At 47.5% G+C, this 262,848-nt stretch overlaps 1 long non-coding RNA gene and 1 pseudogene across 1 annotated transcript; one reads left to right on the plus strand and one right to left on the minus strand.

Annotated features, from left to right (window-relative positions):
* The first annotated feature begins 21,096 nt into the window (after window positions 1–21,096).
* LOC119381057 (uncharacterized) lies at window positions 21,097–22,385 on the plus strand (annotated as a pseudogene).
* Window positions 22,386–97,260: 74,875 nt separating this feature from the next.
* On the minus strand, window positions 97,261–231,520 carry LOC125757108 (uncharacterized). Its single transcript, XR_007415054.1, has 3 exons — window positions 231,226–231,520; window positions 132,705–132,768; window positions 97,261–97,628 (listed from the first exon to the last, which is right to left on the minus strand). It is a non-coding gene; the product is annotated as an uncharacterized LOC125757108 (long non-coding RNA).
* Window positions 231,521–262,848: the final 31,328 nt, after the last annotated feature.

Below are 262,848 nucleotides of genomic sequence, written 5' to 3' on the forward strand. Positions count from 1 at the left end.
AGCATAACAAGACATAACACTGCCGCAGAAAGAAAGCTGCGCCCACGCGACCCAACAACGGCCGGGGCGCCTGGCGCCACCTCCTCTGCCGGCGCAGCCGCCGGGCCGCCGCGCGTGCGCAGCGCGCGGAACAGCTCTATCACCACGTGACCTAAGCAACGCGCTCAGACACGCCGCCGGACTCCATCGTTTTCTGCGTGTGTTGTGCATCGCCTCCCGATCGGTCGAGTTTTGCAATCGGTGTGTTTCGGTTGTTTGAAGTGTGCGTGCGCTGTGTGCTCGTCCTTTACCTTCTGCCAGTGCTGCTTATTACGAAGATGCACTATACTCAAAGGGAGACCTGCAGCTTCATATCGTGGAGCACTCGAGCTGAAACGGTATGTACCACTATCACGTTGCTACGGCCAGCGCTTTGTTAACTCCGAGAGCGCGATCTAATGCCGTTAACTAAGCTTTTTCTTAACTGGTTGACGATCGGTGAGCATTTGTTAACATAGCGAGCATATGTGAGTGTATTGTTTCATCGGGATGAAGGCAAAGTTGTGTGACATTAGGCGCAGGCAAGCTTTGCTTTGTTTGGTGTTAAAGCAGTGTGCGCATGCGCGGCTGTGATTCGGTGGGGGATTTGAACGCAGTTGTGGCGGTGCCCTCCTGTCGGCGGTAAAGTCCCTGTCGGCGGTGGTGTTGGAAGCAACGTTACTAGAACAAACTCAGTTTAAAAGCTCCGCCGGAGAGGCGGTCCGCGTGGCGGTCGTGAGAACTAGTGGCGCTGCAGTCACGTCTAGCTCCCGCGGCTGGCGCTTGTTGTGATCGGCGCCGGCGATGTACGAGCGCACGTGGGTTACAGCGTCGTCTGCGCTTTGTTAGCTCGTCATTTTTGCGACTGTTCTTGACCGGGCTTAGCGTCTTGTACGAAGTGATGTACGAAGCGTAACGAGGGCGAACAGATTCACAGTGCGGTATGCCGACTTGCTTTGCGCCGGGCTGCAAGAGCGGCTACCGCAACGACGACTCCGCTTTATGACACTTCTTCGGACCTCCAAAAGACCCTACGCCATTCAAGCTTCGCATCGCAAAGATAGAAAGCTTACTGCGAAATGCAGGGTCTGTGACGTTCATTTTGAGAGTGACGACATTGTAAAGCACTATCGTCGTGTCGTTGCGAGACAAGAGGTTTTGATCCTACGTGGAAAGTGGGAACTCGCGCCCGGTGCCGTGCCGCGCTTGTTCCCAGCACTTCCGCCCCACATTTCAAAGCAAAAATGTTCGGGGTTTTGGCGCAAATCCTCCCCAAAACGTACGGCGTCCCGCGAAAGCCCCGTGCCCAGTTTGGAGGAGCCGCCAGAAATAGAACAACAAAACGAAAGGCAGGCGATTACCTATATACGCTACCGAGACTGAGAGTTGCATCACACTGACATTCGATCAGTTGTCAGCTGTCGCCATGCCTTCAAAGCAGTGGATTTTCGAGAGATTTTACGACGAGGTATCCAACAAGATGTGCGGAATATTTTACACTCGCCGGCTCGGGAACGGGCTGCTCAGCGCAAAGATTTGACACGGTACACATAGAAAAGACGAGGACCAGCGCTGGTTCTCGTCTTTTCTAGCTGTGCCGTGTCAAATCTTTGCGCTGAGCAGTTTAATAATGTAATACCAACTAGCCCAATCCCACACTTTGCTTCGGGAACGGAGACTTACTTGTGCAAAAGATAATTGTAGTTGACGAGCAGTTTAACTGCGTAGTGAACGGCTACAGCACGAAACGCAAACGGCTGTCGTACAGTGTAAGTGCTGCGGGCATGGAACATCTGCTCGGTGAAGTTGAAAAACTGAAGTTGAATACTGACGACTGTGACAGAGTACGCGCGAATAACTGCTCGGTGCTCACATCACGGCCGAGCTGTTCGAATTGTGTAAGGCACCGTAGAAGGATGCGACGTAGAAAGATGAGACACCGAAAATACAACTATCGCTGAAAAAATTGCTCAGAGACGACATCTATTCGATGTAATCGCACACTGAGATTTCATTTACGGAGTTCTCGTAAAATTTTCCGATTTTGGGTCAGTATCCCTTTAACCGTCGCGAAAACGTGTCTTGTAAACATTGCAGAGCATTGGCAATATTTTTCGAAAACAATTTTTTCAATAAATTGTAGAAACACGAGTACTGTTTTTCTAGAACGTTTTTGTATCTCGAGTAAGTACGCTTCTTTGTACACTATAAAGGCTTTTACAAACGTGTTGGGTTGTTCTTGGTCTAGATAAGACGGCAGTGGCTAAAATTGTGGTGTTAGTTGTAAAAATTACGCTGAAAACCCTCATTCACTTAGAAACTCTTATGCCTGGAAGTTAAGCGCAATGTAGACAGCTCAAATATTGTCACAGGGTCGTGACGTCGACGAAGGCAGCAGTCAGCAGGTCCGAGTTGAAACTCGTTATTCGGCCGAACTTGTGGCCGAGAAACTCAAAGTCAAACTACAGCAATACACTGAAAGCGGCGAACAGAGCGTCGACCGTCGATCAACTAACAAGCGGTCAAGCGCGTCGGATTTTATACAGGCGCTATCGAACTTTCCAGCGATATCGCTGGTGGCGGCGTTATCTCTCGACAAAGCTGGAACATTCGCGTGCAGCGCGCAATCTTACCAAAACGATCTACGATCGCAAAGCTTCTCGAACACTGCTTCGCGGACAGCGTCGGGCGCTGATAACCGTCCTTGCTGGTCAAACCCGAATACATCAAAATAAAACAAGAAGTGGGCGTGGCAATATAGACCGAACATCGATTCTTAGCCAATCAATGAACAACGCACGCGGGCCAATGCATACAGACGACCTTATGCATATCCACCTAAGCATCCACCTAACTAATACAATAAGAAAGTTGCCGCGCAGTTGCCGCGAGCAACTGCGTGGTGCACCGCAGCGTTATGCCGTGGCAGCAGACGACGCGCCGATAGTGGAGCAAGACGGAACTGCAGCGCCGCTAGTTCTCGCGACCGCCGTTCGGACCACCCTCCTCCGCTGGCGGAGATACGGAGCTTTGAAACTGAGTTTGTTCTAGTAACGTTGGTTGGAAGGGGGCCCCGCTCTCGATGAACCACTATTTTGATTTAAGAATAGTTGGGTTGTGACGGCGCCTGTTACCTCTAAGCGTCAAGCATGTCTAAGGCGCGTATGCTTCGGCCTGTTGGTAATTCAAGTGCATTTTTTTCGCACAAGAAAAACAAACAGGACAGAAAACAACGACGTGGTGTCCCCGTCGTTCTTTTCCGTCCGTGTTCGTTTTGTGCGCTAAAACTACCGTGATGCTCGGGTTGATGCGTGTGGGCCATTTTAACGCAGCATGTTGCTTCGTTTTAGGTACGCCGCGCGAAGCTCGCCTAAGTGCTAATACATTCCGTTTCGTTAAATTCGTACCGACGTTTTAATTCATCCGTAACATAGGTTTCCTGATAATGCCGGCACCCGTGCACGGGGAGCCGTTCGTTAAACTTGACTTGTGTTCGAATGAATTTTTCATGTCTGTGTGTGGCCGAATCGCCTTAACTACCGAACTGTGCAAGCGCTAGTTCGAGCATCAGTGTGCACTTAGACGTGCGCAGGGTTCCCCATCAGGGGGGAGGGAAGTAGGAAGGTTAATCGCTGCCCCCCTCCCCCCGCCTTACTACAAAGTCAAAGTAGGGGGCAGACTTTGCGCCTCCCCCCCTCTGTCTGAAATGACTAGGGTGGTGCCCCCCCCCCCCCCCCCTTCGTGCGTACGCCTGAGTGCCCGCGTTCGAGCACAATTTATTTTATTCTACTTGTTTCCATTATGTCTAGCTTTCATTATTTTGTTGTGGTTATTAAGAGTTATATGCGCCTCGCCTCGCTTTGGCGTTGTAACTTCGCTAAATACTTTTACATGTACAAACATTAAAAAACGCAGTTTGTACGACCACCTCCAATGATATTATTTGGTAAAAGACAAGCCTAATGATTTATAAGACATTTGATTATAAGATTTATAAGACATTCAAGGCTGCAACTTGCAGCCTTGAAGAGAAGTCCTTGTGCAGAGTTTTGTTTTATATGCTTTTTATCGCTGTGCAGGAATCCTTCATGCCACTAAAGAATGCTCCTTTTTCTTTAAAAATGCGGATGATATTTGACAAATAGTACTTTCTCTTTCCCAAACAAGCTAATTGCACGTAGAAAAGCTGTTAATTCTCTCCAGTTCCATATGGGCCATGTTATGAGCTTCATTTTTGGATGGTACTATCGTGAACAATATGAGCTCGAACACGCGAGCGCGTGGCGAACAGCCTTGAACCTTACTTCGGCTGATTCGCAGCGGCTAGAGTCACTGTATATGCTACCTTTAGGTAGCAGAGTTGCGCATAGGTCCGGCTAGCAACCAACGCTATGCGGTGAAGTCGCACTCCGTTTGTGCAGGCGACATGCCTACCGTGTCGGCGATTAACATGTCTCGCGTGTCGAAGATCGGCGATAAACATTGGCTGTCGATGAATAGTGTTAATTCATTTCGCTGCAGCGGCGGCGTCGAGAAATACAAAAATTGGCCCGAGCGCCAGCTTCTCCGCAATGCGTGGTTGCTAGCGGCGTTTGGAAGACAGATGCGCAACTCTGCTACCTACAGGTAGCATATACAGTAACTCTAGCAGCGGCGGCTGTCGGAAACAAAGCAGAAAGGGCGCCGCGCTTCCACTAGCTGTTGACCCTCCCGCTTCGATATTGTTGATGCGAAACGGCATCTTAGAGAGTGTCAGTGGCCGCTAGCGGTGATATGAATTCCCATCAACGCGAACAGCCACATCAGACTAGGTAGCTGCGAGATATCGGCTGTGACGTACCCTGCCACGATGCGCAGGCCATGCTTGCGCATCGGTATCTCGGTGGTGTCGGCTGAGGATTTTGCTGCGCCTCATTTATTTATTTTGTTATCATTGCTAGCGGTCATTGGCACGCAATCAGTCGACATCTCGCAGCAACGCTAGCGAGGCGGGAGTACCAACAGTCAGCGGAACAGCGCCCCCCCTCTCCCCTCCAGTTTCGGCAGCGCCATCCACGTATCACCCTATCTCAGTTTTAAGGCTATTTTCCACGTGCTCTCATGTTCGAGGTCATATTACTCACGATAGTACACGGTACAGAAACTGTTATTTACTGAAACAAATAATTGAAGTCTGCGTAGCGCTTTCCAGACAATGATCTTTTTATTTTTTATCATGCAGGGAGCGAGCGTTCCAATAACACCTTGCATTGTGTACGATGGCCCCGATCTTCCCTATGCAAGCAAGCTTTTCCTCCATGTGGACAAAGAACTGCTCTTCAGTGGGTCCAATGCCGAAGAATGTGTAGCTGCACTCATGGCAGCACATTGGCTGTTAAATATCGACTGCCATCACAAGGCGTTCAACGTTCTCGTCGCTGTTGAATGGCTCCTTCTTGGCCAGTGGGTAATGACTCCGAGGACACAAGTAGTAAAGCTCCTGAACATTTTCAAGAAAGCCTAGAAAATAGGCCTTAGCTTCTGCTTAAAGTATGTCGCCACCTGTGATTAACTCGAGCTTAAGCCATAAAGTTATATTTTCATATGGTAACGAGTAGTTATTTGTTCTACATTATACAGAAACGAATACTATGGCGGTACTAGTATTTCATTTCAATTTCTTGCTCATTTTCTTGTGACATTTTAATACAAGCCATATTGTCTCTGCCGATTTCAACATGTTCTCACAGGTCATTCCACTTTGTGGGTTATTGGCTTAGTTTTTATATTCAAAGGAGTTTGTGACTTTTTTGCAGTAGTTTTAATAATTGAGATCTTTTGCTATTGAAATTTTTGCTTAACAAAACTGCCAGTACTTGTCAGTGAAATCATTGCATCGAATATTGTTTTAAAATTTATTTTTGAGCTATATGACAAGCTTTAAGTTTTGTCAATATTTTCAAAGGAAATAAATACTCGTTTTATTCAATTACCAATGATTCTGTTGTCTTTGCTTGGAAAGGGATAATCTTTAAATTTCTCTGAACAAGCCCGTGTAAAATTTGATTGAACTGTTGTTATGTAGGTAATGCTTCTGCAGGGCTGTCGTGGTCATAACGTCTCTATTCCCATGCATTTCCTGCATATTACCGCATTCAGCATGCGCTGCAACGTGCGCGTCATGGCCCGATTGCTCACTTTTTTTGTTGGAGCCACAATCCATTGCTTTTGAGAAAGTGGGAAAGATTTCATAATTCCAGCAATGTGCACAGTTTTCTACTTCAGTCATGTACTTTCCCAGAAAAGAGATAATATGGAGGCCTGCTGTGGAAAACGACATTCTGAGTCCTTAAAATGTTGCGTGAGTTGTCACGGAGCATTGATACCCTGCTCGTGTATCAGCTACAGCTGTGTGATGACAGTGTTTACCCTACTAAGAAAGTCGACAACAGGCACAATGGTGTGGGCACTGCTGGAATTTTGAAACTTTATCAATCCACCTTCTCATCAAGGAATTGCACATTTCTGAACTATCTCTTTAACAGGAGAATGACCAGACCGTACCTTGTGTGTTCCTGTTGATTTCAAACACATACACTGATGTTATGCAGCCCATTTAAGACGATGACACCTTATTTTATCAACTGCATAAGTGCAGGTATAAGAAGTGGCACCAATATTTCCCTTCTTAGGAAGGGCAACTATAGCGGGAAAATTCATGCTGGGGTGCGCCCGAAGGGACCAGGTGTCTGTAGTGCCCCAAGGGGGCTGACAGGGAAGAAGGTTCATTTGTGCTTCTCCCTGTAACTGCTACCTTTTCGAGGACGGTTTCATCTATTACACCCCACTCGCACGGGTGTAGCTTGTTCTAAGACCCATACTGCACTATACGCCTGTGTTACAATGAAGCATGTTAAATTGAATTCCTCATTATGAAGTGGAAATAACGCCCTTGCTTCATATTTTGACACAAACGCCTTGATCATTTGTGCTCCATGTCATTTGTGCTCCTTGTTTGGCGTCATACGCGATGCCGCTCCGCACACTTGAGAAAGGTCATTGAATACCGTAGAATTTGTCTGGGATGTACGAGCTTTGTGTTTATAAAAGCTTGGCTTTATTTTGTACTATTGAATAACTGTGTGAACATCTTGCAATGTGTGTCAACACATTTTAGGTAATGACTTTGTATTCAGTCACGATTGCACTGTATATGTAAGGGCCATATATGCCGTGCTTCATATGCACCATAAAATCAGTGCTGCTGCCAGCATTTTCCTTCTGTGGAGGAGCCACTATAATAGGCCATGCGCCCTTGAAAGGACTGGCTAAAGGGTAAGCTTTCTAGCGTTTCAATGGGAGCCAACTTGGAGGGGGGAACCACTCGAATTATGGAAATTTTTGCCTGGGTGTTTGGGTGTAATTGTGCATAAACACCCTAACGCCCTTTTTCTCGTTTGGGTGTAATGTGCTTTTACACCCTACACCCTTTTTTCCTTTGGGTGTAATATGCTTTTACACCCAACCACACCCATTAGGTGAAAGTTTGAAATTACACCCATTGTATAGGTGTAATCCTGCTTGGTACACCTATTTCTTGGGGTGTAGGGGTGTGAGTTATAGACACCAAGTTACACCCATACGGGTGTAAAGTGGTTTACAGTGTACGTAGAGTCGCGGACAACTTTTCTTGGCAATGAAGGGGAAGCTGCGGGGGCGGAGCTTCGGCACGTGTGCTCCTAGGCGAAGTAGTTCGGTATGGCGCACGTTTCACACCGCCGTTAAAAGTGATGGCTGCTCGCCACCAGCGTTTCATGTCGACGCAAACGCCGCTTAGCGTTGAGGTGCACGTAAAAGGCGTGACTTTCTCAAGCGTGCAAAAACTCAAAAGGGACAACGTATAAAGTAGAACAAATACAAGTATCTCACTGGTGTGAGCTGCGGCCTCTCTCAAAGAGCTACATGTAGAAAATAAAGGAGTAGTTTTTATATCTCACGTAGAAAATGCGGACGCAACTGTGGGACTACATTCATGAGCGGTAGGATACGCGCTATTTGGCTCCGTGGCCTTCGGTTAATTGCAAAGAAAAGTTGTGTATAGGCACACTGCGCTTGCATAGGCGGCTCCACCAACGCGGCGTTCAGCGCCAACGCGGCCGTTTCCGCTTCCCTGGTGTGACAGCGTCCCCCCCCCCCCTAGACCACACGCGCGGCTGCTTCTGCAAGCATGGTGTCGTCTGCGTGCGTTCCTCTGCAACTGCTGTCTGGTTTGCAAACCATCGAAGGTTTGTATAAACTTTTCAGGGGAGTAAACAGTGATAAAGCCAAGCTTCTGTACGAGGCAGGTCATGAACATAATATTAAAAAAAGACGGAAGCGTGGTGACAGGTCATTGTTTGTCGTAAACGCGCATCAACGTTCCGTCGAAGACCATGAAGTTGACAGTAAGTAAGCATTTGTATTCAATGATCTCGTTTTATTTCATTATGTTTTCTTGTTTTCAAGTTCTCTCGAAACAGATACTGGCGCGACCTGCGACTGCAGCGCAGGCATAGCCAGCTAGGGCAAGCACGCTGCGGCAGTGACCGTGTACCTGCAGAGATATAGAAAACTGATTTTAGAACGAAGTTTCTTGTTATTTAAAGCTAACAAAAATAACATACGAGCATGGTAAGCGTTCAACAGGTATACCAGCCCTAAATATATTACCTGTCCACCGAATGCGTCTAGGACGAAAGGAATATTTACGGCTGTCGAGCCTAAACAACATGCAAAACACGCATAAATGTCACCGCACCTTTCGTAACGTTCACATGAGCGAACTATTCCAGCTCATTGTGAGGTGACGGAAAAATCGTTGGGAGGTAGGCTGGGTGCTCCTGTTCACTGGCCTTAGCATTGCCCACAAAATGCCTACTGCAAATTCTATTTTCTGTGGGCGCCCAGTATGTTCCATCAACGCTGCGCATGAAATAAGAACTAGAATTAAACTATGTCTTTGCCCTACCTATTCAGCGTAAAAAAATACATCGCCATTTGGAGACCATGCTTAATGGGTGTATCGCAGTTAAGGCAGGTCTGAAACAATTTTTCATTCCACGGGTGTCTCTCCCGTGGAACAAACGTAACGTTCTGCACCGAATAAAATCACAAAAAGTCTCATTTGTCACGGCGAACAAGTTCTATCCAACGTTGGCGTCTCTCCTTCTGCCCATGAGCCTTCGGGAAGCGCTGAATCTTCGTTCCAGGTGAATTGTTGCAGGTATTGTGACAGCCACAACACAACAAACCTTGTTGTTGCAACGTTGAGCCATGGAACGACCGCCAAAGGAGAAACGCTTCGCAGAACTGCGGAAAAGCACGAAGGAACTGGGATGAACACTGCTACCGGCCGCGCCGTTCGAAAGCTTCTATCACCCCACGGACGCGTGCGCCGCCGCTAGAGGCGTTCCCGTCAGCGGAGAGTTAGAAGCACAGTGTGTCCTACAGCGCGTCAGGAACGTGAACGGCAGAGCCTCGTAGCTTGAGCCGTGAACGCGCGAAGGCGTCGCGCTTCACGCTGGCGTCTGTCTCGCTCCACCAAGGCGTGACATTCGCCATTCGACATCGCTGCCTTTCTGCGGCGCTTATTGCAGCAGTTTTGTTAGTCGGTGCTATCGCACTCGAAGCAGTAGGCGGCGGAGGAACACCGTTGGTGCATGTGAAAGCTGCAATACTCCGACCACAAGCCGTCACACGCTAACACGAAACGAAAGGTAAAGACCGTAAGCGCGTCCTCGTTGCTGGCACGGCCAGCGTTCCTTGCTGGCATCGAGGCATGATGCGCGCTTTCTCGCGCACGCATCGAGGCACACTAACTGCGTCTTCACCCAATTATTCCCTATCGGCGCTCGTTATGACATGACGCACTACTTGACATTCACCGCTTGTAGCAACGCCGAAGTTGCTTTAGGTGACGTTGCTTGCAAACAGCGGCACCGACCCGCCCCTACAACCAAGGACATCGTGCGTGAGAGAATGTGTGAGGGATACAAGTTTTGAAGCCTGGTGCATGTGCGTCGGTAGCGCAACAGACTGAGCGCCGGCCACCTATAGTCGCGGACCGAGAGAATGTGGGTTCGATATATAGGCCCGTATATATAGGCACTGGATTTTGACCTCCAAGGTAGGGTAGTAGCCTGTGTGAGATTTCTTCTTTGTGTGATTAAACAATAAAAATCACAGCGTACATGTAAAATTAAAGTGAGCTGCAAGTCGCCATGACTCATCGACCCTTTAGTATAAACGCGCCCGATCTCACGTCGTTGATGATGTACTGGGCAGAATTCACGGAAGATTCACATATGGCGCGTGTCATTCGTGGATGGCAATCGTTAGATTTAGTGCGGCGACGTACGCTAGGGGGACCGTTGTAATAAAATCCGCTCGCTGTTGGCGCGCTTTCACTTTCGCTCGGAGTATTCACGGTTTACCGATGATTCCCTCCGGAGCTTCGCCCCACACATCATCATTCACCGCGTGGATATGCTGTGGATTTTTTTCTAGTGTTTTTTTTTTGTCACCCGTTAGTATGTTTTTACCAACGTTATATCCGTGACTGAAATACGTTAGTCAAGTCTTGGTGGACCTTGGCGTAAAACACTTTGGTGTTAAAAACGAATAAGCTAACTGCGGCCGCCGCAGACAGACCGAAGGCCACACGCCTTTCTTGCACAGTGGTGCACCACGGAAAAAATATTCGCGGAGTGACGAGTTATTACTTCCTGAAAAACGTACATGCAAATAATAGCGGAGCCAGTCAACGGGGCAGGATAGCTAGACAAGCGCCGCATCCATCAGCCGCATTCCACGGCTCTCCTGGAAACCGCCATAAGTGGAAGCATTCTACGAGCGAAAATATTGACGTGTCGATCTCGGCTCGCGTTGCCTCCTCGCCTGGGCACACACGCTGCTCTCTCCGAGCGCGCAAAACACGGGCCGCCCGACCAGCTGTGCCGGTCGTGGTCGGACACGGCATGGAAACGGCGTCCAAACAGCCGGCGGCCACAAACGAGACCTCTCGAAACCTGCCGCGTGCGTTGGGTTTGGCCACGCAGAGTGGACCGCGAGCAAGTTGGGCTTGCTCCCATCTCGTCCCTGCATAGAATCATTGAAAGCGCGGGCAGCAAGAACTCTGTTTATTCGAAAGATATTGCTTTCCAGCTCGTGATGAACGGGCGGACGCTCGTCGAGGCTGGAATCATGTTGGGCGCCGGACGAGAGGAAGCCCTCGTATTCGAACGGTACTCCCGTCGCAGGCCAGGGATAGAAGGAAGGATGATGCTAGAAAAAAAAATGAAGAAAGAATGAAAAAAGAGAGCAATATATTGCTAGATAGACAGAAAAAAAATCACAGTTTCGCCCTAAGGGCGAAGCAATGAATGCGATAGAAACAAATCGGAATGTCTCACGAAGAACGACAAGCAATTCGAAACTTGCTGGGCGCTGCTCAAACACAAAGGACGCACGAATAGAACACACACAAGACGAGCGTGACCTAACAACTGCCACAGCTCGACACTTGCAACGCGCTCCTCAACTGTGACGCGAAAAAGGATGAACGAAAAGAACGCACAGGTATACACAGGATGAGCGCGAACTGTCAGAATTGTTACTTCAACTAGCCCTTACTTTGGCTCTTCTAGCTCACTCATTTCGACAACGCGGCCGCTGCAGCGAGCGATGTGAATTTCGTGTGGTGTATAGCTGCAACGCACACTTTTGCGGTGAAAGCACAAGACGTACAATCCTCCCCACTCAAGAGATAAGCGCGCAAGCACAGGCAACCACGCCCTGTATGTCAAAGTACAAGTAAAAGGCGCGCATCTTAACTCCGGCGCTACGACCTTTAAAGGGACCGACAACCGATTTTTCTCCACTCGGTTTTTTACGGCGCAATAGAAAGCTCATCCTTTGTAGTGTTTGTAGCTGCAGCGGTTAATCCCCAAAGCGCGTGGTTATTTTATTAGCAGTATTTTTCGATCTGAAAATCCCCTGAACTGTACGTACACGCCCTCCAGCAACGCTGCGATAGCGATGCCGACAGCCCTACTCGCATTATGCTCAAGGGTTTGCTGTCACAGGAGTGGGTGAAACTGTGGTTAACCCCCTTCATATTGGCATTTTAGACCATTTTGGAATATAAAAAGCAGCTAGAATAAGTTTTCCGAACGCTCGTCGTCACGTGAGATCTCTTTGCCGCCTCGCGAGCTAGGCGCTCGTAGCCTCCGCGACTAGTTCCGGCAAAGCGTCGCTGGAAGTAATCTCGGAGGCCGCGAGGCGCTTTTTGTACTTTGCCAACACGTCGGCAAGTGCCGCTAGGTCCTCAACTAACAACGTTCATGCTGCCGCTCATGAGCATCGGGTCATACGTTAAGCGAAGGCGGCGCCACTGTTCTGCTCAATGCAAACGAATGCACATCTGCACATTTTACGTTAGTAAAGATTATATTAAAAAAGTGTGCTGTATTTCAAGGCTAACAGAAACAATTCATAGCGTACACCAGTAAAAGGTCACGTGATAGGTACATGTACACGTTCACTTTTTTGCCGCCAGAGGCGACAAAAGTAATACTGAGGGAAGAAATAAAAATATAAATCCACGTTCAATGAGAAAAGCAGGGTTCTTTTTAGACAATACAACGGACAATCCTTCTATTAGTGGGGTTCTCTCAATTCGTGTTCTGAGCGGTTGTCGGTCCCTTTAAAGCGCGCCCTTCGCGCCATCTGGCGCGTGCTAGTCATCACGCTGAAGCACCTCTGAGCTCTGCGTAAATAAATTCCGCAAAAAATAAAATGCGTAAATAAAATTCCTTCACAAACGGTGTATATAAAGAGCTCGCCGTTAGTATGGTGGATGACGTATGATACGTGGCGAAGGTCTTTAACGCTGCGTGCAGCGGAGCGAGGGGTCGCAAGTTCGTATCCCCGGGCGCGCGCTTCGGAATATATATCTGAGTAATTTTTCTGTATGGCTTATATATATATATATATATATATATATATATATATATATATATATATATATATATATATAATACGGAACATGACGGCGACGGCAAAAGCCCGCCGAGAGTGTCCACATAGTTGCTATCGCAATAAAAACTTGGAGGACGCATGAGCTTCGCCTTCAAGAACAGAACGCCATAGCGTAATCGGGCCCCGTGTGTATCGCCTTCAACCATGCCGCAAGGCAAGAAACGTTTCTGAGCGTAACATTGACCGTTACAAACGACCCTAAAATACCTACGGCAACTGCAGCTGCGAAGTGCCCACTGCGCCAAAATTCTTCCTTTTGCAAACTAGTGAAGTACCCTCTACGCGTCTGTAAAGTGCCACGCGCACCTGTGCAGCGGCAGACTTTGTAATGAGTGGGCAGCTTTAAATCACCCACTCCTTGCGCGATTCATATGTTTTGACGCCTGGTGCGATTCTACGCTTCTTCCATGCAATGTTACATGCGTTAAGGAGACTCTTCCCAATAGATGGCATTCTTACAGAGTTCTTTTACAAAGCAGTTTCAATTAGAGCACTGCACGGGCCGTGATTATCGGCCCGGGCCCGGCCCGGGCCCGGAACTCGCTCAAGTTTACCCGCCCGAGCCCGGCCCGGTGATTCAATGCGCGGCCCGGGCCCGGCCCGCACCCGAGAAAAAATTTCGTCTACCCGGCCCGGCCCGGCCCGACGGCAGATCAGGCCCGACCGAGGCCCGATCCAATAATATAGGTGGTGTTGCCAGAACATAGAATCTACAGCAAAGTGTTTAGCAAATACCTACGCTTTGATGGCGAATGTTTCGCTAACAAATATACTTTAACCTACGGTAATAAGGGGCTCACGTTGGAAACAGTTGAGTGGACATACAGGGTACAATGAATGTTTGCTCGGCAATGGTATACTATAACTGTTTTTTTTTTTTTTTTTGCAATGCAATAGGGATCATCAAGAACGTTTTGTAGCAGATATTGCAGCGAGGAAAGTGATTTGTAGCATGAGTTCAGTTTCGATAGGAAGTGAATAAAAACAGAGGAGACAGAGAACAGAACGCCCTCTTCAATTTGTTTTCATTGCGCTCTTTCATGAAACTTAAAACATGCTCCAACGATAAATGCAATCGTGCACCCGGCTTCTGGGTATGTAACACCTGTCTTCAGGATTGTAGCACCTTGCCACAGCAAGATACAGGAAGAAAGCCAGGTTTATTACTTTGTTGTAAATACACTAATCTAGATAAAAATTATAACGAACCGCGTGCCCCACGTGTACTTTCAGAAATACGTATAGGCAGCCGAAAGGACGAAAATAAAGGTATTTGTGGTAGAATTCTTTTCATGTATCACACCACTGCTACTATATACAGTCCATAAGTCTTTTGTGGCTTATTTTAAAGTTTATTTCTTCACGTGTTATTGTGCAAAAAATCAAATTATCTAGAAATTCCGGCTTTAAGCACGCCATCCACCGTTGCATCACATATCCTGCCACGCTAAAATTTCTCGCACTGCATGCGCTTGCCAAAGGGGCGCACATCTGCCCTGCGAATTTAGGACGTCTTTGTGGACCTTTATCTTGCAAATTTAGGACGTCTTTGGGGACCTCTGCAGAATGAACGTAGCTGTGCAGCTGATCCCTTCATTTCTAGCGTTCCCGAACGTCGTGGCATTATTCAGTACCACCTATAAAGTTCCTCTTTGAGGGCTTCTCCTGGCAGTCTTCAGCAGTGTATGTTATGCACGGCTTGCACCGCGCTCTTTTTTGCCATGTCATAATGCTCTATGCCTTCCTAACGATGTTGTACTGGTAGAAGGTGATCACTGGAATCCGCGAGTAGGATTGGAAAGAGGTGGACGACGCGATTTCGATCTATTTTCGGTGTTCGTTACAGTTTGGTAATAAAGGCTTGAATAAGCTTCTCGACGCTTTCTCATTGAATGCATATGTTTCGATGTAAAGGGACATCACCCGGCACGGAATTCGTAATTGCCTTACTTCAAGCCTGATATTTCGTCAAGCGAATATATTTTGCCTGACGCCTTATGCTCTTTGAACCTATGCTATTCCTGCACATTCCAACGGTGTTGCGGCAGTATCATGTAGCTCTGCACACTGTACCTGTATAGGCCTCGACAGCTGGTATGGTGGCGCTGCGGCGCTAGGACAGTCAGCGCCGCGAGTAGCGGCCGCGCGCGTGATCCCGTCGTGCCATGTTGCGAATGCCGCTCTGTGTGGGCAGAGCAATAGCATTGCGCAACGAGCAGCGCGCGTGATTATGTGGATTGCGCGGAACTGAATACGTAGAAAGATATTTAAAATAAAAGCAGTCTTCTTCACGGCAGTGATCTTTACGCCGCTACTATCATGCTTGCGGCGTCAGGGAGCAAACTGTGTCAGCAAAGGGGCCCTTCGAAGTCAGTTGCAAGTGTGCGAAGAGCGTCGACTAGGACGTCCGCCTTCAGGTTATCAAAGTTTTATCAAGGTCTATTATTTACATTAAATTAAAAGCATTGTGACGAAGATGCGCCTCCATCCAGCAACATCGCCAACGCTCGGCACGCTCGACTCGTGCTTTTTCTTCCCTCATCTATTACGCGAAGAGCTACCTTTGACTTTTCCATCCGTTCTCGCTATTCAGCAGGGCATCTCGCTATTAATCAGTCTGCGTGTTTTAGTTGGTGTTCGGGCTAAGCAAGAGAAAAAACGTTCGTTCCTTTCGCTTTTTTTTTTCGCTGGCTCGTTCCCTTCGGACTTTTCGATGATTTTTGCACATTTTCCCAGCTGTCTATAGAACCAATTGCACATTGTGGGAGCAAGGTGCACATGCAAGGGTGGACGCTGAAGATGGTGTAAGCTCGTCGCCGCCTTGTATATGTTTGTCAACAAGTGCGAGCACACATACTGCACAGACCTATCATGCGCCTGGCTCTGGCCATCGCCGCGTCCCCTTACGAAGATGTTTAACGCTTCGTCGCAGGGTCACGCTGTCCCCTTTCCCATAGCACGCAGGAAAACGTGTCGCAAGACACAGGCAGAATGCAGGGCTTTCGAGCTTCTCTCACCATTGCGCAAGAAGTGGGCACTGCATATGCGGTTTCGGTGCTTCACAAGCTGCCTAAGACCTCCATCGGGGCTAAAAGAAGGCAGAGTTTATGACCACAACGAGGAAATATGCGCAGAAATAGCAAAGAAAGCATTAAAAAATTAAGAGCGTCTGTTTATCTCGCACGTCGCACTGCCCTTTTCCGACGCTGTCATCGCTCGTTCTCGTGGCCCTTCCATATAAATCCATATAGTTTTATTTTTGGCGCTTAACGACAGTGTTTCTGTATCTGTTGCGACAGCGATACACGCCACAATACATAGTTACACACCTGTTTGACCGCGATTCAGCTTCGTCCTTTCAAGTTGCTATGGTTCCGCCCGTACGCACCCGCTCTCAGCAGCGACTGACTAGGAACGCGCCGCGCCGCGGGTGGCGCCACTTGTTCAGTCAAAACTGCAGCGCACTAGGCCTATAGCGCAGGGGACCCAAACACGCGGCCCGTGAGCCTCTCCCTAGAGGCCCGCGGCCCGCACATGACTGTCTTCGTCCCATTTTTTTCATTTTCTTGATAAGTATGTTTTTAAAGGGGTATTGACACGAATATTTTAAGTTGTCGTTGTTTTTGCGTCAAATGGAAGATCAAGCCCTCAAGAGCCTAGAAAAGGTAGTGCTAAGCGCGAGTGCGCCCTGGAAAATTAATTACAGTATGTTTTTAAAAGCTAATTTCGGTTCCTACTGTACCCTGACGTCACAACACGGTATGAGCTTCTCGTCACGTGTTCGCACAATATATGCCCTATTGAAAATCGTGGGTTGGTGGATGCTGGAATTCTTGGTGGACAAGGTGGAAACAATAGTGGATGTGGTGGAAACTGCGGTGGTCATAATGGCTGATGATGGCGAGAGTGGAAAAAATGGTGGCAGATGGTGATGGTGGTGGCGAGCTTCTTTTGGTGTTAAGTGGAAAATGCTGGCTGATGGTGGCGAGAGTGGAAAAATGGTGGCAGATGGTGGTGGTGGTGGCGAGCTTTTTTTGGTGTTAAGTGGAAAATGCTGGCTGATGGTGGCGAGCAAAACGTGTTTTGGTGGATGGCTTGGTGAAAAAGCTGGATGACGGTGGCATGATGTGAAATCACTGTCACTTCTAATGTTTCGCTGTTCAATGTGTAGAAAAATATGTTTACAGTTCAAAGAAGCCAACGCCGATCATTAAGCTTTCCAGCACGCTTTTTTTTTATTCATGCGGCGTAACCGCCTCAAGATTTGTGGAGCACAGCAGCCGTGAATGTTTACATTTTACGCACGTACTTATCAGGTTTAAATCCGCGATGTGCTGCTCCATTGTGATGCTTACAAGTCTAGAAGTGTCGGTGTGAACAGCGACAGTATCTGTGTTACATCGGCGCGCAGTTGCCGAGAAGTAAATGAGCCCTTCCAGCGGGTAGACCAGAAAACAGCCGCCGCTTGATACCGTCACGCTAGAAACGCAACTCTGGCAATTCTTGCACACTCACTTACCTCAGCGGCACTTTAAGGTAACAGTGAAAATGCGTGCGAAGCTAAAATGCACAAACTTTTACCTTCGGCCTGCGTCGAGAAAAGCCCGACCAAGTATCATTTCCACCCTCATATTCTACCACCATGATTGCCACCAAAGGTTAGGCATAGCTTACCGACCGAGTCCGTCTACGTGTTATATCGGCACTTCTGGGTTTCAGGATACACGATTCCGATGAGTACGAATGACTTTACAGCACAGGTGTGGCATCGGCTAACCTAAATGAAGCATTTTTTCTTGTGTACGGTGTCCGCACAAGAAGCGATCAGCATAGATGCGACGCGCTCCCAGCAAACGACTCCGCTCACCAACCGCCGCCCGTCGCACTTGCCGGCGCTTCTCTGACACGTATGCGAGAACATAGACTTGTCAATTCGAACGCCTTACTGAACCAATATGATGGCATATTTTTCCCGCGCACTGCACTTGCGTTTGGCCGAGCTGTTCTGCAGTTGTAGCTAATGATACAGCGTCAGATCAGTGCGCTGGCACGGCTGCGCTGTAGGTTGCGCGAAAAAAGCATCACAATACTCAATCAACTGTACGCGCGTATTTATCGAATGAGATTTGAGTCGACATAAAGCCTCTGCACATGTCGCCCTTTAGAAAAAGCGAGAAACGGCAATTAAACTTAGCTGTAACATTCGGTTCACTATACCCGCTCCTCGGTCCCCTTGACACTTTTTTTGGAGTTACGTTGTGAATTCTGCAAGAAAGTTAGCGCTGTTGCCATTATCGACGTGCCATTCGTTACCGGCAGCAGTTTTTTCGCGTTTAATAACTATGCAAGTTTAGTAGGATGTGAAGATCGCGTCTGTGTTCAATATGAAACATACAAAGCTGAAGCCAAACGGTGTATTCGCATGTTGAGTAGTCATTTTGCAGAACTCAAAGCAACTGTCAGCGTGGCGTAGTGTTCCGGTCTTTACCTCTGTATGTACTGTTTATGCACTGTAATATTATTGTATGAGGTGCAAAAGTAAGTAATAAAGAAAAAAAAAAAGTCAGCGTGGCGTAGTGGTAGAGTACTCGGCTGGAGATCCGAAGGTCGCACGTTCGACTCTCAATGGCGGCAGTTTTTTTTTTTTTGCATACGGCTTTTTTCTTCTTTTTTTGTACTAATGCTTTCTACATCGCCTTCTATACAATTATTTATGTGTAACAGCTAATCACGATGGTCCCGACGCTGTAGAGCCGATTTACGCTCCGCTATTCCCAGCATCCATCATACGCCAGCATCCAGCATACACCATGTGCCACCATCTTCCAGCACCATAATCCACCATAATGGTGGATGGTGGAATCCACCATCCCACATGGTGGATAAATTTTCAATAGGGTGGTGACGTTTCCAGTGCCGCTCCGCACCGTAGCTCCGTTGGTGACGCACAAGCGGCAATTTTGGAAGTTTTGATGACGCACAAGCGGCCATCTTGGAAATTTGGTACCTAACGTAATCACAACTAGCCAGACTGCTGCGTGAAGTTACCAGAATTTGTACTGTAGCCTGACGTCGAGCTATTGTCGATGTGAGTAGGTGCGCCATGGAAAAATTGACTTTAATATTAAAATAAAACATCTTATCAGCATTTGCTGAGCTTCACACTTGCTCAGAGCCGTCTCTGCATACAGTAGATTTGTATGGCAGAGTAAACTCGCCCTCGAAAAATGGTGTCAGTACCCCTTTAAGTTGCACAGGCATGACAGGTCTAAAGATTTGCTGTCGTGAGGCATCCCCTGCGGCTACCATGTGTTGATACCTAACCGTGAAACAAAACTCTAGATTTCAAAATCGGCGTCCAGATTTTAGTCATGTTGAAGATAGGTATCGATATGTTGTTGGAATCCTGCCTCCAAATGCCCTTCAGAAACGACTCATATGTGATATATCGGAAAGCTCTTCTTTTAAATGGCAAGGTTAACTGACATTTGATACGACCTAGCCCCTCCCCCCATTAGCATTTTGGATATAAAATGATAACAAATGCAAATAAAACACAGAATAACGGCATGCTAACTATATAAGCACCTGGTATACCTACTTTTAGCTCACCCGTTTAAGATAAATCAAGCAGCCCCATATGCAAGGGGCAAAACAAGTTCAGCACTTTTTCCTAATAAAATTTCTCGAAATAGCTTGCCCCACATAAAAAAAGCGTTTTTTTTTAGAGGAAATGTGAAACATATATGTATGCGCAACGTATGTAGAACAAGGGGCACTAGAAAGAAAAACAATTTTTCTGTTATCAGTAAATTACTATTGTGCAGTTTCTAAACCACCACGCTCGCCGGGACAAGACTCTTGGTAAGCGAGAAAACGCGCAAAAAAAATAAATGCGTGTGGCGACGCCCCCCCAAAATTCGCGCAGCAGACGCCGTGACATCTTAGATTCTGACGGCTTCTAATGAGGCCTACGTAGTTTCTAATCACTAGAAATGAAGTACATTGACCTTTGAGGGGGCCATTGACTTAACACACCTAGTGTCAGGAAATTTTGTACAGCCAATATCCCCCAAATACGACAAATACAGTTTGAAATCCGTGACGTCGCGCTCGGAGTTTCGGCGCGAAATTAAAAAAGAATGAAATTTTGACCTTCATTTTCTCGTCTGATAAAGATATGACGGCAAAATTAATGACATATTCGAGTTCTTAGAGTACACTTTATCAGTCTAAAACGATTCAGTGCTTCACTACAGTGTCCATTTGAGAACCGAACAAAGTCCAAGCCCGGCCCGACCCGAGCCCGCCACCTCAAACCCGGGCCCGGCCCTAAGCCCGGAGCTTCAGGCCCGAGCCCGGCCCGGGCCCGCCGTGAAAGCTACGTTACCCGGCCCGGCCCGGCCCACGGGCCGGGCCGGGCCCGGGTTTTCGGGTAGGCCCGAGCCCGTGCAGTGCTCTAGGCAGTACTCTTCTTGCGCAGCATGTTCCGGGCATAACTGTTTCATTAATAATAATATACAAGGGCTTTGGCTGTGCTTCTTGCATGACGCGTTACAGTGATACGAAGTACGTTAGGCGTGTACTTCGCAAACTCTGAATTATTGTAGCCATTACCTACTGGTAATCGTAATAACCTACATAACCGCGATGACCTAAAGCAACATGGCAGCCCCCATACAGTCCAGACCATCCGCATCCATCCGAATTCATGCTTTTTACTGGCTCTCTACCCAGGCAGCAAAACTTAGGTGGTATAACCTGTCATCGCTTAGTCTCATCTAACGCTGCAGGGGGCAAGGCATCAGGTATATTTTGTTGCTATCTTTTAGATCGCTCCTTTGTTTACATGCTGCTAGGACTACCAAGGTGGTGCCGAACCGTAAAATTGGTTTGAAGTAAACATAGCAGATGGCGCCACAACATTAGCGCTGGTGATCCGTCCACGATGACATACGCCCCGAATGCGTAAAATTGTTTGCTGGGCCGATAATTTGCTCTTCCGCTCAAGACCAGTGCGCGATGTTGGCCGCTGAAGGTGCGTCAAATGAATCTGCAGAGCGCTACAGGACAAAGATAAACTATTTTTCAAAAGAAGCAAGGTTAGTGGTGCTTATGTGTTTGGTGTGGTGAAAAAAGAACTTGGTGAAAGCGCAAGTATGAACGCTGTCATAAAAACACCGCGTTCCTCACAAGCGCCAGCGAACAAATGGGTCTACAAATGGGTTTCTGAACATCGAAGAAACGGCGAGGTGGCATCCCCGAAGAGGTTCTTGCGTGGCGGCAGAGGACACGAACGGAGAAAAAAAACTCGGCAATTTTGACTTGAGCGTGCTGCGACAAGTAGTGCATGATCACTTCAAGAGGAATGAAATCCCCACGGTGGAAAAGCTTTCCTCTCACTTCGACGAGGATGAAACTCTGCCTTCACTTTCACCCGCAACAATTCATCGCATGCTGAGGAAGATAGGTTTTCGGTTTAAGAAGCGGTCCCTCAACGCCCTCTTTATTGAGGCAACTCACATAGTTCAGTGCCGATGCAAGTACTTACGGCAAATAGCAGAATTGGGGCGGCAAGGCTGGCCTATTTTCTACACTGAGGAAACATGGGTTAACGTAAGGCACACGACAGATAAGGTGCGGGTCGACGAGAGTGTCAAAACTGCGGAACAAGCAAAAAAGGCCGGACTATCAGTTGGCCTGCAGAACCCGAGCGACAAGGGAGCCCGATTAATCGCGACGCACTGAGGAAACGAGAATGGCTTTGGGCAAGGTGACGGAGAAATATTTCAAGCGAAAAAAGGCACAGGAGACTATCACGAAGAGATGGACGGCCCCACTATGAAAAATGGTTCGAAAAATCTCTACTACCAAGCGTTCCTCCGAACAGCGTGATTGTCCTCGACAACGCGCCGTATCACTCCGTTAGGCAAGAAAAGGTCCTCCGCATAGGTAGCCTCAAAAGGGAAATGCAGGCGTGGCTTTCAGAAAAGGCGGTTCCGTGGAGTGACGATATGGTAAAGGCGGAGCTGATGAAGCTCATTCAGACTGTGAAAGGAGATAGCAACTCATATCGTCTTGACTGTATTGCTGCTGCAGCCGGACACCTCGTTTTAAGGCTACCGCCGTATCACTGCCAGCTCAATCCCATAGACCGGGTGTGGAGCGACATGAAGCATTTTGTGGCTTCTGCAAACCGAGCATTTAAAATGGAAGAGCTGAAGAAACATGTTGCAGAGGCCGTAGCACAAGTAAATCCGCAGAAGTGGAAGAACTATGTTAACATGTGGTTGAGGAAGAAGAGAAGATGAAGCGAATGGACCACATCATTGACGACGTAGTAGACAACCAACAAGCAGTCGTAGTCACTTTAGGGGAGGACACAACTTCTGACGAGGAGAACAGTATGGACGATGAATACTTTGAATGGCAATGACTTCTAAAATTTGAAAACACTTTCCCATAACATTTTCTTGACTAGTTACGCAATAAACATTGCAACATGATTTTACGCCGAAAAGCATGTTTTGTTTGTTCATTTATTGCTCAATTGAGGGCACGCACAGTACGTTACACATTAAGGCACCCACAAACTGTAACGGGAATTGAATATTGAGCTGTCGGGTCGTCAGTATCAAGCTACTTTCAGCAGTACCATAACTGAGCCTTAGTGACCTTAGTTGTAACATATAATGATACACGCTTCGCGAATGCTGTAATATACGTAACGTTAAAATAGTCACAATACGTGTAGATGGGGGCGGGGCGGGGGGAGCAATTAGCCTTATTTATTTATTTACATTTTCAGGCGTGAAAACAACCTATGTCAACTGCGGAGAGCAAGTACCGGAAAAGCAGGCGAGCCGACGCCAAAGAGACGCTCAGCAGACGACGAGCAGACGACGCGACGCGGATGAATACATCTTGAGGGGCTTTCGCTTTTCCCATTGGCTAAGAAGCCCTGCAGTTTCTACAGTGCTGCAACGTACTTCTGAGATGGACGCCGACAGCGAAATTCCTGCGAAACGAGCTCCTAAACGCTATCGCGTTATAATTAGGAGCCCTTCCCCTATTGGGAAAATGGGGGCATGCGACGTTTGGCGTGTGAGTGCCCGACCTACTACTTTTCTTTCCTCCTCCTTTCTTTTTTTATCGCATTTTCCTGCTCCAGGAATTGCTCCAAATTCTAAACTGGCTGGACCACCACTGGAGGTATCTTCATAAATTCCATCGCTCGCAAAAAAAAAAAAAAAATCACGCAGTACAAGTTATACCGTTCTAACAGTTGTCCAAAATTATTGGAACTTGAAAAATTCTTTTGAGGCGTCCGTCTCGGTGGTACAGTGGTTACGGTGTTCGGTTGCTGACACCAAAGTCGCGGATTAGATGCCGGCAGCGGCGGTTGCATTTCGATGTAGGCGGAATGCTAGAGGCCTGCGTACAGTGCGTTGTCAGTACACGTTAAAGAACACCAGATGGTCGAAATCTCGGGAGCCCTCCACTACTGCGTGCCTCATAATCATATCGTGGTTTGAGCAGGTAATGGCACATATATTATCATAAGATATGCAGGCTTTTCTAGGCCAGCTGACACACACTCTTGATGAATTCTTATCCTAACCCTTTCAGACGCCACCTATGAAGAACTATCCGTAAATAGTGAAATCGATACGTTATTTCAAGGCACACGATATTCCATTGAAACAAAACATCATAATACGCTAATTCATGAATGTTATAGTAAATAATTCTAACCAAACTTTAATTAAACATCTATTTATTCTGAACTCCTTCATGCTCTGTTCTTGCATAAATACAAGGGTTTTCAAATGAAAAGGTATGAAACGTCGTAACAACGTAACCGTTAACATAGATGCGTATGCCGATATGGGAGAATGCAGCCAGACATCTAAGGTTGCGATTGCACTCTCCGCCGTGGATCGGAGCGTGCAGGGGCGCCCGCATGCGCAGGAGAGAGCAGAGACTCTTATAAAGAGCGCCGTCCAATTGACGCGGCAGTGCGCGTGAGGACAGGATGGCGTTCACATTGCAAACGTCGACGATTGAGGGGCCGCGAGGCGTTATTCGATTTCTGACGGAGTAAGGTGTTAAACCGACCACCTTTCATCACCGGATGGTGAACGTATACGGGGAAGACTGTGTGTCCGAAAAGTCCATGAGGTAATGGGAAGCGCTTCAACTTGGACGACGAACTCAAGGGCGCTGTGAAGCACTGGGTTTCGTCGCGACCACAGGAATTCTGGGAACGAGGAATCCTCCAGCACGTTCATCAAATGGATCGTTGTGATCAGGCCTATGGTGCATACTTTGAATAAAGTCTTCATTTATACCCACAGTGTCGTTTCGTACCTTTTCATTTGAACATCCCTTGTAGCATAAAATCTAAGGCTAGGAATGAATGCAAATTTGTTTTCGGTTATGTCCATTTGAGCAAACAAAAATTATGCTTTTGACGTGACTTGTGGGAAGTGGAACGTCGAACGACTCGCCTAACATGGTAGTGCATTCAGCAAAGTGACCATAAGCACAGTACAGATGCAAATTGAAGTTAAATTACGACAAATTTATTATGCAGGAGGTTCAATTCATCCAAAGCTCAATATAAGTTGCTCTTTTGCAGCCCCTAGTCCATACAACTAGCAAAAACAAGCTGTGTACACAATTGTGTACATAGATGACAAGAGTATAAAGGTGGGCATGTTGGTGATGCATAACTGATCACGTCGCGCAAAATTTGACACTGGACAAGAGAAGGAACGAAGACGAAAAATATTTCACCATCTCCCACTAAAGGGATCCATGTGGGGATGCGAAGCAGCGCATGGGTCGACTTAAAGTTCCGTTCATCACGGGCACCTTGCCCGATGTTAACGCGTCCTTGCAAGTAGGAGCACACCATGAATTCACTGTATATTCTATAGTTGCTGCTGCTGTTACTCGTCCCAAACTCTTGTTGGAGCACGCCACGCGGGTTCATCGCGCGTGTACAGAATCTCGTTCCCCGACGCCATCACGTGATTGCCGAACTACGGACAAAGCGCTGCCCAAAAGCTGCTTCGCATCTAATAAACCTTGTTGGAAGTAAGCGCTCGTGTTCATCCCTTCTCTTGTCCATTGTCAAATTTTGCGCTACGTGATCAGTGTACATAGAGTCTCAAAGGGCTAATGCTACATAACAGAGGTTATTAGCGTCTCCCTATACTTTTCACGTTACCGAATCTGCGCATGCGAGCACGTTTACGGCATGTAGACTGGCTTTCACGAAACGTAAACTACTCGTCGGATTCGTTTGACGTTGACAACCATCTCTCACGAATTCCCTTTCGTTCGTGGCTACTCGCGATGGCCGCTGTACGTAGACTCCAGCCGGTGAGACAAAATAAGCTAAAGTACGAGCGTCCATTGCCACCACGTTGTTTGAGTCGGAACACCGAATCCAGAGTGACCTAGAAAACCTAAGCCGTAAACGTGAGAGGCCGGATAAGTGGTGCCATCTCGCAGGACCGAGATGAACCAGGCAAGCACAAAGTTGCTTTTGCAGAAACATGGGGCATTCTATTTCTGGTGTAAATTCCTTGCAGTGGCATAATTGCGAATGAGTTGACTTTTTAATCGTTTTTTCCCTCAAGAACACTAGGCGAAAGCAAACGTGTCTATGACTGTGGTTGCTCGAAGCGTCAAAGATGTCGATACCACCGACGGGTAACCCGATATTCCTACACCCATTTGCATAAGTCGTGTCAACGCTCACAAACATTCCCTTTTTCCGTCGGCTATCTCCCTCTGGAATAACTTACCTCATGATATTGTGTGTTGTAACACCAGTGACTCATTCATGAACCTCATACAGTATATAGAATTCGCACCATGAATTTTTGACAATGTACGTTTTTTTTTCATGTATCCATGTACCCACTCCTGCATCGGCCGTGAAAGGCCTGCAGTATATACAAATAAAAAAAAATATACCGGAATACTGTGAACGCTAAAAACATCCATTACGATTTTGCCGCAGCGGGGATTGCATCTTATCTAAATTAAATATAGTTTAAATGCAGTTATCATAATCACTGAGTAGTAAACGTATATGTTTACGTACGGACGTAAACGTTTACGTATGGGAAGCTAAAACTTTGCTAAAACATGCGTTCCGGTAACACGATAAACACAATACGGTATTTCGCTAACCCGGTGACGTTAGAAAGTATACGGACATACTAAAAACCTCTAATACTTCTTTATTAAAGAATAAGTGACACCAGTCGCAAGCTTGATTAAGGAGGTCAGTCAGCTTTTCTTGCATCTGGAGTACAGCTCTGCTAGAGAGCATAATGACTGGCAGAGAAGCTTCTCTTCATGCCCGACTTGCCTGGGGTATTGCTATCGCAGTCTATGCAGTGTTAAGCGAGATTGGCATGTTCTGTTACAGACGGCAGGGTACATTTTAGCAAAGGTTTGCCGAGCGTTCTATAGAACTTAAGTGCATCTACATTCATCATGTTTTTTTTATTTACACATACTGTTGGCCTGTCGGCCGTTACAAAGTGGGTCAGAAGCAGCACTTCTACAATTAGTACATTACACGAGGAAAGAAAAAAAAAACTCGACAAAAGCTACATACCTGAGCATAAGTGAGCAAAAAATTTAGACATCTTAGCACTATAGTGATGCCAAGCCAGAAAAGAACGCGGAGCCGGGTAGTCTTCTTTGTTTCTCTATGGCTGTCTCTTTCTTTCCTCCGTTTTTTCTTTCTTTTTCTCTTTTTTAGTTTTCTTGTGTCTTTCTTTTCTCTCTTAAAAAAAATCACAACTGACCTCTTTGAGAAGGCTACTTTCACACTTCCGCGTTTTTGGTAAATCACTTACGTTTAAGCACAATTATGGAGTGAAAGGGAGCGCGATAAAACTAGGCAATTATTTTTAAAAAAGAGCGCAGATATCAAAGTTAATATGGACCGATTTTTATTATCCTCAGTTCAATTTGTTGGCAGAAATAAATTCCTGAAATACAGGTATTTTGTGCAATTTTCCATGTTTGTAATTTTTTGTTGAATAGTGCTTCGACCAGGTAAAGGCAATAATAGACTCATAAGATTGTATTTCACTTGTTCTTTGAGGGGAATAAATATTGTAACTTAGAAGTGCAACGTTTTTTCCCTAGGTGCGCTCAAAATTCAGAAATCACGAAATTGGCGGAAAAGTGTTTTTTTTTTTTATTGCGGCCAACGTTTATATATACATTTTCAGAAAAGCAAATTTTTTTTTCACATACCTAACTTCGAAACCATTGTTCTGGGTCTAATGCCTAGGCCTACAGTAAATTTCACCAAAATCGGGAATGGTGACCGGGACCTCGTGTTCGATCTTATCTGGACACACCCACCTGAGGTAGTTGGAAAGTGCCGTTTTTCCATTTCCGAATTTTCGCGAAATAGAATTGAACAGCAGAGCTGCTTTTCGTTGCGCCGGGTAGCGCGAACGGAAATGATCGTCACCGCTTCGTGCTCTTCTTCTGCTTCGCACCCACAAAACATGCGCCTATTTGTCCGGCTTAGAATGCAACAACTCTGATGGGCGAGTCTGGTACGGGTCTAAAAATCACGTAACATCACGCAACAGCTAGTCGCGTGACTAAAATCTCTAAACATTACGTAACTAGTCCCGTGACTGAAATCACGTAACATCACGTAACCTCGAGTCACGTGTCTAAAATTCGCGTAACAACTAGTCACGTGACTAAAATCAGTAACATCACGGAGAGAGAGAAACAACTTTATTGATGGCACAGCGAGGTCGTTGAATTTAGCTTAGTAACTTTTAGTAACTCGCCACGACCTCTTCGGCCCATTTAATAACTTCTGTCTGAATACGTTGGTCATTTGATGACAGGAACAACTAGCCATGTGACTAAAAGCAAGTAACACCACATACAACCAGTCACGTCGCTAAAGTCACGTAACATCACGTAACAGCTGGTCACGTGACATGTTCCCGCCAAAACCACGTAACACCTGCGTAGTGTGGGGAACCGACTGAAACCGGAGAGGAATAGCCAAGCCTAGCCATACTTAGTGCTACTAGCAAGAACTTAGCATCTCTAGCAAAAGCTTGGGCTTACTAGCAAAACCTTAGAAGAAGCTAGGAAGAACACTAGCTCCGCTGCTGGTTCTATCCTTGTACCATTAGTGCAAGCTGTGCACATTCTTTTTTGTGCTCATGGTGCGTAAGCCGCGTTTAGTCATAAAATCTATGTAGGGTGTGAAAATGAGCTTGGAAGGAAGAACGACTATTAAATGAGTAACTTTCATAGAAACGGAATTAATTTACATGACATGCGCCTGACGCCGTTCACGCCGTTTCGCTGTTCGTATTGCGCATACCAGTCAACGAGGGGCATTCGTCTTGTAGCAGTAGACTGCAGCTACGAATATTTATACAATCACAATAAACGACGCCTCTTTGACACGCCTCGTATTAACGTGAAAGCGTGAAGGGGTCCGTGTTGCAGAATGTGGTTGCGGACGCGCCCGTTCTGAAGTTATGTCAGTGATTTTCAAATGGGGGTCCACGAAGCCATTTTTTTAGCCTCCTCGAAAACCATCCTCTAAAAATTGGCCGCGTATCTGCTTGCTTCGCTGCAAATGTCGTCTAAAGACGATAGAAGAGGCACTGCGTGAGATATGGACGCCATCTGGCAATACGTCGGGAAACATGAGTGCTGTGTTGCGGGCTGGTAGTCCCGGCGCAGCGGCAGGCGAAGACCGGCGGTGACCAACGCGACCGGTGGGGACGCCGGCCAGCCCGAACACGCTGTTTGGCGCGATGCGCCGAAGGAGAAGAAACGTCCGCACTCAACGAGTACTCTCCACAAACTCTCTTACTTACACGTCGCCTGGGTAAAACAGGAATGCCAGAGCGGCGCCCCCTGTCATACAATGCAATCGTACAATGTCGTACAATGCAATACTGAACCGAAACCGAAACACAACATGAGCTTGTGCAAAGGGCACGGAGGAAGAGAAGTTTCAGCGCAGTCGCATTTTCAGTGCGCCTTAAGAAACTAGGGTTGTAACATTGTAAGCGAGTAGGGCCAGAAGGACCGTCACGACGAAAGCCTGCCTCCTCAGTCGTATTCGCCTGGAACGTTGGTGTGGCTTCGCGTTCCCTCCTCCGCTCCTGGCCTTTCCACAAAGCTACTGCCTAAGTACGAAGGCCCCTACCGCGTCCTACGTCAAGCATCCCCAGTTAACTATATGATTGAGCCTGTTCAATCATCTACGGACCGCCGTCGTCGCGGCCGCGAGACTGTTCACGTCGATCCACTGAAGCCGCATTATGACCCACCAGTTGTACCTGTTCCTTAGGTCGCCAGGATGGCTCCTTTTCCGCGGGGGAGTGATTTGTAACATGGTAGGGCGCAGACAAGAACGCCTGCGAAAGAAGAAGACGAAGACGGTTGTTGTTGGCGCTCGCGCTTGCTCGGCTTGGACCGCTGATCGCTTCAGCTGTGGCAATCTTTTAATAAACGCGTTACTGTCCCAACGTTAAACGCATACCATCAAGGTCTTTAAAATTGCGTATCTATGTATTTTCTATTAAAGGAACACACCGCCTAATGCTTACCTAAAGATGTTGCGCCTCAGATATGCGTAATTACTTTTTGATCGACAACGTTCGCAAGTATGAACAGCCGTACCAGTTCAAGATGGGTGGGCGGTAAGCAAGTGGTTCAACTTTGGCCGGTTGGTTGAATCGGGTGACGTGCCGACAAACAGAAAGAAAGACAGACAGACAGACAGACAGACAGACAGACAGACAGACAGACAGAAAGACAGACCAAAATTTCTGCATTTAAGTTCCCCAAGAAAGACTATCGTCTTTAAAAACAAAAAGAAAAAAGTCGCCCGCATCTTCCCACGGGGGGAACTCGCGTAAATGCGTCGCAGAGTGGTGGGGGTATCGCGTGAATGTTGCGTAATTGGGTATGGTTTGGGAATGCTTAATTGTTACACGATGCGCACCAAGTACGACTTGAACGGCTCCAGCGTGCACGTAGTTCCGGGTCCGCAGCTCGCTTCAAACGCTTGCGTTCAGCGTCGTATGCTGGTCTCTTCGCAGCCTTGTCTTCTGCGTTGCTTACTGTTGTTGACGCCGACGACGGTGTGGGGGGGTGGGGGGGTGTAACGTTGCCGTCAACGAGTGGTGGGACGCTGATTGAAGGTACTGTTGCTTCCATCGCATCTACTCGAGTCAAGCAAAGCGTCAAGTCAAGCGAAAGTCAAGTAAAGACGCCCTTGACTGAATTTCGAACGCGCGCTCCGCCGCTTATATACACACCGCCCGCGTTCGATCTAGAGGAGGGAGGTACGTGTGGACGGCGCCGCCGACGCCGCAGGTGCGACTAAGAAATGCTGCGCATTTTAAAGAAACGTGTTTTTGGAGGCACACTATATCCGGTGACAGCGGCCCCTTCTGATTGTTGGCGTGCTTCACCGCATAACACATTAGTATTGCGGCGGAGCGGATTAATGCTTCCCCCTTCTCCATGAGATGGCTGTAAAGCTTTTGTCGCAGTTTTCTACGACAGATGCACGCGAGCATACTTTTCCTAGGCTTGCATATTTCAAAAGCAAACATAGCTATAAACAGGATGAATGTGGCTGTAGACCGCACAACTTATTGACAAGCTGTTGAGATCGAATTGGCGTGGCACATTAGTTTGACTATTCTTTCTCAGGAAGAAATAAACGGCACCTATTTCACGCTGCATATTGTGTTAACCCCCCCCCCCCCTCCTTTTTTTATGTCACTGTAAAGGGCCCTCATCAATGCCACCGGCCCATAAGGGGTCCCTGAAACATCCGTGGCTGAGAGCCACTGCTTTAATTTACGGCGAAGGGGTACAGATTGCCTCTAGCCTCCCCCCTTGTGATGCCAGGAAATGTCGGCGTGATCTGATGATGCTACCCTGCCGCAAAGAAAAGGAAACTAAGAAAGAAGATAAATACGTTCGTGCACTCTTTCATACCTAGAGCGCGATCAACGCAAATCTTTTTGGAGGTACAAAATTGTGTAATTTTGTGCGTTCTGTGAAAATAATGTTCCAGCCAGCCCATCAGCCTGCCCTTTTGAGGTAAACAGGAGTAATGGTATTGGATGACCACGGAATTATCATTGGGTTTGTTTGTACTGCATGCCGTGGTCGGACATATTTGTTTGGCGTCCGGCCTTCATCATAATCCGGTTGCCGTGGTCAGCCACGTACTTGCGGCTATCTTCTCAGCATCTCAGCGTAGTGGCCGCGAGTTTGTGCATGCTCACCGCGGCCATTACATTCAGCTGTTGATAAAAAAAAGCGCCTGGATGAGGATGAGATGATTGCTCTTGTCGATGCTGTGTACTCTAGAAATGTGAGAAAGGAGGTGATACTACCGCCTTGCAACTTGTATCGGGATGCCTTGAGAGGCTCGAGAACGACAATTGCGCTGTGCACGTGGGGTGATGTCACGCCTTCATTCTGATGTCGTCCTTCTATTCGCGAGCTAAGCTAAGTTTCTGATTGGAGTGCTGTTGCAGAACGATGATGGCCGCCTTCGAACCTCACTCGACGAAGGAGCGGACGCGTGCTTGGAAAGAGAGATTTCGAGGAAATGCAGGGGAAAGGTATAGCGGGCGCCTCTATTACGGCGGCGAGAAAAGCCGCGAGTGGAGATAGGCTTGCAGGAAACGCCGCCCGGTGATTAATCAAGATGGATTGGCTCCGCTAGGTAGACACCAAGACGAATGAGAGGCAGGGCTCTGCTGCTGCGGCTGCTTCGGTACGAGTCGACGATACTCTGGCTGGAACAAGCTTGTGGTAGTCGAGCTGTTCTACTGGAGGAGAGAACAGAGCGTCTCTCTATGGATTGTTGGCCAGAATTCCAAAGGCTATCCCTTCTGCAATGCTTCAGATAAAGCGAGTGAATTCAAAAGGCATTGTGCCCAGCATTTCCGCCAACATTTAATGTCTTTGACAGCCGTAAAGTTTGCTGGAAGGCTTTTCGGTTGGGATACTGCTGGAGCACCGTCGGCTCACAAGGCAGTTAAAAGCACTTCTGCGCTTTTTAAGTATTACGGGCCTTTGTGAACGCCTGTGATAAATGCACAGTCGCAACCTTTTTGGGAGTTCGCACGGGAGCGCGTGTCTTTCCGAGCTCCCAGCGCAGTTAAGCGGCGGCAGCGAGAAGCATTGCTCATGCGCAATGCGTCCGGCATGCGAGCTTTGTGCCGTCGCGCATTGCGTCAGGCAAGGAAGCGCGTGTCGTCTGCTGCACGCGTAGTGCAGTAGTCAAGCCGTGTGCTTCAAAGTGGTAGCAATGTTGAACTTTTAGTTGCGTTCCACACTATTTACGAATAAACTTGAAAATATGTTATCTTTTGCTGGCGTTTTCAAGATCGTCGTTTATCTGTGGCTGGGCTCTTTACCCGGCGCACACATTGTGTTCCAGCATGACCTGGCGCCGGTGCGCTCAGCAAAAGTTGTGAACGAGCACATAGAAAATGATAGGATCACTGTGCTCTTCTGGTTGACGTGAGCATTGGGGAAAATATATCGGAATATATATAAAAGTAGCCATGGTGCAACAGCCTGTTTACGCAACTACTGCGGATGATCTCTAGGTAACCGTTAATAATAATAATATCTGGGGTTTTACGTCCCAAAACCAAGATATGATTATGAGAGACGCCGTAGTGGAGGGCTCCGGAAATTTCGACCATCTGGTGTTCTTTAACGTGCACCTAAATCTAAGTACACGGGCCTCTACCATTTCGCCCCCATCGAAATGCGACCGCCGCGGCTGGGATCTCTAGGTAACCGTTCCCCAAGAGTAGCAGAATCTTCGAGTGCATCATAATTTTGTGACAGCGCTGTACCCGTGACTACCCTCCAGAATGACAGAAGTGTTTTTGTTTTTTTTGCCAATATGGACATGACAAAGTACTAATAGAACATCAAACAAAATTATTCATGTTTGCTGATCCTTAAACGTGTAAATATTTTGTGCCATATAACAGTTCCGATGTTTGTGTTTCTTTGCCTGTTCGTTGATCTACAAGAACACAGGAGGAAGAAACAACACGAAAACTAGTTTACACGCTAAGCATAAGAGGCACACCGTTTGAATAGAAAGCATCCAAATTTTAGTGGCCGTCATAATAAGATCACCACCGAGGCCGATAGCAGACGACGCACGAGCACTGCGGTGACGTGATGCGCGCGAAGAGAAGCTGCCCTGCTCGCGCGTGCGCGCAGATCCTGTGACGTGTCGCCTAAAGGCGCTAGTAGTACCACGCGCTCCTGCGTTCACTCCGAAAAACGACTGTACAGTGCCACCGCCACATGTGTGTCACCGCATTTATTGATCATTCCCTTCCTTTTCTTTTTCGCTTCTCTCTCTGTCATCTTTCCTCTACCCTTTCCCTTTCCCCATGCGTAGGGCAGCCAACTGGACTGGTTGGTTGGTTCCTCAGTACTTTGGCTCAACCCACTGCGGGGGATAGGCCATGAAGCGGACGGTGCTTTGCTTGGGAAACTAATTCACTTAGTGAAGGAAAAAGCTGAAATGAAATGTTTAGCCTTGACATATAAACTCGCAAGATTTAAAGAAGAGAAAAAAAGAAAGAAAAAAAAACGCCTATATGGAAACAACAACAAGAACAATAAAAAATATATATACAGTTGCATATAAGACAACTGAGGCTACACTCAACATTCAATTCTTTTGGATTCTCGTAAAAAATTAGAGACAGCGTTGAAAACGCTCCTTTGGCTAAAACCAAATATGGTTGCCCCAAATGAAAGAATCACCGTAAGTGACAAATTCAAGCCCAATTTCCGCAGGGGTTCTTCTAGTAGTCTTTTTCTTTGTGTTTTAAATCTTCGGCACGTCAAAAAGAAGTGCTCCAGAGATTCCCTCTCATTACAGTGGAGGCATAACGGTGACTGAGCCAGACCCGACCTGTGAAGGTAAAAGTTCAGTGGTGGGACTCGACAGCGTAGCCTTGTAATTAGTATTTCTTCCTTCCTAGATGAACACCATCTGCTCTTCCAAGGAAACTTTAGCTGTGGGAAATCTGATGAAAACAAAGGAGATTTATCGAAGTTATTGGCCGTGGTACGCTTTTCAAATCTCGCTGCTGTGACATACGCTGACTGGACTGGTGTCTAGTTAACCGACCCTGCCTTCTCTGTTTTGTCTTCTTCCTTCCTTCCATGGTTCATAGGTATAACAGCGCAGAAAAGTAGCAAGAAAACTGTAAAGACACGGGACTGTCCCGTGTCTTCGGAGTTTTCTTCTTACGTGTTCGTGCTGTTTTAGCTATGAAATTTTACGGCAACCATAAACGCTCCAGTGAAATGAATAAATAATTTGTAAAGTGCATTTTTGCTTCATCAGCACAAGGTTATATCGTGCCTTCCATCTCCAAGCTACCTTCCACAGAAAAATCACATAAGATAGGTACTCGTACTGCGAAATAAAACTGAATGGCCGTTTCTGACTGAAAAAAGATTGCAAGTCAAATAAATGGACCTGCATTGCATAATTCTTAAGTGATTCACGTAAACGATTAGATATACTTGATTCCAAAACGAAACTAGGCGAACGTTAGAGTTTGTACCAGTGAGCGCTACAGCAACAGTGAAAGTGATAAGCAAAACCCGCCGTGGTGGTCAAGTTGTTATGGTGCTCGACTGCTGGCCCGTAGGCCGCGGGATCGAGTGCCGGCCGCGGCGGCCGCATTTTCAACGGGGGCGGAAAGGCCTGAGCCCCGTGTACTTAGATTGAGGTGCACGTTAAAGAACCCCAGGTGGTCGAAATTTCCGGAGCCCTCCATTACGGCGTCTCTCATAATCATATCTTGGTATTGGGACGTTAAACCGCAGCAATTATTACTGAGCATGGGGAGTGCAAGTTGCACATGGTCGACGATAATCTAAGCTTTCAAAAGCTTGGCAACGACGTTTCTTACACTTGCGCTTGCCCTTGTTCCGGCTCTGCTGCGGAATTTCGTACATTTAAAGGCCCCCTGAACCACCACTCGTGCTTCGTGAAAAAAAAAAAAAGAACAGAAAAAAACAAACAGATACAGCTGGAAGCAGACGCTACTGTGAACAGCTCAGCCAAACCTTGCAGGCGCAGCGTGACAAGGAGAGTTACAATCCGAGGGCGAAGTTGCCACTTTCACAAGCAAACTTCTCTTCATACAGACGTCCGTCCGGACTATCTTCGGAGGGCCGGCGCCAGCTCTATTTCACCTTAGAGCAGATTGCAGTTTTTGGCCTATAGATGACATAAACCAAGAACGGCGCCTGTATCAGATGCACTTCTTGCTACGGGGTGCGCCGCAATCTATGCAAAAATTGCACAGTAGCAACACTAGCGCGCACGGGAATCACGCCAGGGGAGTCATCGCGTTTCATGGCGCGCGCTCCAGTTCATGACGCAGCTTCTTGCACCTTTTGCGTCCGTCATTTGAGAAAGGACACCACGTGACATTTCAGTGATTGCGAAGTCACTGCGGCGTGATAGGCAACGAACATGCCGATGCTGCTGCTCGGTCAGCTCTGCAAGCCGACAAAAAAGAGGCTATACCCATTTCAAGGTCCGATGCTGCCAAGCTTCGAACGATCGCACAAGACATTACGCTCTCCCCATTGAATGCAGCAAGCAGCCAAAATTATCGGCAACACCACCTGAACGCATTGCTGCGCTTTCAAATGCCAAGTGGATTCCACCGAAGAGAGGCCACTCTGCCATGCCGAATATATAGCTAAAAGTGGCTTTCACAAGGTGATTTTCTTTTCGTATAGGAAAGGCCGACAACACTCTCTGCGATGTCTGCGGTATCGAAGAGACTTTGCAGCACATCTTCTGCGACTGTCCTCGCGACGCTGTGCAGAAACGATCGGTCGCAGTCGCTCTCACTCGCCTTGACCGCAGATCAATGTCGCTAGGAACTATCCTCGAATGTCATCCTGAAAAGTCATCGAGAATTAGGGCAACGAAGGCAGTGCTAAGCATTTTACAGAGCCCCTAAACAGCCTCTGAAAATAAGAAAAAAAAAAAAACGCGCGCGTTATTATCTCCTTGCGTTTCTCGTCTCTTCGGCGCACTTCGTGACAACTGAAGGGTGATTCAAGTGACGTAATTAAGGTACAAACTGCCGATTGGTCAATATACGAGGAATGTCACTTGCCTTCTACCCTGCTGTGCGATGCAGTCGCCCACTCGTACTTCCTTGTCTGGCATTACTATCGTGCGCGACCAACTGATATCACTTCGTATAACAGCGTGTAGGCGACAATCCCGATAGGCTCCACGCTTAGTGCTGACATTGTACACGTGCTTTATGAAGAAATAAGTGGCGAGGAGGTGATATCGCCTGTAGGAAGGGTAGGGAAGGCGCGAAAGAAACCACTCTCTCGTCTTTGAACGCAGGGCAGCTTAAGGGCCCTTTAAAGGCAACAGACTTTCACGAGCGGCTGTATACACTGATAGCGATGCCGTATACTGCACAAGACTGCCGGATTGGGACGTTTTGTGTCTGTGCTCTCTCTCTCTCTCTACTCTTCCCACATTCAATCCCCCCCATCCCTTTCCCCTGTGCAGGGTAGCATATCGGTGATTATAAACTGGCTAACGTCCCGGCCTCTCCTCCCTCTCCTGTTGTCCTTCCTGAATACGTTCATTGCCTCAGCCGACAGTTTCCAATAGGAGCTGAAGTGACTGCATCCGAGTTCTCTGAACTCCCTATTTTTGTTAAGCAACAGCAGAGCGCCAGTTTAAACGGAACGCCTCACCGAACGACTGTTGTCACGTTCCACCAGGGACAAACGCAGGGACCACTTCCGAACAGGCGAACCACGGTCGTGCATGAAAACGCGTCGCTCACGGTCCTCCCATTACGAATGTCCCAGCTTTATGTTTCCCCACACAAATAGTGCCGTTGTCACGGAATTTTGGGCATCGCTTATACGCAGCCCTCGAATGAGTTATGTACGAAGAGTACTCCTCACACAACCTGCAGTGGCAGCCTTTCAATGTCCACCGCTCGTGCGTCGCGAATGCGCGGCACCGACAGTGCGAGTGCGGACCTTTTCTCGAAACGACTCCGATTCGCACGTACATGCCTAAACGGCTTCTGACAGCTCTCCCTCCCTTCCCAGCGTTGACCGATAACGAGGCATTGTCGTTCGCGATGAATGACCGGACGTCGGAACGTCGTGCAAACTGCTTCACTGCAGCGCTCTTCAGCACTGCCTTTTTCTTTCTTTCTTTCTTTCTTTCTTTCTTTCTTTCTTTCTTTCTTTCTTTCTTTCTTTCTTTCTTTCTTTCTTTCTTTCTTTCTTTCTTTCTTTCTTTCTTTCTTTCTTTCTTTCTTTCTTTCTTTCTTTCTTTCTTTCTTTCTTAATGGCAACGAACGAGGGATCGCGCGAACGGAAGGGAAAGATACAGTGGTTGGGCACACCAGGCTGAAACGTCATGCAGAACTTCGGTTTACTCCCCTATTGCGTTCACTTCCCGCCTTCTTTTTCTCGCCCAAGGGAGCCCTGTGTTTGCGCAAGCAGCATCAGCGCATTTTTTTTTGTCCGCTGTACACGGCACTGAATTAATTGTGCGATTAAAAAAAAATCAAAGTTTCGCCGCAGGGGCGCAGCAATGAAAGTGATAGCCAGAAATTGTAATGTCAGACGAAGTAAGGCTAGCAGCTAACTCTTTTCGATCCGATCTCGCGCAACTCTACAATTTATGTCTGACCTTTACTGACTTAAAAGGGCACTATAAAGTGAAACAATAAATTATTTGAGATTGATTAATCACACTCGGAATTCACTCTCGCGTCGTTTATTTCACCACCACAGGTTTATTAATACATAAAAAAATCAATGTGAAATGTTACATTTTTAATTTCCTGCCAAACCTCCGATGATGACGTCAAGGATTTCAATGTGGTTTTCTTGTATTTTGGCCACATTGGCCTAATTCTGAAACTTCGTATGTTAAGTGTCTGGCTCCCTCAGTTTACGGTGTACTTCACTTTTGCCGAATAGAAACTATGACTTCACGGAGACTCGTGTGGAAACTTCAACGTAGTGTCACCACCCGCATTTTCTTTTTGCGCGTTGTATCGCTTGCCAAGCGTCTTCTCGCAGCAAGCGTGGTGTTTTTGGTGAAAGAGTAATTTACTAATGCGCGAAAAATGAGTTTTCTCTTCAGTGTCCCTTTAACGTCGTAAAGGCCAATGTACAGCTGAGCTGAGGGGAAGCCTCAGCGATAAGATGCAGAGCGACGCAAAGCTAGGCGAACGTGGGTGTGATTTAGCACTGAAGCAACCTCCTCTCCGCTTGACCACCTGCACGTCTCCAACCTCCAACTCGTTGTACCATACAAGGCCATGTCACGGTTTACCCTACTACCCGCGCCGCTGCCCGTCATCTCCGCTCACCACATCCTCTTCTCCACTTGACCACCTGCATGTCTCCAGCCTCCAACTCGCGTCCCTCATTCACTCGCCTCTGCTTTACAATGCTGTCCTTTCCCTCCGCCTCACTTCCTTTTCCCACCCCTTCTTATACTATATACTATACGTGGCTATTCTATGCTTTGCCCTCTCCTCTCCTTCTTTCCATCCTGCTCACGCTGACATCACTGCACCTACACTTCCCTCTCCTACCCCTCGCTATACTGTACAGTACATGGCTACGCTATTATGCCTCTGCCCTCACCCTCGGATCACTCCTCCTCGTCCTTACTTCTCTTTCCCACCCCCTTGCTATACTATGCTATACATGGCTATGCTATGTACACGTGGCCTTTTTTTTTCCTTTTCTTTTTCGCAAAAAGAGCCAAATGCAGAAACGGAAAAGTGCTAAATTTCACGGGAGCGTAAAGCGTGCCTAAGTATCTTTAACTTCTAAAACAGTTGGAATCAGAGTGGGGTCATTCCTGATTGTAACGTGAACTGAAAAAGGCAGTTTCTAATAAAAAATGAGCCAAATGCTGCATCTGTGTCAATCAAACTGAGCCACGTTCATTAAACCAGCGCTGCGCCAACAATCGGGACCAAAACAACCAACATGGTCTCATCCAATCTGTTTCATATGTGTCCTCGCTGCTTTGCTATTGTGTTTACGTCGCACAATTACTTTTTCTACGGCCAGTTCGCACTTACTGAATGACATGATGATGTAAGGCAAAACTCTAATGTAAAGAGTAAGAGGCCGACTTTCCTACTTCTTTTTGCCTCTTAGTGTTTCTTTTCGAGTTTATCGCTACAGTATCATGTCCTTCTTTCGCTCCAAGACGGCATATTTGAAATCAAATACACATGAAATGAAGATATTGGGCACCCATCTATTATGCCGAGCCGAAACGGCTCGGCATAAAACGAGCTTCGAAGAAGAAGAGCTGGAGCACTTTTCAAGGCCTTCAATAGATGCCAAGAACAGGAAAACGCTGCCGACCATCCAGAATAGTGCGCGTTTTGCAAGGAAGGACCACTCGCTTTTTAAGTTTAGTCATCGTCATTACGCGCATGCGACGGAGGACGGCACCTACGGAAGCTCAAGGGTGATGTTCAATTTATCGCAAAATATTGCTATACCGTACATTCGAATCATTTTAGACTTCTTTTACGAGCTTAATCAAGCCCAAATGAAATGTTCCAATCTATAAGAGCCAAATACAATTTTTACTCCTGAATACCTACGATAGTGGGCTATATAGATTTTAGCCGCAATATAGATTTGAGGTATTTAGGGGACAGGAGCACACTGGCCAAAAATTGTTGGAGCAGGCCGGACCATATTGGCAGTAGCAAAAAAGTTCGTTTTTCTCAGTTTTAGTTAAAGTGCATTTGGCTCTTTTAGAAAAAAGAAAACAAAACAAAGAAAACGCCACATATGTGGGACGATATGCTTCACTCTCTTCCCGTCTCCTCCTCACAACCCTTTTCGAGGTTGCTCACGATACAGTGCCCATTTGAGCAGCTCGGCTTTAACAACTCCGCGGTAAAACGCTGGTGCAAGGGAATACGGCCGCTTCAGGCAGAGAAGTGGTTTCGTGCGGTTGTCGCAACGCGGAGCGGCAAGAGCACAGCACGTAGAAGGGTACACAAGCCGTTTGGCGATGTCTGCCGAGATAGCGCGGCGCGCCAGCTTCGCGACTGCGCCCTTGTGATCAAATTTCGCACTTGTTGCTCGAGCGACGCAATATATTACAGTAAAACCTCGGTCATACGATCACGGCTCGTACAAATTTCGGGGTGATATGAATTTTTCTGTGGTCCCGGCCAAGGCCCATTAGCCTGCAGTGTACAGTAAAACCTCGGTGATACGACCACGGCTTGTACGAATTTCGGGGTGATACGAATTTTTCTGTGGTCCCGGCCAGGGCCCATTAGCCTGCATTGTATTCGAGTACGGTTGTTGCGAACCGATTTTCACCCGGTGATGTTTGATACGAACGTACGCTAGAGCACAGGTACGAACAGGGGCTGCCCGCGCTGTCGCGAAAGACGCGGCAGTCGCGGCGGGTGCGGGCATGCGCGCTGCGCGACCGTCAACGGTGCGTCGTTGCCTCAGAGATTGTGCGCGCGAATCTTGGAGGCCTTTATGCGCGTTCGCGTTTAGATTACAGATTCCATTGACGCCGCGTTTGTTTTCTTTTTTTTTCCACCGCGTTGACGCGTTCTGCCGTGCTCGAGGCAGCAGAGTCCTCGTACTGTGTTAACACGTACCTGTCACGTCGATGCAAGCCATGTCCTCGCAATCAGACGTTCTATGAAACAAGACTGAAACTTAGGCTGCGGGTTCATCATGAAGTCCCATGAAAGGTGCACGAAGACCCCAAGAGACGAAGCGGACGGTCTTGGCGAAGGAGCTAGGCCTCGCAACATACGCGCACACATGCCAACTCTCCGATTTGCACGGGAGACTTCCGGATTTTGAGCAAACCTCCCGATTGTGCGAGCACGGCTGTAAATCTCTCGAAAAGCACACCGAACACCACCGCGATAAGAAGGTAACAGCAACAAAGGACAGCGATCCTAAAATTTTCTGGCCTTCATCTATCGCGTGCAAAGCGCTTCTTAAGGTCACTTTCGCCGCAGTACTTTTGTGTCATGCAGAAAAGCGTAGTAACATTAGGAAGGGACTACTACCGGTCACGGGGCACAACACATGGGGTTCATTAATTACACACGCGCGCATGCACCGTACATTTACGAGTACAAGTATGATCGTTGACGTCGAAAAACTTTACTGGCCATCATTCAGGGCTGTTTATGACGTCGCTGCGGCCCTGAGAAACACTGAATCAAAACGTATGCCAACTTTCTTTTGTCGCATACTAATTTTCCATGTTTTCTGGTGATACGAATTTCGGATGATACGAATATTTTTGATAACACCGCGAGCTTCGTATCACCGAGGTTTTATTTTATCTTGAAACCGAGAGAAGGAGCCAAATGCGCAATACGAGGTGAGTTCGGAAGGCGGAAAGAAAATCTGGTGACGAGTCATACACAGCTTTGAAGTTATCAAAAGCATGTCGAGGATACTCAAATCTGTCTGAAGGAAATTGGAAGCAACGACTGAGAGCTGCCCAGCTTGTATGTGCATGACGCTTCAGCCTGGAATTCATCGGACCTTGATCGTTAACATTAACAACGATAACGTCGAAGACGCACAAATGTCAGCAAGAAGACATTGGACTGAGGAAGGTGCTCCTACAAGGTTTGTCCTCTCGTTTCAGTTCGATCACACGTTAATGCTACGAAGCCGTAGGTGTTTTCTCTCAAAAATCACGTAAAGGCGTCGGTGCAAAAGATTGATCTTGCATGGCGTCGTCTATATGAGGTCTATATGAATGGGATAGAGCACGGCGTCAGTTTGGGCATTTGGCTCTTTTGGAAACGTAAAGGCGTCGGTGCAAAAAATGGATCTTCCATGACGTTGTCTATATGAGGTCTATATAAATGGGATGAGCACGGCGTCAGTTTGAAAACTACTCCACCTGGATTTTGTATTTAAGCGACGACGTCCTTCAGCGAGTCCATTTTCGTCGTAGGCAAGGCGTTCGGATGTAGCGGCGTAGAATGGAAGCGTTTTTTTTTTCACCCGCCCAGCGCATTTGCCAGGGTTCTCTGACAGCGCCGCAAGTGCTTCCTGATCTTGCGAGCCCTTTTAGCTCATTTCCCTGAGGGGCGAACACGCTCTCGTCGGCGAATCTTCGTAGTTCCCGCTTTTCTTGTCCCGCGTTCATCGCTGGCTCTCCAGTTTGCTTCGCTCCCAACGGTTGCTCCGTACGGGGAGTGCGAAGGGCTCTCTCTAATGCCGCCATTTGTTTATGACTCGCGGACCGATGTTCGGGGTTCGATCTTCTTTGTCCGACTCCCATGGCTGCTGCGTGCGAAGGCGGCCGTTGCTCGGGGAGAAGAGGATGCTCGAGCAAGTGTGCCCTTTCCTCGCCCACAGAGCGCCGTCCTTAAAGAACAATGCTACTCTGTCGTCCGTGCCCGCTGCTTTCGCTGAACGTAGCCCGTAATTTGTCTCATGGATCCATCCATGTGTCTTGCGCTTGCCTGTTATGTGACTTGATTGCTTCCCCTGGGTCATTTGTTTTGAGAATTGGAAGAACTGCGACCAGTGTTTGAGGGCTCAATTGATGGCAGGAGTATGCTGATTTCTCGTACTATTTAGCGTCATTTCTTTCTTCCCTGTAGATGCTAAGTACAACATAAAAATTGAAACAGAAACATCATGGTCAAAGGGAGACTTAAGAAAAAACGGATTTTTCTTGTATTAGTAAATTAATCTTTCACTGTACCAAAATCACCACGCTTTCCGCGAGTAGACGCTTGGTAAGTGAGAAAACGCGCAAAAGGGAAACGCCGGTGGCGACGCCAACTTGAAGTTTCCGCGCCACTCTTCATGACGTCATAGATTTTGATGGCATCTTCTAGGACCTAATTCTTCCCTAATCGATAAAAATAAATACATTGTCCACTGAGGAGCCAGACACTTAACATACCATATTTCAGGAAATTTCGTTGGGCCTATGTCGCTAAAATATGAAAATTGCACTTGGAAATCTGTGACGCCACGCACGGAGATGTCGGCACGAAATTAAAAATGAGACTTTGAGCTTGATCTTCTCCTCTATTAATGAAGCTATGATGGCGAAATTAACGACATTGCAGGTTTCAGAGTAAAATCTAGACTGATTCATTGCTTCACTTTATTGTCCCTTTAACGGGAGTATACACAAATACGCAGCGCAACCAAACTTGTCTATTATATTTTCCCGTTGGGGCCCTGTCTGAACTTCGCCTTTCTGTCTCGTATTTAGCGAAGCTATTAAGCGCGATAAGAAACCTAAATAAACTTTGTGACGAGTGTTTTGGACAAGAAGCCATGAAGTATTGTATTTTGAAATCTGTTAATTATCAAGTTGCAGCTCGAATCCCCGTGGTCTTCAATCGCACACTGACACGAGATGACGTGCATATAAGGCGGTGCAATGTTGCTTAGTGCAATTTGTCCTTGTAATTTATTCTCGGGACTAAAATCATATGAAAATAGTTAAAGAACACGCCTTGAATAAATACCTATACTGCAGCTAGCGTGTATGCCAGGTAATTGTTTATATATCTTGTAAAAACTCGCGTTCATTCCACCTAGTCCCAGTGCCTACCCAAGTCTCAAGGTGCCCACAACCTTTTGTGCTTTACTAACAGGGATACAAAATGGTCGAATACTTTATGTTGCGTCGTCGAACTGCTGCACAGAAGACGAACCTGGTTCGAAATTTGCAGATTCTTTTACATAGTAAGAAAACAACTTTTTGTAGCATAAAAATATCCCTTCGTTTTCAGTCTATATCCTCGTGACATTGGTATTGAGTTTTACTTAAGCTCTTGCGCTAAGACGAACACAATGCCCCATGCCTGTGGCTCGTTTCGTCGGGAATTTACCAAGTGTTAAGCGTTCTTCACCAGCTCTCGGAACAGGCCCGAGCTATAAACCTGTGTCCATAAGTTCGAGCTCTTTCTTCTCACCCAGTTATCAGACAGCTTTAGTTGGGCGTCCGCAACAGCTCCGCGGACGCAGGCTGCCATTCATGGCAGCCTGTATCCGCGAAGCTCCTGCGGACGCCCAACTAAAACTATCCAATGTCGTATTTAAATGTACCACGTGTTATTATTTCTTGTGTTATCAATGAACACATGTCTGCGCGTAATAATTGCGCATTTTTCATTAAGTCATTTTTTAAAATAATAATCTTTTGTTCTATTGCAGTCACCTTCAACTTATGCTTTAAAATTATTCCCGCTCTTTAATGGGAAAAGCTTCTCTTTGTTTGCCTAAATGTTTTTTTAAAATCATTTGCATTCTTTCTCACGACTTCTTTCTCATAACCTACATGAACTTCAAGTTGAAATGCATCTGTTGACGTGGCGCACTCATGAGCCTATGGGTGACATTTTCGTATGCAGAAATGGTGTGTACGTTCTTTTTGAACGTCTTACATGGGTATATCGTCATTTTGCGCCCGAAAGAGCACTGACACCAAATGACACACTTCCGAATCCGAGTTGTCTTGAACTTTTTTCGCCGCAGTAGTGTCCTTGCATGTCACCAAGGAGCAAGAAAAGGCCCATAAAATTAACGATCGTATGTGGGCGAGAGCTTCGACTTCTGGCGCTGCATCTGCTTACGTGAACCTATGAACGTAGCGGACGCTACAGAGAGTCGTCATGTTTGCGTACGCAAACACCCACGTACGTGCAACTAAAGCTACGCGAACCACAGAAGTAACGTAAGAAGCATGCACAGTGACACCGCTCTATCCTTGCGTCCGTAATGCGTTTACGTTTGGTTGTAAGTGCTTTTTCTGAAGTGTCCGTTACGCCATGTACATTCAACTTGACTTTTACGTTCAGCTCGCAACAATAGCTCAGCCCGACATTTGCCTCAGCGCTCGCTCGCAAGCCTGACGTGAGAAATGGCCGGGATGACATCGAAAAAGACGACGGTGCTGGCGAGATCGCAATGAATAACTTAAGGTCGCAAACACGTCATCCTGTCTGCAAGCAGCCTCCTTACACCCTCTCTCCTTTTCTGGCGATGTTGTAGCCGACCATTTACCGTTCGCGCGTGCATTGGATCAGCGTGGACGAGGGCTCGTGACCCGGCAAAATTCCAGACGAGAGGCCAGATTTAGAAATATGCCTGACGTGTCGAAAAGTTTGCGCAACAAACATATGGCCACACGCAAGCACCGTTTGGCGAGCACGTATGTTTTCGATGTTGCTTAAGTATCGCTATGGCGTTTCATTTATAGCTTCCTGAATCGGTAAACGGGCATGACAGGAGTTCCATTGCTTATTGACGAAATAGAATGACGGCAGGAGGAAGGGTCCACAGAAAATGAGAAATTATTTGCTCGTATTGCCTGGCCCTGTCGAGTTTTCTGCGCTTATGTTTCTTCCGTCAGGAAACCTGGCCCTTCATAAATAAAAATGAACTTTATTTTTTGCCAGGTTGTCCCTGCGTTTGATAACGTCAACGCAAAATGAAGGTGACAGACTTGTTCAAGTGAATTGAACAGCACACGTGACCTGCTATAACGTCCATTAAATATCATGGTTGGCGCCGGGTATATTAAGCAGGCATTCGGCTTCGTAAAAACCCGATCTAAAAAATGCAACCGCTGATATTTCCCTTTTTGTCGAAGTATCAGAAACTTTTTCGACGACTCTGTAATGCAAATTACAAATAAATTGCCAGCTTGTTAGGTACTTCGCCTATTTCTGCGATAGTCGTTTGCAGTGGTCCGACCCACGTGTGGAAGACCATCTTCCGGCCTATGCGGACAGCCGCTCTCCCTTTGCCCCCCTCACTTCCCATTCAGAGCGCATATTTTGTGCATTGCCAATCGATTTTCCCTTACCTGATAAGAAAACATACCGAGCGTGGCAATCCATTTTCAAGTCTACGTAAGCCTCTTCGGTCGTCTTTTACTCAGTTTTATTTTATCCTCCGCTTTCCTCCGATCCCGGATATTCACTCTCGTCCTTACATGCTCTTACTTCTCAATGCGCTGTTCGTCAGCTCTCTTGTTGACCACTTGCCTCGTTTGCGTGTCGTTTCCCGGACTGATCCGATTTCGGCGGCCGCTGCTCACGCTAATGGCCTCCTATTTGGTCAGCTTTCGTGGCCGGCTTTCTTGTTCTCCAGCTCACCTCTTCAGCTTTTCGCGCTTTCAAACGGCTCTGCTCGATGGAGTAAATATAAGAAAAAAAAAGCTTTTCTTTGCCGGCACTCAACTCGCCTTTTAGCAGCACTCGCGCACCCACAACGTACTGCACTCGATTTTTTCGAGGGATATAACGCGGGTCTTATGTCAAGCTTATTTTGTTTTTCATAGGTAGCTTTTCCATATGCGATCAAATTTCTCTTTCAGTCTTGCCACCAGCTTCACGTATGAGCTGCCTGCAAGTGGGCGGTCTCTCCTTTTGATTGTTGTTGAATGTCACGAAAACCATCGGCATGCTTAAGACTGCATGCTTAAGTGCTGGCTTTGTGTTTATGGTGAGCGTCTGTTGTACGTTGGAGGCAAACTTTTCCCACTCAGCCTGACTCCCTTTTTAACCGTCCTGAGACTCGAGCAGAAGCAGTGACCACCATTTGAGCCAGTGCAAGTGTCGCAGGTTACGTGCCTGGTGATTCTCTCATATGTTTGCACAATGAATTTTCAAAAATCCTCCCTGGTGGCTTAGCAGACTGTGGTGTTTCGCTGCTATGCTCGAGATGCCGGGTTCGACTCTCGGCCACGGCGGCCGCATATTGATGGGGGCGCAGTAATGTTATGTTAGGTGCATGCTACAGCACACCAGGTCAATCCGCAGCCCTCCACTACCGCGTGCCTCATAATCACATCGTGCACCGCCAGAAACTATCATTCCGAGCGGTAGTTTCAAAAGCAGTGTCATTCCGAGCAGTTTCTGCGCATGGCAGAAAAAGCCGTTTTTCTTTGAGATTATACCGCACAGTCCAATCCGACTATATCGAACTTAGTTATATTGAATTATTCTTTACATGGAACTATTTTCAATCACGACAATACGTGAACTTCAATGCATTGGCAAATTACGGGTACATCGAACAAAAACAGCCGGAACACTCGATATATCGAACATCGGGCAGCGGCAAACGCCTCAAGAAGTTGGCTTTCCCTGAAAAACTTTAGGCTTTCCCTCGCAGAAGGGGCCTTTGCCGCATGCATTTGGGAGACCGAGCGGTGTGAAGAGGAGGGAGTAAAAAATACCGCTTGCCGTGCTTCTCTCCATATTTCTCGTCGCATCTCCGCTAGCTTTGTTCACGCGATGGATGCCGCAAAACAGAACCCACCGCTGTTCTCCGCAGACGCCCGACGGGTACGTATAGATGCGCATCTTAGAGCGTTATTTGCGCCGATACCGTATTTTCTTGCGTATATCCTCCCCCCCCCCCCCTGCATATGACCCCGCATCCCAACTACAAACCGCGGAAAAATACAAAATTAAAAACGAAAACAATGAGCGTATTGTTGTGAAGGCGTGTTTATCGTAGAAAAGTGCCGCGAAGCCAACTTGCACACCGACATTCGTGTCGAAAATACAACGTTTTCGTTAAAGGTATCGAATCATCCAATATATCGAACTAATGCTGCTTTTCCTTTTTTTTTGTGAGTTCGATGTATGCGGGTTCAACTGTATCACGATTTTTTGCTCACAACCAAAGACGCCGACACCGACTCCGGCATCGACGCTGGCACCGGAATTTCTGTGACATGGGCCACCTTTAACGCTATCACATTGACATGGGGGAGTGTTCTGCAACCTATAAAGCAACCTTTCGAAGCTTCGCACCAGAACTGACACGTGTTAATTATGAGCAAATGATCTCAAGCCTCATAAAAAACCATGGTCGCGTTTTAATAACTGGATGTCGTGCTATATTGCAGTGGCTGCCTTGTGATTGCTACCTTTGCGAAACCATGTTGCTGTTTACGCTGCCCAACGAAGGGTAGCCAACCGGACGTCCGTCTATGTAACTTACCTCCCTTTACTATAACGCTTGCGTACCGTGCCTATAAAATAACACAGAGCCGGAAACTAAAGTGGCCACCACGGCTCGCCGTGCAGCTTTGGGGTGTGAAATTTCCTTAAGGTCATTTGCGCTCATCCCATGTTTTACGTCTTGGTGGGAAGCTTTGTACCATCTGGTGACAAAACACTGAAAAGGCCCTCCCTGCAGAGATGTCTTTGTTACGATACTGAGAAATTCGAAATATCGCTGTACAGTTCGACTGCATCTTCTATCACGATTAGCGCTCAGGATTTTAATCGTGCCGCGGCGTAATCGGGAGCGGTCGAGTGTGCAAGAACATAAGCGTGCACGCGTTGTTTCCGATTGGCTGTTTTGGCGGGTGTTTTTCTTTCACCGGCAAATCCACGCTCTTCGCAGCTCTGTCCACTTTTATTTTTCTTTGCCTCGTTCTTTTTCTGTCGCAACGACGCGCAAGCAACCACTGGCGGGCTGGAGCAGTCTTTCCCTCAGCAGTACGCTAATGTTTTCTATGCGCCTGTGCGAGCCAGCGTGCTTGCCCACTTTTGCTTTGGCGATATGTTTCGCAGATTTTTCGTGTTGTCAGCCAAGCGCTACTGTGGCCCCTTCCCGCTGTTTGTTTTCTCCATGGCGCGGCGTCCTTTCCTCGAAAATAATTAGATTGCGACGGCATCGCTGTTTCAGAGCCACAGTGCGCTGTGCCGCTCAAGAGACGGCCACGCGCGCGGCAGAAGTAATTACTCGCGCAAACATGGATCCCGTTTACCTGGTCAATTCTCTCTTCGCATTTGCTGCCTACCTTCTCGCCGTCCGTGTGTTCTTTCTCTTCCACATTTTGCGAGAGTGCTTACACAACGAAAACGGCCCGAAATAATTTTGCTCCCACCTGGCGCGTCTCGCCATGTTTCGTTCCCCTTCCGCTTCGCTACCGGCTGCTTGCAAAGTCGCCGAGGCCTTATATCTTGCTTGTTTGTATAGAGGCGCCCATAGTCGTGAAGTTTCACTGGCCTACGAAGCGAATGCTTTCTTTAACGGTCTTTCATTTCTCAATACTTTACGGCTTAAATTCAGGGGTGCTTTTCCCTGCTCGTTTTCCGTGCCAGTGTTTATGGCTTTCCCTAGCTTTCTGAATAACACCACATTCTCCTACTTTATGTTCTTTTTTCTTTAATTTGCATAAAATGCATGTGTGTAAATGTATTTACATTTACTTACATAAACTGTATGCATGTATATATGTATCTATGTAAAATGCATGCATGTGTAAGGGCACAGTTAAGTAAGCAAAGCTACTTGTGATATTAGAGCAGGGACCATAAACATGCAGCCCGCGGACCTTTTGCTAGCGGCCCGGCCTGCGCATGACTGTCTTCGTCCCATCCTATTTTTTTCTTTTTTTAATACGTATGTTTATGTGCTACAAAGGCATCTCTGGCCTCAAACATTGTTCTCCAGAGGCACCCCATATGGTCACCATGTGTTGAAACATAACCGTGAAACAAAAACTATTTCAGAATCGACGTCGAGAGTTTAAACAGTCTAGAGATTGGTATTGATTCTAATCCTTAAGCCAAACCCCCTTCAAAAATGACCCATATGTTAGATAGCTGCCTTTCAAGTGGCAACGTTAGCTGACATATTGTACAAACTAAAGCCCCGCTTTTACGATCTTCACTGTCCCGGCCCTAGCGGGACTAAATTTCGTGAATGCGGCCCACTAGCCGAGGTGAATTTGAGACCCCTGTATTAGAGAGAAAGCACGACAACGCCATGTCTCCCAAGGTCATTCATCGCGTCGCCATGACCTTGAGCCGCCGGAGCGCGAGTGTAGCAGGCGTGACGTCACGCCAAGTGATCCACTGTGGAGAGGCGTCGCAATTGCGCTCGCTCGAAGCCTCGTCGCTGCGGTACCAATAGTTGTGGCATTGCAGTTTTGAACGAGAGTACAGCGAAGGCTAGCAGGGTTAGACGCATTCGATTATCGAAACGCGACCCTCCCTTGTTTCGCTGTTTCCTTCGCTACGCTTTGTTCATCGGCTCGCCTCTCCACCTCTCCGACCACTCCTTTTCGACGACAAATAGCAAGGAGCGCACGCACCTGCTGGAAGCCAAACATGTTCGCCCACTCGACAGCGTCCATAGAGTTAATATACTAACTCTAGAGGAAAAGCTCCCCATAGGGTCCATGCATTGAAACATATAACCGCATGGGTTCCGCCATGATGGAACAAAATGAACGTTGCCAGACCCTGAAACGCTCGCTATATTTTACGGTAGTAGCCAGTTTTAATCTACCAACCTAAGCCAGCTACGCGCTGTTCAGGGAACATCAGCTGTGTTTAGATGCGCGAAGCCGCGTGTTAGTGTAGCGTTGTCTGTGCAGCTGGCCCGAATGATACAGTTAACATTTCCACCTGTTTGTGCATGGTTTTTACTAGGCACGCACTACCAATAATGCATAACGAATAAAGTTTCTCCGTTCGCTGGCACAAGGGTCACTCGACAGATTCGCAGCTCGAAGCAAAGTGCGTAGGCCGTGGTCGCGCGGTGCTACGACTTGCAATGACGAGACACCTGTATCCACGTTTTCAGCTCATTGCTGCCGTACTTCAGCGCTGAGTGGCATAAAGCAGAACAATGTCGATTGCAGCATGCAGCGGCGAATGTGAGTGAGACGTCACCCGAAAGCTTCAATCAAAACGATATATGTTATAGTTCACTATAATTAAAACTAAAGATACATAACACACGAAATTTTATCGCCGTTAAAAAGACTAAAAAAACATGGCTGATCCCTCCGTCATAGGAATCGGTATAACACGAAAGTGAAACGTGTCTTCAAAAAAGTAGTGCTTATTGTGTAGTGATATATGAGAGCTTGTACAATGTCTATTTGGCAGCTATAGCACTGTTTGACGTGGATGCACCCATGTTGACAGCATGTCTCTATCGCGACGACTAACGCCCATGATCATGATTAAACTGTTGTGGTAGCTGACGGTGTGAACATCTATTTGGACACAGCGAATCGTGAATCCCGCGTAAGGATGATATCAACAAGCTCATAATCAACACTGGTACCCGGTATGCACTTCTTCAAAGCGTCGTCAATTAAGGAGAGAAACGGCACGGTGTGCGCTTTCTAGTAATGGGTAGCCGACGCCTGTGCTCATGCATACATAACACACACTGCGCTTCAGCAACACGGGAGATTGAGGTTCGTAGCCTGAGCCGCAAACGCGTGCGTCCCGCTGGCCTCTACCTCTCAGGCGCGGCTCTCGCTCCACCAAGGCACAACATTCGCCCGTCGAAATCGCGTCCTTTCTGCAACGCATATTGCAGCAGTTTTCTTAGTCGGTGCTCGCGCCATTGAAGCAGTCGGCGGCGGAGAAATCCCGTTGGTGCACGTGGAAGCTGCACTACTCCGATGAGCCGACGCACGCTAACACGAAGCCAAATGCAAAGAACGTAACTGCGTCAAGGGTGCCTCGGCGACGCCAGCGCGGCCAGTCTACCTCTCTGGTACCGAGACGCTTTAACAATGACCTCCGATATCGCGGGCAATCTCGGAGTAAGCGCTAGTAAGTGTCGATCGTGAAGCATTACTTCTTTTCACATCTCACAGACGGCGGCACCGACCCGCTCCGCCCGCCGCGAAAGAGAATGTGCAAAAGATATAGGGCGCGTTGGCGCCGTGTCTTGCATCTCCCGAGTTAGCTTAGTCGGTAGGGCGTCGGGCGCTTGCCGTCGCGGCCGCAACGTGGTGGGTTCGATTCCCAGTGGGGCATCTTTTTCTTGGTTTTTTTTTCTTTCTCACCCGTTGGCGTCCATTTTATCAACGTCATATCCGTGACGGATGTACTTGGTGGACCCCGGCATACTTCCAGTGCTTGTCTCATCTTCTTCTTTGCCGTCCGTCCTGGTTTGCACTGAAGTTTTCAGCTTGAAAGAAAAAAGGCCTGTCACATGAAGTCGAGTGGCACGTGGCAACACAAAACGCGCACAACGGGACACTATGACAGCTACGATATACACGACGTAAACAAAGTTTCAGGGGCGAAGTTTCAGGCCGCGCAAACCGGCGCAATCGGCCGCGAGCGCACTCTGAAGTGTCGGTGTTGATATAGTGGCGCCATCCAGTAAATTAGCCTGCAAACGCTCCTTTCCGCGCACAGTAAATTGCATAAATAGCCGTCGTATTCTTTCGTAAAAGCATTCGAAATAAACACAAAACAATATCCGCGCGTTTCTAATTGTGAGAATGCTTCTTTAGGATTGATATGTGATGGCAAGAGTGACAACGTTCCAAGATGTCAGCGTTCTTGTGGTTAGCGGTCTCGCGGCCTAGATAGATAGATAAACATTTTAATGAAGCTGGAGATGTTTGCCTGGCTGTTCGCCTGACATGCTACTCCATGTGCTGGGTGACGATTATGATATATACAGTGATAACCACATAACACATACAGTCACACAAGTTTACAAAGTTTGGTTCAGGCTCGTGGCCCGCAAGAAATTCAACAGCGCTTTCGTGGCACGTAGCGCACAGGTGCTGCTTTGCCATGGGCCCAGAACATGTCGCAACTCTAAGCACGATCCCCGTTGAAGATGCAAGGCTGCCTTCAGAGACTGTCTCTCTGATGCGTATCGCTTGCATTCACAAAGAACATGATGTAAATCTTCTTGGACGTTGCATTGGACGCACATTGGTGAGTCCGACAGCTTAATCTTGCTCCTGAAGTAGTTGGTGTATGCGACGTTCAGTCGGATGCGGTGCAAGCATGTTTCATCTTGCCTGTTTAGGTCTCGCGGCATATCAAAGTTACACGATGGGTCAATCTTGTAAAGTGGTCCATACTGGTGATTAGCATCTGTCCAGAGGGATCGCTGGAGCCGCCAAGCGTGTGCCGATACGATTGTCGCGGCATCTTTTCTCGAGAAAGGTATCTTGATGATTTCTCTCGAGGCGTCATGTCCAGCTTTGGCAGCGTCATCAGCATGGACGTTGCCTTGTATTCCACAGTGGGCAGGTATCCACTGCAGAGCAATGCGGTGATGGAGGTCACAGGCTTTGTTGCATAGATATTTGATGTCCATGACGAGTTGGTCTTGCGTGCGTGGAGACTTCAGAGACTGCAGCGCCGCTCTTGAGTCGGTGAAGATGACCCAAGACTCAGCTGTCTGATCTACAATGTAATTAAAAGCAGCCCGTAGTGCAGCCAGTTCAGTCGCTGTAGATGAAGTGCGGTGACTAAGAGTGGCAGAGATGGTGACATTGGCAGATGGAATCCAGACACCAATTGCAGACGATGTAGGTGTAACAGAGCCATCAGTGTAAATATGACGGTGAGCCCTGTAATTATTTTCCACGTGCTGTAGGGTGAAATATGTTAGTGCTGGTCCGGGTGTACGTCTCTTGTTCTTGAACCCAGGCACAGAAGTGATTATTGACCACGAAGGAATTTTCCACGATGGCTCTGTAGGCATTGATGCGCTTTGATAATGCAGCGGAAGCAAGCTCCGCACCACAAGACTGCTGTCTGAAGCAAGCGGATGACCCGGCATTCTGGTGGCATAACGCAAGTGAACTCGAAGAAACTCCTGCTGCAGAAGCACTGCAGCTGATAGGCGTCTGCTTTCGGCAAGGGTTCCAATACTTGATGTGTTTTTTGGTAGGCCAAGGCACACTCTCAGGGCTTTCGCTTGAGCTCCAGTCAGCGCTTGTATGTTGGTTTGTGAAATGCCATGTAACGCAGGAAGGCTGTATCTTAGAAGACCTTCACAGAGAGCCGTATACATTCGCAGCAGGGCACTTACGGAGCAGCCCCCGGCGTTGCTTGATAACATGCGGAAGATGCTCGCATATGATGCAACTTTTTCCTTTAGTATTCGAACTTGGGGCGTCCATGTCATTAGCCTGTCGATTGTCACTCCCAGAAACTTATGACTTTGCACATACCGAATGGGAGAATTCGCTACCTTTAACGTATAGCGCGAAACATCACGCCTCGTAAAAGCAACGGCGGCGCATTTTTCTGGTGACATCATTAGACCTCGCCCGAGTAAGAATTTTTCGATTGAATTGAGAGCTTTTTGTAGTCTTGCTCGTAGGACACGTCTGTTGCGACCACTGCTCCATATACAAATGTCATCTGCATAGAGAGAGATGTCGACCGATGCAGGGATACACTTCTCCAGTCCAATGAGAGAGATGTTGAATAAGGTTGGACTTAGAACACCGCCCTGGGGAACTCCTCGATGCACTGTGTGCGGGGCTGTGTCACCTTCTCTTGTGGACATGTAGACTGACCGATCAGTGAGGTAGTCCAAGATCCAGCGGTACATACGACCGCCAACTCCGACAGACTTCAGGGCGTATAGGATGGACTCGTGAGTCACGTTATCGAACGCTCCCTTGATGTCGAGCAATACGCCGATAGTGATGTTGCCCGTAGCTTTGTTGAGTTTTACGCAGTTAATGAGACGAATCACATTGTCGATGCTACTGCGGCCCTTTCGAAACCCTGACATTTGTGGAGGGTATGCATTCATGTTCATCGGCAACCAGTCCAGGCGCATCAATACCATCTTCTCCATAAGCTTTCCTACGCAACTGAGAAGAGCAATGGGACGATAGGAGTTAAGGTCCGTTGGAGACTTGCCAGGCTTGAGAATAGGAATGACACGAGCTCGTTTCCAGCAAGGTTCAAGACGCCCACTCTCCCAGCTGGCATTGAATATGGCAAGAAGGTGCATCTTCGCCTTGTCGCATAAATGCGTTAACTCAGCGTAGCTAACGCAGTCAGGTCCGGGAGATGACGCCTTGTTCACCAGTGCCAATGCTCCAAGCAGTTCCATGATCGAAAAAGGTTCATCCGCCTCTGTGGTGCTCGTCATCGCTAAAACCTCTTGTGCTACACGAGGCAAGGTTGCTTGCGCCACTACTGCAGTTATCTTAGAGCAGAAAGCCTCCGCCACGTCCAACTCGCTGCTGTTACGAGATAAAGCAACTGAACTGAAGGGATGCAGTTGAGTCGGTGTGGTTTTTAGGCTGCGGACGATACCCCATATTCTTGACAGCGGCTTTCTTGGGTCCAGTTTAGAACAGAAGGCCCGCCATTGCCTCCTATCTAGCTTATCCAGGTGACGTTGTATTTGTTTTTGCATTCGCCTGGCATCGCGAATATCATCTGCAGACAATGTCCTACGAGCACGTCTTTCAGATCGGCGGCGAATGGCCCGGAGCCTCTCATACTCAACGTCAACCGTTGAATGAGTTCGAGGTGGTTCTAGGCGTTTGGTGCTACTTTGTTTTGCTTGATTGAGCACAGCCACAAACTCCTCATACGTCATTCCAGATGGGTCTGAATCTTCGATTGTAGCGTTGTATAACTCCCAGTTAGTGCAACGAACCACCCTCCGTTGCGTGTACTGCTTAGGACAGCCCAAGGAGATGTAGGTTGGCACGTGGTCACTACCATGACTTTCGATGTCAGCAAACCAGGTTGCCGTGGACATGAGGTGCGCGGAGATCATGGTGACATCTAGGGCGCTGCACCGGTCATTCTTGAAGAAGGTTGGCTGTCCATCGTTAAGAATCGCCAGGTTGTTTCGATGTGCGATATCAAAAAGGCGTCTACCACGGACTGAAGTCTTTCGACCGCCCCAGGCAGGGTGATGCGCGTTGAAGTCCCCGGTTAGTATGTGAGGTCCAGGTGTGCCATCTATTATGTCCTGCAGCCTGTCCACATCGAATGTAGCACGAGGTGGTATGTATGCCGCAATCACCGTAAAGGCCAAAGTGTCCCACTTCACTGTCACTGCAGCGTATTCATTGGATGCATCTGCTGATATGTGGTGAACATTGAAAGTTAAATCATTACGAACAGCCAAGAGAACTCTGCTGGTATCCATTCCCGTCGAAGAAACTGTGATGGTGTATCCTGAAAGACGAATGCCGGTGCGCACTCGGGACTCTGAGATGGCGATCACCGGAAAGCGGTGCTTATATACAAACTGTCTGAAGTCGGAGAGACGACAGCGGAGGCTGCAGGCATTCCATTGAAATACTGTTGCCTGTTTCCTAATGTTCTTGAAACTGGTCGGCTGAGCTGTTAACGCCATTGTGCCAGAACAGGAGAGAGAAAATCAAGCAGCGTCAGTATAGACTTAGCCACCGGGGAGGACATTGGAGTGAGGAAGCTGCGTACAGCGTCGACAAGAGCAGATAGCAACGAGTATATATTTCCATGGTCTTGTCGAGCGCCGCACTCGCGTGATCCACGCCACGACGTTGGGGCCCGTGACTCTTTCGACAGGCCGGATGAGCGCTCCTGAGCACCTCGTGTGTGAGGAGTTGGAGCTGATGGGCAAGTCGGTAGAGACGGGAACTCATTTGTGTCGTCAATTCGTGGCGGATTTGACGGCATTCCTTTGTCAACTGGGGGCATCACTGCTTGGCCACCACCTCGAGGTTTTTGTTTCTGGCGTACCGCATCCTTTGCCAATTGGTACCCAACGTTGTTTTCCACCTTGTAATTGTGTATCCGCTTCTCTTTACGCAAAATGGGGCAGTGAGTTGACGTAGACTCATGTTTTTTCCTGCAGTTAGGGCACTGTGGCTCTTCATTTCCACATGCAGATCGGTCGTGGTTGCCCCCGCAGCGTGAGCATCGTGCTTGTAACCTGCAGGCACCAGCAACATGGCCGAAACGCTGACACTTGGTGCACTGCCTCGGAGCCTCAATGTACTTGTACACTCGGTAACGTGTGTAGCCCAGGATGACGTACTCAGGAGCACTTTCGGTAACAAACACAATGCGGACGTTTTCTGACGTTCCCAGTCGCCTTACAGATCTGACGGGAGCTCTTTGAAGAAGAGCAGCGAGAATGTCTGCTTGATCAAGGTCTACAGGAACTCCCTCTATGACGCCTACTCCGCAGTTGCTCGGTCGTGGCTCGTAAGCTTGTACAAGTACTCCAGCAATGCTTGAGATTTTCAGTAGACGTTCAGAAGCGTCTGCATTACGAGTATCGACAGCCAGGAGATTCAAACGTTCATTCGGTCGTACTTGTAGCACGCCATCTGGAGCTGTCTCTTCAAAGGCTGTCTTAAGTGCTAGTGGATTGAAGCGTGTGATAACTTGCTCAGCGTTTCTTGGCTTGAATATGATGGTCAAGTTTGGCTTAGGTGTGTTTTCTGCGGGCACAGAGTTAGGTAGCATAAGCGACCTCTTCGATCCGCGGCAGCGTTTGACGGGCGGTGCATCAATGTGTTTTTCCGAGCCGTCGGAAGAAAGCGCAGTAGTATCCATGTATGTAACAGTTGCAGAGGATTCTGACATGTCAGAAAAGTCATCGTCCTGACCTACAGGCAGATTGACGTCGAGACAGGAAATGGTCTCCATGGGAGGACCTTGGCCAGGTGGTAGCGAGTTATTCGCAGAAGATGGAGTATAGTTCTGACCTGTAGCCATTGGAAGCTGCAATCCAGCGCCAGAAATAGCCCCGGTGCTGGCTGCCGCCGCTTGCATCTGCTGTGCTTGGTGTGGCGTGGTACCGGGTTGAAGCTCAGGAGGCTTCGTTGGGTGCGGTCCCGGGGGCGCCGCACCCCTTGCTGGGATCATGTCCGAAGCTCAGAAGATCAGTGTGGAAGAGGATGCGCAATGAGGCACATAGAATAGGAAAAACTTCACGAAGACGAGCGAAGCTTGCTTGCTTGATCCTAGAGGAATGGCACAACCCACCACGGGGGATCGGCCACGAATCGTGCGGCAGTAGGATGTGTGAGTGAAAAAAAAAGGGGGGGGGGAAGAAAGAAAGAAAAAAAAAGGATAATTCTAAAGAGATAATTTTAGGTAAGCGAAAATGTTATTTGTGTTCGCGGTTTCCCAATTGAATGCTAAAGAGATAGAAAAAAATGGAAGAGAAAGAGTTAGTTAAATAAAAGCATTAAATAAATTATGAACGATAAATGAAATAAATAAATCACCGGTGTGTACTAGAAATATTAGCATGGTAGTCTTTTTGATTCGTTTATATAGTTAATTACTGCCTCACATATGTCCCTGTTGCAGTGACCCAGTGCCGACGCCCCCAGGGAGAGTAATGTCGTTACGGAAAGCTCAAGCCCAAGTTTTCGGAAAGGAGGTTCAAGAAATCTTTGCCTTAGATGTTGATATCTGCGACATTCTGTGAAAAAATGCTCTATGGTTTCTGCTTGCGAACAATAACAACATTGAGGGGAAGGAACAAAACCAGGCCTGTGTAAGTAAAAATTTAAAGAGGGAATTCTGCATCGCAATCTAGTTAACGTAACTTCTAATTGTCTTGTGCCACACCATGAACTATGCCATGGAAACCTAAGGTGCTGAAAGTCTGCCCCGTTTAGAACGGAAGATCGTGTGTGTTCCTCTCGAATACAAAAATATCGAAATCGTGCGAGCGAAGCAGCACAGCCACTCCGCCACTTCTTCTTCCTTCCAAAACCTCGCGGCCTAGGTTTTCCTCTAGAGTCAGTATATTAACTCTACGACAGCGTCTATTGCTCGCAACGTCACCTAGTCGAATGTCACGGCGGCCACTGGCGGATAGGAGCCAATGGCTCTTGAATGAAACACTGTGTCCTTGAACAAAACCAAGCCACAGGTACATTTCGCTCGAGTTAAACCGCAGCCAATTTTTTTCACCACCGTCACAATCTATTATATCATAGTATCCTCCGTTGTACCTTTAAGGTCTATGGCACACATCAATAGTCATTTCCGTAGTTTTACTACTGCTAGCATGTATTGTGTACATCTTCGTCATATGTATATTATAATCATCATCATATGTTTGTTTATTCTCATCGTTGCCTGTTATGGATCTGAGCTTTCAGGCCGACTAACGTCGTTCAAACTGTGACGTCATGCATAAATGGAGATTACTCTTCGATGCTCGGTATTCCATCCATCAGGTCTACTCCCTGGAACTTCGTTCAGGCCACCCCTCGCGCCAACTGTACGCCAACAATTCGCAGGACAAGTAGCCCGGTGCCCCTACCGGCACCATATCGACAACGCAAGCCACACCTTATTGTATCATAAACACCCACCAGCTTGACGCAATCTCATTGCTTGTCTTTGTCAAGAAGATGTGGCCCGCGATTTCTGAAGTTCTTATCGTGCACTAAAATATGCATAACGGTTAACTTGATGGCGCATGTGCATATATGCAATTAATGATAATTTATACAATATGTTATGCAGAGTAGCTCATTCGGAGTTTTCAAGTGTAGAGTTCTTATTCGAAAGCAAATGTTCATACTGCTGGCAAGCCAGCTTGTTTAGACTGAAATGATTTAATGTTAGCATTTTTAGGGGCGAAGCTCCTTATAGCGGCACCCGTTCGTCCCCGTCGTAGTAGTGTGTAACCAGTCTTAAAAACGGAGGGGGCGTGCACACATGAAGGCTCCCTAAAGACAATGCACTGCGACAGTACGTGATATGTATCGCCCTCTCCTCTCCTACGCTTCCCCCTCTTTCTCCTAATATAAACATAAACAGGAGACCAGTGCCTATATTTCAGTGGAGCGCAAACTCAGATTATCGTGTAACTAGGCGTTGCAACAAGTAGTGATGTAATGTTGCTTTTAATGTTTGATGCAGCATTCTGGTCTGTTTGTGTCTCTGTTAGCTTAGACACATTAAAGCGTGCCAGTTCTTAGGATGCAATGCTCCTCAATAGGGGTAAGATTAATATCGGTCATGGCATTTACTTTACTACTTGTTCCCCCTCGTGTACCTGAACCATACAATGCCCTGCTGTAGTCCTGCATGCGTGCAATAACGGTATGTCTATGCACAATTGGCCTTTTCCATCACTCTGAGATGCAGGTGGCGTACGCTGGTTCGAAGAATGCGCTCAAAACATAACTGCCAATTGTTTAGAATGACAGAAAGTTGAGGTAGTTGACAAGGATTCGTCATAAAAAAGGCAACGCGTGCAAACACGGACACAAGAGAAAAGAACACGGCAGTTGCGTTCTCTTGTGTTCGTGTTTGCACACCTAACTTTCTTTTCACAAAAGCCTCAGAAAGTAAGGGTGGATGCTCAGCCTTGCTGATGTATGAATTTAAATTTACACTGAAAAACTGCCGAGATGGACAGGAAGGACGCAAGTACTCGCGCAATCTGCCTCTGTGGTTTTGTGCGATATGGATGTAGATAAATCTATAAAATCTTGACAGAAATGTGTGGTACGGGTTACATTATCATCTTATACCGAAACTTAATTGGTGGCCATGTAGTTATGTAGTTTGGGAAGCTTGCAGGGCCACTAAATAGTTGATGCAAACGGTCTATGATGGGAATGTCCCGTTTGCTTTGAATTAATTCGCACAGTACGTGTGAATGTTATTAGATGTGAAGCATCTTATAGCGGAGTTCAATCCGGTGGTGGTGGTGGTGGTTGTGGTGGTGGTGTGCGGCGTGACCACCCTTACTGCGCATGCGCAAACCTTCTCCCCTTCCCCTCTCCACTCCCCTCTCCCCTCCCCCTCTCCACATCGCCTCTCCCCTTCCCTCTCCCCCTTTCCTTCCCCCTCCCCTTCCGTTTCCCACCTCCTCTCCGCTCCCCTCTCTCCTTCCCTCCCCTTCCCCCTGTCCCCTTCCCTTTCCCTCTCCCCTCTCCACTTCCCCTCTCCCCTTTCCTCCTCACCTCTCCACCTCTGAAACGCGGGCTCTACATGCCGAAACACTGCTTCGCATCGCCTCATGGTCCCCTTTAGCGGGAGATGGTGTGATTTTCTATCATGCTGGAACTGAGTGTCTATAGACCTGGCTGCGTCCAACCAAGAGGAATGTTCTCTGACCTGCGGAATATTGCGGAAAAACTATTTTACCAAGAAACACATAAACAGAACCAAATAGACCATAGTCCATTTATCGGACGTATTATGAGATGCACGTTAAAATAGGTTCAGTGAAAAAGAAAAGTTTTTCTTTTTTCCGAGCTTGGTGGCGTAGAGGCCACCGCCCCGTCATAAAAGGGACGCTCATCCATCCATCCAAAGTTCCATGCGGAGCAAATTTCCGAAATTGCTTAACCCTGTAATGCCCAGAAGGCGTTCTGCCTTGAGAAAAATTATGAGAAAACACTCACCATATATACTCTTCGTGTAGAGTTCATTTTAAGAAAAAAAAGGGTGAAATTTTATTTCGAGCATAACTTAATTACTCTTAATTAAAACTAATTAATTATTTGATTAAATGAGTAACTCAGTGTACTTTAATTATAACACATTAAACATCCAATAACGGCTTTTCTATGAAGCTTTGACGGGTTTTTTACCTCTTTTGAGGCATTATATTTAATGTATCAAATATGATACACTGGGCATTACAGGGTTAAGGAGCGCCTATTTAGCATAGGTGAGGAAGGATTCACTAAGAAGCGAGTAAAGTTGTACGATGACAGCTCTGAGGTGCAAGGTGTGGGAGCGGGCTAGTTGGCATTCCATAATGCTAAAACTTTAGCGCAAACCGAGCACAGCGGACAAAGAAACGACGAGGACAAGCGCTTGTCCTCGTCGTTTTTTGTCCGCTGTGCTCGGTTTGCGCAAAGGTTTTAGCACTCTGAGGTGCAGCTGTTGCTTAACTTCCGCTGCAAGTTGTGTGCGCAACAACAAAATAGTGTGGTGGAGATGCGAACAGCCCCGTCTTTATGAAGCCAAAGATTCTGCACAAGTGGCACCGCTCTTCGTACAACATCAATGCCAAATTAGTCAAGGAATATCTAAATGCGCAAAGCCTATCAACTCCCATAGCGGATTTGATCGGCGCCTTGCTGGTCCTGGCCTTTTGAGGTTTTGATAAGTGTTTGCCAAGTTTTGCGAGGTTATGCCAGGTGTTGCTAAGTTTTGCGAGATCATGATAAGTTTTGCGAAGTACTGCGAGGCTATGCTAAGTTTTACTAAATCTTGCTAGGCATTGCTGAGTTCTTGCTTAGTGTTGCCAAGTGTTGCGAGGTGATGCCCACACTCGCCAAGTCCCACTCTATCACTCTAAGCCAGCCTTAGGTGTCGGCAGGTGCCCCCGCATCAGAGACGAGTGCAGCGTTGCTGGGTGGTAGGCAGTAGTGCTCAACTTCGGGACAGGACCAGCTATAGGTGCCGGTCAGCTCCTCTGTTTCTGTAGCCTTGTGCCACTAGTGCAAGCTACGCCCAGCTTTCTTTGAGCCAAGTAGCCGGCCTTGCCACACAAGGGCTAGATAGCGGGACAGCGAGCGCAAAGCTATGGACAGAGGCGCCAAGGGTTGCTAGGCAACGTGACGTGACGTCATCACTCCGCGAGGCTTTTTATCCATGACGGACGGACTAACGCTCGGCTTAAACTCCCCTGTTAAAACTTGCGCTCAATTCATAAGAAACCTGAGTTGTGTCATGTGTGTCGGAAGTCAGCAGCTGTCTTGACGCGACGCAAAGCTTCTAGTTCTAAATAATTGGCTTGCTCACGGAATCTAACTTGTGGCTAACCATGATTATTCAGACGGGCAGTGTTATGTACTAATACATCACTGTCCAGTCATTTGAACGGCTTTCTGTTACGCTATAGCAGGGCATTTGCACCTCGATCAGTTCTGCGGGCGGCGTGTAAAATTTGAGATGATCCACTCGTGATGTTCCGTTCCCTGACGGCGGCAAGTTATCTTTTGGTCCACTTTACTTTCTTCCATTTATATCGCAATTATTACAAATAACATCTCCTATACTTTCCTTGGAATTATTGTCTGTTAATATCGCGATGTTCGGTGTTATGGACGATAGAAAAATCTCAGGGCTGCAGGGTTCTTACTGGGTATTACGCGTGAGAGGCTGTACGAAACACCAATTGTGTCTTAACAGTAGGCGGTGCTGGTGCAGCAGGCGGGGTTAGCCTGGCCTCTATAGCCGGCAATTGTTCCGCCTGAATTGTAGGGGTCTGTCACCACGCGTTAAATGGATGCAGTGTCTCGCAGCAACGCAATAAAAATTCGTTGCACGCTCCTCCTCGTAGCCTCGGGATAGGTGCTCCAAAAGTAAGCGCTCCCAAAACTTATATGAACAACAAAGATATAATCCACAATCGCTTCAGGATGATCTCGAAGATTCTACATCAAGCGTGTGTCATCCCCAGACTTTATCGGGAACAAGCGACGCTGCGGTACCGCATCAGAACCGAGTCCGCATACACCCCCGGCTTGGTTAGACAAGACTGGGCGGTACGCTTCCCCGCTCTGTGCCTTCTGCGGTGACATAGTCGACATTGACCATTTTATTTGGCTTTGTTCGCAGTTTGCCTTAACAGCAGGACAGGCGTGAACCCCAGAGTTTAGCGAGTTGCTCGCGCAAAAACTGGGAATATTGGCCCTCAGTTTATCAACAACGTAACTGCTCTCACTGCAGGGCATATGCCTCTCATGTTTCGCCAGTCAACCCGGTCGTGTGCTTGCTGCCGCCACGTCGTCCCCGCAAACTTCTTGATCTCATCTGCTGACCTAGCTTTCGGCCTCCCCCTCACGCGCTTGCTTTCTATTGAAATGCAGTTTGTTACTCTTATTGACTAGCAGTTAACTTGACTACGCGTCACATGCATTGCCCATGCCCATGTCTTTTTTTTTTTCGTCTTTTTTTTCAATTTATCAGTAGAAATCAAATAATGCACATGGTCACAGTGTTCTGAATTGGGGGAACTAGTGAGAAGAAGGGGACCCGGCCTTCTTTATGGGCACAATGTCTAAGAAGAAGCAGTAACATCACTCGGTGGACGATAGTCGACACACCAAAGCGCTTTTTTGCTGGAGGACAGGCTGGAACATACCCTTTATTAAGGAATACATTTCATGACATTTTGAAACAGTTTCGCTAGACGTTTCAATTAATAGCCGCGTTAAGGGTACTATTAAGCTTCCCTTTACTGCGTTCATTATGAGCTGGAGGCACTGTAGAATTTAAAAGAAGCAGGACTATCGGCGAACGCCATTGACTACGAATTTCGGCTACCACTTTGCACTGCGGCTGAACGTCGAATAAAAGAAAGGTTGCAGGAATGATAGAATACGACAATAAATATTGAGCACACCTGTACGCTAGGTGTTAAGCGCAGCCAGAATTAACGCGGAACAATCACCGTCCCTTTGTTCTTGGTATTTCGGCGTGCACCGGCAGATAGGGGAGCGCATCCATCCGGTTGCCCAGGGATTAGGAGCACCGGAGAGGTCGCACACAAAGGGATCCCGCTGATGGGTCTGGTGGGGCAGCGACAAGCAGACGAGTGGGCTGCCCCAAGGGAGAGGGCCGCAGTCTAGAGACGAGTGACATCGTAAACCCCGTCCGCGACAGCCATCAAATCGCACGAAGGGCCCGTGTAAAAGAAGCACCCACGAAGCAAGAACCGCTTTCAGACAAAAGGAACCGCTGCTTGTCGCGGTCGTTTGTACTTATATACATCTGCACAAACACGACCTCCCGTAACAGAAACGTCGTCTTCAAATCAAGCGAGCAGAGAAACTCTCTATTCCGAGAGGCTCCTGCTCTTTTGATTCTTGCTTTAGGAGTGGAGCTCTGTAGAGGAGGCAACGAGCAGCGTGCTGCGCCGGACAGCGGCTTGGCTGTGACATGAACCTTTTTTTTACAAGCCTAGTTTGCCGCGCTTCGGGTTCGCTCGACTTGATCCGCGAAGATCCACTTTAGAGGATGCCAGTACAGTGGACAAGGTGGCCCCTCGAGGAAGAGTGCGAAAACAGCATCCAGTATTGCAGGCTTTTGTCAATTTTTTTACTGCCTGCTGCTGAGATAGTATTGTTATGTGGTGCGCTTTTATTTGTCTGATGCGTGAGGGCGAAGCTTTTGTTGAAAGCTGACTCCTGATACATGCGACGTGACTGGGCGCTGCCTTGTTCTTTTTGTTCTCTTTTTGGTGGCGTTTTAGCGATCGCTGTCACCGTAATCTTTGGCTAAGGAAATTTCCAGAGTTGATATTTTTGCAATTTGGGCATGTCACAACCTTTGGCAGTAGTTGCCGTGCTTTTCTTGCTTAAACGCTGCACGAAACCTTTTATGCGATGCGAAAAGTATTTTCTACGATAAGATGCGCAGATTTCACGTATTGATTTGTTTTGTGATCCATGCTCAATTGCTTTTGACATCATTATCCTTGGTCTCCGCAATTTTTTTCCCTTTTTTACACTTCCTTGAGAAGGTCAGTACACGCTAAAGAAGGTTTGTGACTATCGTTTTTATTGTTTTTTTGTTCGCTCTTCAAGCAGGCTTTATTGGCACAGCAAGAATGTAGCAACGAATTTTTTTTTTTTACACGACGTCAACACATTTCGCCAATATACCTGAAGCTGCATGGTAGCTCTCAAGGAGCTGTTACTGAGCGATGCTTCTTTGCAGGGTTCTCGCACTATACATTTTGCGTGCGGTCAATTTATGTGTATCCCTTTACTTTGGTTTTCCTGGATGTAGCGCTATCTTGTTCGAAGCACTTTTACGTGTGGTGGTTCCTCAATGGTAATTTGACGTGTGTTCTTGACTAAATGTGTAGGTGCGCTCAAGGAGCAGAAAGCCGGATTTGTAGGTTGTAGAGGCTATTGGCTGGTAGTACGCAGATGAGCAAACTCCAGATGAGGGTTGCTAAGCATGGGGTCGTTCCGTGTTTGCGTAGTCTTTCCTGCCGTTTGAAAAAAGAAAGAAGGTTGATCCCTCCGTCATAGGAATCGGTATAACACGAAACCAGACCGTATCTTTACAAGAGTAGTTGACTGTGTATTGCAAATTGTTGTATGAGAGCTTCCACAATGTCTGTTGGTGTTTGGCAGCTATAGCACCGTTGTACGTGGATGTACTGACGTTGACATCTAGTGGCAAGTCTCCATCCCGATGACTAACGTTCATGATCTTGACAACTCTTATGGTAGCTGAAGCAGTTAACGTACACCTGGGTACAGTACAGGGTGACTCCGGCGCAAAGATGGCATTGTTACGGTCGGCCCCTGCGCCGAAGAGGAAGCGGCGTTCCCGGTTCTTCGAACAAGGCGCCGAAGGGCTGCTTGCCTGCTGACGGCCGTTCACACACTTGAACTGTCCTCCCGAGACGGTAAGCGAGGCGCCATGCAGTCCGACATACCAAGGTTCGACGAGTCGACCGTAATGGTTTCCGTTCGCGACATCTTCCTTGAAGAGACAGCGGCGTCAGCGCGGATGACAACCAGTCCCGCTAATTGAGCGATGAGGTACTTCGAAGCGGCGGACCTTTTGATGCGCCCGGTTGTCCGAGCGTGTGACCCATCGCCCTACGGACTTCGCATGGCAAGGAAGGTGCCGCAGGTGCAGTGTGGTGGCCACGCCCTATTCGAGGACGTTGACCTGGGCGGGTGTAGGCGGCACCCTCATTAGTGCTGCGTGTGACGTGATTGGGCCATCCCAACCTAAAGCAATTCCCCGATCTAGGGATCTGGGGAAAAGAGACCCTTTAAAATGAGTCTCCGCGGGCTCATTCGACAGGAAATCATCATGTAGCACGAAATCTTCATCATGTAGAACCGAAATCGTCGTCATGTAGAAACGAGATCTTCGTCATGTAACAAGATGTTCGTCATGTAAGACGACATGGTCGTAATGTAAGGAAATGCTCGCCATGTAAATAAACCACGTTAAGTATCCCTTCAGTCACTTCATGCTGCCTCTGCATCTTCCTCCCGAGTCTCCGGTGCCTGAAAAGGCCGGTCGCAACAGCATCAACTACCACATAATGAACACTGGTACTGATTTGAACAGTCTTATATATGATGAGACAAACGCCAAGGCGTGCGCTCCCAAGTAATAGGGCAACCTACGGCTGTGCATATACCAAACAGCGCTTCAGGAACGAGAGAGGCAGAGCTCGTAGCTTGAGCCGTGGACACCGGAAGGCGTTCCGCTAATCTCTGGCGTCTCTCGATACACTCACTGCACGACATTCGCTCAAAGCACTCACAGCACGACATTCGCCCGTCGACATCATTGCATTTGTGCGCCGCTTATTAAAGCAGTTTTATTAACCGGTGCTATCGCACTCGAAGGAGTAGGCGGCGAAGAAGCGCCGTTGGTGCATGTGGAAGCTGCCCTATTCTGTAGACGAGTAGTCGCGCTAACACGACGCGAAAGGCAAAGCACGTACTGCGTCATCACCAAACCGAATCATCGCGTACGGCGCGTTGCACCGACCGTAGTGTTTCGTACAATAATGCATTGCAAGCCTCCGTTGCGCTGAAACTACCGAAGAGCTCCCTGTCGGCACTCGTTATTGCCGTCATGCAGTACTTCATTTCGCCGCTTCTAGACGGAGACACCAGCCTGCCAGCGAAGATCACTGTGAGAGGAAGGTGTGAGACAGGGTTCTTACTGTAATACCTAGAGGGGAATCTGGCGCTAGTGTCTATGCGGACTCCTTCAGCGGCGCTTGAGCCACCAGAGGAATGATGGGAAGTACAGGCTTCGGATCTTTCTTGAGATTCGCGATGCTTGTTTGCCGAGCGTAAAACAAAGTGGTATGAAGTTATTTCCAATTTAAACTTGCTTCATTCTCTTGCACGTAAAACTTATTCCAAAAGGTTTGCGTGACCGTGAGATGGAAGTGAAACCTGGACAAATTCAACCACCAGGGTATGCATTGCTCTGTCATTGTGTTCTAGATGTGGCATCCACGATATAAGGAATTATTTTTGAGAACACCTAAAGCAAACACGCTTGTTTTTCCCTTGAAAGTACGCATTTTCTATTTGAGGAGATAACAGTACCATATTCAGTGAGAAATACTTAGCGTATCGTCTGCTGCGATGCCAGGTGCGTCTGTCGAAGTGGTCTGCCTCCAACGCATCTCTCGTTTTGTTGTGAAGTCGAATCAGAGGAGCGTGACGGTGCGTCTACTTAGCTTTGCCGTCGTTTTGACAGAACAGCAAGAGTGAACGGAGGGAGAGAAAGTGAATGAGGCATGAGACGAGGTCCGTTCATGTAACGCAGGTGGCATATGCTGCGCGGTATTCTCTAATGGTTCCCCATATATTGGGCACACAGCGGGGGGGGGGGGGGGGGGTAAATGCTCGCCTGGGGGAATATCGAGGTTCCTTAAAAGGCACGCCTTGCACGCACTTTTCAGTGCACTGCAGATGATTGCAGTGACTGTGCGGCGGTTCCTAAAGCAACGCGAATTATGTTTGCGCTGCACGTTCAACAAGCGATGACGTACCAAAGCGTGGTAATCTCCGTTTGCATTTGCAGCCAATCTTCGCAAGGCGCCCATTCCTTCCCCGTCATATTTTACGTTCGGATAAACTCTCTTACCAGAGCAGGTGACGTTGCTGAAGGTAATGAGCGCAGTGACATCACGTCATTTTATGCACGATTATGCAGAAAAGGCTTGTCTCCTTTACTGTCGCCCAATTACAAACATGTCCTTCTGTTTACCCAAGTGCAGAATTGTCGTGCAGTGCACCTTTGTGTTTATTTCCTCCCGTCCTGGTAGCTTAGCACGTAGGGTGTCGTGCTGCTAAGCTCGAGGGCGGGGGTTCGATTCCGGGCCGCGGCGGCAGCATTTCGATAGGGGCGAAATGCTCAGAACACACACGTGCCCAGATTTAGGTGCACTTTAAAGAACCCCGGGCGGTTAAAATTAATCCCCAGTCACCACTACGGCGTGCCTCATAATCATATCGTGGTTTTGGCACGTAAAACCTTAGAAATTATTATCCTTTTCTCACTGTTATGTATAGCCAAGCGTCAAGTTATCGAAACATCCCTATGAATCTTGAAGCGTGTTCGTCACATTTGATTTTCACTGTACTGTGCGCATTCGCCTCACAAATTGCTAGCCGAGAAAATTGGTAGAAATTTTGCAAGAGCGCGGCTTCTTCAGGCCTGACATCGCTCGACAGCCTTTGTCTGCTGTATGCGACATTGTATAACCAGGGCTGTGTACGCGCCGTTGAACAGGCTTCATTGGAATAGTGCACAACTATAGAGGGCGCGCTGGCAAATTCCCTTTAGGCACCGCGCCCCACTGGATAACGAGCTTGATCCCCGTGTTGTGGTCACTTCCCAACAGGGCTGCCATTTTATTCTCTAATGAGCTCAGACTACACAGGGCCTGACCCAAAACGCGCGTGTGCGCGAAGCTTGTCCAACAGTTTCCAGTGAGCTGGGCGACCGTGGATTTACAAGTACCTGAAGGCGCAGAGAGTGTTGGTCGCGTTTAGCCGGTTATGGAGACCCGTCGCCGTTCATACTTCGTGTTCAACCGCTGATCAGGTCGCGTAAAAAATTGAAGGACACTTTGTAAATGCGAAAGTGTGTTCGGCGAAAGCCTGTGGCTATTCGACTGACTATGCTATGGCTAGGGCTCCGTGTTTTCGGTTTTATCCGGAAAAATCCGATAAACAATCGCCGGTAAAAGTTTTGACAATTCTAATTTATCAGATAAACTCTGATTTCAAGGGCCGATATGACCTCGTTCCGCTCTTTATCTAAAGGGCAAGTTCTAAGCGCTCACTGATACATCTTCTCGTTTGACAGATTTAAAGTTTACCGCGCGTAGCTGTATTAGGCGACGTAGCTGTATTGTGCTCCGACTCAGCTTCCTACATGCAGAAGCTTCGTGCACAAGGACTTGTAACTCTACAACCCCGAATTCAAGGCGCTTCACTTCAAAGATCCGTGCCACATACTCAACAACGCTCTGGAGGATGGAATCAAAACGAGCTCGTTTAACGTAGTTCACGATTTTGTAGTGCCCTTTCCTGCCCTGTTGAAGTCGTCGCGGGAGCTGCGCCGTAAGTTTGGTCTTGTGTGCTTGGCCATCGGTATGTCCATCAAGTAGCTGAAAACCGTATGTTCGTCGAGGTAGTTCTCTTTTTATGAAGCTCTAGAAGGCATTTTCGACTACTGGCGCGCCATTTTGTCTTACTTGAGAAGCGACAAAGCCAAGGGAACGAAGTGTGAGAAGCTCAAGAGTCTTATTTCATAGCCTGAAGCTGTGCACGACTTGCTCGTTAAGATGAGGTTTCTGAAGACCAATTCGTGTGCCGTGCTCTCAATCATTAAGGAACTTGAGGCAGTGAGTACCCTGGTACACCAAGTTTATCCCATACGGGGGTTCGTTTGCACGCACTCATCAGTCAATGGCGTGATCCAACCGAGGTCTTCGCATCAGATGTCACAAGTGTGTTGAACCTGCTTGACGAGACTGGCTGCTTAACGACTGTCGCAGACTTTCACGGATATTGCGCTGCTGTCACCGAAAAGTGGAGACAGACATCTGAGAGGAACCTGTGTGATCAACTCTAGTACACGAAAGAATTGTTTTGGTACTGTGTTCAAATTGTAAATCCAAATGTGAAGCATGAGCTGCGCTGCGCGTTCGAAACCTATGCGCCTATTTTTCAACTACTGCTTCTTGAAACTGAAGACATGAGCCAGCTCGTGAGTGATCTTGCGAACTATCAGATCTATAAAAGATTTAACATTGTTGAACCCCTGTCGTTTTGGAGACTTCACAATGTCCAGTGGCCAGTGCTTTCTCACTACGCGCTGCGTCTTCTGGCGCTTCCTGTTTCTAGCGCTAACGTTGAAAGGGCATTTTCAAAGCTTAGAGTCGTCAATCGAAAGGAGCGCGCTTCGATCACTGACAGCAACCTCGCAAAGTAGGCTTGCGTGTTTTACAATGAGCGTTAAGCATAAGGTTGTTATACGCACAAATACAGATGTTATGTATTCAAGTATTTCGCTTGTGCGTATATGTTTTTGTGCATTCAAACCTTCCAGAAATGAAATGTGCTTGGTGTGTTTTGATGGTTTAGTATTCAGATGTGAATTGATCTAAAAATTTGGGGTTTCGAGAATGATGCAAAGCTTCGAATTTCGGAGAATTGGGGATTTACGAGGAATAAACACCGATAAACGCCGAATTTCCGCCAAAAATATAAACTCCGATAAACACCGCGCGATTTTCAAGAAAAATAAACACAAAACACGGAGCCCTAGCTATGGCATCGGGGTGAATTCACATTCTTGGGGCGCTTCTCCGAACCGCTTGCCGTGGAATCATCACCGGGAAGCTTGGGAGCCATCCATCTAACTCGACTGCTGCAACGAGACGTCTGACCAGTGACGCCAACCTTAGTCAGCGTTTTATTCCTAGATTGACCCCTGGAAATACCATAGATTGCAAGAAAAAATCCCTAGATTGACTTTTTAATGTCGTCATTGAGGTTCATTTCTTCTTTAACAAGGTATAAGGACTGTTCGCTTTGTGGCGCCATTAATCTGAATCTGAATCACGGCAGCTTCGCACTAGCGGTGCCAAGCCTGAAGGAAGCGGGGTGGCCTTCCTTGTTTCTCTTTATTCCTCCTTTCGTTCTTCACCTTTCCCCTCTCTGTCTCGTGTACCTCTTTTTTAATAATTCATGGGGTTTAACGTCCCAAAACCAAGATATGATTATGAGAGACGCCGTGGTGGACGGCTGCGGTAATTTCGACCACTTGGGGTTGTTTAACGTGCACCTAAATCTAAGTACACGAGCCTCAAGTATTTTCGCCTCCACCGGCGGTCGATTTTTGAATTTGATAAGGCATCTAAGGCATTCGCCTTAATAATACGAAACTACGCCTGAACTTCACTAAAAGTAATAAAGTCGTTCGTTCGGCACGTGCCGTGTGTAGTGGAGCAGATGCAGCAACGGTATATTCGCCTGCGTAACAAGACGTGGCTGTGGGAAGGGACTGCCTTGGTCATGTTGCCCGTGGTTTCGCTGGCAACTTGCGAGAGCGGAGCTCCAGGTCGATTGGGGGGATTTCGGCAACCTCCAGCAAATTAGGCGAGGTTTACTGATTAGGTTTATTGACGCGATGAGATCTGGGTGAACCGCACGATAAAGCAGTGCAAGGCCCGCAAAGCAGCACAGGCACAGCGCCGGTCTTTTGGCGTTGGTGCATCTGCTCCACTTCGGGTGCAACAAAACGGACCGACTAAAAAGTCATGAAATGCCATTGAAAGTTTAAATGAGGTCCTCTCTGACATATGTGTTTGATGTAAGAATTTACTTGTATTTGAAGAAACCTTATATGCCTGTTTGGCTTGATCAATATATTTGTATTTTAAGAGAACATCAAAAATTGCGCACGGTTTGCACGAAGTCGCGCAAAGCTTGGCCCAGCGAAGCACGGGCCCGTCGCCGCTCGTACTCCTCGTCGACCGACACGTCTAGCTTCGGGATGCGCGACTTCGACCTCGGTAGTACGCAGCCAGTCTATGCACCATAGAGCGGAGGTTGCGCGTGATATCTCCGTCGGTGGCCGTGGCCTAGCTTCTGCGCATGCGTGGCTTGGCCAGGTGGTGCAGTATTTGGTCGCTAGGCGACGCGATGCTTGCTACCTCTTGCTTTATAACTTTTTCTTGTCTCATTCTTCTTCTTTCTCTCTTTCGTTGATGTTCTCTATGCCTTCCTTCCTTTTTCTTTTTGCATTTCTTGCTCTTTAATTTTCTCTTTCTCATTCTTTCTGTGCTACGCTTTACTCTCTCCCCTGCTCCTTTCCCTCCTCCTCACGCTCACTTCCCTTTCCCACCCCCTAGCTACACTATACTATACAAGGCTCTGCTATGCTTTATTAGCTGAGAATCACGAATGAATGAATAAACGTTATTGAAGGGACGCTAAAGGCAAATAACATTTTATGTCAGAGTGAAAGCTCAATGTATGATATAAGTGTAGAGGCTTGGGCTAGTTGGTTACTATTCATACTGGCAGGGCTTTGCAGCGCGCGAACATAGGAAAAAAGGACAGAGTAGACAGAAAGAGCGCTGTACTGTCTAAGAGCGCTCTTTCTGTCTACTCTGTCCTTTTTTCCTATGTTCGCGCGCTGCAAAGCCCTGCCAGTATCAATGTATGACAACGTCTAAAACGGCAATATTATCAACAGCAGTGCCCTACTTAGCGAGAAATTAAGCTAACTGTATCACACGATGAGCGCCACGAGCGGGACATTTTGGAACTGATCGCGATGACGTGAGAGAGTCCGACTAAAATCAATCACTCGTAATCAAACTAGCTGCAATTTAAAAGGAACCTTCCGTGCATCAAGAGACGTAATAAAATGCTGTTTGTTCGTTTCGGTTTGATTCATGGATAAAGAACTTCTTTGGGTGGTCATGGGGAACGGCGCGCGTGGTTCAAAGGTTCCGTTTTCGCGGAACTGCACTTCGCCCGGCGCCCTGCTTCGCTCACGCGGTCGCGTCTCAGTGGTAGTTTCGGCATCGCATACTGCCGAGTGTGTTCTGCGCGTTCGTGAAAGTCTCTCTGACAGAAAGTTCGACAAAAATTGGGGGACCCTTAAGCTTCGCCTTTAGGAGTTGAACGCGATAGCGAAATCCGGCCCCTAGTGCGCACATAAACCACTAAGTGCACACTTAATAATGTGTGTTGTTACACACACACGCACGCGCAAACAGACACACGCGCGCGCGCGCGCGACGTGGTCAGGCCAGGAAAGCGGAGGTCAAACGCCAACAACGCCATAAGATGCCTTGCTGAGAGCCAGGAAAGCTGAAATGAACCGTCGTCGCCGTGATGTGGATCCCCAACTACGAGCGCGGGAAGCCGATCACAGGCGTCAACGACGCCAAAATGACGCAGAACTTCGAGCTCCAGAAGCGGAGGCCAAGGGTCAGCGTCGCCAAGACAACCCTGACATGAGAGCAACTACTTGACTTGAATGTCCCGCCGGCACTCATCGATTAGCTAGGGTTCTGCTGTAGTCGCATGGCCTTCGAGATGGTGGGCGCGTGGCGCGCTTGCCATCTCGGAGGCCATAATGTTTGCTGTTTGATATGTTTTCCGCTAGGTGAACATAGTTGTCCATTTTGGAGCTGTTTGTAATTTTGTTTGTGTGTGTGTCTTTAGCATGGTTTTTAGAAGAGATGGGTGCACTATACCGGCTTTTTCGGATCATGGCGTCGCGCAAAAAACGTAGTTTGATGGCCTCGCCAACTTCGCCTACAAATCGCCGAATGGGCTCATTTTTGTCGTGACAGCTGCCGAACAAAATAAAGAAGAATCCCCCAAGGCTGCGCTTAGTTTGCAAGGCACACGGCAAGAAGTCCGAGAGCCCATGTGAGTGCGAAAGATGTGAAGTTGGTCTTCACATGCCTGTGTACTTCAAAGATTTTCGCGCACGAAAATCGCACTGAAACAGTTTATGCAGTTAAGCGTCGCCTTGCGCGATTGTGCACTTCTGCCATGCAAAATTAAATGCGTTAAGAAGACTCCTTCCACTACATCACATTTATGTAGTGTTTTTTTTTTTTTCGAAGCAGTTGCAAGTAAGATCGTAGCTTTGTGGTGGGACACCTGCTTGCCACGCGAACGGCCTGGGTTCGATCCTCAATGGGACCGATGATTTTTATTGTTTATTTTATTTGCTTCTTTCTCGATTTTTCGGTCACGGACGATTTTTCGCTCACAACCAACGACTCCGTCAACGTCGCTGACGCCGACACCGACGCCGGAATTTCTGCGACACGAGCTCTCTAACGCTATGGCGTTAAAATGCCGCATGCATGTTATGATGCCGGATGCCCGAACGGTGCACGCCGCCAGTGCACGCCGCCGCGCAGTAAAGGAGGGCAAACGTTGGGCACGGCAACAGTGACGTGAGGAAGACCGTTTTCAGGCGGGTGATTTGAAGTGCGCTAACGCGATGCGGACCACCAAAAAGGTGATTTTATTTCAAAATAAGCACTTTCTTGGCACAAAAGTAGCACTGCGAGGTTTCTGGACCGCTACTTCAACAATCAACGTCGACTGCCTTTAGTGTCCCTTTAATTCCGGCAGTTTCCTTAGGTTGAGGCGGGGGGAAGAGGGCATTAACCCCTGTCCCGTTCCCCCCTCCGTCGATGATGACGGCTCAGAAAAGATTTTCTATATAGTTACATCTCACGGTATTAGGCTCCTCCCGTTTTATTAGAGCGTCAACAATAATGCACCATACGATTTAATCATATAGTTAGGACATCATTCGTTATGGAGAAGCCGCATGATTGACCGACATGCTGAGCAACCCCGGTCGACAATGTGTGTGTTTCAAAAAGAAGAAGCTAATGTGCGTAGTGTTGCTGAGACTTCTGACCCGGCTCTGGAGTGGCTTGGACTTCTGGACGCTTGTGTTTGTTTACCGGACTTTTAAAGTTCCTTGGAGAGTGCGAAATTATGTCTTTTGTGCATTTGCACATGTGAGTGTAATTCTAAAGCGATGAAGTCTATTGGAATGACTGACGAGGTTTGACGGCATTATTACCATGCATTAATGAACAAAAATGCTTGGATAGCCGAGTGGTTAAGACACTCGCCTTCGGATCGAGGGTACGCGAGCTCGAATCCCGTCTCACGAACAATTTTCTTTCTTTCTTTCTTTCTTTCTTTCTTTCTTTCTTTCTTTCTTTCTTTCTTTCTTTCTTTCTTTGTACTCGTTCTCACGGTTATTACAGCGCACGCCGTAGCGGTGAGTGGGGATATCTGCCCAAATTCTGTGGGACATATATATAATATATACCGGTTCATGATGATTGCAGTTTTCGGGCACAAAGGAAAATGAACACAACCACGCCACGTTTACGATTTGCACGCTTCAACGATGCGGTATATATTAGCTTCACAGCGCAGATGTCAACACGGATGGCGATAAAGGCGAGAAAGAAGCGCCGACTGCCAACTGAAGGTTTAACAGTAAGGCATCATATATATAGTACATGGTGATGAATAAAAAAATATTATTAGCGCAGCTCGCACTAAGTCGCGCAAGGCTGGGTCACTGCAGAGCTGGTGGGCACGTTTCAGCTTCTCTTGTGTGCTTGGGCGGTCATTGAACGCGTGCCCGTTTATGATGATGATAATTTTCTATGTACGACACATGGCAAACCTCGATCGTAACAGCTCTGCGGCAGAAGTTAAAGAAAGAAAACGCTATGGCTTGGAAGTTACTGGCAAACTATTGAAGCAAAACAGTGACAACGAGCACACGAGGCGAATGAAAATGAACGCCGGCCACGCGGGAAATTTGCCAGAGTATCAGCTACCCCTGATGCGTTCCATTTCATCTAGTTATTAGTTAAATTTCTTGTTTCGTGCTCACAAGCATGGTCCTCTTCCAAGATTCTGCCAGGTTTTGAGGGCACAGTAGCATGGGTGTCTTAATTACACGGGGCTTTATACACGAGTCCCAACAGACGGTTCGCACGGTGCACGTTTGCGCGTCTGCCGCAGCGGCCAGTCGTAACCGGCGCAGAAACGTGCACAATGAGCGCTTTCAGGAAAACGTGCGATCTGTCAACCCCATCGCCTCCCTTGTTTGCGCGCGAGAAAATGAACTCATTTCGAGGCAGAGCCCGAGGGGTGGTTCGGGGGGCCTGGCAAGCGCTCTTGTGGTTTCGCGATGAACTGCCGCCGAATGCTGGCCGCCATATGTGGTCCTTTTGTAAACCCACCGAAAGAAAGCTCCGCCACACATTCAATGCGTCAGGGTGTGTCGTTTATTTAAAGTGACACTAAAGTGATACGGTGCATCAATAGACCGATCTCACCGCGAGTTGCACTACGCCACCGCTGCCGCCGTGCATGCCGGTACTTGTAGTACTCGGTAAGTTCAGCTGCCTACAGCTGGTGCATTGGCGAGCTGCATTAACGAGCTTTAGCGGCCTTATTTGGATGAATTGCCATGGTTGGATTGACGTGCTGTGTGCTAGGATGCTACAACAGGAGCCTGAAGCAAAATGACTCGGATTTTACGTGTTCTCAAAGGAGTTCAAGCTCTGACAGGAATGTGCGCGACAGTCAACGAAGTCGGACAGAGAGGCAACTACCACGCACTTTCTTGTTCAACGTGTTTGTGAACTTCCTGTGCATGATGCATCGTGGTTTAGCAGTGCCCTATTGTGTCATAACAACCTTGCTGCGCGAACGATGGACCGATCAGCGACAGCAAAAAGTTCATATAACGCGAGCTCGATCCCTTTGCCGGGGCGATCGCCGCTAGCGGCGACAGATTGGATACAACGTCCTTCCCGGGCTCAACAGAGATCGCTTTAATATATAGGGAGACCTAAATCGACCTCTCACCAAATGCGATGACGAGACGACTGTCAAGCGTCTAGCATGAATGAGACCTGTAATACAAGCCAAGATTATAACTGCATGCTGTCTACAGCTCGCGCCGTGGAGCGCACGGCGAAAGCTCGGCCGTGCCGGCATCGCAGCCAATTCCGCCGCCGGAATTTCTCTATTCCTTTCAATATGCTATATTATTGTGAACTCATCGTAAAGCGGGCAACAGCGGTAGCAAAGCTGAACTTCTTTATGAGCGTAGGCTATTAACCGTACACTGCTGTTTCGAAGTGGTAGGCCTAGCGACGATACCAGCGCCGAGCCACCGACTGAGCCGCCGCCGCCAGCCGGAGCGAGCTACTGCTTATCCGTCGCATTGCGTGCGTCGCCAAAATCTCTTACTGACTCATCCATCCCTTGTATAGCACGAAATATTATGCCACTCAAGAGATTTTTGTTATGTTAACCTTTGGCAAGCGGCATGAGCGGCCAGTCGACTGTTTTATCTTCATTCACGTTTAACGTATTACTGTGATCGAAGTCCTCCGTTGACAACACAGTCTACATGGAAAGTGTCGCCTCGACAGAAAAAAAAAAGCGCAATAACCTTCTTTTGTTTTGTTTATTTTGTCCCTTCGGTTTTTTTTTTTCTCCTGTTGTCGTATAGCGGAGAGCTCTACGCAGTTTGGGCAAGTTATTTTCCGGATGCTGTAGCTTGTGTCGCTTGCATGCTTGCGTTCACTGAAGAAGATATTTGCTCTCATGACGACGGGAACGTGATTTCTTTTTTTTTATTACTAATAGTTATTCAGCAAAACGACGCAAGCGCATCAACCCGACGAGACGACCTCGTCACATGTAAGCACTATCAACTGTTCTTTTTTTCCTTTAGCGCTAGGATGCAGTTAACCTGAAATAAAATAACATACATTGGAGGGGCGGACAGTTTTCCACCGCATTCAATCGTCTTGCGTGTCGAGGATTGGTGCAAAACGCCAATGTATACCTGAAACACGCAGCAAGCAGCCGCACCAGTAGCGCTCCGAGAACTACAACTAAGATGGCGGCAGTGCCACCGTCGGAAACTCGCGCATGCGCAGATGGTCTGGTGGGATCGGTCTATTTAAACGGATAAGTCATTCTTGGAAACCTCTACTGCCGCTAATTTCACCATCGTATATGTTTAATAATAGAAGAGAAAATAATGGTTAACGTATCGTTTTTTAAAGTTTCGCGCCTAAATCTCTGCACGTGGACATAAGAGCGACGTGAGAGATTTCAAAGCGTTCTTTAGTACTTTGGGGGATCCGTTGGGGGGCGCTGACCAGCGCGTACGTCTCCGCATCGGCTCTGAATCTTTTGCTTTTTTCGGGTTTTTTATGGAGTTTTCAACCCTGTTCTCTGCTCTGAATCTGTGTATAACGAGGTTTTGCGCACGTGGATACCCGATTTCTGGACTTTGGGTGCGTATTTGCCATTTTTCGACCGTTTTTCTGATCGGAACGCCGCGGAAGAGGGCTAGCCCTAACGTTAGGCTTAGCGGCTTTGCCGCTTCGCCGCCGTCAGTTAGGCCTAGGGAAGAGTAGGGCGGTTGCTCGCCGCTTTCCCGAGAAGATGCAAGTTGAAGTGGAAGGCGAAATGATCGAGGAAGAGGAACTCAGCGATGCGGGCTGGAATTTTGTGCGCGGCAGGTCTTCACAGCAAAGAATCGGCGGGCACGAACCCGACGAAGATTCTAGAAGATATGGCGTCGGTTCTGGCGCGTCTTCCCGCCGCGGCCGTTCAACACTGAAAACACTGAAAAAACGGATTATTGCGTCCTCTCGCATGCCCGACTTGCCGGAAGATCACCGACGGATCGTCATACGACCGCGGGATGGTTTGGATCTCAGAAAAGCAGGACACTGCAAAGTTGCAGAGGCAATCATGGCCGCTGCGAAGATCACTTACGACGCTGCGGGAGAAGACGTAGTCTGCCCCAACGTTACACAGAATATCGTCGTGGTTAGTACGCCGCTGGAGGAGCACGCGAAGAACTACGTGCGCATTAAGCAAATCAAGGTTGGAGAGAAAGTGTACAATGTCAACGCCTACTACTCCGCGGGTGACGGCTACTGCAAGGGTGTTATTCGGAACGTGGACCGGGAAATCACCGAGAAGGAACTCAACACTATGATTGTGCACTCCGGGAATCCGACAGCCATGCAAGCCAAACGCATAAAGGACACTGGTTCCGTGGTCATCGTATTTGAAGGCTATGAAGTTCCGAATCACGTCAAGTTTGGAGGTGTTCTTCTCAAGTGCTACCTGTATAGGCGGCAGGTGGATGTGTGCTACATATGCGCAAAAGTAGGCCATCGAGCGGATGTATGCCCGACGCCGGAGAAGAAAACCTGTCGTGGATGCGGGGTGGAAAATCCCACGGACTCACACGAGTGTAAAGCGAAGTGCAAGCTATGCGGAAAGGGACACCCAACGGGTGATCGGACTTGTAAGCAGCGCTATCAGACTCCTTTCATCGTGAGACAGCGACGAAGAGAACGGATTGAAGAGTCAAGACGGGAACGACAGCTTCCCGGAAGATTTGAAGATTTTCCTCGCATCGAAGAGCGGGGCGACCAACGGCGGAGCCATGGCTCTACCCATCGCTCAGAGTCCGCTGGCCCTAGGTCACAATCCGGCTCAAGGCCTGGTCATCTCCCGCCGCAAACAACATGGGCGCAGAAGGCTGGTGGTGTGAAAACACAGCAGGTAAGTGGGGGTAGTCCTACATGGCAGCCGGGCAGTGAGGAACTTAAACAGATGAGAGAGGAGAATTCTCTTCTGAAGGAGATGGTACTGACACTTAAAGAGGAGATCGGAACGCTGAGGAAAGCTTTGGAGGCTACTAGTAAGTCGGCTCCTGTTGCTATGGAGACTTCGGCAGGACCTGTAGGTCGCAAACGCAAAGCGGTAGGTGATGTAACTGTTTCGGACAAGGACGGTTTTGAATCGTTTCGGGAGACTATGGAGAAGTCGCTATCGGAGATCACGAACATACTCCAACAGCTTCGGGTGGACGTAGGGGAGCTCAAGAAGCAGAGCGCAGATCACGGTAAGCGACTTCGAGCATTGGAGGCTAGGACTGATGAGGTCCAAGTAGTTACACCACAGGAGAAAGGACGGACGCCGCATCTCCCTTCGCCACAGTCAAAGGCTGGGGCGGATGGAAACGCAAAATTTGGCAGCGAAAATGGCGGGGCAAAATAAGCAGCACCCGGCACTCCGCGTGTGGCAGTGGAACTGCTGGGGGTTTCAAAGAAAAAAGGCGGCATTGTGCCAATTTATTAGAGCTAGAGAAGGCAAGCCACATGTCCTGTTGCTGCAGGAGACTCTCCTAGAGGGGATTACCCTCTCTGGGTATGAGACTTTCTGCCGCAAATCGGATGATGGCAGGGGGATAGCGGCGTGCGTTTCCAAGCAAATCTCGGCTCTCGTACATCACGATCTTGACAAGCGATTTAAATCAGAATATCAGTGCATTGAGCTTCTCCCCGGGAGGCGACTGCTCAAGGGGTTGCTAATTTTACATGTTTACAGTTCCCCGAAACGTTCGAAGGACCGCTTTTATGCCCTTATTTCAAAGGCTATGAGTCTCGCGAACCGCGGGAAGATCCCGCTTTTGGTGTCTGGAGATTTTAACGCGCCACACACTGCGTGGGGGTATCCAAGAACTACAACGAAGGGTGACTCACTTTACAAGAGCACGCATGACTTGGGCATGATTATGCTGACTGATCCCCGTTATCCGTCGCGAATAGGAAATTCAGCTTGTAGGGACACTACGCCTGATTTGACTTTTACAAATTTTCAGGATCACTGCGAGTGGACTAATTTATATGAAGACTTAGGTAGCGACCATTATATACTAGAAACTACGCTGTCGGCAACTGTCACAGCTAGCAGGAAACACACTATAGTAGACTGGGATCTTTTCCGCGATATTCGTAAAGATGGGGGCTGCTGGGAAAATTTTGCGGATTGGAAACAGAACTTATCTAGCGACGTTAAGAGGGCCACAAAAGTCATCGAGACGCCGCCAGAGATTGGGACCATGGATAGCAAACTTGCCCACCTCTTCGAGGCCAGAAATGGCCTTAGGGAGCGCTGGAAACTGAACAAGCTCAATCGGCGGTTAAGGCGAAGGATTGCTGAAATTAACAGGGAGATCAAGACTTACTCCATGCAGCTTGAGAGAGCGCGATGGGAGGAGACATGCAACATGGTAGATGGACAAATGCGTGTTGGGGGAAAATGGAACTTACTCAAACATCTGATGGGGCCCGAAAAAAGCAAGGGTAGTCAGTGCCGGGTGGTCGACCGCATAGTCAGCGCGGCTCTCAGAGACAGCTCTGAAAAGGAGGTTTGCGATATGCTTGCAAGCAAATATTTGCCGCTTAGAGGGATGGATCCCACCCTTTCCAAGCCCCCCCTCTATAGTGGGCGGATGCAATCCAAGCTTGATGAGAATATCACGACAGCTGAAGTTCGGATGGCGCTAATGGATCTCAATGGCAGGTCGGCACCCGGGGCTGACCAGATCACTAACAAGACTTTGAGGAACCTTGATGACGCCTCAATTGACTTTCTCACCGACCTTTTTAACAAACACTGGGCTGATGGCACGTTCCCCGAGGAATGGAGACATGCGGAGGTGATCCTCATCCCTAAGCCGGGCAAAAAGCCCAGCCTTGACAGCCTCCGCCCCATCTCACTTACGTCTTGTGTTGGAAAGGTCTATGAGCATGTTTTGAACAATAGGTTCTGTGCGTTTATCGAGGATGAGGGTCTCCTCCCTCCGAATATGGTGGGTTTCCGTCCACACCTCTCAACGCAGGATGTGATGCTTCTCCTTAAATCTCACATCATTGACGACAGCACTCGCGATGCCAGGGCCATACTTGGTCTCGATCTGGCTAAGGCGTTTGATCACATATCTCATACCCACATACTGGAATCCATAAATGACATGAACCTGGGTGCGCGATTTTACAATTTTGCCGCTGCTTTTCTCAGTGAGCGAACGGCTACTCTTAAGTTGGGGGAGCTGAAGTCAGAACGGTACGAATTAGGTTCACGTGGAACCCCTCAGGGGGCAGTCGTCTCCCCGCTTCTTTTCAATATTGGCATGACTCGCCTTGCTCGCGAACTGGACGAACTTGAGGGGTTGGAAAGTGCGCTCTACGCGGATGATATCACGGTGTGGGTCCGAGGCGGTGCCATAGGGCGCCTTGAGGACAGATTGCAGGAGGCGGTCAACACGGTTGAAAGAAACATCAGTCGTATGTCTTTAAAGCTTTCAAGTAGTAAATCGGAGCTATTAATATACAGGCCCACCAGACAAGGACGGCGACCTAAGGACTGGGTCCCCCCTGAGCAGGTGGATGTGACATTATTGACTGCTAGTGGGGCTAGAATTCCCAAGGTTAGCTGTATCAGGATATTAGGCATGCTCATTTCAGCGGATGGACGTAACACTGAAACTTTACGTAGATTAGAGCGACATACTGCGGCTACACTTCGCCTCATTATTAGAGTTTCTAACAGGAAAGGAGGCATGAAGGAGGACAATCTTCTTCGCCTCTTTCATGCCTTCCTCATGAGTCACGTTCATTATGTTGCGTCTATGCATCATTGGCTCGCTGCAGAAAGGGAGAAGCTCAATGTACTGATCCGTAAAACTGTTAAAAGGGCACTCGGCCTTCCAATCCGAACTAGCACGGAGGGGCTGTTAGCATTAGGAATTCACAACACGTTGGATGAAATTATAGAGGCTCAACGCACGGCGCAGATCTCTCGCCTCTCGGTCACCCGGGCGGGTCGGGAGATTTTGGCACGTGCCGGAATTTCTACAATACTGCAGGAAGAGCGGATGACTTCTCTTGACTCCGCCGTTAGACAGGCACTCGTAGTTTATCCTATTCCTAGGAATATGCACCCTCAATTTAACGTCGCAAGGAGAAGGGCTAGAGCCAAGAAAATTTTGGAACAGGTGCACTCGAAGTCGGGATCGTCGATCTTCACGGACGCTGCGCGTGCGGATAGGAATCGTTATGTGGCCGTTGCGGTCTCTGAGCGAGGTACAGTAATGTCGGCATGCTCTGTCAAGGCAACCTCCCCGGCAATAGCTGAACAGGTATCCATCGCACTAGGGCTTTTGGACTCATCCCGTGTTCAGATCTATTCTGATTCTCGTTCGGCGGTTAGAGCCTTTGCCTCTGGCAGGGTCTCCCCACCTGTTGCTAGGATTCTCAGAGGTAGGACCATCACTCCACACGAGATCATTTGGTTCCCGGCCCATATGGGCTCCACGATCAGCGGCATCACCAACTCCAACGAATTGGCCCACGCCCGGGCGCGAGGACTTGCCTTCCGCGCGGGGCTTCACGGCCCTGGCACGTTGGACCGCTCCGCCCCGCCCGGGGCCGATCCTCTGGATGGGGGTGCGGCTGATCGAGGGTCGCGGGACGTTCTAGCGACATTTAACGAAGTCACTTCACATTATCGTCTGAGTCGTAGGGTCTTTCCTCCACCCCATTCGCATCTTACCAGAGGACAAGAAGTTACGCTCAGACTACTACAGACAGGGGTTTACCCTTGCCCAGCTAATGTATCTATTTATATGAATATATCTCCTGACTGCCCGGACTGTGGGTGTGTGTGTACATTTGAGCACATGATGTGGGACTGCCCCCACATACCCAAGGAACTCAAGGCGCAAATCATCCCAAGGCAAGGGTTTTATTCCGCCATCAAAAGTACGGATCGTCACCGTCAGCTTCGGGCAATCCAAGGGGCCCACGATGCCGCAGGCAGGTACTCCCTGCCTGTTCCAACGTGGGAGCGGCCCGCAGGGGCGTCGGGGTAAAACCCGGCTCTCCTCCCTCGGTGTACAATAAAGTTATCTATCTATCTATTAGTACTTTGGCCACATTCGGTAAACGAAATTTCCTGAAACTTGGTGCGTTAAGCCTCTGGTCTCCTCAGAGGTCAGTGTACTTCATTGGTTAAAACACACATGGATGACGACCAAGGGGAAAAATATTTACTGACTTGTCCATCAATGTTTTCACCAATGTTTTGTCCCGCCCAGGCGAGATTTTGTCGGTGTGCTTCATTTCTACCGATTAAGAACGATTCAGTCCTCAGCAGGTGACGTCAAAACATATAACATCACAGCGAGTTGTGGCGGGAACGTCAAGGTGGCGTCGCCACTGCATTTTTTTTTGCGCGTTTTCTCGCTTACCAGGCGTCTTCTCGCGACAAAGGTGTTGGTACTGGGAAAAGATATTGTACGAATACGAAAAAAAAATTTTTCTATTTAATGTTCCTGTAAGGGGTACCGGAAACAGGACGAGAGAAAATGACTTGGTTGTGCTTGCTGACACAGTGGCCAACGGAAAGGATCGTCAGAACGACGAGAGGTTGGGGTGAAGGGCGACTAACATTTTCATATAGTGATATTGCGAGGGGAAGCAGGCGGGAAGTGCCAGTGGTGAGGGGCATTCGGTCAGCCTTCAGTGTGACCCGCTGATGGACTATATAGTGCCGGCTTCTTCGCGAACTTTTCCTTTTTTTTCGTTTACTTTTTGTCGTGCAGTCGTAGACGTGGCCCGTCAAGACTGACACGAAAAAGCAAGCGCTAGGCAGATATTTTTTTCTGGGGAGGGGGGGGGGGGTTCAACCATATGTTATGTATGTTCGTACGTGCGTTTGTATGTGTGCGTGTATATATACGCAAGCAAAACTGAGAAATATCGGGGGAGTTCTGAACCCCCCCCCCCCCTTGGCTACGCCCCTGCAAAAGCGCAACACATACTCTTTCTTGTTTCTTTTTAGAGTGTACGCACTGTGTCGCCTGCACAAAAATGAACGGCGAAGCGTTATTACCAGTTTTAATCTGATTTTAAAGGTTGAGCAAGACTTATTCTGAACTATACAGTTCGCAGATGCTGCTGTATCGTGCACGCGATACAAACTTCTCAAGCAAACTTCCCTGCTTGTGCTGTACGAGACATACAACGAACATGGCCGCCTATACGAGCACTGATGCTTCAGCCACAGTGGATGGACTTACGTGGTTGGTGATCATCCCATCGGAAATAACCGCCGTAAAGATAGCGCTGTCCTACCAGGTGACATCGACAGCTTCGGAACTCGCTGTTTTATTGCGATAGCAATTATATGGACACTCTCGGCTGGTTTAACAACTGTGACATAACATGTGTGATGTTATGTCACAGATACTCTCGGCTGGTTTAACACCTGTGACAGTTCGCGCTCGTCCTGTGTGTACCTGTTCGTTCGTTTCGTGCGTCCTGCTTTATGTTTAAGCAGTGCGCTTCAAGTGTCGGGCTGTGATGCATGATAGTTCGCGCTCGTCCTGTGTGCGTTCTTTTCGTGCGTCCTTTGGGCTCGAGCGACGCGCTGGCAATTTCCAGCTGCTTTTTGTTCTTCGCGTTACATTCCAATTTGTTGCTATTGCATTCATTACTTCGCCGTTGCGGCGAAACTGTGACTTTTTCCTAGCGCACTTCGCTTAATTCATGGTGAACCACCCGAGAAATGGAGTGTGTTCAGTGACCCAAAGGCAGTTCTTCATTGTTTGATTTATGCCTTACACCCCCGACCCAGTGCGAACAACTATTCCCAGAAATTAGAGGGCTACTTTATCAGCCCAGCCGAGCGATACGTCACGTTCCTGTGGCTCCCAAAGCACTGTGGTACAATGGGCAATAAACACGCCGATGCGGCTCAATCTGCAAATAAAGAGGGTTTTCAGTGATCCATCCCGTTCTTTAGAACAGGGACCGAATTCACAAAACTTCTCTCTCGTGAGTGCGTTTTCCCATTGGTCAGCCGGCTTCGCTAATGATATATGTCAAACATTGCGATTGGCTGGAATATTCTCTTACGAAAATTTTTAGCGTAAGACGTTTTTGTGAACGCGGGCCCAGATGCATAGGTGAAATTATGTGCTTGCACGTGAAGCCGCAATATGCCTATAGAACACACCTCCGGAACATAGGTCAGCGCCAACTGGTGCCATCTACTTGACTTTGTCCTCTGTGTGGATTCTCTGGACTGAAGATTTTGTCGACTGTGGCTCGGTGTCGCTTCTGCAAAATACTTTCCCTTCCGCATCGGGTTAAAAGGTAGCGTTGCTTGACATCACGGTGACAGCGAGAAAACTATGGCATATTTTCTCGCTGCAGCGTGCAGAGGGCGTCACTGGTTGGCCCCTCTTGACGTCACCTGAAGTCGCTCAAGGCGGTGTTGTATTTTATGTGGTAGTGGCCTATTACAAGGACCATAGTTGTGCCGTTCCTAACCTGCCTGCTATATTTTTTCGCAAGACTGCCGTTTGTCGCCGCTCATCTTTCTCGTTCCGCTGTTGTAGGGTAGCAAGCCAAAAGCCTACCATCCGGTTAGCCTTGCTGTCCTAATCTCAATTTTCTCCCTTTCACACTGTCTGTCACTACAATCACTAGAAATAGCACCTGCCACAGTGGTCTAGTGGTTATGGTACTCGACTGCTGATGCGAAGGTCGTGGGTTTAGGTCCACGTTTAGGTCCACGTTAACGAACCCCAGGGGTCGAAATTTCCGGAGCCCTCCACTACGGCGTCCCTGATTATCATATCGTGGTTTTTTGACGCAAAACCCCAACAATTATTTTGCCATGAATAGCAACTTAAACCTCCATCTAATGTTTCCTGAGAAAGTACCTGCGCTCTTTTAATGCGTGCACGAGAACTTGCACAGTCGTCGTGCCCATGCGTCGTAGTAGCAAGGAAAGTGTTGTAAGCACATAACGCAGAAGTATGATCGGTCTCGTGTCCTTCAGTACGTGCATGAATGCAATGTGGTGACAAATATTATGGTGCATTGCTGATGTCACACATTGATTGAAGCAAGCGATTCCTGTCTAGCGTAATTTCGTTCTTCCCTTTTCTAACCGAAGCACACCTACAAGTGAGCACATGGATGCCCACTAGGAAGGAGAGAACCACGTGACGAGGAGCTCGCTCAATATTTGCTCTTTTCAACGCCTTTCCGAGAAATGCGCTGCCGTTTTTAGCGCGTATATAGGCCCAGTTGATGACGGCGGGGTGTCTCGGTCTAGCTTAAAGCTCCGTAATGCAAAAAAAAAAGGGAGAGAGAAGAAAGAGGGGAAATGCGAAACTGGGATCCAAAGAGGAGATATCATCGGATGCTGCATCCACCGACTCCTTCCGTGATGGCTCGAGCCGCGGCCATATGTGATTAGCCTAAATTTTTTATGAGGCGCACCTAATCGGCTTTGACCTGAAAGTGCGAGCGGCTTGCTCTTTCGCCTAGTATGCCACGTAAGTCCTCCCGCCAACTCTCGCAGGGGAATTCCCATCCGCTCGTTCAGGTCACAGTATCGGAAACTTGCACACGCAATGCCTGGCGACTGCCATTCTTTACCAGCCAACACAAACGGGATATTTATTTGCGGTACACCTTTAATGAACTCACCACAAGCTTATATGCTGCGTTAGAATTTATGCGCGTACAAGTAAAAAAAGAAAAGGCTCGCCGGATAATTATGAGCGCTTTCTTCAATTAAGCCTTTCTCTCTCCCTGTTTTTCAGTTTTCTTACCTTCTTTCTTTCCTTTGTGCTGTCGCTAGCAATACAACATAAAAAAATTTGAACCACTCCACTACTGGGAAGATGAAAGCCGGCGAAGCTGTGACTGTGGTGGGTCTGTCATGGTGACTATTGGTGTAGTGAGGCTGAAACCTCGCCGGTGTGCAGTCGCACCAGCCTGCATCGCGTTTGCGTTGCGCTTCAGTGGCCCGGTCCTCGCCGGCGGTATTGGACCCCGGCGCCTGTCGGTCCGACGCTTTTGTTCACGTCGGTGCTCCAGGCTGGCAAGCTGCTCTTCCGTGAGGGAGTCGCAGCTACTGGACATGGTGGAACTCATAGCTCGGCCATCGGCTGCGGCTGCACGCTCTGCGGCACGGCTTCACGTCGTTCTCGAGCCCATTCGCGCTTCTGTGTGCGTTGGCGTTCTATCTATTGGCGATCTTCCTCCGAGCGCACGACACGCGGCCGTCGTTAAGCGAGTCCAAAGGGCAATTGCTGATAACAGTGCTAGCGCGATCTCCACGTCACGAGACAAAGGGGCACAATGATTGGTTCGAAGTGCCGCCGGCGAGTATCGCAACATTTGTGAAAGAGGCACCGGTGGTGGCTAGGGGGCGACAATTAGTCTTCCACGCGTCGTTTTTTTTTTTTTTTGCGGACGCTATCTCCCAGAGCCTGTAAAAATGTCTCACTGATCTCGCGCTCGGATGCGATGGTTGCAATGCTACCAATTTGAAGCGTCCTATGTGCTTTTTACGTTCGCGAGAATCTTGTTCATTTTAGGGGCGAAGCACCTTAGGGTGACCGCGTGTCGGCGGGCATCGTCGTGTCCTGTCGCCGCTTGCATCGTCGTGTCCTCTACGTTTGCTTGAGCACAAGAGAGGGCGCCGCCACCTCAGCGCTCGCTGTCTGGTGAGAGAGAGAGAGCAAACGGCGCTCGTTGACTATGGAAACACTCTTTCTGCGATGAACGCTGAACTACCAGCCCGCAAGGAACGAGAACGCACCCTCGCCCGCGAACGACAACGCCTACTCAGGCAGCGTCTGCTGCCTGCATCGACAACAGACGACAATGCACGATGCACGCCGAGACCATAAGGTTCTTTGCCCTTAAAAACCGACTGCTCGCGCTGCACAACTGTTCACCAGCCACCCCGTATATATAGGCACTGGATCCTGACCTTTAACGTAGTGCTGATGGAAGGTTTCCCTTGTGCGTAATTGAACAATAAAGATTCGCAGCGTGCACATTAACTAAAAGCGGACTGTGGGTCTCTGTGTGTAATATCTCCTCTGTCTCTCAATGCCCGTTAGCAGTGATTTTGCTGTGGGAAACACCGGCGCACACTGCGTGCTTCGCCCCTTCACATGTTTCACGTTCGTGGGGCTGTTTTATTATAGCGTCAACGGTCCGGAATTATCTTTTAGGGGCGAAGCACCTTAAGACCTCACAATGTCCGTCCGTCCGCCGTAGTTTAGAGTCGAAGCGCAGGTGCAAAACAGCTATGCATAAACCGTCTACAGAGCGAGCATAGAGCGCATATGGTTTAAAAATAGACCGTACTCGGCGCGGCGCCGCTCGAAAGCTGCTCGAAAACAAGCGCATCGATCAACAGGTGACAACATGCGCAAAATCGCCTAAATAGCGCGCGTAGCGCGCACATGTTCCTAAAATAGAGCGTTCTCGGGCGCGGCGCCGCGCGATCTCGTCTTTGCCAACCTCAGGCTAGATCCGATCGAAGAACCATTGGCTATACATTTCACGGACCACAAAGCGGTAATAATGAAGGCAAAACGGAATCCACAACTGAACAGGGCATACGTGTTATGACCAATAAAGCACATTATATATAAGTGTACACACGCGTTGTCACTCATTTACAAGCGCGAGTGGGCACTTTCACAGGGAATTCACGGTTACCGAACGATCCCCAGTGCTTCGCCCACTCATCATCATTCACTTCGTGAATATGCATGGATTTTTTTTATGTAGTGTTATTCTATCTCAAGCGGAAACAAATATGCTGGCGCATCGGCATATATAACGTGCTTAGCGTAGAGATAAATGTGAAATAAGTCCTTTATGTAGGCTTTAAAAAGAAGAGGGCCAAGGGTGGTCCTCTGCGTCACACCTTTAGTAATAGTTTTCAGCTGTGAGAAGTTTCTGTATGTATCAAATACCTGTTTCCGATATTTTAGATAACATTTATTTAAGTCTAGCGGATGACTACGAATTCCGTAGCATTGTAACTTTTCAAACAACGTAGAATGCCAAATTTTATCAAAAAGTTTAATAACAGCCTACAAACATACACTGTAAAACTTGTGTGTTTTCGAACTGAGATAGCTATAGAATGAAGTCATTTTCTGAACTCCAAATGATTCGGGGAAATCGCATTGTTTTTCCGAGAAATGGTGCAGTTGGTGATGTATAAGTTTTTCTAATCCTTTCGAAAATACTTGCAACGTAGATAAATGTCCGTAGTTTGTAAAATTATTTTCGTCACCCTTTTTAGAGAAAACACTCACTTTTGCTATGTGTATTCTTTCGGGAAAGACTGCATTGGATAAAGAGAGATTAAATATATAAGTAATAGAAAAGGGAGACATATATTCAGCATATATTTGATGGGTCTGATCTCTATACAATGAACATTACGAGACGAGGTGCTCTTAAGCAGCGAAAAAAAAAAACGGAATAAACTTCTTGTTCCATTACAGGCTCAAGAAATATGGAGATGGCATTGGATCAGGGAGAAATTGAATAAACTCGATAGACATCTCATTGTCTTTATTATTTACCAAGTATTCATTGAATATACTTGCAAATTCGACTCCAGATATGTTGCTTCCGTTGATTGTGAGGGGTTGCACGTTTTGTTGTGATGTATTTCGGTTTAGAAATACATCAGTTTTTTACCACAAGAGATGTGTACTATCTGCGCTGGTTTCTATTACTGCGTGTATGTATTTCGATCTGCGCTTTTCTATTTCCTTACTTATTTGATTTCTTTACGCCTTAGGCTGCGGTTTCTTTCTTATTGAATTGGACTTGTGTTTCTGGGAAGTAACGTTTATAAATATCTTAGATTTTTGTCTAAAAACGTATTATAGGCTTCTTCGACGCGTTTTATCAGAAAGATCTCGCTAAGGTTACTACCAAGCGAGAGATGTCTTGAATGGTTACCGTCTGTCGCTTACGTTCTCGCAAACTGTATTTTTAATATAATTATAGTAAAATATGTCTACATTGGATACACGATATCGGGAAAGTATGAATGAAAATTTCTTTGTTTTGGATGCGGCCGACTGCTTTATGCGTTGCGTGAAGTCTATGGCTCCCGGATCGAGCTCTGTACGTATCATCGTGCGGCAAGAAAAGCTAGTAAGCAAATTATTAAAAGAAATTCGGGCAGCGCAGGAGAAATAACCGATTTTTTTACGTCGTAGCATCCTTGTGCGTTGCCAAAGAAGTCTTTCATATTCGCTTACGCTTTTTCTTTTTGCTTCTTCTGCTTCATTTTTGCCCCATAAACATTCGAAACTATGGCTTAAATAGCTCAACATCGTAATTTGGTGAATTACTGCCATCATTCCGGCTTAACAAGTTTCTTCTTCGGGTTCGAGTACAATTTCCCAAGCAGAATAATTACTGTACGACGGCCTTAGCTCCTCATACTTTGGTTAATTTCGTCCATGCAATTCTGTCTTGGGCGACATCCAAACAATAACGTGTCAATTTGGTCCTTAAAAAAATGCTGATGGTGTTCGTAATGAACATCTAGCAATGAGTTGCACCGACGCGCAAGGGTTTGGCGTGTATTACTCAGAAAATATTGAAAACTCGACGAGCTCACGAATGAAAAAAAAAAAAAGACTTTGAAAGGAAAATTTTCCCAGCGTGCGTAGAAACCGGACGTTTTCTATTGGCTCAGCTGTGAGCACACCCGCGGAAGCCGCAGCGGCGACTTGCCTTATTTCTGCCCCCAATCGCCCATTCGTTCTCGTTTTCCGTTATGAAACGTCTTCAGCGACGTTGCAGCCGAATGAGATTGCTTTGTCCCTACGTAACGGGACACCTGAGCCTTTCGCAGATGATTATGTAAGCATAGCGTTCGCATCGCACCATTTTTTTTCCGGCGCTATTGACCGGTAAGCCTCAGCTTTCAGTTCGCCCTTTTTTTTTTTCTATCCCCAGTCGCATTTCTTAGAATAACCGCACGGGATTGTGTTGTCTAATATTGATTCGTCATATCCACATACTGCATCCACTAGCTGCAGAAGGTTGCTGAAACGTCGCAAGTCACTGCATCGCATTTTCAAGGAAAAAGAGAATGCTGCATGTACGCCCTGCATGCATATAAAATGCGTGGCACAAGCTGAGAGGCAGGTTTTCAGGCAAGTCGGTCGGCTCTCTAAGGCGCTCTTAATTAATAAGATTGTGTCTGCCTGCATCGCCGAGGCCTGCTCGATGCTACACTTTGCGGAGTGTGAGTTTGTTAACGGCGCTTCTTTACTTGAACGAATTTATTATTTATTGACATGATGTCTGGAGATGTTTGCGCACAAATAAGGCGCCGGCTACTCTCTTAGAGGTGTCTGTCATGGATCACATAAGGTCCAAATTTCCAAGCGCAACTAACCCGCAGTATATACAATATACAACTTAGCGTAACAGTCATAAGACAACAATCAAAAGAACATATTCAACAATCACATATATGTGTACACACAATGATGTAAAAAAAAATTAAGAGCAACCGTTGCATATTATAACCAAGACAAAAATAGTTAACACGCAGATAAATATACACTGTGCCGTTATTGCAATTATTGCGCACTGGCGCGATTATGTAAGAGAACACATCTGCTCTGAATGTTGGATGGTAGTGCCCTGTTTTCAAACATATGATGATAGCGCTCCACTTTATACCTGTAGCTAGAATGAGAAAGTGATTGCGTGAAGTTCGTGAGCTGTTTTACATATGTAAATGGCCTCATACGTCACACCACTACTCGCTGCACACATCACGTCGCAAAGGATTTTCTCCAGAGTGAATGACATGGCTACGCTTTCGCATTTGCCACCGCCGCTGATGTTATGACACATTATCCCTTGCACAGATATTGCGCCCTAACTTTGTCAACTTCTGCTACACGACGTAGCTATGCATATCCCAAAAATAGCCTAAGCACACGAAAATGCTTGCGTACTTTTCTACGAAGTATAAAAAAAAAAGCTTTCGGTGTCTTTAGCTGCGTTTAAGGGACTTAATGGCGCAAGCTGGCTTAACTTCCTATAATGATAACTCTGCCTGGAATATACAGTTTCAGTAAACTCTACGGACCCTAAATGTAAGATTATGGACTGTGTGAACACACACTGTCCGCTCGGACCTAGTTGTTGACCGTCGTCCGCAATTATCGTACGCGATCGGAGCGAGCGAAAGCCGGCGCAAGCGCTCACAAGTCTGAAGTCGTGCTTGTGCTCGGCGCGCGGGCGAGCGCCGGTGGCGTCTAGTCATGTCGCACTGCGCCCGCTGTACCCGACAAAATGCCGTATAGTCTATAGTTCGACACATAGTCCGACGCGTACGCCCACGGCTGCTCTCTCCGGCGCATGCGTAGAACGTTTCCCGACCTATGCGCCGCTTTCATCAACGCAACGCCATCGGCGCCGTAGAATTTCCTAATAATACACTAGAGGAAAAACTGGCGCTAGTGTCTATAAGAGCTAAAACGCATGGCGCTTCAGCCAGCATGGGAATGATGGGTAGTACACGGATCTGTCTAAGCTTCGTTCTTTCGGCTCCGTTTGGCTCCGTGTGATCTGCAGCCGCTTTGTCGCCAGACGAAGTTCAGGAAAAGTTCAGCAGTTCCGCTTGATTACATTTTTAGGTTCACCAATTCAAATCGGCTCACGATGTTCACAACGATCCGTCCTATTATCCGAAGCAAAAGCCAAAACACAACAATAAACAAAGCCAGAAGTGCCTTCGAAGCCGCAAGCACGAAGGTTAGGCAAATCCGTATACTACCCATCACTCCTATAACTGAAGGATCGCAGCGCCAGAGTTCCCTCTAGTAAGTATTGTAGGAAACTCTATGATCGACGCCTCTTACCGCGCAATGCAATGTGGATCGGCGTAGACGGTGCAAAGAATGCGGGAATGGACCTTTTCAGGGTAAGTAGTCTGCATGCGCGGCAGCGTCGACGAGGCGTGCGCCATGTTTTTTGGTGGCCAAACCGCGACGGCCGGAGCGGGCCGTGTGACATCTGGCGTCACAAGCTTGCAAGTCTTCCCTCCAAGAAAAAGGTGCGAATCAGGCCTCCGAGACTGTATACCGGCGCGCGGCAGACAATTTAGAGGCCAAGGGCCACCAATTTCAGTTTCGGCGATTTACGCTGGAGGCGCTGTGCGTATCTGGAAAAGGTCCAGACAGCTGTCTCGACACCGGTTGCGTTCGCTTCGCCAGCGCTCGAATTAAAGTTTAGGCGGTACTAATGTGTCAGTGTCAGAGCACTGCCGCTCCGTGTGTGTCAGTGTCGGAGCACCGCCGCTCCGTATGTGTGTACCGCCTTTCGTTTTCGAGCCCTGCGTGGGGCAGTGTTTGTTTCCTGTGCGACGCGCCACCGAAACTCGAGACGTTCGAACTCACGGCTTTTACGAGCGTATTCCGCGAATTCTGTGTACGCGCTGGCTGCAGGGGTGTGGTCTCCGTGGGGACAAAAGGCCCATCTCGACGGAGGAGCCAGGCCGGAGCCCCCTGGCAGGGCAGTGAGCTTCGAGGCACGAACTGGGACGGACCGCGGGGCAGCCAGAAGAACGACATGTAACCTTTGTTTTAATACAGTTTGCTTTAAATCTTAAATTTGTATTCTTTCCTTCATTATTTCCCTGACAAATGTTCCACTTAAGGGTCTTTAATGGAGCTAGCGTTCGGTCAACTTTTAGTCGACTTGGTTTACGTTAACTTTTGGTCGTCGACTTCCTTTCCTTGAATCGATTAGGACTGGCTTGTTCACCGTTGTCCGCTTCCATTGTTCATGGAGCGCACGACCTTCTGGAACCACACTGGGAGCAGCAACTGACGACGTGCCCCAACGGGCCCGCAGATTACGCGGGAGGGGGCGCCGCCAAGAGAGTGCCGCGCGAAGCGCATGTTACACGCCACCTGGCGCGGACGTCGCCACGGAGCCGGCGCAGCGCGATTCCAGGGACGGGCGACGCGAGTGCCCTTGGGCGATAGGGAAGCGCAGCGGAGTAACGTCAGCCCTTCTCTCAATCTCTACAGAAATGATGCACCAGTGTATAGTAATGAGTCAACTGATCAGTGACATGTTGGAGATGTGCCAACACGTCAGTCGCCGTCCTCCTAACTTCATTGGGAGTTAAGCTATGGGTTTTTGACAGTGTAACTAGGCCCCTAATCAATCGACTATATATTACTCGTGTGCTACTTAGTCCGGCACTTGGGTACTAAGTACTCACCAAATGCCATCTACCTGTGTTCACCTAGGGCGAATCAATGTGTTCGTTTCTGTAAAATCCTTAAATTAATTTTAATTAATTATCTTATCAGACGACTGGTCCATTTTTGTAGTAAAATTCTGCTCCTATGTCATATATATCAGTAATCACCACGGCTCGCCCACGGCCCTCTCAAAGGCCGCGATTCCCCAGTGGAATGTCAGAGCGCTGATGTCATGCAGGTCAGAGAAGCTCCAGCCTCAGTGACTGATTGTACCCCTTTGCACGTGCAGTGCTCTCCTTCTCTTCCTCTTTCTATTCCCCATTCCCTTATGTCCAGTGCAGGGTAGCAAACCGGACGTTCGTCTGGTTAACCTCCCTCCCTTTCCTCTTCTCGCTTTCTCTCTGTCTCTACAAAACCCGTAAACTGGTGCTTCATGTTTATTACAGGGAAGCTGTATACCCCTCGTTCGTCGGAAAATTTCGTGGCGTAAACACAAAACGCCAGGCCCCTAAACCACCAACAGACGCTCGCGCTCGCTCACGTGCTCCTATGCTAGCAGATGCACGCCCTCCTTGCGTTTTCACCTCGGACGCTGAGGAAGGGCATTCGCAGAGGCGGACAGGCGAGCCGAGGAACTCGTTCGCTGTAGGCTCGTGCACAACGCCACAACTAAAGTTCGACCTCTGGGTTGTTTAGAGGCCCTTAAACAATTGAAGGCAAACGGCGCATCTTTCTTTGCAATCAGGCGTACAGCATAGAGGTCAGTATTCGTTTCAATAAGGAAAACCACAAAACAAGTATAGAAGCACGGAAGCTTGGGCGACTTTGTAAGACATCATGACACAACTTCAAAGCGTTAAAAAACAGGGACAGACGAAAAAGAGTGGACACGTGTCCACTCTTTTTCGTCTGTCCCTGTTTTTAGCGCTTTGAAATGGTGTCATGAAAACAAGTATCAATATCGCATGATGGATGATAAGGCGCCTGTGAACATGGGAACACCCTCCCACTCGTTCCCGGTAAAGATTAGGTTGCAGCTGCTTTGCGCTTCTCACGATGGCCTCGAATGACGTCAAAAGGCTCTTCCTTCTCCCCGCGTGTGTTTTCCGCTTTCATATATAAAAGGGAGACTCGTCTAGCAACTCATTCAGTTCATTCTAAGAATGCCATGGGTAGATCATGGATCATAGAAGAACAGCGTGAATACAATGCTCGACGAAAAGAAGAAATTCGAGTTGCTGAAAATGGTCGTGGAACCAATCATGGTCTAGCACAGCGACCACAAAGCTATTATCTCTACTATTTCTCTAAAGTAATAATAAAACATACTCCCCCCCCTTCCCCCACCAGCATGTGTGGTGTTTGACACAGCTTCGCTGGAGATTCACGTTCGCAAGGCGGGATGGCGGCCATTTATTTATTTTATTTATTTATTTATTTATTTATTTATTTATTTATTTATTTATTTATTTATTTATTTATTTATTTATTTATTTATTTATTGACAACCCGCACTCCGTGGCGAATCTGGGGTGCTCCGCAAGGAACATTAAGCTAGGTGCTAGCGCCGGCCGTAATAAAAATAGGCTGTTTGGGACTCTGATAAAAACTTAGCGAATACCTGAATCTTTAAGACTTTAATCACGCTAAAAACAGGCCCACGGGATTTCTGAAAGGGTAGCCTGGACGGTGCTGTGGGTTGCTTTCTTCACACACTGCCAGCATTACTCATCAGATTTCCACGTTGCCTTTGCTTCAACAGGCTAGATATCCTGTCAAAAAGTGGGATATCCATAATGACTGTTTTATTGGCTAATGACAGCATAATTATTTTATGGTTCTCGGATAAACGGTATTTTACGCCTGATTTACAACTGAGCGTTGTTTCTTAAGCGGAAGATGAAACACAAACAGATGACAAACTCACAAACTCACAAAGTGACGCTTCTTATGGTTTATTGATTTCTCGCGCAAGAAGTAATGTCCTGTTGACGTTGCGTCGTCTTCAAAAAGTGCCTTGTTGCGCTTGAGTGATTCAGTTTGGCCAGACGGTAAACTCGTGGCAGCACATCTTCTCCTCCTTGAGCGCGACTTGTTAGCCTGCACAAACGAATAAGAACGTGGACAGACATATTCCTCCAGCATGAGCTCGAAATTTGCTGAAATAAATTATCCTAATGCTCTCATTTAAAAGAAAACTTCTAAAAATAACAATGACCTAGTACCATTATTTCCACTAATGGTACCACTAGTACCATTACGACTAGTACCACTAGTACCAAATAATGGTGCCACTAGTACCATTATTTGTACTTTTTAATACATGACCGACAAGGATACCAGCAATGCACATAATAGTAATCAAATGTATTGGGTTATATCAGTGCTCGCATAAAAAAAAGCGAGAGGGAAAGTTCTCATGACTCCCCAAAACACCCGAAAAATACAGATGTCACTCGAATGCACGCTTAGGAGAGCGACTTGAACCAGATTACCTTATGCGGGATTTCCGGGAAATAAACAACTTTCGTTGTAGTCAGTGTGTTCTATATCTAGGGCTCCGTGTTTTCGGATAAGCATGAAAAAATTCGATAAAGACTCGCCGGTAAAATTTTTGACAATTCGAATTTATTCGATAAGCTCCGTTTTTAAAAGAGAATTTTCAACGTTCAAAGGGCATCTTCAAAGCTGAGTATCATCAGTTGAAAGGAGCGCACCTCCATCCGCGGAAGCAACCTCGTAAAGTATGCTTGCGTCTATTACAGCAAGCTTTAAGGTTGTAATACGAACAAACGTAGGTGTTTTGTATGCAAGTATTTGTGCTTGTATGTATATGTTTTTGCGCGTTCAAACCTACCAGACAGCTAAAATACACTTAGTGTGTTGCGTTGACATGTTTTCGTGTTCAGATATCATTTCATCTAAGCTTTCGTAGTATTGAGAATAATAATAATAATAGGTCCTTTATTTTTCCTCAAGAAGATGAGGGAGGCTGAGAGAAAAAGCTGAGAAGCAGCCTGACTAGCTCCTGCTCCCCCCAAAAGTGCACTTTGGCGAGTTTAGAGCAGTGCAAATCAACAGCCTTATTAACAGGGTAAATGAACAGGAAGTGAGGAGAAGATGAAAGAATGGAGAAACAGGATTATCAGCAACAATGCAACGCATTTTCATTGGAAATACAAATAATAAGAACACATTGCGACAGCTTATAACGCAAAATTAAACACCAAATTTTGGAGAATGGGAGATTTACGCGAAATGAACTCCGATAAACGTCGAATTTCCTCTAAAAAATAAACTCCGAAAAACACCCTCCGAATTTCAAGAAAAATAAACTTCGAAAACATGAAGCCTTACCTATATCGAACTCAATAACTTCACAGGATACTTTGGTATATGACCAACACAGACTAACTATCAGGGTGAATGGCGAAGTAGTAATGAAACAAATTTTTCCGTGAATGCCATGCGCCAATAACTGTTGTTGTCGCCTTAGGAAGACAGTCTGAAAGTCCCTCGCTAGTGCACTTGTTGCACCAGTACATCAACAAGACCCAAATGTCAAATTAAAAAAAAATTGCAGTGGCTTAGCTCGGCTATGCCAGGATATACGTAGCGTTAGCAAAGGTTCAGCTGATTATTCTTAGCTTTCCAGATTGTCTAGGAACATTAGCCTTCTTCTGTTTATTCTTCGTACGCTGAACCGCTAATTGCCAGGCAGCTACTTCGGGATCCGATGAGATAAGCTTCTCGGCTCTTTTGCGCCGTCGAGCAGCATTTGCGCTCTCCTTCTCCATGACGTTACCCACCTGCAAACGCCAGTCAGAGTTGCTATCAAGCGGCCCCAGCGCACTGTCAGACGGCGACTGCACAGCGAAGGCGAATAGCTGCGCGCGCGCTGGCGCCACTGTGTCTACGACGTCACTCCTCTCGAATGCGGCGCAGACCAGCAGCGGCGAGCCGCGCGCGGCGGTGTCGGTGAGCGCGTGAGATGCCAGCTCCGGTGACCCAGCTGTGTGACATCACTGATCCTCGCGCATGCGCAGCACGGCTCACGACCCTCCACGCGAAATCGGCTCAGGCTAGGCAAGTATAGCTAACGCTACAAAATTGATTCTCGCCCTACGGATGTGTGAACGGTGTCCAAATGTGTTATTCCTCCCAGCAGGATTGCCTAAGGAATAGGTAATAAAGTGTGCCTTTTTATCTAATAAATAATTTCACCTTACTTACGGTTGTTCCTTAACAATGCTTCGCAGGGTAGTTATGTCCCGAAAAGAAATCGTAATCTGGGTAGCTTTCGAAGTGTCATGAAACACTTTTTTAACATATTCAGAGAAGCCCCGCCACGGTGGTCTAGTGGTTATGGCGCTCTTCTGCTGACCCGAAGGTCGCGGGATCGAATCCCGGCCGTGGCGGCTGCATTTTCAACGGAGGGGAGAATGTTTGAGGTCCGTGCACTTAGATTTAAGTGCACGTTAAAGAACCCCAGGTGGTCGAAATTTCCGGAGCCCTCCACTATGGCGTCTCTCATAATCATATCTCGTGTATTTGGGACGACAAACCCCAGATATTATTATATGATAACATGTTTAAAGAAACATTATCGGTGTGGTATGAGAACATGCGAGTCAAATATTATTTTAACGCGTTCACCAGGAAATCGGCGATCCTGCCCCAAAGGCAGCCAAAAATTGCGTGCCCTTACTGGTGTTAGCTACATTGGAAGCGGGAACCAGTCGCTCCAACAAACAACGGCCGATCTCGCGATCATTCTCAGTAATACTGTTGACAATTATTAGTTAGGTAAATCATAAGTTCATGTGTGTCCCCAGTCACAAAAAAATGCCGAAAGTATGTCATTTTTCATATTTTCATATTTTCTCTTAGATCAATCGTCCCGAAATGGCGCCGAGATAGATGTTCTTCCGCTTACATTTATCTTAAACGGGCACTGAATTGCAATATAATTTTGTCGTGTTATTAAATCACCTTCCCACAGTACCGAAAGCACCGCTGTCGCTGTGAGAAGGGCTCTTAGTAAGTGAGATAAATCACAAAAATAAAATGCCCATGGCGACGCCACCTTAAAGTTTCCGCACCAACGCCGGTACGTCATAGATGGACGCGCCGAATGGGACGGACGTGTAACGCGTTGCAGGTGCTAATCGCAGAGGCCATAGTATTATCGAATTGCTTTACTTTACGGCCCCCAGAGGGCAACACCACCCCGCCGACCGGGAGAGTGGTAGATATAAAAGACGCGTTTGTAAAACCTCTAGAGTCTGTGACCATGGCGCAGTGGATAGTGTGCCCGGCATCTTTTGTTGCTGACCGAGCAGGCTTGGGTTCGATGACCGTTGACGGACCTTTTTTTCTTTGCCATCTGATCGTGTAAATTTTTTCAACGTCATTTCCGTGACGGAAATATGTCACTGAAATCTTGGTGGGCCCCGGCATAAATCATTTTCGTGTTAAAAACTTTGTTGAGCCACTGTGGTCAAAATACGAAAAAATACGTTGAAGTCCATGACGTCGCACCGACATTCATGTGCAAAGGTTTCGGTGCAAAATTCAAAAGTGAAACTTTGACCCCTTCATTTTCTCTTCTAGTGATAAACGCATGATAGCAAAAGTAATGTCAGTAGAGTCCTAAATATCAATTTATCAATCTGAACTGAATCAGTCTTTCACTTTTCCGTCCCTTATACGGCTTAAAGGACTTTCCGTCCCTTGGCTCGTGCAGCTGGTAATTAGCAAATAGGATGCCAGACGTTTAAACTTTTTTAATACATCAACTAACTCGGAATTGACAGATTTCCTTTCCCGTATTCAATGTTACGGCGTGGTTGTTCGGGAAAGATGTTAATGATAATGAGGGGTGTGTGAATATTCGAGTTTCGAATTCGAATCGAATAATACCTAATCAAATAATTCGATTCGAGTTTGGAATAGCTAGTGTTCGAAGTTTCGAACACTAGCTATTCCAAACTCGGACGATTATCTAACACGCGACAAAGGCGAATGGCGCAACTTTGTGTGGATGGCGTGGCTAAAACTAACACTACCATCCTTACAGTAGGCCTTTTGTTAAAACTTTCATCGATATCGTGGTTCACAAGCAACCGCATGTTTATTTTACACGAGATTATGTCGTTTCTGCGCGTCATAGCTCCAGAAAAGAAGGCTAAGGAACAGGCTAGGAGGCCGTCGAACTGCTAGCGTCAGAAAATAACTCGCACACTGAGCTCAGACCTTATATTCAAGAGGTTCAAAAATGCTTCAGTGAGCCCATGATCCCAAGAAAGGATGATTCTTTGAAATACTGGAAAGAGCATGGAGCTTTACTTTATCCAAGCATCGCCAAAATTGCTTTGCGATACCTTCCCATCCCTGCTACTGAGATGCCCAGGCGCGCATGTTTTCAACTGCAGGAAACACCGTAACATCTCGGCGAGAGAGCCTGACGCCAGGTCATGTGAAGCAGCTTGTATTTCTGAATGGCAATTTTTAGACTTTCGGTAGCAGTCAGTCACCGCGTTATGTGCTCGAGGACATCAGCAGATTTCATTTCTTTTTTCTTTCTTTGAATTTTGAATAAAACCTTTCGTATTCGATATTCGATTCGATATTCGGTATTTTTGGCCGCTATTCGGCACTATTCGATTCGAATTTGATTCGAGATGAAATTTCACTATTCGCACACCCCTAATGATAATCTAAAAACGGGTTAACCTGTCTGCCTTTACTTTTTCTCTCCATGTTTCTCATAAATCAATTGCGCCTGTAAAGCGTGCTTTTTTACAAAAAGAGGATTTTGCAGGTGAAGCATCAACGCTTTTGTGCAGGGTTACCAGCTTTCGTGCAATCGAAGTTGGGCGGCGGAGGTGGAAAAGGGGGGAGGTTGCTTAGGCCAGAACAGTGTTTCCACCAGCAGATGCGCGGCTTCTCTGGAAGGAATATTGCGTTTGAACACAACTAAAGTATCCATCTCCTTCTTGTCCTCCAGTCGTCTCGCCTCGTACGCACGTCTTTGACCCGTCTTCACACTTTCACACCTCGCGCTTATTCTCCTTAACTCACCAGGCCGCAGCGTCCAAAATGCCTTGAAGCCGCCTATGCGTCAGGCATGCGCTGCATCATCGGAAAGCAGAACTCAGAAGCCACTGTGATCCCCCGCGTGGTAAGACAGCGGGGAACGGCAAAGGCCATGCGCTGCTTCTCGAGGCTGAATAGTGAACTAAGGCGCCCGCGGTTCCCTTTCGGTATGGTAATAGCTCTCGTTCCAGTTCCCAGTGCTTGCGATATTTGCATTGTATACGTAGGTCAAAGCAGACGATAAGTCGTAAATTCAAGCGTCCCGGCTATATCAGCTTCGCATTCGGGACTGCCTTGCTAAATACGGGACGGTTGGCAACCTTACTTTGACGCCATGCTGAGGTAGATTCAAATGGGTTGAGAAGTAGTAGGGAAAAAAAGTCGTCGTATTTTCCTCGCCGGCGGCAAGAGTTTGCCATAACACAGTCACGTGTACACAGATTGTTTCAAGTAACTGGAACCAAATAGTAAGAAAAATGGGTGAAGCTTGCATTAAGCCGCGCAAGGCTTGAAACAGCGAAACTGGACGATTCTGAAGACTAATCTGGTTGCTTCTAGGTTATTTTTAGGCCTTTTCTAGGTGATGCCGGTTGTTTCTAGGTTGCTTCTCGGTCGTTGCTGGGCTTTAGCCAGATGATGCTAGGTCGTTTCTACGTTGATTCTCGGCGCAGAGAGGTTCGAGTTAAACCACAGACAGTCACAGCATGACACGGATGTCGAAACTGCAGAGACGGAACCTCGCCCTGAAACCAAGAGTTCGCACCAGCTCATACATCTACGGGCACGTCGTCGTTGGCGTAGGCCTTCCATCGCTTCGGTGTGTTCTCGCAGCCGCCGTTGCCGTTCCCGTTCCCTAGTATTTTGATTCTCTCGTTCTACGTACTCGGGGTCTTCGGCTCATCGCCGTCGATTCGCAGCCATTCGTTGGACTAAATGTTGCCTTCTTCCTTTTTAGTGGACCAGTGGTGAGTAGTGGGATTTACCCAGTTTCTGTAGCACATACCCGTTTATGATGATGAAGTTGTGAGTAGTGGGATTTACCGTATTTCTGTGACACACAACTGTTTATGATGATGGTAGCTTTTTTGGTTCGCCGGACAAGGCACGATTGGCTTAACAGCTACGCTGTTAAAAAAAGGGTTAACCGCATCTGAATAAAACCAGCTGTTTGCCGTCATGTGGCGCTCGTTGGGGCATTTTAGATGCGTAGCAGTTTTTGCTCGGGGCTGTGTCCGGCGGTGGCGTCCGCGCTACACTGCGCATGCGCCTTGCTCTCTCTCTCTCTCTACTCTCCTACGCTCCCCCCTCTCGCGCGCCTGTCGACCGCGTTCCCTGATCGCCCCGTGAGAATTAACGGCCAGGCTAGAGGGAACACACGACGCGTGTAGCGTTCCTCTTCGCGTTCCACGATGCTTTGAATGGATGGATGCAGCTTACGGCGCGGGACTTCGCCCCAGCTTAAGAACCTGGCGAGCCAGCTCCTAAAAAATTACACCATATCCCGCACAAGCGAACCATCTCCCCGCTGCTTCGCATCCACACATGGTTCCCTTTAGCGGGAGCTGGTGTAACTTTTTATATTATGTTTAATTTGTTAATTAACTTCCATGAGACTTTACTTTAAACGCTAATTAACTTCCATGAAAGTAAGCTTATGATTTCCTCTGCTATCAAAACGCAGGAAAATATTTCACCACTGCCTGTTCCAGAAGATATATCATGACAATCCCATTATCAAGAATAAATTGATAACCCCTTCTTCTTACGTATCTGCCCCCATCGACCATCGTCGTAAAGTCGGTATTCCCTGATGCCCACGCCAACCATTTTTACAATTCATTCATCCCCCGTACGTCGGCAAGGTGGAATCACCTTCCCCGATCTGCCGTCAATATTACTGATAATTCAAGTTCAAGGCTGTTTTAAACAACCTGTTGCTTTCATAAAGTTATTATTTTTTGGCAGCAGGATAATTTTTTCCCTCTTTGCATAGCCCTTATCATTGCGCCAATATTTCACCACGTCGTAATGATGCATTCTTTGGTCCATAGGCACATGTTAGTGCTTTGAGCGTTATTTCGTTTCCGTTGTTTCCTTGTTGTAAAGGCCCTTTTGTGCTTGGTATTCTCAATCAACTGTTTTTTGTTCTTGTAGTGTGCGCTGTTTATTGTTAGTTTCCTTTAGTATATCCATGTGAAGACTCCCCCCCCCCCGTTTTTTTTAGTTTGAAAATATGTTGTATGTTACGAATGTAACCCACTCCCCTCCGTGATGCCCTCACACCCCGAGGGTAATGAAATAAATAAATAAACTAAGATCAATTGTGCAAAATTTTAATGCTCAATTTAGGGCCAAGTGCGTTTCATTAGACTGTATAGGGCATTCCCAAAGAAACTATCCAATTTTTTGTGGCAACGTACATGCTGCGTGATGATTTTTTTCGGCGTTTAAAGAAAGCCCGCGAAATATGAAATAAAACCAAGCGACTGCACTGCTCATGCGCTACCACACTGCAGCGCTCTCAAGCATGCTTCGAGCGAAAAAACTGTGCGGCTAATCTGGCCTGTTACAAGACTACCGCCATTGTCAGCAGCGAGTCCGTTGCTTTCACCAAATATAGAGATATACCCATAATAGTACTGGGTACTATTATGTGCACAGCACATAATAATACTGTGTACTATTACGTACTGTGAACCACTATAGTACTGTAAACTATACTAGACTGTAATTGATGCAGATAATCTGACGTCTAGTAGTCAAGTGCCAATGGGTTGTATTTTATATAGATACCCAGTACAATAACCGGCATTCCTGCTGACACAAAAACAATATGTTCGAGGTCATCGTGCCAACGCAAATATCTAGTATATTGTTATTATGTTTGCACACAATGCAAACAGGCGCTTCCTGTCAGTGTGACCAACGAAGCCTCAGTGTTTATTGTGCGTTATTTCTATGCCCATCCAATATTTCAACCATAATATTAAGTGTTATGAACTACCGTTTAAGCGCGAAAAAATACGAAATTATAATAGAGATGTAATGTGCTGTGTTATGTCTATTGTTGCAGATATGTGCAGATATGGCACAGGAAAAGATTGACGTGACCGCCTGCTAATAAAAAAATAACGATATACTTTAGGAACACTTTTTCTGAGCCGCCGTGGTGCCCATTTGCCCACGAATGCAACGACCTGGGGTCAAGACGGGTGGCACAATCAATTGCAGACAGTGGGAAATACCGGGGAGAAAAGAAAAGAAGCTCAAAAAAGCAAAACAGCCGGGCATAAAAGGTAAGTTTCCGCGTGCTTTTACCTCCGGCAGGGGCAAAACCTCCAAGCAAGGGAAAAGACGTTGCGAGGCAAAAGGGCGGAGACCACTCGGTGGGCCAGCCATCGCTCGATAGGAGAAGGAATGGGAGAGGTTGTGCCCCCCACCGAACAAGATAGCATCGGAGCTCCCAGACTGTAGAAAACGCACGCCTCGAGGCATCCGTGAACGGTGTTGAAGCAATATTGCGCCTATGCCACGGTCAGCCGATCAAATATGGCAGACCCAGGCTGGCGTGATCTGATTGAACATGTATCGTGAACGGCTGACGCTCGCGCTGACCGCCGGCGATGTTCGACCAGGCTTGGCGTGAATAGCGCGCGGCCGGAGAGATGCGCGTTCATTTCGCGTCGCAGCATGAGAGGTTACTCGAACGAGATTGTTGGACCAAAGCAAGCTTCCTTTGATTATGCGGCAAAGCGAACGTGCAGCCTGAAACACATACGACATGCATGTCTGGTCCCCTAGCGACTTCATCGTGAAGAACAATCAGCATTTTAACAACCGCTGGTTCTACCCGCCGTGGTAGCTTAGCGGCTATGGTGTTGCGCTGCTAAGCTCTATAAGACTCGGGTTCGACTCCCGGGCATGGCGGCCGCCTTTAGATAGGGATGAAACGTCAACACGCCGTGATACTAAAATTTGCATTCACGTTAAGGAACCCTGAGCGGCCAAAATTATTAAAGGGTCCTTGACGACTGCGTGCTCAGAACGTGATTTTAGAACGTAAAACATCCGTATTTAATGAAGGAAGCAATGACATTATATCTTATAGGTTATAATTTTGTTCTTTTCTCGAACTTTCTAAGAAGCGGCGCGTCCTCTCTGTTTTCTTTCGTTTCGGCGCGGGCGAGGTAACGGACACGAGGGCGTCCTCGTATATTTCTATCTATCCCAGTGCCGTAATTTAGTTTTCTGCAATGTCGTTAGTGCTACGAGATAGTGTTCGCTTCAAACTGATGGCTGCAAAGGTTTTTTTCGAAAGTTTACACAACCTGTTTGTGTGACTGCAGTGAGCACAATAAATGTTGCAAGTAATGTTTGGCAAAAACAGCAGTGCTTAGTAAAAAATACTCTGACCCGTTTCTAGCTCAAAGCTACAAGGAAACTATTTCCTACAAAGAAAGCTTGCCAGTAGACCAAAATAATTTCTGGTTTTTTATGACAGCGGAGTTGTTCTAACTCGACGTAAAGCGATTGACCGTGCCCGCAGATTATCATCATCACGAACGGGTATGTGCCACAGAATTTGCTCAGATCCCACTACTCACCGTACGGCGTGGCCGGTAATAACCCTGAGAACGAGTACAGAGGGAGAAAGAAAAAGAAAAAAACACAGAGACGGAAAAAATATATATAAAGAAAGAGAAAAATTCTTGCCAAACAAAAAGTTGTTCACGAGGTGGGATTCGAACCCGCGTACCCACGATCCGAAGGGGAGCGTCCTAGCCACTCGGCTATCCAGGCACGCTAGCAGAGCATAGCATAGCCTTGTATAGTATAGTGTAGCAAGGGGGTGGGAAACGGAAGTTAGCGTGAGGAGGAGATATGTGATGGTGAGGAGGAGGGAAAAGAGGAGGGGAGAGAGTAAAGCATAGCACCGAAAGAATGGGAAAGAGAGAAATAGAAAGATATGCAGAAAGAGAAGGAAAGAGAGGCATAGAGAACATCAACGAAAGAGAGAAAGAAGTAGAGAGACACAAAAAAAGATAGAAAGCAAGGGGAAGCAAGCACCGCGTCGTCTAGCGACCATATACCGCACCACCTGGCCAAGCCGCGCATGCTCAGTAGCTAAGCCACGCCGACCGACGGAGATATCGAGCGCAAACTCCGCTCTATGATGCATAGACTGGCCGCGTACTCCCGAGAAGGAAGCCGCGCATCTCGAAGCTAGACGTGTCGGTCGACGGGGAGTACGGGCGGCGACGGGCCCGTGCTTCGCTTGGCCAAGCTTTGCGCGACTTAGTGCAAACAGTCCGCACTTTTTTCCTCTGCCTGCTTGATTCCGCAGAACTTATGTGCCAAACGGTGTTTGGCGTGACTGGTGATTCTTCAGCAAAATTGACAAAAAAGATTCTAGTTTTATTTACCGATATGACAACGAGGCATGCTGTAGTGAGGGATTAGAAAACAATTTTGACAGATGAGGCTTAGGAAAGCTTTTCTTGTTTGTGTTTTGTAGCTCTATGGAGCATTTAAGAGAGCATTGTTTCACAATTATTGCGTATGTCTAGATGAACCTTACTATCAGTAAAGTTTGTAGGAGAACAAATGAAAAAAAAAAGGTATTCCTTTAAATACTTTTTGTGTGTTCTAGCAAATGATCAAGTCCGTGTTATTTATTCTTATGCTTGACGGGTGGTATGACTCGTTTGTCATCAGCAGGCTATTTGAAGTATCAAAAAATTAAACGTCGTAAGAAATAAGACTTCACTAAAAGAGGCATGTACGATAAACTTGAAGAATTATTTCAAGACACCGTCGAAATCTTGCAAATTGCTCCAGGGCTCAATTGAAAGTTAAAATAAAAGCAATATGTTAGTTTCATTAAGGAGATGACTAAAAGAATCTCCAGGCCTGCGCAGGCTGGAAGAGCGGCCTTTCCAGAGCCCGTTGCAGACTCTCTTGTGGCAACTAATACAAGTACACATGCAAGGTGCCCACTACGCCATAAACCAAAGAAAGCAAAGAAAAGGTCACAGTTTTGCCGCAAGGGCGAAGCAATGAGTGCGATAGCAAGAGGCTCGCCAGTGAATACTCTCAGTTTGAAGAGCGCTCCTGTTGCAAAGGCGGCCGAAGCAGCGAAGAAAACTAGCGTGCTTGAAGTGTCGAGCTGTGACACTTGACAGTTCGTGCTCCTCCTCCGTTTGTTCATTTAGCGGCGTCCCTTGAGCTCCAGTGACTTTCATACGCTCCGTAACATCAGCGTGGGCATCACGGTGAAAGCTCGAAACATTCCTCTTCCCCTCACTACGAGATAACCGCGCGAGCAGACAGCGGAAAGGCAAGGTTCTCCCTGCGCAAATATTAGAAGAAGCGAGCGAGCTGGCCGACGACTTTTAAATACGCCCGTTGTGCTCCTCGCGCCATATCGCTGGTAATGAAGAAACGCTTATAAGCGCCTGCCGTCTCGGAGTGCTGCGAGCGGTAAAGGATGAGTGTATAGTGAGTAATAGCTAAGCGGCTCAGTGGACCAGCGGGCCCAGCGGAAGAGCGGAGAGATCAGCGGAGCGCGAGAAGAAAGGAAGAGTAATAGCTAAGCGGCCTAGCGTCGCCCCGCTCGTTGAACGTAGAACGCACCTCGCGTTCCGCTGTGGAGTCAGTTGAGCGTAGCGTGAAGGTGCGTCCACTAGGTTTCGCCGTCGTTTTGCAGCCAAGCTGACCGCGTCTCGACAAGACGCGCTTGCGAAAAACGCGAAATGTATGCAGTTCTCTGCACGTCTGTGAACACGTGATCAAATGTAATCTGTATGAAAAAGATGTCAAAGTAGCACCTATACTTTCTCAAGTTTCTTGTGTCTTCTTGTCTCCAATTTCGAAATAAAAGATCAACACGAGCTTTAGGTCATCTCTACTTTAGGTCATCTCCAAATGCCCTCGTCTTCAGAGGTCTTCTTATGTTGAAAATCAGCGCCGGGACTTTTTCGCCTGGAGCAGAGCGAGCGCTATGTTGGCGGGTATCGCCGACAACATGCCGCTGGGTGTGTTCAGATAAGGACAGACCAAGGGGGGTCCCGACTATTTTTTGTTTTGCACGAAATTTTTATATGAGCTGGGCAAATGTCTCTATAGAAAGGAATGAACCTTCGTTTTGCGGAAATTATCACGGATTTCTAGGAAAAAATTCGCGTTTCACAACAGGTGGAAAAAGGCAATTCTGCAACTTTCAGATTTCACAACTTTGGAGGCCTATCACTAAAAACTTATCGCATTGTGGACATCAGCGTTAATTTTTCGTAAATCTTCAGCAATAGTACTATCGGCCTACGGAAATTTAAATTTGTGTGACTGACAGTACATTTTTGAAAAATTGTCAAACTTTGATTTTTGAGCGGCTTACTCTGGCTGACCCCAAATTCAAGGGTCTTTTTTGCAGTTTTCGCTAAAGCGCTGAAGCTGAAAATATTTCTCGCAAGTCTACCAAAGGTTTTTCGCTAATTAAGCAAAACGTTATGCGACTACACTGCATATTTATTTCGTTATAAAATCCCAAAAATGCCATAATTCCAAAACTAGCGAAAATTGCAACATTTTAGGGTCGTTTTAAAAAAAATAATCATCACCGATTTTTATGAAAATGACGGACTATACCCGGCCATGACTGCTAAATATTGTGCTGCAAAAATATGTTGCATTATTTTGTTTGAAGTGAGAAAACTGAGCTTATTTTAATACCCATGTATGGTCTTAACATCAATGTGTGGCGTTCTAATGATAAAATAAATTTAATAGACATATTTAGTTCGTAGTTCGCTTTTTTGGTTTTAATAATGACGATGGACCCAGCTTGTGTCTTTTTGACCGTTTTGAGTCACAGAAAACCTGAGCTTGAATTTTTCAGAGCTCCTCTGTCTGTATCCATACTACGGCACATTGAGGCAGCAGGCACGCGAGAGCGCGTACAGCAAGACCAGAGCGTAATTGAATGCCACCCGCAAGAGAGGGAAACAAAAGTACGTATAACAGCCAAGCACTCCGAGAACCTGTGACGGAGAACACATGACCGTCGTGAAATGCGAGACGCACCGCGGTGCGCCTGCAACGGTCGGACCCAGACAGGAGAGAGCGTTCCCCTCACCCCTGAAAAGCAGTTTTTTGGGTGTAGACCATATGTCAATCTGGATAGTGAACTCGAACAAAGAAGTCGTGTTGTTTTCTACGTGTGTCAATTAGACAGTTTTTTCATCACATTGTAGTTACTGTCGTGTCGTCCTCTATTATTAATAATAAGTTATTTCGTAAGCAGATAAGATAGAGATTGCGGAGTAAGTAAGAAGCCCACTGCAAGCAGCTCTCTTCACGTAAACCCTGGGGTCAAGACATCAGCTGCGATCCGGCTACTGAACTTTCGTTATTGCACTAAGAACTTCCTTGGACGCTACCTTCACCCCAAAGTGATTGTACCTTATACTCACTGTAACCTACTGTGTCACCGAGAGACCTCACTGTGGCACAGTTCTGATGGCGAAGTTTCCTGAACGAAATTGCTGCGCCGACTACTTAAAGAGAGACACAAGCGGAAGATCAGGTTTCAAAGGAATTTCCGCAGTGTCAAAGACTTGGGAATTGACAATCTAAAGAAAGTGTTGGAAGCTGACACAGCGCTCAGAGTGCATGAATCGCACTTTGTGTGCCAGAATTGCTTTAGGAACTTTAAGGAAGACATTGAGCATATGGAAGAGGAATCCAGTCAGTCCAATGAGGGTTTCCAGACTACAGAGGAAGTTATGGAAAGCATTAAGGCAGTCGTTCGTGCCCCATCAGCAGTGTCGCCACTAAAGCCTCCTCGGAGTGTAAACAAAGGGAAGGGACTCTCGTACGCAAAGCGCAAGGCAAATGGAATTACTAGAGCAGCTGTAAGAAACATTTGATGCGGAATTCGCACAGCATACGGTATTAAAGACATTCCATCACAATTCAGTTGCTGCGCCTGTGCCAGCTGGAAGAAAAACCTACACACAGCGTACATCAAGTGCACATCTTTTCGAGAGCGCTGCCGTCTGCTATCCTTGATACATCTGAGCCTAACAATAAAAGAGGCGCAACGCTTCATTCCAGAGGCAACGAAGCACGCGATTCTAAAGGCCAGGAAGATAGCTGCAGAATAAGGTTTGTGGAGCCTTTTGGAGCCGTACTGCAGAGAAAAATTGAGTGAAGCAGACACCAACAAAATCCTTGAATACTACACAAAAGATGAGCTGGACTGTTCAAGACAGAGTCCAAACAAGAAAGATGTGGTGCGCGTGCGCATCGATGGAAAAGCCGAATTCATTTCGAAGCGTTTCATGACGCGGTCGCTACGAGAGACATACTCAGTCTACAAACTTGCTAATCCGCTGTCAGCGGTTGGTCTGACAAAATTCATATCTTTGCGCCCAGAATGGGTCAAATGCTCACCGCATCGGGAGGGGTGTGTATGGGGATATTGTGCAAATTTCGAACTATGCCTTATTGGGATCAAAAATGCGTCGGGGTCTTTGATGTCGACTGATGATGTGCAGGCGCTCTGTGTGTGCACGCAGCCTAGCACCAAATGCTTCTTAGGCGAGTGCAAACAATGTCCTGTGAAGCATGGTCTCAGCCTGGGAACTCTTGGCATAGCACCGGACGAAGAAATTGTATTTGCTACTTAATTGGGAATCAGGTGAACTAATAAAGAAGACCATGATGCCTCCAGCATTCCTAAAGGAATTTCAAAATGTGACCATAAAATGGATCCCTCAAAACTACCTCACGCGCACGCAAGCAAATGCCATACACGAGGAAAAACAGTGTTGTGAAAATGGTTCCATTGTTTTCCACTTTGACTTTGCCGAAAATTGGTCCATCGTACTCCCAGATGAAGTACAACCTTACCATTGGCAAAGTACGCAAGTTAGCATCTTTACTTGCGTTGTATCGACAAGAAAGTCGACATGGAACTACGCAATAATTAGCGATGTCGTTTGCCACGACTCTGCACATGCTTGCTAGGCCCTGAGAAAAATCAAGGATCACATTGAAGATTATGCTCCAATTTACACGAAACTAACACTTGTGAGTGATGGAGCAGCTGCCCTTTTAAGAACCGCTTCCAACTCCCCGAATTGCAATGCAGTCAGCTTCAGACAACCAAGTGGGATTTTTCGGCAACGGGGCACGGCAAAAATGCCTGCGACGGCGTCGGTGGCCTTGTGAAACACTAAGCCACACTACATAACCTGCGTTCACCCGCCACTGAGGTCATTCAGTGCGCAAGTGATCTTGTTACTATTGTAGCCAGTAAACTTAAAAAGGTTTTCTTACTGCATATGGAGAAGAATGAAGTGGAAGCCTTCAGAGAACTGAAGAAGAAGGAATGGAAACTTGCCAGACGGGTTCAAGGTATTCAGGCAACCCACATGTGCAAACACATGAAATCGGACCAAGGCAATTTCCTGTACGTAGCGCGGTGCGCAGACACAGAGTGGAAGGAGTTGTGAATCTGCAGTGTGCAAAATTTGATTGCCCGAATGGATATTACTCATTCTAGGTGACGTGAATAAACTATTTAATGCGCAACATGAACGTGCTTCTTGTAGATTCATAACTCCCTCATTCCCACCATCTCAACCCGTTTCTGCGAATGATAAATTCGTCGAAATATTAAGACCGCAACGGTCTTAATATTCCCATACAATGGTAATGCTCGAGCCACCTGTACATTATTGTAACCAACTCTAGTCCATAAATTTCGTTGCTTGATGGAAAAAAATCAGGGTAAGTACGCAGTTGAAGATGGTAACACGAAGGCTTTTATTATTAATAAAGTATAGGAAGATATTTTTGCAGGATTTTCATCGAAATATGGCCCTCAAGTAGTCTTAGGGCAAGTTATAATTATTTTCCTTAAAGAAACAAACGCGAACCTCACATTTCGGGCCCCCTTTCTCTACCACCAAGCAGCGAGCAATTGGGTCTAGGCACACTAACGCAACAATAACATTTTCCCGTACTGTTAGGGAAATACTAGTTAAATCTCTTTTGCGTTAGACACGTGGTATGATGTGAACTATAATGGTTGACGTGCAGAAAGATTTGCACTCTACACCACGAGCTTTCATTTGTACGCGCTCTCGGGCGCCGGCTGCCTCAATGTACTGGTAGGGACACAGACAGAGGAGCTCTGAAAATTCAAGCTCAGCTTTTCTGTGACTCAAAATGGTCAAAAAGACACAAGCTGGGTCAATCGTCCTTATTAAAACCAGAAAAGCGAGCTACGAACTAAATATGTCTATTAAATTTATTTTATTATAAGAACGCCACACATTGATGTTAAGACCACACATGGGTATTAAAATAAGCTCAATTTTCTCACTTAAAACAAAATAATGCAACATATTTTTGCAGCACAATATTTAGCAGTCATGGCCGGGTATAGTTCATCATTTTCATAAAAATCGGTGATGATTATTTTTTTTAAAACGACCCTAAAATGTTGCAATTTTCGCTAGTTTTGGAATTATGGCATTTTTGGGATTTTATAACGAAATAAATATGCAGTGTAGTCGCATAACTTTTTGCTTAATTAGCGAAAAACCTTTCATAGACTTGTGAGAAATATTTTCAGCTTCAGCACTTTAGTGAAAACTGCGAAAAAAGACCCTTGAATTTGGGGTCAGCCAGAGGCAGCCGCTCAAAAATCAAAGTTCGGCAATTTTTCAAAAATGTACTGTCAGTCACACAAATTTAAATTTCCGTAGGCCGATAGTACTATTGCTGAATATTTACGAAAAATTAACACTGATGTCCACAATGCGTTAAGTTTTTAGTGATAGGCCTCCAAAGTTGTGAAATCTGAAAGTTGCAGAATTGCCTTTTTCCACCTGTTGTGAAACGCGAATTTTTTCCTAGAAATCCGTGATAATTTCCGCAAAACGAAAGTTTATTCCTTTTTATAGAGACATTTGCCCAGCTCATATAAAAATTTCGTGCAAAACAAAAAATAGTCGGGACCCCCCTTGGTCTGTCCTTATCTGAACACACCCCGCTGCCGCTTGTGTTGGGGGTAGCCCTCTTGTCTCGCGAAAACGCTGGTCCGCTGGCCACGCTCCGCTGAGCAGAGGATACCAGCGGCTGAGCGGTCCGCTCAGTAAAAACGCTGATGGCCCCAGCGTGCCGCGCATGCGCAGTTGGCATCTCCGCTCGTCCGCTGGGCCCGCTGGCCCGCTGAGGCGCTTAGCTATTACTCTCTTATATAACGCCCGCCGTTAGCTACCTGATGGATCTGCGTTTTGTGGCGTAGTGGTTAGCGCCACGCGCTGCGGAGCGAGAGGTCGCTGGCTCGATTCCGTGCTTCGGAAGCATTTTTTCTGAATTATCTTCTTTGGGACTTCTATATACACATACTTGTACATATACGGTGCATGACGGCGGCGACGGCGACGGCAAAAACCAGCCGAGACTGTGTATATATATATATATATATATATATATATATATATATATATATATGCGCGATAGTGGTTACGGACACCGACGGCGGCGGCGGCTGACAACTACTCAACTGCCGTTGTGATCTGATAACAGCTTTCGCTGTAAAAATCCGTGCTTTTGGAGACTAATAGAGAGCTTCCTTTGAGGTACTGGTTAACGTTTAGGCAGTGCCAGCTCAAGATTTAAAGGTCGTCGCCCCACTCTAGAGGGCGTGGTCGCTCGTGCGCGCGCGAGCGCTTATCTCGTGATGACGGTGGTTTGTACGTCTTGTCCTCTCACCGCAAGTTCGCGTTGAGAACATGAAAGTCACTTCGCTCACTGCACCGGGGCCGCTTTTGCGAAAGGAGCGCGCCGCTCACACAGAAATAAGTTACAACTGTGACAGTTAGTTTGCGCCCATCCAGTGTATGTTCGTTCAGTGCGTCCTTTCTGCTTGAGCAGCACGTCGCAAGTTTCGAGCTGCTTGCCGTTCTTAGTGTGAGGTTACAATTTGCCGCTGTAGCATTCATTTCTTCTCTCTTGTGCCGAAACAATGCACAATAACAAATGCTCAACTACATCTCACTTTCATGTTATACCGATTCCTACGACAAAGGGATCAGCCATGCTTTTTTTCTGATAGTATTCGAAAAGGTAGAAACTGTTGCCGCCGCCCGGGGCTGTATTCTGATATGATCACTTTCGGCGGCACCTTACGTGACACGTACAGTCTTACGTGTTCAACAACCGAATCAACTACTTGCCCGCGACGTCATCGTTTTACTGGCCGTTCTTGTCTTCGAACTCACCAATACGCAAAAGTGAGCGCGCTGTACGAGCGCTGGGGTGCCCGAGTGGGGTTCTTTCGAGTGTACCGGTGTTATACCGTGGCTAGGAGTGGCTCAGGCTGCTTGACATGTAAAAAGTGTTTAAAAAAGCTTTTAACGTTTCTTGTGTAAAATGCAGTATAATATTTAAAAGATACACACTTGCGTGAGATATATTTTCATTAAGTGTTTCAAACGGCATACCCACAGAGTTCAACCACGGTGTACGCCCTCAGTGGACATTGATATCATCGTAAGTAGCGCAGCGCAACAGCACTAGTGTGCATCGTGTTAACATCTCAGCATCTTTCCGGCGCGCGATAAACCACGCGAGAAACGCACGCTTCGTTCTGCTGGCACGTTGAAACTACAACAAAACACGCGCTCACAAAACAACGATATCTGAAAGCTTCAACGAAAAAAACGCCGCGCGCATCGATGCACATCCATCATGGGATAATGCTAGAAGCTACCGACTATGCCACTCACATGCTAGACTTTAGCACCAACCGACGGTAAAAAGTTGTGTCATAAATGCTCCTGGAGAATCCATATAATTGCCTTGGCAATAAAAAAAACAAGTGCCTGCAGGCTGCTTCTTTGTAATACTGCTGTTCTGAAAGGCGGGACAAATCCACCGCATGCACAGATAAAGCTCGCCGGCTATGGTCAAAGTTAGCTCGCCGCTCGTGATTCCCGGACAAGCTGTAAGCTCGTGGCCCTAAATTGCATCCCGCTTTTCCTTTTTCCTCTATAGGAAAATATATATTCAGTCAATAATTTAGTCAATCAACCATTAAATTTCGTGTCACAGAACACCTGATGTGTCGCAACCTGCTCGGGAAAGCCCCAATTTTTGGTTTTTAATGTTCGCAGTCTCAAATTATATTTAGTTTAATTAAAGAAAAGGGCATTTCCGAACGCGAACTTATTGTCTGCAAAGCTGCTGTTGTTCCTCGTTTTTTTTAGTCTTTTGTACAAATAATTTGATGCTATGAGTCATTCGCAACATTAATGGTAAAATCAATTATGTCTGCCTAGAGGACAGTGGTGTATTTGAAGCGACAATTCGCACCTAGACATATTTTAAGTTTGCGACTGTAATTTGTACTTCACCAAAACCGCAACACGTGCGGGATTTCTTTCTTTGGTTCGGCACCAGCCGGGCGCCTTTTGTGCTCTGCCGAAGGAGCAAGAAGCGTATGCTCCCCGTGGAGCGCCTTTTTCGTTGTGCTTCCAAGGGGCGCTAGCTGCTCCACTTTTTACTGGCGAAGGAGTTTCCCGAAGAACACGAAAAGGAACCACCAAGGAAATTGTTTTCAGCCTGACCGAAAAAAAAAGAAAGACGGCCGACAGTAAAGGAAGCTTGGTAGCAGCTAGCAAGAAACCCTGTGGGAGTTCGAAGTCATGGCTGCTGCATTGCAGCGGGGTTATAATGAGAAAGGGCGCAAGCGGTAACTGCGACCCTTGAGGAGAGGAGAGGCGATCTTTTTGCGCGAGAGTCACTCGACTAACTTTGAGTGGACGCGCGGAAAAAAAAACTGTTTTCTTCACTATGTTGCTCTTTGCGTTGCTCGGAGTCGCGCCACGCGTTGTTCTTGTTCTTTATTGTTTTAGTTTACTGCTGGTAATTGAGAAGGCAGAGAGAAAACAAAAAGAGAACAAACTCCGGGGCGAGGCCCGAGTTTACTTTTAATTAGCCGCCCACACATGGTCAACACGACGCACCGCACTTTGGGTGCAAAGGATGGTACAAGCGCGCTCTGAAAATCCAGAATATATATATATATATATATATATATATATATATATATATATATATATATATATATATATATATATATTATGTGTGTGTGTGTGTAATTGCGATACGGCACCTCGTACTTCTAAGAAGCCAGTAAGCGCGTTAGACGGCGACGTCGGTGTGTTTTCGTTTAGCTTGACGAGTGATTCAAACCGCGAAGTAGAAAATGGGCAGAGACAAGCGAATGTCCATCGCTCAGCGTTTCTTACTGTTCATTTATAACTATTTTTGCTGCTTTGCGCTTTGTTCTGACCCTCTCAACGAAATCGAACGGTACCCACGTAACAGGTACGGACGTAAAGGCTCTGAAAAGACGACAACTTAGACATGTGTACAAGTCATCCCGTAATTCACAGGGTTTAAGCTGTGCAAGGAAGCTACAGATAATAGGTGCCACATTTGGCACATAGTCTATGTTACAGAAAAAAAAAAATTCCTGAGCCTGTCATCTGGAGAACGCTTGATTTTAGTGGACCAGTGCGTTGCTTGATGTTGTGGAGGGGACCCATGTATTTTCAAGCTACAGAGTGCTATCAGCAATGGCACTACCTGCACTAATGTGACAACATGGAATGAAAAATTGCATCGAGCGTCACAGCTGACGGGGTCTTTCCTTGGACTCAGCCCTTAGACAATGGATTCGCTATGTCAGCGTAACTCGACAAGCCTGAGATTCTTGCGGCACTTTCACTGTCAAGAATGTCAATGTTACGCTCTCGATTCCTTCTGTTCAATTCTTCATTATGTACTTTCGCCTGCGTAATTCCTTGGCTGCTCTGAAAGAATCATCATCCTGACAACTTCTGCGAAAGCATCGCGCCAGGACGGCGCAAGAGTGAACGCGCCTAATGCAGTTTGCGTGTCTGCGACTGTCGAAAAAAAAAATAAAGAAAACCTTTCCTGCTTTGCTTTGCTAATGCCTATGAAAATTTTCTTCGCTTGCGGCAGCATCAGGTACGTCAATTTACATATCGATAAAGGGCCCTTGAGTACGAACGTGAGCTTCACTTTGTACCTGATATCCGCTCATCTTTGTCGTGAGTCAGTTTCCGAGGCACCGCCAGTTCATATTTATGATTAGCAATATGCAGTCTGTCGTATTACTTGGGCAGCCAGTGTGAAGCTTCGAGTAAAATTTTATGTCTTTGTTATATTCCATTGCTATTTAACTTGGTGCATTGGGGCATCAGAAGAGCCCTGCCTTGGTTTGTGCTAGTTGCGACAATTATTAATAATTACGAGCAGATGACAAAGGCAAATACATCCCATGTGTACACATATTATTTCCACGTAATCGCAAAATCGTACAAATATTAAACGGGGCATGCAGTTTGCTTTTTTACACTGCAGTGTATGTCTTTGTTCCTTGAGCTAGTAAATAGGGATGTTTGGGTTTATAACCTTGGCTTACAAACGAGCCAAAATAAACATACTTGACAGGATTTATGTTAGGCTGATACGTAGCCGACAGACGGCACACTTACAGGACTGTGGAAACATTCTCAATAAAGATGTGCTGAAAAATGATGTTGTTTTTATTTTGCGCTGGCCGTTCTTCTCGATCGCATCAGTCAAGTATATTTCCTTTGTCTTACAAGGCGGCCTTTCTTCTTTTTGTTTTTTTAGCCAGTCAAGTTTCCCTAGGTGCTTCTCAGGTTTCTTAATTTAAGGACTCTAGCTGCGATGTTCACGGTGTGCCGTTACACACTGTGAAATGTGCAATTTTTTATTTTCTCGTCTTTTAGTTCATAGGCAGAACGTTCCCATTCCCACAGATCTATTGCCAGTAAAAATAAAAGTACGGCAACGTGCATTGCCGTACAAAACACTGTGTTGCCTTGATCTCTTTTACTGTGTCAGCGCTTGATAACCTGTGGATCGAAAATTATTGTCCTGTCTCCTTTCTCCCGCTTGTTCTCGAAACACGTGTTTCTTTTTTTAAACAAATTAGTCTATTCCTGTATTAGATGTAACCTCATTACCACACTGCAGTGCGAATATCGGAAAACAAGTAAACGGAGTGGACTCTGCTTAACCGAAACGAGTGCATAACACAAGTATACACAAACAGATTACTAAATATGGGACACTGCAACTATTATTTTACTCACGAGGCGAGAAGAGAATCTAAAAGAGGTGATACTGTCTGGTTGGTATTGCATCTTGTGGTGGAAAACAACGCGACATGCAAGGGCAGATAATAACACAGCACTAGAATTATGATAGGCTAAGTCAATATTCTGTTAAGACCGGCTGTCTCGAATGCTGATTAAAAAAAAGGTACTAATGGACAGTGGAGCTGAGTGGGCGCAAGTGCTGCTCCCGAATCATCACTGAGCGAGAACGACAGAAATTTGAGCTAATTGGTACGGATTCATGACAACATAAGGTATAGGCGTGCAAACACAAGAGAAGAGATGGAGACAAAACACTGTGTTGTCTTGATATCTTTTACTGTGTCGGCGCTTGCTTCGGAAATAGACTGGCTGTCACTGCAGAACCGTTAATTTTCTTTTATTTAAACGAACGTGGTTTTTTTAGGTAGCGCGGAATTATCGTAATGTTATTTTTGTTCGTGTCTCAGCTCACTTTGTAACCACAATATAATTGAAAGTCCTTCCACACCGCTGTCTCTGAATATTCTTAGTTTCTTTAAATTAACTGTGCGCCGATAGAGAAACTGTAGTCATTATTTTTTTGTCGTTATAGAATATATCTAGCCATGTAACTATAATGAAGCGATTCCTATTACGAGCGATTATTCAGCACTATTGTATATTAATGTGCTTCATGATGTATGAGCGACATGATGTATGGGCGAAACTCCGGGCTGTTGCCGAATACCACAAGCCCACTTGCATGAAGACGCTTCGAAGTTTCATTGGGCTGCGTTCCTATTTTCGCCAATGTGTCCGCGAATTTGCTTCCATCATCGCCCCTCTTACCAATCTTCTGACAACCTCTAACGGCCTGTCTGCTTGGTCAAGACTCAAGAGAGTGCGACACATATTTCGAAACGCTACGACGCTTACTAACATGGCCTCCAATACATCGTCACTTTGATCCTGATGCGCCAACGGAAATCCATACTGACGCCAGCGGCGTCGGCCTTGGTGCAGTACTGGCTCAAAAGAAACCGGAATACGAAGAATGCGTCGTCGCTTACGTGAGTCGAACTCTCAAGAAAGCCGAGCGCAATTATTCGGTCACTGAGAAGGACAGAATAATTATGGCCTTGCCATGATTTGGGCTTTGGCTAAGTTTCGTCCGTACCTCTATGGCCGCCCTTTCGACGTCATCACGGACCACCATGCTCTATGTTAGCTCTCATCGCTGAAAGATCCGTCGGGACGCCTCGGTCGTTGGGCGCTTCGGCTTCAAGAGTACGATATCCGTGTTGTGTACCGATCAGGCCGCGAGCACTCTGATGCTGATGCGCTCTAACGCTGCTTTTTAATTTTTTTTAATTATTTTTTTTACCTTTTTGGCCTTCTCAAAAATAAAGTTTTCCACCACCACCCGCTCACCGCTAGCGTCCGACACAGCTTCTCCGTCAGCTTCCTTGTCGCCGATCGACGTCGAAGACATGCCGCCGGAGCAACGCAAGGATGCGTGGGCTTGCCACATGCTCGACTTTCTGGCTGACGCATCAGCTTACCCCGCTTCAAGAACTCCGTCGCCGAGCGCCCCATTTTGCTATTCGATATGGTTTCCTCTATCGGCGGAATCGCGCTTCTGATGGCCGGAGGTGGCTGCTCGTGATACCTTGCTACTTGCGCACGGAAATGTGCGCTGCTTTTCACACCGACGCGCAAAGCGCTCACGCCGGCGTTCTCAAGACCTACAACCGCCTGCGTCAGCGATACTATTGGCGCGGAATATATCCATTTGTGTGCAGGTATATCCGCACTTGTACCGTTTGTCAGCGACGAAAGGCTCCACCTCAACGACCAGCCAGTACACTTCAACCTCTCCCGTGCCCGGCGCGTCCATTTGACCGCGTTGGTTTTGATGTATACGGCCCGCTTCCCTAGATCACTTCTGGGAACAGATGGGCCATTGTGGGCGTAGACAACCTCACGCGTTATGCACAGACTGCAGCTTTGGCCACAGGAACAGTCAGAGAAGTTGTGTTTTTCATTCTACGCAACTTTGTCCTGCGCCACGGCGCCCCGCGCGAACTTTTCAGCGACAGAGGACGTGTTTTTTCTGTCCGAGGCTATTGAAGCATTGCTCGTTCAGTGCAACATCGTTAACCGCATGACGACCGCATGTCATCCACAAACCAATGGCCTAACCGAAGATTTAATCGCACACTCGGTGATATGCTGACGATGTACACCGCATCAGACCAGACCAAGTGGAACACAGTCCTTCCTTTCGTGACATATGCGTACAACACTGCTACGCAAGCGACCACAGAATTCTCACCGTTCTTTCTTTTATACGGACACGAGCCAACATGCATGCTGGACACCATGCTTCCTTACACACCTGACGCATGCGAGTACAGCCCAATTTCCGACTTTGCCAGGTACACAGAAAATTGCCGACAGTTGGTGGCCCGTTCATTTACGACAGAAGACCAAGGTCGCCAGAAGTTTAGGCGCGACACCGACGGACCTCTTGCTGCTTTCAAGATAGGTGCCCTCATAGGCGTGCGCAGAGGGGGGGGGCAGGGGGGGGGGGGCGGCCGCCCCCCTAATCACCTAAGAGGGGAGGGCGCAAAATATGCCCCGTACATTGACCCTTCTATTCATCTAAGAGGGGGGGGGGCGAAATCTTCCCCTTAAATTGACTTAGTAAGGTGGGGGGGGGCGCCGCGACGAACCTTTGCCCCCCCTTCCTAATGGGGAACCCTGCGCACGCCTATGGGTGCCCTCGTCTGGCTTAGGGTTCCGCCGAACATTCCTGGACTTTCCTCCAAGTTACTGGCCCGATATCACGGCCCCTATACCGCATTCTTGCTCTGAATTCTCCCGTAAATTACGAGGTAGAGCCATCGATACCATCTGACGACTTGCGCCGTCGCAGCCTAGAAATCGTCCACTTGTCTCGCACCAAGCCATATTATGACCCCGCTATCTTGTCGACGCCTTAAGTCGCCAGGATGGCTCCGCTATTCCCCGGGGGCCAATGTAGTGAAGAGATGACGACGACGTAGCACACGAGCAAGCTAGCAAGCAAGCAAGCCGCAGTGTCAATAGTAGCAGGGGACACTAGCTCGCGCTTGCCCGGATTTTGGCTGCTTGACGCCCGCCGCTTTCCGACGACGTACATTTGGCGTCTCCCGATCCCGTGGCTTGCGGCCGCCGCGGGAAGCGACCAACGGAAAGAGCAGGCACGGGCCGTCCAGTGAATTTCGGCTGCCCTCGAAAAGCAGCGGCCGAGTGAAAGCGCCAGGTGCTCGCTACCACCCCAGCACAGGGGCAGGCACGGGTGCCAGAAGAAGGCGGGAGTAGCGTGGGCTGCTCGCCGACTATAGAGGACGTCACGCCGAGGTGATGTGTGGCCGCCTCGCGAAGACCCTCCCCTCGCGGGGCTAGGAGAGTCGTCCGCCGGATAATCAAATAAAGTCTTCTCACTCACTCACTCACTCACTCACTGTTGGCGTCTGTCGACATTCCCTGAAACCGCGTAAATAAACCACGTCAAATAGCAACATATTTTATGTCATTTTCCCTGCTATAATTATTCATGAGATTAACAGTATGCCCCTAAATGAATAGTATAAATTTGTGGCATAGGACATTGTTCATGTCTTACGAATCAAACTTGAGATACATGTTATCAGCGGACTCTGAGCTAGCGGGACCTCCAGTCGCGTTCAGCTTCTGCCACTTTTGGACCACAATAAGGTTCTTGCTCACTCATTTAGCGGACTTTAAGTTCAGTGGTAGTTGTATGGTAGAATGAGTAGCCAATTTATGTATATCAAAGAATGGGGCGTCGCCTCCATTAAGATAACGAATATCTGATGTGACAAAAGCTAGCTTCATTTGCTCGTTATTTTTATTATATTGTGATGGAGGCAAGAGGTCGGCTTAACGGGTATATACCCCATGGCCAAGCGTTTCCCGCCCACCCGTCGTCTTCGCCAGAGCGCCGCACAAGCTCTCGTTCGTATCGCTCTCCCACGGCGGAAGCGCCCTCACGGCCCTCTGCGTGACGGCGAGCAGAGCAATAAGTCTGAAAGTGTGCACAAGATGCGCATCGAGCGACGAAGGGCGGGGTGTGATCTCATAATTGACGCCGCAGAGTTGTCGTAATAGGGACCGGTGTAACGGCAGAGAAGCTTCTTTGATAAGCCGACGTGGCGTCTTGGTGACCAGAGAAGCCCGTTTTGAAATGCACGCTTCTATGCCGACTGTCGTAATAGTCTTTTTGTTATTTTTGCGACATGGGCAAGCTGACGAGCTACATGGGCTTGAGCAAAGACATTGCTGGCGTATTCAACAGACAAGGGTGCAGCCGAAGGAAGGAGTGTGCCGCATGGTAACGCAGGATCTCGGCCAAATAGCGAATAAAACGGTTGATAACCAGCGGGGTCATGTCGCTTATACGCAAAGGTGACAAAAGGAAGTGCGCTGTCCCAGCTACGTTGTTCTGGTGAAACGCGCATTGAGAGCATCCGAGTTAGCGTTCGGTACAGACGCTCGATCAATCGATTCGCCCGTGGATGATAAGCGGTGGTCAGCTTGTGCTCAATGGAGAAGGCACGGAAGATGCCACCTACGACACGTGACAGGAAATGCCATGATCGGTAAGCAGCTGCCGAGAATCGCCACGATGGGAATACTAGCGAGTTTTAGTATAGCGGATAACAGCAAACGCAAAGATTTAGCGTTAGCGTTAGCGTTGCGTGCTCCTAACTGCGCATGAGCAGAACGTAAACGTAGCCCGAGCTCTTACGTGCGAACGCTATTTCTGGAATATAGCGTTCAACGCTAACGCACGCAAGAGATCCCGTACGTAGGGCAAGATGGCGGTGCCTGTTGAAGCGAGAGCCGTCCACTTCGAATCTTTGTAGCCGTCGTCCTGCATTATTAAACTTATTCATTCCCTAATAATGTTCGTATTTGATTTAGATTTGAGTAATGAGGCTTCGCCAACCGTGCACCGCCGATAAAATAGCTCCGTTTTTCAGATACAAAGTGGATTTGCGCTGCAGAAGGCTTAGCAAGATTTGTTTGCAAGGTTCGCTCATGTTTTCTGTAGCAGCGCAGAGATGGCGACGCTGTCTTTAGTCACCTCTTTCCAAGATACAGCCACAAGTCAAGCACATACATGTCCGGCGTCGCTTCCCTTCATGCCTTTCGCGGCAGTGCATGAATGTCACGCGTGATGCGCCCCAGCTTAAAAAGGCGAGGTAATAGGGGTCTTGAAGAATTCTCGAACGCGGCTTGTCGACAGAAACTATAGTGCCTAGAATACCAATGTGTCAGAACTCAGCACTTCTGCAAACGCGACATGGAGACGCAACAGTGGTGACTTTGGATCAGCTCGACTTGGTGGGGCTTTTGTGGATTCTACAGTCCATTTAGTGTTTTTATGTCTAGATGGCGCCGTATGTGCTTGCGTTAGCGTTAGCGGGAATGCCTTCCGCTGTACTAAAAGACCACCAGTTGACACGCAGCGCGTTCCGTTTTAGCGTTAGCGTTTAGGCACACGCTAACGCTAACGTAAGCGTTTCCCGCTATACTAAAACTCGCTACTAATAGCGAGTTTTAGTATAGCGGGAAACGCTTACGTTAGCGTTAGCGTGCGTCTCAACGCTAACGCTAAACCGGAACGCTCTGCGTGTCAACTGGTGGTCTTTTAGTACAGCGGAAGGCATTCCCGTAACGCTAACGCAACCACATGCAGTGCCATTTAGACATAAAACCACTAAATGCATTGTAGAATCCACAAAAGCGCCACCAAGTCGAGCTGATCCAAAGTCACCACTGTTGCGTCTCCATGTCGCGTTTGCAGAAGTGTTGAGTTCTGACACATTGGTTTCTGTCGACATGCCGCGTTCGAGAATTCTTCAAGACCCCTATTACCTGGCCTTGTTAAGCTGGGACGCATCACGCGTCACATTCATGCACTGCCGCGAAAGGCATGAAGGGAGACGACGCCTGACATGTATGTACTTGACTTGTGGCCGTATCTTGGAAAGAGGCGACTAAAGACAGCGTCGCCATCTCTGCGCTGCTACAGAAAACATGAGCGAACCTTGCAAACAAATCTTGCTAAGCCTTCTGCAGCGCAAATCCACTTTGTATCTCAAAAACGGAGCTATTTTATCGGCGGTACACGGTTGGCGAAGCCTCATTACTCAAATCTAAATCAAAAACGAACATTATTAGGGAATGAATAAGTTTAATAATGCAGGACGACGGCTACAAAGATTCGAAGTGGACGGCTCTCGCTTCAACAGGCACCGCCATCTTGCCCTACGTACGGGATCTCTTGCGTGCGTTAGCGTTGAACGCTATATTCCAGAAATAGCGTTCGTACGTAAGAGCTCGGGCTACGTTTACGTTCTGCTCATGCGCAGTTAGGAGCACGCAACGCTAACGCTAACGCTAAATCCTTGCGTTTGCTGTTATCCGCTATACTAAAACTCGCTAATAGCGAGTTTTAGTATAGCGGGAAACGCTTACGTTAGCGTTAGCGTGCGTCTCAACGCTAACGCTAAAACGGAACGCGCTGCGTGTCAACTGGTGGTCTTTTAGTACAGCGGAAGGCATTCCCGCTAACGCTAACGCAAGCACATACGGCGTCATCTAAACATAAAAACACTAAATGCACTGTAGAATCCAGAAAAGCGCCACCAAGTCGAGCTGATCCAAAGTCACCACTGTTGCGTCTCCATGTCGCGTTTGCAGAAGTGTTGAGTTCTGACACATTGGTTTCTGTCGACATGCCGCGTTCGAGAATTCTTCAAGGCCCCTATTACCTGGCCTTTTTAAGCCGGGACGCATCACGCGTCACATTCATGCACTGCCGCGAAAGGCATGAAGGGGAACGAAGGCCTGACGTGTATCTGCTTGACTTGTGGCCGTATCTTGGAAGAGGTGACTAAATACAGCGTCGCCATCTCTGCGCTGCTACAGAAAACATGAGCGAACCTTGCAAACAAATCTTGCCAAGCCTTCTGCTGCGTAAATCCACCTTGTATCTCATAAACGGAGCTATTTTATCGGCGGTACACGGTTGGCGAAGCCTCATTACTCAAATCTAAATCAAATACGAACATTATTAGGGAATGAATAAGTTTAATAATGCAGGACGACGGCTACAAAGATTCGAAGTGGACGGCTCTCGCTTCAACAGGCACCGCCATCTTGCCCTACGTACGGGATCTCTTGCGTGCGTTAGCGTTGAACGCTATATTCCAGAAATAGCGTTCGTACGTAAGAGCTCGGGCTACGTTTACGTTCTGCTCATGCGCAGTTTGTAGCACGCAACGCTAACGCTAACGCTAAATCCTTGCGTTTGCTGTTATCCGCTATACTAAAACTCGCTAATAACGCGATAGCGTCAAAGAGCTCGTTTCGCAGAAATTCCGCCGTCGGCGTCGTTGGTTGGAACTGCACTGAAAGTTACTCCCATGCTTCACAAACATACGCGTCCTGTATACAGGTGTCACGGTATGAGATGTAATATCGCAGTAATACAGTAAAACCTCGGTGATACGATCACGGCTCGTACGAATTTCGGGGTGATACGAATGTTTCTGCGATCCCGACCAAGGCCCATTAGCCTGCAATGTATTAAAGTACGGTTGTTGCGAACCAATTTGCACCCCGCGACGTTTGATACGAACGTATGATAGTGCACAGGTACGAACAGGTGCTGGCCGCGCTGTCGCGGAAGACGCGGTAGTCACGCGCGGACGCGGGCATGCGCGCTGCGCGACCATAAACGGTGCGTCTGCCACCGAGATAGTGCGCGCGAACCTTGGAGGCCTTTATGCGTCTTCGCGTTTAGATTACAGATGACGTTGACGTCGCGCTTTTTTTTTTCAGCGCGTTGACGCGTGCTCCTGTGCTCGAGGCCGCAGCGTCTTGGTACTGTGCTAATACGTGCCTGCCACATCGATGCAAGCCATGTCCCCGCAATCAGACGTTCTGTGAAACAAGACTTAAACCTGGGCTGCGGGTCCGTCACGAAGTCCCATGAAACGTGGACGAAGATCCCAAGAGACAAAGCGGACGGTCTTGGCGAAGGAGCTTGGCCGCTATCTATCGCATGCGAAGCGCTTCTTAAGTTGCTTTCTTCGCAGTACTCTCCTGTCAAGCAGAAAAGCGTAGTAAGATTAGGAAGGTGCTACTAGCGGTCACGGGGCACAACACATCTGGTTCAATATTTACGCACACGCGCATGCACCGTGTATTTAGGAGTGCAAGTATGATAGTTGACGTCTAGAAACTTCACTGGCAGTCGTTCATAGCTGCTCATGTCGACGCTGCGGCCCTGAGAAACACTAAATCAAAACGTATGCCAACTTTCTTTTGTCACATAGCAATTTTCCATGTTTTATGGTGATACGGATTTCCGATGATACGAATATTTTTGGTCCCTCCCCCCCCCCCCCCCGAGATTCGTATCACCGAGGCTTTACTGTATTGCGTGGTACAAGCGTACATTGCTGTCGGGCGTTACACCATGTGGATATCATAACGACTTGGTGGTTTAAAGCCAGCCACCCATTACAAAAGGCACACACATTACTGCGCGTATTCCCTTAAGACCACGTAGTAGGTGCATCGCAATTTCGAAAAATCTCCTCGCGCATAATTGCTCCTGGTTTAAAGCATGCTACCCATTACATAAGGCACACACCTTAGTGCGCTCATTCTGTTACACACACGTAGTGGGTGCACTGATACTTCGAAAAAACGTCAGGCGCACAGACGTTCTCTCACGCCACCGGGCTCTTGACACGCTTGTGATGGATTCTGTGTCGTCTACAAGCGCCAACCACACTGCGGTGTCTTCCTCATCGGCGAGTTTTGGTGGGGCATCGGTGTGAAGTGGCTCACGAGGGCGGAGGCAGAGAAGGCAGACACCAAATCTCGGCTTGCTGCGGCTATGCGACCCCTGTGTACTACTTTGTCAATCACGTTGCAGTAATGCACAATCTGAACTGCTCGACTAACAGCATACAATAAGAGGTATGCACTAAGTGGTCGAAGTGCGCACTAAATGCAGGATATCGCTATCGCGTTCAACTCTTAAAGGCGAAGCTTAAGCGTCCCCCAATTTTTTGTGTGAGAATGCACACTCTTTGAAAATATGTACTGCTGCATCGTCACAGATAGCTAAGAGGATGAGAGGGAGGTTTATTGTGACAGAAAAGCTGAGAGGTCGGCCTGAATTAATTTTCTGACCTCCTACTCAGCGTTAGGAAAGGGATAGGGCGCTGAGCCGTGCTCCCAACTAGGGCTGCAGAGGTGGCGTCTTGTCCTCTCTGCTCCTCCTCCTCAAGAGACAGGAGTGGAAAAGAGAACAGGTGTTGAGGAGGAAGGTAGCGATGAAGCCAAAGCTTGAATGTCCAAAAACTATTTACAGTCCTTTGTCGAATTCCGTCTCCCGCTATAACTTGTTCAGCGTTTTCTGAATATTGCACTGATGACGAGGTCACAACAGAATTTTGTCTTATACTTGTTGCTTCAAAGATTCCAACAAGAAGGGGGCCATCAATTTTCTTTGCATGGTATATCGAGAGCAGACGCACAAGAGGTGTTCGGTGGTCTTAGGAGTGCCAAATATCTTTGCAATTCGTGCTGTCTGCACGGCCGATAAAGTGTCGGTAACACCTAATCGTATTCTGTGCAGTAAGCTTGTGCTGCACCTTTTCGTGGTTGGCCGTATTCTAACGGGCATGTCTAGGTCGAGTTCGTGAAGACGGCGGTGACGATGACTTAATAAAGACCAATATGCTGCAGTAGTTTTGCGAAGGAGTGTATACACAACGGCGTTAGTGTCAGGTCGTGGAATGGAATGGACGATAGTGTGGCGTTAACGTGGGCCATCTTTGCTAGGAATCGGCTTGCTCGTTTCAGTGTAGGCCGCCGTGCCCTGGAATCCACTGATACCTCATACGATGGCCAGTTTTCAGGGCTACACCGTGTGATTCGGCTACTTCTTGAGCAGAAAGATAATATAGCCCTCGTTTAAGCGCAGAATCTATTGAAGCGCTGATTTACAGTCGCAGAATACATTCCACTTGCGAGGCGGCTGCGTCGATATATAACGAATTACCTCGCGGATGGCCACAATCTCTGTTGCCGTCGATGTCGTTCGGTGTTTAGACGGAAGCATTTGCTGATCTTCAATTTTGGTATGACGAACGCCGATGTTGAAGTAGTTGGTAACACAAACCGGTCAATAAACACATGTATGGAAACGGCATTAGATATTCTATAGATATATCCTCATCATCATCATCATCATTATCAGCCTGACTACACCCACTGCAGGTAAAAGGCCTCTCCCATGTTCCGCCAATCAGCCCGATCCTGTACTTGCTGCTGCCCCGCTATACCCGCGAACTTCTTAATCTCATCTGCCTGCCCAACTTCCTGTCTCCCCCTCGCGCGTTTGCCTTCTCTTGGAATCCAGTCAGTTACTCTTAATGACCAGCGGCTATCGTGCCTACGTGCTACATGCCTTGCCCATGTCCATAACCGACCCCGGGAATAGAGAGGTGCACCTCAAGTCTTGATGAAGCCCAAACTGGTACCTCTGCAACTTTTGCCGGAGCGAAGCCTCAGGGAATGATGCCCTCATGGCGCGAGATCGATTCTGCAAAAGTGCTGTCCGGTCGGTGGGTGTGGATCGTCGATAGAGGATGACGATCATGACAGGTCAACGGTCGAATGTAAACCCTTAAAGGTTCGCATGAAAGATAACTACTTATGGGAGTTACTTCCGCAATAACTCTCTTCGTTGAAGTACAGCGTGACAGCGCAAGACATGTTCTCAATGCTTGAGCTTGAAAGCTTTTCGATGTACGCAGGCAGGATGGGCGAAGGCTTGTCATCATAGGAAAGCTGTATCGCGGGTAGCGTACGAAAAGTGCCTCATGCAGTGTCTCGTACAGTGCCGAAAAGTGCCTCTGATGGGCCCCATTTCATGCCTGCTATATATCTAAGCATGTGTATAAAGCTGCTTAGTGTGGATATAAGCATCGACACATGCTTAGACCAGGACAAGTTTGGGTCAGTCATCAGTCCTAAGAATCTGTGATGCGTTACATATGGTACGGCAGCGAGCGCCATCAATCGTAATCTGGTAGCGGTACATGGCTTTGCGCGTAAATGCAAGGGCCCCACACTTCGCATTTGTCAAATGTAGACCTCGCGAACGCAAATATTTAGAGGTGGCTGACACTGCACGTTGTAATCTTGCACGAAGCTGTGGCCGTGAAACACCGGAAACCCATACGCAGATATCGTCTGCGTACAGGCTTATCCAGGAATTCTCTGGTACTGAAGGTTTTAATCTTCGATGAAGGTTAAAATGCCAAGGCCCGTGTGCTTAGATTTAGGTGCACGTTAAAGAACCCCAGGTGGTCGAAATTGGCGGAGTCCTCCACTACGGCGTCTCTCATAATCATATAGCCACGAGCGTTTCTTATTATCACTTTTGCTGTATTCGGTTTTCGCCCCTCAAAGGCTGTCAGCAACGCTCAGCGCGAACCGCGCCTCATTGCTCGAGAAGCTTCGCGATCATTGTATATCGTTAAGATTTCGCGCAAGACGCGCACACTCGAGCTTATTCTAGAATTTGCGCGACAGCCAGCGATGACGCTGGAATATTCTACGGCACATGTTTAAATGCCGACGCGCTTCACCGCTTGTCAGTTGATCGACGGTCGACGTTCTGTTCGCCGCTATCAGTGTATTGCTGTAGCTTGACTTTCAGTTTCGCGGCCACAAGTTCGGCCAAATAAAGAGTTTCAACTCTGACGTGCTGACTGCTGCCTTCGTCGATGTCACGACCACGTGACAATATCGTGGTTTTGGGACGTAAAAACCCAACAATTATTATTGTTATTATTTACCTAATTGTTTTGTTACTTTCAATGTACCCCTAGTATGTTGCCGTGCTTTAATTGACTTTCGGCGTCTCGAATGACGCCATCGTATTTTTCGTACTACCCGCGTGTCGTCGCCGACGGTCACTTTTCTCGTTTCATGAAGCACACAAGGCCTCCACACGAATGCATGCAGGCGCTGCTCTATGCATGTGCCGGTATTTTTACGAGCAGTTTCACCGCATCGGCATTCTTATCATTCACTTTTTTTTTCGTTCGAGCCCATTATGTCCTACGCAAGTAAGCTTTCAGAGATTGTAGGCGGCGACGCATTAGCGTGCATCATGATGAGGGGTCGTTCGTACATCGCAAGTGAAAAACATAAAGGCGAACCACAACCTGCTCGTATCAAGTTTCCTGGCTTGTAATGCACCTCTGTGTCTGGTATACGATATTCTGATGAGCAAGCTTCCCATACAAAGCGCGCGTCTTTTCTTTTCTTTCGTAGTTGCAAAAGCGGAGGCTGTGAAAGTATATTGCAGCCCGACCACTGATGAAAAACCGCTTGCTGGCATGTTCCTAAAAGCATGTTCCTAAAAACAACGAAATTAAGCAACGAAAAATGCACTATGGAATATTGCGATCATAAACATCCGCTGAATATATCTGGTTACAAGTTATTTCAGCTCTCGGTGTATAGGCCTGCAAGTGAAGTCTTGTCACCGTTACCCTCCTGCTTCTTCCTGCTCAACAAAATGTCATTGTACTCGAAATGCTTGCTTCGCTTCATTGCGTGATTAAGATGGGACAATCGCTAGCTTTTACAGCTAAGCTGTATACCTCCCGTTGGTCTGAAAATTTCGTGGCGTCAGCACAAAACTCCTATAGCGCGTACGTACCACAGAAATTCGGCAAATCCCATCACTCACCACAGACGCTCGCGTGCTCCTCTGCTAGCAGATGCGCGCGCTCCTTGCATTTTCACCTCGGACGCTGAAGAAGGGCCGTTCGGAGAGGTGGACAGACGAGCCGACGAACGCAGCGTAGCGAAGGAAAGAGCGAAATGAGAAAACGCATGTAACTCGACTAGCGTTCGCTGTAGACGCGTGCACAACTGCGACGCCACAACTAAATTTCGGCTTTTTTAGCGCGCACAAAAGACAAGGAAGGCGAACCATTAACAATTTAAGGCAGACGGCATATCTTTCTTTGAAATCAGGCGTACAGCATAGAAGACAGCATTCTTTGTAATAAAGAAAACAACAAAAGATGCATAAAAACCGCATGATGGATGATAAGGCCCCTGTGAACAATAGGAAGACCCTCCCACGCGTTCCCATTAAAGATTAGGTTGCATCTGCTTTGCACTACACACCAGGGCTTCGAATGACGTCAAACGGCCCTTCCTTCTCCGCACGTTTTTCCCGCTTTCATATATAAAAGGGAAACCCGTCTAGCACCTCATTCAGTTCATTCTAAGACTGCCATGGGTAGACCAAGGAAACTAATACGCCAGAAGAACAGCGTGTAGACAATGCTCGACGAAAGGAACCAATTTGTCCCGCTGAAAATGGTCGCGAAACCAATCACGGTCTATCATAGCGACCACAAAGTGATCATCACTACCATTACTCTAAAGTAATAACAAAATACCCCCCCCCCCCATCAGCATGTGTGGTGTTTGATACAGCTTCGCTGGACATTCGCGTTCGCTGGGCAGGATTGCGGCCAATCTTCTCCTGTCTCATCTTTCTATTCCCCTTCCCTAATCCCCCTGTGTAGGGTAGCCAACCGGAAGTTTTTCTGGTTAACCTACCTGCCTTCTTCTTTCCTTCCATTGGTCAGGGCTCCATACCACCGACGCGTACTCAAAAAGGTTTTGTAAGCAATAAGTCTCACATCGGCTATTTCACGCTCTGGCTTTTTTTCTCAGGAAACATAATTTGCAACATCCCTTTGAACGAACAGTACGCATGTGTTCGCTCCAAAATAAATTTTGTGCTTTCGTTATTCTTAGATATTGAAACTGTGTATCAAACAAAAGGCGACACTTTTTTGTAGTAATGTGTGTGTATGTCGATTTAGAATAAGTGATTTCCATGTTTTATTTCTTGCACCATGCGCGGAACGCATGTAAAAAGCCATTAATTTTAAGTTGGTCGTCCTGGTTTCCTACTGCAGAATAAAATAAGCAGTCGTCTATAAACAGTTTAGGACGTACATCTGGCCCCATGACAGCAGAAATGTCATTAATATACACCAAAAATAAAATTGGTCCCAGGACAGATCCCGTGCGCGGCTCCTGAGAGCACTCTCATTGAGTTGGAGACATAACCATCGATTTGTTAAGGCGTCTTTTTGACGGCAACACGCAATGGCGACAGTCAGGTTAAAGCACGGGCTCAGCGCGAGCGGCCTTCTTTCAGGAGGAGCCGAAAAGGACGACCCACTAGAAGGCGCTGGCGAGCGTAACCCATTACTCAGTTCCGAGGCTTCGCTACAATTACCCCGGGTACGAAAAGCGAGTCGCTCGGCGACCTAGTGGGCCTTGAGGCGCTCCACGCTGAAAATGTCGTGCCCTCGACGGCGCATGTCTGTAGATGGTTCAATGGGTTCGATCAGGTAGTTGAACGGGGATGTGCGCTCGACGACCAGGTAAGGGCGTTGGTATTTCGGCAGTACTTTTGAAGAGAGGCCAGTTGCAGCGGCAGGGACCGAGAGCCATGCGAGCGCTCCAGGGTGGAACGTGGGCTCAGAAGTGGTGGTGCTACCGCGAATGCTATTCTGCCCTTATCGACACTGGAGCCGCCGTATCCGTTATGGACGCAAAACTTAGCCGCTTACTCCGAACTCGCTAAGCATTCTGACCTCGTTGCGATTCGTTGGGTACGCTTTAATCCACTTTATTACAGTGGCATTAAGTGCGGCTGTTTCCAGCTTGTAAATCAGCTTTTTGTGTGGCGCATTATCGAAGGCTGTGGCAAAATCTGCGGCTATTACATCAATCTGCTCCCTGGTATCCATTGCCATAGTGAAATCATGAATTGCCTGCACGAGTTGTGTGATCGATAGTGAAAAGACCCAATCAGAATTCATGATGGTAAAGTAAAGGGTTATTTTCTAAATGACGTATGATATGCTTAGCTATTATGTGTTCAAAAAGTTCACAGGAGATGGATGTAAGAGGTATGGGCCGGTAATTACTGAGTTTCGTTCGATTTTCTCCTTTAAACACCGGAATGACTACCGCACTGCGCTAGTCTTGCGGTACAAAATGAGTTTGCAGTGATTTTTCAAATATAAGCGTCAAGTAACGCGATGCCCATTCAGCATATCTTTGAAGAAATAGCTGCCGAAACACGCCCTCCTGGGTAATTATTATAGCACCTGTTTGTCTAGGCTCTGTGCATTCCAAGCTAAAATCGACGTCGTCATCGGTCGTGGTGAATAGGGACTGAAAGAAGTGATTGAAGTGATCTGCAATATATCTTTTGCTTATCAGTACCTGATCCTCTTTCTTTGTATCTCGTACCTCTTCCTTCCTACACTGACGTATCGCCAAAACTTTTGCAGTGATGTTCTGCGAAAGCGGCTAAGCGCCTCATCGAAGAACTTTTTTTTAGAAGGGTGCTGTGCTTGCTTTAACTGACCTCGAAGTCGGGAAACCTGAGAAGATTTATTTTTCCTTTTACGTAGCCTTTTCATTTTTCTTTTCACGTGAACTATATTTCTGGTTATTCAGGGGCTTCGGTGCTTTGTCTTCCTTAGGATAGAGATGTCCACACAGTGCTGTACGATTGCCGTAAAGTGCTGCTACAACTCTTCTACTCTTTTAGTATCGCAATCAATTTCAAAGTCGTCAAACGTAGACTCCTGGTAGTAAGGATGGAAATGTCATCCGCGCGTCCATAATCCTTAAGGCGCACATGAACGCAGTTGTAACAATAATCATCTTGTGGTCAGAAGTACCATCTTCAACGTTAACAGTATATGTACCAATTTTATCTCGCACAAACACCAGATACAACAATGACCGCGATGTGGGCGTTCTTCGTCTGTATTCCTGCACAATTTGGTTTAGGTTATACAGGAAGATAACCTCTAATAACGTTTCTACTCTAGACGAATCGGAGCCAACAGAACATGGGTTTTGCCAATCTCTGTAAGGAAGGTTAAAATTGTCGGTCATTATTAGTCTTGTGTTTCTTTTGAGATTTGCACATAAAAAGACACTCAGTTTTTCCAGGAACTCAGTTGAGGCAGAGGGTGCGCGATACACTGCTTCAAGAACGTAAGCAACACCATGAAAATTAATGTTACACCAAACTGTTTCAGAAATGTCGCAATCCATCATTACAGCGGATATAGAATCTTTTACTGCAATACAAACGCCCTCACCCCTGTCTTTTCTAAACATTCTATGTTTAGAAAAGAATGAAGACGTATTTTTATGCAACCACGTTTCTCTTATTAGAACATGTGGACTTTGTTAAAGGAGCCGGAGTTGTGTAGTTTCACTTACAATACTTCGCTCATTCAAGCTTAAAATGCGTAGCCATATCTGAGTGGATGAGCCCGAGCTTTTGCTTGCTGCATCAACGGTGTCCCTTGACTGACCTGACTGGTGCTGTTTTTTTATCAGCCTTATGTTTCAAACTGGTAGACAGCACACAGCGTTCATTTCGGCTGTGATCACATATGTATGTGTCACTGTTTATGTGAAGTTTATCGTCAACGAGTGCGACCTTAGCTTCCTGCGTACGTGTAGTTTCTTTTGCATTGTCAGGACTAACACGCCCTGACCAGGGTCAGTTTCGCAATGTTGGGTCTAACACGCCCTAACATTGCACCTTTTTTCAGCACGCTTTCCTTTTCTCGGGCGTCGTAAAACTTAACAGTAACTGGTCTACGTTTTCTTGGTTGGGGTTTTCCAAAGTGATGAATTCGCTCAACTGTATGCACTTGTACACTCATGGCTTTTTTCATCTGTGTTCTCCAGGACCAGTTCCTTCAATTCTGACTCTGTTTCTGCGCCAGATTCGGTCTCCGTGACGCCAAACACTAACAAACTATTACGCCGGCTTTTGTTCTCGTAATCAACCAGCTTTTCAGCCTGTTGTTGAACTATACTTTCTTGCTTCTCAATCCTGCTGTTCATCGCGTCGAATGCATCCAAAAGGGCCTGTATCCTGCCTGCCTTGGCGTGACAATTACACTTTAAATTTAGAATAACAGAGATCTGAGCAAACACGGACACAAGAAAGAAGTCAGGACATCACAAACGCCGACTAACAATTGAATAGATGTACAACGGCGCAAAAGAAAGAAGGCACGAAAACCTATCTGCGCATGCCCATGCAATAGGCGAACCTATCAATCCGGCACGCGTGGGGGCCTACGCGGAAGATAACTGTTAAGGCAATTGATTTCATCTTTATGCAAGTAAATCGACTGTTGGCTCACGCATGCGCTACCACTGTTCTCGATATGCCATGCCTCAATCATCATACGCGTTTCTTCATTCCTATGTCGGTACAAAACTGCGCATTCATTGAATTTTGGCGTGCACTTACAATCTCGACAATGTAACGATAGATTAGAAGGCGAGCCTCCGGTTAGTGATCTTTTATGTTCTAATAATCTCTGGTTAATGCAGCGGCCCGTCTGTCCTACGTAGAAGCGACCGCAGCTGAAAGGAACCTTATACACCACACTTGTACGGCAATCAGTGAATTTGTTTGTGTGTTTTACGAAACAAATATTGGTTCACTTCTTGTCTTTTACTCGCTCATTCTTCCTCTGCACAGTGGCACATATCTTACCTAGCTCATTGGCAGCCGTGAAAACAATATTAACGCCGTATCTACTTCCTACTTTCTTTAGCCTGTTAGATAACTAATGAATGTACGGTATACCTACGACACGTTTCTTCCTATCGCTTTCTGCGACCATGCTCGGACTTGACATAATGGATTTCTTTAAACGCTCAGCGACAGTGGCCACTGCATCACGGGGATAACCTTCATCTAAAAGACGCGTAACCTGTGCGTTAAAGCTATCACTCATTTTGTGCTCACACGACTTGGTGAGGGCTGACTTAAGGCAAGACATGATGATACCATTTTTTACAACCTTCGAGTGCTTCGACGAAAAATTTAATAGCGGTTTTGAAGATCTAGGAGCATACTGCCAGCACACGTGGTTCAGAAGGTGGACAGAAGGTGGCACACGTGGTTCAGAAGGTGGTTTCTTAGGTGGACTTTCCGCTTCGCGCGCTGCCGAAGCCACGCATAACGAAGCGCGTGGTTGAGATCTGAACCGTCAGGTGCCGCAAGAAGCCCGATCTGAACCGCAAGGAGCCTTCTTTCAGGATAAAACCGATTATCAACAGGCCAAATGAAACATCCTTTCGAAATAATGCTATCCGCGTAAACGAAACACCATCAGCCGTCTGCGTTCACAAATGCCATCTGCGCTCACAAATGCCATCTGCGCTCACAAATGACGCATCGCACGGTTGCGCAGTTCCTTTTCACGCAGTTTGGCTGACAGCGAAGAGAGATTTCACTTTGCTCCCCTAGCTGCCTCTGTTCGTGGACATAGTTTCTTTGTCTTCGGGATTCGTGCTGCGCTGAATATTACCGCTCTCATCCGCAGCGGTGCTCAAAGAAGTGGCGTTGACGCCGGGCACGTCGGAGCTGTCGCTGTCGGCTCAAAGCCGCTTCCCAGTGAGGTGGGTGCGAGATATTTCGCATCTGCCACAACGCCTCCTAAATGCGCGAACTGCCGCGATTCGTTGTTTGTTCGGGGTCCCGGAAGGTTTCTCCCTCGCTGCGCGGAGCTCTTTTATGAAAAGAGGCCGAACTTTCTTGAAGAGATAAGCCGTGCTTGCGCGTGCGATTGTTGGCCTGTCAAACGCCCGCCGCTTGCCCGTCGAGGGCGTAGTCGTACAATAGATAAACCGGAAACTACGTCCTCTTGAAAAGATTGCTCTTTCGTTTTGGAACTATTGCATAGTCTATGAATACAATACCTAATCTTGGCTGCACATTTAGGTCTGCGTGTGTCGGCGCATAAGAGTTTATGTCGCGCATGTTGCACATACATACATACATACATACATACATACATACATACATACATACATACATACATACATACATACATACATACATTACATACATTACATTACATTACATTACATTACATTACATAAGCCTCATCGGCCAAAAAGGCACTACACAAAACAGTTCTTTACCAAAGCAATATAACTTCGCCTGCCATCACATATCTTGTGATAAGCAAGTAAATCAAATCCATCACATCAGGATGACACGTGTTTGACTATTATTTAATGTTTCGATGCTGGGACTTCAGATAAAAGCGAGAAGTGGACGGATGTAGCAGATACATAATGTTGCGAATGTAATATCCACGCATAAGTTTTTCATATCGTGTGATATTACTAGATTTCTTTTAACCTTGTTTTGTCCTGAGGCAACGACGCGAAACGTACGTTAAATTAAGCGCACTTATCCAAGAGCACTTCAATACAGAGCTTCGCTAAGGAGACAAAACCTCGAACAACAATATTTTCTATACCCACATTGCTTAGGGAAAAATGAGACGTAATGATGTTCAACAAGGAATGTAACATAAAGCTCTTTTTTTTTCGCTCGGCGACGTGAGCAGTGAGCATGAGCAGTTATGCCTTTCTTTGACGCAGTGTGTAAGCTGGAGCATGTGCCACAATATTGTGAACCGAAAATAGCCAAAGAAACAAATTTTTACACAACATACCGCGTGAAGGTTTTTATAGGCACGACTGGGCTGAGCGTTCCAGTACTGGTTGCCTTACACGTACTTTACACTTTAGAAATATTTCATTGCTACACATCCGCACAAAAAGAAAAACACTTCGGAGTGTAACGAAGATAATAAGTAAAATTAATTAACTTTAAAACATGACTGCGGAAGAACATAAACTACGTCCCTGCTGTATTAACCATAATTAATTTGCTTTCCAACGAGCTCATGGCTATCATATCTGCTGACACGAGATAGATATAGAAAGATTTATTATGACAGAAAGGCTGATAGGCCGGCCTGAATCAATTTTCTGACCTGCTGCTCGACGTTAGGAAATGGCTGCTGACATGAAGAGCAAACATATTGCCTCCGAAAACGCTTTATCGTTGGACAGAAGAGTATCTTCAACTCACTCAAATAAACGAACGAGTACTGTGTCAGCAAGATCGTTGGCGTAAGCATTGAACAACAAATTAGGGAAAATGGAATTGCGAAGTACACATCAGACAATAAAAGACGAACTACTCGGATAATAGTGTACACATATATCACGACAGGCATTTTATTAGGCGGTTTGTCAAAGGCCTAAAACTGTTCAATATGAAGAAATTTTTACTCTTCGGTTATTACTGAAGTTCCAAAAGTGCAAACGCTCTGGCATGTGGGTTTGTTAATACGATCAATATTCGCAACGTACTCAACCAGCATATTAATATTCTCAACCTCACCATGTTTTAACGCTGATCATGAATTGTGGGGCAGTGAGCGTAGGCATTCAAGATGATCTACTATAGTACAGATATGCGAAGATAACTGATGCGCCATATTGAATGACGGCTCCCGAACGTTTCTGCGGCGGGCCTCAGTGTATTAGACAATATTGTATGCTCCTCGGAACTAGTTGCTGGCGTGTACTTGGCTACAAACGATGATGCAGTTATCAGCATTCATATACCACCCAAAGCCGAAGAAAACGAGAGGTAATCGAGAAACAATAATACCAAATTGGACAGCCTTCCAAGAATTGCAGAGATATTCAGTCTTACCATGATCAAAATCCCATGCATCTCACATGAAAGCGTGTTTAACAAAAGCCACTCGCGTAGTACCCGTACCGGAAGGATATGTGTATCGACGCAGAATACAAAGGTCGCCGGGCAACATGACGCCGACCTGAAAAAAATAAAAGGATTCGAAGGTCCGGTAGTTTGGGAGATATTAAGTCACCCAGAAAGTGTTTTCTGCGATGCAGAGGTGGCGAGATCTTTTCTCCTTGTGCCTCGGCGACACCACTGTGGTACGTGGTACACTACACGCCCTCCCACAGCCTGTAGACCACTATAGAGGCCACTTCAGCCTTTAGCGCTGCCTCGTGGAGATAGCGAACGCGTGATGACGAAGAAATTTGCGATTTGACTTTGAGAAACGGGTATGTCGTCACAACGAGCGAGTACGAATTCTTAGCGCAATCGACTTTGTTGGTTGTAGTGAAGTCTCCTACGGCATACACATGCGACCTGGACAAGAGCTTCACATCAGAAGAGCTTCAGTGCGTGCCGTCTTCGGTGAAAAGCAGCATTACTATAGGACCAGATGTAGTTACATATGCCGCACTCGCCAGTTTATGCGAGGGAAGGAGGAAAATCAGCCCTGCAGGCCATTTGCAACAAAAGCTGGCAGAAAGAAGAGGTGCCAAAAAGCTGGAAAGTATCAAAGGTGCTGTCGTTGTTCAAACCAGGCAAGAGCCTGGTGAAGTTTGTTTCGTTTCGGGCGGTGAGCTTGACCAGCTCCGTTTGAGAAGTAATGAAGAAAGTGATTAATAAACGAATCTTATCGTGGAAAGACCAGAAGAAGCATTTGTCAGAAAGTATAGCCTGTTTCAGAATTGAAAGATGCACAATGAACTGCGTTTCGGATTTAGTCACGGATGTGAAAGGTCAACGTATACACGGGGAAACATCAATGCCGCTATATTCCTTCGTGTTAAACGAGCATATGACACAGTAAGCCATGCTTATGTCCTAGCAGGCCTGGCTTTGCAGGAATGTAAGGGTAAAATACTGCGTTTGACTGGTGATTGCGTGAAGAATCGAGAAATATGTGTGGTCACGCAGGAGTTGCTAATCAAGGAGTGCCACAGGGTAGCCGACTAAATCCGACGCTATTTAATGCAGTCATGGCGCAGCCTCCATATAACCTTCCAACAAAGATCAGATGTGCAGTGTATGTAGACCATATAAGTATACGAGCGTATGACCCGTCATTTTTACATATCCAACAAACATTACAAGAAGGCTTAGACTGTATAGACCGGTTTCTTACAAGAAGAGTAAAGGCTCCGAGTCCGACAAGTACAGCCCTATTTACATTTACATTAAAGAAACCCGGGGGCTTCCAGATTGTACTGCAAAACTAACCCCTTTCAAATACTAACTCATCGCTTCTTCGATGTGGCATTAAACCGGAGACTCTACCATGTTCAGTCCCTTGAACAAAAAATTCGGCAGATCTCACGAGTTGTGGGAGTCGTTTTCATGCGAAGCAGCCAGCGTGTACTTCTGTGCTGTACTTTGTGGCTTAGAGCCAAGCGTTACGAGGTGGATCGACGTCTTTTTGTAAGTGTAGTAGCTGCGTGCACATCGTGGGCTTACCAGGCACGTCGACAACACTGGCGTTAAAACGGTAACTTATGATCCGACGTAACGTCAGCCCTCACGTTAGAGTACATACGTCAGTATTATCGAAACTAAGTGCACATTATGGTGAAATCATGTGACTATCACGCGTAACTTTCGTTAATGTATTCCACCGGGGTCGAGCAACGCTTCAATATAGCTTGCTGAATCATAGGAATACAAACGTAATGTTTATTACAGTTGAAACCCGCAATAACGAAATCGGCGGGGAAAGCACAAAATTTCGCTCTTGCGGGAATTTCGTTGGCGCGAGAATGCGACAGAAAAGACATGGAATTTACAAAAAACACATTTTATTTCCAAAAGTCAGTAAGTTTGCTTTGGCGGGCCTTACCATGCAGCAATTTCATGCCTCTCGATCGGTGATCTCGTTTGCCACGGCACAAAGTTCGCCCCATGCACTGGTCAGTGACGGCGGCACTGCGCCATCACCAGTACCGTCATCGAGTGCGCCTACAGGCGAACCACCTTCCGGTCCCCCGGGTCAGCGCAGAATCATGGACAGCAAGCTGCACGCAACGCCGAATTCTTCGGCGATGTCCATTTTTTCCCAGCCCTTTTCCACCTCACTGATGATTGCAGCCTTATCTTCCAGCGTGATGAACTTCCGCTTTTTCGTTGGAGGCAGCGAAATTGGACGAAGCAATCGCAACACACAGTTCACGTTGCACACAAGCGGCCAAGCGAACGCTCCACAAATGGCTCCACACACGTGACCATGTGCGCGCAAAGCCGACAAAGCCAAGCACAGAGTCATGTCAACGAACGGAACTCCACGAGGAATGTGGATTTGGCTACGTAGCCCGCGATAACGAGCAGGTGTTTCGGCAAGCCATTATCATCACCATTGTTGTCAGCTTTATGTTTTTTTTTTTTTTTGTAAACAATGATGGTGGCTGCTTCTCAAGTGTGCTGTGGCGATAGTTTTGCACAATTTAAGTGTAGCATGAATGCACTTCAGCAGTCTTCGAATGTAGTTAACGTTGCGAGAGTAGATTATTTGCACACTCGCGTTTCAAAAATTTCGTTAATGAGGGTCTGCGGTATGAATATCTTTCGTAGTCGCGAGTTACGAAATGCATTGACTCCTATGGGCGTTCGCCGGTGCTCGGAAAATATTTCGTTACGGTGAGAATTTCGTTCTCTCGAGATTTCGTTATCGCGGGTTTCGACTGTATACTGCTATAAAAGCGGAGCCAACACTGGAACCACAGACGTTAATCTGATATGACGCCTGTATCCTAGGAGTAGTGTTTATTGCTTTCTTGTAAAATTAGATAGCCAGCACGACAAACACAATTGACGTTGCACCACCATTACGCCTGAACAGGCTATCTTTCCAGCCCAGTTTATAGGCCTTGCGTGGGTCTGTGGTAAAATAACTGATTGCCACGCAGAATGCTTGGGTTCGATTGCTGCTAGGATCATAATTCTTATTCTTTTCATTCGCCGGGTCAACACTGCCGATGGCGGTTTTACTTAGCACTCTCCCATTTATATATATACCGATGTCTGTTCTCGCAGTCCATGGGTAGATATAAACTGTCAATCACCTGTGGCGCATACCCGTACGCCGCGGCCCGTTGTAAACGGGTATGTGCCGCACGTTTCTGGAGGAAAGGGTTTGACGACGTGCGCGACAGGATTTTCACGTATTCATGTCATGACCCGACAGTCATATTCGTCAAATCCTCTTGCCCTCCCATACCAATTTTGGTCTACACCAACTTAAGGAGGCGATCATGAGGGCACCCAGACGTAGGCGGCTAGATAGATAAATAGCTAGATAGATACGTTGATAGAAACGCTCAAAGTGCGATAGGTTCGCTAAGAAATGCTTTGGATTTAAAAGTGAATCAAGGTGTTGGAAGCCTCCGTCATCTCTGCGGAGCTAAAGGGGTTGGTACTGCAGCAGGGGTCTCAAACACACCGCCCACGGATATTTGACTGGCGGCCCGGCCGGCACTTGGCTGTCTTCGTCCGATGTTCATTTTTTTAAATAATAAGTATTTTCTTAAATAAGTATACTCATGTGCTACACAGACACGACTGGTCTCAAGCCTCTCTTTATGAGGCACCCCATGAGGTCCCCATGTGTTCAAATAGACCCGTAAAACAAAACCTATGCTTCAGGCTCGACGTCCAGATTTTATTAATTCTGGAGAGTGTTAAGATCTCCTTCAGAAATGACCTACATATGGGGAAGGCTGCCTTTCAAATGGCAATGTTAGCGGACATTTTGTACAGACGAATGTTTGACATGACTCGGGATGCCGAGAGGCGGATGAAGCAACTCTCAGGGTCCCTTGCGCATTCGCCTCAGCCGACTCGAAGGCGAAAGCCATCTTTTTTTCGTTCCCACTCGATCCTCCCCCGCCTCCCCTCCGAAAGCTTTCTGCACCTACCGTGGTTTTGCACTGCCTCTGTTATGGGCCCACCTTTATTCAAGCGACTGTCATGTGATGACGTCATTACGACGTCAAGTATGTAAGTTCATAGTGACGTCACGATGGCGTCTTGGTGACGACACAAAACATCGCGATCTGTGACGTCGCGATGACGTATGATGTCACCACAATGTCATCACCAGGTGATGATTTTTTGCTTCGCTCGCGTTGACGCCACCGATGCTGACGGTTGCTTTTCGCGTCCGATAAGGCATCTAAGGCTTTTGCCTTAAAACGAGAGCGCGAAGGCCCCTCCGGCGCGGCATGCAGTTCATGGCGCTCGTGGCACAAAGCAGCGATCTCTCGGCTGAGCTCGTGAGGGCCACCCTCGACAAAAGCCTAAGAAGTGGACGCTAGAGCACCGCTGGTCGGCTCTGGCGGCTCGTCATCGATCCACTCTTGCCACACCACTGGCCAAGGGACGCGTCGCCGAGAAAACTCGCATTTCTCTTTGCTCGCGGAAGGCGCTTCTCAGATGTACACGCGCGAGGTGAATTCAACGGCGTGCGCTCGATGTTCGTGGACCCTGGCAGTTCGGCAGGCTGCGCTGTCGAGATATACGAAGCGGGACTGTTTCCGATGAGAGCGCGCCAGACGCCGACGTTTCCGGCTTCGGACGGGAGGCCTCCCTTCGCCTTGATGGGTCATTGTGCACTCGACTTGTGGCCCAGAATACTAGATGAGAGCACCGTGTCGCGGTCATCCTCAATATACGTATAAGTCCGTTCTTAAGCTTCTGGTTGTTTTTGTTCGGCTTCCTTCGGTGCGTAATCTCACTCATTCGAGCCGCAGCCGTCGACCGCTTTAAGCAGGAAGCGTGTTTTCTTTAACACGAAAGTGTTTTACGCCGGATCCACCAAGACTTCACTGACATCATTTCTGTCACGGATGTGACGTCCGTAAAATGCACACGAACAGATGACAAAGAAAGAAATTTCACTGATTTGCATGAGGTGGGAACTGAAACCACGACCTCCTTGTCCGCGACGATAGGAGTCGGGCGCTTTAACCACTGCGCCACCGACGCTCACGCATGAGCCTTTTCAAACACGCCTTGTATCTTTCACATCTTCTCCTTTTCATGGCTGGCGTGGGGCGGTGTCGCCGTCTTGCAGAGGTGAAGTACTGCATATTGACACTAACGAGCGCCGACAGGACGCGCTTCGGTAGTTTTAGCGCTAGGGCGCCTCGATGCCAGCGTTCCTTCGTTCAACGCAGGCATTGAGGTGCCCCACGCACTGCCGCGGAGGCTGGATCCCCGATTTCCACCCCATTTCGTCTCAGTACAGTTTGAGTTGCAGTGAGTTACAGCCTTGTTGCAGTGAGACACGCCAGGGGGCAGCGGGGCGCCTTCGCGCGTTCACGGCTCAAGCTACGAGCTCAGCGTCTCGCGTTCCTGAAGCGCTGTGTGGTAGTGTATGCATGAGCAGAACTGTAGCTTACCCAATTACTGGAGAGCGCATACCTTGCCGTTTCTCTCCTCAAATGACGACACTAGCGCATATAGAATACTTGTGATTATGTGCTTGTTGATATCATCTTTGCGTGGGATTCACCATATACTGTGTCCAGGTGTATGTTAACTAGTAGAGCTGCCACACAGGTTTAATCTTGATCATTCACGTTAGTCGTCGAGATGGAGATGTGCCACCATGCGTCAATGTAAGCATACGTCCACATCAAACGGTGCTATAGCCGACAAACACCAGCAGACATTCTGCAAGCTCTCATTTATCAACGTAGAATGAACATTGAACTACCTTTGTAAAGACACGTTTCACTTTCATGGTATGCCAATTCCTATGACGGAGGGATCAACCGCGATTTTGTTTCTTTCGCGAAGCAGTAGCTAACATCAGGTTATTGGCACCCCACTGACACGGACCAACCAATGGCAACCTGTAATGTGGGTGCGTGTCAGTGGCCGTTTACCAACATACAAGGTGTTTCAAGAAATGTGTTCAAAATCCTCAAAAATTAGGGAAATGCGATATTTGTTCGATGCCTTCACACTTGCTATTTCTGTTGCCGCAGGCATATTAAGATGGCTAAAGACATCATTTGGTGCAGTAATTAGGAAAGTTAAATTAATCAACTTTCTAATTAGTGTAGTTAGGCGGTTATGTCAAATGGGAGAATTGAAGTCATTCCTGCCAAGAACGCGTTACAGCTTTGAGATTTCGAAAAAGCGGCCTCTAGTAATGATTGCGTATTAATGAAATTCACCGAAATTCGTCGGCCAAACCGAAACCGAAATGCGGAAGAGCGCCATATTCTTCGGAGACGTCCAGAATGCGTGAGCGTCCTTCACCTCTGTAATCATTGTGTTGAACAGTGACGTCACTGCAATCGTCTGCTTGTTGCGCTCATCGGTGCTGGGGTTTCGGTTTCGCCGTTGAAATTGGCTGACTTTCATTACACCGCAAGAATTACTCGAGGCGGCTTTTTTATATATCTGAAAGCTGCGACGGGTTCTTCGCATGAGGAACTTCAATTCTCCTATTTTACATAAACACATACCTCCACTAGTTAAAAAGTGAATTCATTTAACTTTCTTAATTACTATCCCAAATGATGTCTTTAACCATCGTAAGAAGCCTGCCTCTATAGAAAAAACATCTGTGAAGGCAGCGAGCAAATATCACATTTTCCTGATTTTGGAGCATTTTGTACACATTTCTTGAAACACCCGTTATATTCAAAAACATTGCTGAAGACGCTGGAAACCGATCTTTTTTGATAGCTTGATAGCGTGACGGTTACCACTACCACGCAGCACGGCAGTTTTGCAGACATACAGTTCATCAATTTAAAGCTTTAATTACTTAGAGGATTTTCTTCCTTTGATGAAATACCCCGCAGCCGGCTAAGGTACTGGCTATACAGCTTTCCATACGCTTGTGCCCGCGCATTCGGGTGTGTGTGTGTGTTCGGGCACGCAGATTCCAGTTTGGGGAGGTGGGGGTGAAGTCGATGAGCGAAATTCTTTTCGTAATATCAGTTATCAGACCCTGAATGTGCCTTTACTCTGCCGCTGCTTCTGCATTGAGGGTCCACTCAATGACATATACTGCAAAAAAAAAAGTCACAGTTTCGTCGCAAGTGCGAAGCAGTGAATGCGATAGCAAGAAAGTGGAATCTCACACGAGAAACAACAAGCAGGCCGGTACTTTCAGCGCGCGGCTGAAGCCCAAAGAAGGACACCCGAAAAGAACGCACAGGCATACACAGGACAAGCGTGAACTAACAACTGTCACAGTTGTTACGTCCTTGTGCTTGAACGACGCGCTGGAAGTGTCGACAATGGAGAATCAGATGTTCTTAGATATTTCCCTTTCTTTTAAACTGCGGCGCGTGGAGTGACCCCTCTGTGTCTCTTGCCACACGGGAGCGTCTGACGCAAGGTGTGCTCTGTGTTCTTTTTTTTTCTTTCGTTCCACGTCACGAGTGGTTACAGAAAGGGCCCACTTTGTCGTGCGTGTATCAAGGGCAGTTTTCAAATTAAAAGAAAATGTAGGAGCATTGCGTGATAGAAAACACGCTCAAGCTCCTCCAAAATTGCGTACCGCCAGGGGTAAATGGTGCGTATAAATAGCTCGCCGTTGGTGCGTATAAATATGCGTATAATGGCGTACACGCCGGCGCATAATGGCGAGTGGTTGAGTTGTCTAGCGCAGCGCGCTGCGGAGCGCGGGGTCGGTGGTTCGAATCCCCGGTCGGGTGCTTCGAAATTTTCTTCTGCTCTATTTTTATTTGTGCCATATATATATATATATATATATATATATATATATATATCCGGGACATGACGGCAACGGCGAAATCCGCCGAGAGTGTCCATATAATTCTATCGCAATAAAACAAGGACACCATATAGCATCAACTGTCCGCAGATTGCTGTTCTTGTTGGCCCATCCATGTGTGTCTGCGGGAAGCGGTCAGTAAACATCCCACTAACGTTATTCATTATTTCACCACCGTGGTATTATGGCGTGATTGGCGGCGCTCCTCGTCAAGTCAACGTTGTGAGACACTGGAAGGTCACTTTGGATCACTCCTATATTCGATGGCCCCGTGTGCTACGTCGCGCGAGCGCAAGCCGAAGCAATGCATGGCCCTCCGCGGCAGACAGACCTCGTCGACAGAAATTGCAGACGCGCGGACGCCCGCTTCGCATTCCGCTTCAAGGCTGTCATCTTTCATTCACCCCTTCCCTGTGGCCATGCTCCATAATCTCTGCCCTTAGCAGCACATCCTAATCAGGACCTCCTCTATGGAATTGATAAGAGAGATCGTGATTCAACTGCGCAGCCGAACGTCATACCCTGTCAGTGTCATGGGGGCCGCGGCTCATTTTCTTCTTGGCAACAATTCCGCCTACGCAACAAAGCGCGAGAGCGAGCGCAACGGGTAGAGGCGGGAGGGCATCCCGAGAGAGCCCAAAAGGCTTTTTTTTTCAAGCCCCTGAAGAGGCTTTTCGACCTCAGCATACCGAATGATGGGACGTTGGAATCAATACAGTTTCAAGTTTCAAGGCTACGCTAACCAACTACCAGCATATAACACTAGCATATACCGACTGGCTTATCGTACTTAACCGGAGGTACACGAGCGCTGCCCAAGGCCCGCTGTCCTTTTTTTGCGCTATTTAGTTATGTCTGAAGTCAATACCCACAGTCACTCTGTCCTATTGTATACCAATATGTATCTCGACCGACACCAACTTGTTGCAATGCATCGGCAAACCTGCTTCCCATTTCCCGGGCTTGTCCGAAACACACGAAGTAACATCTGTGCAGAAGACATGCGCCGACGCGAAGCTCTCACCCTGCCTTGGCGGCAGCGGCCTGGGTTGCGGTGGCCGTCGAGGTCCGAGGACTTCCGGTCGTCGGAGTCTCCATCGTTCTTTCGTTATACAACTTTAGTAACAGCTTTTACAAATAAATGAATAAATAAATAAATTATGATTGGCACGAGTGATATTGTACGATAGCGTTGATGGAAGAACGCCGAGGCTATGCGACGAGATAGAGAGATAGAAACAACTTTATTTATTCCCAATAAGAATTTGTTGATGCGCTAGCTCCTGACTACCTAAATATATACGAAGGGTTGGCGGAAGGGAGTGATTTTACGCTGCCACATATTGTGGTTTAGGTCCGCTCTCCCGACGGAACAAAACTTGGAGGCCGAACTAAGGTACGTTACCGGGTAAATTTTGTGGCATTCATGAGGCAGGATAGAGCAAAGTGTGAGTTTTCAGCCTTAGAACCTCGCGCCTGCGTGCGGACCGAGGCGGTGAAGGTGGGAGTGTTTGGCAACCAATAACGTCCGCAAATGTCGGGGTACGTAATCAATCTTTCTTTGGAAGTATATGCTGGAGGGAGATAATTCGCTTCTGGAGCGTCCCCTCGTAAAGCCTGTGATCGGATCGTGAAAGCTCGAGCACTTGCGTGGGCCGCTTCATTACCGATGAGGAAGATGTGCAGCTAAAACGGAGGAGCACCATTTGGCAGTGGTAGCCGAGAAGAGGCAAAGAGCAGTCAAAATGGGCCAGGAGTGGCAAAGGCGAATGAGGCGAGATGACCGAGGCCTCGACTTGGCCGTCGACGACGGGGGAAAGAGGAGATGGCTTTGCTGCAAGTAGAAGCAGTTGCGAAAGGGGAACACGCGCACAAGACAGTTTTCGTGTCGCATGAATTCCACAGATCACCCGCAGTATCTTGCAATGCTGCAGCGTTACCCACTTAGCGTTTTTTTATAGTAATAAGTGTTTCCAAACACGCGGGCGTGCAGCTTTTTCTTGCAATGGAAGGCTACGGAGGACACGCTTGACGGCTTTGTTGGATGCAAATACTAAATGAGCGGTTCTTCTAGATGCGAAGACTTCGGCTGAGTATAAAAGCAGAAAATAAGCCAGATTTAACAATCATCTTATATTAGTTTGCTGTTGAGTATATAGTGTTTTCTCTTCTCCACCTTGAACTAATGTTGATGTCAATGTTTCTTGACGAGCGCTTTCGCTTGTGCACTCATTGCCTTCAATCCACTCAATGTTGTCTGCTTAGTTCGCCAACACTGGTGCTTGTTGCCGCTGTTTAGTATCCCATTCGCAGGAATAAAAACGGAAATTCCACTGCATATTAAAGTGACATCAAGCGCTCTTTTAGAAGACAGTGAAAATAAAGTTCAACCGATACACGGTATATTTTACCCCAATTCTACTGTATATAGCATTTCTTGAGTGCTAATTGCAAAACGGTGTTTGCCGGAGCTAGTTGGTTCTTAGCTAACACTGGTTTGAGCAGCGGAACTTAAAACGAGGGACAAAAAGAAGGCAGACAAAGACGTCGCTGTTTTTGCCTCTCGCTTCGAGTTCCGCTGCTCAAACCAGTGTTAGCTAATTGCAACACCGTCGGCAGTCATCATGACATCGGTTTGGCCGTTTCCTTTCCTTTTATCTAATCTTGCGCTTGATTACGTCGTAGAAATGGTCACTATATCTGCCACATGCATGAGACGAATTTAATGACAAATTAACTGTCAGAGGGCGTAATAAGTGCGTGGCAGTGTGTGCCAAAAAGTAGCTTGTTTCTTTCGGGTCTGACAAATAGGCCTTCTCCGTAGGATGCCTCTGTAAATTGCAGTTTCGTTGCTCTGAAAGCTCGTAAGACAAGATGGAAGGGTGAAAAAGAAAAAGCTCCGTGTACACGGCAATGCACCTGAGAGCTTTTTTTTTTTCATTCGAATCGCGTCGGTTCTTCTTCAACTAGCGGGCCTCGTGCCGAGCGATGGCGTGTGGCGGTGGTTATTCATTCTGGAGCCCTCAAGAAGACCATTAATAACCGCGGGGCGCCAAAATCTTCGAGCCACGCTGGTGGGGAGGAGACGGGGGAGGCATTGTTTCCTGAACTCTCTGCTTGTTCTTGTTCAGCTTCCTTGGCGCGACTAAAATCAATCAGGGCTGCCGGCAGCTTTTGTTGCCCGAAACTTCGTCGGCTCGGGCTCGGAAGCCGCGGCACGCTAAAGTAAGGGCCACGCCATTCAGTTAAACTCTGCCCCTGCGGGCGTGGGAAGGCGGCGATGGAGCGGCGAGAAATAAAGTTCAAAACAAGCGAAAAAAAAAAATTGAGCGCTGCGTTTTAGCGCGGCTGCTTATGTTTATATTCTTTTCAGTGTTCGTTCTGTATTTCCCTTAAAATGGCGTTGCAATTTTGCCGCTTTTTGCATTTTCTTGCTTCTCGTACAAACGTTCTTTCAATGTTTGTGTTGGCGTATATCGTCACGGCGGTGCGACGTGTTTGCACGATATACAATTCCTCCAGCGACCGCCTTAAAGAACATCCTCAGATAGAGTCAGGAAAATGTCACGTTCGCGCAGCTCTGCGGTTACATTATTTATTTGTTTTCTTGCGCGTAGCCGACCAGCTGAAGCAAGACACAGTGCGTCTTGTGAAAAGAGAATGAGTACGCTTTTTCTTCTCTTCCTCAGGGTTGCCTTCCTCAGCCGATATTTTCAAACATCGCAGCGTTACGCCTGGTGACTCTCCTTTGCCGCTTAGTGCAAGTAAAAAGTGATTACCTGCGGCAGTAAATACTCATCGGTATGGCAATTAATTGATTACCACAACGAATATTTGTTTATAAACGACGAATTACACGCAAAACACGCAGTTCTTTGTCATCGTTGGCCCGTAGTCCAGTTAGCTCGTCGTCCTCGCGATTGTTTCGTCTCCCTCTTTCTTTCAAATGACGAGGCGAAAGCCTCGGGTGTCTATGTTGGCTGTCCCCTCCGACACCTGGTGCCCTTAATGCGAAACGCGTCGAGGGGATAAATTCCTTCCCCGGATGTGTGTGGAAACAGCTGTGAACGAGTGAAAAAAACGTATGCGTGCGCAGCCAACTCTCGGCTTTACTCTGCAGAATAAGAGGTGCTGATACGCGCAAGAGTGGGCCCGCGCGCGCACTGCGCCTAGCTCACGTCAAACTAGGCATAGTTTCTGAGGCGTCGGCTGTTGTCGTCTGCGAGGAGGCGAGATGGCTGCGCAAGTATGCCACTGCGCAAGAAGCGCGTGTAGGAGCACGATGCCGAAGGCGAGGGGATCCCGAACTGCGGAAGCGAAACAACGACGGGTCGTGAAAACTGCTGAAACTCCCTCGTGCAAGTGAAGAATTGGATGTGTTCCTTTCATCTGCATGTATTGCGTCTCCTGATGTGCACGCCTTCTACAAGGTCGATCCAAATAGGTCGCGAAGCTTCGGGCGAAAAGCGGTTCAGAACCTATTGCCGACGACACCAGGGGAATGAAACTTCGCGGTTTTTCTGTCCCGTGACCGCAGCGATCCTAATGTTTACGGGCTGTACTACATACGAATATCAATTAACGTTGTTGTTCCATTTTATATTTATTACCAGGTTACTTATTAACTCCGAAGTATTTAATACGCAAGTGAACTGAAGTTGCAGTTCGAGGTGGCGAAAATACGAGCGCCACCCGGAGTGTAAAACAAAAACGGGAACTGCGCCGTCCTATCCCTCACGGCGAAAAAGGGGCGTTTCTTGTCGCGCGCCCATGTATGCTATGCCCTACGGTGTCCCAAAGGCCGCTTTTACCGCCGTAAGGTTTGTTTCAAGGATACTGGTGAAACCCTTGCAAGCTTCAGCGAAACAGACGCATGAATGAATTCGCGTCGTTATCACAAATCGTGCTGTGCTGAGGGTGTCGAAAAAAGACCGGCATAAAATTCTTTAGGATCCCGGCGGACGAAAGGTACAATCTGCATGCTGCTCTCTTTGTTTTTCTACGCTTGCACGGCATATCAGGATGCGGTTGCAGCAGTAGCGTAAAATATTCAAGTTGTGTTTTTACTGTATGAATGGTATGCTTAGGCAATAAATCATTCAAACAAACTCTGCTCTTTATTCTTGTCTAATTTATGTGTACACGTAAACAAAAACAAAGTCTTACTTAGAATAAGTGGTGCAAAAATAGGTGGATAGGCAAACGTTCATCCATCAGAACGCAACAATTGCCGTTTTGATCATGTGGCGGGTTGCGCAACAGGAAGAAGGTCGCGCGCTCGCCATCTGAATACCTTCCACTCGTTCAGTTTGGCTTGATGGTGCATCCCAATTAAATTTGGTGCTAAATCGCCCCCGCTCTCCCGCTACTCGGATCCTCAGTCCTCATGGAGATGGCGACCCCCCTGACGACACCAGCAAGGGGAGTTATGGGCGCTGCGATTGAAGCGCGACTATGTTTGGAGGGAACAAACACTAATATCGAAAAACCAAGTTTTATTCCACGGCGAAGCAATCTTTATGTTTCACATATTACATTTCTTTTCCGAACAATATTATGTAGGTGCAATGTGCCAAGGATGTATGACAGTGTTTAATTATTAAAAAACACATTTTTCTTAGCGCCCCCGGAGGGAGGCGCACGTCATAGTTATTAAGTGCAGCCCTTGCGGCGCATGGAAAGGCGCGCTCGTAAGTTCGTCTGCAACGACACGCCACCTCCCGTGTTCTGGGGTTTCGCACTTATTGCGGTGAGAATTATAGCGGTGAGAATTTGATTCTGGTGTGCGCAAAGTTGCGAGGTGCGTTTCATTGTTGGTGAACGTGTTGGCTACGGTGTTCAACGGGCAACGGCACGACGCGGCTAACATTTCACGCCGAACGCTTTCCTCGGTACTCGTGGAAACGATGTGGTGTTGCAAGGATGCAATAGCAACACGCGTATGCCTGGAGAGCGCTCTCTTCTAGATAAGACACTGGGGCAACGGTTCGAAGTAGTGTGCTTGCTGGATTTTCATGAATCAGTATTCCTGCTGCCCGATTTCCTACATGAACACGCAGTGCCTACTATATTTCCTGTTATCCGTGAGCAGATCGCTAAGTTATCTATCGCGCTACATTTCGCATATTTTGATACGTTACACATAAGGTTAATTTATCGGAACATAAGGCAAAACATAGTGCACATAGTGTAGGCACTTTCTGTACTTATTACGACATTTGTTGCTCATTGTGTAGGGTGGGATAACATTGTGTTATTGTGACCATTGAATAAAACTGAAGTATCATCATTTTGGCTTGACCAGGCGTCATTACTTCTCGTTAGAACTGAAGCACACATGCAGTGCGCTCTTTAAGTCCCCTGCGCATGTGCGAAGCAAATAAGCCACGCTGCAAACACGAGAGGTACGCTGCTGCCTACTTTATTCACGCTGTGGAAGATGACACGAACGCAGAATAAAAGCTGCAAGGGTGTCCTAGTAAAACCAACGTGAATTGAACGGCGGTGCGCTTAAACACCGCTGTTTAGTCACGGACCAATATTAGTTTAGCAAGCGTTGGCTTCAAGCGCACTCGCCAAGGGCTTGCCGTCTCGCCGTATACCGCGAGTCCTTAGATCAGGGGCCTAAGAAAAATATTTTGAGGTCAAATTTCGTGCTAGTGCCAATAAAACTACGTCACTTTTTTACCGGATATTGCGTCACATCTGCTTTATTTTTTGTTCCGCTGGAAGTGTTCCCTCCTCACACAGATCACGCTAAGCCCCATACGCAGCTGCTGAGCAGCCATTTTCTGAATGAATGGGCTTCGATGGCAGCTTCGCTACCAGTTACATTTACCTTGCCTTCTACCCAACCATACGAAATTGGTGTTGCTTCGCTTCCAATTTCTATGGCTTCAAAATGGTGACTACAAAGGGAACAAAAGAGGCAACCCACTCGATACTTATACGCTATGAGGCACTTAATGCGCTACTCCCTGTTCCAGGTTTGTGGGAAAACTACTCGGCTTATAGGTAGGATTATACATTCGGCAGTGTATCATGAAAAAGGCCAAGTAACGCATATTTAAAGAATGATCAAGAAGCGTATGTAACCTATACAAAAGCTTTCCGGGCTCCAAAGGTATTAGGCAAGCAGCATTGTCTACACCTTTGTCTACACTTACAATAATGTGTGCACTGTGGTTTACGAAAGCGAACCCCCAATAGTGAACATAATCATTTCCGTAGTGAAAGAAAATATAATGTCGAAGGTACGTAATGCATAAAGTGATGTCATACACGTTTGGGACACGTAACTTTTGGTAAGAGCACTGTTCCCACCCTTCGTAACTCAATAAAAAAGGGGACACCGCACACCTGCACCTAAAAGATTAACACCTGTTTCGAGGTTTGGCCAGTACCCTCGCATGTGCCGACCAGCTTGTTGCTTTGGCGTTGAACGCAACGCCACGAACGTGTCACGACTGGTTCGTCATCTGCAAACGCTCATGTGCCTTCTTTTGTCAATCTTGATTGAAACGGATAATTCCAGGCGGTATATAGTTTACGCGCTATCTTTTGCTTGATCGCTTGGAGCAGAAACGGCTCCGGGTGGCGTCGAATGACGCTTCTGTTTTTCCAACTAGCCATACGTCAGTCTGCAGAGGAGTGAACCAAACAATGTGGTCGGCCGGTCGACAATACAGAGATCCATCGATAGCGCCTGAGGAAGTAACGATAAAAAAAGTACAAAAAACGTTTTCTGTGAAGAAAGCTCGAAATCGAAAGGTACGCGTATGGCGCACAGGATGAACGGAACAAAGAAACGGTGCATGGTGCCGCGCTCGCCTGAGTTGAAAGTCGCGTGACGACCATCGACTTCGGTGGCGGGAGGCACGCGCCGCCGTCGGCCAACTATAATAATTCGCCGAGTGAAAAGTGCGCCGTGTATCGAACTGAGCCCCGCAGTTGGCATTCCGTTCATACTCGCATTATGTTGTCTTTTGTTTCTCGTGGTGCGTGTTCCAACTGCAGATCAATAATAATAATAATAATTGTTGGGGTTTCACGTGCCAAGACCACGTTATGATTTTGAGGCACGTCGTAGTAAAGGACCATTAATTTAGACAACCTGGTGTTAACTCGCACCTAAACCTAAGTACACGTGTGTTCTTTAATTTCGGTCTCGTCGAAATGCGGCCGCCGCGGCTGGGAATCGAACACACGCCCTCGAGCTTAGCGGCACAAGCCACCTGCTAGTCATCCAAATATTAGTAGGAGAAGAGCGAATGCCGAAATTGAGCATCTCAGAACGGCATTTTGTCACGCGTGTTTATAAGAAACAAGGTACTTGTAATCTACGTTGGTAGACTTGCATCTCTGAAATGGGTTTGTTATCGTCGGCTGGCTATGCCCATTGCCGTAAGGAGTGCTGCTCGACAAAAAGTAGTGCAATGTAGTGATCCTTCGACTGGAAAGCTTTGTACATGGGCTACGTTACGTAAGACATGAGCGTCGCCCCATTTACCGGTAGACGAGTTTTTTTTTCTTATTTTTGCATATCACGACGTGAATTAACGAGGTCATGAAACGTCGAATGCACCAAAACTATGGCTTTTCTTCGTTTATTAGCTTAAAGTTTGAAGCGATCCTACTTTTCTAGACGCAACTGACAAAAACATTCTGTCTACATGCCTAGCCACAAACGCAACCTGCGTGACGCAGCAAATCTCTGTATAACGCAATGTTTTCTTGAAAACATTTATCGTCATTTATTCAGGACGTAAGTTCAACGCAAGTCTGTGCAAGCTGATTGATTCCTACCCTAATAATAATTATTTCCTGGGTGTTAGATACCAAACCCACGATATGATCATGAGGGTCACCGTTGTGGGGGATTCCGGGCGAATTTCGACGAGTTGTGGTTCTTTGACGTAGTGCACCTAAATCTAAGCAAAAGGGTATTCTTGCAATTCAGCTACATCAAAACGCGGCCGCCGTGGGCGCGATCCAAAAGTCACAAAGCAGTTGGAAGCCACATACTTTAGGCAAACCCATGTACTTATGAGGTCAACTTGTTGGCTAGTTGGTAAAGCATGGTGAAACGGGAAACAGCGCAGTAAAATACGACGACGTGGTGCGCCTAAGAATGTATTTTTACACTTTTTCGCCCGAATAAACTTCAGTTGTCTGTCAGCGCGTCGTGGGGTGTGGTGTGTGTTCCTTCTTTGTCGTCGTCTTTTACTGCGCTGTTTCCCGTTTGACCATGTACTTACTTCTCATGTACTCAGTGCTAATCACTTCACACTCCGGACACATTTCACGCGCGGTCCGCGCAGGCGCCATAATGCATGGACGGCACCTAGAGTGCACATTAAAAGATTGATAACTTAAGTTTTGCTACCGAAGTTCAGTAAATACTTAACGTTGTCTTCTCAACCAACCAAAGTACTTACAAGCAAAATTTCTTCGTTTTGATGCATCTGGTAACCCAGCGGCCAGCTCCAAAAACATGAAATTTCTTTTGAATAAAGTTGTATCCTCCTCCTCACAGAGTGAAGCTTTTTTCATAACTCTGCAGGCACATCTACTTTTGCTTGCACATTCGCTACAGAGAAGCTGCATTGTTTCGCTGAAGGGGAAATATTACTTATGTAACGCGGGAGACATCAAAATTGATGTTATAACCGCACAATCGCTGTGAAGCATTGTCAAATTTCAGGACAGCGAGGTCAGCTGCTTAGATTATGCTGCAATTTAATTGAAAGACTCGAATAGTCAACATTATATGAATAGGCCCCTTGGCGAGGAGACGCCAAAGCGCAGAGCCAATTGTGTTTCCTCTCTACGTACGTTTGTTCTTTTGCTCTTCGAAGGAGCAATTGTGCATCCGGTTACGAGCTGACGAACGGAAGGCAAAAGATTCCATTAAACGAGAAATCGGAGCCCCCCGTTTTTTCGGCCAGGTTGGAAATCGATCGAGCCTCGCGTTTAGAAATTTCTAAACGAAATTAAGTTAGAGAAAAAGAAAAGAAGGATGGAAACCAAGGTTGAGCTTGTTTAAATTAAAAGGTACCGTATCGGTGTCAGCGTACATTTTCCAACCTTTAGATTTTTCTTGCTCTGATGCTTGTTCATATGTATGGCATTTTTTTCTAGCTTAGCCGAGCGGATGTTTGTGTATCGGGTCATCTCTTCCCCAATATTGTACAGTTCTGTTTTTTACGCCGAATATCTGGTGGCTTCAGAACTTTCGGTCTCGTTCAGATGATTTTGTTTTATTGGCGCAAATTTCGCCTCCCGTTAGCAATTCTCGCGAAATAGAGACATCTCAGAAATAGGGACATCAAACAATACATTGCTTCTGAGAGGCACTTTTCCCAGCGTCCTTTACTTGCTGCAGCATATGTCGGTTTACACAAAGAGCGAAAGGTAATAATGAGCTTTCAATGCAACTGACGTCGTTGGAAACAGCGGAACTGAAGAGAGAATATTTTTCATCAGAGCAAGAAGGCGGAACGACATGGCGGCTAGCCAGTGCATAGACTAGAAACTCAGTACTGGCATAAATTAGAAATAAAATTGAAGAGATAGAAGGAAACACGAGCAAAAGAAGAGAAAGCCTTTACACGGGTGCGATGTTGAGCACGACAGTTCTCAAAGTCTGCCAGTGAGCCTCCATTGCATCAAGAAGCTCAAACCAACGCTCTCAAGGCCTTTTATAGGCAGGTTCGTCCATGCGCGCCAGGATGTCATTATGAGGCACGCCGTAGTGGAGGACTCTGCATTAACTTCGGCTACCCGGGGCTCCTTAGCGTCGCCCTAAATTCAAGCACTTCGCCGCAAAAAAAAAAAAAAAAAAATATATATATATATATGAAGGAAAGAAGTGTTAATTTCAAGGGCTCGTTTTCTTTGTTATACACAATATTAATGAGAACTAACAGACAATAATGCCAAGGAAAGTATAGGGGATGTTTTCAGTAGTAAATGTAAGGTAAATGTGAAGAAAGAAAAGTGGACGAAAAGATAGCTTGCCGCGGGCAGGGACCGAACCTGCGACCTTCGAATAACGCGTCCGATGCTCTACCAACTGAGCTACCGCGGCGGCCATCCCCCCGTCCACTTTATAGGGTATATATGTACATTTAAACGTGGGAGCGGCAAGCTATCTTTTCGTCCACTTTTCTTTCTTCACATTTACCTTACATTTACTACTGAAAACATCCCCTATACTTTCCTTGGCATTATTGTCTGTTAGTTCTCATTAATATTGTGTATAACAAAGAAAACGAGCCCTTGAAATTAACACTTCTTTCCTTCATTCATAGCGAGGGCCTCGTTCTGGCAGATTTGATGCTTTCAGGTGGTATGCGAGGGATTATTGGTCAGCTGCCAGCTCGTAATAAGTTCACGTGCTACGTGACGCCAACAGGCAGAAAAAGAGTGTTCCACACTCGCCGTCATGGCTACTGGCGGCGCTGACTGACGCTCCCACGTTTAAATGTACATATATACCCTATAAAGTGGACGGGGGGATGGCCGCCGCGGTAGCTCAGTTGGTAGAGCATCGGACGCGTTATTCGAAGGTCGCAGGTTCGGTCCCTGCCCGCGGCAAGCTATCTTTTCGTCCACTTTTCTTTCTTCACATTTACGTTACATTTACTACTGAAAACATCCCCTATACTTTCCTTGGCATTATTGTCTGTTAGTTCTCATTAATATTGTGTATAACAAAGAAAACGAGCCCTTGAAATTAACACTTCTTTCCTTCATTCATAGCGAGGGCCTCGTTCTGGCAGATTTGATGCTTTCAGGTGGTATGCGAGGGATTATTGGTCAGCTGCCAGCTCGTAATAAGTTCACGTGCTACGTGACGCCAACAGGCAGAAAAAGAGTGTTCCACACTCGCCGTCATGGCTACTGGCGGCGCTGACTGACGCTCCCACGTTTAAATGTACATATATACCCTATAAAGTGGACGGGGGGATGGCCGCCGCGGTAGCTCAGTTGGTAGAGCATCGGACGCGTTATTCGAAGGTCGCAGGTTCGGTCCCTGCCCGCGGCAAGCTATCTTTTCGTCCACTTTTCTTTCTTCACATTTACCTTACATTTACTACTGAAAACATCCCCTATACTTTCCTTGGCATTATTGTCTGTTAGTTCTCATTAATATTGTGTATAACAAAGAAAACGAGCCCTTGAAATTAACACTTCTTTCCTTCATTCATTGCGAGGGCCTCGTTCTGGCAGATTTGATGCTTTCAGGTGGTATGCGAGGGATTATTGGTCAGCTGCCAGCTCGTAATAAGTTCACGTGCTACGTGACGCCAACAGGCAGAAAAAGAGTGTTCCACACTCGCCGTCATGGCTACTGGCGGCGCTGACTGACGCTCCCACGTTTAAATGTACATATATACCCTATAAAGTGGACGGGGGGATGGCCGCCGCGGTAGCTCAGTTGGTAGAGCATCGGACGCGTTATTCGAAGGTCGCAGGTTCGGTCCCTGCCCGCGGCAAGCTATCTTTTCGTCCACTTTTCTTTCTTCACATTTACCTTACATTTACTACTGAAAACATCCCCTATACTTTCCTTGGCATTATTGTCTGTTAGTTCTCATATATAATATATATATATATATATATATATATATATATATATATATATATATAAAAGGCGGGGTAGACTTGTGCGTGTCGACGTCCTATGCATGTATACGTCAAATTATGACTTTCCATACAGCATTGAGGTGTATTCAGGGCAAAATTGTACCAAGTGCGCATGTTTATCGGGGTGACATTAGCTTCAGGCTTTGAGGTCACATACGCTTCACAACACTAACGACTGTATTGCGCACGTGTCCATCTTGGACGCGTGCATTCCTTTTTGTATTTCCATGTAGCCAATCCGTTTCACGTACAGCCACTGCCTTTCGCAAACCGCTGCCGAATGTCTGGGAAGCTTCCAGATTATTTTAGAATCTTCTGATAGGCTTAAACGCACAAACGCGAACAGTTGAGTTTGTTCTGGAACTAGCGCAGCCACAAGCGATAAGACTCGAATGCTCGATGTCACATGTATAAATGCCGGCACGCCTAGCCTCAGATCAGACTATCGACGGCCGACGCTCTGTTCGCCGCTATCAGTGTACAGCGTACATTGCTTGCTGCAGCTTGAGTTTCCGTTTCCCGGCCACAAGTTAGGCCAAATAAAGAGTTTCATCTTGGACACGCCGACTGCTGCCTTCGTAAAAGTCACGACCCCGTGACAATATTATAACACGGTTCAAACGTATGCCATGATGTAGAACTGCTGCACGTTCCCTCAAGGATAGCAGCGCGTTGCGTAGTCATTGCGTGATGAATATTTAATATTCGGCGTATCATTTGAGTGCCACTTGCAGAGTTACTTTCTACGAAAGGTTAACGTCTTTCAGAGTCACAATGTCATGCGTGTTTGTCGCTCCTCCCTGTGGTCATGGTCACCGAAGGCGTTCATTGTGGTCAGTTCTTATGATGTTCCACCGTTATCATAATTAAAGCCGGAGAAACAGCAGCTAGTTGTTCGCATGTGCTTGCTCTAGTTCATTACAAGTCACACCGGCCTGCTTGAGCGCCTTTATTTCCAAGAAAACAGACTTTAGGGCTTGTTGCTTCGGACATTTAATAAAGCCATAGCGTTGAAAACACCAAGGAAGACGACAGGGAGCGCCCTTCTTTCTGTTGTATCTCTCCCTTCCCAACCTCGAGGGAAGCGCGGGGTATTGAACCGGAGACTCGCACCTGCTTAATCTTCTTGCCTTTCTCGTTCTTGTAAGTAACGCCTGTTGGCGACGGATGGCGCTATTCCGAGGGAAAAAAAAATCCTTAAGGGAAAAATCTTAGGTCACTGTGCTTCTATAGATACACTTGTTCTATATTCTTCTAGATTATACAATCGGTGTCTTGCATGGGCTTGGTCGCTTATCGTGCTGCCGCACTTACTGCCGGAAAGGCGTGCCGAAATATGAAGGGGTAACTGGGCTGCTTGGTGCATCATTTGGACGGGAACAAACAGCGCTAAAGAGAGGACGGCGAAATACGAGCGCTCGTTCTTTCGCCGTCCTATCTTTAGCGCTCTTTGTTCTCGTGCAGAAGGGGTACAAACCTAATGTCTTGATGTTGTACCCCGTAGGAGCGCGATGGTGGTCAGCGAGGGACAAAAGGTGATACCACACATCGAGCCGCGGCAACTCGCGTTGTGGTGGCAGTCCCGAGTCACGCGCGAATTCAAGCGAGTGGCAGGCCGAAGAGGGGAAGGCGGCTGTCGGCGCTCTATTCCCTGCCGGCAGCAGACGGGCGGCATCCCGTGTCATCGATTAGCGCTGTCACGCGACGCGCTTTTCCCATCGATCGCAGCCCTGCCGTGCTTGGTTTCGGTCTCAAAGTGCGCCACTTCTCTCACTCGCCCAAGCATTTTCGCCACCTGTGCAAGTACGTACATACGTGGAAAGGTCTCGAAAGAAGTGAAAGCAAGCTTCTGTCTTGCAGTGTAATATCAGAATTAAAACAATTTCGCAGTCTCGAACGACCTCAGCACGTGTATACGGTAAGGTACGTTTGGCATGCAAGCGACTGCGTGGTGCCAGTCGCGGTGGCTGAGCGGCACCGCGATGCGGTTTCGTTTCACATGCAGCGTTTTCGCGAGATGCCTGCCACTTTGATGAGTGCCGCCTGTCGAAAGCGCCCGTGACTCCCCCCTGTCACTGAAGACAGCGCTCGACTACCTCTTCTCTTTGAAAGATGGGAGTTTCCTCTAGAGCAATGCTTGTTCACTTCTTTTCTTTTTTTTTTGGAGGTGTATAAATAGGCTGTGCCGATTTAAGTTTGCTTCCCCCTCACTTTCCGTTTAAAAACACCCTCAAACTATCTCTATCTCGAACAGTAGCCAAAAAGAATCGCATAGTCGAAATATGGAACCCGCCTGCAAGTGACTCTCGTTGACGAATCCGGTCGGCATTTAAACAATAATTCGTCTCCTTTCGAACTGAAGGTAGTCGAACAGAAGGGGTCTCTTTGTTCCAGTAGGCCAAGAAAGGCAAGCTCCCTTAGGGGAAAAAATAAAGAACAGCGGCGTGCGCCGTAAACGAGAAACACGGAGTGCCGTCCCGTCCCTCTACCCCGTGAGGGTAGCAGTGGGACGCACGCACTATTCCGCGCAATGAGAATGGAAGCTTGCATCCCTTTGTCTCGTCACTGGTTGTTGTCGGCTAGAAGAGTGTCGCTAGCTCGTGCGCACGAGCTCTTCCGTGCCTCGATACTGCCCTACGACAATCGAAGCGCACGTATGCTTTGAGTTGTCGATTAGTTCGTCCTCGCGCTGGCGATTGCTAGCATTCCCCCTAGCTACGATGGTAGAACGAGGGCCTCGGAAAGGCGTTGGTCCCATGTTCGATCCCCGTACCAGGATCAATTGTTCGTGAACGGAGAAGCTTTTCTTTCTAAGCGATTCGTATGGAATTCCTCCATTAGCTTCGTGCTAAAACTGGGGCGTTTTTCAATTTTCCCTTTCACATGCTACATGCGATGCGCTATGTTGCAACGGCGGCGTCGTCTTAATTCAATCAAAATCCAATTATGCTTTCACCTATACTTATACAACGACCTGAATTGGTTAAGCCTGATTTTTCTTCTTCGCCGCCTCGCAACCTCCTAGGGTCCTTCTAGGGAGGACTGCAGTCGTCTCGCATCACACCTGCCGGCGTGCTCTCTTTCGCTTCGTAAAAGCTGTTTGCGCCCTGCACTTGACCATTGTTTGCGGACAAGCCTTTTCTAATGTCCACAGGAGCGCGTCCCTCCACGCTCCCTTTCCCAAATGTTTAGCTCCTTCTTTACTGGCCCTCTCGGCGTTCCTGCTATCGTGTCTACGAACTCTTTCGTGTATTGTTCTCTTGTTTTCCTTAACACTCTCTTTACCACCTTGCCGTTTATTAAGTACTTACGCTATTCGTTATATTTTGCTTTCTACTGCGAGAGTTCATCTCAGTTTGTGTGGTCAGTGTTGTGGTCAGTGATGGCCAGATTACTTCCCTTTCTTATTCGCCGGCCTTTCTCTCGCTTTCTTTCGTCTTCGTGGCCAGTGCAGTTTATCACCTGAATTCGGGCTGCCTTATTAGGCTTAGTATTTCGTTTTGCTTGGTCATCTCGAAAGCTCGCAGACTCTCCTCATCTCTCTTCGCTTTTCTTGTTCGAATTGATTCTCTTTCACATCATGATAAACGTACGAGCCCTTTCGCCGCTTCCTCAGCTTCGTTTCAAAACTCGAGCAGAGGCTTTAATGTCGCATGACCGGCACTCTTTTCCGCCACCTCGCAAATGGAATCGCGCACACGTCTCACTCTGTTTGTATTCGCGGCACATTGTTTTACCACCTTTGTTCCACGTGCAAGAAAATACAGAGTGATCTTCCGCACCATCGTTCCAGAGGTAAAAGCAATCTCTTCTTGTTTCCTATGACAACGAAAGCAACGATGAGCAGATCAAGCGTTTCTTTCTTTTCTGCCTAGATCGTTTCGATTTATGGCAGCATAACTTCTCCCTTCTGAACCTGTGCGGCGGCTTTAGGCGCCGCTTCTGTCTCGGTCCTCCTGTGATCGCTTCCGTTCTCTCGATTCGCACATTGAAAAAGGACTGAGTCGAAAATTGTCTGAGCAAGGAAAGAAAAGAAAAATAATTGAGAGCGAAGGATTACCGCGTCACCGTCGTCGCCGCCGCCTTCTCTTACCTTCCCGGCCAATTTTGTTGAAAGCGGCGCGCACATTTTTTCTCTCCCGCTGGTTCTTAGATGTAGTCTTATCACAGCATCCAAGTTGTTTGCTCTCATATGAGGCACCAAACTCACCACCAATTACCAGCGAACACACACACACACACACACACACACACACACACACACACACACACACACACACACACACACACGCGCGCGCGCGCACGCACACGCGCACGCACGCACGCACACGCACACACACACACACACACACACACACACACACACACACACACACACACACACACACACACACACACACACACACACACACACACACACACAAATTGGGGTGCTCATATCCCACGATATCAGCACCTCCGATCAGCGTCGAGGTGCACGTCAAATGTTCAACCTTTTACGAGCATCGTCTTCTCATTTGCCTGTTAACCGTCTAAGCTGTCTGGCAACGCTTGCATGTGTAGCACTCTGAAGCACGGTTCAGGAAAAAAATTGGCAGATCCCACGTACCGTGGGAATCGATGGTATGCGAAGCATGCGCAGGAAGGTGGCTGTGTCGCAGTTTTTCACATTGAGCGAAACATTGCGGAATGACGCTAGAGAAATGTGCAAATGGTATACGCACACACATATTCTGAAGATTCGAACATGTGTTATGTAACCAGTTTACAGTTGCCTAACGATACCAACAGCAACATAGGTGTTACCAACACCGGACGCAGTAAGCTGATATGTAGTGCTTATATTCTTCAATACTGGACAGCGCGAATTAGAATAGAAGAATGAACACAGAGTCACAGGACAGGCGCTACTTGCAACTAAGTTTTATTCAGAAAAGTTTCCCTAGATATATACCCAGCCGAGTGGCACGAGCAGGCACACTGCACGTACATGTACGTTACAATCACAGTTGCAGACTGCACATGCGTTACAGTTGTTATGCTCATGCTTATCCGCTATGACGGAGAACGCACGCACGTTTCACGAACCCGCGTGTATGTGTGGAAGGGGTTCTTGGCAGTTCATGAATAAGGTCATCATCACCGTGATCAGGGAGCACCAGGAGCTGAACAGGACTTGTTATCGGATCCGTTCGTCATCCCGGCTACAAACGGTCTAAGTGTAGTGAAATGCGAGGTATAGTAGAGCTGGTGGAAACCGCGGATGGCTCTTGCGAAGAAATGATCTATGATGCCTCCTGTCCTGGACGTGGCACCGAGGTCTTGTGATGCCCTGTCCACGTCCAAGCCGTCTTTTATGCCGTCTAAGAACCAGGCGTTGTTGGGTGTGATAAATCAATGCTGAAGCCACCGGTAATCGTGAGGGACATGGTCCTCTCGGCAGAGTTACTGTAGGAAGCATTGACCCCGGTTTTTCGTAATCCACGTGGTCGACGTTACGGACCACGCGGACGAGTGGATCGTAGCCTAGCGTCTTCCAGGGGTGCTCTGTCTTCAGTTCCCTAACTTTCCTTGCGTCCGCCGCTGTGGTGTAGTGGTTACGGTGCTCGGCTGTTGACCCGAAGATTGCGGGTTCGATCCCGGTCACGGCGGTCGCATTCCGATGGAGGCGAAATGCTAGAAGCCCGTGTACTGCGCCATGTCAGTGCACGTTAAAAAATACCAGATGGTCAAAATTTCCGTAGCCCTTCACTACGGCGTCTCATAATCATATCGTGGTTTTGGGACGTAGAACCCCAACAATTACGATTATTATCCCTTTCGTTCCGTGTGAATGTTTATGTTCGTGGTTACTGCGTTGATTGAGACTACGTTATCACCTGTGGCACATACCCGCATAACATGAACGCTGGTATGCGGGTATGTGCCACACGTGACTAAGGGAAAGGGTTTCATGGCGTACGTGACAGGTATTTTGCGCTATTCATGCCATGACCAGTGAATCGTGTTCGTCATACACTCATCCTATGCTGTGCAAATTTTGGTATATTACAACCTATGGAGACGACAAGGAGAGCGCTCAGACGTAGGTGGATAGATAGATAGATAGATAGATAGATAGATAGATAGATAGATAGATAGATAGATAGATAGATAGATAGATAGATAGATAGATAGATAGATAGATAGATAGATAGATAGATAGATAGATAGAAACGCCCAAAGTGCCAGAGGATCGCTAAGAAATCTGCGCCATCTCCGAACTACATCTTCCTCACTTAAGCAGACTCGCCACTACCAGTTCACGTTCCAAGCGTTCCAAGAAGAAGAAAAGTCTGCCACAGGTGACATAGGAACAGGTGACAAGGAACATAGATGCTAGTGCAGCTGTGTGAAGCGTCGCACCAGAGCGTGAGGTCGTCGTCGGGAAAGTTAACTTGCTCCATTCGGAGGGATGTAGATGCTCGAAGTCGTGGAAGCTCATCTAATGTTTGTGCCTCCACGAGTGAAGACAAGGAAAGGTCGATGGGGCTTGTTGTGGCGTTGACGGTAATGCGACTAAGAGCGTCGGCTGCACTGTTAAGGCTGGCTTTGACGTAGCTTATGTCTGTGGGGAATTCGGCTATGAAACCAAGGTGCTGGAGCTCTCGAGGAGTATTGGTGGCGCTGCACGAACGCAACTCCGAAACCAGTGGCTTGTGGTCGGTAAAAATGGGAAATTCTCGCCCTTCAAGAAAGTACCTGAAATGCCTCACCGCAAGGTAGGCAGCGAGGAGCTCCCGTCCGAAAGTACTGTATCGGCGCTCAGCGTCGCGTAACTTTCAGGAAAAGAAGGAGATGGGAGCCCATGCACCAACAATCCATTGATGAAGGGCGGCTCCAAGTGCTTCTGAAGAATTGTCCACCATCAGGCTAATGAGAGCAGTCGGTGAAGGGTGGTGCAGGAGGGTGGCTTGGGCGAGTTTGATCTTAACTGTGTCAAAGGCTTCATCAGCGACCATGTCCTAGGGAAGCGCGGCCGACCCAGCTTTCGAAGTAGAGTGTAATGCTTCAAGAGGTTGCAGCAGTGTAAAGCATGTAAGTATGAAACGACGATAAGAAAACGCCAGGCCTGCGCGGAAAGCGCAGCACATTCACAGCGAAAGCTGAAAGAGTGGCATTTCTAGAGCCCGTTCTAAACTCTGTTTTGGCTACTAATACAAGTACATTTGCAACGTACCCATTACGCCACAAATCATAATTTCTGTGAAGTTGGGAAGCACCCCACCACGACATTATTCGTCATTCTGCGGAGAAGCGAGGTACCATCTGTAAGGCATTATGTGGACTTTGTTGATGCGACGGTTGATGATGATGAAGAATTATGGCTCAGCCCTTTGTAACGGGTTGGAAGCTTTAAACGGTCCACCAGTTACGTAATTTGCATTGGGTGACGCCCGGTAGTTATTTATCTCTCCCACCACGCTTTATAGCATACGTCAACGTGAGAAAGAAAGAGAGAGAGGGAATTAACTTTATTGAGCGGCACTCATGTAATGTGAGTGCCCGCAGCATCGAGCGGCCGCTGCTACGGGTTTGTCAAGCGGCTGATCCCAAGACAAAGCTTGCTGAACCATGACACCGGGCTACGCATTTGTTGGTGTGGAGCTGCTGATTTGTGACTATGACACGTACAAGTATTTTTAGCAACTTATTTCCGAGTTTCAGCCCATAACGAACGACGCGGCCGCTAGGCTGGCATGGTCATATTTGACGCACTATAACTTGTTAGCAACAAAAAATAATGCAACGTTTTTTTCTGCACAATGGTAAACGACGTCCTTGACTTCAATCAGAGGGATTTAAAAAAAATTAAAAATGGCCTTTTTGAGAAAAACATTTTCAAATTTCGGCGTTTTTGGTAAATTGCTTACATTTCAGCCCAATTATCAAGTAAAAAGGAGCGCGATAAAACCACAAAAATTATTTTAAAAGAGAGCGAAAGTATCAAAGTTAATATGGAGCGATTTTTATTATCCTCACTTTAACTTGCTTGCAGCAATAAATTCCTGAAATACAGGTATTTTGTGCGATTTGCCAAGTTTGTGATTTTTTTTCTTCAAAAGTGCTTCGACAAGAGAGGGAAATAATAGACTAATAAGATTGTATTTCCCTTGTGTTTTAAGGGGAATAAATATTATGACGAAGGAGTGCACCGTTTTTTCCCTAGGTGCGCTCAAAATTCAGAAATCGCGAAATTGGCGGAAAAGCGTTTTTTGCGGCCGAAATTTGTATATTTTTTTCAGGCGAACAAAATTTTTTTTCGCAAAACTAACTGCGAAACCATTGTTCTGGGTGTAATGCCTAGGCCTACAGTAAATTTCATCACAATCGGGAATGGTGACCGGGACCTCGTGTTCGATCCTATCTGGACACACCCTGGACAATATTTTCTTTAGTGTGTCATTCGTAGAAGCCATAATTAACTAATCTATTGAATCGATGTACCAATTATAGGTAATAAAATATTTAAAGCAGGCAGAATTGAGCTAGATATTTTTTAGAATGTCTGATGAATTCCTCAATGGCGAAGAAAGCATCCCTGTGGCTGTATCCCAGAGTGGTGGCCCCAGAAGAAAGAATAACCGCTTCTGATGCTTCCAGGCCCAGCTTGCGAAGAGGTGGTACTATTATTCTTTTCCTCGATGTCGTGTACCGGCGACAGGATAGAAAGAAATGACCAATGGTTTCCTCCCGATTACAGAAGAGGCACGGCGGGGAAGTCGCTAAACCTGCTCTATGCAAGTAAAAATTGAAGGAGGTAACGCACGAAGGAAATTTCGTTATGGCCAGTTCCAGTATTTTTAACGTGGATAACTCGCTGCGCCAGGAAAATAAGAGGTGCTTATGCTCTGGAGAAGCTGTCAATACTGGGTCTGAGAAACGTTTTCTGAATGCTAGTGAGCGAAATCTTGCAATCGTGATGTGAGCTGTTAGCGGGAAAACAAGAATAATCGGCGCCAAAAGCGACGCCTTTGCTAAAGAATCAGCCATTCCGTTAAACAACAAACCTTTGTGTCCTGGTACCCAGGTTAAATTAATACATTGAAGATGAGCGGGAACTAAACAGTACTTGAAAGAGCTTTGTATGGGCGTTTACACCAGATGCGGAAAGAGAATAACACACAGATAATGTATCAGTTATAACTGCAACTATTGTAATTGAAATGCTTAACTTGCGTACAGCTAATATTACTGCCATAAATTCAGCTAGAAAAACAAGACGAAAATCAGGCAATCGTAGTGAAAAAGACCAGTCGAGTCCAAGTGGTTGTGCGCCAGAAGAAGAAGAAAAGTCTGCCACATATGCTTAGAGCTCTGCTTAGGCCCTGTCCATCGACCGCTGTGATAGCGAGGGCTGTTGTTCCTGAGACATACCATGAAAGAATTTCTGTTATTCATTTAATTAATTAATTAATTAATAATTTATTTATTTATTTATTTATTTAATTATTTATTTACTTATTTATTAAGCAACGAACTTTTGAACGTGGATCAATTTTCATTAGAACTCCGTCCATATATATATATATATATATATATATATATATATATATATATATATATATATATATATATATATATATATATATATATATATATATATATATATGCCCGCACGATGCCCTCGAGGGGAGATGGGTGACACAGACACACACATGTCCGCCACCGAAAATCGTTGTTCAACGCGTCGTTTTGTACGCGGTCGCCAGGGCTTAGCCATATACAGCTTCCCTGTAATAAGTCTTGTTTTCAGTCGCTGTGTACGGGAGGTGTGTAAGTCACGGTAGAGAAATGGCCACATGGCGTGTACTACGTAACAGAGGATAGTGGCAAACAAACCAAGTTTCTAGATTTAAACAGTGTATGGGTTCTTACTTGAAAGGAACAAAACAAATCCGCGCGTGCAAGCATGTCTAGGCTTTGGATAGCTCCGCGCGCTACCGGAGTGGCAGTCACTCTCGGTAGTGCAAGGATGTACTTCCGCAACAGGCCTATCCGCTAGAGCTGTGACCCCCTATCCCGCAGTTCGCGTAGATTCGCGAGCGGGTTTCAGGCCAGTGCACTCTGAGAAAAAAAAAAGAGTATGTATGACTCTATTCGGAGAGTCCTGACTTTCCACGTATGTGACTCTCTTCAAAAAGGGGAACGTTAACTCTCTCTGCAGATCATTGTACTCTCTTCGGAGAGTCGTACGACCCACAAGAGAGTTAACGTGCCGCTTTAAAGAGAGTCATATGCGTGGCAAGTCAGGACCCTGCGAAAGGAGTCATACATACCCTTCTTTTTTTATTAGAGTGTGGGGACAGAGACGAGTCTTTCAACTGAAGGTGTTTCTTCACCTCACGTACATATCTGCCAGGTGCAACAAATACAGAAGCACATCCAGTTAACAGAAGAACACCTCAGCGGCGGAGCGTTTCGGATTACTGGGGAAAAACAACAAATAGCAAATAGCAAGCAAATGCCGAGGGAGTGATAACTTCTCAGCTCACCTCGCACGGCTTTTCGGCTTTTGCACTCCGGTCCGGGGCGGTAGTTCGCACTCGATGGCCAGGGTGCTATGGGGGTTGATGGCAGCGGCGGTGCTCCCGGCTTGTTTGAGATGCGGCCAGTCGCACCTCGCAAGACGGAAGACCCCGAGGCTCCCGAGAAAGCGACGCGCGTTCTCGGGTTGAGAGGAGGTATCTGCCACCAAAAGTGGGAGAGGAGAACGGTGTGCCTCGGCTGCAGAATCAGCGCAGGGCGCGAAGGGCAGTTGGGGTGGCAAAATGCCCTCTCCAACGCAACCCCTCTCGCCGCTGTGAAAGAGAGAAGAAATAGTAGAGAAGGCAAGGCAGGGAGGTTAACCAGTTTAGGAAAAACCGGTTTGCTACCCTACACATGGGAACAGGATGGGGCAGATTTAAAGACGGAGAGGAAAGAGAGAGAGAAAGACAGTACATAACAGAGCCGTGGCGACGCGTTGAATACACCAGGTTGCGCATGCAACCCCACAACTGCTCTCTCGATAAAAATAAAGAAGAAAAGGAAATGGGTGACTGAATTCAGTGCATCGTTCAAAGAGAAGTGTGAGATTCTCGTCAGTAGACAGCGAAGCGCGAATGATCTAATGTCGCAAGGGCACAGAATGGGACAAAGAATCGGGAAAGTGAGAACCCGAGACTGTAATTGCACGGTAGGCATCGAGAGGGAAGAGCAGAGCCACTCTTTGCGGCGGCGAACGTGCTTCCCGCGGGATCAGAACGGCGCTCGCTAGAGGGAGAAATGGCGCCACGGTGGTGTAAATTATAAAAGTGGAGGCCCGCAGCCAGCGTTGCACAATGCTTGAGACGAAGGAGGTGCGACGGGAGGAAAAAGGGAGCGCGCCGCTACGGCGGCAGCTAGCTTTGCCCAGTTGGTCGGTTGTCTGACTGGCCCCTGAAATATTCACGGCGTCTGCTTGCGCGGCGGCGGCAGCAGCGCGGCGAGCGCAAGCGTTGCTCCTGCCTCGCCGCAGCACATACGAAGCCGAGCGTTCGGGGTGTTTTATTTACGCGCCTGATAAATAGAGAGATTTCCCGGCAACGTGCGCTCCTTGCAGTGCCCCAGCGGATGAGTCCCCAGTCCGGTTAGTTAACTCCATCATTCGACAAAGCCTCTCGGGTCCAAACCATGACAGTCGTCAGGAGTGTTGTATAGCCCCCACTTCCGCCGTTGTTGTTCCTTTCGTCTTGCTTCTTTTTTTGTTTGTGGTTACGTCTTCAGGAGATTTACTTCGTTTGTTTCCTGCCTATATTCTGCGTCTTCACACGCAGCTGAGTGTGACGCCCGAGTAAACGAGCGACACTTGCTACAATCTCGCTCACTTTTTTTTCCTTCGCAAAGCCGGAGGCAGTGATGTACCATCTCCATTTCCGACCGTGGCCGTACATTGTGTGATATCATGTCTCCGAGGTTTTAACCTTTCTACCGCACGGATCTCACTTAGTGGTGACAGCGCTACTGTAGAGCTCTGCGCAATGAGCGATAAATCAGAGGTGTGGTCAGTTAATTCCTGTTGCTTTTCAAAGCGGGTACTAACTACACTTTAGACGTATGGGATTAGAGGACTGAAGGTTTGTTGCGACTTCAAAAAGTATCTCTCTTTCGAAGCGTATCGGTGTTCGTTCGATATCCACAAAATAAAATATTTATTCCATTCTGCTATGATAAGTGGAAACAACACATATTGTGAGAGAATAAAAACACACGTGAAAGGAATTGGCAGGAAAATTCCAAACGCAGCGGCTCCTACGATTCTCATGAGGATCTGCCATCAGTGCCTCTTTCTTTGTTATGGTCTGCATCCTTTGTGAAGAAGAATGCAATCGCTTTCAACAACGGTGAATGACACCCTGATTCAAGCAACAGCGCTCCACGCGCGTAATGTCAAGCTCAGAGGCATTCTTGCTCACTTAAATGGCAATTGTTGACGTGAACGGGATACTGTACGTGAGAAATTATTTGGAACTGGTAGAAATAGGAAGCTCATTTGTAATGAAATTACGGGCTTTCGTTTGTATTTTTTTCATTCGTTGCCGTTGCTCACTATTCGTACACTCAGTCTCTATAAGCAGTATGCTCACATTTAGGTCTTGATTTCAAGCGCTTGTTATGAGCTGGAGCGCTTACGCCAGGCGTTCCCACATAATCACAGAGTGTACACTTTCCGTTGTCCGTACAGTGGATTGCCTACAACCACTGTGTTCTGTCAGTACTAACAAATGGGGCGGAAACATGAAGGATAGGAGAAAAAAAAATTCGGCAGATCCCACTTACCGTGGGAATCGATGTTATGCGAAGCATGCGCGGGATGGTGACTGTGGCATAATTTTTCATGTTGAGCGAAACGTTACGGAATGACGCTAGAGAAATATGGAAGTGGTATAAACACACTCATATGCTGAAGAGTCGCATATGTATTATTTAACCAGTTGTTTACAGTTGCGTAAGGATGCCAACAGCAACATGGGTGTTACCATCACCAGACGCGGTAAGCTGATATGTAGTGCTTATATTCTTCAATACTCGATAGCGCGAATCCCAACAGCACAAAGAAGAAACACAAATGCACAGGACAGGCGTTACTCGCAACTAAGCTTCATTCAGCAAAATTTCCCTGGATATACACACAGCCGAGTGGCACACGCAGGCGCACTGCTCGTACATTACAGTCACAGTTGCAGTTGTTACAGTTGCGTTACAGTTGTTATGCTTATACTTATCTGTTATGACGGGAACGCACGAACGTTTCACGAACCCGCGTGTACGTGTAGAAGTGGTTCTTGACAGTTCTTGAACAAGGTCGTCATCACCATGATCAGTGAGCACCAGCAGCTGGACCGGACTTGTATCGGATCCGTTCGTGATCGCGGCTACGAGGGGTCTAGGTGTAGTGAAGTGCGAGGTATAGTGCAGCTGGTGGAAATCCTGGATGCCTCTTACGATGAAATGATCTATGATGCCTCCTGTCCTGGACGTGGCAGCGAGGTCTTCAGATGACCTGTCCACATCCAAGCCGTCTATCACTCAATATAAGGACCAGGGGTTGTTGGGTCTTGATAAGTCAATGTTGAAGTCACCGGTAATGATAAGAGGACTGGTTCTCTCGGCAGATTCATTGTAGGGAAGCATTCACCCCGGTTTTTTTGTAATCCACGTAGTCCATGTTGCGCACCACGTGTGCGAGTGGATGGTAGTTGAGCGTCTTCCAGGGGTGTTCTGTCTTCAGCTCACTCACTTTCCTTACGTCGGCCGCGGTGGTGTAGCGGTTACGGTGCTCGGCTGCTGACCCAAAGGTCGCGGGTTCGATCCCGGCCACGGCGGTCGCATTTCGATGCAGGTAAAATGCTGGATGCCCGTGTACTGTGCGATCTCGGTGCCCGTAAAAGAATACCAGATGGTCAGAATTAAAACGCTAACAATTAATATTATTATTACTTTCCTTGCGTGTCATTGTGTGTGTTCGCGTTTACTGTGTTGGTTGAGACTTTGTATCACCTGTGGCACATACCCACATAACATAAACTCTGGTGTGCGGGTATGTGCCACACGTGACTGAGAGAAAGGGTTTCATGACCTACGCGACAGATATTTTGCGTTATTCATGTCATGACCAGTGCGTCGTGTTCACAATACACCGATCCCCTGCTATGCCAATTTTGGTATATTAGAAGTTATGGAGACGACCAGGAGAGCGCCCAGACGTAGGCGGCTAGATAGATAGATAGATGGATACGTAGATAGAAACGCCCAAAGTGCTTGAGGTTGGCTAAGAAATGCTTCGCATTTAAAACCTCGAGAAGAGGGCAAGAGCCACGCAACGCGCGATGGAACTGTTAGGCATAACATTAAGAGACAGAAGAGGGCAGAGTGGAACAAAGAGGGGTAGCCTACATTCTAGCTAGCAATAAGAAGAAAAAGTAGACGCGGGTAGGCCACGTAGTGCGAAGGACAGATAGAGCTCCGCAATGGAGATAAGGAAAACGCAGTCGAGGAAGGCAGCGACTTAGATGGAGTGACGAAACCAGAAAGCTCAAAGGCGTAAAATGAAACCAGGACAGGGTAAGTTGGAGATCACTGAGTGAGGCCTGCACTGGACACCTGAAAATGATGATGATGATGATGTCTTTATATAATTTTAACAGATCTGTAGAAAGCCCCAGATGGACGTCCCCATCACTTCGCACATGAGAATCTTTGTAACATGGTCCTCGTGTAAATGCAGTGAGGTTTATACAAAATTCATATCAATATCCAGCCTAGTTTTTCTGCTCACATGTCATTTACCAGTCGCGCATACAAGTATAAGCTAGAAATAACATACTTTCCTTGGCTTCAATATGTCATATGGCTGTGTCTAACAAAAAGCGGACCCCTGTATTCATTCCCTTTCGTTCATCACGTAGCCGGGCTCTCGACCCCAGCAGGTTACAGCTGCAGTGCCATTCTCGTACCGCTTTCTAGGACAGACACTACAAGGCAGTTTCTGCACAGTGTCTGCATAGAGCGGAACACACCAAACGAAAGGCTAGATCAACTGAACCCTTCGCTGCGACTACGACTTCAATCCGGACGTGATCGACGTGAAGCTGCGCTTCTCTGTCGGCTTTTGTTGCCTTCACGTGGAGGTTGTCTTCAGGAAGCATACAGGAATACAAGTGGAATGGCCTACAGTGCGGCATGCAAGGTCTGCAGCACTGACCAAAGCATCGACCACCTTGGTATGTCGCTCTCCTCAATTTTATTTGTAAATATGGATGACCGGACAACGACAACCAGATAAACCGCTTTCCATACAGGTGATACTAGAACACCGTCCCCATCGCTAGACAAGGCAAAGTGAAGGCACCTTTGCGCTTCTTGAGGATGACGGTCCTCTGCCAACGCCTTAGGGTAGAAGTACTGCCCGCGTGAGCAAATTCACCGCACATTTCCTTCCCTCCTCTCTCTGTAATCTTTGTATTCCCGTTTAGATGCGAAGCATCTTATGGCGTAGTTCAAACCGCTGGTGTGCGGCGTGACTACCCTTGCTGCGCATGCGCAAGCCCTCTCCACACACCTCATCTCCACTCCCCCTCTCCATTCTCTTTCCCCTCTCCCTCTCAATTTCCCCTCTCCATTCCCTTTCCCCTCTCCCTCTCAAATTCCCCTCTCCACTCCCCCTCTGAAACGCGGGCTCAACACGTCGAAACGCTGCTTCGCATCGCCTCATGGTCCCCTATAGCGGGAGATGGCGTGATTTTTTCATTGCTCCAGCGTAGGGAAGCGAACCAGACGCTTCTTTTGTTAATCTCCCCGCCTGTTTAGGTGAGTGCGGTTGAACCAGGAGTCAGTCTGGTTCATTACACTCCACTGGTGTAGGGGAGGAGAAAGTGTACTGTCGATGTATCACAAGCAATCGTCCAGTCCAACAGTATCCGAGCAGCGCATTTTTGTAGCCTTTCGCAGCTGCGATGCGCGAGACCATCTCCACCGGGATGAAAGCTGATCTAGCGCTATTTTTCACGGAAAGCGTGCTTCACGGCTGAGGGTCTTCTTCTGCAGCAAAGCATCCTCGTCCATCAACAGGCGCACTTGGCGAGTCGTTGAACTAAACGCTAGAGAGACAAGGCCTCACGTACACACGTATGTTTTCCCAAAGTGAATCGACAGTTGATATATATCTAAAAATGTCCTCACGAAATGACAAGGAAATGCCTCGAGTAAAAAGTATCGGATTTCCTTCTCTCTGAAGACTCTCGCAAACATCGTTATTTTGGATCGTTGTTTTCTGGAAGGAAGGAAACAGAAAGGCAGAAAGTCAACCAGAAAAGCTTCTGTTTGGCAACCCTGCAGTGGGGGATTGGGGGAGGGCAAAATGAGAGACAGAAGGGAAGAGAAGATTTTCTAGACGATCTCGTTGGTGCTAAGGAATACCTTGCCTTGCCGTTCCATTTTACGAGCGCCTTATTGTACGACTTAAGGCGGGCAAATCTTTTGGCTAAGAACTCCGGTGCATTCGTTCACAGGCAGCTCGCGTAGGTCAACGTCGATGGTGATCGACCACCTATTTGTACATATTTTGTACAATGAGGTTTACTATACTAAAACAATTATGGTACCGCAAAAAACTAAGACTTCTGCAGTGCTGTTTACATTTGCTGTCTGACGATTAATTCCCTCCACTGTTCTCAAATGTTCAACGTGATACTTGGCACCCGTGACGCATTTAGTACTCTGTGAGTCACAACTGGCAAGGAAAAGGCGGGGAGTGTAACGAGAAAGACGTGTGGTTGGCTACCCCACTCTGGTGAAATGGGAATGGAAAGATGAGAGACGAAAAGAGAAAATTGCAGAGATTGTTCAGCATCCTTATTCAGTGTCCCGGAATTCTGGTCATATGTCAATATATGCGTCTTCTTTTTTTACGCTCAACGCAGTGTTGCTTGAGAAATGCAGCGTATCATCTAAAGAACCCGAAATACTGGAATCAATGCTACACTCTAAGAAAAAAGAAGAGTCAGAAGAGGGTCATGGAACCGTGACTCTCTTCGGGTGTCCATTTGACCCCTTTTGGAAGGTACAGGCAGAGAAAAAAGAGTTATCATTTCGGAAGGAGTCACTGGACGCTCCTGAAGCGCGTTTCGATTGGCTTCCGTGATGAAAGGGCCGCCGTATACGCCATACATATCGCGCGCTTGCCCTTTGGCGCCGTTGTGGTGCCTTGCTCTCCGATGGAGACGGGGTCGGCGCCGGGTGGCGCGCCGTTTCTGCCTCCTCTCTCAGCCGTGTCAGTCTCCTCGTCTATTGGAATGCGTTGCGTGGTTGCGCGGATTGCGCGGGTTGCGTGTCTTGAAGTTTCATCAGTTTCATGTTCATGCACGTCTTCGGTGATGTTGACGCCGGCTACGTGCACGAAGTGACGCTTGGAGGGCGGAATATTCGTGGAGCTGCGGACACGGACAACGGGCGCCAGTTAACGGTGAGTGTACTGCTTTCGTAGGTACTAATTATACAGCTTTAGCTGGGCGTCTGCAGCAGCTCTGCAGAAGTTATCTGCCAGCCATTTCCAACAGCAGCCTGTGTCCGCGGGGCTGTTGCGGATGCCCAACTAAAGCTGTCAGTTAACCAGTTGCCACCGTTATGCGCGTTGCTGTACAAGCTCCCATAAAGTGAGCGATGCAAACAATTATCGAGGGTCATTTCTTGCTGATCGCACGTTGTGTCTGCACTACTGCGGTGCAAGATGTCGTTTTGGGATGCACTTTAGTCTACTTCATAATAACATTTCCATCGACCTTGAGTGTGCAGCGTGCTTCCGCGCGTGGGAACGTGAAAAAAAAAAGCATTTGTACAGAACGATCAGACGCACTATATATAATGGTTTTTGTTGGCTTAAAGACGGTAGTTTGAGGTGCAGATATATACGGTGGCTTCCAGAACGTACGCGGTAGTCATTCAAGTTGGACACGCCTCGCCGGTAAGGCGAAAAAGCTAGAGACCTTCGACGGCGCCCATTGTTGCGGCCGCCGCCGTGCGCTTTTTTCCTTCGTTTCTGTTTGCTGTTTTCATGGTTTGCCAACATCTGCGATGACGCTATAACAGAATCAAGTGAGTGTACGTGATTGTGGGAGTTATGTATGCTAATTCTAGCATATGACATGTCTGATCTCGACGTAGACGGCGTCCGCACGCGCTGGGTGTCGTTCGAGCCCTCGTACTCGCATGTGTTTATCTGAGTATGGGTTACGTTTGTAAAACATTCGGTCAGTAACCGCTCACGCCGTGCCCCTGACTGCCGGAGGATGTGCTTGGGTGTCGGGATATGCCGGCGCAAAACCGTGTTTATTCTGAAACCAATTTTTGAAGCGATTTCCCAGAAAAGAAGTGCTTTCATTCGTGTATAGCCACTGCCTATTGCGAGACGAGGTTCCCGCTGCCTTTACGTGAAAATTTGTTTTCGTTGAAAAATTTGAACTAAACACTCGTGGCAGATGTGTGTACAATAACGGTGGGTTGAACAAAGGGTGGTTTTAATTACAAATAATGTATGTGTTTTGGTTATTCCCAGAATCCCGGATCACTTCTCCCGCGTCTTCACTCCAGTTGACAGCCACACTCGGGGAAACGAAGGTGCCGCTCTGGTCCGGCACCTCATCACTTGTGATGGGAAAATCAACAGCGGCGTTCGCCCTGTCAACGAGGCAGTCGGTCCTACATTTTCTTTGGTTGGACAACACGATGTAGGAAAAGAGGTGAGTGGCACCCACGCAAAAGAGCCTAAAACAATTTCGTTTGTTTTTAAAAGAGCCTAACATCATATTGTGCTGCAAGTTTGCCGTCAAGTGACGTGTTACAAAAGCTACCATTTGCAAGTTGTGTTTTACACGATAACGGCAAAAAACTTGGTTCCTTACCATACGTGTTTGCGTTTGTTGTTTTGTTGTGAGGCTTCATTGTGTCTATGTGAACCACTTATTTTGTAGATTTTGCAAACCTTTATGCAATTTCATTTTTTCATCATAATATCACTTTCTGCTTTTCAGATACCGTTTTTCGTGCTCACGCTGAACAGGAGCGACAACCTAGCAAGCCACAAGTCTGATGCCTCCAGCCGTCACCACTTTTTGATTTATTCTTAATCATAAGGAATAAAGATTGAAACATGATGCCCATTTCTGCAGTTTATTTTGCACCATATGGCACTGTGCACATCAGTCACACATTTTAGTTGGCTATACTCATAGAAGCATGTAAATGAGGAATACCCAAATTTCTTAATTGGAAATCACAGACCATCTTTTCTCGCTTTCTATATATCTGGAAAATATGTGGTGTTTTGACGAGTTTTATTAAAATAATGCTAAAACTGAACTATTCTTTTTTTGCAGTCGCTGGGCAGAACGGCAAGTATTATTGGACTTGCTTAAAATGAATACTGCACTATTTTCAACAGTAGTCGCGCAAAAGTAGAGCAAGGGTCAAATGAGTAGCTTAAAATACTTGTGGAGTAGCTTGACGCTTCGGTGTGGGTCACTTGACCCCCGTAGGAGTGTTACCGGCAAGAGTCGTCTGACTCCCTATAAATGGTAACGTGATCCTTAGGATGAGAGTCTTTGCACTCTTCCTAGAGGGTCAGGGGACTCTCCTAGAGCGAGCCGACCCTGATCCATCAGAGAGTCACCGTGACTATTTAGAGTGTCCTATACGTGGCAAGTCAGAACTCTCCGAAAAGAGTCACGCATACTCTTTTTCTTTTCTTAGAATGTATGGGTTTTACAGCTTGAACGAATCTTCTAGACTCTTATTAAACTGGGGAGAAAATGAGCAGCTTTTGACTTCGTTAATACATGCCGCTATTTGGCCTAGACAGCGCGCACAATCAAGATGGGACATACGAAATAATTCTGTCTCCTTTGTGCTTCTTTCGTAAGCTCGTTCTTTCTCTCCTTCTTTTTTTAATTTAGGGCACCCACTATCTATTCGTATTGTTATCCTGGTTAACGACCTGAAAACGACCAGCCTAGTTGCCTTTCTGTTTCGCCTGCATGCAATTTTCTCTCGTTAGGCAAGAAGGCGAACAAAATATGTCCTTTTGCCTTGTTGTGGATGATCTTTGCTAACCTTTACTGACTTTTTCACATCGTCGCGTAAGAATTCTGTCTATTGATTTATATTTCACGGAAGCTTGATTCGTTCAGTGATACATTAATGATTATCGCTTAGTTAAATTACAGAAAGGGTCCTTCGGCTATTGAACGACAAGCTTTTTATAGCTGACCATAATTTAGGACACTATTATAAAAATAGCAAAAAAGAGCTAAATAAACAGCCTAGCGTCAGAGTAATTTACACGTGGTTTGTTCACGCGAATAGCGCTTGAACGTGTGGTGTGTACCTTCAGCTCTTCCTCACTGAGCGTAGGCCGGCTTCAAGTTTCAACATGTGACTTGTAGTGAGTGAAGGGCGGCGAACTTTTTCATAAGTGACTAGCCTAATGGGCGGTCGCGCATCCAGCGTGACCCATAAGGCTTATTTCGCTCCACTTTCAGTTGGACCCACGCATGTTGACAGCAGTGCGCCTCTGAATGCATTGAGGTATAAAGAGGCAGCTTTCTGCGCCTCTTCCACGTGGGCACCGACGCCAAGTCTAGAAGCAGAACGCATGCGCCACACGGGGCCATCGGTCCCGCCTCAGCAAAGTTCTCCTAGCCTTCGCGGGATGCCTTCCACCTCCACCCAATGCTCGAACCTCTGGAACTAGAGGTCCCAGAGGTTCAATTCCTCGGTTAGTCAGAGATCGATGACGTATCTTGTCGGCAAGGAAGCAGAAGCAGCCATGGTCAGGAAAAACCCGGTCAGGTTCTCAAAGAAAACGTTGCTTTAAAACAGCTGCCCATGCGTCGACAAAATATCAAGAAAGACATTGATTGAAATGTGCCAGTGCCGGTGGTATTGTATATTGCTGAGCACGCCATATTTTACGTGAATAAGCAAAAAGACATTATGTCACGTGGTAGCGAAGCGTTGAAGTGGCTGACTGATTAGCTGACTCATCCCGTCCGCGGCGGCTGCATTTTCGACGTAGGCGAAAATATTTGAGGTCCACGTACTTAGATTGACGTGCACGGTAAAGAACCCTGGTCGTCGAAATTTTCGGAGCCTTCCACTACGGCGTCCCTCATAAACATATCGTGGTTTTGGGATGGTAAACCCCAGATATTATTAATGTTAACTTTCTTTTTATAGTGGTTTTAGCAACGTTACATCAACCGAGCGTCCGGATAAGAGCGTTTTCCTCTTGATATGCGCGACGCTGCCGGCACGTTCTACCTTCGCAATATCTGATGCCCGAGGCGCCTGTCTCCAGCTTTTTTTGTTAATCATCGGCTTCGCTTTACTTTGTTACGCAGCATAGATTTTGCCGCAGGTTGTAACAAGAAACGCCTGCGTAAACGATAGCTATTTTTATCGCATTGATTTTTTACGCGAACTCTCCCGCCTTCTGAATAGTAAAACTTGTTTAGAGCATCAGTGTTCTCTAAAAACGTACTCTTTGCCGTAATTAATCCGATAATTCTATGCATGAGAAGCAAACGAAGGACATTGCTTCGAACACTTTAAGAGGACCGTGAAGAGGGGCCTGGACTCCGACACCACTTGCCTCAACTGCTAGTTCATATTTAACAGTGATAAAAAAACGCCAGGCCTGCGCTGAAACCGCAGCACAGTCACAGCGAAAGCTGGAAGAGCGGCGTTTCCAGAGCCCGTTGTAAGCTCTCTTGGGGCTACAGTACAAGTACACTAGAAAGGTACCCACTACGCCATAAATCACAATTTTTGCGAAGTTGGGAAGCACCTACAAAGGCATTATTCGTCATTCTGCGGAGAAGCGAGGCACCAGCTGCACGTGTGTAAGGCATTATGTGCACTTTGTTGACGCGACGGCTGATGACAATGAAGAATTATGGCTCAGCCCTTTGTAATGGGTTGGAAGCTTTAAACGGTCCACCAGTTATGTAATTTGCATTGGGTGACGCCCGGTCGCTATTTCCCTCTCCCGTCATGCTGTATAACATACGTTGACGTGGGAGAGAGACGGGGGGGGGCGAAGAACTTTACTGAGACCCCAAGGAAATGGATCATGCGCTTATGGGCTTCCTTGGCAACCAATACAAGTGCACTTGCGAGGAATGCACTATGCTCTACATCATTGTAATTTTACTGAGACCCCGAGTAAATGGATCATGCGCATATGGGCTTCCTTGGCAACCAAAACAAGTGCACTTGCGAGGAATCCACTACGCTATAAATCATTGTAATTTTACTGAAACCCCGAGGAAATGGATCATGCGCTTATGGGCTTCCTTGGCAACCAATAGAAGTGCACTTGCGAGGAACCCACTACGCTATAAATCATCATAATTTTTTTGAAGTAGGGAAGTAGCCACTATGCAATTTTTCGTCATTCTGCAGAGAATCGTGGTACCCGCTAAACACCTGTAAGGCATTATGTGCACTTTGTTGATGCTGTGGCTGATGACGATGGAGAATTATGGCAGAAGCTTTTGTAATGGGTTGGAAGCATCCAATAACCCCTCGTTGCGCAATTCGCATTATGTGACGCCTGGTTACAGAATTCGCGTTGTGTGACGCCTGGTTGTTATTCTGCTCTTCTGCCACACTACATTACATAGGTAAATGTGGTTCCTTCCCGACATGAAGCCTGTATAGGGTCTTTTTGCAAGGCTGTTTCAAGCACCGGCATGGCTCTGAGGTAAAATACTGGGCTCCCACGCAGAGGGCCCAGGTTCGAACCTCCTTCCACACCGGGTATTTTCCCTTATTTAGTTTTTTTTTTCTTATTTCGTGCGATAGTGGTTACGGACACCGGCGGCGGCGGCGGACAACTACGGCGCCAAAAACGGCCGTTGAAATGAGCTCATAACAGCTTTCGCTGTAAAATTAACGTATTTGCGACGTAGCCCCGCCACGGTGGTCTAGTGGTTATGGCGCTCGACTGCTGACCCGAAGGTCGCGGGATTGAATCCCGGCCGCGGCGGCTCCATTTTCAATGGAGGCGAAAATGTTTGAGGCCCGTGTACTTAGATTTAGGTGCAGGTTAAAGAACCCCAGGTGGTCGAAATTTCCGGAGCCCTCCACTACGGTGTCTCTCATAATCATATCGTGGTTTTGGGACGTTAAACTCCAGATATTATTAAATTCCCAGAATTATTCCCAGAAACCCCAGAATTATTAAAACCCCATCATGAATGGTAGTCTACCACTATCTCTCAAGAGGAAGATATATAACAGCTGCATCTTACCGGTACTTACCTACGGAGCAGAAACCTGGAGACTTACAAAGAGGGTTCAACTTAAATTGAGGACGACGCAGCGAGCGATGGAAAGGAAAATGATAGGTGTAACCTTAAGAGACAGGAAGAGAGCACAGTGGGTCAGGGAAGAAACGGGGGTTAAGGATATCATAGTTGAAATCAAGAAGAAGAAATGGATATGGGCCGGGCACGTAGCACGTCGGCAGGATAACCGGTGGTCATTAAGGGTAAGTGACAGGATTCCAAGAGATGGCAAACGCGTGAGGGGGAGACAGAAAATTAGGTGGGTAGATGAGATTAAGAAGTTTGTAGGTATAACGTGGCAGCAGAAAGCACAGGACCGGGTTGATTGGCGGAACATGGTAGAGGCCTTTGCCCTGCAGTGGGCGTAGACAGGCTGATGATGATTATTATTATTATTATTAAATTATTATTAGTAGTAGTATTTGCGACGTACTTAACGGTATGTCAGTGGTCATAGCGTGGTCCTGCTGGTCGGTGATGCAATGCCTGACGACAGCGACCACTTTCTGATATTACTGCATGTAAGAGCGGTCGTCACTAAGCCTTTATCGCAAAAGAAAGAAGCGCCAGATCGTTGGACTTGAGCGCTTCTTTACAGCGTTTTTCGTCATTTTACGTTGTCCTGGTACAATAAACGAACGCAAGCCTCGTACTGCAGCAATGCGTAACAAACAAAGGCCTTGTCAGTGGTTTGATCTTCGGCGATCTTCGCATAAAACTGTTTACGCATGCGCAGTGTAGTTTCATCGCCATCTAACCAATTTTGGAAGAGAATCGATTAAACAGCGCACAATTTTAATGCCCGAGCCATTTGCAATCAATTAAAAGCGTCGCCTTTAAGACGAGCTGCTACAAGTGTAAAAATCCCATTCCAGCTAGCCTTCTTAAAATTCGCCATTAAGTTGTTTCTGTTATCCACTTTCTCCCCTTCGATGGCATGTGCGCAGAAAGAAGTGAAAAAAAATGTGCAGCGTCTGCTGCAACTACGGTAATTAATGAGGCTGACTCAGTTCGGGCTCGCTCTCTCTCCCACCGCAATTCTATCGCGTTATTATTTTTACTTTAATTGCATTCTCCGCAAGCTACAGTCAAAATTGCGCGTATTCCGGCGCTTGAGGTCCCCCTCTTCGGACTTCATTGTGGCTTGACGAACGAAGGACCACACGCGGCGGGAGAATATTGACGCGTTTAATTTGCATCTCATTACGAAAGCTGATCCATCTGGCGACGCGCTCTCCCTCGGGTTGCTCGTCGTCACTCGAATGAAGCGGAGGACACTTTGATTAATCCAGGCCGTCCGTCCATCTCCACCCCTCAAGTTCAATTCCGCATTTGTCGCGCCACAATGAACGCACAGCACCTTTTCACGTATGACTCGCCTTTCCACTTGATCGACGCTATTGGCTCGCGTTTCGCTGAATCCCAAGAGATGCTGCACTGTAGTCAATCATCAGGAGCTCTACAAGCGCTCAAGCAGAATTGTTTTCAGGAATATGAAGAAAAAACATTGGGCGCAGCTACGCACTAGTGGCGCGAGGACAGAAAAAGCGGGGGCGTTCCCCTCCTCACTTCCCTTTTCCACACCACTGCTATGCTATACTGTGACGTTTTAACCGCGTCAAGAGTGTGGGAGGTGGGACGCATTCCGCATAGTCATGCATGTCAAAAGTGAGCAGCAGCTAAAAATGATGATATCACGGTGCTCAGAATGGCTATAAATTCTTAGGTACAAGGCTCAAGTCTCACTGGAACGGGAGATAGCGGAAAGGTAGGGATGTTAACCAGTCTAGAGGCTCTCGTTGTGTACCTGCCCTGAAGGATTTATTCATGAGCTCCTATTCAGACCTTTATACCTATACTCCATCTCACAAGCTGGTTGCAGCAGGGTGGAAGCTACGAGGTGTAAACAAACCACATGTTTGTGCCGCAAACCTAGTTCTGTTTGTAATTGCATTATAATTGGAGAAGGTGAGGGAAACTTTGTTTCATGTCACGCTGAGCATAAAGTATCAAGTACGTATTCTCCTCATTATTGAGATTAGCTGTTTGTTTAGGCACGCCTGCTAAGCCTAGTACCCCAGAATTCGAATATGAATCTTGGAAACAGTGCAAAATAGACACGAATGCATTGCTGTCGAAGCGTCGGGACGCAAATATAACGAAAACACAAACATCGGTTTAGAACATACGGGCCACACAGCTCTCGACGGTGACTTCATAATTTCCAGGCGCAAGGAACCAGCGTCAACGTGTGCTTTTTTTTCGCGCTAACGTTGCTGCCCAACGTTAAGAGCGTTGGCTGCTGCCGCGTACTCGTCCAACGCGTGAGCGCAGACGCTATGGGGACGCCGAGCAGACGGCGCGGCGCGGGTGAAGACATCGTTCACTCCTCCTATTGGCTAAGCAGCCGCGTAGCTTCCACAGTGCTGCAACCAGCTTGTGAGATGGAGTATAGTGACTAGAGTATAAATGGTGAATAAGATATGACTCTATATATTTTCTTTCTCTCGGGGACCGGAAGTTTGACTGAAGGGTCTACAGTTCGAGCTTATTGAAGTGGTGAGCAGACACAAAAAAAATAGCAGTTGTTCCGTGTACGAATACAACCGATGAGCGAAGCTCCTTAGAAATGAGACGCAAACGACTATGCGCCAGATCTCGCTGCTGGATTTCATGAAGGCGGTAGGGTGGGGAGCGGTTGGAGAGAGCGTCTACTGCGCTCGGTGGCGTGAACGACTGAGTGAGTGAGTGTGCGGCGTGCGCAGCGCAGGGAGAGGGAGACACGCGGAAGAGGGGTGCGAGTGGTGCACTGACCTCCATTAAAAAGGCTGGACGGCGCATCCCCGCTCTGCGAGGCGGGCGCTTGTGAAGCCACCGGAAGGTCCCCTGTTTGTCCCGGAAGCTGGCGTCTTCTGTCCGTCTCAGTCGCGCAATTAAAATATTCTCGGGTGGCAGCTGTTGTTATGATCGTTTTTCTTTTTTATTTTTTCAAACTCTGCGATTACGCCTCACTTTAGACGCCGACGAACGCTACAGGAAAGATGACAGACGCCGTGCCGACAGCGTCCAAATACGGCGGAGTGCTGCAACGTACAAAATGCGTAAAAAGTAATGCAGCTTTGAGGTACTTACGCGTGAAATGTCTTCCCTGCCAACTTTTCCGGTCGATTCGTACAGTTTACTGCGCTACAGGCAGGTATTTCTTTAAAAAAGAAGAGAAAAGCTCTCTTCCGGGACAAAAACGGCGGTTTCCGGTGGCTTCACGCCCGCGTGCTCGATGCGCCATCCAGATCCTCCTAGTGGAGATCAGTGGAGTGGTGATGCGGCGGGGAGCTTCGACGGCGGCGACGGAACGCCGCGCGCAGCGTTTCATTGCCTTTTAGATGCGAAGTATCTCTTGCTCGGGGGTATGTAACGCGGCGTGGTCATCCGCACGTAGCGTTGTAGTCCGCGCTCACACTGCGCATGCGCGACTCTCCTCCTTCCCTCTTTCTAACAGCTGCGCGTTACTCTCTCCACTTCTCTACCAGCACCTGCTTGCGCTTCTCCTGCGTTCTCGCTTCTGCTCTCACGGCGCATACGCTACTCTCCTTCTCTGGTCTCATCTTCTTCAAATGGCAGAGTACTGCGCGCGTTCAGTCTGGCGCTTGCCTCGGTTGGCTCCTCTGAAATGCGGGCTCGACATGCCGAAATTCTCTCCTGCGCAGCGCCCCGATGAGGGCCAGCGCATGCGCTTCCCCTCTCCCTCTCTCTCCTCTCCAACGCTGCCTCTCTCTCGCGCGCCTGTCGACCGCGTTCCCCGCACGCCCTGTGAGAATTAACAGCCAGGCTAAAAGCAAGACACGACGCGCGTAGTGTTCCTCTTCGCGTTCCACGACGCGAGGTCGGTAGCATGCCCAGCGAACGCCAACGGAACGCGATCGTGCAAGTGCTCCGGCTTCGCATCGCCTCATGGTCCCCTTTAGCGGGAGATGGTGTAATTTTTTTGCGCCGGCGCCCGGTGGGGAGACCGTCTGCTACTACCTTCGACAAAGCGCCCGTAGTGCGCTAGACTGATGGTTGTCATTTCACAATTCACGATAAAGTGGCGAAAGTGAAGGCGACCATTATAAACAGTTGTGCCCAGAGCTTATTTCTTTTAAAGGGGCACTAAAGGCAAATAATAAGTCGACGTTGATTGTTGAAATAGTGGTCCAGAAACCTCGTAGTGCTACTCTTGTGCCAAGGAAGTGCTTATTTTGAAATAACATCACGTTTTAGTGGTCCGCATCGCGTTAGCGCACTTCAAATCACCCGCCTGAAAGCGGTATTTGTCACGTCACTGCTGCCGTGCCCAACGTTGCCCGCCTTTACTGCGCGGCGGGGTGTACTGGCGGCGTGCACCATTCGGGCATCCGGCAACATCACATGCATGCGGCATTTTGCCGAACTTTCTATCAGAGCAACTTTCACGAGCGTGCAAAACACACGCGGCAGTACGTGATACCGAAACTATCACTGAGACGCGACCGCGTGAGCGAAGCAGGCCGCCGGGCGAAGCGCAGTTCGGCGAAAACGGAACCTTTGAACCGCGCGCGCCGTTCCCCATGGCAACGCCAAAGAGGTTATTTTTTCCATGAATCAAACAGAAACAAACAAGCAACATTTTATTACGTTTCTTTATGCACGGAAGGTTCTTTTTTTATTGCAGCTAGTTTGATTACAAGTGATTAATTGTAGTCGGACTCTCTCACGTCATCGGGATCATTTCCAAAATGTCCCGCTCGTGGCGCTAATCGTGTGATACATTTAGCTTAATTTGTCGGTAAGTAGGGCACTGCTGTTGATAATATTGCCGTTTTAGACTTTGTCATACATTGAGCTTTCACTCTGACATAAATTGCTGTTTGCCTTTAGTGTCCCTTTAACCTCGAATTTCTGGTGCGCTAGAGCCAAACCGCTCAAGGCCTAAACATTTCCTCTTACATCACCGGCCACTGCAACCTAAAGCGATGCTTAAGAGAAGGGAGCTTCAACGGCTACGGCGGGGTGCGGGCCTAAGGAGCTTCGCTCCTAAAATATGTTGTGCCACTGCTTTCGGCAATTTCTTCGTCATAATAGTAACAGGCTGTCCCGTTTCGCCGATGTACTGTTTGTGACAAAGTGAACATTCGAGCATGTAGATAACGCTTGAACTAGTGCAGGTAGAACTAGATTTTATATGATGGACGTAATCACTTTCAGTGCTTTAAACTATAACGTCATTTTGAAGGTGTTCGAAAGTCTTATATCTGAGACGAGAACCAGCAGTTATGTGGGAAGTAGAATGAGGGTATAGCGATGCCTGTAAAGGTACTGTAAGGAGAGATAACAGAGACGACACTCGTACATGGCCGGCTGTCCTCGTCCATGTCTTTCAAGCTCTTGCCAAGCGCGAGGGCCGACGCTCCGTTGCCGCTCTCTGTCATTACACTCGGTCATGACTGCGAGCGCTCAGAGGTGCCAGAATGGTCTCTAGAGGGGAATATGAGCTGTTGCGTGCCGGACCGTCTCTGCCACGCATCGAATGGATGTGGTGATCGGTCAGACATGACTCTGGCGGCCGGCTCTCGTTGTGTCATGGAGGCAGTGGTGAAGGCGGCATGATTGGGGGAGGGTGCCGGAAAAGCATCCGAGGAGCCATCGGCGTTGGCGTGGCTTCTCGATGCTTCTTTTCCCCTTATTTCAGGAAGTCGGCGACATCTACATCATTGTCAACACCGGGACGGTAGGACCTTCTTCAAGAAAGCGAATCTTACGCGGCTTTTATAATAGGTGGCTTATTCTCCTCTTTTTCATTGTCGTCCGACAGCTGTGGAGGCGCCCATGGTGGCAGTGCGGGTGCGTCGGCTGGAGGGTCCAGTGCAGACGTCTTCTGAATAGGAGATGGTACGACGGAAAGCGGAATTAGCGACGGATCAACTTTCTTGCGCTTGTCTCTGAAATCCCTCCTGCTCAACACCGGCGCGTTCGAAACATCGTACTCCTATCCTTCCATCCTTTGTGAGTCTACAATCATGCGTTGCGAGTCCTTTTCTTTCAGCCCGTCTGCTGTGAACATATGAGGCTGCTTCTTGTTCTTTTTGAGTTCCCGTTTTCTGACCCATTTTGTCTTCCCAACGAGAGGACACAGGCGTGTTTCGGCATCTTCCCGATGGATATCCTGTGTCAAGGGGACCCTGCTAAATTTTTTGTCTCAATCGGCGCAGTACGATCGATTGCGCATTCGGTAGACGTCTGCTCTCGAAGAAGCTGAAGCGGCTCCGATTGGTCGGCGAGTAAGGCGATGGATGCCATGGGCTCTTCCGGTTCCTTCACTAGAGGCGTGTCAAGCGCCAGAGGAGCTGGTATCTGCATGTGTACCAGCGAAGGCGAATCTGAGGCCCCCTCCTACAACTGCGTTGCATGGTGTCGGCCTCTCTCAATGATGTTATGGTGTCGGATACCAGCGTAGAGACTGAGACCAGTAACCGAGTTCCGCACCTACGCGCGACTCATTTGTAAGGCAGCGAGAGAAGCCTCTTCGTCGTGGGGCTCCAATGGACCATCAAGGCGGTGCCCCACATCAGCTTGACATCCGAAAGACTGTAAGGAGAGAAATTGGTGGACTGTAAGGAGAGAAAATAGAGACAACGTCTGTTCTCTAGGCTCGTTGTGCTATTCTTAGCCTTCGTCCTTCTACGTCTCAGCACTAGACAGGCGCTCTGTCTTCTTTGCAACATATAGGACTTCACCGATCCCAGTTCAATCACTAGCTTCTACATACTCCTGCCCTTCACAGCTGCTGGCGGCTTCATAGGCGCATTTTTAAACAGAAGATGTTCAAGAGCTCCACTGCAAGAGGAGCTCGACAAACAAAGCAAAAAAAATGGGAGGACCCTTAAGCTTCGCCTTTAAGAGTTGAACACGATAGCGAAATCCGGCCCCTAGTGCGCATTTCAACCACTAAGTGCATACTTATTAATGTGTGTTGTTAAACACACACGCACACGCACACAGACACACGCGCGCGCACGCGCTATCTATCTATAGTAATGCACTATAAGCCGCAAAGGTGCGAAATGGGAGTAAGTGCTGCATTTCGTCCCCGCAACAGGTAGCTAGTCCCCGGAGGGATTAACTGCAAGACGAGGGTGCCGTGTGCAAAGTGAGGGAGGAACTGTTAGACCACAGGGAGCAACGTTTACTCCCATGGAACTTTCCGGCGCAGTGGCGGCCTCGAACGAATGGTGAGCATGCGCGTATTCAAAGAGTCCGCTAAAGAAATCAACTGTTAACAGTTTATTTAGGTGTAAACGGTCTTGTCAACTACGGCAGAAGTAAAGTAATATCGTTCATATGGCATAATAATAAACAAATGCGAAAAAGCTCCCACACACAAAAAAGTCACAGTTTCGCCGCAAGGGCGAAGCAATGAATGCGATAGCAAGAAATTAATGCTATACGAAGTGAGGCTCGCCAATGGATACTCTCAGTTTGAACAGCGCTCCTGTTGCAAAGGCGGCCGAAGCAGCGAAGGAAACTAGCGTGCTTCAAGTGTCGAGCTGTGACACTTGATAGTTCGCGCTCATCTTCTGTTTGTTCGTTTAGCGGCGTCCCTTGAGCTCGAGTGACTTTCGTACGCTCCGTAACATGAGCGCGGACATCACGGTGAAAGCTTGAAACATTACTCTTCCCCTCACCAAGAGAAAACCGCGCGAGCAGACAGCGGAAGGGCAAGGTTCTCTCTGCGCAAATATAAGAAGAAGCGAGCGAGCTCGCCGACGACTTCTAAATGCACCCGTCGCGCTCCTAGCGCCATCTCACTGGTAATGAAGAAACGCTTATTATCGCCTGCCGTGTCCGAGTCCGTCCAGCGGTAAAGGGTGTGTATATAACGCTCGCCGTTAGCTACGTGGAGGATCTGCGTTTCGTGGCGTAGTGGATAGCGCCACTCGCTGCGAAGCAAGAGGTCCCTGGTTCGATTCCGCGCTTCGGAAGCATTTTTCTGAATTATTTTTCTTTGGGGCTTATATATATATATATATATATATATATATATATATATATATATATACTTATACATATACGGTGCGTGACGGAGGCGACGGCAACGCAAAATCCAGCCGAGACTGTCCGTATAATTGCTATCGCAATTATATGGACATCACGCCCAAGCTGTAACATTATAGGGGCGTGGTGTTCTCGTCGTATGCACGGCAAGCTAGGACTCGGCGGTTTTGCGGTGTGTTGTGGATGTGTTCCCGTTTCGTGGTTGCGATTGCTGTCACTTGTGGTGCACTGAATCATCTTCGCGCTGTGGTAAACGTGATCTGCTACTGGAATGAAGTGCTACGCTATCGAAATGCTACGCGCCGACTGGGACATCGCCTGAGAGGTGGGTGTAAACAAGGCTGCCATCACTCCGCGTGATTTTACCTGTGTGCAGCTGATATGTAACGATCACCGCTTGTTTAACATTCACGTTCTGCGCGAACAAAACACGCATGATTGATGAGCTCTCGCGATACAGCGTCGCGAGTGCCGCCCCGCCTGCTATAGAATTACAAGCATGATGGTTGGGCCATTGAAACATGGTAACCTCGGTGAAGGCTCAGCATTAGCTGTAGCAAGTACAGCTGTTCAAAAATAGTTTTGTTTTCAGTGCTGCCCAAATAGGCGTTGTTTATCAGAAATATTCGCGACATTTTAAAAGAAAATTCACGTAAACTCCGCACAATATCTTCTATTGCAAGGTAAACAAGTCATTTGGGAAGATTGGCTGTTAAAATAGTATGTCTAGCTAAAGGCTTAGCACCGCTAACACGGGCAGTCGGCGACGGCATCGGCAATTTCGCTCGTTTGTAGCGATGCTAGGAATCATTTAATTTTTCTATCTCTCAAATGAAGAGCAAGCTTTATCGATAAATAAGTGGGCCCACTAGCATGTCGCTGTGAAAGCGTGAAACGTTAAACTCGAGGACGGGTTTTTTGAACTTCATAACACATCCTGAACTGTTCCATTGCATTATATGACAGGTTCTGTGAAAGAGCAGTTTTCGTCTAATTTTTACGCATGCAGCATTTCTAACAGACGCCTTGTGACGTAACTGCAAGTGCACGAACAGTTTTGCCGGAAATATTCATGCTTCTGCAATTACTTTTTCAGGAAATTGATGAATGAGAGCGTTGCGCCTCGTGAGAAACGTCTTCAACATCTTGCAGCTATGAACACGCTCTCAGCAGCTGTTGATGGTGCTGTTGCACTTCCTGACGTCGGCTGGACAGCATCCATTCGGATAAAACATTGCACTTTTCGCTGTCTCTCCTATAATGCAGGGAAGCCATCCTATCTTCTGTATTCAACAAAGTTGTTTAATTTATGTGTACGCACGATGCTGCAGAATGGACCTTTTTTCAAGCGATCCCAGAACCCCCCGCGGTCGCGCGAAGCACTGTGGGAAATCTCTGTACGGCGAGCCCGCCGGCTGTTCCGTTGCTCGCTGCTGGTTGGCGCCGTACGGAGCACCAAACGAAAAAAAAAAAAAAAAAAAACGCGTCGCCGCTGGTTGACTACTATTAAATCCTAAATACTACACATGTCTGAACGCACCTTCATGTATCTCTACGCATGAAATGAGAAGGGAATGATGCAGTCAGTGTAGGTATTACCGAGCGGATGTATACCGGATGTAGCAGTTAAGCGACATGCGAGTTATCACGTGCCGATACATACAGTCAAAACGTGCTATCGTGAGCAATTTGAGCTGCAACACAGAATTCGTATTTATTCAGTGATTACTTGTTCACAAGCCGCTATGGCATTTAATGCCATAGCGGCTCGTGATCGGGTTCAACCAAGCTGTAGAGAGGTGTTACAGTGTTCAGGTATACAGATGATTATTTGATTTTAATTGACAAGTCACGCGCTGTACAAAGAAGTGAGCACATTATAAACGTGTTTAAAGAAAAGGCATGGGACTAGAGTTCACCTGCGAGACGCTTTGCTCTGATAATTTGCAGTTTCTTGATACATGCTTTTAAGTTTCACTGCGGAGCATGTTTGCGGGCAGTATAGCCCACGTTCAGCGAAATCGGTGTTTAATTTCGCGTCGGCGCATTCGAATATTGTTAAACGAGGAATTCTGATGTCATGATTACGCACATCATTGGAAAAAAAAACTTGCGCACATAAGATGAGCAGTAGTTTCCAGCTGCAAAATGATCAAAGAGGCGGGATATCCTGCGTATCGCTGAATCGGTTTGCGAAAATCTGTTCGCATGGCAAAGAAAGATTAACACGGACGTCCTCCATTCGTAAGTAATGAAGAAATTAGAAATATTGCAGTTATTCCACATATGTATAAGAAGTCACATGGCCTGAAGAACGTAGGGAAGCGATGTGGGGGTGAAGGTTGTGTTTGCCGCCCCAAATAAGCTTAGTCGCATTAAGGTCGCAGGGGTCTGCGGTGGGCAAAGAAAAACGCGGTCAGAGGCATGCCAATTGTTTCGTAGATTGTGTAAGAGTTAACCGCAAATTTCTCTTTCTTGTGTCCACATGCACATCGGCCAGACTGGTCGACGTATTAATACGCACCTCAGCGAGCATCGAAATTCATTGAATGGAGCCGTCTCATCTTGCATCGCTACGTCAGTCATGAAAATGTAATCCCATCATCGAAAGCACAGTAATTTTGTACCATCAACCTAATCGGACAACGCAAGACATTTTGGAGGCATATCATATCACAAATAACGCCACACTTTGTGTCAGTCAACCTGCTCAGTCGTTACAAGACAAGGAATTCCAACTTTATTAATCGACTGTAAGCACGCGCCTTGGTTTGACTTTTTGTGCCTCCTTATGACACGCACGAAGCGCTCCCATTTTTTGTATATAAGCTTTTTTTCACGCGTGCAATAAACTTTCAGTTGTGTGTGAGCGCTGGTTTGTGCATTTCCTTCCTTGTACTGCTCCATTCTTTTTTCGCTCTAAGTATTATTCCAACCTGCAGTTATAGCACCAACGAAGGTTAGTAGGCACATATCGTTCGTTACATATAGTAGGGTGCGAGCGACGCAATGAATGTATCTCATTTCCCAAAATGCCGACTACACTTTCTAGCGTACTCTAAATATCAGAACCTCACACTGTACTCGTCGACAGTGTCGATGGACATTGATTCCAAATGCATCCGCGAATCATAGACCGCTCCTGCACTTCATAGGCAACCGAGTTGTACTTTTTTTTTCATTGATGCCGTAAGGCGCACTGGCGGCAAAAAAAAAGATAAATAAAAGGGGACTCCTCTGAGCCGCTCAACTGGTCCAACAGTGGGACAGATGAAATCGTTGAGAGGCTGTCGCAGCTAAACACTGAAGTTCGTGATTGAATTGCGCAGTAACATGTTGCACCTTGCCAAATTCACTGTGTCTAAGAAGTCCTGGCACGGCGCAAGCGGAAAGCTGCAGTGCGATGCCCGCGCGCTCGTCGCGGCGGCTGCTGCGGCGCACACACATTTCCCATGAGCGCTTGCGCGCCCGTTGGTGGCGCTCGTGTGCTTGAAAAAGGTCTATTGACACGAGTCGTAGAATAAATTTGGTTGTTTCTTTTGTTTCTTTAGACGTTTTCGTTTTTTTTTTTTGTCATTAAACAGACATTTTCGCTGAACGATATAACCAACCGTGTTCTGTACAGTGAGAAGCGAGCAAGCTTGGCACGTCGACGGGAGCATATATATATGAGAACGATATATATACATATATTCATCAAGCGCCCAAATTCGCTCGAAACACGCGCGCAGAAAAACCAATCCAGCGCATCTTACATTTTCATGAACGTGATCACCGAATGGTTGCTTGCGAAATACTGAAGGCTGAATATAAGGAATCTTGCTACTTTGACTAACATGGCAGAGCGCGCAGCTTCGAGACGGTGTCTGTACATATATAGCCCCGGTAATATTCACTCTGCTACGTAATGGCGTGTGGTATAGTGGTTAGCGTACGCGACTGCTGATTCAGTGGTCACGAGTTCGAATCCTGTGTGTTTGTTGTGAATTTCCTGTAGATTACTTCTGAATTTATTTCTGCGTATTAATTGTATATGTCGTCAAATGCGTGTATCAACCTCTAAATTAATTCAACCAGAAACTGTAATAAATTGATTTCTTTATCGAGAAGGAGCAACTGTTAGTCTCATCAGGGGTAACAGTTCGTCCCTACGAAGCTACCATGCAAAACGAGGAATAAATCAGTTACTCCCTAAAAGGGGTAACTTTTACACCCCGACATTTCGTCCCTCACAACAACTGAGGACTAACAGTTCGTCCCCTGACAGTTACTCCCTAAAGGACGAATCGTTCATCCTTTAGGGAGTTATGGTTGTGGCAGTGCAGTTACCCCCCAAAAGGACGAACCACAGACCCCTTTTCATCCTTTGCGGCTTAGAGTGTGGTACAGGTTTTCGATCTAAAGCACTTCCCTGTGCTAGAGTCGAGACATATTTCTCACAATGCCTCACAGATGGCAGCACATTATCTAATGTTTTCTGTTTGCTTGATCAACGCCTCGTCTAGAAAGAAGACGTTGGCTTGATATGTTTTCCGCTAGATGGACATAGTTGTCCATTTTTGGAGCTGTTTGGAAGTTTGTGTGCGTGTTTAGCGGCGATGGCTACACTATCCAGGCTTTTTTCGAAGCATGGCGTCGTGCAAAAAACGTAGTTTGATGGCCTCACCAATGCGCCTACAAATCGCCGAATGGGCTCATTTTCGCTGTGAAACCTGCCGAACAAAATGCGTTAAGGAGACTCCTTCCACTACATGTCATTTATAGTCTTTTTTTTTCGGAAGCAGTTGCAAGTAACATGGTGGCTTTGTGGTAGGACACTTGCTTGCCACGCAAACGGCCCGGGTTTCGATCCTAAATGGGACCGAAGATTCTTATTTTATTTGCATCTTTCTCGATTTTTCGCTCATGGACGATTTTTCACTCACAAGCGACTTAGCGACGCCGACACCGACGGCGGCATTTCTGCGAAACGAGCTCAATAACGCTATCGCGTTAAAAGGACCAGCCGCACCGAGGGCTGGCAGCTGCTCCAGAGCTCATGGAAATTTTACGTAAATGGCGAAGTGATTATTCTGTAGAGTATATACAATATATATTTAAAACAGCGGTTGCAGCGTTGACCGGTTCAGCTCAGAGCCCGAGCGGAGACAGCTCTTCGCCCTCTTCGTTGGGCGCCCACGCACATGGTCTGAGACTAGCAATATGCATGTAGCATAATCCCCGGCGGCAGATGCCCCGTCTCGACGCACCTAGGTGTCAAGGACCTTGGGGGAGTGGTACGGCTTCAAGCGTGCGACGTGTACGATATCGTTGACCTGCGGGGAGGATGAACACGGCGAAGCGACAGGGGCGATTTCATATGTTACGGGAATCACGGCACGGAGTATTCGGTACGGGTCTGCGTATCGAGAGAGCAGCTTTACCGGCAGGCCAACATGACGGGTCGGAGACCAAAGCAGAACCAAAGAACCAGGCGAAAAGTGCACGCCTCGATGTCGTCGATCGTACAAACGCCGTTGGTTCTCTTGAGAGGCCAGCAGGCGATTGCCCAGGCTGCCCGCGCATGGGCAGCCCGGGTAATTGCGTCAAGGGCATATTCGCTAGACAGTGCGGCGGGAAACAGGATGACTGTATTTAGGGGCGATGTTGGTTCTCGGCCGAACAACAGGAAAAATGGGTAGTAACCGGCAGTGTCATGGCGCGAAGAATTGTAGGCAGATGTCACGTACGGTAGAGCAAGGTCAGAGTGGTCTGAAGAGACATACCTCATGAGCATGTCAATTTTAAAACATGATGAGCTCATGGAAAAGAACAAACAAGTTAGACTTCGAAAGTGGGCTCAAAGCATGGCGTGATAACTCAAAATACACTGTGGGCTAAAGTAATTCTCGACAATAGCGTGAACGCGTTTTTAAAGGTAGAACGCCTTAAAGGGACACTAAAGAGAAAAACAATTTTCCTCGTATTAATCGGTGAATTTGAGCCGTATGATGCGCTTCACCGATTAATACGAGAAAAATCGAGCAGGACGGGCCGTTGAATCCTTGATAAAATCGGGCACGAGGTATCTCCAACAGGTAACGATCCTGCCATAATACCCCCCCCCCCTCCTTAATATCAGAAAAAGATTCCTCATAAAACCGCTGCCAAAGAACATGTTGGCCAACCACCAGGACGGCAGAACGAAAGTGAGGGCCAAATCCTTGCACAAAAAGTACGCGTCCAACCCTGAAGTGGCGTACGTTGACGCCGCCTAATACCGAGACTTGACCAATGCATACGCAATAAGTGTAATCACTCTTCCCGGTGTCAACGCAGATTCCCCCGAGTAAAAAAATTACACCATCTCCCACTCAAGGGAACCATGACGGGACGCGAAGCAGCATTGGGGGCGCACACCGAGTTTCCGTTACGTTCACTCGGCGTTTCCATTTGTGTGTGAGGTTTGTATTTAGTGCTTGTGTTATCATTACGTTGTGTTTGTGCATTGCTTTCCGTTAGCGTCGAGTGAACGAGTGGCGCCGACGTTGACGTTACAACTCATCTGAACGGGAGCGAAATGAGAATGACGGAAGCCGACCGAGCGCACGCGCTTATATACACATGAAATGGGGGAGGGAGAGGAGAGGGTGGGTTACAGGCTGTATTTGGCTGCGGCATGGCTGCATCACGTGGGAGGAGAGCCTGCGCCGCGGCTGCAGCGCGGGGGAGGAGAGGAGAGAAGGTGACCGAACACCTGCGTAAAGGAGGAGAGCGGGAGAGAGAGTAGGCGCATGCGCAGCGGAGCGCGGACGCCACCACCGCCACCTCCACCGGACACAGCCCCGAGCAAAGCTGCTTCGCATCTAAAACGGCTGGTTCCGTCCGCGCGCTTAACAGGACAAAAGCCGAGGAAGCGGTCTTAGCACTAGCAGCAGCAGCCGGATTCACCATTATACTAAGCGACTCAAAGGCCGCTATTGCCAACTTTGCCGGTGGCATTGTGGCCCCTACAACACTGCGTTTACTCTTCCCCACTCCCCTTACCGATCCTGAGGAACCAACACTATGCTCCATTGAGCTGATATGGGTCCCGGCTCACGCGGGGAACCCGGGGAACCAGGCGGCCCACCAGTATGCTCGAGAATGCGTCAGTCGAGCGATGGGACCCGCCTCTGATCCGGGGGACCCTGGTGAAGCCTTGACATCATACCACGACATTACGCAATATTACCGCCTATCGAGGCAGTTAAAACCACCCCCGCACCACAAGTTAACTAAGCACGAGGAGGTTGTCTGGCGCTGTCTGCAAACACCCGCCTGTAGATTTCCGTGCCCATATATTTATGCACGTATATACCACGACACTATTGACCCGTATTGTTCGCATTGTGCGTCAATAGCCACAATTAATCACATTCTCTGGGACCGCAGGGAAGACCCCCCCCCCCTCTCCCGATCTCCTGGGCACTCCCTCGCCCGAAGAGTGGGAGGAGGTTTCGACCTCCACCAGCCTGGGAGTTCAGCTCCAGGCCATACAGAGGGCAGAGGAGGTGGCCACCAGGCTCAGCCTGGCGGATCACGTATACCTCCGTAATGTCTGACGACAATAAAGTTGTGTTCTCTCTCTCTCTCGTATTAATAAATTAGCTTTTCGCGATATCAAACCCACCACGCTTGCTGCGAGAAGACGCTTGGTAAGCGAGAAAACGCACAAAAAGAAAACGCGGATGGCGACGCCACCTTCGAATGCCCGCACCAAACGCCGTGACGTCATAGATTTTGAAGGCGTTTACTGAGTCCTACGTATCTGCTAATCGGTAAAAGGAAAGTACACTAACCTCTGATGGGGCCATAGATTTACATACCAAAGTTCATGAAATTTCGTTGGGCCAATGCCACCAAAGTGCTCAAAATACACTTTGAAATCTGTGACGTCACACGCGGAGATTTCGGCGCGAAATTTAAAAAAGAAACTGACCTTGACTTTCTTCTCTTTTAATAAACCTATGATGGTAAAACTAACAACATTACAGTTGTCAGAGTACAATATATCAATCTAAACCGATTCATTGCTCCACTGTAGTGTCCCTTTGGGAAGCCATACTTGTATTGCTATTGCGACGAGGCCATAAAATTGTCAATCAGGCCTGGTATACGTGAATTACGGAGACGTGTGTTTCCATATCGTGAGAGCGCAATAGTTGAACTTGCGGTTGCCGTCACATGCGAAAGAGCCACGTTACCAAAGCTCAAACGTCACGTATGATGTATTGGCCTGGTGTGCGACCGATGGCGGCGCTGCGAACGGCGCCTGTATGACGTCAAAGCGGGGATTCGGGCGCTTTCGTCTGCTACGTAGGCCCAGCGCCGTGTTTAAACCACCGTTGTTGTAAATCTCAACAAAAAAAGCAGTTCAATTGGTTATCTTGCGTATGGTGGCTACTGACGCTGTTCGAACAATCGTGGGTCTGCTTTTAACGTTCATTTATAACCACAGCTCTTTGTTTCTTAGAACTGCGGCCGCTTGTCTCCGCGGCGACGGCTGCGCGATGGTGATGTACTGCTCTGTGCCTCAGTGTACTTCGTCCGGGGCGTAGCCAAGGGGGGGGGGGGGGGGGTTGGGGGGTTCAACCCCCCAACGAAATTTTTCAGTTTTGCTTGCGTGTATATACACGCACACATACAAACACACGCACGAACATACATAAAGTATGGTTGACCCCCCCCCCCCCCCCCCGAAAAAAATTTCTGGCTACGCCTCTGACTTCTTCCGCTTGTGAAAAGCTTTCACAACTATCCTAAGGACACAAAACTGAAGAAGTGGATAGTCAAGCTCAGAATGGGAAAGCGCCCCACGCCTTCATCGACCGTGTGCAGCAAGCACTTCGCGGACAGTGACTTCTGCTACCCACCGTACGCGCCACTCTTAGGTAAGCTTGTGACCGCGTTTAAGCGCCTCGCCAATAATTAATAGGCGACTTACACCAGGTGAGGTGCCGTCCCACAACCTGTCGCGAAGGCTCCTGGACAAGGAGCCGAAGACGCGGCCTCCGAATCGCCTCGCATGCAGGAAAGCGCGCGTCGTGAGCTCAGCTGAGCGGCGCAGAATATCTGAGACTACGGCTGCATTTGGATGGTGTAGATACGTATTTTACTTATGAAGGCAAGCGCGCGCCTAGCCGACTGCTTATCATAAATTCATAAGCGAAACTTGTTGCCGCTGTTTAGTGCACATTCTCTAAAAGTTTTCACCTGAGGCAGTGCAGACACTTTTTTAAAAGCGAAGCTCTTTAAGCTTTTCGGCTGCGTGGCGTGAAAATCGACCCAGCTTGCCTTTGCCACGTTAATCTCTGTGGCCCTGTGCGTAGTATAATCAGCGATTAACTATTTGTTATATTATAATACTCATGCGACGGCCCTGTACGGTGTTAATATGAACTACGACGTAATATCGTTGTCACTGAACCAACATCACGAGACAAAGTGCGATCATGGGCATCGGCAGGGGGTGTGCAACAAGGCGGCACTTGCGCACTTGTTTGCAGGACGAGAGCTGCGACGGCGATGCGATCTCCGTTGACGGCCTAGACCGCGCATTCAACAACGTGGCCTGCGTCGTACACCGCCTCGCCCTCGATGAGGCACCGCGACCTTTCACAAGCTTTATCTACATACTTGGAGATGCTGGAGAACGGCATGCTTACTGAAATATCGAAAGAAACCCCCAAAATGATGTATCATACGGTGGAAACAAGATAACGAGCGACAGGGGCGTAGCCAGAAATTTTTTTCGGGGGGGGGGGGGTTCAACCATACTTTATGTATGTTCGTGCGTGCGTTTGTATGTGTGCGTGTATATATACGCAAGCAAAACTGAAAAATTTCGGGGGGGGGGGTTTGAACCCCCCAACCCCCCCCCCCCCCTTGGCTACGCCCCTGACGAGCGAGAACACACACATAGTTTCACTTTCTTACCAGCAATGCGGTCGCTGGCATCGGCGCACTCGTCGGCCATCTGGGGATTTCTTGGCCCTGTCGATTGGGCCGCAACCAAAACAAGTTCAAGATTACACTCGAAAACATTCGTTGCAGGCGTTAGTTGACCGTCGCGAGGCTGTTCGTTCGACAAAGTTCCCGCCTGAAGCAGACGATCCGCATACAGGAGCAGCGGCTACTGCAGCGCGGTTGAGAGCGGAGTCCCCGCTCTGATGTCACACGCGAGAGGGCGCCACTCCAAGATCTCGAGGCCAATACCACTGCCTTACAAAAGGAATGAAAGGCGAGGCATCGTTATTTCGCCAGTGTCAGTGGCTGGCCCGTGTCACTGGGGAACCAGCAACCCATATCGTGCCGCTTCTCTGTTCTCACTATTTTGCCAGCGTCACTACTGCCACAACCAGAGTCGACAGCGATGTGCAGCTCTAATGACGACCGACGTCATAGGTGACGTTTCAGCGCAGGTCACGTGACTCTCCCGCATGTGACGGTGACCGGAAGTTTCGCTATTGCGCTAGTTGGGATATGGAAACGCGCTACAGACAAGCAATGCGTGAATAATAGAACGCACACATTGATCGGGAAATTTAGCACTCCTTGAGCAGAAATAGCAGATTAGGGTGGAGTTTCACTTAGCGATGGCTTGTGAAACCAGTGCGCCACCTCAGAGTTCTTATGACAGAAGATGTGGCCGACGGTGGGGAAGACAACCGCAGCAGAGCAGTGGCGTAGCCTGGGGTGGCAGACCGGGCCAGTGCCCCCCCCCCCCTCGGTTTTGTTTTGCTATGGCATACACAGCACAAAATGACGCTCAACCGCATGTGCCTGCCCGGCCCCCACTTCACATCAAGGAGGTGCCCCCCCCCCTCCCCCCGAAAAAAATTTCTGCCTACGCCCCTGTAGCAGCGTGACCAGGATGTGGATTCCACATGTGGAGACCACAGAACGAACGGACACAGCTAGAAGGAGAAGAATATGCATTACCAATTATCGGAAATCTGGGCAGATAGGCCGCGCCGGCTCAGTGAGACCGGTTTCTTTGGAATGGGGCAGCCCGAGAAGAATGATTTGGCTCAGCAGCCAATAGGGGACGCAATAAGCCTCCGGGAAATGGGCAGCTGCGGCGGCAGAACAGGCTGCTTCGGAACGAGCACCCGATAGGGAAGCTGGCTACGACAATATAAAAGCGGTGGAAAAAAAGAACAGAATTTCCAACGGCGTCTCCTTGTACTTACACTCCAGCCAGGGAGACCAAAACGAAGCGCTGGCTCACAGCGCAAAGGCATCAGCGCGTAAAGCGCAATGGCATCACAAGTAGACAGATATGTGGAACAGGAAACTGCTACCAGAGGTTGGAGAAGGAAAAGAATTTCGCGACCAGGAACGGCTGATGCGCAGGCATGACGGTACGTCAACGAAAAAGAGGACCGGGGGAGAAAATGAGGCAAATAAATAATCGTCGCAGAAGAAGCCGTAAAAAATGGGCCAGAGGCTGCAAAAGAAATAATAAAGCACGGAGAAAGCATAAAGGAAATTCGCACGGATGCTTGTAGAAAAGAGGAAAGGACGCAGTTGTGCGAGCGCTGCAAGATAGCTGCTTGCATCGGGATAAACCGACCGAGCGGCTGTGAGCGTCCGCCACAAAAAAAACGTCTCCATCTTGCCGGCACACCACACACGTGTTTGTCGTTTCATATTTACTGGGTCTTTTTTATTCCACAGTTGAGTTTCTTGAAGGCGCAGAAATGGCGCACGCCGTTTTTCTTTCTGCGGCATCCCCCAAACCGCGAAATCACGGCTACAAATTTCTTTCAATTTCAACTGCCTACGCTGTACGTGTGTGCAAGGTCCTTCTTTCCGGTTTTTACCTGGTGGCGATAAACTGCCCTCGGAATTTTGCAGTGTTGTAACCGACGGGCGAGCAATCGTCGATTATTTTTTGCTCATTTTTCACCCGTGCAATTGCTTCATTCTGCGCTTTATGTCACAGTGCACCAGCAAAAGTATTGGGGTGCTTGCAAGATTCCACCGAGAGTAAGATAGAAACGAAGAATTTACGCTTACTGCAAAGTGGGACACCTGGTTGCACTCTTAAAGAACCCCCGAAGAGGTATGGGCACTGCAATTAAAAAGCGGGGCTAGTTTATTGGTCCGAGGTGAGCGTGTCTCCTCTGTATGACGCGCATGCGTGGTGTGTAAAGCTGTCGAAATTCAAGGCAAGTCCCTCTCGAGGGTTTGAGAAGGAGGGAGAAAGAGAGAGTTTGCCTACGCGACAAGCGCTCCCCGGAACGTTGCTGAACCACGGCCCATGAATACTGTGCGGAACTTTATCCAATGCGGAACTCGTCATGCGTGTGCGGCGAAGCAAAATAGAAGGAGAAAAGAAGGCGAGGCTCGCTTTCTGTTGGAGTAGTCGGTGCTCGCTAGCCGAGTGATCGACAAAGCGGAATGGTTGAGCAGGCCAGCGTCCCGTTTGTTTCCCTACACTGGGGCTAGGGAAACGAGGAGTAGGCGAGCACTGCACGCACACGGGAGTCCAATCGGGCCGGATTTCCTCTGACGTACACGACTTCAGCGCTCTGACATTCGTTTAGGAAAACGCGGCCTTTTTGACTTGAGTGAGAAAAGGGGGCCGTGGACGAGCCGTGGGGATTACTGAAGAGCTCAAAACACTGAATTAAGAACATACAGCGGTGATCTCCCACGACTTACCGCCATAAAGTTCGGGACATTGCAGCGGGGCTTCGGTTACTTATGGACACTATACACCTGTTCTTGATAAGCTGAAACAGTTTAATTTATGGTAACTAGTGCACTAATGAACTAATTGAATGAATAAACTTTATTTAGCGAAATTATTTCGGGCAGACCCTCCATAGTCGGTGGCTGGCAACGGCCGACGTGTAATTAAAATTTTGCAATAGGGCCTGGTAAGAGGTCCTTCAAGCAACGCGGGCGCACTGGCAATTTTTTACACCACGGGGGTGACTTCATTTTGAACACCAAGGGTTTGATACCCGTAGGTGCGCGGCCACGTCATTCGAGACAGGCGTAGGCTTGTGGCGATCACGTAGCCCCGCTCACAAGCTGTATCTGGTCCTCAGTACTACGGCTTGTAAGCTGCGCTTACCAGTGGTAGTGCTTGAGCGGGTATTCCCTGTGGGTTGCATTCCCAGACGACACTGACACGCGTTCTTGTTTTAACCCTTTCGGCCCTGGCGGTGTCAATTGACACCATCACATAACATTTCCCCTAGCACCTCAGAAATGAAACCAAAACTGGCCATTCTTGGGGGAATGCTTCTTCAATGATCCCCACTGCGATTGACACCAAAATGGTGATATGCTTGTGGAGCTGGGAGCTGCAAAGGAGAAGGGGCTTGACCGAAGTCGTGGGTGACGCCTAGGCGGGTACGCTAAGGCGGCTAAGCGCAATTTTCGGGTCAACGTACCGAAGCTGTTTCAATGAGTATCACACTGAAAATGAGACGTGGTTCACATTTGGTGTACTCTAGTGAACAGCAGGCAAAAGAAGTCATTTTTCTCATTTCACAGCCACTGATCCCTGATGACCTAATTTGATGTCATGTCTGTATAACCATTAATACTTGCACCACTGGCTCAATTTTTCGTTTGTGGTCTTCTGAGGTCATAACTATTAGGAAAACAAGCGCAAAAAGAGTCTCCGTCCAAAATAAAAAATCCAGGGCTGAAAGGGTTAACGCGATATCGTAAAGAGCTCGTTTCGCAGAAATTCTGGTGTGGGTGTCGTTGGCTGTGAGCAAAAAATCAGCGTTGTCCGTGAGAAAAACATTCGAAGTAGATAGAAATAAAAAATAATAAAATCTATGGCTCGAGTGGGATCCGAACCCAGGACTTCTGCGTGGCAAGCAGGTGTTCTACCCCAGAGCCACGCCTCCGCTTTTTTTTTCTTTATTACAGGGAAAGAAACCGTTGCACTTAGATTGATATTATAAAAATTAATAATCAGGCCTACTTAAACACAAATCAAACATATTTCAGGAACAAGTGATTCAAATACGCGGGATACATAAACCTTCTAGTGAGGCTCTAGACTGGTTTCCTGTGTTTTACTTGTGTTTAAGTATGCCAGAGCCACGCCTCCGCTTGAAACAGATACGAAAAAAAAACTATACGATTTTTTAGGATCACAGAAGTTTGAGCTAGTTGGAACGTATTGGTGTTAAAAGACCGGGCGTGCAGACGCGAACACAAGAAAAAAGTCAAGACACCGGCGTTTGTGGTGTCTTGACTTCACTCTTGTGTCCGTGTTTGCACGCCCAGTCTTTTAACACCCATACGAATGTCATGTAGTGCGAGGAATCTCCTCAACGCATGCAATATTGCGTGGCAGAAGCGCAGAATTGCGCCAGGAGTCAGAACATGTGAATCGCTTAACGAGTGCGTGGTTAAAGAGCCTTCGCATCCCCCGACTCCTGATTCAAAAGGACGGGGCCGGGGCAGCAGAGTTGGAAGATATTCAGAAAACCGTGGAACAAGTAAGTCACCTGGTCAGAAGGGTGACGAGCAAAAGTCATGGACTCAAATAAGAAGACCGCGCGAAAATGAGACAAGCACTGATCACAACCAATATCACGTACGGGACCCCATACTCTTAGACAAGAAGAACAGTCAACGGGTTAAAAATCAACAGTCTCATCAGAAAAGCCCACAATATTGCCCTGAGCTTGTCACCATCCGCATCTACCTAGAAATTGCTCAACAGGAGAGAGCACAACACATGGGAAGAGCTCGTAGAAGCGCATAATGTCAACCAGCTGGAGAGTCTGAAGCTCGCGAATACGGGCAGAGCCCTACTCCAAGATCTGGGTTACCAAGTCGAATATTACATGCACGTTCCTCAGTCTATGCCGTGCGAGATCAGCAACAACCTACACATAAACAATATACCAAGAAACATTCATCTCGAGCATGACAAGGGAAGGAGACAGGCTAGGAAACAAGTGCTCAATCAAACACTAGAACGCGCCAACAGCGACGAAGGAAACGTGAGATACACGGACGCAGTGGCCTAGAGTACAAACGACCGATTTACAGTCAGCGTGGTCGACGAAAACGGTATTATATCTGATAGCAACGTGCACACGTGCCAAGGACACGAGCACCGCGGTAGATTTGGGCATAGCCATGGCCATTGCAGCATGCAAAAGTACTCTGGCTACCGTGATAACGTATTCGCAAGAAGCGTGCAGAAGGTTCATGAACGGCAGCACTCCATGTCTTAAAAAGCACCAAGGTGGAAGAAATCACCATTCTCTGCACGCCGGGGCACGAGTCTCTCGCTGGGAACCAGGCGGCTCACGTTGCGGCTCGATGTCATGTGCGCCGAGCCATCTCCGACGCGGGGAGAACACGGACAGACGGCTGTCATGACGAGGATGAACGCACACCGAACTCAGACATTTTGGTGCTTTACAGGAAGCAGAGGAAACGGTACCCGCCGGCACACAAGAGTCTGAGCAGGAAACAAGGGGAGACTTGTAGAAGACTCCAGGCCGGAACCTACCTGCATGAAACACTAATGCGCGCATTGTATCCAGAGACCTGTGGTCGGGACTGCAAGTTCTGTCCACCTGACACGCGCAACACCCTGCGCCACATGGTGCTGGAGTGCACAAACAGCCCGGACGTGCCACCGTCGTCACTCCCAGGCGAAAACGAGGAGAAAGGAGCGCATCCAGAGGAAGAATTCTAATACCAGTGGGAGGCTCTGCTGGTGATCAAGCACCTTGAAAACCAGCTGCGCTTGGTGAACAGGGCTCGGGCAGCGAGCCATGGCTACCTGTAACGAGGAGGCCACTCACCTTAAGGCTGAAGTACAAGGAGCCTGGCCAAAAACAAAGTTCATTTCTCTGCAGACCACCCTGTCAACGCCGGTGCGAGTTGTCCGATGACCCCGCAAAATATAAAGAAACTATAAGAGGGATAGAAAGGGTTAAGCTAAGGGCTTTATATCTTAGAGTGGACATTGCGTTATGTCATAAATTGGAACTTCAGTCACACAATTAGTAGCAATTTGTATGAACAGCAGTTACACAGCTGAAATCGTTGCGCCGTCTGGCGGAGCAGGTCTCAACCGCGAGCTTCTTTCTACGTGACTTCGGCAGCACGCGAAACACAACGTTCACTTAAATCAGTGGTTCTCAGTCATAGATGCTTCGGGGACCCCTTGATGGAAGTGACGAGGACCCCCTTGTTGTTAGAGAAAATAGAAAAAGGGCCGGGGTGTCATAAGTTAACGCAACATGCAGCGCGAAATAGGTGCCTTTTATTTCTCCCGAGCAAAGAGTGGTCAAATTCCAGGCCAATTTGATCTCAACAGCTTGTCAATAAGTTTGCAGTCTGCAGCCACATTCAACCTTTGTCTATCTATGTGTTCTCTTCAGATATGCAAGCCTTGAAAAAGTATGCTTGCGTCCATATGTCGTAGAAAACGGCAACAAAAGCTTAACGGTCATCTCATGGAGACGGGGAAACATAAGTCAGCTCCGCCGCAGTTCAAGGGTGATATGCGGTGAAGGGTTTTCAAAAAAATCGGAAGGGGCCATTGTCACGAGACATAGAGATAGCGTGCCTCCAAAAGACTTTTTTTTTTCTTTTTTCGAAGATGGCTTTCGCGGACCCCCTGGGATCCGCGGACACCCATTTGAGAACCACTGACCTCAATGAAACATATAGGGAACGTTAACTGTACACTGTTTTATTGTATTATAGAAGTCATGATACAGATGTGAAGAAAGTAAAGTCGACGAAAATACAACTTGCCCCCGGTAGGGGCAGAACCTGCAACCCTCGGATAACGCGCCCGATGCTCTACCAATTGAGCTACGGCGGCGCTCGTCCTGTCGTCCACTTTTACCTGGTATTTGCATGTACGCAAACCTAGGAGTGTTAGCGCCGCTCGTAACCATGACGACGAGTGTGGAACACCTTTTTTTGCCAGCTCGCGTCACGTAGCATGCGATCCTTCTTTTAACGAGCGGACAGCTGACCCTCGCGGACCACCTGAAGGCATCAAGTCTGCCGGAACGAGACCTTCGCTCTGAATGAATGAAAGAGGGGAATTGCGATGGTTGCAGGTTCAGTCCCAAGTTGTCTTTTTGTCCACTTTACTTTCTTCACCTCTCTATCACAGTTACTACAATACACTTACGATAGTACAATTGACGTACCTCACACCTTCCTGTGCTTCATTATCTGTTGGTTTTCCTTAATGTTGTATCAAACAAGGAAACGAGCCCTCAGCGCTCACCTCTTCCAATGTTCACCTAAGGAATACACCCCGACACACGAACGCTGAAAACGTATACAAAAGGGATGGAATGTGCTAAGCTAAGGGTTGTATATGATAGAGCGGGCATGAAGTCATGTCATAACTTGAAAATACGTCAAAGGACCGCGAACATCCGGCGTGACTTTTTTGCCCACGTTTTCTGTGCGCTCTTAGCCCGCTTCAACATTGATTGCCAACAAGCTTGAACTGCCGCACTTGGCATATGACATCTATACAAAGAAACAGCGCGGGATGAGGCCACATTTCCGGTTCAGGCAAGTTTGCACCGCTTTTAAGCAAAGGTGTTCCAGAGGAGCGGTACTGTGTCGCAGGAAGGCAGCGAGTGATTTGCTGCTAGCGTGCATTCTCGTCTGTGCCGTGTGCCTGTCGGGTGTTCGTTCGTCGACGCATTTAGCGTGAGGAAAGCACCAAGTACGAGCCAGCCGCTATAGCCCCATGCGAGCGGCTCTTCCAATAATCCTGACACGAGCTTTCTCAGCAAGCACCATCACAAAATGACCACCCTCACACTTCCTTCCCGTCTTTGTGCAGGAACCCAAGGTTGTCGTTTCTTTCGTGCCTGCAACGCATTGTTCAAGATGCGAGTGTATGCGTGCACGTATTTCGCCCATCTCTCTGACGGCTGAAAATCTATATGCGCCTCCGATCATCTAGAATTTGCGTGTTCTTTTTGCTCTGTATTCACTTGTGCCAGTCGGCCTATCATTTACCAAAACTGTTTTTCGAGTACACCAAAGAACAGAATTTATGTAAGGGTTGGCGCATATCTATGACAAGGCTAATTCTTCCGGGCACGTGCGCACTTGAGGTACTGAAGATGCTTCTTCCTACGTACGCACCGTGATTAACTTGTGGGGCTTTTCACTCTCCATTTATTTCCAAATCAAAGGTGAGGGTGAAGACGCGATAAGGTTAACCGCAGTGTCGAGTATCCATTTGGCGCTCATGGAGAGATGAATGGGAGAGGAACCTGTCGCGATGGCGTTGCGCTGCTAAGCGCGGCATCGCCAGTGCATTCCTAGCCACGATGAGGGCGAAACGAAAAAAAACTCTAAACAGTCCAACCCCAAGTGAATGGCTGTACGAACTGTGGAACATTGATTCGCCCCTGTTTCCCTTACGTTTATCTTGTGTTTATGTGGTCTTTTTTCTGCTCCTTTCTAGTGTTTTTCTTTTCTTTTCTGTTCTTTTCGTGTGATTCTGTTACTTCTTTCGCGATTATCTATTTTTCTGTTCTACGGTCCTCTTTCTACTGTTTTTCAACTCTTTGCTCTTCCAAGCGCGGTGCGTCTAACACCCGACGCTGGCGTTTTGCTGTCGCTTCGCTGGCTAGGACAGACGAATTAGCCCTTCGGCGACGCAGGCGTTCACGGGCAAGCAAGCGCTGCTGCAAACAAGCAAACGTAGCAAGCAAACGTGTACCCTGCTCGGCTTGCTTGTATTAAACGTGGGACCTGCGTGACCCCATCGCGAGACACCAGACAGCGTGACAACAACGCGAGACATGAGACGACGATAGGGCGCTCCCTTAAACTGCTGCGCAGTTAAAAAACGCTCAAGTAGAGACCTGCAGGTGGTCAAAATTGCTCCGAAGGCCCCACTACGGATGATTAATTGTTAGCTCGTGGTTTCGTTCGTAGTGCCACAGAATTTAATTTTGTAGCGTTAGCTACACTTGCCTAGCCGGAGCCGATTTCGCGTGGAGCGTCATGAGCCGTGCTGCGCATGCGCGAGGATCAGTGATGTCACAGCTGGGTCACCGGAGCTGGCGTCTCACGCGCTCTCCGACACCGCCGCGCGCGGCTCGCCGCTGCTGGTCTGCGCCGCATTCTAGAGGAGTGACATCGTAGACACAGTGGCGCCAGCGCGCGCGCAGCTATTCGCCTTCGCTGTGCAGTCGCCGTCTGACACTGCGCTTGGGCCGCTTGGTAGCGCCTCTGACTGGCGTTTACAGGTGGGTAACGCCATGGAGAAGGAGAGCGCAAATGCTGCTCGACGGCGCAGAAGAGCCGGGAAGCTTATCTCATCGGATCCCGAAGTAGTTGCCCGGCAATTAGCCGTTCAGCGTACGAAGAATGAACAGAAGAAGGCTAATCCTAGACAATCTGGAAAGCTAAGAATAATCAGCTGAACCTTTAGTAACGCTACGTATATCCTGGCATAGCCGAGCTAAGCCACTGCAATTTTTTTACAGGTAGGTGAGAGATGGCACTTGAAAGAAGCGTGAGTTCGCATTCCTGTGCATTCTACCTTGTTTGTATTTGCTTTAGGGGCCGTATTATAGCCTAACTTTCTGTCTGTATGCTTAGCGTCATACGCCTAAATATTAAACGACGCCGAAGAAAAGCATTCCTGGATAAACATATGTGGTTGCTAAACTAAAAAGACAGACGAAACGATGACGTGAACGTTTGCTGCGGTTGCTATGACTACCATGACATCACCTACATTTTTGGTTCGTGAGGCTGCGGGTGCATATTTATCGCAAATTATAGTGGTAAAGCATGCTTACGGGTAAAGTGATGCGGTACTTTTGTAGCTTTCCAAGTAAACACCGCTTATGAAATCGCGTATTGATTCTTGTTTTTACATGTGCCGAAGTACCCCTCAATCACCCTGAAACGAAGATTGGGGGGAAAACGCGTCGCCTCCTTTCTATAGTCGGCTCATTTTGGTCGCGCGATTTTCCCGTCGTCCCTAATTGGATGTCGCGGTGCGCCGCGGCCCGGCCGTCCGTCTATTCGATGGCTCTTTTGGAAATCCCGCGAGTGATCTGTCTGCCGGCGTGCACGCGGCTCACTCGTTCACGCAGAGAAAAAAAAAAGGAAAAATGAGCGCTCTCCCTTTACCGATCCTCTCATGAGCTTTCGCTGTGGCGCCACTACCTCAACACCACTCGTGCCTGTCAGGTCTCTTTCGGCGCGCGCGAAAAGTTTCCTGCCCGGCAAGAGCCCTTCTTTTCCACTTCCGTCATATTCTCCTTAGCGCGCGCACAAGAAGGCGGAGGCAAACGAGAGCTCAATGAAGGACTTGCCGCTTCCTTTTCATTATAAACAACTCTTTGTTGTGACCGAAATTTTTTCCCTAGGTTTTCACGGTACAAACCTAACCTAACCTTTCTTTACTTAACCTAACATTGTTTTTATTAAACTAGCCTAACTTCTTATTGCTTAACCTGACAGTCTTGTTATTAACCTATCCTAACCTGTTGTTGCTAATCCAACCTAACCTAAATATGAATGCCGGCCAACTGTTACGACCGGGAAACCCTTTGTAGGGCAGCCTAAGGAAGTAGCTGCTTTCCGGCTAACTTGGCGCCGTCCCGTTGTAAGGTGCAGCGATGTACAGAGTGATAAGATGCGAGCGCGCGGCCGCGCTATCTAAAGCGCAACGGTAGTCAGCGCATGTTCAGGAACGTCTGCTTCGTATCGTTTGCCACGTGTGTATCATAATAGCTGCATGCACTGAATCTAGCTGCACTCACTGCATTGTTTCACGAGCAGCCTTGCATTGGCAACGTCACATAAACGGCTAGTGAGTGTTCCATCCCGAGGCAAACCAACTTAGTGTCTATATTCAACGTTGACTATATTTAGGGAAAGGTATTCGTGCGCAGCAAGGAGGTAACGACACGGATACAATTGTTTTTCCCGTGAAGGAAAACTTATACAGACCCTGAAACGGTTTTGTCGATATTGTACAAACGCACTGAGCCGGTAAAGCAAGCCTTAAGGATCATTAGCAGACCGATTTAAGCTCTCTACGTGAACTGTTAATGAGAACTAACAGACAATAATGCCAGGGAAAGTATAAGGGGTGCTACTAGTAACAATTAGGATGTAAATGTGAAGAAAGTAAAGTGGACGAATAGATAACTTGCCGCCGGCAGAGACCGAACCTGCGACCTTCGAATAACGCGTCCGATCCTCTCACTGAGCTACGGCGGCGGTCATCCTCTCGTCCACTTTATGTAGTACAAATGTGAATATAAACCTAGGAGTGTTAGTCAGCGCCGATCGCAGCCATGGCGGCGAGTGTGGAACACTATTTTTCTGCCTGTTGGCGTCACGTAGCTAGTGACAAGCCGGCAGATGGCCAATAATCCCTCGCATACTACCTGAAGGCATGAAGTCTGCCAGAACGAGACCCTCGCTATGAATGAAGGAAAGAAGATAACTTTTAAGCGCTCGTTTTTCTTTGCTAGACACAATAATAATGAGAACTAACAGACAATAATGCCAAGGAAAGTAAAAGGGTGGCTTGTAAAGCTGCGACATCGTGTAAGGCAGCTGGGTCTCATTCTGGCAGACTTCATGCCTTCAAGGGGTCATGAACCACTTTTCCAAGTAATGATGTAATGACCTCAGTATCGGAGTTTACTGCCTCCCGAATCGATTGCCGCAAAAATTTCTCGAATCCGTCAAGAATCAGCGGAGTTACGGGGGTTTGGCGCACGCTCCGAGCGCTTTCTCTCTTTTCTCGTGCCGACGAGCGCAGTGGAAGCTAGACAGGGAGGGATGGCATAGGGGAAAGAAGTTACGTCAGCGCGCGTCATGAAACGCGATCGCTCTCCCGCTGTGATTCGCTCGCGCGAGTGCGGCTACCGTGTACTGAGGAGTGCGGCGCCGGCAAGTGGCGGCACCCCGCGGCAAGAAGCGCATCTGATCCGAACGCCGCTCTCGATTTACGTCGGCTATCGGCCAATAAGCATGCTATGTCTCTTGCGACGTAAACTGCCAGACGCCCCGCCCAGCGACGAGAGTGAGAACCGGCCTCTGTTTGAAAAGAGGGCGCCTGGGGAAACGGCAACTTCGCGCTCCGCTTGTGGCCTTTACACGGCGCGCACGACTGTAGTATTTGGCAGAGCAGTTCATAGCCGTGTCAGCTTTCCGCAGGATGTGTTTTTTCAACAAGCCCAAGGGGTGCTTCATGACCCCTTTCAGGTAGTATGCGAGGGATTATTGGTCAGCTGCCGGCTCCTGAAAAGGTCGCGTGCTACGTGACGCCAACAGGCAGAAAAAGAGTGTTCCACACTCGCCGCCATGGCTGCCATCGGCGCTGACTAACACTCCTAGGTTTAAATTTACATATATACCCCATAAATTGGACGGGAGGATGACCACGCCGTAGCTCAGTGGTAGAGCATCGGACGCGTTATTCTAAGGTCGCAGGTTCGGTCCCTGCGGGCGGCAAGTTACCTTTTCGTCCACTTTACTTTCTTCACATTCATATCCTAATTACTAGAAATAACACCCCCTATACTTTCCTTTGCATTATTGTCTGTTAGTTCTTATTAAAGGGATCATGAACCACTTTTCCAAGTAATGATCTAATGACCTCAGTATCGGAGTTTACTGCCTCCTGAATCGATTGCCGCAAAAATTTCTCGAATCCGTCAAGAATCAGCGGAGTTACGGGGGTTTGGCGCACGCTCCCAGCGCTTTCTCTCTTTTCTCGTGCCGACGAGCGCACTGGAAGCTAGACAGGGAGGGATGGCACGGGGGAAAGAAGTTACGTCAGCGCGCGTCATGAAACGCGATCGCTCTCCCGCTGTGATTCGCTTGCGCGAGTGCGGCTACCGTGTACTGAGGAGTGCGGCGCCGGCAAGTGGCGGCAACCCGCGGCAAGAAGCGCATCTGATCCGAACGCCGCTCTCGATTTACGTCGGCTATCGGCCAATAAGCATGCTATGTCTCTTGCGACGTAAACTGGCAGATCCGCGACGTCAACGTGCAGACGCCCCGCCCACCGACGAGAGCGAGAATCAGCCTCTGTTTGAAAAGAGGGCGCCTGAGAAAACGGCAACTTCGCGCTCCGCTTGTGGCCTTTACGCGGCGCGCACGACTGTAATATTTTGCAGAGCAGTTCATAGCCGTGTCAGCTTTCCGCAGGATGTGTTTTTTCAACAAGCCCAAGGGGTGCTTCATGACCCCTTTAATATTGTGTCTAACAAAGAAAAACGAGCCCTTAAAAGTTATCTTCTTTCCTACATCAAGTGTGTAATTTATTACAAGACATTAAACATACTAATCGCTACAGATCGCAGCGGCGCAGCTGAGCGAGTTTTGAACTTCCCGCTTCCATTTTGCCTATAGCACTGTTCCATTTTACGTAGGTAGCACCGGCGACCGATCTGATTTGATATGTCCAACTTACGTCACTGAACCTCCGGTGAGCAGCGAGCGTCGTCTGCCTGTGTTAGAACGTGCTCCGTGTTCACGTGAGCTGAGCGACAGTGTTTATCTCGAGGTTTCTTTTCTCGGACACCACGAATTGCCCAAGATGCATTGTGTGCTGCATATTTAGTGATTGGTGGCTTGTAAAGCTGCGACACCGTGTAAGGCAGCTGGCGAGCGGAGTCGCTTCTGCTTGTCGGGGCAGTGAGTGTCGGGCTCTCGCTGTACGATAAATGCCAGGATACACGCGTGTGCGCCTGTAACTTTACCCCTGAAGACGCAGCCACACTGTGCGAGTTTACGCTTATCGGTGGTCGTTCTCGAATGCTTTTTGTCGCATATTTCTTGGAGTTTTCATATTGCTGGCGTACAGGAGAGTAAAACAAAAATGGCTGATAGTGTTGCTTCACCTGTCGGGGCAAATCTCAACCACACCGCGATCCCCTTTGTCTCCGCTGCCCGACGGTGCGCTGCCGAAGTTGATTGCAGAGGTCACGGAGAGGGTAGCGCATCTCAACCCGTCGAGCGCGCTGCCATCTCCAGCGACTGCTGCTCTTTCGGCAAGCTAACGAGGAAAGGCAGGGCTGAGAAGGAGGGTAACATATAATTGCCCGTGGCTGCCTTCACACAAGGTGCGTCGCTTAATTTAGGGTGTGAATGATTTGGTGATGTTGTAGCATAAACGCCGACAAATTCTCGAAAAGCCGTTTCATAGTTGCCTTTAACAGGCGTCTATTATAATTAGTTAAGACTCACCTTTTTTAGTGAAACCGCCTTTTCTCGTGTTTTACACAAAACCGTCGTAGGCTGGCCCATGACTTTCGTAGGCTGGCTGCCTACAGTGGTGATGGTCTATCGCAGCGGAATCATCTTGCAATCAACACAGGCTTCGCGAACGAATAAACAAATGACACAAGGCCACGCCTTCGGTTATAACTGCGCATGCGCAGGAATGCTTCCGTGCGTTGCTACATTGGCTATATTCCGGTCTTCACGGAGCGCGCTCGCGTGTTCACCCGAACTATGCTCACTGCTGTACCTTGTGTTCTTTTGAAAAGCGTAGCGACGCCTTCGTCACCTTCTGATGCAATGTAATAAGAAGTCGAAATTACAAAATGGTTTGTTCTGGCAATCGTACATGATACACGCTTTCTACCGCAATTACGATCAATGGTCTTTGCCACACGTGCCATTAATGCAAGAAGCATTGATCCGGCTATGAAAATATCAGTCCAGCGCTGCGCGCTCGGAATACGGCCAATCATACACATCATAGCGCTCGTGTCGTGTTTGTGTTCTTGGCTCGTGTCTACGTATTCTTTTTAAATGCGGAGCATTTCTTAGTCGCACCTGCGGCGTCGGCCGCCGTCCACGCCCCCACTGCGCATGCTCGGCTCGTCTCGTGCCGGCAGCAAGCCTCTCCTCTCCCTCCCTCGCATGCTCGGCTCGTCTCGTGCCGGCAGCAGGCCTCTCCTCTCCTCTACCTCCCTCCCTCCCACCCTCAAACGCGGGCAGTGTGTATATAAGCGGCGGAGCGCGCGTTCGGAATTCAGTCAAGGGCGTATTTACTTGGCTTTCGCTTGACTTGACGCTTTGCTTGATTCGAGTAGATGCGATAGAACGAACAGTGCCTTCAATCAGCGTCCCACCACTCGTTGAAGGCAACGTTACCCCACCCTCATCGTCGTCGGCGTCAACAACAGCAAGCAACGCAGAAGACAAGGCTGCGAAGAGACGAGCATACGACGCCGAACGCAAGCGTTTGAAGCGAGCTGTGGACCCGGAACTTCGTGCACGAGAAGCTGCTGCGAGACGGCAACGGCGGGCTGCGGATCCTTCACTCGAGGAACGAGAAGCAGCTGCAAAACGGCAACGACGGGCTGTGGATCCTGAACGTCGTGCTCGAGAAGCAGCAACCGTTCGTGAACGTCGAGCAGCGGATCCATCACTCGGGCAGCGCGACGCTTCTGGGAAACCCAATTACGCAACATTCACGCGATACCCCCACCACTCTGCGACGCATTTACTCGAGTTCCCCCCGTGGGAAGATGCGGGCGACATTTTCTTTTGGACTACCTGCTCTATGATGCATTCTTACAAACACGCCCACATTTGCGTTCTCGTGTTCACAGACACGTCGATAAGACCTCCTATCTTCTAACCACCAATATCTGAGAGCCGAAATTGTAGACATAAATTCATAGCTACGTAGCTCATTTAAATATTTCTACGACGTTATGCACACCTTCTTGTTTTTAGCAATTATTGTTTTGGAAAATCCAGCCAGTTCCGCGCTGTGAAAACTGTACAAACTGCGCAGCAGAGCTGAGGATTCGCGCCTGTCTCTGTTGGCGCTCGGCTTGCGTCTTCCGAAGCTGAGGGTTATTTCGCCTCCGCTGCTGTCTTTTCCGTAGATCTGCGTCTAATTCCAGACGTTTCGGTATCCCTTTGCTGGCATCGTGCCGACGAAGTAGCCCTTCGGCGACGCTGGCGTTCCAAACGTGCAGCCTGCTCGGCGTCCATAGAGGAAAGCGTAACCTTCATTTCACTCGTCTTGTGGTTTTTGTGTCTTTCGTCCCGTCCTTCGTGCTGTTATATTTTGCAAATATCGCACCAACTTGCCCAGACAAAGTCTCTGCTTCCTTTTTGTTTCACTGGCGCTCTCTGTTGACTTATTTTGGTATTGACTTGACCTGTAGCGCCCTTTGTAGACATATTTTGGTACTTTGAGCGTGACGCCGAGCGACGACATGAGACGACAGCCCAGCCCCAGAAAGCACTCCGCACTTAAAAGAGGACTGTTTATGTTCGAAATATGTCGGTTGGGCAGACTCTGCATCAGAAAGCTTTTCTTAGCTGAGTTCAACAATGAAACTGCCTCACATATCGGTGTGGTGTCACGGCATTGCGGCTTTCCCGCTAAATTTTCTATTTACGCTTAGAACGTTACAAATAGTGGCTGAGTAAAATGTGTACCTGATATCGTACGCAGCACAGTATTCCTTTGTTCGTACCTTGCATTATAATGTAGCATCGGGAAGACGCTTTCAAAATATGACGTCAAAATAACCTGGCTAAAGCACGCTAAGATAGAGTCATCGTTCGCGTTTACTCTTTGCCTCTTTTTGCTTACCGCGGATAAAGGTAAGGCTGTCCAATTGAATATTTGGTAGCAACTGTATAAATCCAGATTTATTCGACACAGCTAATAATGATTGTTGGGATTTTACGTCCCAAGACCACGATATGATTTTCAGGGTCGTCGCTGTGGAGGGCTCCGGAAATTTTGACCATCCGGTATTCCTTAAGGTGCGCCTAAATCTAAGTACACGGAGCTCTATCATTTCGCCTCCATCGAAACGCGGCCCGGATTCGCCTTGATACTACCGATAACCTTTAGAGTGAACTTAACATGCGGCGAGCTAAAGTAATACCCACCCGTACCTGTTGCGCCATCAGTGTATACATCAGCAGGGTCGAGACGCCGTGCGATCCACTGCACTTTTGTAGCATTTTTTTTTGTTCGAACAATTCCTACTATTTCACTTTCCTTATCCACCCTCGCACGTACTGGAATGGAGCCGCAGTTATAAGAACCAAGTGCTTCCCGATACCCCTTCCTGCGACAGCCTATAACATATGCCTCGAAGAAGACAAGGCCGCTTGTCGAAACGCTGGCTCCAGCGACACCCCGGATTCAAGGATTCGTCATCTCTACAGCAGATGTGTTTTTCAAGAGCCGAGTAAGACAGGGAGGGCATCTACAAATTGGTTGACTACCCCATATGTTAGGGCAAAGGTGAAAGGAATACAAAATATGATGGAAGACATGACCCAAAAATAGACTGAGAATATAAACAAAATATTGGCCGCCATCCCACCCTGCGAGCGTGAATGTCCAGCGAAGCTGTATCAAACACCACGCATGCTGATAACGGGGTATGTTCGGTTATTACTTTAGAGCAATGGTAGTGATAATCGCTTTGTGGTCGCTGTTGTAGAGCGTGATTGGTTCAGCGACCATTTTCACCACACGAATTTGTTCCTTTCGTCGAGCATTCTGTTCACGCTGTTCTTCTTGTGTCCGTGGTCTAGCCATGTGTGCCAAGAACGCCGCAGGGGCAAAACCCCGAGCGCGTGACTTAGGAGACGAAGAAGAAGACTGGTTCGTGGAGCTTACCGGCAAGAAGACTACAAAGATGTCGAAAATTTTCTTCGATGTCGCTCCTAGTGTTTTATTGGATACCATAAATTATTCTACAAGAAACGTTTCGGATTCCTTCCGTGTGGAAAGTAGCGAAGGTGATTCCTCGGCTTGAAGATACGAATTAAGGGCAGCATTCGACCGATTTCGTTAACATCCAATTTTGTGAAATAATTGAGAGATTATTACACGCACGGATAAATATATCTGCGACCGCCAAAGGATTATTGAGTCCCTGACAAATTGGGTTTAGACCAGGGCTGTCAATATGGTGTGCACACGTTGATCTGGAGAGCAGAATCCAGCTGGCACTGCGCCAGAAATAATATGCAGCACTAGTTACTTTAGATATCTCTAAAGCTTACGGTAGTGTAAAGTACCCGATATTACTAGGAACGATGAAAGAGATTGCCTGACTATTTTATTGCGTGGACGACTGAGTTCTTGCTGAACAGGGAGTTTTACTGCGTACAGAGCGGCATTTCAACTAGGAAATTCAGACAAACACGCGGTGTTCTCAAGGAGCGGTGTTGTCTCCGCTATTTAATATCTTGCTTAGCTCCATTCCTTGTCATCGAAACGTAAACCCGTATGTTTATGCTGATGATATAGCATTCTTTGCTTCGGCAGATGACATTCAGTCCCTGTACGACCTTTTACAGGATACTGATCGACCTTAGAATATTGGCTCGACGGTATTCGTTTGACCATTAATGTACAAAGTGTACAGTTCTGTCATTCTCTCTGCTAGACCATACAAATATATCCCTCTGATTCCATCAAGCAGACATTCCTCAAGTGCAAACAGTCAAGTACCTCGGAATTATTTATTATGGAAAGCTTAACTGGCGTATACATATTGAACATATGACGACGAAAGAGTCATGTGCGATAGGAATACTCAGAAGGATTAGCAATCATCGATGGGGCATGCGCAGAGACACATTGATAATGATTCACCGCATGTATATGCGCCCCATACTGGAGTTTGGATGTGGCTTATTGTCTGGTGCCCCACAACGTCAAGCGCTTCGCTGGTGCCTTGGGTTACCAAAATTTGTAGCAAATGCAGTTCTACATAAGGAATCATGAATCCCATCTCTGAACACTAGATTCAAAATATTAACAGTTCAAACATTCTTAAGGCTCTATGAATCGCCGATCAGACGAGGCCAATATGTATTTATAAGCCAACCAGAACTGTTTTTTAATTCTAAAAAGACAGGGCGTGCAAACAAGGACACAAGAAAGAAGTCAGGACACCACAAACGCCGTTTTTTTTTAATGTCTCGTGACCTCGGTTCCACACCCCACAGGTGATTTTTACACAGCGGCTGTTGGACCCATTAAAGATAAACCTTAATGATATAATGGTAATGAAAAATAGGTTGAGTACATTGGCGATATCATATGATGATATCTTCCCTAACAACGCAAAGTTACTTCCTTGTAATGTACTGAATTGACTTTTTCAAGATCACTTAAATCACATTAGCACGACTGTTGTGATAACAACTGATGCTTCGCAGTGTGAGGAAAAGGCCGGCGTTGGAATTTTCCCCACACAACTAGACTGGTCCTTTTCTGTAAGACTCCCTGATTATACATCAATATTTTTGGATGAATTCTTAGCTGTCATTTTAGCCCTGCGTAAACTTCCCTTCTCTATAACTTCAGTGGCTAAGTAACATATTCATTATCATTGTGTTCTGCTTTAGTAACTCCAGCTCAATCGCATACTCTGAGATTATTGCGCTAACTTGTTACAAATCATTTGCGAAACCTGCGGTTAAATTGGGTTCCGGGGCATAAAGGAATAGTATTGAATGAAGTGGCGGACACTTTGGCAAAGGCTCCCCTTGCAGGCCCAGTCCTTGATCTCCTTCCTGTTATGGCGTTCGTCGCTGCGGCCAGATTTAGAAAGCACGCTTTATCATTGCTTACTCCAAGTCTCGCTTCATCACCAGATTTTCAGCACCTTCAGTTCCCTTGGAGCAGAAAATGGTGTAAAACAAGGCAGACACAAGTAGCAATGACAAGAATGCGATCTAGGATCCCAAATTTTAATTTGTACATCCACAGAGCTGGTCTGACGATCTCTCCTACTTGTTCCTCTTGCAATGATGGTGGAAACAATCGAACATTTCTTGCTGGACTGCCGACGTTTTTCCTCTCTCAGAAAACGAACCATCGAAATTGTAATGCGGCACCTTGGTCAGCCAATTACTTCAACTGTACTGTTGTCATTTGGGGCTTCTGTGCTGGGGCACTCGGAGGGGAATATATGCAGTGCTATAGAGAAATTCATCTGCGAGTCAAATCGTCTTATTCGACACATCAACCGCTAATAATTTTTAAAATATGTCATAATCACATAACGACTCTTGGTCATTTGTGAGGTTATGCAACGTGGTCTAGGCTAAAACTGCTATTCATTAAAACAATACTTCATTCTAATTGACTCTGTAACCTGTATTAGTACTTAAAAACTTCAGACAATATGACTCTTGGCCAATCCCCCTGAGTGGCCAATCGTCCCAGGAGCATCGTCGTCATCGTCTGAGTATCAGTGACCCATACTGCTTCTTTCTTGCTCATTGGCCACGGTTTCACACCCCCAAATAATTTTTGTTCAAAAGAAACAGGACAGTATAAATGTGGACATTATACAGGTTATAGAAGCTAATGGCTCAAATCAGAATATTAGGATAAAATATGATGAGATTTTCCCACCAAAATCTAAATTCCAATCTCTCAGATTCTCAAACAACAGGTTACAAGATTACCTGGTAAGTACATGCACAGACGAATAACATAACAGCCAAAGATGCGTCAGTGAATGATGAAAAGGCAGGCGTAGGAATTGTCTCCCATTCGCTTGGCTGGTCATTCTCATTGAGGCTCCCAGATCTTCCTCCAGTTTTTGAAGCTGAGCTAGTGGCTATCACTCTGGCGCTTCGTAAACACCCTTCGAATGAAATCAGTGCCATCATAAGAACAGACTCTCTTTCGGTATCTACCGTTCTTACAGCCTCAGATAACTCTCGAGCCCTTATGACATTCCGCATATTAGTACCGCCACAGCTAAAGTTGCTAAAATTATTGTGGGTTCCAGGTCACTATGGATTACAATTAAATGAAATGACCGATTGCTTAGCCCGAGCATCACTGGATGGCCCAATAATGTCAGTACTTCCAGCAGTGGAATATCTAACAGCGATCAAATATAGAAAATTAGCAATTTGTACAGGCATAATGGAAACAATAACGAAATGGACGGGCTATCAGCATTTAGAATTTCCATGGAAACCTCAGTGGAGTCAATCTAGACGATCGGAAGTTTTGATAGCCAGATTTCGATGCCGTGTCCCCCCATTAAACTTATATTCACACAGGGATGGTCTGGCGAATCGCCTGTCTGTTATTTCTGTCAAGAAATAGAAACTGGTGAACATTATTTTTTGTCGTGTCGCAGGTATTCATTACATAGAAAACGACTTCTAGTTATTCCGTTTTCGAAAATAGATTTAAGTTTATCTGCAGAAATAGTACTAAGCTTCGGTGCCTCCGTTTTGGGACATTGCCGCAGGGATGTATTCGATGCGGTGTGTAATTTTATTCAAGCCACAAAACGTATCCCATTTTAATCTCTACTTTTACTTTAATAAATATTCTTACAGTAATTAAAAATTGAAATCAATTCCAAATTGTTCGGGTCAGAGGAATACACCTGTTTGGTCTGCTCAAATTTGCGCAATTTTTAATACATTAGTAATCATTTGCTTTTTTTTTCAAATCTTTTCTTTAAATTATTATTATTATTATTATTATTATTATTATTATTATTATTATTATTATTATTATTATTATTATTATTATTATTATTATTATTATTACGCATTCTGGAAGATAGCAGTTACGATGCGCAGTCTTGGCCAAACCTCCAGCGTGGGTGTGTGCCAGAGTTTCTAGGATCTACTCTACTATACAAGGAGCCGTGCGCTGCAGGCTTCGATAGTCGTCGGGGCTTTGGACCTCGTGCCCACGGCGCTCGCCCCGGTCGAGCGTGACCTGGCCGCCAGCGAGACATCATGGTGCGGCACAGCATGTTCGAGTTCGAGCCACCAAACCACACGACAAGGCTTGTGCACAGAACGCGACCACGGCGGACTCGACACCACGTTGCCCGGTGCTACGGTCATCGCAACGACGGTGCGCGTGAGTGCTGTCTTCGAGAACTTGGTGAAGCGGGAGTGAAGCCCGTTAAGACTATACTGTCGTCAAACGCTAACGAACTTGGCGCTTTGTTTATATCTAACTATGCGTCTTTGGGGCGCCCTTTCGTGCGTCATTGTTCTCCTCGACCGTATAAATGATTTCTTCGTGTCGATTGGCTCTCCTTGTGCGTGGTCGATGGCCTGGGCCCACTGAGTAACTCAGTGGGCCCTCACTCATCACACCATGGCAGTCTTAGAATGAACTGAATGAGTTGCTAAACGGGTCTCTTGTTCATATATGAAAGGAGGAAACACAAGGGGGGGGGGGGGCGTTTGACGTCATTCGAAGCCCTCGTGTGAAGTGCAAAGCAGCTGCGACCTAACTTTACCGGGAACGCGAGGGAGGATGTTCCCATTGTTCACAGACGCCTTCTTATCCACCATGCAGTTTTGATGCTTGTTTTGTGGTTTTCTTTATTAACGAATAGTGAGCTCTATGTTGTATGCCTGATTGCAAATAAAGATGTACCGTCTGCCTTCAATTGTTAAAGGGCCCCTAAAAACCCAGAAGTCAAAATTTAGTTGCGGCGTTGCAGTTGTGCACGAGTCTACAGCGATAGCTAGCGGAGTTACACGCGTTTGCTCCTTTCGCTCTTTCCTTCGCTACGCTGCGTTCATCGGCTCATCTGCCCACCTCTCCGAACGCCCTTCCTCAGCGTCCGAGGTGAAAATGCAAGGAGTGCGCGCATCTGCTAGCGAGGAGCACGCGAGCGTCTGTGGTGAGTGATGGGATTTGCCCAATTCCTGTGGCACATACGCGCTATAGCAGTTTTGTGCTGACGCCACGAAATTTTCAGACCAACGAGAGGTATAGTGCTTCGCTGTAAAAATAGATGTGTGAAGGCGATATAGCGAGCAACCCTTTTTAATGTTTGCCATTGAGCCCACTTGTCTCCAAGACACTGCGTTCTGCGTCTGCTATGCTAAGGGTCGTCTCTACCATATTCGGCTACAACCTAAGCATAAGTGCAAGCTGCGCCCGCAGTTGTCGCTGTCCCACCCAGAGGGAATTTCTATAAATTCCCCATCTAATTGCTGTTGCAAATTTACGTGACTCAAGCATGTCTCGCGTATTTCAAGTAGGTGAGTATCCCACACAGGCACGTGTTGTGTCGCTAGTTTTCGGATGAAAACTAGAACTTCCTGGCAAATCTCAGCCAATATTACGACTTCGCACTGCTCAGCCAAACGTTACATTTTAACCAGGGAAGAAGAACTTTTAATTGTTCATATGCGTAGTATTTACATTTACAGTGAAAAAATACTTATGATTACAACGGGAGCCTTCAAGCACGACTCTCTTGCAGTCGTGCCGCAGCACTGGGGTCGGGGCTTGTGTTTATTCTTAGGTGGGTGTAGCCCACTATAGTGCCCAAGAATTTTTTTTCCGGCAAAGGGCGATTGTCCGTTCAGTGTTCCTTTACGCAAGGCAGTTCAGTCTTGAGCCGCGCGACCGACTGGACTGTCCACTGAGGAGCGACTCACGGCGACCGATGTCCACAGCTGCGCAATCCGTGGCCACACCGAAGTACTGTGACGTTTACGTATGCTCTCACCGCCACTGCCTCGTAAGATAAGCAGGCGTCCGGCGCATCCGATTGGACTTCAGACATTGCGACATCAGTCCCGCAGCTGAAAAATCGAGCAGCGACCGACAGCAGTCAATTTTCGAGAAAAAGCTTCCACTTGTGATCATCTTCGTTGCGCGACCTCTGAAAGCCGCTGGTGTGAATAAGCCCTAAACCAGCTGACGGTGCCTTTCGGGACGCATTCACAAGAGATTCACAATCGTCTCTTCACAGAATGAGTAGTTGGATTTAGGGCATGTCGGTCAATACCATGCAAACTGAAGATGTACTTCTGAAGCTAAGGACAAGTACAGGCTGTGCAGTCGTGGTTATTCAGCTCACAATAGCCCTGGTGGAAGACTGAGTTGTAGACGCAGGCCAAAATTATGCAGACAGATTCCGCTTTGTTCCATTATGCCAGTGCAAGCTCAGATGTAGTGACGGAATAAGTCATCATGCATACGAGTCACCGGGGGCGCTATTGGCGGCCAGTATATTGTTCAATTCACCATATGCCTGATGGCATTACGGTCCCGTCTGAAAAAAAAATGGCAAAGCTTCCACTAAGCCGCGCAGTGTTTGAAACAGCGAAATAGGACGATTCTGAAGCAGAATATGGTGCTTCTAGGTTCACCTAGGCCTTAGCTAGGTGATGCAGGTTGTTTCTAGGTTGCTTCTAGGTCGTTGCTAGGCTTTAGCTAGGTGATGCTAGGTTGTTACTACGTTGATTGTAAGCGCAGAGAGGTTCGACTTAAACCACAAACAGTCACAGACACGGCATGCATGTCAAAAGCTCCAGAGACAAAAATTCACGCTGAAACCTTGCATTCACACCTCTCATAGATCTACGGGCGCGTCGTCGCTGGCGTAGGCCTCCCATGACTTCGGAGTCTTCTGGCTGCCACTGCTGCCTTTCCCATTACCTGGTATTCTCTCGTTGTACGTACTCGGGGCCTTAGACTCGCCGCCGTCGCTTCGCAGTCATTTGTTGTTGGGCTAACTGTTGCCTTCTTCATTTTTAGTGGACCAGAGGTGAGTAGTGAGTGATTGTTGTTTTTTGGTTCGTCAGTCAAGGTACGATTTGCTAAACAGCTTCGCTGTTAAAAAATGCCAATTATATTTGCATACTTCATTTGCGAGACAGGCCTATCGTATATGTATGGCACTCAAGGTGGAGTAATCATTTCAAGCTAATCAGCACACCACTTCGATCTGCCCATTACTTAAACGTTCGTTTCATGTTAACTACACATGCCAGTTTTTTCGTGCCGATAAGCTAGCGATGTCGCCAGACATTTCCGTTTTCCTCGTGAGGCAAACATGTTGTTGCGTTTATTGGAAGTATTCCTATTACACGGAGAAAAGACGTCAGTTTTTGCCTGAACTACGTGGTACTTCGCCTGCAGTTTCGTGTGTCTGGTACGTTTAGACTTCTCTATTTTGATATGTGCTTCTCTTTCACTGATTGCTGACACAGTGCGCCAGTATATCTGGGCGCTGAAAAGTGGGCATGTATCTTGAAAGAGGTAGAAACATGGACACAGCGCTGAATGGCAACTGATCATTTGATTGAAAAAAAGGAGACGTATATGGGGCATGAGGGGTCTGCATGAGGACTCGATCTGGCAATTCTATCGACGCCACGCATTGTTCGCCGCTTCGGTGGGTTACACAAGCTGCACAATTTTCTCGTCCGTGTCCTTCACGATAGCGCTTTAGAACAGTGACGCCGCTGAAAGCTGCGAGGGCAGCAGTAAGTTCAATATATGACCACATTGTCAACTGCAAAAGTTTTCATGAAAAGGGCGTGCTTCATAGGGGTCATGGCACGCTCACCCAACAATTCGCGATTTTCAGCGAAAAATACAAGTGGAGCGTCTGTTGTGCCTATACGTAGATGAAAAATGTACTGTAAACCAATATTTCAGTGCTGAAGAAGCCCTGGAAGTCGCCGGCAACAGATCTCGCCCACCGCCGGCGACCGCCATTTTGCCATGGCGTGTGTGACGTCATGTGCTGCACGGAGCAGAGCCGTCGTCTTCTACCAAAGTTTCGGCCCATGCAGATCGTTCAATTTCAGTGCCTAGCTGAAGAAAGCTCAAATGGCTCGATTGCACGTGCAGCTGACCACGAAACGAAATCGTTCGCTGGAATGCAGACGCTCGCACGGCAAGAATGTTGTTACGTCAGGACTCGCGAGTGCGCTAGTATTGTCCGACTCCCAGGCCTGTCGCGTGTTTATAAAAGCGTTCAATTTTAATTTAAGGGCTCGACCAAATGAGCTAAAATTTAGCCAGCTTGTTTGTGAACGCGCAAGGACTGAGCCGCATAACACAGATTATGATCGAAAATTGGGTTCATGGCCCATTTAATCCCTCGCCATGCCTGGCCCATACACGTACGCCTTGCCGTCATGAACACTTCATCGCATATACAGCACTTGTTGCGCACATCGCGATAGGCTTTCCCTCTTTCTTGTTGCATGTACCTCTCCCACAGGCATTCACCAAGCGACACTTGGGACCCAGTTTATGGGTGCAGAATGCAGTGCAAGCAATCGGCAAAGCTGCTATTCTAGCACTTTTACATTCATGTTCTTGAGCCTTTATCACTAGTATATCGTTTTACGTCTGATGTGTAAACGCTTGATCGGTGTACATGAAGCGTCACTGTATTTGACAGTGCCATTTTGTGTTAAGGTAAGAACGCTAAACGAGCTGAGACTTTTCAATGACGACATATTTGAGAATTTCCATATGATACGACTGAAGTTAATTAGATCTGCATACGAACGGAATAGAAGAGGGAGCATGTCTAAAATAAATGTTCATTCGAACGTTTATTGTCGATAGTTGACGAGTTGTCTTCAGCCCAACTTAATGCGCCGTATTTTCCTACTTGTGCAATGTTCTCCGAAAAATGCGCCACACACAAGGGAGAATTGTTCCGTCCGGGTTATATGATCTCGCGTACCTTTAATACTGGCTAGCGCGGATTCAACACAACACCGAGAAAGAACACTGATGCACAGGACAAACGCCACTCCCGTGCATCGGTGTTCTTTCTTATCATGTGTTGAATGCGCGCTATCCAGTATTTAAGATTATGAGCCCAACAACGAGCTTCGTTAAGCACTCGTATACAACCACTGTGTGCGTGGAGACTGCATAACTGGCAGCCTCATGGGAGACTATGGGATGCGCGTGACGTCACTTCTCCGCAATACCAGGAATGAGCCTATATAGGTGTCTGTTTGTCGCTTCTCTTGTCCTACACGCAAGATCAGCTCTAGAGGTAGGCCTGCCATTTGCTATTGAAGCTTCCCCTTTCGCGAGAGGAGGATCTTTATCGTGCAGCGGTGAAAGTGCGGTCTCGGGAATTCTGCCGTCAAGCCACCTCATTCTCATCGCTGGAATTCTCTAGTGATCTTCCTCACACAAGCCGAGGTCAAGTAAGCGGCACACGAAAGGCCATATTTCTTGTCCTAATTCAGCGGCTATGATCTTCGAGCGCAAACACTGCCTGCTTAGCTTTGTGGAGCTATTGTTACGTACGTCTGACCTCCAGCCGCTTTTTTCTTGGTTCAAAGCATAGGGCTGAAAGGATTGAGCTCTTGCAGCACACTTGTTGCTTGTGATTTCCTCACCCATTCAGCCCTTACAAAACTTGACTGCTCTTTCCCCGTTTCCCTGCTGTATACAAGCGTAGATAAAGAATCCCATGTTCTTTCTTACTCCTTTACTTCCAAGTAAGTGGCCAAACAAATTTACTTTTCACTTTCTTGTGGAGTATGGCACGTGCCGCGTGCATTTCTCACGAGTACGTTTGCTGCATGCAACCCAAGGTGCTTATCACCAAAGTCATACGCAGCACGCAACGAAAAAGCGCAAATTACTGTCGCCGTTGCTCTTGAGAAAATCTACAATGCTGCATTGACATCGCAAATTCCGCCATGTTGCCAAAATCTAATAACCAATCGGAGAAGCTGCAGCGGATCTATCGTCCAATTGGGGCTCGCAAGACATGGAGTTCGACAGCATGGCGAAATTTGTCACTGTCCATAATAGCAGCCCCGTTGACACCACGATAGGACCGCGAGAACCTGTGCCTTTGTCCGCGCCTCATATCCAAATTATATCGAACCCAGTGGCCACCGATAGAAGGCGCTTGCCAAGTCCACGGCACGCTGCTAGACCACACTAGACAAGTTTGACGAAGACTGCACGTAGCCCACTTTACTTGAAACTAAGGACAAAACCTAGAAGTGGCGATAGGTAGTCGTGAAGTCACGTAGGGTGAGTAGGGGGTGGCGGGGGTGCTTTCTCGCCCGTTAGATCAAAACATTTGTTTTGTCCGAAACAATGGACAATTATCAAACATATCCAGAAAACAATAAGCAGCTTTTGTTTGTACTTAGAGCATTACGCAAAACACTTCTGGTATACTAACGTAATGTATCCGGTGGATTGTTCGAAACGTTGACAAAAACGTATTGTGCATTTTTTACGAGAGTTTTTCTTTTTTTCAGTGTTGTCTGAACAACCTACCGACTCACTGTGCTGCATAGGAGTCACTTGTATGCCTGGTTCATTGGTAAAACATTAAGGCAGAATAAACGGCAAGGTTTCTTTTTGCTAGGTTACATTGAAAAATCAGAGATCTCTGGACTGCATAGAACTGGAAAGTACGGAACAAGGCCGTGTTCATGGCGCACGCTATAATTAACTGAATTCAACGCTATGTCACGTGGTCACAAGATATGACAAAATTTAAAGCTTGTGTTATAGCTATTTATATGAACAAGTCTCGGGCGATTACTAATTTCCGACACCAGGCGCGTGGAGCAAGAATGATTCATTAACGCTCTTCTTGTCTGCTACGATTGCGCAACGAACACAACGATTTAAAGAGCAGTGAAGAATCTTGATTGAAGCACGGTTCTTATGACGAACACGCAACGAATTTTGGTTCGACATGCCGTCCGGGTAATTTAGTGGGGAAAAAAAGCGGGATATCTTAACGCAACTCACCGACTACGTTTTGACCGTGGCTGGCATGCCGAGCCATCGCGGACAGCAGCAGTGCTTGGTGTAGTACTGCGAGGTCGTCACAGCAATCGCTTTCCTCCGCGACGACACATCCACAGCACTCCCATCAGGTTTCTACGACAACGAACAGCTGACCGGGTGTTCCGATCGTCTTTCCAGAATTGCCCTGGTCGTTTGTCGAGAGACCTGACAGGCATGCCGGAAAGCCAGTTCCGTCTAGACGTCTTCGCGTGCAAAAAACGTGGCAAGTGCAGACATCGTTTGGCGCGCGCACTGTAGTAATCGTGGACGGCGTCAGGCGTGCGCGCTACAAAATCCCGGGCAGACAGCGCGAGCGCCTGCGAGGGAACGCCGGGTTGGAGAGTGTGCAAAAACCCGGCCGGGTGGCGTTGGAGGCGCTGCAGTAGCGAGCTTCCCCATTGGCCGGCGGTGCACCGCCAGAGAGAGGAGGCGAGTCGGGAAAGAGGACGGAATGCCCACAGGTGAGCGGTGCACCTGAGCGCAGGTATCCGGTGAGAGCGAAGCCGCTCTGGGGAGGGCGAGGGAAACGGAGAGCGAGGAGGGTGTTCTCTCTCCCGCCCGGCCTCTTCCATCTTCATCCCTAAGAAGATGGGGAGGAACCGGAGGAATGCTTATCTTTCTGATTCGTTTGTCTCGCGATCGCCTTATGGCCGCGTGTGGATGGGGGCGCGGCCCACTGTGCAAGCTTTGTTTCCTGCCCGCTTCCGTTTCATTTGCGCTGTTGCGGCTTCGGTGGGTGGGCGCAGCACAGAGACACCAGTATGTCTTTGCGGACGCCACTGGCCGCGTGCCAGCAGAGGAGAACGAAAAACCTCCTTGAAGACAATTGTGTAAGCCTTGGCAGACCGTGCTGGCTAGACTCCCCAAACGTTCGACGCGGTCTCACGACACCAGACGCGGAGGATGCGACCTTCCATGAATATTGCCTCTTTTTTATAAAGAGACAAAAATGGAAGAAATGGTCGGTTACAGTGCCTTTTAGAGGCACTTGCTTGTTCGAAAAATATTAAAGGAAGCTGGGCGAGTGCTTCGCGGGGACGCCTGTGTCAACATCAGTCAGTTATTACCTACGATGTTTCGAAGCATACAGGCTTAATTGCAAATTCGGGTAAACTCTCTCTTTTTCTAATCCCACGTTTCCCCAACCCAGTGCAGGGTAGCATGCCAGGTTAACCTCCCTGCCTTCCTCGTTTCTCTCTCTTGTCTTGTCGTGTAAACTTTACTTTCTGTACCGGACGTCGTCTGCAGTAAGTGGTCGGGACAATGAATTAACGTTACGGGAGGAAAATTACTTCTTCTGCGCATAATCTAAATAAAACATCAACAGATGAGTTACTGATTTGGCGTCGGTAACCGAGGCTTCTGAGGTCATCATGAAGTTTCGTTTCACAAGCATTCCTTGCACCCGTATACTGTGGATGTTCAGATACTTCGAATGCGAATGAAACATATATGCTTCGGAGGCCACATTTCTTGGACATTCTTTATTCGATTTACAATTTGCACTAATCGAACTGAACACGCGTCTTAAAGGTTGACGAATGACATCGTACCTTAAGTATGAGTGTAGTTATGATTTCGTAACGAGAAGATACTTGCGATTTCGCCATAACGCACTCCACTCGCCTCCGGCAAGCAGTGGTCGGTGCGACAATTGCATGCATGCAGCTTGGGTGGGATAACGCGTCGGGTTTGGCTCCTTAGCATGGCGCTGGTTCTAATTCGGCGTCGCCGCTCAAGTAGCGATCTATAACAATGCATCTAGGCACGCCTCTCACCCTGCAAGCCCTGAAGGAAAATGCGCGAGAACGGTTTGTGCTCATCGAATACGCCGCGGCTGGGCGTGACAGATGGCACGAGCGGGGCTTCACGTCGCGACCTGCGTAAATTGCGTTGCGGGGTCTGAGTGCGCGCTTTCGAGTATTGCACGTATACCTTTGCTGCAAGCTGGAATTAGACAGAAATATTTAACGATGATCCCGGAGATGTTAGCCTGGTATATCGATTGGCTTGCATCTCCATGCGTCGGGGATTGGTACATACACAAACCACGCGTGCTCCGTGTCAGGCATGCTCCGCCGCCAAAGAGGCCTCGTGAGGCGCTGACGAAGAACGCACAGATAAACAGTCCCTTGTTTCTGGCATCACTTGTGAGGCAGGGTACGAATTCACAAGACTTCTCTTTCGTACGTGCGTCTTCCCATTGGTCAGCCGGCTTCACTAATCATATGTCCCGCATCGTGATTGACTCAAATATTCTCTTACGAAGATTTTTTAGCGTAAAACATTTTTGTGAATACGGGCCCTGAGCTACGCATGAGATAGCTTACGGGTACGAGGTGTAACACTAAAATGTCGTAATAAAATATTCACCATTGCTCTTAAAACAAAGTAAATAAAGACATTCCTAACGCATAGCGCAGCAAAGATTCAGTTGCAGGGCGAGTGCTCTTGCCGCTACTTGTCTCTTCAGTTATTGAATAGTGACGGAATATTCGATACGAAGCGAGGCGCTCAAGCGCACGTATTGGCGGTCACCATCCTCGACCACACTGTTCGTTTTGCGAGTGCTTCGAACACTTGCAGGTGACGACTACTGCATTTTAGGCGGCATGGCGTGGGCGCTTCTATCACACGTTGCTCCTAGTGCGACTGCCGAGCTGCCGCTGCATGGTTGTCTCATTAGTGAGGTGCTTTCACCTGTGATTTCGGGTGACGCTGTCTGTAGTGCTGGCTTCACGGCACGGTCTTCCTGGCGCAGGATATTCGAAATTTAGAACTCGCTGCGCTATATCGGTATCGCGTATTGGTGCCACTTTTTCTATTTCAAATAGAGACAAACCCGTACGAATAGCGTAATGCGAGCTGCCGTCCGCGCACATAGCGCGAGCGATCGTTCATATGGCGGCGTAAGTATGAGCCCTTTTGCTTATCGCGGCATGAATATTCATGAGGCACGCTGAGTTCCAAAAATGTTCCATGTCGGGAGCAAACTTATCATTTACGCTCGTTAAAGCCGTCTTTTTCACATTTTCTTGCCATTTTTCTGATCACTAGGTTTGCACACACTTTTATCAATACGGCTCAGAGGCGTTGATAACCGATTGCAAAGAAAGAAATGTGGCCATGTACAAGCATTAAAGCGATAGTGTTGCCCGTGTCGCAGAAGGCTTCGATGTCAGCGTGTGCGTAGTTGACTGGAAACGAAAGGTCGGCGTTGTCCAAGAGCGAAAAATTGGGATGCATGCAAATCGTAAAAGTGATGGGTTCGAGCCGGAATCGAACACCGGCCTTCTACGTTATAAACAGCTGCTCTACTGCACATTCACCCACGCACAACAGTCGTTACACAGAAAGAAGTTTTAAACAGTATTGTGTTAAAAAAAATACTGTGTTCTAAAGGACTTTTATAAACAATTACAGTTTCAGCCGGATTGGTATTCACTCTTCATGAATTGCACTGCTCTAATACGCTTTTAGAGCCACGTCAGTGCTTGAAACTGTTGAGGAAAAACACTTGTACAGGCATCATGTGATGCGAAGATTCGCGCTAAGACATGATATATTGCGTGCCAGAAGCGGAGAACCGCACCAGACTTCACCCCCTGTGAACTGCCCAAAGAATGGGCGATTTAAAGACCCACTCATTACAAGGCGCTCAGCCATAATTATTAGACAATTTTACTATAGCGTTAGCGTGATAGCGGACTTAAGGGAATAGCGTTACCGTGCCGCAAAAGTTCGTTGCGGACAGTGCGTTTTAGTATAGCGGGATAGCGCTTACGTGCTCAAGCTGTGACGGTGGGGTTTGCTAGCGGACTATGAATGCTCTAAAAAAGTAAAAAAAAAGAGCTTAAACTGCTCTCCTTTATCCCCACATACAGAAATATTGCTACTTTTTAGTAATAATCAAAGTAAATAAATATGAACAACGTCCCAAAAGAGAAAACTCGTGTTGCAGATTTGCTTACACCGACCTTCTTGCAAGGCCTAGGAACGTTCGAAATGGGAAACGATCTAAAAACTCCTCTAAGTTATCCGTAATGCTCGGTCGTCGAAGCTGCCTGAAGGCAAGCGAAGCCATTTACACAGTCGTTGAAACAATTGAATCCGTCCACATGATGCAGCGCTAAATTCGGTTCGAAGCAGGCGTCCAAAACTGCCGCCATGTTTTACGTATACTTAACCACGCAAACACAGTAAGCTAAACCTAAAAAAAAATAAAAAAAAATATCGTGCGTGCGGTAAACGCTACGGGTCGTCTAGCGTAATGCGCATGCGCATTTCGATCCCGCTATGCCGCTAAGCCCGCTATTCCGCTAAGCCCGCTAAACTCTAACTGTCTAATTATCGTCAGCAGCAGCATTAACATCGTGTGCGGCTGCGTAGGTGTGCGTATGCCCTTACGGACGCGTAGTGGGTACTTAGCTAATTCGTAAAATGATCGATTATGGCGTAGTGGGCACTTCATAACTGTACATGCAGTAGGCATGCATTCTCGAGAGCCTTTCAAACGGCCAGTGTTGCGCGCACAGACGTTGCTTTCCTCGCCGCATGGTTTAGGTGTCCGCGGCGAAACGAATCCTGGCTAACGAATGAGAAGGCCGTGCCAGCGTCCTCAAAGTCTCTTTCCGAGTGTCTTACCCCACATGAGAGAAAAGAGTGCACGGATAGAAAAGGAGAGCTGTGGTGCATATTTAGCACCTACACATAGTATCGCTTGTAGAGCTTTGAGGCACGGGCCTTATCATTTTATTCACGCATATTTCTTTTATTTATTTGCTTTATTAGTGAGAGAGAGACAGCGTGTGTGTGGGAGAGAGAGAGACAGAGAGATCGCTTCGTTTTACAGGGTAGAACAATTGCATGGCGTCGTTGTTCCGTACAGACCGCACTCTGAATCCTTATGCGCTGCATATGCTATGCGACGTAGTTTAAAGCCTAAAAACCGAAAATGTGCATGCGGCCACGTGATTCCAGCACGCGTCGTATCGGTCAAAATTACAATGCGTCCTATAAACTGCGCTATGGAACCGTAGCTGCCACACATCATCATCGTCATGGTGCTCTCATTTGATGTCCACTGCATGATCAAGGAAACTCCCAATCACTTCCGATTGAGCTCATTCCGCTTAGTGCCTGACAATTTTCTTTCGGCCATCCTCGACTGCGTTTTTTATTCCATGCTATCCATTCGGTTGCTTCAACTGATCACCAGTGCAGTTTGCCAACACTTTTGCTTATGTCACGAGTTACCGCTTGAAAGCTGCTGTTCTGGAGGCTATTTCTCGCGGTGGGAACAAAAACCAAATTTAGGCACTGTTGAGGCGATGCTACCAAATGAGAGGCCCGAAATACGCACATATTTTGATAGCGGTGTTTTTCATAACAGACGTATCTGGGCGAAAAGATAACCTGCCGCCAGCAGTTACTAGTATAATAAAGAATTTCTGATGCGGGATTGCTAATAAAGTCATTCTCCAGAGCACACATACAAGTGCAAGCGTAATTAGGTCCAGTGCGAGTGCAAATTGATGTTCCACTGAATGGAAGTAATGCGAACCGTCAAATTGAAAATTAGGTAGGTGTAAAATTAATTTCAATAAATTTCGCGCACGCACACACACACACACACACACACACACACACACACACACACACACACACACACACACACACACACACACACACACACACACACACACACACACACACACACACACACACACACACACACACACACACACACACACACACACACACACACACACACACACACACACACACACACACACACCACACACACACACACACACACACACACACATTATAAAGCATTTGCCTAAAACTTGGTTTCGCGTACGTGTGCGCTCTCCTTTCCTTGCACGTACCAGACCCACGGAGGCTTCCCTATGAAAATATATTCCGTGGAATTGAGAGGCATGTTGTGTCGTTTCTTTCGTATGGTCAGAAAAACTGTTGCTAGGGGTCGTAGTTGTTCAATTTAAAACGCACATAGCGGTGTTCCAGCAAACTCAACTCGGAGTATAATTTGTCTGTCATTAAGGCCTCCGGCAATTAGGCAAGGAAGAGAGACTACATACCTACGTGCATCCTGCATTGTTTCTTGTCAGTGTGTTTCTTGAGGAGATGAGGACATTCAAGTAGCACGACCGGAAGCTGAGCTAGTTTTTAGGGGTTCATGATAAAAGACGGTACGAACACAAGAAAGAAGTCGGGGCTACACAAACGCCGGCGTTTGTGTTGTGATGCCTCTTGTCTTGTTTACGTGTCCGCCCCGTCTTTTATTATTTTGAAATAGTATCGGCAATTACATCGAATTCATGGTATGTACAGTCTTTACTGGCAGTGTTTGTATCATCTGCTTCAGCCCGTGCCTCCATTGGCTAAACCCCCTGCTTTTACACCTTTGTCTTCTCTCGTCAGAGCTGTCAGGGAAGCTGGGATACACATCTTTCAGTGGCGTACTTTTTCATAACTTGAACGTCAAAGGCCAGAAACGCGAACTTAGATTCACGAACTTTAGGCGAATAATGTCAGCAGCAAGTTGACGTCCAAAGCTGATCGATAATGTTTGGGAATGATCGTACAATGTCTATCCGCCGCCTTTGAGTTTATTGCTGTAACGTTACTGCTGCGGCATGGCACATAAATTAACATTATTTGTTAGGCGGGTCGAGTACTTGTAAAGCTCCTGTTAAGTATCACTTCTCTGTGTCCTTATTTGGACTCCTGTACACTACACGTATGAATGCATAACATCTAGTATGGATCTCTCTCGCGAAAACTATTAAAATCTGGGAACTTCCTCCTGCGAGAGTGGCATCGGGAACGGGCGATCACAATTAGAGGCCGCGCAGAAGTGAGCTGCCATGGACTGACTCCTACCACAAGAACGATATTTTGTTGTCGCAGTGATAGTAGGTTCCGCCACACTGATGAGACGGAGGCTGTTTTTGTTTTCATGTTGACATCTAACGCTCGGTATCGCTTCACTGGAACGCTGTCGACATAAATAGTTTCTCAGCGATCAGAATGTCTTTGAAAGCGACGTTTTAAACATGGCGAGGCTGTGCGCATGTATAAGCGAAGAAACATGCGACACAACGGTCGCCTTCTTCTGGTGGCCGCGGTGGCTTACAGACAAGCCCTGAAAGGCACCACAAGCGTCAAGAGTTCGCACGGCATTCTTCCCCGCCCACGGGAAGCGTTCCGCGTTCCGGCGTGCCTACAGCACACACGATCCGGGAAGCGTGCATACACCAGGCGGAGGCGCAACGGCGACGGCGTGTCAGCAGCAGAGACGGAAGCGGCGCTTCCGTTAGTCGCTGCCTGCCGCACAAACCGATCACCTGTGACGCGCTTGCCGCTTCACCCGCGTCCTTCCTTCTCCGCGTCACCCTCGCTCTTGGCAGAGGCGCTTTTGTTTCGGCGTCCAAACGCTGAGTAAAAAACGGGGCCGCCGCCGCCAACATCGGATTCACGCTCGATCGGCTCGTGTGCGCGCCTGCGTTCGGCTGAAGGCCTTGGCGTCGCCAGCAGCTCCCGTGGCAATGAGCACAGCACTCCTTTCCTCTCTCTGTCTCTGTGCCGCCTGTGCGTGCCTCAAGCTAAAGATTTTATGAACGTCAGGGCGTCTGTGTGCATGCGTCTTACGGATGTGCACCTGTGTGTCTCTGCGCCCTAGCGTATGCGCCTACTTCAAGATCCTGTCAGTAATCTACCAAAATGTGTCCAAGATACGAAGAATTCCAATTAGTCCTACGGTGGCCATAGTGTTCCTGTTTTCTGATTAACGCTTGCTTATGAGGTAAGGTAAAGAGCAGATGGTATTCGTTGTGTTTGGAATGAAGATGACAACGGTCATAGAAGTTAGCCAAAGCCAGGAAGTGTGAATGTGGACAAATTGAGCGTACCTCATAAATGTACGTCTTGGAGCAGTTTGCTGTAATCGAAGCTTGTGCTTCGCGTTGACGAACGACTGGACCTCAAGAACAAGGAGAACCCTGCGCATGCCTGCTCTTAGTGCGAAGGCCTCGGAATGGGTGCAAAAATGACATGCTTCTCACAAAGGCCTGCCTTTGGTCCCCGGCTTTCTGCGGGTGGGAAGCAAACAGCTCTTGCAATGCCTCGGCCTCCATTATCGTCGAAAATCTGCATTGTCATAACAAAGCGCATTATTTAATGACGGGAAAGGTCCGACTGAGCAAAAGTATGGGGCAGACTTGACGCCCCCCTTGGATGGAATGAAGAGGGCGCCCCCCCTCCCCCCCCCCCCATGCCCCCCTCTGTGCACGCCTATGCTCAAGAAGCAACTGCTAGCCTCTATAGGTTAGATCAGGTGGTTAAGCGACTGCCCTGGAGTCAGAACAGGACGAATTTGGCGTCAACTAAGAAGCTTTCTTTATGAGAAAAAAGTACATATTTCTTTCGTAACTTCGTGCTACAAACACACACCTCCAAGCTCACAAGCCGTCGTCGTCACCTACGTGCAACAGGCCTCAGGCCTGGCCGACCACCCGACCTTGACCGCTGGATTAGTGGACCTCACCACCGCTCGTTACTGGACTTCATACACGAAGCAAATTTATATGTGTATTTCTGAATAAATATTATGCCTAAGGGCAGACTTTCGAAAAAAAAAAAAGAAAGTAGATCATTATACCGTATGGTGAAGTAGCGCACTGTTGACGAGGACAAAAGGGACAATGTGGTATAATGATCAGTCGCTAATTAGCCCAGCTTTCAACCCTATTGAACTTCACAAGTAGATTCTGTTTTAAATGCGAATAATTTCTTATTGAACCAAAGGCACCTTGATCGTTTCTATCTATCTGTCTATCTATCCATCCATCCATCCATCCATCCATCCATCCATCCATCCATCCATCCATCATCCATCCATCCATCCATCCATCCATCCGTCCGTCCGTCCGTCCGTCCGTCCATCCATCCATCCATCCATCCATCCATCCATCCATCCATCCATCCATCCATCCATCCATCCATCCATCCATCCATCCATCCATCCATCCATCCATCCATTAGCTTACATCTGGGTGCTCCCGTGGTCGTGTCCTTAACCCTGACACACACCAAAATTCCTATGAAAAAACATTGGTGTATGACGAACACAAATGACAGGTCATTACATAAATAGCATCAGATACTTGTCGCGTAAGTCATGAAACCCTTTCTCTCAGTCACGCGTGGCAAATACTCTTACAATGACCCTTAGAATAAGGGTATGCACCACACGTAATTCACAGCCTATATCAACTCGAGAACAGTGAGAACCGACATTGGAAGTCTTAATGCGAAAGCGTTAAGGAGCCCGTGTCACAGAAAATGTTGTGCCTACGTAGGGAGCGTTGTCGGTGAGCGAAAATCACATGGACGCAAAGAAATAAAATCCCGGTTCCAGCTCGAATCGAACTCGGGCAACCTGCGTGGCAGTCGAGCATACAGAGCCACGCCAGTGCATGAAACTGCGTCGGGGAAGGGCCCTGTAAAGACGTCATGTCGGGACAATGTCAATCGTCGAAATTTCGGTTATCGGCTTTCATAACAATGTAATAAACCTTACATATATATGTACTCCTATGAGTCCGCAAGCTGTAGTCAACCGTGGCTATATTCAACCGTGGCATGGAAGAAATGCGCCGACTACTTACGATATGCACATCATCGCACCATAGCGTGCACTGCATTTCGATAAAATGGACCTCTATGCTCTAACGTGAGTGCCGACGCTATGTCGGACTGCAAGCTACCCAATGGGTGTCAGTGTAGGCGATCTGTTTGATAAACCCACCATATGCGCGCAACTCATCAAAGTGCATCGAGACGTCGATCCACCTCGCAACGCTTGGCTTAAAGCATTAAAAAATGCGTTATATACTGCTACTTGCCAACTCCAACTGGTTCGCACGACTCCCAGAATGTGTGGTATCTATCGGAATTTTTCGGAAATTGGCGAGGGTGATAGTGATCCCTTGCTTGTATAACATTAAGCTACGTATCTAAGCACGATGAAAAAGAAATGTTTTACTAGGAAAATAAAGTAATTTGAAAGCGGTGTTTTAAAGTGATATTTTGCATGCAAAGTACAGGAACAAACGCGCTAATAGCACATTTCCTTCCAAGTACATGATGAGAGTGACGCAATAAAACCTCCTGTTGGAAGTCTGCGCCTGTGTTTTTGGGTCTAACTCGGTGTCCCGTTTCTGCGCTGTTTGAAAAACTGTGTGGACGTACCAACAAGCCCGCTGAACCACCGTTACGATGATGACGTTCTATAACATTAAAGCAACATGGAACCATCGAGGATTGAATTCGGACATTACAAAACATTACATTCACTTTGTCACATATTTCATTTCTGTTTTTGCCACGTATATTGGTTTCGTGGTGCCGCTCGTGCGAAGAGAATAAACAAATCATAACATCGCAGATGCAGAAAATGTGCGCCAACATATAGCGGCCTCGCGGTGTTGTGCTGGGTTCGCTATAGACGTTACCGCGACGGTGTTGCGCATGCTCGGTTATTTCTATATGCAAGCTCTTTCCCGCAATCTTGGAAAACCAATGGGGGCGGGAAATGAGCCTTGCGCGCTCATAACAATGATGCTCTTTTCGGGCCAAAGGATCCGAGTGTGCTCGTGGGAATAGCGAGCCGGCTGCGCATCGAAGGCAGATCCCGAACAATCACTTGGCCGTAATGCCGCGCTTGCTTTGGAGCTCAGCGCCTTAATTGCGAGACTAACGGCGCGATTCATCAGACTTAACGCTCGCATTGCAGGCGCTACCAGCGATCCCGGCGAATATGCGCTGCTGCCTCCGCTCCCACGGGCAATGAGCGCAGCCACTTCGCTGCACCGCTGGGCGCTCACGACGCCGACAAGCGGAGGCCACTGACTTTCTTTTTTTCATTCGCCATCCTTTCTGCAACGTTGTGGGCGAAGCATTAACGAGTTGCCTCTGATTCATCCCCGGATGTCCGTCGAGTGGGCTGAAGAGAAACCTGCAAGGTCAGCTGCGGTTAGGCCCAAAAGGAACTCTAGGCATTTTTGTCTCAATTTTAAAAGATTGACGTTAGTCAAATTTATTTTTTCACGTCATGTCATTCATTTAATTCCTTTCAAAGGGCATAAAGTGTATTGGCGCTGCACCGTATGAACACCCCCAATTTCCGAGAGAAAAATAAACAACTATAGAATATTTTCGCCAATAAAAGGGGCAGGGATTTAAAAATGCTGACGGCCGTACCACTAAGGACTGCCTAGGTGCGATTCTTAGCTAATTAATTTCTGAAGTATAATCTCTCTCACAGAGGGCTGTTTCTAAAATCGAATGCCAGAGCACGTGCCTTGTCTCACGTACACTGTAAGAAAAAAAAGAGTATAGTTGACTCTTGTCGGAGAGTTCTGACTTGCCACGTACAAGACTCTCCAGGAAGAGTGGAAGGACCCTTATCCTAAGGATCACATTACCACTTATGAAGGAGTCAGACGACTCTTGCCGGTAACACTCCTACGGGGGTCAAATGACACATACCGGAGCGTCAAGATACTCCACAACTGTTTTAAGTTACTCAATCGACTCATGCTCTACTTTTGCGCGACTACTGTTGCACATAGTGAAGTATTCATTTGAAGCAAGTCCAATAATACTTGCTGTTGTGCCCAGCAACTGCAAAAGAGTAATAGTTCAACTTTAGTATTATTTTAATGAAACTCGTGAAAACAACACACCTTTTCCGGCAGAGTAATCTAGAAAGCGCGAAAGATTGTCTGTGATTTCCAATTAGGCATTGGAGGTATTCCTTATTTACATACTTGTATGAGTATAGCCAACTAAAATATGTGACAGTGACGTGCATAGTGTCATATGGTGCAAAATAAACTGCAGAAATCGGCATCATGTTTCCATATTTATTCCTTATGATTATGAATAAATCAAAAAGTGGTGACGGCTGGAGGCATCAGACTTGTGACTTGCTATGGACGTGGAACCGGCTGATGGCGGTGCCGTTCACGACTGCTTTGTTCATCCTACAGGTGTGCGTGGAAAGTTACCCTCGGCAGCTATGTCACCTCGTGGATTTAGACGGCGACTGCGCTGCTTCAACCCCGGGATCGTTTTTGGGAAAGCCAACTGGATGTTCAAGCTGCAAATGAAATATGTCACGCCACCGATTTTGGCCACTGCAACATACTGAGCGACGAACCCTGGACGTTTGACGCGCATCACTTCGAGCTACAAAAGCCGTGGAATGACAATCGTTCTTTGGGGCGTGGAACCGGCTCTGCAATGGCGGTGCCGTTCACGACTGTTTTGTTCATCCTACAGGTCAGTTTTTAGAAATGTTATTGCTGTTACGACACTGTTGCATTGCCGGTTCCACCCCCAGTACTTTGTGCGCGTGCGTGTTCTCACTCGAATAATAGAGTGCGTGTGTATCGTAGGCGTCGTCAGTTTGTTCTGTTGCGGCGTTTTGCATTTTACTTTTTGTTATTGCTGGTATGCGGGGACGTTGAGCTGAATCCTGGCCCAGATATAATGCTCTTCTGAAGGAACTTCTAAGCGGACAAAAGGAAATAAAAACAAGTTATCATCCACAGAAAACCATCAAGCAGAGTAACAGGTGGCTATGGTTGACCTAAAAAACCGCTTGAGTATCATTGAAGCGACGATAAATAAAATTGAGAACCTGCAGGCAGTAGTTTCAGACTGTCGCGCAGAAATACAGCAAAACCGGGCCGGGATTGACGCTCTGATTGCTAAGGTGGATGGTATTGAAAACAGGAGCCGACGTAACAATCTGGTCTTCTATGGTGTTGAAGATAATGATGAACATCAGAAGGCTACAAAATCTGAAGGCAAAGTGACGGAATTGTGCGAACTACACTTAGGTATGCAACAGGTTAGCATCGAGAGGGCACACCGACTAGGAAAGTTTAACACAAATAAAAAACGCCCGTTAATCGTTAAATTTTCCAGCTACAAAGAAAAGCAAAGTATTTTAGTTAAGGCAAAAGGCTTCAGGGGCACAGACGTTAGCGTCTCGGAAGACTTCTCGGAAGCTGTGCGTATGAAAAGAAAGAAGTTATGGAACTACGCCAAAGAACACCATAAGGAAGGCGATAAAGTTAGCCTACGGTACGATTCATTGATTTTTAACAACAAAAAGTTCGTTTATGAAGAAGAATTAGGTTCGGTCATACCATCAGGCTGACAAAGAAGCAGCAGTGCCAAACTGAAGGTGCTACTCGTGAATTGCAGAAGTATTATAAACAAGGTGGACGAGTTCGCTAGTCTTATTAATATGACTAATCCTTCTGTTGTACTTGGATCTGAATCATGGTTGAACAGCGAAATTAGTGACAGTGAAATCTTTCCCGCTAATTATGCGGCTTACCGGAGAGATAGGAACAGACACGGCGGAGGTGTTTTCGTATTGGTGAAACGGGAAATTTATTCCAAAATGTTATAAATGGGAACACAAACAATCGAATCGATGTGGGTGAAACTACGCTTGCAAAATGGAAAGACCGTGTCAGTTTGTTCCTTTTATGGACCGCCGAGTAGTCAGGTTCAAGTGATGATTCACTTGAATGAAGAAATTGAGGCAGTTAACGGTGATGACGTAATACTGGGAGGTGATTTTAACTTGTTTGAAATTGATTGGCATCCAACAAATAATGATTCTCGCATTATTAGTGGCTCATGTAAAGAATTGTTAAAGATGTGTAACTGCTACTTGGTTAACCAACTTGTACGGCAACCTACAAGAGGAAATAATGTGCTTGATTTATTACTTACTGATTTACCTGATCAGGACCAGCAAACGATAGTGTTACCCGGTATTAGTGACCATAGTGCTGTGCTTTGTGAGCTGAGCTTGCGTCATGTTAAAGTTACGGATACTGGATCAAGAGGAATATACAGCGATAAGAAGGCGTACACTCAAAAGATAACAGAAGCGCTTGATCGGTACTACGACATTTTCGAGACACTGTCAGATACGCCTGATATAGATGAACTGTGGTAGCAATTTAAATGTAAACTGTTTGAATTACGTCACCAATATGTACCTTCATGGTTCATGTCAACGCGACTCAGCAAAAGTAAACCCTGGTTTACAAGAGATATACAAAGATGAACTCGCAAGCGGCAGCATGCGTACAATAAATTTAAAAAGAAACCGAACGGAGAGGCAAAAGAAAAATTACTAATTCTCTACTCCAAAAATGAATGACGCCATAAAAAAGGCAAAGGCCAATTACTTTGAAACTTTAGAAATGCGGATAAAAAATCGCGCAAGAGAACTGTGGCAAGTTTTCAAAAAAAAAATGCAAAAGACGATCTAACCATACCGACTATTGATGACAACGGCACGTTTGTGTATAACAATCGGGAGAAAGCTGAATGCTTTATCTCTTTTTTTTTTATTTCGGTATGCTCCAGGCATGCGCATACACTCGGTAAGGTTCCCAGAAAACTTCATGGCGTTTCTATGAGCAAGGTTGAATTTAGTTTACAAGGCATCGAAACCTTCCTAAAAAAATTAGATCCCACAAAAGCTAGCGGTCCAGATGACATAGCGAATGCTTTATTGAAATTAGGTGCGCACTCAGTACCTAAATATTTGTGTCTACTTTTCAATAAATCCATAGAGGAAGGTTGCTTACCTTGTGATTGGAAAAAGGCACATATTGTATGCATTCACAAATTTGGACCGCATAACTTGGTTTCGAACCACCGCCCTGTGTCGTTAATCAGTACGGTATCTAAGGTGATGGAACATGTACTCTTCTCAAGCGTAATGAAGCATCTAAACGAGAACTCGTTATTAAACAACTGCCAGCATGGATTCCGCTCTGTACTTTCCTGTGTGACACAACTAACAGACTTGACTCATGACCTGTCAAGTGCATCGGACACAGAGGTGACACCATTCACTGCATATTTCTTGATTTCCAGAAGGCTTTCGATGTTGTACATCATGATGCGTTAATTGAAAAGTTGTGATGGTATTGTATTGACAGTTCTGTGATTTCATGGATTAAAAATTATTTGCAGTTTAGGCGCTTAAGAGTTATAATGAATAGTAAAAAATCGGATGAGGCTGGTGTTACCTCAGGAGTGCCGCAAGGATCGGTACTTGGCCCCTTGCTTCTTTTTGATTTATGTGAACGACATCAGCGACAATACTGATTATTCTGTACGCATGTTTGCAGATGACTGTGTGTGTATAGAGTGATTCATGACAAGAGTGATTGTGCAATTCTGCAAGGTGATATGGATCGGATTACACAGCGGTGCGCAGATTGGCATATGCAACTGAACGTTAAAAAAACAGTACACATGTGTTTTTCTAAAAAAAAAAGAACTCAACAATTTCAGACTACTTACAACATTAATGGAACACAGCTATTGTCCGCGTGCGAATTTAAATATTTGGGAGTGTTCTTTACCACCGATCTATCATGGACACGACATATTGACTACGTTACTGCCAAAGCATCTCGTGTGCTCGGGTATCTCAAAAGGAATGCCAAACAATTTCCAGTCAATGCAAGGGCTCTACTTTATCTTTCCAGTGTACGATCAGTGCTTGAGTATGCCAGTACGGTTTGGGATCCCTGGGCACAAACTAACATAGACAAGCTAAAAAGAAAAAAAGGAGTAAAGCAATGCGCTTTGTTTTTCGAAATTATTCAAGGCAATTCAGTGTATCTGGGGGCAAAAAAAGTTAATTGGATGGGACAGTCTTCAAAAACGACGCTGTACTCATAAATTTAAATTGTTCCATGACATCTACCATTCACGTACGGGAATCGAACGCACGAAATATTTGCGTGACCCGGATTACGTGTCTAGGAGAGTGGACCACGATTTAGAAATAAAAGAAATATTTTGTAAAAGTGCCATGTATAAAAAGTCCTTTTTACCAGTACAATTACAGCCTGCAATCGGCCACCATCAGACATTGCGAGGATAAGTTCAAATGTAGCGTTTGTCCAGGCGCTCCACGATGTTGTTGTATAGGTATAACCATGTTGTGATGTACTGGTATAGTTTGATCATGTTTCTCCGTTTAAGTATGTATCCTGTATTTTTGTATTATGTACTTTGTGTATCACCCCCCCCCCACCCCCACTGTAATGCCTATGAAGGCGCTGTGGGTATTTGATAAATAAATAAATAAATAAATAAATAATTAAATAAATAAATAAATAAATAAATAAATAAATAAATAAATAAATAAATAAATAAATAAATAATATGTTGTCGCTCCTATTCAGCGTGAGCAGCCATGAAAAATTGTATCTGAAAAGCAGAACGCGATATTATAATGAGAAAACGGAATTGCAGTAAGACTTTGCAAAACCTACACAATAAGTGATTTACACAGACATAATGAAGGCTCACAACAAAACAACAAATGCAAACAGGCGTGGTAAGGAACCAGGTTTTTTGTCATTATCGTATAAAACAGAACTTGTAAATAGTAGCTTTTGTAACACGTCACTTGGCGACAAACTTGCTGCACACGATGATGTGAGCCTCTTTTAAAGAACAAGGGAAATTGGTTTAAGCTCCTTTGCGTCGGTGCCACTCACCTCTTTTCCTACGTCGTCTTGTCCAACCAAAGGAAATGTCCAACCGACTGCCTCGTTGACAGGGCGAACGCCGCCGTTGATTTTCCCATCACGAGTGGTGAAGCACCAGACCATAGCGACACCTTCGTTTCCCCGAGGATTGAATTCTAGAGGAGTTAGTTGCCAGCCTTACTTTGTGTAACATTACAATTTGCCGCTATCGCATTCATTGCTTCGCTCTCGCGAAGAAACAACCTTTTCGAAGAAGATGGCGCACTGTGTTACATCAGCGACGCTATTATTTAATAACGTCGGTATTTATTAACGACGTTATTATTTAACAGCGACGTTATTTAATAACGTCGGTAAGACATAAAAGCGAGCAGATTCTCAAGAACAAAATGAAACGCGTGTAAATGCATTGCAATCATTGTTCTCTATCTGAATAGGTATGCTTTTTTTTGTTTGTCATTACTATTGCAGTGTATATGATGTTCCCTGCTGATTTCGTGTAAACGCTTTGAGACCTTAGTCAAGCGTTCCTCGCTTTCAGTGTGACGCATTCCATGAAGCCTTAATTGTATTGATGAAATGGGATGGCATAACTTTCGAGGCCTGAACTAGCACGTAGCGGGCCGCTCCCACGTCGCGACAGATAGGCCTAACCTCTCCGCCACGTTGCAAGCCTGCCCATAGTTGCGCTTCAAGACAGAGACAACTTTGACTAAGAAAATTGGCGAAGCCTGCACTAAGCCGCGCAAGGCTTGAAACAGCGAAACTGCAGACGATTCTGAAGGCTAACTTGGCTGCTTCTAGGTTGTTTCTAGGCCTTAGCTAGGTGATGCAGGTTATTCCTAGGTTGCTTCTAGGTCGTTGCTAGGCTTTAGCCAGATGATGCTAGGTTGTTTCTCCATTGATTCACAGCGCAGAGAGGTTCGAGTTAAACCACAGACAGCCACAGAGACGACACTGATGTCCAAACTCCAGAGATAGAAACTCGCGCTGAAACCAAGCGTTCGCATTTGCATAGATATACGGGCAAGTCGTCGTAGGCGTAGACCTTCCAACGCTTCGGGGTCTTCTCGCAGCCGCCGTTGCCTTTACCGTTCCCTAGCATTCTCTCCTTGTACGTACTTGGGGGTCTTCAGCTCGCCGCCGTCGCTTCGCAGCCATTTGATATGGGCTAAATGTTGCCTTCTTCCTTTTAAGGGGGCCGGTGGTGAGTAGCGGCGTTTACCCAGTTTCTGTAGCACATACCTGTTTATGATGATGATAGTTTTCTGATAGGCCGCACAGTGGCACATACAAGTTTGGTGACGATAGCTTTCTTCTTAATTTTCAGTGAACCAGTGGTGAGTAGTGGGATTCCCCCAATTATTGTGGCACATACTCGTGAACACAACAACAAATGCAAACAGGCGTGGCAAGGAACCAAGTTTTTTGGTGCTATCGTGTAAAACACAACATACAAATAGTAGCTTTCGTAACACGTCACTTGACTACAAACTTGCCGCACAATATGATGTGAGGCTCTTTTAAACAACAAACGAAATTGGTTTAGGCTCTTTTGCTTGGGTGCCACTCACCTCTTTTCCTACGTCGTGTTGTCCAACCAAAGAAAATGTAGGACCGACTGTCTCGTTGACAGGGCGAACGCCGCTGTTGATTTTCCCATCACGAGTGTTGAAGCGCCAGACCATAGCGACACCTTCGTTTCCCTGAGTGTGGCTGTCAACTGGAGTGAAGCGGCGGGAGAAGCGATCCGGGATTCTGGGAATAACCAAAACACACACACACACACACACACACACACACACACACACACACACACACACACACACACACACACACACACACACACACACACACACACACACACACACACACACACACACACACACACACACACACACACGCACACGCACGCACACGCACACACAAACAAACAAACACGCACACGCACGCACACGCACACAAACACTGATTATTTTTATTTAACACACCGTTACTGTACACACATCTCACACGTGTGTTTCGTTTTAAATAATTTCGCGACGAAAACAAATTTTCACGTAAAGGAAGGCGGGAACTTCGTTTCGCAATAGGCACTGGCTATGCACGAATGAAAGCACTTCTCTTTTGAGAAATCGCTTCAAAATTTGCTTTCAGAATAAGCCCGACTTTGCGCCGGTATATTCCAACACCCAAGCGCATCCTCCGGTAGTCAGGAGCACGTCGTGAGCGGTTACTGACCGCCACCGCCGCTTCTTGAACCCATCCTTAAATACTCAGATAAGCACATGCGAGTACGAGCGCCCGAACGACACCCAGCGCGCGCGGACGCCGTCTACATAGAGATCAGACATGTAATATGCTGGAATTACTGCACATAGCTCCCACAGTCACGTACTCACTCGATTCTGTTATAACGCCAAACGTCATCGCAAATGTAGGCAAACCACGAAAACAGCAAACAGAAACGAGGAGAAAAAGTGCACGGCGGCGGCTGTGCACTGGTATCAGGCCCGTAGCCAGGAATTTTTTTCGGGGTGGGGGGGTGGGGGGGGGCACTTGCTGAAAGCCTTGACTATTTGAGAAAAACGCCTATTTTCATTATTTATTTTCGATACGACACCATGTATCATAATAATTTCGGGGGGGGGGGGGGGGAGCTGGCTACGGGCCTGACTGGTATTATATCTGCATCTTTAACTACTTTCTTTAAGCCAACAAAAACCATTATACATAGCGCGTCTAAGTGCAGATGACGTCTAAGTGCACAGACATTTTTTTTCACGTTCCCACGCGCGCAAGCATGCTGCGCACTCAGTACATGTCGATGGAAATGCTATTATGAAGTAGACTCCAGCGCATCTCAAAACGACATCTACCACCTTCAGCAGTGCAGACACAATGTGCGATCAGCAAACAATGAGCCTTGATAATTGTTTCCATCGCTCATTTTATGGGATCTTGTACAGCAACGCGCATAACGGTGTCAACTCGTTAACTGACAGTTTTAGTTGGGCATCCGCAACAGCACGGCGTACGCAGGTTGCTGTTGGAAATGGCTAGCAGCCTACTTCCGCAGAGCTGGTGGAGACGCCCAGCTAAAGCTGTGTGATTAGTACCTACAAAACCAGTACTCTCACCGTTCGCTCGAACACGAAACCAAAGACAGGCAACTGACGCAACTCGTGCAACCAACGCAACGCATTCCAAAAGACCGAGGAAACTGAGAGAGGAGGCGGAGTCGCCAGCCCGGCTCCGTCGGCGAGCCATGGCGCCACGAAGGCGCCGAACGGCAAACGCGCGATATGTACGGCGTATACGGTGGCGCCTTCATCACGGAAGCCAATCGAAACGCGCTTCACGAGAGTCCAATGACTCCCACAAGAATTCAAACTCTTTTTCTGCTGCTACCTTCCAAAAGGGGTCAAATGGATACCCGAAGAGAGTCACGGTGCCGTGACCCTCTTTTGATTGTTTTTTTTTTTCGAGTGTAGTATAAATGTAAATGTTCCGCTGACTTCATCGATGGATCACAATGTACCGACATAAGCGACCTGTTTGCCGAAGAACGAAATCTGGGTAAAGCGTACGTGTCGCGGCACCTCCGTTGCCGGTGTCGATATGGCTTTGCGTGTGTTCGACTTCGCCTTAGAGCTGCGCTCACTTCACAAGTTGTGATGGGAGGATGTGCTTACTTCGTCGGCCGAGTACACGGCAATAAATTCTGGATGCTGAAATGGCGCCAGTCACCGTTTGAAATAGACCCGACGTTTTCGACACCCATTCTTTTTCTTCCTTAGGGATTGACTTGAAAGGTTGAGGATGCAGCGTCGTTCTCCTTTCACCTGTGTTCCTCCTTTCCAACGCGTCGAGAAAGCCGTGCGCGTATTCAGTGGGCAACGAGCGTTTAATGTGGCCGGGACTGTTCTGAATGCAACAAAACTTGAGAAGTGAAGCCTCCTTCCCAAATTTCTCTCAGTGGCAAAAACGCCGTCGAAATCGATTACGTGGTCACGCTTCTCATCTGTAAGAGCGCTGCGCTGAGATTCCATTCTATGCACGTCGTTCTTGTGTATGCCGGTTCTGTCATAAAAACCCTCGCTTTCGCCGATCTAACTGGCTGATACTTCGTGAACACTTTGCGAACGATCACCTGACGTTTTTCTTTTGACGGTTGGTCTTTCGGCTGCGGCAGCAATCAAAATCCAGCTTGCAACCCTTACCTTGGCTGTAGAGCGATTCCGCCGTTATTCCTCGTAACGCTGGATTGTCAGCGTTCACCGGCTGGGTATTCTCTCTTTCCTTTTCCTCTTCCAACTCAGCGAGGCTCTACGAGGCCGTGCTGCGTGACGAAAGTCCGGCTGGCCAGCGGGCGCTGGACACTGCAGCAGCTATGGGACTCTGGCGTAAAGGCCCCACATGACATCTTCCCAATGACCTCAATAAAACATTTCCTCTCTCTTTCTATGCGACTCATAAATGCAATGGCAAACGTTACTCAGCCTTTCTCAGGGACACAAATACATACCTTCAAGTGTATTGTTCATGTCATCAGAGGAATAGTTGTTTGGAATCTCTTCGTTGTCACCAACCAACATCGTCCGTGGTTTGTGTTTCTTGCATCAAGCCTCAATATTCTGGTGCTAGCTACCTCTATCTTGCACAATTAGCCATGCATGATTAGGTTGATTAGAATTATTTAATCATGCGAGGAAAGTCAGAAACAGGACGAGTGCTCTGCTTTTCTCGCGCTATTAATGATTATGAAGAGGCACCAACTCGCTCTTTTGCTGAACGTATCGCAATACTTTGCTGGCTGCTGTTTTTTAACAAGGGTTACAAGGGGTTAAGGCTCAAATTACTAGCTCTCATTGTTCGTGTGGTGACAGGCTAATGGGTTCAGCTCAGCACAGTGGTTTAGCACTCAAGCGCATGCTGGCTCATAACGCGAAGCAAGGCAGAATTAATCTGCATTCGAAATCCGCTTCTGAACGCGAGTATACGTTGCTTGTCAGCGTGAAACCAGGTGGCATGTCTGTTCTGTTTCAAACAAGTACCTCTCTAAGCAATTTAGACTGGTTTCTGTCGTGCCGGGCGTGTCTAAGCGTTCGACTGTCCTAAGATGTACAGTCGGCCCCAAAATAATACGGACTACGCGAGCACGTGGCGAAATTGCCGGCTGCACTTTCTAGTGGCGAGCCGTCTGCTGTGGAGAGTATTGCTCTGGCGATTGCGCAGCTAGAGCTAGGCTCTCGACAGCAGATGGCTCGCCATCTGCTGTCGTGAGTGTTTTTTTTTTTTTTTTTCGTTGCCTGTGACACCAACATGCACCAACAAGGGCAGATGACCTATCCGTTGAAGCGCTTTCAGGACACCTGAGAGTAAGGTGAGAGCTCCGGTAAGCCTACTTTTTCGGAAAGAGGCAATCCGTTGCTACTCTCGTGCGTTAAGGACACTGCCGCATCAGCCCTACATTGTAAATTTTCCTAGCCTCCCTGAATCCTCTCTAGAGTAAGATCAGAATCGGCCTGCACTCCTGCGTGAATGTTCAAACCGAAGGGGGCTACTGCAGCGAAGTAGGCGATCATATCATCTGGTCCTGCAAGCGTTTTTGTTTCGAAGGGAGGAGGGTGAGAGCGGGAGAAAACGTTCAACAGATATATCCTTCCCAGATGTACCGCGGACAGTGCGCAAGGAAGCGTCTCTCGTACTTCTTACTTTTCTGCGGGATTTTATTGGATGAAATAGGCCACGTGGAAAGAGGCCTTCAGGCAAATAAGTTGCTGGGCAGGTTGCTGGCTAATCCGTTGCAACATCACCAACACTTAAGAATAGCTTTCCTGGCATCGACCAAAGGAATCCGATTCCCAGATTATCTTCACATTTCGTCTTCTTTAAGGAACATCCAAGGCGTGCTGCAGTTCGTTTCTGTCACTTCCCGTGAGCGAGTGGAAAACCTAATGCTCTCTAGGTTAGCGGTCCTCCTTTCTTGTACTTTATTTATTTGCCGCTGCATCTTCATGTCTGGGCTGGTTATTTGGGTGGATACGTTCCCTCTTCGTGGTTTCCACGTTCGCAAATCAAGAGACGTGAATGGCGAAGCGCCTCTCGTCCGAACTCTGAAATCTCATTGCCTGTTTCGACGCATTCTGTGTTGCCACGTGAATTCTATCCTCCGGCATTTGCATACGACCGGCCGCCCTTCAAAAGAAGCCACCATCAAACGACAAGGAACATTCGCGTGGAGCGTTGCTTACAAGGATACCATTATGAGTGCCTTTTGTTTATTCGCGCGCTCATAAGTCAGGCTAGCTTTCTTCTTGTTTCTGGAGCAAAGGCGAGTATGCAGGCGCACGCTCTTGTTGCACTGCGCTTCATTGCACTCGTTGAAAGAACCGACGCAGCGCGACAGCAGTCGCACGCACCGACGATCACAACCGGCAGAGTCGTTTCTTTACTCGCGTCTCAGAAAAACCGTCATACTAACACGTGCTGGGGTTTCTCTAGAAAACAGTCGAAGCCAGCGCAGCTTTTACAGGTAATGGTCGTTCTTGAAGACGAAAGCTTCGTTCGCGGCATATGTTCAGATTGCCAGCCATTACAAATAATCAAAAACCACGCTACGCATTTGTATCCTGCCTCGTTGTGTTCGGACCATCATCGCGTTGCACTCTCAGACTGCATTGAACCCCACTTTGAGCTTTTGCTGCCCTCTTTGTTTTCGAAGCGTTTGTCGAGCTCCCTCTTGATTCGGTGCTCTTCCTCACCGCACTCAAAGGAGAATAGGAGCATCCCAAGAACGACGTTCGCCACTCCGCCGTTGCTCTTTGCGCCCGCAAGGGCCTTTGTACAATTTCAGCATGTCGACTCTCGAGAAAAAGACGGGAAAATGGATGACAGGGGGAGGCACAGATTTTTGTGCTTAGTATCGTGCGCTACTCTCGGTGAGTTCGCTGCTCACACTTGGATCTCTTGAAGCGGCTGTTGTTAAGCTAATAAGCTCGTCTCGTCCTTGGCGGCCATTGTCCTTTGATGTCTTTGAGTTCACTCAGCGGAAACATTTGGGCCGCTTCACATTTCTCGCCTCACTTGCCGTCGTCCCTCGGAAGAAGACGCCTCCGAGTGCGTCGCCGTTGTGCTGTCAGACGTGTGTCGTTGTTTTGCCTTTGCTTGCTCGGTACGACAGAAACCCGCTGAGTGAAGCCTCCCACAGAAGTTTGTGATTTCTGCTGTGAAACAAAACGCACTTACGTGAAAACAACCCGTCGGCTATTTTGCAAGTGGATCGTATGGAATATACTTTACGAGTGGGTTTCGGTGCTGCCATATTGGGCTGTTAACCTTGCTGTTTTTTTATCGTGAACAACTGAACGAACAGTGCTACGGTGGACGCATACGCGTGAAAACGGTTGGGTTGGTGCATTCGTCGTTCATGACCTTATCAATTCATCGTAGAAATCAAAGAAAGGACCACGCGTGCACAGCGCAATTCACGTCGTGATATACAAAAAGGAGGAAACATTCGTTTCGCAGCCCAGGGAGGCGGCGCCCATATGTCTTACGTAAAATCGTCTATAGCATTGGTGTAGACAAGGGGGGCTGGGTTCTAATTCCGGCCGCAATTTTTTATTTTCGATTTTGAATATGTACAATACTCACGGATTGAAACAGGACATTCGGAGCGTGTGGCCACCGGTACATGCAGCGCCGCTCGTGGGTGCTAGTGGAACCAAGATGTTGCATTGTGGTATAGAGCGAGGGAGAGGAAATCTGCGCTGCAGAATTGCTCCTTCCGGTCGCCAGCGAGCCGGCCTGAAGTTCACAGCACTGCCAGCGGGGCGCTGCAAGGCTTGCGCGACTTCTTTTGCCGAACGAAATAGCTTACCAGTGCACACCTCCTATATTGCGGCGCGAGCTGAGGACGCTCTCGTTAAACGCGCTTTGGCGATGCGGCACACATGCTGCGCAAGTGAAACGCCCGATCCAGTTAAGCGGTTGCGCCTTACGTGCGTTCGTGGAAGCAGCGGCCGATGTATCATATGCTACATCGGCCGCTGCATGCTTTACGATGTCCGACGCGGGCGACAAAAGCGGGAAGACCACAGACATTATTTTACTTCCCCGCGATTTGTGACCGCGATTGATAACCGCGACAATTGCGGGCCCTGCACTTGAACGTTGGCAGAATGCAATGCTCACATGCACGCTGTAAGGCGCAATATCTTAGCTGAGTCCTGTGTCTTACTTGCACAGCATGCGTGCGGCATCGCCAAAGCGCATGTAACGAGGACGTCCTTTGCTCTCGTCGCAATGTAGGAGGTGCGCACTGGCGAGTCATTTTGGTCGGCATACGAAAGCGCGCAAGCGTTGCAGCGCCACGCTGGCAGAGTGGTGACGGTGAACTACAGGCCGGCTCGTCGGCGACCGGAAGGAGCCATTCGGCTGCATAAATGCTCTCCCCCTCGTTCTATACCAGAATGCAAGACCTTGGTTCCATGAGCACCCATGAGCGGCGCTGCATGTACCGGCAGGCACGTGCTCCGAGTGCCCTATTTCAATCCGTGAGTACTGTACATACACACGCACACATACGAACGCACGCATGAAAGTGCATGATGTGTGGCTAACCACCCTCCCCCCGCCCCCCAACAAAAAAAAATCTGGCTACGCCCCTCCCCTGGTTTTGGTGTATACGTCCTTTTCCTATGGCGAACTCGATTTGTGACGGGAATGGTTCACTGTGCCGAGAATGCAAGAGACATCTGAAAAAGCTGATGCACTTCTTGTGAACTGGATATCTTCTGCTTTCTTCAAGCGCTTCGTTTAATTTCTCCCTCGAATAATTGCGAAGCTTTCTTGTGCTCCAGAACGTATGGTAGAAGGACTTCTCGCGTGATTTGAAAAGTGATACGGTGTCACCTCGACGCTAACGACAAACTCTCAGTCCTCAACAGCCGCGTAACGATTTCACATTGTGGAATAGCGCAAAAAGCACAGGGAACAGTTAAGAACGGCATTGCTTTTTCTTGTTTTAAGTCACGCAGGTCCTCGTCTTTGCTCACTACCTGCGAGAAGCTGTCAAATATGTTAGAAGGGTCAATGTACGGGGCAGATTCCCCCCCCCCTCTTAGATGATTAGGGGAGGCGGCCGCCCCCCCCTGCCCCCCCCCCCCCCCCCCCTGTGCGCACGCCTATACCCACACGTGACCCACCACCTGGATTTGCATCAGGTGGCTCTTCGGTTCTTCATAACGATTACCCCATGCCTCACAACGTCTCTGCTTTCACCATAAACGAGCTGACGCATCGGGAAAATACCCAGCCACGCCAGGACGAGTCCAAGAGGTGTCTTTTGCCGCAAGGTTCTAATTCAACAGTTACGCAGTGCTATCAACATTTAAAACCGGAACCTAACCAAGGCATCTCTGCTGCCGTATCGTCGTCTAATGCTTACCCACTTGAAAGGAGAAGCAATGTGGAGTCACCCTAACGATTGATCGGTGCACACATACCCGAGAGTCGAAGCAACCCCGATGGCTCAGATTCATCGTACCTCGCACGCTGCCAAGTCAAAGTGAAAGTCAAAGTTTATTTTCTATTCTGTCGTACAGAAAGAAAGGACTGTGAAAAAAAGTTGTGTTTTAAAACAGCTTGACCAGAAGCATTCGTAGTGAACGGCGTCGTAGAACCCTGTGAAGAGCTTTCTAATTCTGACATACCACCATCAATGCCCGACACGCCGAGCATTAGCCCTTTGTGCACCAACAACCCACTGAATACTGCATTAACTCACGACGAAAAGGAAAGTCATGTTCTGAAAAGAATGCCACATCAGCAACATCGGCCGCAACATCAACGAGACAAGCCCAAGCAAGTCGGCCAGGTTAAGCGACATGTTGTCCGACAAATAGGACTACAGACATCGAAACAACACTCACGGCTTAAAGGAAGACGTTTACAAGCGAGTCAACTGAAGCGACGACAAATTCAAGGCGTCAAGACAAACAAGACATCAAATTCAAGACATCTTCGCTAGAGGGAACGTCAAGCAAGTTTTCTCCAGCAGAGGTCACGACTCAGTCTGCGGTCAACGCTACCCAGACAACAGGACACAAAACGACCAAAGAGGCGCAAAACCACATCCTGTATTCCGGAAGGACACACAGATCGCCCCGTCAGTCCCGGTCAACGAATACGCGAATTTACTGGTAGCGACGCATGTGTACCACTCACGACAAAGAAAGCGACACCTACGAAATTCGAGCCGCTGGTGCTCCAAGCCGTTTCAACCTCGTTCATTCCTCGCCAGAATACAAGATGTATCATCACCAGTTTCCACGTTCAAGGTGTGCATGTGTTGTCCAGAACACAACAGCCAGCCTCGCCCACCAGGGCGCTTGTGCGTGTGACAGGACTGCCCGCTCTGAATATTTTTTCCGCGAGTTTATGGAAATCTATTGGGACATTGAACTATCTGCATGTTTGGACATTTTTCCCCTATGCGACTCTCGTTGTTGACATGCAACTCTCGCGTTCTTTCGGGGGGAGGGGGAATCATGTGACGCATGAAGCCAGTCAGGTAGAATCTGACGAGGAAGAAGAGCGCGTGAACAGAATAAAAGTATGGCGTCTGTGCCGCTGGACGTCTCTCATTCATAGCGTCACACACACACACACACACACACACACACACACACACACACACACACACACACACACACACACACACACACACACACACACACACACACACACACACACACTACACACACACACACACACGCGCGCGCACGAACGCACACACGCACGCACGCACGCACGCACGCACGCACACACACACACACACACACACACACACACACACACACACACACATATATTTCCCCATCAGCTTTCTTGATTAACCGGTTTGTGTTTGTGTATTGATTACGTACAGCAATAAGTGTATCTCTGCCGTCCACTCCATTCTTCTTATTTTCGCCTACCTGACTCAGTGGCAACGATTTCGGCAGTGTGAGCTCTGATGTCATTGCTCTTACCGAGCAGCGCGCACTTTTTAAGCGCATTGCATCTGCGAATTAATCGACGGTGACAATGCCGGATGGATGCCAACGCTTTGATCTCACGGGCGACAGGAGATCGGGAAGTGATCCCGCTGTTTCTACAAACACGGCGTGTGCGACAAGTACGAGCTGACAATTCTAAACGTGCCCCTGCAGGGCTCCGAACCCTTCGTTTGCAGGCGTCCTTCAAGAACGGAGTGTCCTAAGACGGCGACGTCATTTGTCTGTGCGTCGCGATCACGAACCCATCACGAAGAGCCTGGAGATCACCCGTTTGATGGAAAATACGCGCGCAATGTTTGCAGGGTGTTTGAATAAAAACATAATGAGAGGATCAGCCGTCGTAATCTAAGCGAACCGGCATTTATTCCGTCATATTTAGCTCTAGAGCCCATAGTTGGCACCAAACACAACAGAGGGGCTTTTAGCGGCGGCAAAGAGATGTCAGGTTTAATTACTGCGTGTGGCGTGTGCGCAGCGAGCGATCTGTCTGATGAAGAAACTGCATTAGTGACAACTTATAGAGTGGGGCGGCGAGAAATAGGCATGAGTGAGATGTAGCGAGATGTACTGGGAACGAGTGTCGTGAAACCAAATAAGGACGCGGACCACCGGGCCTCGTTTACGGTCAGCTACATACGCGTAAAAAGGCACACGCTATCACAACAGTCGACTGTCGGACTTGCTCGTGCGATCTAGCCAGGGCATTCATGTACTTCGCTTTTCACGAAGACCTAATGTTCAATGAATTCTCGTAGTGTATATGCTGCACTAAACGAGCGTTACCTCTAGGACTTTCGTTTTGGTTATTTTTCATTCGTCAATATAGCGTGGGTCGACATGAACAGATTGTGTTCACGACAGAGGTTTTCTTTTTCTCCGAAAGTCGATGCAAGCGTGTCACCAAAGAAGGCAAGAAAAAAGACGCAACAGGCTTCTGATCTGTCATCTTCAATACTTTGTTGTTTGTTTCAAACGTATCGCGTTTCTTTTTCTTTTTTTTTCGTTCCCTCGCTGTAAAATCATAGCAAGCTACGTGCAGAAGTTTCTTAAAGCCACAGCGACGTCTAGTAGGGGCAACCGGCGTCGCAGAACGAAGATGGATGTCTGTGTTATCCCCTATGCGTCAAGTTCGCTCGCTGAAAGGGTGGTGTCTTGCTTTGTGTTTTCAGTATCAGTCGTACACAGCGTGTCACATGCATGCCTCACCTGCCTTCAGATCCGCCTGTGCAAAGACGACATGCAATGTGGGGAAACTGTGATACACGGCAGTGTATAAATAGAACCGTTATCTGACCATGTACAGGGATGAAAATGCATGATCGTACGCCATCGTCGCCTTGAGCAGGTGGGTTTAGTGATTATCGATATCCAACGGCATTTCTTTACATTCACGCCACACATACATTTATTATTATTATTATTATTATTATTATTATTATTATTATTATTATTATTATTATTATTATTATTATTATTATTATTATTATTATTATTAACCCCTTGAAGTTTCCCGCTCCAACGTCTCTCTTGTACGTCCGGACAAATTCCACCCACCACTTAACGTAAGATTATCTGCATCAGCCGAAACAACGAGCTACAGCAGTTACGTAAACAAATCTCCAAGATTTGCGTTCAGGCGAGGTGATTACACGGGCCTCTATCATCACTTGTCCACCGTTGACTGGTCACAGGTTACTGACAAACCGAATGTTGATGACCAGGTTGATCAGTTTGCGGAGCTTGTACTGAGCAGCATGCGTAATTTTATTCCCCAATACACACATAAACAACGTAAATATCCCCACTGGTTCTCATCTGAACTTATCAGTGCACTGAAGCATAAAGATCGCGCACACAGGAAATCTAAATGTTCTCCATCGAGCGAGTGGAAGGAAGAGTTCAGCTTTTTTCGAACTCTCGCTAAACGCCTATATAAACGGGATCATAGTTCGTATATTGAATTCTTAGAAAAAAGCGCTTCTGACAGGCCAGCTGAGTTTTGGAAGTATGTACGTAAACGGTCCAGCAAAAGCGGAGAGTCTTTCAGACTACTAGACTCAAATGGGGTAGAAGTGCATGCCGTCGCTGACTGTTTTGCCGCACATTTCTCATCCGTTTATAAGGCCTCAGACTCTAGCACTGATATCAGACAGCCTAAGGCAGTTCGCTCACCGAGTGCTTTGTCGCTGGATGAAAATCTTATCTGCGAATGCATTAAGTGCTTAAAACCATCCTTATCATGTGGCCCAGATGGCATCCCCTCCGCCATACTAAAAGCTTATAGTAGTATATTTGTCCCAGTACTGACTACGATATTTAATAACTGCCTGGACACTTCCACGTTTCCTAGCATGTGGAAAACTGCCCGTGTTTTCCCAGTATTTAAGTCGGGCTCTAAAACAGATGTTTCTAATTATCGCCCGATTTCTCTACTATGTGCCACATCAAAGATCTTCGAGCTGGCTCTTCACAAAATATTGTCTTTTAGTGTTAAAAGCTCATTGATTCCTAATCAACATGGTTTTCTCGCTGGCCGCTCAACTACCACAAATCTTGCTAGTTTCATGACGCAGATCTCCACACCTATTTCTCAGAGAGGACAGGTTGACGTACTCTACTGTGACCTGAGCAAGGCTTTTGACGTAGTCAGCCACACACTGCTTATGGTTAAACTTGCGCAATTTGATGTTGACTTGTCGGTTGTGAATCTCCTGCAGAGCTATCTGCTCAATAGATATTGTTATGTAGCGGTAAATGGCCAAACGTCTTCTTTGTATAAAGTGACTAGTGGGGTCCCTCAAGGGTCAGTATTAGGCCCACTCCTATTTTTAATTTACGTTAATGATGTTTCTTTTGCCATTCATAATTCTTCTTTCCTCTTGTATGCCGATGACATCAAGATTTTTAAGGAAATTCATTCAGTTAACGACTGTCGCTTGCTGCAGTCAGATTTGCGCTCTTTTTCCGAATGGTGCAACGCTAATAACCTTTCTCTGAATGCCTCGAAGACAAAATTCATGTCTATCACTCGCAAAACATCTAGCGTGTCATTTCAATACTCTGTCAATTCTGTGTCCTTGTGCAAGGTTTATGAGATCAGTGATCTTGGTGTTGTTGTTGATAGCACGTTAAACTTTTCTGCTCACGCTAAGCGTGTTGCTTTGCGGGGTCTTCGCACCCTAGGCTGTGTTTGCAGATTGTCTAGAGAATTCCGTTCTCCTATGCCCTTCCGAAAATTGTACACCGCGCTATGTCTTCCTCAACTGGAGTATGCGTCCGTGATATGGAATGGCATTGCTCAATCCAGCGGTAACACCATTGAACGAGTCCAGAAAAAATTCCTTAGCATATATAACCATCGCTTTGCTAAAAAATCTCGTTCAAATACTGCTGAATTATTGTCATTGCCATCACTTCACTGCCGACGAAATCGTTCTGATCTCTTGTTTCTTTACAAGCTAGTCCACGGTATCATATCCTGCCCTGTACTTCTCAATTGTGTTAATTTTCGAATTCCGCGTAAGTTAACCAGAGAGAACAGACCGTTTCATGTACCCGCCTGCTTCTTCCAACACTCTACCGTTCACAGAATACAAAGTCTCTATAATGTTAATTTTCTCGATCTTGACATTTTTCATAGTCCACAATCATTGTTTTTATCCGAGCTTTGCACTGTTTTGACATAGTATGGCACAATGTACAAAGTCTTCCCTTCTCCGTCTTTCCGCATAGTTGTATATATGCAATCTAATTTTTCATTCCCCTTCAATATTTCTCGTGTTGTCTTATTTTACTCCTCCCCTTTTGTGTTCATTTCTCTTTGTCTACGTGTATTTGCTCTTTTTATTTCTGAAGACTGTCTGTATTGTATAGTTTAT

Source organism: Rhipicephalus sanguineus, chromosome 2, assembly GCF_013339695.2.
Source record: "Rhipicephalus sanguineus isolate Rsan-2018 chromosome 2, BIME_Rsan_1.4, whole genome shotgun sequence".
Classification (NCBI taxonomy): Eukaryota; Metazoa; Arthropoda; class Arachnida; order Ixodida; family Ixodidae; genus Rhipicephalus; species Rhipicephalus sanguineus.